General features: G+C 33.4%; 33 protein-coding genes across 35 annotated transcripts; 3 read left to right on the top strand and 30 right to left on the bottom strand.

Moving 5' to 3' along the window:
• Positions 1 to 1,917: 1,917 nt before the first annotated feature.
• On the bottom strand, positions 1,918 to 3,779 carry LOC123721065. Its single transcript, XM_045678324.1, has 4 exons — positions 3,701 to 3,779; positions 2,803 to 3,627; positions 2,549 to 2,715; positions 1,918 to 2,055 (listed from the first exon to the last, which is right to left on the bottom strand). Exons 1-4 carry the CDS (start codon positions 3,710 to 3,712, stop codon positions 1,986 to 1,988), a joined length of 1,074 nt encoding a protein of 357 aa, XP_045534280.1. The 5' UTR covers positions 3,713 to 3,779; the 3' UTR covers positions 1,918 to 1,985.
• A 1,238-nt stretch (positions 3,780 to 5,017) lies between these two features.
• Positions 5,018 to 6,559, bottom strand: LOC106716516 (cuticle protein 7). Its single transcript, XM_045678333.1, has 4 exons — positions 6,518 to 6,559; positions 5,971 to 6,162; positions 5,440 to 5,606; positions 5,018 to 5,135 (listed from the first exon to the last, which is right to left on the bottom strand). The coding sequence occupies exons 1-4, from the start codon at positions 6,527 to 6,529 to the stop codon at positions 5,072 to 5,074; spliced, it is 435 nt and encodes a 144-aa protein (XP_045534289.1). The 5' UTR covers positions 6,530 to 6,559; the 3' UTR covers positions 5,018 to 5,071.
• A 2,146-nt stretch (positions 6,560 to 8,705) lies between these two features.
• On the bottom strand, positions 8,706 to 10,156 carry LOC106716563 (cuticle protein 7-like). Its single transcript, XM_045678400.1, has 4 exons — positions 10,141 to 10,156; positions 9,770 to 9,975; positions 9,277 to 9,443; positions 8,706 to 8,814 (listed from the first exon to the last, which is right to left on the bottom strand). The coding sequence occupies exons 1-4, from the start codon at positions 10,154 to 10,156 to the stop codon at positions 8,748 to 8,750; spliced, it is 456 nt and encodes a 151-aa protein (XP_045534356.1). The 3' UTR covers positions 8,706 to 8,747.
• A 3,849-nt stretch (positions 10,157 to 14,005) lies between these two features.
• Positions 14,006 to 15,058, bottom strand: LOC106716517 (cuticle protein 7-like). The gene is made up of 4 exons (XM_014510038.2): positions 15,047 to 15,058; positions 14,770 to 14,931; positions 14,318 to 14,484; positions 14,006 to 14,078 (listed from the first exon to the last, which is right to left on the bottom strand). Exons 1-4 carry the CDS (start codon positions 15,056 to 15,058, stop codon positions 14,006 to 14,008), a joined length of 414 nt encoding a protein of 137 aa, XP_014365524.2.
• An 845-nt stretch (positions 15,059 to 15,903) lies between these two features.
• LOC106716557 (cuticle protein 7) lies at positions 15,904 to 16,956 on the bottom strand. Its single transcript, XM_014510087.2, has 4 exons — positions 16,894 to 16,956; positions 16,548 to 16,766; positions 16,230 to 16,396; positions 15,904 to 16,064 (listed from the first exon to the last, which is right to left on the bottom strand). Exons 1-4 carry the CDS (start codon positions 16,903 to 16,905, stop codon positions 15,992 to 15,994), a joined length of 471 nt encoding a protein of 156 aa, XP_014365573.2. The 5' UTR covers positions 16,906 to 16,956; the 3' UTR covers positions 15,904 to 15,991.
• A 2,074-nt stretch (positions 16,957 to 19,030) lies between these two features.
• LOC106716518 (cuticle protein 19) lies at positions 19,031 to 20,291 on the bottom strand. The gene is made up of 4 exons (XM_014510039.2): positions 20,218 to 20,291; positions 19,665 to 19,922; positions 19,406 to 19,572; positions 19,031 to 19,137 (listed from the first exon to the last, which is right to left on the bottom strand). Exons 1-4 carry the CDS (start codon positions 20,227 to 20,229, stop codon positions 19,059 to 19,061), a joined length of 516 nt encoding a protein of 171 aa, XP_014365525.2. The 5' UTR covers positions 20,230 to 20,291; the 3' UTR covers positions 19,031 to 19,058.
• Positions 20,292 to 22,971: 2,680 nt separating this feature from the next.
• LOC106716558 (cuticle protein 7-like) lies at positions 22,972 to 23,860 on the bottom strand. The gene is made up of 4 exons (XM_014510088.2): positions 23,810 to 23,860; positions 23,492 to 23,692; positions 23,247 to 23,413; positions 22,972 to 23,145 (listed from the first exon to the last, which is right to left on the bottom strand). Exons 1-4 carry the CDS (start codon positions 23,819 to 23,821, stop codon positions 23,067 to 23,069), a joined length of 459 nt encoding a protein of 152 aa, XP_014365574.2. The 5' UTR covers positions 23,822 to 23,860; the 3' UTR covers positions 22,972 to 23,066.
• A 3,546-nt stretch (positions 23,861 to 27,406) lies between these two features.
• LOC123721085 lies at positions 27,407 to 28,965 on the bottom strand. Its single transcript, XM_045678399.1, has 4 exons — positions 28,954 to 28,965; positions 28,540 to 28,872; positions 28,088 to 28,254; positions 27,407 to 27,948 (listed from the first exon to the last, which is right to left on the bottom strand). Exons 1-4 carry the CDS (start codon positions 28,963 to 28,965, stop codon positions 27,528 to 27,530), a joined length of 933 nt encoding a protein of 310 aa, XP_045534355.1. The 3' UTR covers positions 27,407 to 27,527.
• Positions 28,966 to 32,088: 3,123 nt separating this feature from the next.
• LOC106716565 (cuticle protein 19-like) lies at positions 32,089 to 35,639 on the bottom strand. The gene is made up of 4 exons (XM_014510096.2): positions 35,548 to 35,639; positions 34,933 to 35,091; positions 32,520 to 32,686; positions 32,089 to 32,266 (listed from the first exon to the last, which is right to left on the bottom strand). The coding sequence occupies exons 1-4, from the start codon at positions 35,557 to 35,559 to the stop codon at positions 32,212 to 32,214; spliced, it is 393 nt and encodes a 130-aa protein (XP_014365582.1). The 5' UTR covers positions 35,560 to 35,639; the 3' UTR covers positions 32,089 to 32,211.
• Positions 35,640 to 38,291: 2,652 nt separating this feature from the next.
• LOC106716519 (cuticle protein 7-like) lies at positions 38,292 to 40,654 on the bottom strand. The gene is made up of 4 exons (XM_045678398.1): positions 40,569 to 40,654; positions 40,067 to 40,327; positions 39,329 to 39,495; positions 38,292 to 38,517 (listed from the first exon to the last, which is right to left on the bottom strand). The coding sequence occupies exons 1-4, from the start codon at positions 40,578 to 40,580 to the stop codon at positions 38,292 to 38,294; spliced, it is 666 nt and encodes a 221-aa protein (XP_045534354.1). The 5' UTR covers positions 40,581 to 40,654.
• Positions 40,655 to 44,412: 3,758 nt separating this feature from the next.
• On the bottom strand, positions 44,413 to 45,831 carry LOC106716559 (cuticle protein 7). Its single transcript, XM_014510089.2, has 4 exons — positions 45,763 to 45,831; positions 45,387 to 45,608; positions 44,864 to 45,030; positions 44,413 to 44,513 (listed from the first exon to the last, which is right to left on the bottom strand). The coding sequence occupies exons 1-4, from the start codon at positions 45,772 to 45,774 to the stop codon at positions 44,465 to 44,467; spliced, it is 450 nt and encodes a 149-aa protein (XP_014365575.2). The 5' UTR covers positions 45,775 to 45,831; the 3' UTR covers positions 44,413 to 44,464.
• Positions 45,832 to 48,891: 3,060 nt separating this feature from the next.
• LOC106716520 lies at positions 48,892 to 50,688 on the bottom strand. Its single transcript, XM_045678397.1, has 4 exons — positions 50,643 to 50,688; positions 50,280 to 50,438; positions 49,850 to 50,016; positions 48,892 to 49,480 (listed from the first exon to the last, which is right to left on the bottom strand). The coding sequence occupies exons 2-4, from the start codon at positions 50,436 to 50,438 to the stop codon at positions 48,892 to 48,894; spliced, it is 915 nt and encodes a 304-aa protein (XP_045534353.1). The 5' UTR covers positions 50,643 to 50,688.
• A 1,681-nt stretch (positions 50,689 to 52,369) lies between these two features.
• LOC106716555 (cuticle protein 8) lies at positions 52,370 to 53,280 on the bottom strand. The gene is made up of 3 exons (XM_014510085.2): positions 53,239 to 53,280; positions 52,795 to 53,133; positions 52,370 to 52,648 (listed from the first exon to the last, which is right to left on the bottom strand). The coding sequence occupies exons 1-3, from the start codon at positions 53,248 to 53,250 to the stop codon at positions 52,385 to 52,387; spliced, it is 615 nt and encodes a 204-aa protein (XP_014365571.2). The 5' UTR covers positions 53,251 to 53,280; the 3' UTR covers positions 52,370 to 52,384.
• Positions 53,281 to 55,029: 1,749 nt separating this feature from the next.
• On the bottom strand, positions 55,030 to 55,969 carry LOC123721068 (cuticle protein 8-like). Of its 2 annotated transcripts, XM_045678331.1 has the most exons (3): positions 55,913 to 55,969; positions 55,465 to 55,791; positions 55,032 to 55,356 (listed from the first exon to the last, which is right to left on the bottom strand). In XM_045678331.1, the coding sequence occupies exons 1-3, from the start codon at positions 55,922 to 55,924 to the stop codon at positions 55,093 to 55,095; spliced, it is 603 nt and encodes a 200-aa protein (XP_045534287.1). In that variant the 5' UTR covers positions 55,925 to 55,969; the 3' UTR covers positions 55,032 to 55,092. The 2 variants fall into 2 exon arrangements, with proteins under 2 accessions (XP_045534288.1, XP_045534287.1); XM_045678332.1 differs by lacking the exon at positions 55,913 to 55,969 and having other exon boundaries at positions 55,030 to 55,356; positions 55,465 to 55,803.
• Positions 55,970 to 57,824: 1,855 nt separating this feature from the next.
• LOC106716521 (cuticle protein) lies at positions 57,825 to 61,761 on the bottom strand. Its single transcript, XM_045678396.1, has 5 exons — positions 61,722 to 61,761; positions 61,279 to 61,608; positions 60,851 to 61,109; positions 58,272 to 58,663; positions 57,825 to 58,121 (listed from the first exon to the last, which is right to left on the bottom strand). Exons 1-5 carry the CDS (start codon positions 61,731 to 61,733, stop codon positions 57,858 to 57,860), a joined length of 1,257 nt encoding a protein of 418 aa, XP_045534352.1. The 5' UTR covers positions 61,734 to 61,761; the 3' UTR covers positions 57,825 to 57,857.
• A 1,950-nt stretch (positions 61,762 to 63,711) lies between these two features.
• On the bottom strand, positions 63,712 to 64,494 carry LOC106716522. The gene is made up of 2 exons (XM_014510043.2): positions 64,422 to 64,494; positions 63,712 to 64,242 (listed from the first exon to the last, which is right to left on the bottom strand). The coding sequence occupies exons 1-2, from the start codon at positions 64,431 to 64,433 to the stop codon at positions 63,712 to 63,714; spliced, it is 543 nt and encodes a 180-aa protein (XP_014365529.2). The 5' UTR covers positions 64,434 to 64,494.
• Positions 64,495 to 68,584: 4,090 nt separating this feature from the next.
• On the bottom strand, positions 68,585 to 70,198 carry LOC106716553. Its single transcript, XM_014510083.2, has 3 exons — positions 70,123 to 70,198; positions 69,004 to 70,011; positions 68,585 to 68,901 (listed from the first exon to the last, which is right to left on the bottom strand). Exons 1-3 carry the CDS (start codon positions 70,132 to 70,134, stop codon positions 68,650 to 68,652), a joined length of 1,272 nt encoding a protein of 423 aa, XP_014365569.2. The 5' UTR covers positions 70,135 to 70,198; the 3' UTR covers positions 68,585 to 68,649.
• Positions 70,199 to 72,484: 2,286 nt separating this feature from the next.
• Positions 72,485 to 73,341, bottom strand: LOC106716523 (cuticle protein 8). The gene is made up of 3 exons (XM_045678328.1): positions 73,296 to 73,341; positions 72,822 to 73,220; positions 72,485 to 72,738 (listed from the first exon to the last, which is right to left on the bottom strand). The coding sequence occupies exons 1-3, from the start codon at positions 73,305 to 73,307 to the stop codon at positions 72,496 to 72,498; spliced, it is 654 nt and encodes a 217-aa protein (XP_045534284.1). The 5' UTR covers positions 73,308 to 73,341; the 3' UTR covers positions 72,485 to 72,495.
• A 6,613-nt stretch (positions 73,342 to 79,954) lies between these two features.
• On the bottom strand, positions 79,955 to 80,883 carry LOC123721066 (cuticle protein 19-like). Its single transcript, XM_045678325.1, has 3 exons — positions 80,833 to 80,883; positions 80,355 to 80,753; positions 79,955 to 80,268 (listed from the first exon to the last, which is right to left on the bottom strand). The coding sequence occupies exons 1-3, from the start codon at positions 80,842 to 80,844 to the stop codon at positions 80,017 to 80,019; spliced, it is 663 nt and encodes a 220-aa protein (XP_045534281.1). The 5' UTR covers positions 80,845 to 80,883; the 3' UTR covers positions 79,955 to 80,016.
• Positions 80,884 to 83,138: 2,255 nt separating this feature from the next.
• Positions 83,139 to 87,176, bottom strand: LOC106716524 (cuticle protein 8). 2 transcript variants are annotated; one of them, XM_045678327.1, is made up of 4 exons: positions 87,140 to 87,176; positions 86,696 to 87,058; positions 83,468 to 83,833; positions 83,139 to 83,381 (listed from the first exon to the last, which is right to left on the bottom strand). In XM_045678327.1, exons 1-4 carry the CDS (start codon positions 87,149 to 87,151, stop codon positions 83,139 to 83,141), a joined length of 984 nt encoding a protein of 327 aa, XP_045534283.1. In that variant the 5' UTR covers positions 87,152 to 87,176. The 2 variants fall into 2 exon arrangements, with proteins under 2 accessions (XP_045534283.1, XP_045534282.1); XM_045678326.1 differs by lacking the exons at positions 83,139 to 83,381; positions 83,468 to 83,833 and adding an exon at positions 86,281 to 86,573 and having other exon boundaries at positions 86,660 to 87,058.
• A 1,861-nt stretch (positions 87,177 to 89,037) lies between these two features.
• On the bottom strand, positions 89,038 to 89,987 carry LOC123721067 (cuticle protein 7-like). The gene is made up of 3 exons (XM_045678329.1): positions 89,953 to 89,987; positions 89,415 to 89,771; positions 89,038 to 89,332 (listed from the first exon to the last, which is right to left on the bottom strand). Exons 1-3 carry the CDS (start codon positions 89,962 to 89,964, stop codon positions 89,087 to 89,089), a joined length of 615 nt encoding a protein of 204 aa, XP_045534285.1. The 5' UTR covers positions 89,965 to 89,987; the 3' UTR covers positions 89,038 to 89,086.
• Positions 89,988 to 91,099: 1,112 nt separating this feature from the next.
• Positions 91,100 to 92,203, bottom strand: LOC106716568 (cuticle protein 19-like). The gene is made up of 3 exons (XM_014510100.2): positions 92,140 to 92,203; positions 91,907 to 92,059; positions 91,100 to 91,358 (listed from the first exon to the last, which is right to left on the bottom strand). The coding sequence occupies exons 1-3, from the start codon at positions 92,149 to 92,151 to the stop codon at positions 91,197 to 91,199; spliced, it is 327 nt and encodes a 108-aa protein (XP_014365586.2). The 5' UTR covers positions 92,152 to 92,203; the 3' UTR covers positions 91,100 to 91,196.
• A 721-nt stretch (positions 92,204 to 92,924) lies between these two features.
• LOC123721084 (histidine-rich glycoprotein-like) lies at positions 92,925 to 99,404 on the top strand. The gene is made up of 7 exons (XM_045678395.1): positions 92,925 to 92,995; positions 93,156 to 93,299; positions 93,467 to 93,633; positions 94,038 to 94,050; positions 98,343 to 98,480; positions 98,906 to 99,072; positions 99,329 to 99,404. Exons 1-7 carry the CDS (start codon positions 92,984 to 92,986, stop codon positions 99,384 to 99,386), a joined length of 699 nt encoding a protein of 232 aa, XP_045534351.1. The 5' UTR covers positions 92,925 to 92,983; the 3' UTR covers positions 99,387 to 99,404.
• On the bottom strand, positions 96,257 to 97,372 carry LOC106716567 (cuticle protein 7). Its single transcript, XM_014510098.2, has 4 exons — positions 97,333 to 97,372; positions 97,122 to 97,259; positions 96,488 to 96,654; positions 96,257 to 96,403 (listed from the first exon to the last, which is right to left on the bottom strand). The coding sequence occupies exons 1-4, from the start codon at positions 97,342 to 97,344 to the stop codon at positions 96,352 to 96,354; spliced, it is 369 nt and encodes a 122-aa protein (XP_014365584.2). The 5' UTR covers positions 97,345 to 97,372; the 3' UTR covers positions 96,257 to 96,351.
• Positions 99,405 to 100,880: 1,476 nt separating the features above from the next.
• On the bottom strand, positions 100,881 to 105,336 carry LOC106716525 (histidine-rich glycoprotein). Its single transcript, XM_045678394.1, has 9 exons — positions 105,309 to 105,336; positions 105,021 to 105,161; positions 104,613 to 104,779; positions 104,382 to 104,418; positions 104,153 to 104,181; positions 101,950 to 102,007; positions 101,703 to 101,837; positions 101,284 to 101,450; positions 100,881 to 100,982 (listed from the first exon to the last, which is right to left on the bottom strand). Exons 1-9 carry the CDS (start codon positions 105,318 to 105,320, stop codon positions 100,910 to 100,912), a joined length of 819 nt encoding a protein of 272 aa, XP_045534350.1. The 5' UTR covers positions 105,321 to 105,336; the 3' UTR covers positions 100,881 to 100,909.
• A 2,746-nt stretch (positions 105,337 to 108,082) lies between these two features.
• LOC106716566 lies at positions 108,083 to 114,648 on the bottom strand. Its single transcript, XM_014510097.2, has 9 exons — positions 114,591 to 114,648; positions 114,075 to 114,272; positions 113,471 to 113,637; positions 113,280 to 113,342; positions 110,840 to 110,950; positions 109,356 to 109,428; positions 108,934 to 109,080; positions 108,515 to 108,681; positions 108,083 to 108,223 (listed from the first exon to the last, which is right to left on the bottom strand). Exons 1-9 carry the CDS (start codon positions 114,600 to 114,602, stop codon positions 108,157 to 108,159), a joined length of 1,005 nt encoding a protein of 334 aa, XP_014365583.2. The 5' UTR covers positions 114,603 to 114,648; the 3' UTR covers positions 108,083 to 108,156.
• Positions 110,055 to 111,300, top strand: LOC106716564 (cuticle protein 7). The gene is made up of 4 exons (XM_014510095.2): positions 110,055 to 110,091; positions 110,372 to 110,539; positions 110,776 to 110,942; positions 111,180 to 111,300. The coding sequence occupies exons 1-4, from the start codon at positions 110,083 to 110,085 to the stop codon at positions 111,238 to 111,240; spliced, it is 405 nt and encodes a 134-aa protein (XP_014365581.1). The 5' UTR covers positions 110,055 to 110,082; the 3' UTR covers positions 111,241 to 111,300.
• A 581-nt stretch (positions 114,649 to 115,229) lies between the features above and the next one.
• Positions 115,230 to 116,680, bottom strand: LOC106716562 (adult-specific cuticular protein ACP-20-like). The gene is made up of 4 exons (XM_045678334.1): positions 116,592 to 116,680; positions 116,323 to 116,514; positions 115,914 to 116,080; positions 115,230 to 115,395 (listed from the first exon to the last, which is right to left on the bottom strand). The coding sequence occupies exons 1-4, from the start codon at positions 116,601 to 116,603 to the stop codon at positions 115,335 to 115,337; spliced, it is 432 nt and encodes a 143-aa protein (XP_045534290.1). The 5' UTR covers positions 116,604 to 116,680; the 3' UTR covers positions 115,230 to 115,334.
• A 7,506-nt stretch (positions 116,681 to 124,186) lies between these two features.
• On the top strand, positions 124,187 to 125,572 carry LOC106716554 (early nodulin-75). The gene is made up of 4 exons (XM_014510084.2): positions 124,187 to 124,261; positions 124,341 to 124,904; positions 125,112 to 125,278; positions 125,411 to 125,572. The coding sequence occupies exons 1-4, from the start codon at positions 124,250 to 124,252 to the stop codon at positions 125,478 to 125,480; spliced, it is 813 nt and encodes a 270-aa protein (XP_014365570.2). The 5' UTR covers positions 124,187 to 124,249; the 3' UTR covers positions 125,481 to 125,572.
• A 417-nt stretch (positions 125,573 to 125,989) lies between these two features.
• LOC106716556 (cuticle protein 7-like) lies at positions 125,990 to 128,526 on the bottom strand. The gene is made up of 5 exons (XM_014510086.2): positions 128,430 to 128,526; positions 127,907 to 128,093; positions 127,374 to 127,453; positions 126,728 to 126,894; positions 125,990 to 126,407 (listed from the first exon to the last, which is right to left on the bottom strand). Exons 1-5 carry the CDS (start codon positions 128,439 to 128,441, stop codon positions 126,305 to 126,307), a joined length of 549 nt encoding a protein of 182 aa, XP_014365572.1. The 5' UTR covers positions 128,442 to 128,526; the 3' UTR covers positions 125,990 to 126,304.
• Positions 128,527 to 138,632: 10,106 nt separating this feature from the next.
• Positions 138,633 to 143,452, bottom strand: LOC106716654. Its single transcript, XM_014510212.2, has 4 exons — positions 143,352 to 143,452; positions 142,853 to 142,939; positions 139,702 to 139,798; positions 138,633 to 139,627 (listed from the first exon to the last, which is right to left on the bottom strand). The coding sequence occupies exons 1-4, from the start codon at positions 143,373 to 143,375 to the stop codon at positions 138,672 to 138,674; spliced, it is 1,164 nt and encodes a 387-aa protein (XP_014365698.2). The 5' UTR covers positions 143,376 to 143,452; the 3' UTR covers positions 138,633 to 138,671.
• A 1,068-nt stretch (positions 143,453 to 144,520) lies between these two features.
• LOC106716527 (cuticle protein 19) lies at positions 144,521 to 146,856 on the bottom strand. Its single transcript, XM_045678483.1, has 4 exons — positions 146,760 to 146,856; positions 145,769 to 145,903; positions 145,035 to 145,131; positions 144,521 to 144,920 (listed from the first exon to the last, which is right to left on the bottom strand). The coding sequence occupies exons 1-4, from the start codon at positions 146,772 to 146,774 to the stop codon at positions 144,757 to 144,759; spliced, it is 411 nt and encodes a 136-aa protein (XP_045534439.1). The 5' UTR covers positions 146,775 to 146,856; the 3' UTR covers positions 144,521 to 144,756.
• Positions 146,857 to 159,083: 12,227 nt separating this feature from the next.
• LOC106711945 lies at positions 159,084 to 181,868 on the bottom strand. The gene is made up of 5 exons (XM_045678482.1): positions 181,698 to 181,868; positions 163,843 to 163,907; positions 161,516 to 161,694; positions 160,677 to 161,055; positions 159,084 to 160,250 (listed from the first exon to the last, which is right to left on the bottom strand). The coding sequence occupies exons 2-5, from the start codon at positions 163,864 to 163,866 to the stop codon at positions 160,197 to 160,199; spliced, it is 636 nt and encodes a 211-aa protein (XP_045534438.1). The 5' UTR covers positions 163,867 to 163,907; positions 181,698 to 181,868; the 3' UTR covers positions 159,084 to 160,196.
• Positions 181,869 to 206,711: the final 24,843 nt, after the last annotated feature.

The following is a 206,711-nucleotide window of genomic DNA, read 5'->3' as shown; positions in this document are numbered from 1 at the left end:
ATAAATTACTCACTGTCAAACGTCCGTGACATTATGTTCGCCATTAGTTCTAATCAATGGGCATTGTTCGGAATTGTTAATCTTGTTTTTATGGTCGTGATCTATGATATAATTCAATAATAAATTCGATAGTAATTTAAAATAATTAATTAAATAAAAATTGTTTTGTAGAACTCAATGTATTCAGTCTGTAGCTGTATTTCGAAAAGTAATAAAGTCCCATATGTTAAAGGATGATAAAGTATTAGATGTCAATAACCCAGAAGATTGCGTACTCTAAATTGAAAATTGATGAGACCAACACAGTATCAATTTAGTTTTTTAATGTGCACTGATACTTTTAATGGACCAGAGATGAAGTGTAAACTGTTAAATCTTAAATTCTATTACTTAATATTATATCAAGGTAAAAAAAGAGATAACTTCTTTAGGGAAAGAAAGAAATTAATTGATAATTTGAATATTATGTTTCGGAGTAGAAAACTATAATCGCAATTTTCACAAATACATTTCAAAAGAAAGATTAAAAAGAAAAAATAAAAAGAAGAATACAAAAGAAGGAGAGCAGTTGACCAGATCATAATTTAATCATCTTACTAATATTATAAATGCGAATGTTTAGATGGATAGATGGATGGTTTTTTGAAGGTATCTCTGGAACTGCTCAACGGATCTTGATGAAATTTAGCACAGATGTAGAACATAGTCTGGTAGAACACATTGGCTACTTACTATGTTCTTTTTTTATTCCGCGCGGAGGGAGTCGCGGGCGACAGCTAGTAAAAAATAATTTTCAATTTTCTGATTTACGATCGAATAGATAGATAATTTTTTAATTATGTTCAATTTTAGAGAATTTGAAGCATATAATCAAGTGACACAAAATTCGCAATTAGGCAAGAGAAGTAATGAAACTGTGTTAAGCATTATTTAAATTGTTTATGACATCGCGAATGCAGTCGACAAACAAGTTTTCTATTAAACAAGGGCAGTAAACGGGCGTCGACGAAAGTTCTACCAACGGTCTTTCTCAATATTCAAGAATGCGTAAGGATTTCTTCCACATGTTCATAAATATAGTTCAGTGTATTTTATTTCACCCTTTGTAGTTGCTATTAGGGAATATGAGATAATCGTTTCAAATTTAAAGCAATTACGCCTAAATATATCGAATTTTGTTTCTTAACATACCTCGTAGTTCGGAATTAGATTGAAATGTGAATCCCAAATTCAGTTTTTAGATTTAAAAAGATTGTAGCTAGTTGATTAAAATTTCATTAAGCTTCAAACCCTGACCTGCAACACTTATGGAAAACGTACAAATATTTGATTATATTTTGCTTGATTGAAAGCAATTGGTATTTGTCTGGTCGAGTAGTATTGTCAAATAGTTATCACCGTGCATCTTTCTTTTATAAATATCTTTAGCTTTTAATGAAACGGCTCCACAGCTTTTAATATAAGTAAAAGAATAAATTAATTTAAACTAAATGTAGATTGTTATCTGTGTGTTTGTTCTCAACAAAATCAACGCTGTACGTAATGAGTGTTGTTACAATGTCGTTATAAATTACCATGTTTGCATTGCTTTCGTCATTTGAATGTACATTTGTATAACAAACTTTCGCAACGTATGCAACTGGTGTGGGTGTGCGCCTTAATTGAACTACGTTGAAATCGTTTTTGTCTCCACAATTTTTTTTTTACAATTTAAGAGTTAGTATTTAATGAAAAACCAAAAACCGTCTTGCTCGGCTCCTTGTAGATTATATGATGAACTCTTAAATATAAAAAGAAAGTATTTTTCAAAATGTGAACGCTCAAGTTTTTCGTTCAGGACATGCTTGAAAAATTTAAGACAATAATAAATTTGTACTCGATTTTATTGACTAACTATATAAACAAACATTCAAAAGAACAAAATCAACGATAGCGAGACTAAATGAAAACTTTGGGTTGTTTAAAGATCGGACGATCGATCGTTATTAATGGTGGTGATGCTGAGAAGAATACACGTGGTGACTGGGACCAGAGTTGTGGACGACTGCGTTGAATCTGCAATGAAACGTCACGTGTTAGTCATGATGTTTACAATGCGAACTCGTTTGAAACTTGTTTGATACACCTGTCCACCGGTATATGAATGCGAGTCTCGTACGCGAAAGGTCGACAGAGTTCATTACTCATATGGACCGGAACGTGAATCGTATAACCGGTTAGACAACCATATGATCTTAAATAAATCGATATAACTTACGATACAGCTTCCGGTAATTATAACTTTTTAGCAATGCAATGTTAGATTTTGTAAACCAATTAAGAACCACATAATCAGCCCGTTATGTGTAATAGGAAGGAATTTACTGTCGTGGTGTTGAAAATTATGACGACCAATAAATAGCGAGCTTGTAACGAGATGGCCTATGAATGGGGTAAAAGATTATTTATTTTACAAGGTCCCATGAAGTCACTACAATATCTTTTTAGGATTAGAAAAAAGTCACTGATTCGACTAGTTTGAATATATATTAATTGCTATTATGCTTACCCGTTGCGATCGTCAGCGGTGTAGTGAACCTTCCTGAAGGTACCATCGGGCTGCAAGAGTGAGTATTCTCCCTTCACAACATCGCCGTCGCGTGTCTCGTGCTGGGCCTTATGATCACCGGTGTTAGGGTCCTCCACGGAGTATGAGTATTGATATTGAGGGTGTGACTGCAAATTGCAATAAAAAAGAGTATCATTAATAATTAAGAAATCATATTTTACATTATTGTGATACGAATTAATAAATATATTTACGTAGTAGTCATTGTAGCTTCCACGCTGGCCGATTCCGGAATATCCTCCGAGGTGCCCAAGGGGACGACCGTAGACTCCACCGTATGCTAGAGAACCACCATGTCCCAGAGAAGTATAACCTAGAGGTGTACCATGGGCAAGTGGAGCAGCATGAGCTGATGGTGCGGTATGTGCTAGTAGCCCAGCGTTGACTAATGATGTACCATAGTTGAGGGGGCCTGCACGGGCGAGAGATGCGGTATTGGCAATGGAATTGGTTTGGACTGAGGATGTAGCGAGGACCACGGGACCTGCACCACGAGCCAATAAAGAACTATGTGCTAATGGTGTAGCGCGGACCGAGGGTGCTGCATTTGCCAAGGCTGCGGAATGTGCCAATGGAGTGGCGTGTGTTAAACCAGCGGCGTGGACTAAAGAAGCGGTGTGGGCTAATGGAGTAGCCTGGGCTAAAGGAGCAACGGGGGATAATGGAGCAGCTTGGGCCAGTGACGCTGCGTGTGACAAAGGCGCGGAATGTGCTAAAGGAGCAGTATAAGCAAGTGGACCAGTACGGCTCAAAATAGCTGGGTAGGCCAAAGGACCGGCTTGAGCGAAAGGAGTGGCATGGGCCAAAGGAGCCGGATGGGCCAAAGGACCGGCTTGAGCGAAAGGAGCAGCATGTGCATGTGCGGGGTACGGGAAAGGAGGTCTAGGATCGACTCTTCCGACGAGGCCGATCTGATCGCGTAGGGCGTACTGAGCGCCATAGGCTGTTCCATATCCGTTATGCGCACCATGGAGGAGCCCGGCCCGGGCGACTGTTATCGCAGCTAAAAATGTAAGAATCTGTAACAATTTAAAACGTTTTAGATTTTTGTATCGTTCAATATAAATTAATGAAATGCTTAGAGGAACTTACTTTACTAAACATTTTAGCGTTGGAATGTAATCTGTTACTATGATACTCTCGATGATAATCCGAGGGTTTTATAAGAATAATATCGCGGCTCCGGTGGGGCGTCGAGAGCGCTTCGCGGATCGTCCCCGCGGTCGCAAGGTCGCGCTTTGTCTTCACAATCTCGCATTACACATTATCAAGTTAATGATCGTTACTTAACAATAACACTCTGTGAACTGCTCGTACTACGCTTTAGTATTGTGGGTCAATGAGGTCTGCGATAAGATGTTATTATTACTTTAACAGTTGTATTTCGCAGCACATTTGCAAGAACGACGAAACCGGCCACTGGGTGTTGAGATGTCTGCTTGTAAATTCATCAAAAGTTTAATGTTCCTTGCTAAAAGCAGTTGTTTGTTAGTGATATACGGGTGGTATTATTTTGCGCTTTAATTTGTAATAAAATTTTTCTCCATCCAAATGCAATCGGATCACAAAGTTGTCTTCTAAATTTATAATTTATTTTTATTTAACATAGTTAAAATATATGCTTTGGTATGTTATTTGAAGTTTTACGACACGAAGTTTTCGACACTTGTTAATTCGAATCTTTTGTGGATAAACAAAATAGTGGCCAGGAAAATAAAAGGAATCTTCACTTTATCGACATTTTTTGATGCATGCAGTTACCTTTACTGTAAAACAGTCACGATATATCTAAGAAACCAATAACAGCATTTGTTTTAATTGTACGGAGCAGAGTTTTAATTCTCGTTCTTTTACACGACTATTAGATATATTTTACTTTTACTAGATCGTGATAGTGGAACGTTTTTGTTGGAATGGCTTTTTCGGCCTTTTACACGCTATTAGCCCGGTTAAATGTGTTCTAAGAAGGCTACTTTCTGAAGTTTGAAGGTCAATAGTGTTATCAAGACTAATAGTTTCCAGATTCAAAACAGTATCACTGTATACCGTAGTATAAATATAAATTCTGTTTGTTTTAATTTTGTTATTTTAAAGAGTAATCCGCAACTAAGGTAATTCTTAAAATGATAAATAAATAAATTAAATAATTAAAGAAATATCTTAAATGTATATATTGAATGTATAACGATGATGAAAACATCTGTAAATCTTTTTGTCCGCAATAGAGATTAATTGTTAGAAGACAATTTTCTCAACAGACACAATTAAATGTTAACATTGTAATATTTGATAAGGTTTAACTTTTTACTTAACTTAATTCCATTAAACTTTTTAACATTTTTCGATTTCGTTAACTTTGTTGCTAGGATGTAAATTTAATAAAAAAAAGTAAAGAACGTTGTATTTACAATGAGTTTAATAAATTATTTTGTGACATAATTATATAATCATTGCAGATCGAGATCAATAATGGTGGTAGTGCTGAGGATGGACTGAAGGAGCGGAGTTGTGTACTACAGCGTTAAATCTGGAAAGAGATAAAAATATTGTTACTTATCGATATCATCGGAGAATACACGACTATATTATTATAAATCATATATGTTTTGTTAAAAGGTCTTGACAAAGCAATGGTTTATGTCAATAAAAGCCAATAGAATATTCAATAGAAAAATGACAACCTTCTTAGTTAAGACGCTGGGATAAACGATAAAAGATGATCAAGTATGATCAAGATCTTTGACATTACTAAAAGGAAATCGTAGGCGTTTTTTACCTTGTAAAATTAAGTTCGATAATAAGCATTTAAACCAAACAATAAAGCTTCTTACCCAGTATGGTCGTCAGCGGTGTAAACGACCTTGCGCACAGATCCATCAGGCTGTACCAATGAGTAGGAGCCGTGCACTGCGTCGCCGTCGCGGCTCTCGTGCTGAGACTTGTGGTCACCGGTGTGAGGGTCAGCCACGGAGTACGCGTAGTCGTATTTGGGATAAGCCTAAACAAACAGGTTGTTAAGGTTACATCTGGTGTCTATTATTGTAATCTGTAATCACTTGCATCATAAACACTGCTTTTGCGATCGCTGGATGTTTACTGACGAGACGTGATGCAGAGAGTTCACATAGTTAAAAACTTATCTTGAAATTATTACAGTGCGGAAATGCTTGTATTTTAGCATATTATTTTTATCTCTGATTTTCTATTTCAAAGGGAATTAGACAGATATAAATAAAAGGCTGAAATAAAAATGTTGACAGTGGTAACTTTAAACTAAGTTTTAAATCGTGTGGTTAGCAATGCTTATAGCATCACTGGGCGTCGCATTATTTTCATAGATTAGTCCATCCACTATTACTTACATAGTAATCATGACCACCATAGACAGCGGCAGGAGCATAATGTCCAGAATACGCTAAAGGTGCGTAATGCCCCTGGTACACCGGGGTTGCGTGGCCGTCGTGCCGCACGATGCTCTGAGAGGATACGGCGTGGCCATGTCCGTGGTAAAGACCGGCGTTGGCCGCAGCCAGCATAGCTCCAAATGCAAAGATCTGAAAGTAAACGTAAAGTTTTAAAAAAGTTTTAAAAAAAATTGCTGGTAGATTGAAAGTTGCTGAAGTATTAGTTGATGTAAATAAGGTTTTTGTTAAACATGCTATTTAAAGTACTTTGTTTACTCTCCAAAAAGCAACAAATTTCATCACATTACACTCTTAATATTTTCTCCTAATGTTCGTTCTATAGCGTTTATTAACTATAAAAGATGAACTCTTAACATGTGGTTATATATATTTAACTAACATATCCTAGTAAGCCCAAAATTATATCCGAAAAGACGTATATAGCAATCATAAAAGCTTAATGTTTTATGTTGTCTATTAAAATTCAAGTTTAATTTCAACTCACTTTGCTGAACATTTTACTTGCGTGTTGTCAACGTGTTGTGAGTTGATTGATGTCAATAGAAACTGACCGTGGTTTTTATATGACTTAACAGTTGTACGGGCAAGTGGGGCTGCCGGTGGTACGGACCTTGGTGGAACAAAGACAGTGAAAAAGACTCGATTAACCCAATTTTCCACTAAAATATGTCATGGTATCGATATCTATTAGTTTTGACCATGCTACCTCTAGTTACTGCCATATTGCGTGCTAAACGTAACAAAAAATGATATGATTATTAGTTTTCAAATAACAATTACATGATTTAAATTTTTGTGAGTATCTCGAGTTTATGTCTTTCATTGAGTTTTAATTTTTTTTTTAATTCAAAGGTTCCGAAGTCTGTGGCTCATTAAATTGGATGAATTATTGATATCGATATATTTTGATCTATAAGTAGTTGTAACTTAAGTGGTACTCGGGATTTGTTATAATACATCAGCACATTATTATTGCATATATATTTTTTATATTATAAGGTGGCAAAAGGGCAAGCAGCCACCTGAATTCGACGAAATAGAAGCGACCGCATCCCTTACACAACAACTGCAATTGCAGATGTGTTGCCTACCTTTAAAGGACGGAGGAGGGGACGCGCAGAAAGAGGATATTTTCCCTTCCCGGATGCCTCCACTCCTCCGCCAAATCAACTTCTCCTTCCCATTATTTCTATATAAAAAGGTGGGAAGGGAACATGGGCTAAAATTAGGCTTCCGCCACGCACACTCATCTATCGAAACGCGGAATTGCTTCCACTGCACGCATATCTTCTATGTGGTCGTGGTATTTCACCGGTCGACAGGCCCATTCGTGAACCCAACAAATATTGTTGCTGGATCTATATTTGATATATGGGATATCATTGTACAGTGTAGTCGACTATTACATTAGTTTCATGTGATATTATGGAATGAATTTTTACGTGACTTCGTCCTTGCATATTAAAAAAAAACTTTTTACAGTAGTACATATAGCTTATGTTACTGAATGATAATGTAGTTTACTAATGGAAAATATTTTTTGAAATCGATCCAGTAGTTTTCGAGTTTGTTCGTTACATATCAAAATACAAATCTTTCTTCTATATAACGTTGGTGTAGATTGCAGTAATTGACTACAAACTAAAGGTTAAGAAGTTTTAAAATTTAAAAATATTTTTTTCGTTTCTTTGATTTTAGCAGGTATATTTGTAAGTACAAGAGTCGATTTTAGAAAATCTACAAACCGTAAGATTCTAGAATTGTATTTGCATGTGAAATGTGAACATCGTAAAATGTGTGTGCTTTGGTCACCCAAAGTAACAAATTACCGTTCAGTTGTATAACTTCACGTAACATGGAAAATGCATGACCAAGATTTACATATGTTAGTGTTAACGATTTTTAATATTTTATGTGCCTTTTTTCTCAAATTATATTAATTGATATTGCTTAAATTGGCGCGAATAAGAATGAACGTTGCTATTTGAAATCACGTCTTCTAAAAATATTACAGTTTAGAAGGCAATCTTCGGGATTGTTTCTGTAGTAGTATTCTTATTAAATTTTGCGTCTACTGACCGCTGTTCAAAAAGCGTTGTAGATGCTATAATTACCTTTAATGCATAGAGGAGAGAATCAAACTACAGAATAAAGGGTTTTTCTATCCATCTCCTCCTCTAAATCCCTTACTCTTATCATACCTTTTTGTCATACTCCTTAATTAAGGTTAAATCAGACCTTCATGAGTTCATGACTTAATCTTTTATTACTATTTGATTATAGGGAAAGACCCTCAGATGTTTCCACTTTTCTTATATAGTAAAATATTATTGTTGATATAAATTTAATGATAATACTTTCCGCATGTCATAGATACTTTGTTATTTTCATGAAAGTTATTGTTACTAATAAGAATGTTATAAACATTAACTACCGCAATTTATTCTTTACGGTATAATTTAGTATTTCAAGTGTTTTACAGTTCTAGTATTTACGCCATTAACTAAATTCCGATAATTGTTCACCTTGACTATGGTCTTTTTATTATTCAATATCTTTTTAACATGTACCGTGGACAGAAACAAAGATAATAAGATAAAATAAAATAAAATACAGAATTCAAGAGTCTTTATTGTGTATTTTTATGTTGATTTTTAAAAAATCCAATAAATAATGTTTAATAAATTAACTGGTATCCTTCAGATGAAAACTTCTCAGTAATGATAATATGCAGGAGCAGCGTGCACTAGGGGAGCTGAGTTATGGACAACAGCGTTGAAACTGAAAAAGAAACAAAATTAATTACAGGTATTTTAAGATTGTCGTAAAATGAATATAATTGTGATCATCTTTGAGATCGCTAGGCTTTAATTGATGCGGTGGGAAATGACACGATAGGAAACAGTGTGATGTAATAAGGGATGTTATGATAAATAATATTTTAAATGGTTTGCTTCGGCAGTACGGATATGAAGAAATCATTACTGACGAAAGTGTGATAAGACAAGCTTGTTGCAAAATTTTGTGGCAACTTTGTTAGAAAACATCCTAGATATAGACCAGATTGTTACATACACACAAAAGAATAGCGATATTACGGATATTTATAGCTGCAGAGCTATGTGATGTTTCTAATTTAGAATAAGTCAAAGAATTGTCAGCCGTAGCTTAATCCGTATCTATTCCGTGTGCTTTGGTTCATAAGCGTCATGACTTATTTCGCATAAAGGTCCAATAAAGTACCCGTTATGTGCGTCAGCGCTATAGTCAACAGTGCGCACGGAGCCATCAGGCTGCACCAGCGAGTACTGGCCGTGTACGGCGTCGCCGTCGCGGCTCTCGTGCTGCGACTTGTTGTCACCAGTGTGGGGGTCCGCCACCGAGTATGCGAAGTTGTATTTCGGATAAGTCTGAAAGTGAAAATTATTTTTTTGTGATATTCGATTATTTTACTATTGTCATCAGCTTCATTTGTCGACTGGCTAATAAGTTAGGTTATTTAAATCTTTATTTATGTTTGACTATAGCCTAGTAGCATAAATTTGGGTAAACTCTGTGCCCCTTGATGGAGTTCTAGATGAGCTGACGACACCGTTATTCTGAAAATATTCTTCACGACATTTTAAGAGAAACTACATCTCCGTCGCTTCTTTCGGGTTCTTAACAAGATTTTTTTCATTCAAAGATAAAAACAAATCTGGGGGAGAATATTAATATTAAAGGTCCTAGAACGTACATATTCATGTTGTCCACCGTAGTAAGCAGGAGCGGCACCATAGTACCCGGCGTAGGGCGCAGCGTGGCTTAAGGCAGGATAGCCAGCGTCATGTCTGATGATACTCTGAGAGGAGACTGCATGACCGTATCCAGGGTAGAGACCGGCGTTGACAGCCGACAAAAGGGCGCCGAGGGATAGTACCTGAAAAAGAAGAATTTTTTCGACTTAAGACTTTTCGACTTTTTAGCCTTTTTTCATTGATTACACTAGACTTTGAAGGAGAATAAGGTAAACGAAGACGGTGACTGCAAACAATGTCTATTACCTATATAAGAATATCTGTGAGATTTTGTAACATCTAAAGGAAAACCTTAAGGTATTTGAGGTACTTACGGTGGCAAACATTTTGAGAGCGATTTGTCTGACAATCAGTTCTTGATTGATGTCAACGGTCCAGCGTTATGGTTTTATAGAACTGCTGAGTGCGGTGGGGCAGAAACAAATGCATGGGCCTTGACATCGTATGCGTAATTTTACTGCACATTTAAGATCATAGAAATATTTTACTTACTATTTCGTTACTTTAAGTGTCCTAAAAATAAGGAAACGACATAAATTGATTAATAATAGAAAGATGTTACAATTACTATTGATTTTAAAGTTGTATTTGTTGAGTCGGTAACATATAAAAGAAATAAGTATGTTACAATAAAATAGAACTACATTTTCGGTCTTCATTCTTCATTACTTCGGTGCGTCCCCGCCTCTGTCGATTAAAGTTCAACGCATCTGTAATAGCGGATGTCTATGGTCAGTGGTCGCTTCGCTATTTCGGCGTATTTAGGTGACCACATGCTCGTTTGCCACCTTATAGTATAAAAAAATAAAAATAAAGATGTATAATGTTCGTAAGAAACGGGATTCTTACCACGATTAGGCTGTTTGCTGTTCATGGCGCATGCAACTGTGCCGAAATATCGGGAGCTCAAACAGCCTAATCGTGGTAAGAATCCCGTTTCTTACGAACATTATATTAGTAAAAACCAGGAAAGTTTAAAGTTATATAAATAAAGATGTAGTATCTGTAACTGAGCTTTTAAGCACATACTTGTACATCCGTGTAGAAGAAGCAAGTGAAGTGTATCAGGAGCATGCCAAAAAAAACTTTATCTCTGTCTACTTTTCTGGGTCATATGCGTGAGTGTTTTGTTACCGTAAAGCCAATACATATATCGCAATTATTAAGTATTTTAAGAAACAGCATGGTATTTTCAACATTACACCATCAATGGCAATGGTCATGGGTATTGATTTTATAGATCAGCTCGTGTGCGGCGTGCGCTTGCGGTTTGTTAGTGTTCATGCACCTTGAAACGATCAATGTCCATTACGTATTTAAGCAATCAAGATTACAAAGCTTATCTAAATTGAATGAATTTACATGTGATACAAATAGTTGCTAATAACTTTTAGTGATATCAATTATTGCGTCAATACGTAATGTTGATGTAAGTATGGTCTCGCCATATTTGATTAAATATTTGTAACATTTATTGGCATACCATATATATCATAATAGTTACTAAACAATTGTTTTATCTGTAACTGTAATTCCATTTACGTCTCTTACATTTAACTTTTATTTTACGTAACGTACGTAAAATACGTAGTACGTAAGGTTTAGGTACGTAATTCATAATATATTTTAAAAGGTTTTTTCTTCCTCATATCATTCTAACTTACTTGTATTTTAGACCAGGCCTGTGTGTTTCTTTCTTGTTTGTTTACGTTTATAGTAGAAGAAGTTATCACCATCAGATAACTTCTTTGAACCAGAACCTAACTAACTTGGGCGGAAGTGCGTTCGCGGATCTAAATCGTATCAATGGGTAACATCCGTACCTTAAAATTCTTTTTTAAGAATTTCGATGCGCCAAAGAAATTTACCTTTAAACCTTATTATTTTTCCAAAGCTTGTTATAATATACAAATAGTAGAACAATTTAGCAATTGTAATATTTTATATTTTACTTAGTAAAGATTTCGATCATACTGGGATTAAAAATAGTGTTATTTAAAGCAGAAAATTTTATTCCAAAAATTCAAAATATTTTAATGTTTATAATTTAGCTTATAAGTTACGTAGTTTATAATGCTTTGTTTAATTTTAAATTTATAAATTATATCTTACATCATAAGCCTTAAATGTGTCAGAGCAATTTACATAGGTATATTTGTTTATTTTAAGGGTTATATAAAGCAAGCCGATTACTTCTGATTCAGAATGGATACATCTTAAAGTACATGTTTGCATGCTGCCAATGCTTAGTAACATAATAAAATGATTAATAAACTATTAAACTTATTATGTAAGAAACAATATAATGTCGACGCTACATTCGGTTGTAAGGACGCAATCGTTGAATAATTTCGTAAAATAAAGTCTTCGACCTATCAATGATCATTGTCTTCGTAGGTCGGTTCTTCGTTGGTGGGCTAATTCGTTGAGTACGTGACGTTACACCCCGTGATGGTCTGCGAAGTAAATATTTTTCAATATTAATTTAAGTATAATTTTATGCAGCTGTTGAATGAAACAAAGATAAATGACGTACAAATTTATCATCATCGGCGCTGTGTGGATTAGACACGGCATTTTCGATAACTGTGCAACAATCGATTCGAACGAGAAGCGCCGTATTACAATCGATGTAACATTCACGTTGATCCAATTTGTAAATTTACATTAACTATATAAGATATCACGGAATATTTTATAAATTAAACTCTATTTAAATATCAAAATTCACAAATAATTATTTTTACATCATTGAAGGTATAATTTACATTTCGTCTGACCACCGATATAAGATTGATCCGAATTTAGTATCTGTAATGTTTTTATAAAACATTGTGTGCACGAGAATTATGTAGAGTCAGGCGACACGCATGAACCTTGTCTCTATGACTTTGCAATTCAAGGTACATTGCTCTATTAAAATTATGTCAGAAACAATTAACTTGATTGAAACATTAAATAATACTGTAGCCGTTTTTTTATTTCAATCAATTTGCTTATTTATAAGTAATATAATTGATTATTTGAATTACTATAAAATTATACCATTTCTTGCTTGATTAATATTGCAGGAGTAATGTTGTTGTTTCATGTATAAAGTTGTTTTGTATATAACGTTTGTGTGATGGGTTCTTAATTAAATTTCATTATATTTAAATTTAACTAAATTTTGATACTTTCAAAATTTATTTTTATATCTCTGAAATTTCTTTTTCAATTAACGATTTTAAACTACGAGTAGCTCCCATCTATCTATATATATAAAAGAAAGTCATGTTAGTTACACTATTTATAACTCAAGATCGGTCGAACTGATTTAGCTGAAAATTGATGGGGAGGTAGCTTAGAACTAGGAGACGGACATAGGGACTTTTTTATCTTGTGTGCATTTTTTTTATTCCGCGCGGACGGAGTCGCGGGTAAAAGCTAGTTTGATATATCGAAAAAACAATTTAGCTACTAACCTAACAAAGAGGTCATGTTGTTAAAAGTTAAGTATTTAGTTCAAGTATCTTTGGGCTTCATAAATGCTAAGTACAATGTATTCATAATTGCCTATAGACATTAAGTGTACTAGATATTGTTAGGCACTCATGTACCTTGACTTTTAACTTATTCAAATTATTAATGTGTTTGCATTAAAATATATGGGTTAGGTTAGGATACTTGTATTTACCTTTGTACCATGAAGATAGAAATGCCTATCTTTATTAACTCTCGCTTATGCTATAAAAGGTAATAATAGAGATCTAGGATATAAAATAATCGCCTCGTATTTAAGATATTTGTAACCGTTTTTATCTGTTTTCAAATAATTGAAAACAAAATAGTATCGAAATATTTAGACATTGGCATCAATTTAAACGGTAAATATCTTCGTCTAATAATGCAAAACAATATAGATCAAATCAAGGATTCCAATTTTATAAATTTCATCATAATTTTTATTACCATTACTAACATTTATTGCAGGATTTCCCAAAGGTTCTATCAGACGACCTTTAATACTATTTTTATCCTCGTATTTATGAAATTAAAATTTAGATTAAATCTCTATTAAATAAATAAGCAAAAGTAGAAGACAATGATAACATTTTTATTGTTTAATTTGCATTATTTACAAAATATAACCTTCTGTAAAAATGAGAAGTTATCTTAATCAATACGGCATTTGTTCAGTAATGATGATAGCCTCCATAGTGTGAGGGATGCACGGATGGAGCAGAGTAGTGCACTTTGGCGTGGAATCTGAAAAATAAATAATTTTGTTTTCATTTATCGACTACTTAGTTTGCAGATATTTTATAAATAAGTGAACTGTACTTAAATTATTGAAAAAAGTATGAAATTAAATTACGAAATAAAATCCTGTCGACAAAAAATTGTATCTCTTGTTTTTTATTTAATTACTTGACATAATTTGAGTTCATCTTATGCTAAATTTGATTTCATTGGATTTTATAAGTCTGTTTCATTGTTTGAATTACCCAGAGTGGTCGTCGGCGGTGTAGTCAACGGTGCGCACGGAGCCATCGGGCTGGTGAAGAGAGTAGGAGCCATGCACGGCGTCGCCATCACGGTACTCGTGCTGTGATTTGTGGTCATCAGTGTGAGGGTCGGCCACGGAATATAAAAATTCATATTTCGGATGAGCCTATAAAGTGAAAGTTTTAAAAGTTGAGGATACCTTAACGTCATATTGTTTTGTAATGCTCTTACATTTGACTGCAGTAAATGTAGAGTAAGTATAGTAACATTTACTACAAACTAAAAAAAAAACTCAAACACTATTGGACCGATTTTAAGAAACTCTTTCACTATTATAATACTATGTGATCGATGAGTAACATAGTATATCATTCAATATTGTTATAAAACAAATGTCCATCTGTTCGAAGTTGAAACGGGCTGCTAATCTATTAATATCAAGAACTCTTACATAATAATCATGGCCACCATAATACGGAACACGGGCGTAGTGTCCGTGTGCGGCATATCCCTTGTCATAACGTGCGATGCTCTGTGATGAGACGGCGTGGCCGTGATCGTGTCCATAGTACAATCCGGCGTTGGCAGCCGCTATCAGAACAATGAAAACTAACTGAAATTAAAACGAAAGCATTAGGAAAGGAAAGAGAATAAACTGCATTGACGTCAAGAGTTTGTATAATGTATTTAATTTTTTTTCAATTATCAAATAAAAAAAAACGACTTACTTGTCTGAACATTTTGTTAACTGTTACAGAAGTTAGAATAGAATAATGTTATTCGTCTAACTCAGTGTTTTTATAAAGGACTTTATTAAGTTTCATTGAAGAGGGGTAAAGAAATCCAACGAAGCATTGATTCCAAACCAATTTTTATCGATATTTACAAGGTTTTCGCAGACTCCATTGATTCTATTAATTGAAATCGGATATTTGTTAGTGAAACTAATGTCTGTATATAATACAAACATGAATTTAATTAGCATATCTTTCTGTATTTTAATGTTAGTGGTGCACGCTAACACTAGACTTTATTATTAAGTAATCCGGTATGCAAATAGGTTTATAACTCAATGTAAAAGTTCATCAATATTTTATTCAGTGTCATAGTATGTAGACATTGGTTCTAGCACAATACTAAATTATATTTCTTTTTGTTATAAATAACGCACGAGTTGACGAGAAAACCATCCTAATGTAAAAAGTCGAATTCTGTTTTCTTGGTTAATATGTCTTTCGAAGTAATCTGTACAATCTATTCTATCTTAAATTGTCAGGAGTAATAAATACCGATTTTACAAATATGTTATCAAATCTTATAGGTCTACGAGAAATAACTCGTGTTAAATATCGATGTATGTGGATACATATGGATGTATTTACTACTAAATTTACTTAATTTTATCTACTCAGATCTCTTAAGTGTTGTAAATTTATATTTTGTAATTTTTTAAAGTCTCAATTTTAACTGGATTTATTTATAACCTTCTAGCAACGTTTAACTTACTATTTACATTTGTTTCTTATATAAAAATGTTAGCTTTTCACTATGGTTGTGTAAGCAATAAATAAGACAAAAATTGCGTTTAGATGTTATTTAATTTTACACTATTTACATTGATAATACCAAATCACAATAAATTAATCGGGCGAGCCCAGTGTTTTTTCAATAAATCAGTAATGATGATAGCCATGAGCGGGCGCGGGGTGCACGGCAGGGGCGGAGTTATGTACCACGGCGTTGAAACTGTAAACAATGTACAACAATTTTAAAATCTATTTAAATAATTGTCCCATTAAGTTCACTATTATATGACAAGTATAGAAAGACTATAATCTGTTATTTATTTACTTTTCTTATTACAACTATTTATGGTTGCTGATTTGTGGTATTTTGGACTGTAATAGTTACCCAGTGTGGTCGTTAGCGGTATAGTCGACAGTGCGCACGGAGCCATCGGGCTGGAGCAGAGAGTAGGAGCCATGCACGGCGTCTCCGTCGCGGATCTCGTGCTGCGATTTGTGGTCTCCGGTGTGAGGGTCAGCCACGGAGTAAGTGTAGTCGTATTTGGGGTGTGCCTGAAATCGAGATAGTATTGATACTGTAGAGTTAAAACTATACAGAAAATTATAAATAGGACAGAGATGGTTTTTGAATAAGTGCAGTATATGTTTTGTGAGGTTAAATGGGTTAGTACTACCGTTATTAAATTAAGTTCTATTAACTTACATAGTAGTCATGACCGTCGTATGCGGCAGCTGGGGCAGCATAGTGGGCAACTGGCGCGTATTGTACAGCGTGGGCAACAGGTACCGCAGCGTGGGCAATAGGAGCGTAACCGTGTCCGGCGTCATGTCGCACTATGCTTTGAGAGGACACTGCTGCTCCATGACCGTGTCCTAGAAGTCCGGCATTTGCGGCCGCTACCAAAGCGCCGAAAGCTACGATCTGGAAGAATATAGTTTTTATAATAAAGTAATGTTGTTTTATTTATGTTAGCTATTAAATGTGTTCCAATTTTTTGTCTATTAATTATTTTATTAATTAAAATAAAATAAAATAAATTAATTCTTACTTTGCTGAACATTTTGTGTGTATGGTTTTGCTACCAAAAGTTGATTGGTGTCAACGGTTGCACATAATAGTTTTATACGAGATTCGTGCTGTGGCTTGTGCTCTGATTATGGTGGGGCGGAGAAATGTACATTGTCACCTTGACTCTCATACTTACATGTTCTCAAGGTCGTTTCGCTTTGCACAAGTCGTCAAACATGACTTATTCAGTTTATTACGAAAAGACATGCAACGTGTATTTCCTGTTTAGTAGTGTACTTATTTTATTAATATAATATGTTATTTGCATTTAAAAGTTTTAAATGCAATTTTTGAAAATGTTCTCGCTTATGTTATACCGATGTCATAATATAATCAAACCAGAAAACTTGTCATAAACTTTTGTTTTATGAACTATCAAGTTAATAGGACTGCAGTCACGGTAAGAAAATCCGGTCTAATTACAATAAGATTGTCCTTGCAAACCGCTTCATCTATATTGGATCCTGGCGATACAGGCTGCGCCTAGTGCGAGGATCCTGGATAATTCACTGTATTTTTGGATGTCAATAAAATTTTTTTAAATTTTTTTAAATTTTTTAATATTTTTTCACTACTTTGTTCCCCATTTTAAGCGATCGTATTTCAGTTACGGATCTTAGTGCTTTTAAAAAAGTGTGATCTCCGTAGAATACTTCTCTAAGTTCCTGAAGTTATATTTTTATAAAGATTTATTTATCCAATTGCCGTTATTTAAAAAAAAAATCCTTAGTATTGATGTAATTATGAGTTATTGTCATACAATAGTTTAGAATAAATTAATAAATATTAAATTTTATTGGATTCTTAAACTATTTTCTGTTTTCTATTATTTATGTTTTATATTATAACGTGGCCCCCTGATTCACCTTATTAGCGAAGTGACCACTGTCCGTAGGCATTCACATTTGCAGATGAATTATTAAACAAATGTAGAAGGAAGGCCAAATAAAATAAATCCATTTGTTTTCATATTACATATATTAAACAATGAAGTTCAATATTCAAAAAAATATGTAAATTTATAATATGCGTAACTTATACAACGTACATACAACATATATAATGTATATAAAACTAGCTTTTACCCGCGACTCCGTCCGCGCGGAATAAAAAATAGAAAACGGGGTAAAATTATCCTATGTCCGTTTCCTGGTTCTAAGCTACCTGCCCACCAATTTTCAGTGAAATCGATTCAGCCGTTCTCGAGTTATGAATAGTGTAACTAACACGACTTTCTTTTATATATATAGATTATTAAGTATCAAATGATATGCAAAATCTAAATATGTCCCAATTATTACATATCATAATTTAAAAGATATTATCACTGTCGTATTTAGGCCTTCCACAAATAAATTTTGTAGGTTATGTTATGTAAACTTATGGTACTGCATCGCCCTTTATGTTCATTATAGAATTTTACAATTACATAAATCATGCACTCCACAAGAAAATTGTCCTTTGTATTGATAAAAATGTTTAATTTACTCTGTTTATTTTGTGAAATCTAATAATCTTAGATGTTATAGATGCGAATGCTTAGATGGATGGATAGATGTTTGTTTAAAGGTATCTCCGGAACGGCTCAACGGTTTTTGATGAAATTTGTCACAGATGTAGAACATAGTCTGGAAGAACACATAGGCTACATAGTTTAAGTTTTTTTTTTATTTGCGCACGGACGGAGTCGCCAGCTAGTTGAAAATAAATTAACTTCCCGTTTCATGATTGATCTGTATTCTTAAGTTTTGATCACAATTCAATATTCTCTGGAAAAAAATGTCGTTTGATGTTTAAAATGTTTTAAAATGAATTCATTTTCATGTTAATTCTACTTATAGCTTTAAAATCGTGTTTTTATTCAATCTTGCACATATACTTCTATCATTAAGCTACGGATTGCCCATTTATTGACCTTTTTAGTGCAAATTGTGAACACATCTTAGTGACATGTTAACATAGTGCTTGTTATAATGTAAACTTGCTTTTTGATAATGTTTATTACGTGAATAGAATTTTATTGACCATCGTTTAATTAAGTTCATAGAGGTTTCAATAAAATAATCATGTTATATCACATTAAAAATTTATAATTTATAATATTCACAATCATTGCACAAGATATAAATAAATTAAATATTAAATTTAATAGTGATGGTAGCCATGCGCTGGCGCGGGCGCGGGGTGGATAGCGGGAGCGGTGTTGTGCACTACGGCGTTGAATCTGAAACAAAGAGGTAAATAAGTAACCCATAGGATGATTGTTGTAAAACTATTTTACAAAACTATTGAAGATGAACCCAGGGTTGCCACGAATTGACAACTTATTACCTTAAAATTCGAAATAAGTTGCGGTGAAGTGAATTCGATAAAATTTTAATCTCAATGTTTTGTTGTGAGACAGATGAGAGAAAGCTTGTTTGTTTTATACACCTTCATTACACCGTGATTCTAATTTACTTGGATGTAATTAAAGTTTAATGTAATTATACCCGGTGTGGTCATCGGCGGTATAGTCGACAGTGCGCACGGAGCCATCGGGCTGGAGCAGAGAGTAGGAACCGTGCACGGCGTCTCCGTCGCGGATCTCGTGCTGAGACTTGTGGTCACCGGTGTGAGGGTCAGCCACAGAGTAAGTGTAGTCGTATTTAGGGTGAGCCTGAATTCAAAATAGAGATGATTAGAAACAATAGATTAAATCAATCATTAGTTTGAAATATTTTAATTTGGATTATAATTTAGATTGCTTACATAGTAGTCATGTCCACTGTATGCGGCAGCTGGGGCAGCATAGTGGGCAACGGGTGCGTATTGTACGGCGTGGGCAACGGGAGCGTAAGCTTGGGCTACAGGCGCGTATGCTTGGGCAACAGGGGCATACGAGCTTCCAGCGTAACCGTGTCCTGCGTCGTGTCGCACTATGTTTTGCGAGGACACTGCCGCGCCATGTCCGCCGTATCCCAGAAGACCGGCGTTTGCGGCCGCTACCAAAGCGCCGAAGGCTACAATCTGGAAATACAATGAAATATTTTAAATCAAACATAGAACCTTTCGCCGCTTGGAACGTCAGGCAGGAACTTTTTTGAATATTCGTAAAATGTGGAAAGATTTTCAAGAAAATTGGATCTAGATTTAACATTTCAGAGATGTTCACACCGATCATAGCTTTAAATCTAATCATCTCTTTTGGAATTTGCTGAAGTAAAACTTCTATTTAAAATTTCATATGGTATCGGTGTTATAAAGTAAACAGATATTTTACTTAATAAATAAAATACTTCAATAAAATGCCTATACGACTTACTTTGCTGAACATTTTGTGTGTATGGTTTAACTACCGAGAGTTGATTGGTGTCAGATGAAGGAAATAATGGTTTTATAAGAGCTGGTCACCGCTCGGACCGGCTCGAGTGGGGCTGCAAATTGCGCGACTACGCCTTGACTATGTGTAATACTTATATTAATTCAAGGTACTAATTCGTTCTACAAATCTTTTCTTAAATATTTTTGCAGATTATACATATGCATGTAAGGAATTCATCTGTCTGTAAATGTTACTTACATGATTCGAATAATTTCTTTTTTATATGAATGTATATTATACTTTTATATTTTTTTTTATTTTGATAGATCCACAAATCTTTGACAAATAAAGGATTCATATCTTGGTTATATTTTTTGATTTATTAAAAAGTAATATTCACTTTAAGAAATCATAAAGAAATGAAGTAGAATTTTACTATCATTCAACTTTATACCGAAAAACATGTCTAAGGTGTCGGTAACTATATACAAATCGGGTAGAAAAAAATCTAGGCAAATTATATACTTTATTAAATTGGTGCTGTGTTGGATGTCAACTATTTAATCGATTATTATGTTCTTCATGAGTAACTTATGTAAGCTTGATAACCAAACGTTTGTTCGTATTAATTTCTTCGATTCTAATTTTTATTCCGTGTTATTGACACAGTAGATTACAGTAGAAAATTTGTGGCGTCTGCAGCAATATTTTGATAACGCATTTTTCATTCAAATAATTCTTAAAAAATTCTTTATTATAACTTGTACATCTTGACACATCATTTTATTGTTTGTGAATGATTTGGGTGATTTTTATAAATACAAAAAGCAGTACGTAGTTTTAATGATTATAAATTATTGGAGGTTACATTAGGTTTTCTAATCAGAAGTGGGCATTTGAATTATTGAAACATACCAAGACGGAAAATATGACAGTTTCCGATACACAACTAGTGATATTTCTAAGTGATTATTCCGATGTTAGCACATTTGTTTACGCAAGTACTAGTCAAGAGAGTGAATGCTGGTAATTATCGGGCCAGGTCGACAAATTACACTGGAATTCATGACATTTTACTACTTGTAGTAATTCATCATCATCAGCTCACTGTACGTCCCTACTGAAGGCTTCAGAGCTTACCCTAACTTTGTGGTGAATAGGCCATAGTCAACCACGCTGGCCAAGTGCAGCTTGGATGACTTAAACATAATTGCATTTCATCGCAGATATGTGCAGGTTGAATTTTTTCCTTCAACGTAGAAATGTCAGATAAATGTACATTGGTAAATCGAAAAACACATTATTAAATAGCAGGATTCGAAGCCAGTACCGGCGGATTACATGTCAAGTCTTAACACCTGAGCCACTGACGGTTGTAGTAATTAATAGTGTTTAGCTACAGAAAAGGAAGTTGTACATATAAGAATGATAATCCTTATAGATTACAATTGTCGAAATATTTGTACAAAAACATATTTATCTCTCTGTTTTTCTCAAGCAGTATGAGAGGGATAATGTTGTTTTGAAATTATATGTATTTTGTGTGAAATACGTTAAACTATTTCAGTAAATCTGTAGTTATGGAATCAAATAAAACACACGTGAATTTTGTAGAAAAAAAATTAGTAGCATTGTTAGTGTTAAAAGTTGATATAGTGTATCTAATGCGTAAAATTAATTTTTATCAAACCAAAAAAGTAGCTAAAGTACCATGTCATTTTTTGCTATTAATTTTTTTAATTCATATTCAATCTATAAAATTTATTGTTATTTTGACATTGACTACAGTAATTAATTCTAACAAAATCAACAGTTTTTGTTTCAATTAACCTTGTTAATGCTTCCTTTAGATCATTTTAATTATTTATGGTAGTTATTGTTTTAACCTCAAAGTAGAATTATTATCGCTATCGTAAAATCTTAATAAGGGATCATAGATAAAACAATTTGTTTCTTACAGTTGGTTTCTGAGAACAAAATCTCTGTATAAAACATGTTAACGTCATCATCTTTGACAAAACAGAGATAACAATATGTTACGGGAATTTTGGTCTCAAAAACCCATCATTAATCAACCAGTGGCCAGACAATTAAACTAAAATATAATTAATCATTAAAATAGTTGTCTTCATTACATAAACATCTCCGTCGATAATAAAAAATTATATCGAAACAATTAACTAGAAAACTCGATGGTAAAAGCCAATAAAAGTTAAATCTTTCTACAGTGGCCAAATAGAGCTTTTGTGTAATTGCGTGCACAGTTTTTGTTTTTAGTAAACGTTTGATATAAATGAAATGTGTACAAGTGTGTATTAGAATGCCATGACTGGTTTATTATCTTTCTTTAGTATATCACTGGTATTAAATACTACATTAAGAATATAGACATTTGAATTTGAGTCGGTCGTAGAGTTACTATTCTACAAATTTTTCATGTTTACTTCGTTGTCTTTATGTTTATATAAATATATATTTCAGTATTTAGTGTTTGAAAATTAATTAAGTAATTGATATAATAACTTAATTAAAATGCAGGAAAAGAAAAATTTGAGATAAATATTTAAATCTCTTTATAATTAATTGTGTTCGTAATAGTAATACTTGCTGCTTACTTTAATTTAGAACTTCCGAGATACTACAGTTAATGCTTTGAGTTGCCATTACTTAAACTTTACTAAGGAAATCTATAATTTGTAATCTTGCATTATATTATAACGAAGTTTTGTGGAACAGGTTTAAATCAAATATATATTTTTTTTGTTTTAATTTTTATCACTACTTTTATTTACAGTATCACAATCATTGCACAGTATTATAAATTAATAAAAAAACGATCCCCTTTGAAACTAGTAATGATGGTAGCCATGAGCGGGTGCGGGCGCGGGGTGGACAGCGGGAGCGGTGTTGTGTACTACAGCGTTGAAACTGAAACAAATAATAACATGAGACACATATACAGTTGTCTTCATATTGCGGAATTTAACGGATGACCAATTGAAAGTTTTTTCTTAATTTAGTGTATTTACCCGGTGTGGTCATTGGCGGTGTAGTCAACGGTGCGCACGGAGCCATCGGGCTGGAGCAGAGAGTAGGAACCGTGCACAGCGTCACCGTCGCGGATCTCGTGCTGCGACTTGTGGTCACCGGTGTGTGGGTCGGCCACGGAGTAAGTGTAGTCGTATTTGGGGTGCGACTGTAAACAAAATATTGATAAGTATTTGCTAATAGACTAGTGTTTTAGGAATATTGTTAATTCTTGGGGTAAACTTACGTAATAGTCATGACCGGAAGTATAGGCAACGGGGGCAGCGTGGGCAATTGGCACAGCGGCGTGGGCAAGAGGAGCAGCGTGGACAAGGGGAGCGGCAGCGTAACCACCGTGGTGTACCACGCTCTGGGAAGTAACGAGACCGCCATGTCCGGCCAGGAGACCGGCGTTGGCTGCCGCCACCAGGGCGCCGAAAGCTACGATCTGAAAGTAATAGGAATAGGAACTATAACTTCAAAGGCTATTACAGAAATTTGATACTCATTATTTTTTAAGATAAATTTTGAGTTACTAAAAGTAACTAGTGTTTTAGTGACTTACTTTGCTGAACATTTTGTGTGTGTTTGGCTTAGCTACCAAGTGTTGATTGATGTCAACGGTCGGAGATAAAGTTTTTATATGTGCAAGTGGCGGGCGACTGCGAGTCCGCTGGTGGGGCAGAGAAATGTGCGCCAGCACCTTGACTCCGTAACACTGACATGAATTCAAGGTCAATCTGTCTACATTTAAATCTATAATCGTGAATCATTTTAACGATTAGAACATAAAAATAGTGATCGTTACTGTTCACCGGTATTGTGTTTCCTATTCTGTATCCTATTATCAAATTAGTGGGCATTTAACCGTGGCGGTAATAGACCTCTCTGTTACACGTAATCGCACGTTTAGTCTGACAATGAGAGACAATGCTTGTTGCTCTTGAATTTGAGAATGGCTGGGTTAAAACATTTTTTGTTTAAAATTTGCAATACTAAACTAGAACTACGTTAACAATACCACTATATATTTTATTCAATTTTAAAATGAATGAAATTAAGTGATTCCTTTACAATTGCGTTAAAAGATCCATCACTGTATTTTCTTTGTTTATAGATTGTTGGGATAAGGCATATTTTTTACTCAATACAATTAACTTTTTTGTATTTGGACAATGATTTTATAGTCGGATTAAGGAACATTTTGTGTGACATTATAGTTAAGTAAGTTATATACTTTTTGACATTTTATCAGCGATCGCAAGTCAAATTATGAACAAATAATAATTTGTTCGCTGACGTTCGTTGGACTTAAAGCTGCAGCAAAATATAATTGAATACATATCGATTTTTGTTTAGATGATAATTGTTTAGTGCAACTTTAAATTACATATTTTATTTGATGAATTCAGGTCATAAAGTTTAGTAATCAAGTGCTTTGACTAATAAGGTGGTTGCATTGAAAAATAATCGAACAATAATAATTAATAATTAAGCCCTTACAAAACCTCTTGCGTAGCATATTGGCTCATTATCACTTATTTCGGGTAACTGGGTCAGATATGATAGAAATAGAAAGGCAATGGACGTATTGTACTCAACAGTTTAGCTAAATAAACAAAAGTTTATTTTTGTAATAATTTTTACTCTTCTCATAGATATGCCATTCAAAATATTTATAAATTATGAAATAAATTACAGGATTTTAAAGTAAATAAGCGTTTCTTTACGTTATGTAAATGGTGAATTTTATCGTAAAGTTCTCACGTTTTATTATTCGACTGTGATTATTGCAATACCGGTTATTTTATACTTTCTTGCGTAAGGGGTGGTCACATTAGTAATCATTGCTTTGATAACAACATTTTTATAAAGAGAACGTGGTAGATCCTGCAAATACAATATTTGTTGGGTGCACGAATGAGCCGGGTCACTCGATGCAATACCACCACACAGAAGACAGGTGTGAAGTGGAAGCAATTGCGCGTTTCGACTTATTAGTGTGCGTTCCGGCGGCCTAATTTTAGTCCACGTTTCTTTTGCCACCCTTTTCTAATAAGAAAATGAGAAAAAAGTAAACATACGAGAAAGATTTATGGAATCTTAAAATTAAATCGATTTAAATCTTACAAATATAAAAGAAAGTCGTGTTAGTTACACTATTTATAACTCAATAACGGCTAAATCGATTTGACTGAAAATTGGTGGGCAGGTAGCTTAGAACCAGGAAACGGACATAGGATAATTTTTACCCCGTTTTCTATTTTTTATTCCGCGCGGACGGAGTCGCGGGTAAAAGCTAGTTGATTATAAGAATGTCTGCTTGGGTAAATTGTTTCCATTTTAAAATCTAAGTTATAGTTGAAACTAATCTGTCCGTTACGTTACGTGAAAAAAACCGTAACTCATATTTAAATCACAATTGTTTCCTCCGTTACAAATTACAAATAATGCAAATTTTTCAATGTGTTTATTGTTAAGATAATTACGAGATTTATAAATATGTATATTGCGCGGATATGTTTCGAAAAAAAATTGTTACGAACCGCGCACAATGTGTTAGTTTTAAACCTTGAATTTTTCAACTGATTTTGTAATTTTAGAACTCATCTACACATAATATATGGATAATGTTACAAGTAAACGTTATCTTTTAATATTAGGTCCTTACATATGAAATTGGCGTTTTGTATGGGAGGAACAAAAAGTCGAATATTTTTTAATATAATATATTTAATTAATCAAAGTATGAACCATTATTTTCTATGCACTTTTGCCATCTCATAGGTAGTTCATTGATCCCTTTACTAAAAAAACCAGTCGGACGGGAATCAATAAAATCTTTGAAGGCGATTTGGACTGCCCCATCGGAGTTGAATTTTTTCCCTTGCAAAAAGTTATCCAAATTTCGAAAAAAATGGTAATCTGTTGGAGCAAGGTCCGGGGAGTACGGAGGATGTCTTAGACTTTCCAATTGAAGCTCTTCTAATTTAGTAGCCGTCTGTTGCGCAGTGTGTGGTCTAGCGTTGTCGTGAAGCAGCAGTGGCGTGGAGCGATTGACCAGCCTAGGTTGTTTAGCCGCTAGCTTTTCCATCATGGTTTGCAATTGCTGACAATAGACATGAGCCGTAATAGTCTGGCCAGATTTGAGAAAACTGTAATGAACAATACCGGCACTAGTCCACCAAACGCTTACAAGTAACTTTTTTGGGGTTAATTTTCGCTGGGGGCAGGATTTGGCTGGCTGGCCAGGATCCAACCATTGCGCTGAGCGCTTCCGATTATCGTAAAGAACCCATTTTTCATCACAGGTAATGATTCGGTTTAAAATCCCTTCATTATTGTGCCGGTTTAGTAATGTAACGCAACAGTCGACGCGCGTTTGCCGGTTTGCTTCAGTCAATTCGTGAGGTACCCACCTTTCAAGCTTTTTAATCTTCCCAATTTGCTTCAAGTGAATTAAAACAGTTTTATCACTAACATCGCAGCCTGCAGCTAACTCGGACGTGGTTTGCGATGGATCCGCTTCCACAATAGCCTTCAACTCTTCATTATCAACTTGAGTCTCAGGCCGTCCACGGGGCTTGTTCTGCAGATCGAAATTTCCAGAACGAAAACGTTGGAACCAAAAACGAACTGTGTTTTCTATTGCAACACGACCGCCATACACATCATTCACCCTTCGAGTCGTTTCCGCAGCACTAGTGCCACGGCGGAACTCGTAATCGTAAATAATGCGATATTTTAAGTTTTCCATTTTGTAAAATGAGTGACGCAAACAGAAAAAAACAGAAGAAAAAAAACAAATGAATGACAGTCATCGAACCACAAATACATGAGTCTATAGCTGTACAAATTTGAATTTGGAATTCCTTACCAAAGAGGAGAAATTCGTGATTAAAGTGGCCAGTACGAAAAACGCCAATTTCATATGTAAGGACCTAATATATATCAAACTATGAACATAGATAAACAATTGACTTTCTAAAAATCTAAAAGATAAAATCTTAAAATAAGATGGTAGAGGTCAGAATTGACGTTTATGACTTCGTTTGGTAATTACAATATTCTTATGACAGGATTGTTACTATAGTGAGATGAGGAGATTAAAATATATTGTTCTCAAATAAAAAAAAAACATCTTAAACAATATGCTCAATTTATTATGGTAAATAATCTAAACTGGCTTGATAATATAAGTAAATATTTTTACATTCAAATATACATAGTAACAATAGACTTCACGAGGAAGACTTGATGATCTATCGTGTTTTGTAGATCATCTAACATGGTTTACTAGCTAATGTGGGCAAGAGAATATATGTTAAAGGAGACGGATTACTACGAGGCTGAAAATCAACGTTTGCTCCCCGAAGTTTCCCTTGAAGACATTTAATTATATCGCTGTAGGATACAACATTATTAGAATCAGATAAATCTGGTGTTTCGCCTTTTGAAGTTTGTTCAGTAGTTAGTTCTTCGGCATTTGGAATGTCTCCAGGAGTAGTTTCAATATCACTTGAGGTTTCTTCACGATTGTTGTTTTCAACTTCTATGGGTTGACCTTCTGCTCCGTCCTCTTTCGGTTCCTCGTTAATTTGCTCACTCTTTACTACGTTGCAAGGTGGGCTGGAATCTTTATTTTCAGATTTATCGGAAACTTCTGGAGCCTTAGGCGTAAAATTTCGAACGACTGCGTTAAATCTTAAAAGTAAATAAAAAATTAGAATGTTTTCGCTAAGGTTTAATAAAAACTTACTTTTATTAGTAACAATTCTTTATTAGATTTATAAAGCTGATTTATTTAAGAAAAATATTTAAGGTATATGTATAGTTTTATTACCCTTTAGTATCGTCGGCTGTGTAAGTAACTTCACGCCTGGATCCGTTTGGCTCAATCAGTGAATATTGTCCTTGAACCACGGACCCATCGCTTTTTTCAGTTTGTGATTTTTGATCACCAGTATTCTCATCATATACTGCATAAGAGTATTGGTAGCTGGCCGCGTCCTTTGTATAAAATTTAAATTAATTTGTATACAGCAAATATTTTCAATTATACATTTGCTAATTTATTATGCACTTACAATGATGAGATGTTTCCCGTTCGTTTTAGTAAATCTTTTGCAAATGGCAATGATGTTTCAAATTAGATCGAATGAAAGGGAATACGATATCCTATATTTTAGATTAGTATTAGAAAAAATCTCTAATTCGTCCGATTGATCAAACGGGAAACACCCCAATGATGTTTTATAAATTAGTAAATTATAATATAAGGTACAGTGTACTTACATCATTATTCGTATATACAACAGGGACATTAGCAATTGGTGATTTATACGCAATAATATTTGCTCTGGCTTGTGGAGGTATTGCTGCAATGGGTGCTCCTGGTATCACACAAGGCGCTACACACGGAGAAACAATTCCTTGTACAGATTCCAGTTGCACAAATGGTTCCACTGGTGCAGCTGATATTTGAGCCAGTTCTGGAGTGACGATAGAAGCTGCGGGTCCATATTTCACAAATTCTACGGGCTTACTTTGAACGTAAACATTTGAAAATGATGCTCCATGTCCTTCATTTAGAAACAACCAGAAAAAAAGGAATACTGCAGTGATGTACTGAAAAAAAGCCCTTACGTTATTTTTTCAAACAGTTTTTTTAACACTTATAAATAATAATAATTCTGCATGAAAACTTACTTTGAGAATCATGTCTTCGATTGACTTATGGAAGATGACTGCAAAGTAAAGGAGGATGTCTCGACTTTTAACAGGTGATTCTTTTATACTTAAAATATTCTTTTCACCGCCACCAAAAACAAAGAATCAATGTCGTCCAACAATTGAGAAGCGGTAGACAATAAAAATGTTAATCGGCATTTAACACAGACACCGCCGCTTGCCTTCTCCCACATTCAGGACGCGAAACAAACAATAATGTAAATTGTACCGTGACAATTGAGTTTGTGCTAAATTACTGGATCATTGTGTACTAAAATTATGTAATCCTACAGCATATTTTACTTTGCACTTAACCTATATTATGTCCAAACTAGTCACTTAAATATAACGTCTTGGAAAATCAGCTACTACATTTACATCCAAAACTTGGTCGAAGACTATTCTACTAACTTACTATATCCCTACATAAAAAATCAAATTTATAAATTATCCTTGCTATCAATTTAAAACTTAAAATCCGCATGAGAAATACATTATATTAGTATAATTACTTATGAAACGCAACGACAATAATGAAATGTAATCCGTAGCCATATGCTGAAATTTGTGGCCGTGGATCAAATTATATCAATCCTGTCTTAAGTAATCTATAGTGTTAAAATACAATTGTGGCTATCTGTTCTAATTTGCAAACTATATTGATTTATTCATGTTTAATCTGTGGTTGCTACAAAATTTTCAATGTAGCTTTCACTTTAACACGTGTGAATTTTTCTGAATCTGGTTTAAAATATAGGTAATGTGTGACTTTTAGTACTTATTATTATTTTATTTCTCAATAGTTATTGTGTGAACATGAGGTACTATCGGATTTAGAGAAAAAAAGAATGGCTAAGAAGGGATGCAATCAATTTCCAAAATCATCCGTGTTTTAATTCAAAATTTTGTTAAGTAATTGGAACGAAGTTCCTTATCGCGCGTTGTGAAAGGGGGCTAGACGGAAAAAATTCTTACGAAAAGTTGTCACGACACTTTTTGCTATGTCACCATGGCAACGACGTGACAATATATAACGAAAATTCATAGAAATAAAATGTACTTCTTGTGAAGACTTAAGTTTTTTATTCATAGAATAAACATTGGTTCCTTCACTAATTAATAGAAAGGAACTTCGTTCCATCCGGGTGTCCCTTGACACCTCTCAAGTTTTATTTTTTACATTACAAGGTGGCAAACGAGCAAGTGGCCACATGAACTCGCCGAAATGGCGAAGCGACCGCTGCCCATAGACAACTACCATCCTACCCTCAATTGACGAAGGAGGAGACGCACAAAAAGGGAATATTTAACCCTCCTATGCATCTCCTCCTCCATCAAATCCACCTCCCCCTCCCATTCTTTCCTTTTAATAAAAGGGATGCACCACACTCATTAGACGAAACGCGGAATTACTTCCAATTCACGTCTGTCTTCTGTGTGGAGACTAAAATGAAGTAGTATGAAGTAGATTGTTATATAGCGCCTACATCGATATTATAGCAAAAATAGCGACTTGTGGAAAAAATAATGTTGTTTCTAAAGGCAAAGCTAAGTTTCAAGCATTCTTTTTGTTCGCGCGTTAATTTTTGTTTCAAAGACGTATCAATTATTTGATGGGTGCAAAATAGTTAAGCTATGGACTCTAGAATATAATAGAAACTGAAGTACTGAGACTATAATTTTAATTTACGAAGACTGTATCTAATAAAAAAGTGATGTATACCAGAAATTCAGAATTATTATTTTGTATTGATATGTTAGAAATAAAAAGTAAACGAATTGTGTTATGGGATCTAAAATAAAACTAAGTACTTACTAGTTTACAGAATGCATGTACTACTTACACAATAAATCCTTAATAATTAAGGTAAAAAACTAGGGTGATGAGATAAATATTTATCTCATGTTTTAAATTTTGACCAGAATAATCATAATGGCTTTTACAAGACATTTTACTGATAAAACGATAAAATGCGAGAGTTGAAGTTTTTATATTTAGCAAAATCATAAGCTAAATATTGGATTAAAGACTAACTTTAAGTGAAAAATGTTATGAACTATTTAGGTTAATGTCAAGAATAAAAATAAAAAATAACGAAAAAGTCAAAGGAACAACGAAATTTTTAACGTTTTTTTTTATTTATTTATAATAAACAGGGTACAAAATATCAGAGTTACAATAAAAGTGTTTATAAACCCATCGTGGGTTTGTCCAGACACTTTGGTACTACGATATGAAATATAACAGAAGGTAAGTTTCGATTTTTTTTTAACAGTAACTAAGTGAGATCGCTCATACCGTCATATACACGGTGCACATAGGGTAATAATTTTATAACACTCAGGATTTAAGATAAGTTCGTAACCTCAATGCCTTTACTCTGGGGAATAATTACTACAAATTGTATGCTAAATCACTTTCCAAGAGTAGTCATAGTATTGATACGTAAGGACATTAAAATTTTTAAAGTTACATTAAAATATCTTATACCTGTGTTTAAAACTTTGTAACATTGCGATGCTTCTTCACTGGTTTTTTTTTCAAGCAAAAAAAAAAAATCAAATTTCCTTTGTTAATTAAAATCTAGACAGATTTATTTAAGTTCGTTTGAACTTAAGCTGACATTACTTCCATTTGTCACGGGAACGGTATAGTAAAATATGGGCTACAGGAGAGGAAATAAATTTAATCAGTAATTTTATTTTTATTTAATCTGTTAAAGCGTTCATATTAACAAAAAGTATTTGCATTATGTTACATTTTCTATTTATACGGTTTTTACTACAATATTTTTTATCTTCTTAACATCCATGGTATACGAAACCAAGATAGTAAGCTACGTCTAAAAACTCTTTCACGTTTAGAAGGAAAGAAGACAGATTCTTGTCTTCAATATCCTTGTTATATCAGCCAAGTTGTATTGGACGATAATCACCCTTGAATAACAAAACCAGAAGAGTTCCAGGTAAATTGAGGACCTTTAATAAAGTCAAAACTTTTCTTGAGGTACTCCGAAACATATATTATTGGAAATACTATAGATGCAGATGTTGTCACAAGTTAAACGATTTGATAGTAACAGTAAAATACAATTGAGTTAAATAAAACAAAACTTTTATTTTTAATAGTTTATTTTCGCCGCAGTCTTAAAAGTTAATGTCGACTAAAGACTATCTAGGTAAGTTATAAGGTACATATTAATATCACATGGAAGCAGTGGCCTTCGCCAGAGATGTTTAATGATGGTATTCAGGATGCGCAGGCGCAGTGTTGTGCACGATTGCGTTGAAGCTGGAAAAAAATATGAATAATTTATTAATTGATATTATCAAAATAATAACATATGAAATCGTTGATTTCCATGAATTAAGTATAAAACAAAATATTCTTATATTCGCGAATGCGCTTCTTCAATTTATTTGCTTCTTCTTATTTATCTTCACATCCCTTTCATGTAACAAGATTTGTCTAATAGTGACTTCATTTTTGATTTGTTTCATTCGTAATTTAGATTTAATATAGATGTTACATGTAAAAAAAATACCCTGAGTGATCATCGGCGGTGTAGGTGACTTTGCGGAAGGAGCCGTCAGGTTGCAGGAGGGAGTACTCTCCCTTCACGACATCACCGTCGCGGACCTCGTGCTGGGTCTTGTGATCTCCGGTGTGGGGGTCGGACACGGAGTAAGAATAGTCGTATTTAGGATGAGCCTGCAATAGAAATAAATTATTAAATCGATGATAAAGGAATATTAGGGAAATGTCATCTTCAATATTTCTGATTAATTAGAAAAATTCTTCCATCAACATACTGTTAATCGAAGGAAAATGGCACTCTTATTTTGGATCAATAAATTGACTACTCTTTAATGTCTAGAGAATGTCCTTAAATTAATAATGTTGTAACTAACATTAACAGACCTATGTCAATCGAAGGATCTTAAAGAACTATAATAGAAACTATTAACTGATTGTGCAACACTGATAATAGGCCTGGTTAACAATCCCGATGGAGCATGAAATCAAGCGTAAGAGCACGCAGCTTATGCAAACACTATCCAGCCATGTATTATGACAATCAACAAAGACAACGTCTACTTCCAGCCAAGTATATAAAGACAACCGTTTATCATGACAGTCATTATATCCTCATACACGAGCTCGTGGGCTAGGATTTCGAAATACTCCTGGGAACTGAGTCCTATTGCGGCCAAACAGTCACGACTGGAAATTTAACTCGACAGTTAGATATGGAAAACAGTTACATAATAACAATACAGATTATATCAAATTACAGCTCACGGCATACAATTTTGTGACAGTATTCTTCTGGATTGCAAACCACGATAAATCGATGTTTGAATGCTGTCCATATTTTGTATTACGTTATGGATGATATTTGAAAATGATTTAGAGGATTACAAAATGATAAGAATTCATACCGATGCGACAAATAGGTCGGCATCAAAAAGTATATAATTTAGAACTAGTTTCTTATGAAGTTCAAGCCAACTCGAAATGTTTGTTTCATCTTAAAAACGTTCACGTCGTTTTCCCTTCTAATTATTTTTGAACAACTTGGAGCTAAATTGAATTTATCAATTCTTTAATCATAAATGTAATATAAGCAAAGGAAGTAATCTTAAACGTGGGTAATATAAATCGTTAACTGCAGAGAAATGACTGTTCATTTACATAGTTACGTTAAAATAAAATAATTACTTGTCTTGAGTTTGTTGGGATTATTAAACGTGAAAATATAGTCGATGATGAAATTGGCTTACATAAAGTTGGTCACTGGATTGTGTAGATAGAGATCGTATCCAGGAAACTGTTGATCGAGTTGGATCGCTCGTACAACACGTTCAAGTTACGCAACTGATCAATTAGGTGCCGCCTATTGTATTACAGCATATTGTAGTAGAAATTACGCTCTATTTAATGCTTCTAAATCTTTTATTATTATATTGTTAATAGTATAATGTGCAATTTTAATATTAAGTAATTCATCTCCTAACGCACATTTGATACATGTTCACGATCACATAGTTTCTAGTGCATTAAGTTTTTCTACATCGAGACAAAGGCTTGGTTTCGTAATTATAATGAGTTTTTAGATTGCGTTGTACGCTCTCATTTCTCTTGTGTGATGATTGATTCAAGGTTGTAATAATTTAATTAAGCTCTAGTTTGTAATTCGAAAATATAATTTTAACTTTAATATGGCGGATTTCTCCTTGTTTTTTCTAACCAGATCTTTGAAATGTTAACTTTTTGTGTAAACAAGAGACTTTTGATAAAACACGTTTTAAGTCGTAAGCTTAACCAAACTGTTGGTTTCCGATGTTTAAATTTCAATAACACATAATTAGACTTATCAGAGTAAATTACTTTTACTTTACCGTAATAACTTCATCAGATAATTCTATTAGCATAAAAGCTAAGTTATAACAATTTAACGGTGATGAATAATATAATGCCAACGTTAATATTCCGCATTTTATGTATACCCTAAGTTAGTCTTTCCAAACATTGTGTTTATGAAGGAAACTTAGACGCCAGTTTGATGTGATTGATTAAAAAAGGTAAAATTTTACAAAAAGCATTAGAGTTGTAGGCCGTTCAGCAGCCGTTGTAGTTGTTGTACGTTCAGCAGTGGACGAACCCATGCTGACTATGATGATGATGATGAGTTATTTATAAAAATTAATAACGAATTCCTGCCAAACTGAATGTTAGTATACAAATTTTGGAAATTGTGAAAAAATCTTTTACAGTTCTTTCAACTAATTTCCCCATGTAATCTAAGTTTCGTTGGTAGTGATAAATGTTATCTATTGGAGATATATTTGGATCACGTGACAATTTGTGATAGGTGCCTTTGGCGCTTTCTTGAGTCAAAGGCTAACAATTAGTTTGGCTTAATGTACCAGAGGAATAAGTTTGTGACATCTTACATGATAATCTACGTGTTGATCAGCGTGTCCGTCGTACGACAGCTGTGCGACTGGTGCGTACGCGACGGCTTCGTGGTCGTAGGAACCGCCGCCGTAGCCATGGCCCAGCTGCACCACACCCGCTGCTGCTAACGCCACCACTGACAGGACCACAGCTGCCTACAAGTAAAGATAACTGTTAACCCTTTCTTCAGTTAATTCTATGTACTTGATTGTTGATTGATCGATTTTGCGATTATCTGGTGGTATAGCTATAAACCAGACAATTGTAGATTTATTATGTTGTATGTTTATTCGTGATGGTTGTTGGAGACCCAAAACATGAGCTCTATGTTAAGAGATCTGGAAGCAATAAAAAATCAGCTTGATTCAAATCCACTATCCGTCTAATGATTTGGAGCAATTGTAAACGCTTAAATTTGAAATGCAGAATTACTTAAAAAATAATTAAGAACATTTTGACCAAGTAAATTTGATGGAAGTCTTGACGATCAAGAAATATGCTTAAATACAGCACTGAGAGTAGCTGTCAACGCGGAGCACTTCCGGCAAGCGTTGCTGAGAACAATCCTTTCACTATATTACTCAACGGGATAGAGGCACAACTGCACTTACTTTGGTGAACATTTTCTGTTTGTTAGGTTTGCTTCGTCCGAACGACCACACACGACTGATGCTTAGAATCGAAGTTGCCGACTTTTATATTGCTTCCCGCGAGATGCGATGCCGTATACAATGTATATGCAAGAATACCGCAGTTTGATAATGATATAGTAATTACTAAAATTTATAGCAGGTAGTTCAAGGTAAGCAAATCTTGTGTGTGTCAAGACAATTGTATTTAAAAAAAATGGATCAGCTAAGATGAATTTGTCGTTGCGTTGTTCTAGATTGCGTCAGCCACAATAGTTCTAGTTTGCCTCCTTTCTATTAAAATTGGATTAAGAAGGGAAATGCTGTTGGAATAATTTAAACTAAACGTTTTGCCTACTCGTAGCATATTTAAACAAGTTAGTTGTTAAATCTCGGGCACGTTTTACGATTTTGTTTTCTCCATTGATATACAGATTCTGTCATAAGACGTGATCCTGGTTATCCGCCAAATCAGAGATAGGAAATCTAAAAATATAATTGCCATGATGTTAGGCTCATAGTAACTGCTTTGAATAATGTATAGTTAATTTCCCTACTTTTTTAATGAAAAAATAAAAAATTCTAAACAAATATATCTTTGGGTTATCCTTTGTAATTTTAAGATGTGTCTGGACCGCGCTTTTTAGAAGTACTTGTTCTCTGCCTACCCTTTTGGTTACATGCGAGAGTTGTATTGTTGTAGTTGTTATTTACATTTGTGTACAATGGGTCAAATTAAGCTAGTGTGGGTAGGGCTGTTCTTACAGTTATTGTTAGGGACTTCTGAATTATTTGTAAATACTACATTTTAGATTTCTAGTTCCTTAATAGAGAGAAAAAGCTCCCTTGTATTGCTATTCATCGATTTTTTCAATAGTGTCCAAATAATTTAATCTAATTATTTTCTGAACTGGACGCTGTCTGTTCTGGTTGATTCTTGTGCGTATACAATTACACACACTAGTAAGGAATTGGAGCGTTACTGCGGCTGTTGTGATGCAATATAAACATTAAGATAAACTTATTTATTAATATTAAATCTCGAAAAGTCATACTATGATTTTCGTAGAGTAATATTGATGCGAAACGCTGACATAGTTTCATTTTATTTTTTAATATGGTTGTGTTAAAAAACACTGTCGGAAACAAAATTCTATAAATGTTAATTAAAAAGTTCCTTATTTAAATTTTCTTAAAAAATATTCACTAAGACCATTTAGAAGGGAGCAAAGAGATAATCAGTTTATTGACAGGCTACAGTTATCTGGTTATTATAGGGATCTGAACATCGGCTAAAATATCCTCTACTTAAATGGTCTACTTCTATATATTTTTGTGGAAAGAACGACTGTTACGTTATTTTACATCGTAAAAAATACGCTTTTATGTGATGTCATACTCACTGAGTATTTCAAATTTCACAGATTTTATTTAGCGTGTTATAAATTATAAAAGAGAGAACTGGCTTTCCATTTTATAATATTCCACATATTAAGCAATCGTTTCCACTCAATGAGACATATTCGCAATAAGACGATGTGTATAATAGGTAATCTTACTATCTTACTAATATTATAAATGCGAATTTTTGTGTAGATGGATGTTTGTTTGAAGGTATATCCAGAACAGCTCAACGGATCTTGACGAAATTTGGCACAGTTGTAGAACATATTTTGGAAGAACACTTAAGCTACTTATTATGTTTTGTTTTAAATTCCGCACGGATGAAGTCGCGGGCTACAGGTATTTTAGAATATCTTTAATGTCCAATTTTACGTACCTTTCATAACTATAAAATTATAATATAATTAATTATTTTATAATTATAAACTTGAAGATGGTTCAGTGGCTTTTATTCTTAAAGTAAAAATAAAAAACGCTTTAAAAATTTCACAACATTTATGAAAACGTTACATGCATCTCGTATTTTATAAGATTTGTCCGAAATTAAATTTCTTGCAAAATCTTGTGTAAGAGAAGAGAAGTTATTAAAATTAACAACAATTAGCAATTATCGTTACCCAATTTCACATATCCGCGAATGTATTCTTTGTACTGAGGCGGTACGTGCGATCGGTGTCTAATACTATTTATGTAGGTATTTAAATGTTAGGCATTTCCTGAAGACGATGAGGCGTAATGCCGGTATTACGCTTCTTTGTAACAATTACTTGCATATGCTGAGAACTTTTGGCGTTAAACAATGTTTATATTTTGGTACACAAAGGGTCATTAGTCCAGTTATAAACAGACGGGGGTATTAAATTGTTTTAACTTTTGTGAACACATTATAATAAATTAATTATGACGACAGTTTTCATAACTTATTTATTAATCTTATAAATTTTTTAAATCGTTGATGTTATATAATTTTTGTTTATTATTTTAATGCAACGTGATTAAACACAACTTGCAAACCGCAATTTTTTTATGCGTAAGTTATAGCAGACGACCTAGTCTTTCTCCTTATAGTATTCGAATCAGTCTTGATGTTTCTTCTGGCAATATTGTTGCGGCTGTTTTTATTAGGAGCAGTGCCATTTAATAAACTATTGTGTTTGTGAATTCATTAATTTATAAGTGTAACTCATTTTAAGTACAAATCCGAAGATCTGACGAATTCGTATTTATGTAAAGTGGAAAAGAAAAACGAAAAATTATAAATTAAAAACGTTTATTTCTAATAGGATAATACATTTCAAATAGAAGATGTATGCATTTTAATTTTACTGATGGGCAAATAATGGAGCGGCATGTACAAGTTGAGCGTGGGCTAAGGGAGCAGCGTGAACAAGGGGCGCCGCGTGGACAAGAGGAGCAGCGTGGAGAACTGGCGCATGGGCAATAGGTGCCGCGTGGAGGACGGGTGCGTGGGCAATGGGCGCCGCTTGGACTACCGGTGCAGATGCCGCATGTGCTGTTGGCGCCGAGTTGTGGACGATAGCATTGAATCTGAAAAATCAAGAAAGTAAATCATTTAGTGTAAGAATAATAAACAAACTCTGAGTCAAAAACTGCAGATTTTTATGTATAATTTTTATTTATGTATGCTGTGCGAACATTTTTATAGTGCATGTTTCGAAAAAAATATGCATATTTGATGTTAGGTGATAGAGTTAAATGAGATTTCACCACGGCTTATTTTATTAACACCGTCACAGTAGTTGAAACGATTAAATGGTTAAACCTAAAATGCAGTGAAATTATGTGAAAATATGTGGGCTAAGAACTAATGAAATTGGTAATGAAGTATTTCATCGAGTTTCAATCCTGTTAACTGAATTAATGTACGAATTCATCGGTACACCAATTATGAGATAATCATTATAATTGCCCATTGTTATTGACTATACATTTAGCATAAGTTGTATAACAAACAGGACCCAGTGCTAACTTACAAACATTAGATGCTTCAGTCAATTTTAAACCGGCCGATTTTATCGAAGTTATCGACCGAAACAACAGTTGTATACTGCGATCGGAAGATCTATTATTTACAGTGCTCTAAGATTATCTGCAAGTTTTTAGTTACGCTTGCTTGGAAGTTCTTTGTTCAAAAGCTTGAAATACTGCTTACGTAATTTTTAGCATCCTTGCATTTAACTAAAGAATTTTTAAACATCCTAAATTTACTTTTCTACATAGAAATATAAAAGCGAATACAAATCTTGATGGCATCGTCGCTGTAAATCTTAAAAATTTCATTCAAAAAATATTGTTAACAGTATATTAGTAAATTTAAGTAATAAACTAATAACTCTACCCAGAATGATCATCAGCACTGTACTCGACTCTTCTGACGGAGCCATCGGGCTGCAGTAGCGAGTACTCTCCCTTCACGACGTCTCCCTCGCGGCTCTCGTGCTGCGATTTGTGGTCACCCGTGTGCGGATCTTCTACTGAATAAGAGAACTCATAGTGCACAGGAGCCTGTAAATTATTAAAATTAGTTGATCAATAAAAGTGGGTTACTCAAATTTATCAATTTAGTCACATAAAGTTTTACAAACAATTAATAATAATTGATAAGATGATTTATCGCACAGTCGTACAAATATACTATGTAGGAGTGTATTAATAACTAAGTTAATGACGCTTCAAAGTAGTTATCGTTTGAAACTTTGAGTAATAAGTAGATCAGTCGTGATGCATTGAATGAATGATATAGTGCTTACAAAACATTCTTATGTTGTGAAGTTTATACAATACCGATTTAATTGGGTCGTAACAAGCGAACGCGTTTTAATCACATCCGATTGGCCTTTCACTTTCTTTTTGTTTTTTATAAAAAAAACCTATTGTCAATAGCCTCAAATTTTTGCGAGATAAAAAAATGATATTCAAAGTAATTTAAACAAAGCATCAGAAATTAAATTAATTGAAGATCCGCCTATAAAATTTGATAGCGTCTATTCTAGTGAATAGCTTCCGTACAATGTTATGCAGCAGAAATTCAATTAGTTATGCGAATATACGATTCCATCTTACAAAAGTTACTTACACTCTCTTCAATATGATCGGCACGTGCTAGAGCGACCGGAGCTTGAATAGCGGGAGCAATATGTTGGAGAATGGGGCTGCTGTGTTCCAATATAGAATGTTGCTGAAGCTGATGTCCTGATTGGTGAATAATCTGTCCAGCGCCGTTGCCATTGGTGGGTTGGTTGTGATGGACGATGCTCTGTGAAGAGACGGCCTGGCCATGGTTGTCATCAACGACGCCAGCATGGCTCACCACCACTAGAATGCTGACGATTGCAAGCTGAAACAAACAATATTTATGGTCAATTTATATTTAAAATAAAATGGCGTTCTTTTATTCGATCCATTTTATCGCCCTCTCTATATTGTGGTTTGTGGGGATAATAGGAGATTGGGAATTTCTTAATTTCTCTTTTTATTAAATTCCGAAAGACATCAAGGTATTTGCAAAACAGTATGCGAATCGAATTTTCGTTTCTTGAATTTTAATTTAAAACGGATACATCTGTGAAATATCTCACTTTAAAGTACATTGTGATGAGGAGTGTGGAGCTCAATTGATAAGGTGTCCAGATGGGCAGTAGTTTTTATACTTGGGGTCAGCGAGGGCGCGTGTCACCCGAGTCGACAAACCGGCTGGAACATGACACGGCCCGATGCGATCATCCCAAGCATTACATCACTACTTTGACACTTTTTGGGATGCATCCAAGGTTAGTGCATGTTTCAAAAACCTCCATTCCAAGGCTCTCAGTACCATAGTCATTATAACAGGCAATTTGGTGGGAAATAACGTTAAAATATATCAACTTATAAAAGTAATTAAACATAAATTTTTTATTAATATTAATTTACTCTCTTGCTTCTTGTACATTCCTATAATTTATATTTCGTATGAATTGTCTTGATTTAGGTCTGAAGCATACCGCAGGCTAATTTGACGTAACATTCTGTAGTAATAAGCCTTATGTAATTTAAATTAATCGGCGCAACAACAGTTAAATATGCAAAATGCTTATTTTATTACTTTCAAATACAAGTAAATATAACAATGCTTGTTTTATTTTGGTCTTGATTGACGTTCGATGTTCAAGCGAAGATCTTTCTTAAAAATAGGAATTTGATAAGAAGAACAGTAAGTTTAATTTATTTATTTTTTATAGCGGAATAAAGGATTTCTGGAAAGGTATATAGAAAAAGATATAGCTTAACATTTTCTAAAACAATATTAAGATGCAATATCTTCTTTTTGTTTCATGCAGTGGGTTATGACCCACATAAAATGCTCATCCAGCGTCAACAAACCGGTTACATCAATTATATATACATTATCCAGTACGAGTGCGGTACGGCGGCATACGACACTAAGAAAGTAGCGTACCGACAGAAACGAGCCACAAACTACTGCTCCAGTAAACTGTTGCGCAATGACCGTAAATAAACTCTTTATACAAAGTAATTGTTCCTCCCATCTTTAAATAAGGATTGGAGACGGTTTAAAAAATGTTCCCAATTTAAAAATGTTAATAAAATTAATTTTAGAGCAGCATCTCTCACGTAATTCTGTGATTTTCTAAATTCGAAATTCTAGTTGGCTTAACGAAAAATATTGCCTTAGAATGAATAACAGTGAAACAGTAAAATATCACCCTTGTGCATTTTTATAAGTTCTTAGTTTAGCGTGTAATGCTAATCTGATGACATTACGCTTGTAAGATTAACAAATAGGAATCAAGTAAACGTCAGAGGATTTTACAAACAACTGGTGATATGACGTCACGCGAATGATTTATTGTCAATCATTGATATTGCTGTCTTATTTAGTATTGTCCTGGTACGCCCCCTTTAGCTTGTTTTAGCATCCACTTCACTCAAATTTTAGCGTGAAATCACATTTTTTTTTGTGGAACTGGTTAATAAACCAGAGAAATGTTAGTGATTAATTTATATCTGAAAGATATGCCTTGGATATCAAAGCCATGATCTAGCACATTATTAAGTCTCTAAAGTTTCATTTTAAGTAATTGTGTTTTGTTTTGATGCTTTGCTTTACCTTGGAAAGTATAATTAATTAGCTATATATATCATGTAAATGAATCTCAATGAACGCATCTAATAAATCTCTCAGCTGGTTAGTAACTTGAAAGAGAACGTACGGTGTAAGTTTGCCCGCCTTTCCATCAAGGTCACGTGTGTATTTAATGTTAACGACACATTTCTATGTCTTTTATTACGCTTTTGATCTTGGAAGCGTAAACCAGGTAATAGTATCGAAGTTATTAAGTAAAAATACATTTAATAATATATTGTTATACTCATAATTTTGTTGGTTATATTTCTTGAAAATATGGAATAGTGGCAATTTGGTGTCTAGAATTTATATATACATAATCTTATTTTTATCTTAAAATTTTAAAATTAAATTATAAAAGCCTATGAAAGAGAGGAAACAAAATAATGTAATAGTGAAAGTATTTGGGTATTCATGTATTCGAGGATTTAGAGAAAGCAATACCATTGTGAAATATTTATACAAAAGCTGTAACGGTTTTTCAATCGTTATGATTTATCTGATTATGAAATTATGATGATTAAATAAAAAGGTTCTGCACACAAGATATAAATAATTAAATGTTTAAAACATAATTTTTTTTTTAAGTATGATTTAATTCTTTTTTTCGTTGTAATTACTAACTTACTGGAAAATGCATGATCTCGATTCAGGTTGATTATTATACCAGTGTTGCCAAAACGTAATCAAATCGAATATTACAAACTAAAAACATGTGTTAATAAAACAAACTTAATACATAGTCTGTTTTATATTGTTATCATTTTTACAAATACTGATTAATAGAACTTGTCGCTGTAATTGAATACGTTTGATACTGTTCTATGTTAGAATAGTGTAAACGTATATTTTTGTTATCTATTTATTCTAGTGGTAATAACTTGTTATGGTTTTAACATAATATCTAGGTAACATTTTTTTTGTTCAAATTTTACTTTAAAAACTCCTGTGATACTCGTTTCCTCTGCATTATTATAACATCTTGTTAAAACAAGAATATTAAAGAAAAATCTTAATTTTTATTCAGAGGGTCTAACTATCTAATTAGGGTGACGTAGTGACCAGAAGTGGGCCTTGGCCTTCGACAGCAAAAGTCTCCACAGTCCCGGATCTGTAGCTCTCGAAGATCTTTATACACTTCATCCATTACAGTCTTCATCACAGTCTACAGAGTTGAAATTCCATGACATTTTGATTATTAAAAATTCATGAGTAATTTCTTCTGAATTGCGAAATAAAGTATTGGCAGCCATCGATTACATCGCGTGCCATCATTATTAAATGTCGAAAGGACGGGTGGATATAAATAATTATGAGTACACAACTTTTACATGGAAATCGTTTAAGTTCGAAGGTCACAGTGAGCTATCACTGCTGATACTGTGTATTTCCACTGCCGAAACATAATATAATTGTCTCTCTTTTTTGTAAAGAGGATGAGAGGGATGCTATTATGTTTTTGTTTGGAGTAAAATCTCACGGGAATTAGTATTCACTTCTTTTTGAAAATTGCCATCGAAACAACGCTCGCTTGGAGCTTTTTATTGATATGGTTTTTTTGGAAGAAGTTTTTTGCGTAAAGCTTTTTGTTTGGTGTGTGCTTTATAGATAATATTTCTAACTATTTTTCGTATAATTTGTAAGTTGAAAAGTACGCACAAACACAACACAAATTAAACAAATTATTATCAGTCTTATGCATATTTCATCGAAGTCAGCAAGTGTATAATTCATTATGGCTATCGATGTAATGAATTCAAATCACTTTCACTCGGCGCTGCGTGAAGCATAGTGCATTAAAATGTTTCATTTAAACTCAGGCTTCATACAAATGTTCCCACGTCTGGCCACTGTTACATTTTAGTGCAATTAACACATGTGATCCCGCTACTGTATTGCGTTTCGTTTCACATTTGAAGTTGAAAATGTTCAATTGTCTTCACATTTCAAAATATCCGCTTAAGCAACAATTATAATGCAACGGTATTATTTTTGTTTAGTTAAGAGTTTTTCATAAGACTTTTATTGTGAAATTCAATAATCTGTTATTTGGAATTCAGTAATTCGTAAGAATAGTTTGTGATGAATGGAAGTATATATTTATTTTTAAATCAATGTACAAAATGTTAAGAAGTCTGCAAAAGTCAACTGTTTGAAAGACTTTGTATACTAAATAAACCATTTTTTTATTACATTCATATCACATTTTATTCATTTCTTGATTTATTATAAACACACTAACAGAGTACAGAGATCTTAAACAGCATTGAACAAAACAAAGAAGAATTAAGACTTAGAAAAACTACTGAAAATTTAATCTAATATCACAGGATGGGTTCTCGTGTTCTAATGATGATGGATGACAGGTGGAGAGTTGTGTACGATGGCGTTGAATCTGTTAAAAAATAAGGTTAAGTGATATTAAATTGATTATCTAGGAAAAATATGTATGTTAATACCTATTTAATAGCAACAGAATGGCGAAATTATGTCACATTGACTTAGTGCTTCCTAATGCTTCTGCATTTCCACAAATGCTCAGTGACAAATTGACATATACACCAATACTTGCACCAGAATAAGTGATTGTGAGGTAAGTCTATGTTATTTGCGATCCCTAATAATGTCACCATAATTTGCAGGTTATTTACATCTAGAATCAATGAGATCACTGCTCTTGAATTCCAATAAATCCCACGGTTTTAATCCTGATTTGTTTACTTACGTCTTATCATCAATTCTTACCCATTGTGATGGTCAGCAGTGTAGGTGACTTTGCGGAAGGAGCCGTCAGGTTGCAGGAGGGAGTACTCTCCCTTTACCACGTCGCCGTCGCGCTCCTCGTGTTGAGACTTGTGGTCGCCTGTATGCGGATCTTCTACCGAATATGAGTAACCGTATTTTGGATGAGCCTAGAATGTTTAAATTTAATCTTTATTATTGTTATTGAATACATTACGGTTATGAGCTGGGATATCCTGCAGGAGTAAACATTTGCTAGTATAGTGTGATAGTTTTCCGATTATTCGCTCAAAGATTCTGTTATTAGAAAGCATTTACATATCGCCGAACCTGCGCCTGAATCACTTTTATAAATCATCATCAACTTTGTAAAAAAAAATTGGTCAAGCTGTAGGTTGCTATTGCAATTCTTAGACCAGATAAATTTGTAGTAAATGAATCAAAAATATTATCTAGAACCTAAGATAAAAACCTTAGATCACAAAAAAATAATTTAGGATCGATTATTGGTTTCGGTCAAACTTACATATTCATCAACATAATGATCATCATGGGAGGCGACAGCGTGGGCAGGGGCTGCGTGAATAGCAGGGGCGGCATAGTAACCGTGGGAGGCTGGTGCAGAGTAATGCACTGGGACTTCATGCTGGATGCTCTGCTCGTGATGAACTATATTATGCGACACTGCGGGGCCGTGGTGCAACAGCCCCGCATGACAGGCCGTCATCACCACACAAGCGATCACAATCTGCGCAACAGATAATTTTCATTCATATTTTTATGAAACAATCTTAAAAAAGTAATTTGAAATTAATGACACTAATTTATTGTTTTTATAAAACTAATTATATCGAAGAATTAATTTTTGTTTCGTAATTTTTATTAGATAAAATACGGCTTACTTTAGAGAACATTATGCTTTGGAATCAAATGCCTGAACGACTGGTGGAGCTTTGATAGTCCACTCTTTTTATATAACAAATAAAATATAAGCCGCACGTAGTGGGAAGGGGAGGGGGTCTATTCCTGACGATATCCGATCGGATCACAGTAATTGCAGCGTTGCCAATCTGCTCGCTTTATTGAGTGTCGCAAGCGATGGTATGACCACAGTATGTAGGGAAAATACATTAAGTGAGTGGCTTAAATTGTTATATTTTTTTGTTAACGTCGATTCCGAGGTTTTTAAATTAAAAAGACGCCGCGAAGATGGCATTACATAATTGCGATGCCTACTTTTGGTGTCATCAAGACGAGACGTTTTTGTAAACCTGTACTTAAGCAGTTTCGTCATTGCCGCCTGGAATTATGGTAATCTATAAGAAGATGATATTTATGCATCAAGATTTAATAGCGAGAGGATCATGTAACGGAACATACGCACATGTTTCTGTAAGATACATGGAAAATCTTAAAAATATATATTTTTTCGTCTACAACATGTCCATAACAAATAAAATTCGTAAATAGGACGTTGATGCAAAAGAACGTGAAGATAGTATTGGATCCGAGATTTTAAATCAGCATCTTCTTAGACAAGAGAATTTGTTGTGTAATCTGATTGACAGTAAAAATATATTTACATAACATTTCATTTTTTACTTTTTACAGTGGTAGACGCCAGCAATATCATTGGTTGCAAGAATGGGCCGACTCGCCCGGTGAAATACCATGACTACATAGAAGACAGGCGTGAAGTGGAAGCAATTCCGCGTTTTGCCTGATGAGTGTGATGCCAGAGGCCTAATTTTAGCTTTTCCATTCCCACCCTTTTCTTAGAATGAAAGGATGGGAAGGGGCATTGGATTTGACGGGAGACGGGACACATAGGAAAGTGACACACAGATTCTGTTTCTGTGCGTCCTCCGTCGATTCCGTCTCCTCCGAAAACGCGGATGTCTATGGGTAGCGGTCGCTTCGCTATTTCGGCGAATTAGGTGGCCGCTTGCTCGAATGCCACCTTATAATATAAAAAAAAATATGCCGCAGGTAGATTTTGTGTTATGGTAAAAATTTGAGTATCGGTTGCTTGTTCTTTTACTCAATTAAAAACCGATTTGTAAATGATACAATAATAAACCTAAGGACTATTTTATATCTCCGATTATATATTTATGTTTCAAGTTTGGGTACTTGTGGCTGTTCGACTGAATTCAATGTTTTACTAGAAACAGATTCAATTTATTATCAGAAGCAACAACTATTTTAATCTACTTATAGAAATAAAAAAATCGAGCAGATGTTGATTATTACGTTACAAATTAAAGAGTCAATGGAAAAGTTAAAGAATATAGTATTAACCTATTGGGCAAAAAACACGTTCTCTCATTGTGCATTTTTTTTAAATAAAATTTATTATATTTGTCGTACTTGTAACACAAATGTCATAAGCGATGTTATATTTGCGTGGTGCAAGTTTGCGGTCGAGCAGCGGCCAGTTATGTCAGCAAATGAAATTGTGCATTCTGCAGCGGATTAAGCTTGCCTCTGCTCTCGTTATCAAATCCCTTACGTAAACTAATAAACGCCTTGAATGTATTATGAGATATAAAGTGGTGCGATAGCTATTCAGTTACCTAACAGGCCCTACCGGCATTGTTTAGCGATGCGGAGAGAAAACACAGCGTGCACTGTTTGTATGATGACTGCGAATAAGTACTGTTATTTTGTCATATTCATAGAAGTTTCTGCATCTATAAAATATTATGTTCGACTAGTTTAAAACTAGTTGTTAACAATTATTTTATAAATTAGAGATTCTCTCTGCAAATGTATGGAATAAGTAATTGGAATTGAATGAAAAAACTTAAACTTGGAGGTAAACTTTTTAACATTTTTTTTATCCGATATATATTTATTACTTCAGCTGATTATTCATAGCTGACTACTAAATAATATATATTCGTCTAATTTACTCATTTACAACTAAAATACAGTATGCACAGTCGGTCGAGCGGAGCTGTGAGTTTGCGCAAAACGTCGCGTCGGCTCGTATATCATTCGTAGTCAATATCTTTCTTCCAGAATAAATTTATATGTGTATATTTCTCATTTTCATTCTTGCTTTTTTTCAAGATTAACAAAACTTTATCAATTCATTTCTTAAATTTTTCGTTTATTCACGCTTCATGCTTTAATGAGTATATTATTGTGAGTGTCGTTTTTTTGCTCTCAAATGAATCAAATAAGCATTTCATTAAACTGTTCTAATGCACGGTAGGTAGAAAGTACAAATTATAGGTTTTTAATCTTTTATACATTCTCATATATTAGTAAAATTGACGGAAATTAAAAGCGAGATAAACCGATTTTCTCTTTATCGACAAACTTACTTTTTGCAATTATCTCATTTTTTTATTTTGTAATTTTCCGGCTAATAACCAATGGGTATCTACGAACAGCTGTAGTGGGTGTTAACATTCTTATCATAGATGTAATACCTACTTTTAAAAAGTACATAAATTATTGTCTATGTATTATTAACATTTGCTCCAATTAATATTAATCCTACTTCAGAATGTAATTCTAGATAGTAATTAGAATGGGGACCGTATTGGTAAAGCTTCGGCGAAGGTATGATGGTAAGTGGGTTGGCGAGAAACCTAAGTTTATTAAGTAATCTGCTCTCGATTTCCGCTTTGATCAATATGAAATACTACGAGTATAAGACATGATTGTAAATATGTTTAATATAGCTAATGATAGTTTAATAAATTGATATTTGTCTGGTACCATTTTTTTAATTTTTTTTGTATCGAAAGTCATAGCGATCTGTATGGAATACTGTGATTCTATGCACGATATTTGAAAGGCTATAAGAGAGGTAAGAAGGATAATGTAAAATCTCGAAGTACTATGGTAAAAGTTTTAAGTTTTGTGCTAGTTGTTAATTAATCTGGGTGACTAAACTTCATTTTCAATTTATGAACACAGAAATAAGTAATGATAATAAAATGTAAATAATATAATTTATTTTTATAGAATTATAACAACATTATAACTAGAAACAATATTATAAAATAAACCTCACATTAAAAACCAACATAATAAATTCTAGAATAATATGATGAAGCGACTTCTGAATCAGGATAATGTTCTCCTTTAACTTTAGTCTGATCTTCATCTGACGAACTGTTTTCACTTAAGGAATGTTCTTCGTTATTTTCAAAATATTTTAAAGAATTTGTGCTTTCTGCATCTTTTTCTGGTATGCTATTAGTTGTTGTTGGTATTTCTGTTGGTAATACTTTAACCAAAGGGCCTTCTACAGTTTCCATTTGAATTATTGGTAATTCATAGTTGCTTGTTTTTGTTGATGTTTCTAAAATTGGGGCATTTGTGTGTTCATGTGGCATTTGAGCATTCTTTGTGACGTCAGAAGTAGTCGAAATATTTTTATTTTCAAACGAAGATTTCTCGGTTTCCTCTGCATTGTGTGTAGCAGTGTTATCAAAGGTTTTATTTATTTCAACGGGATTATAAGGACTGTAACCTTTTTTAGGGAAGAATTGATTGATCTTTACACCTTGTCCAAGCGGCATGAAGTGCTGAGTATGACCGAATATTGAAAAAGCATGGCCGCCGTGCTTTTGAACAGTTTTACTAACAAAAGCATTAAATCTGTGAAATAAATAATTAAGCATTTTAAAATAGCGATGTATTAAAGTATAAATATATACCTGCAGTGCCTATTATCATTTGATTTATCATCTAATACATAGTATAACATAAGCCGCAGGTTGAATATTGACCGGTGTATTAATCAATAAAAATCTCGCTTACAATCTGTACTATATAAATGCTATTTAGGTGATTTTCACAACTATTTTTTTTAACAGAGATCGAAAATTTTTGTTATTTGTAACTACTAATTTCGTTCAAAATAATCCACCACTCAAATGATCTAAGTAATGGATACCATCATCTTTAGGGTTATCTGGACTGTTCAGTTATCAAAAACACATTTGCATCCGCGTGTTCTGTACATACCCTTTATGGTGATCAGCGTTATATTGCACTGTTCTGAGCGAGCCATCTGGTTCCACAAGACTATACTCTCCGCGGACTTTGTTACCGTCTCTTGTTTCATGGTGATGCTTATGATCTCCGGTCAGTTTATCAGAAACTGCGTATTCAAATTCGTACTTCGGAAACACCTGGGAAATAAATTTATTTTGCAACTTTATATGCTTACAAGTACTATTATCTATTAGAATATTTTGTTCATAAAAATTATTACTTAATAATAATATTTATAACTGTGTTTTTATATAATTTCATCTTATAATTTCTCTTTGAATAAACAGAGATATAAAAAGCAACTTTATTTATTTAAGTAATTCTTCAGTGGAATTAATCTTCACTGCAAGATTTAGCAAAGAACTGAAATTAATAATCATTTCAATATAAATTAACTTACATGAGTATTTGCAGTAAACAAAACTGGTGAAGTAAGAGGATGGTATTGTTTGAAATAATGCCAACCCTTTGGGTTTCCTGAGTTGTATTCCTGATGACCTTCATTCGGATCCACAAGAACAGCTGATGCAACACTCAGACAAAATAATAACGACAGCATCTGTGAAATAGTCACAGATATAATAATGTTACGTCTATTTTGCAGAAACCAAAAACAAACAAAAAATTACTGGTTTCAAACAAACCATACTGGTAACAAACAAAAGACTATACTGGTTTCTGAGAAGATCAAATTCAACCACTTTATTCAGGCAAAACAATCGAATTTCTGGATTAATTAATTGAAATTGAATTTATTTATTACCCTTGGACAAATTTTACGATGTATAGATGAACCTACTCTAACAAGATTTCCTATGAAACTGTTAATAAAATAACATGTTTTTATTCCTTTTATACTCTAGAAAAATATTTGGTACTCAAGAAAGTGTTATATAAAACTGGTAAATCATATTTCTAAAAAAAATATTATAATACTTAAGGTTAGAAAAGAGTGGAATGTACTTTTACAAATTTCACACCAAAAAAATATCAGTTAGTCAAATTAGTTGCATAGAAAATTTTTAAGTTTATATGAATATTGTTAGTTTAAAATAAATCATGGACGATTAAAATATTTACTAAGTGATTTCATGTTACATTTGAAAGAGGTAGAGCCAAATTACTCAAACGGTGATATTACTGGTTTATTAATTTTATCAAGACATATCCATGCTAATATAATGTTCGTAAGAAACGGGATTCTTATATATTAGTAAAACCACGAAAGTGTAAAGTTATATATCCATGCTATCCTAACTTAGCTAAATAGGTATGTAATCGCATAGTTCAAATCTCAGTAAATCTAAAGACGATATTAAAGCGACTTTTTCACCAATTCGTTAACAAAAAGGGTAGATTTGACTTAAATGGAATACTAAATTCCAAAAATTTACTTGAAGTTGAAAAATTTAAGTAAAGCGCGTAAAATATTGTTTCATAGTTTTCCGCGTATAACGAAAAGTGAATAAGTTCACAAATAATTGATCGGAATTAACTTATTTTTCAAAAGCATTCAAAACACATTATATTAAATTTGTAATATTTTTTTCAACAACATTATTATACATATTTGTTATCACATACATAATATATATTTGTAATTTTATAAACAACTATGTATTGTCTTATATTGCCCAATTTCCCCTTTAGTTTAAATCTTACAAAAGAGAGTGGGTTATGATTAGATATTATCTCACAAAAACTCGCTCGAATTAAATGCTAGCTGTAATTCTATTGTAATAAAATTACAATTAAAGATTTAGTGATTTCCAAGACCTTGCAGATATCTGAAATGGCAATTCATAATAATCATTTTATGTAAGATAATTTTGGTCTTTACAATACCATTCATTTGCAAATTTGTATTTTTAATAGTTAACTATTTTAAATCGTGTTATAATGTTTTAAGGTATTTAATTTGAAGATAATTAAATTGGTACTTGAAATATTCTACAGGATTGAGGGTGGTACTGGCCATCAAGAATATTATATGTTTTGATATTAAAAAAGTTAATCGCACGAAAAGTAAAACAACGAAATGAAGTAATAAAGCTTTAATGTTAAATTATTGATTGTAAAACACGATAATAATTTGGCGAGGAATAAAATATCACGTTAGGTTGCTTTGTAAATAATATAAAAAATGGGATATGAGGAAGAGCTAGTAATGCTTGGTTTTGATTTTTACTTAAAGTTTTTAATGGTATAATTGCTACATTGTAATTTTGCTGATGGGTCAGTGACAGGCGCTTATGTGAGAAAATTCGAAGCACTAATCAACCCTATCCTTTTTGAGAGTGGATAAATCACAAGTTATAGGTATATTTGATGTAAATTCTGAACTTTTTGTTAAATGTTAACACCTAAAATTTTAATACCAACAATGAAGACACTATTTTTAGGTAATAAAAAAAACAATGTTTTGCAAAGAACTTTTTTCGTATATTACAATAAATAACTAATAAACTAACATTTGCAAGTATACTGCATCAATCATTTGAGGTTTTAATGGTAGTAGGCGGGGGCATGGGCGGTGTAGACTGGGGTCTTGATGACGGCCGGCGCGGAAGTGGGCGCAGTGTTGTGCACGACCGCGTTAAAGCCGCTGTGGTCGTCGGCGGAGTATTCTACAGTCCTGATGGAGCCGTCCGCCTCGTGGAACGAGTACGAGCCCTTCACAACATCGCCGTCTCGGGATTCTTGCTGAGACTTGTTGTCTCCGGTGTGGCCGTCAGCGACGGAGTAGGTGAAGTCGTATTTAGGGTACGCCTGAAAGTATGAACATGAAGTTTGTTTTGTTATTTACATATTTTGTGCTCAGGTAAAATATTGCTTTATTTCACCTAAATTTCTGTAGGGTATTTTATAATTGATGTGTAAAATTTGGCATGAAGTGATTTATGTGCGAAACTTACAACTTCCTCAGGCTGTGCAAGCACTTTGGCGACGGGGGCGGCGTAGTGAACAGGGGCGGCCTGGTACACAGCCGGGGCGGGGGCGGCGTGGTACACTGCAGGGGCAGAGTGGTACACTGACGGGGCAGCGTGGTACACTGCGGGGGCGGCGTGGTACACTGCAGGGGCAGCAACGGCCAGCTTGGCTACGGGCGCGGTGGCCACCAGTTTGGTGGCGAGAGCGGGCTGGTCGTGGCGCACAATGCTCTGGGAGGAGACGGCCGAGGCTGGAGAGTAGTGCACGGCTGCCGGCAGAAGTCCCGCCTGGGACACCGCCACAACAGCGCACAAAGTCAGGATCTGAAAAATCATTCATATTAGAAGGCAATATAAATATAAGGATAGCAAAAATATAGACTTGCGTGTAATTTGTAGATAATTAATGTACGTAATGTAGTAACTTACTTTGGAGAACATTTTACTGTGTTAGATCAACTTAGAATGATTAATTAAAGTATAGTTGGGCTTTTATATACTCGACTACCACCTTCAATAGTTTCTGCCTAATCTAAAACCAGTTCAATGTCCTCGCCGCGGGCTGATTTTGACAAATGTATGTACATAGGTCAAAGTGTTACATTTTAAATTGTTCTGTTCTTTAAGGCTGCGTTAGTTAATTTTAATTATTTATAATAGTTAAGCTGAAGTTTAAGGATACAGAATGTTGGCACACGATATATGAAATGGGGATGGGAAGAATACTTTTTTGTAATATAATGTATGAGGGTACGGAGGTAGACGTTTTAACGGGTAGGGAACAGGATAAGACAAAATAATTTTTTCGATCGACTGTTCATTAAGAGGAAGCAAGGCAAGAACAACTGCTTGATATCTTGTAAGCTATTATATTTTACTATTTACCACTGGCTGCTATAAGAAAGTTTTTGTTTTTAAGTAATTGCTAGAATCCTGAGGTACAGATCAATTATATATCTTTTTTATCCGACTGTCACGAGGGTTACGTTTTAATTGTTTATACGTAGGTATATATGTATGTATTTAATTGTGTATGTCCAGTTCATTGTAACCTACTGTGGTCTAAACGTTTCACCGAGTTTCTCACGTGAGATGTTTTTGCTTACATATTTATTTCAATTAATAAACAAAATATCACACAGAATCGTTTATATTATTACTAGTCGTTTTGATTTCATCATTTACATTTTCATTTATTCACCTCATCCAGTGGAGTGATCCCATTGGATGAGGTGAAAATGTAGCAATTTTCTATTAATCTTTTCTTTTTCTATTTTCTATTAGACAGATTTTAATTAAGGAAATTATCTAATACTGTTGTAAAACTATGGTCAGTGGAATCCTGGACCGATGGTACTACTTTCTGATGTCACGTATCGACGTCTTGAGGAGCAAGATAATAATATAAATATAAGTTTTTTGTTTAGTACCATTTTTAACATAAGATGGCTGCTGCGTATGCTACTATCCTAATGCAGTAAAATACGGTTACTAATCAATCTCATCATTTTAGATCATAGACATTTAACATTATATAACATATATATTAACTACACATTGTATTTGAATTTGTTTTTTTTTTCAAATACATTACCTATCTTGCTATAACAATGAAGAGTATATATTTAATTAATATAGAATAGTGGAAGAAGAATGGATGACGATCCCTTTCCTACTTGAAGCACCTTTTTTAATGTATATTACAACAACACAATATAACTCACGCCCGTAACCCAGAGGGATAGGCATTTGGTGCGGTCTTGACACACCTCTTTCGCTTCTTCAACATTGATACATCTACGCATAAATGTACGTCGGTTGCGGGTGCTCTTAATACTGCCCATCTTGAGTATTTCATTTATTTGGACGGTTAAAGTCCTTCTGGATCTTTCTTTTCCAACTGAACTCACAACATCCGCTATTATACACTTACTGCTCACATAAAATGCAGAACTGTCTGATTAGTTGTACATTCAGTGAGGTCACACGACTGTTTTGTATGAGAACATACCGAGTTTCATTTTTATTCATTTACTCAATTCATTTATTATAATCAATGAACGTAAAAAATAATGGCATCGAATGACTACTGTTTCTGTAGAGAAACAGTAGTCATTCGATGCCATTATTTTTTTTTGTAGTAGTACAAAGATGGGTTGAAGGAGAAAGGGGGGATGATGATGGTAAAAAAAATATTGTTTTGCAAAGAATTTTTTTCGTATATTACAATAAATAACTAATAAACTAACATTTGCAAGTATACTGTAACAATCATTTGAGGTTTTAATGGTAGTAGGCGGGGGCATGGGCGGTGTAGACTGGGGTCTTGATGACGGTCGGCGCGGCAGTGGGTGCTGTGTTGTGCACGACCGCGTTGAAGCCGCTATGGTCGTCGGCGGAATACTCCACAGTCCTGATGGAGCCGTCAGCTTCGTGGAATGAGTACGAGCCCTTCACAACATCGCCATCGCGGGATTCCTGCTGGGACTTGTTGTCTCCGGTGTGTCCGTCAGCGACGGAGTAGGTGAAGTCGTATTTAGGGTAGGCCTGTTAACATTTACAAATTTACAGAGTTATAATAAAATAAATGTTTTAGTAGAGGTCCTATAAAACACAACTGCATTTTCATGCAAGAATGATAATTTGTGTACTAACAATTTCCTCTTCGCGGTGAGCGAGCACTTTAGCGACGGGAGCTGCGTAGTGGACAGGGGCGGCGTGATACACAGCCGGAGCGGGGGCAGAGTGGTACACTGTGGGGGCGGGGGCAGAGTGGTACACTGTGGGGGCGGGGGCAGAGTGGTACACTGCAGGGGTAGCGTGATACACTGCGGGGGCAGCGGCTACTAGCTTGGTGGCGAGAGCGGGCTGGTCGTGGCGTACGATGCTCTGGGAGGAGACTGCCGCGGCGGGCGAGTAGTGCACGGCTGCCGGCAGGAGTCCCGCTTGGGACACAGCCACAACAGCGCACAAAGTCACGATCTGTGAAACCATTAAAACATTAATATTTTAATGTATACTTAAAACATTGTTATGTATTAAAACCTGTGCTAAATTTATGGATTCTAATCAATTTTTTTATTGTAATAAAACAGTAACTTACTTTGGAGAACATGTTACTGTGGTACTTGTGAACAGTGTGATTAATTAAAGTATATTTTGCCTCTTATATAGTTGACTAGCTCCTTCAATAGTTAATGGCTGTTTTAAAACCAGTTCATTGTCCTTGCCTCAGGCTGATTTTGTGGGTGGAATAGCTCCGTAACGGTAATTGACGTTTCATGAATGGGCCGGCTTAATCAGCGAAATATCGGATTTCGCTAGTTTAGGCAGCTCATTCCTAGGGAAGAGCGGCGTAGTAATGAATATAATAAATGTTTATAGTATACACTGAAAGGCATATTTTAGATTGTGCTTTGCGGTCAATGAAGAAGAATTTATTTGATAAGGAATTCTATCATTACCTGTTGTCTAGGCTTTCGAAACAATATTGTAATATTGTCAAGTAAGTATAAACACTATATGAAATAAACAATTGTGAGGTCTGGGATCATTAGTACGATTCTAATTAATTGTCGCAACAAACTATAATTATCAAAGTTTTCATAAGACTTAAGCTAGCCAGCTTGATTCTTCTCAATTTATGTAATACAGCCAACGGGTAATAGGTAGTGGTTGACGGTGTCATAACATTGTAAGATTTTTATCCAGAAGACCTAGAAGGTGATGAGTTTAAACCTTATTATAAGTTGACGCACAGTATTATTTTAACATCTGACAAATGTCCCTGTAATTGTTTAATTTTAAGTTTAATTACTCTCACTCTTTCAGTCCAATGATTGAATGAGCAGCAAATTAAATATTTAAATCTCTGTAAGCTCATATAATAGTATGTACTTAATAACTACATATATAGGAGATATATGGCGACAGTCGCGTAGTAGGCAGAAAATAGTTTACTAGTACTAGGTATTTTTTTTATTATGTTTGAATTGTAATAAAATACGGATTTCTCCAAATATAATATTAACGGTTATCAATATTAAAGTAATAAAATTGTTGCCAATTCGCAGATATATCGCATTAAGTCTTACGTTAACAGCAATCTTATAACTCATGCCCGTGATCCAGAGAGCAAGGCGGATTTTCTTTTTGCGTGGATTTTACATATTTCTCTAGGCTCTTTATAATCTTGCACCAATTTTCGTCTGTTTCTGGTGCTCTTAATACCACTCTTCTTTAGTATGATACTAATTTAGTCAACGCGTTCCAACTGTAAGCATATCTTTTACACGTAACTTCACTCTTACCTATCGTTAAATTTCAAAACTTCTGGTCATTTATTTTGATTATTATGCTTCTTAACATAATTTAAGTTTGGCAAAATTAGGTTTTACTTTTTATTACTCTTCTCGTTACTTCAGCGTTGCCTATTATCTATTTATGTTTATTATGTATACAGTAAAGTCTCTTTCTTCGTAGTTTCGGTACCGCGGTTTCAAATTTCGCGGGTTAAAAATACTGACATATTCCCGCATTCACGGCAAAAACTTTGCGTTTTACCGGTTTCTGACAGTATATTCAACCTAAATAAGAGTATTTTACTATAGCTTTGGCATTTAAAAAAAAGTATTTGTTATTTGCGCGTTTGCCTTTTTGCCAATTTCTGAATAATGTAGCTTGATAAAAGGTGTCTTTTAATATTCGTAGTTGCTATTTTTTAACTCATCAAAGCCTACTAAAATTTATACCTTCTCAAATTCATCTCAATTTTTTAATCGACATCTTGGAACGTAACCTCACAGTTTCTTACAAATTGCTATCACACATATGCGGATTTCTCGACTGCGACAAACATCACCGCAGCGAATAGTGAGATATTACTAATATTAGAGCCTTATTAGAGATTATTAGCAACTTAATTTTAATTTTATAAAAGTAATGTTTCTGTATGTAGGAATAAATACTACACGTTTATACAATTAATTACTTTATTTAAATAAATAACTAATCAATTAACATTTAATATAATGGCATCGAATGACTATTTAGTGTTTGTAGTAGATTGGCGCTGACGCGTAAACGGGAGCCTTGATGACAGCGGGAGCGGACTTGGGGGCGCTGTTGTGTACGACCGCGTTGAAACCGTTGTGGTCATCGGCGGTGTACTCAACAGTCCTGATGGAGCCATCGGCCTCTTGCAGAGAGTACGAGCCCTTCACAACATCACCGTCGCGAGATTCTTGCTGGGACTTGTTGTCACCGGTGTGGCCGTCGGCGACGGAGTATGTGAAATCGTATTTAGGGTATGCCTGGAAATATAACATTAATTTTTTTTAGTTGCTAAAATATTTTTTAAGGTAAAATATTCCTTCTTATCGCCTAAATGACTTTAATGTACCTTTTTGCATAATTTTTTCTATAAGTAAAAGTTGGCATGAAATGAAATATTTGGAACTTACAATTTCCTCAGGCTGTGCAAGTACTTTGGCGACGGGGGCTGCGTAGCGAACAGGGGCGGCTTGGTATACAGCTGGGGCGGGGGAGGCGTGGTACACTGCAGGGGCTGAGTGGTACACTGCGGGGGCAGAGTGGTACACTGAGGGGGCAGCGTGGTACACTGCGGGGGCGGCGTGGTACACTGCAGGGGCAGCGACGGCCAGCTTGGCGACAGGTGCGGCTGCTACCAGTTTGGTGGCGAGAGCGGGCTGGTCGTGGCGCACAATGCTCTGGGAGGAGACGGCCGCGGCGGGTGAGTAGTGCACGGCTGCCGGCAGAAGTCCCGCCTGGGACGCCGCCACAACAGCGCAAAAAGTCACGATCTGAAAAATTATTATTGTTATTTTCATTACCGCTTCAAATTGTGAAATTTCCAAACACCGACAATACAGACAGACAAATTGGATATTTTGTCAATATAAATATCAATGTATTATCAAAACTTACTTTGAAGAACATTTTTCTGTGTTGTTTCTTAATAGAATGATGTATTATAAAAATCGTGCGACGGTTATATACCCTAGTGCCTCCTTCGGTGATTAAGATCTGATATAAGAACCAGTTCGATGACCTCGCCTCAGGGTATTTTGCTAATCATATAAATATATACAAGTCTAAACAATCACTTTCTATTTTAAAATGATGCGAAAATTAACAATGTTAAAAAATTATTGTAAAAGATAATTTTTCATGAAAATAGATGTTTTACCTTATTGATAAGAGGGTAATGTTTTTTTATGCCCGACAAGTAACTTTGTTTTTATGTATGTGAGTTTCTGCGTGAGTAGACAGCCTAAACGACTGAACCGATTTCGATTGACGAGTGTTTCATTTGATTTATCTTTTTCCCCGAAGTGTCATAGGGTATATCAAAGTATATGAGTGGTAAATAGGGTATATAAGTGTCCTAGTGTCATAGCCTTTTACACATCGGCACAGGGCCTTATAAAATTTGTAAAGACTAAATAATTGCATCTTGTTTGTAGGTTCGTTATTTAAATGCGGAGGCTATAGTGAAAAATCTTCTAACAGTATAAAAATCTCCTTGCCTATCATTTATTAGTTTTAAGTGATATTTGTATTCAGTCTCGTGTAATGAAAAAAAAAGGAATTCGATTTTAACGTGTATAAAATAGCGAATGAGCAAGCACCAAGTACCTAACGTTCGTGCTACCCATAAGCATTATTGACAAAATATACAAATCCACAGAGAGGAAATAAGACTAGAAATTGTGTGCACCTCTTTACTATCAAATGAAATGCATTTATATCACAGTTAGACAGCGCCTTTTGTAACGTTATTTCTCGTGTAGCCAGCTTATTTAAATTTAGTTTACTTTTAGATTGATAAACAACTTATTCTATAGATTTTGATTTGTTTGTGTATTTCTATATTACCTATTTTATTCAATTCCTACTGTTAGTTCAGTCTTCCTGTATACATACTTATTTGTTAAACCTTTCCTTTAAATCCATTAAGCTTGAAGGCTTTTGTATTGAAGTTTAGAATATCTTAACTCTATAATTGTCGTTATATTATTTCTATTGCTCGGGTAAATCAAATTATTAAATTAACATCGAATTATGAAAGATGTGAAATAATTGTCCCAGAAACAGACAATGTACTTTCCCATTTTAATGATCACTGTAAATATCGCGTATTAAACATTTTTTTATTTTATAAATTTTATACCATAAGGTGGAGAGTAAGCGGCTACGAAGTATCGCTGACCATAGACATCTGCAACTGCAGATGCGTTGCACGATATTCGTCGGAGGACGCACAGAAAGAATCGTTCTCCTCCATCAAATTCCTTTCCCCCTCGAATCCTTTTCTTACAAGTAAAGAGTGGGAAGGGAAAGGGGACTAAAATTAGGCCTTTGACACGCACACTCATCAGACGAAACACGGAATTGCTTCCATTTGAGACGCGTATTCTCTGCGGTCGTGGTATTTCATCGGCCAATTCGTGCAACTAATGTTTTTATTGCTGGCGTCTACCACTGTCAAATATGCCACATGTTTTATGCAGAAATGTACTGACTGAAAAGCGCAATGCTTGCAATACTTTGACTTGAAATTATTCTGTACTCACGAAAATTTCGAGTATGTGACATTATTAAGTACGTAAGCTTATATAAATTAATTCAATAAGGATACAATATCTTCGTTATTCTGCAAAACATAAGCATTTCGGGAATAACGGAAACGAGGGCGACAACGTGAAACTAATTCTCGAAAAGTATTATTTTAAACTTTATTATTCGCCCTGTCACTCGACGTTAATTATGTGAACAAAATCTAATTAACAAGAGTAAATAATTATAGCTAAATTAGTTATTATTTTATTCTTTTTTTAGTATATACCTATATAAAATTTTCTGTATCTTTCATTGACCCTGTGAGTTCGCCGAATTCTGGGCTCTTAAGATAAAATACATTAAGACAAAAAAAAAAAACAGTTTGAAGCTAATTCGTATATTAAAATAAATAATTAATCTTCTACATCATTGGTATACATTGTCTGGGAAAGTCCTTAGTGTTTGTAGTAGACTGGTGCTGACGCATAAACGGGAGCCTTGATAACAGCGGGAGCGGACTTGGGGGCGCTGTTGTGTACGACCGCGTTGAAACCGTTGTGGTCATCGGCGGTGTACTCCACAGTCCTGATGGAGCCGTCGGCCTCTTGCAGAGAGTACGAGCCCTTCACAACATCACCGTCGCGGGATTCTTGCTGAGACTTGTTGTCCCCGGTGTGGCCGTCAGCGACGGAGTAGGTGAAGTCGTATTTAGGGTACGCCTGGAAATATGAACATTTTATTTATTTGAGTAAGTGTTTTCTGTTGACAATAATAAATCGTTGTTTTTTTACTCCTTGTGTGTTTTTTTACTCCTCATGATAATGACTTGTGTTGTAATTATTTTTTACAAGTAAAAAAGGTAACTAACGAAATATGTGGGTAACTTACAACTTCCTCAGGCTGTGCAAGCACTTTGGCGATGGGGGCAGTGTACTGGACGGGAGCGCGATATACAGCAGGGGCGGGAGCGTAAGCGACAGGGGCGGGCGCGTAGGCAACGGGGGCAGGCGCGTAGGCGACAGGAGCGGGCGCGTGGTATACGGGGGCGGCTACAGCCACCTTAGCTACGGGAGCAGCAACCAGCTTGGTGGCGATACCACGGGGCTGATCGTGGCGCACGATGCTTTGCGAGGAGACAGCTTCGGCGGGAGAGTAGTGGACCGCAGCGGGGAGCAGACCAGCCTTGGCGACTGCCACTAAGGCGCACACAGCTACGAACTGAGAAGACAGAATATATTATAGTAGGTGATTTAAAAAAAAATAATAAACAAAATGTATCTGAAGTATTTGAAAAAAAAAAACAAAATCTAAAAATACTGTATGTTACTTACTTTGGCGAACATTTTTGTATGTATAACTAACGATTGCTCTTCCAACTGATGACATGCAATAGTTTCGCCTATATTTTATAGTATATCGTGGCAATTACCAATAGAGGTGGAAGTTGTCAAACGAGCTAGATGACCTTCCCCTATTACTGATTTACCGGTCAATGAATCAATGTATCGTCTTAATTGATTAATATTTGAATGATGGTTATAATTAATTGGGTTCACTCGTGTGACTTTTTAGAATAACGGAAATTATATCTTTCATATTCACGGACATGGTGAAATATTGATTTCCTTTATATTGTTGTAATTTTAAATTTAACTTTATGTAACTTAAGATAACTAATCAGGTGAAAGTATTCTTTAAATCCTATTAAAGAGTCAAAGTTTTTGGTGAATAAAATACCAGTTTCGTATTAATTTTCTTATTATTGTTAAAGATGATCATACATATAAACAATTACTTCATTGGTTTAAATTCTGCTGTATTTAAAGTGCATTGGATATAATTTGGTTTGTCTTTCAGACGGTGTTATCAGATGCGTTAAATCAGATTTATGTACATTGTGGTGACATGAAGGCAGCAATTTGGAAATATATCTGCTTTTCACAGGCGCATTGACGATGTTAAAGGCACGCGCTACGTTCAAATGGAGCCTATAAGGTCTTACGTGAACCAGTTGTGGTTGAAGCATAGGTGTTTCTTTTTGATACAGAACTCTGTTTCGATCGAAACTAAAAAAAATACAAACAACTGATGAATATTGCACTAAAGTATTGGGTACGATGGATGGACATTCAATTTTTGGTGAATTTCTATCGTTTTCAAATTATAAAAAACAATGTGTGACATTAGGTACTCTTGGTTTTAATAAATATTTAATTGTCTTTGGTCTGACTACTAGAGGATCTTGATTGTCACAGTTTAAAAGGTACAGCAGTCGTTTTGATATAAATAAAAGTTATTCCATTTTAACCAAATTATTGATATAGACTACAATAGATGAATAAAGCTACATGACTTACCCATTTGCATTATTGTTGTATTGTTTAGAGAGCATAATATACGCCTTAACCGGCTGCTCTGGACTATTTAATAGTTCTTGATTGCCTAGTTCAACTTTGATTGGCTCTTCTGTTGTTTTGTCTGTATTATATTGATACATAAATGGATTGCCTACACTGACCTGCAAAAATAACGAGTTAATATGATACATAACACAGCTCTAAAAAAAAATTGTGGCCCTGGATATCTTCGCTAATTTTTACGTTTTTAAGTGCCCAGATTACGAATATAATCATGAAAGTTCTGTTTAAATTAAAAAAATCAGAGCAAACCTAAGAAAATCATTGATTGTTTCATGAATAGTGTGCATTAATGGACACAAAATCATTTTCTTGTCTAGGGCAACAGAACCACTGTAGACCAGCGTAATGACAATAACTTAATCTTAATTTAAAAAAACTTGAGAGGTGTCAAGGGACATCCGGATGGAACGAAGTTCCTTTCTATTAATTAGTGAAGGAACCAATGTTTATTCTATGAATATAAAACTTAAGTCTTCACAAGAAGTACATTTTATTTCTATGAATTTTCGTTATATATTGTCACGTCGTTGCCATGGTGAAGTAGCGCTCATTCGTCGTTAACATACTTACTATAGCAAAAAGTGTCGTGACAACTTTTCGTAAGATTTTTTTCCGTCTAGCCCCCTTTCACAACGCGCGATAAGGAACTTCGTTCCAAAAAAAAAACAACAAAACCGACTGGCTCAAACTCTAATGAATGCAATAGTGCAATCTATTTTACCTGCGTTTTTAAATAAGCGAGAAGATTTTTGTAATTCAAACTAAATAAACTGTAATGTTATATTAACAATGAACCTTTTCATCTATAAAAAAGAAAAAATTAAAATCGGTTCCGTATTTTCACTATATAGATTACCTAACAAAAATAATTAAAACATTTAAAACAACTTTATGATAAATATTAATTCAATTGATAAGAATATACCCGATTAATGGTTTCCTTATTTGTCAAATCAGAGTTCTCTCTATTCATTTCTTTTAATTCTGGAAAAATTATTTTTGGTTCGGGTATTTGAATATTATGCCCGTGTATAATTGATCCACGTGAGTTCTCATGAGAATTATTATCATCCAGCCGTGGTTCTATGTTATTCTTACTTAATTCAAAATTACTGAGAATAAAACCAGGAATAGTCGGATTCACTTGTATTTCTTCTTTAATTTTATATTCATCAGCTTTCAGAATTAAGGGTGCGTATTGGATGCTCGCGTAACCATATTGGTCCTTTTCATTTTTACTGTTGGCTGTATTTTTTACAGTTTTCTCTCGATCATGTATATGTTCAAATTCCGGCGATGATGAAGTAAGCTTGTATACCGATTCACGATTATTGTTAGGATTCGGCGCTTCTTTATTGTCATTTTGAATTGAAAATGCATGCAATTCGGATTTTATTATATAAATTTCCAATACGAGTACCAATAGAATATTCTGAAAAGAAATATTTTCATACACTTTGTTACTGCACAATTAATCTAAATTTAATATTTTTTTTAGATTTAAATTCTTGAATTTTTTTGTGACAATAAAATTAATGCAATTTGACAAAAGTCAAAAGTCAAAATGAATTAAATATGGCTGGGTTATTCTTGTTTCTAATGAACACTTACTTTGACACGCATAATGTAAGTGCACTACATAAGTAGAAACCACTGGAATGTTGGAATGCCTTATCCCACTTCCTAATCCCACGTAAAGCACCAAAAGTCACAAGTATATATTAAAAAAAACTGTTGTTCCACTAATTTGGTGAAATATTTGCGAATTGTTATTCTTCACTGCTTTTCACGAGCAAATGAAAGTCAACTGTCACTGGCTACATTTGTTAACTAGTAAGATCTTTCAGAGCGATGCATGATGTAAGCTATTATTTCATTCTTATCTATTGTTTGTGAAATGTTATTGAGAAGTTATCACATCACGGATGCTACAAAGAATTTGTTTAATAACATCCATTACTATAAACATAGCCATAAGACTATTTCTGCGTCTTTGTTTTCTATATTTTATGAATAGTGTAAATTATTCTAAATTTAGTTTTAAAAATTATTTGATATTAATTTCTCAGTATTGACTTTGCCAAGACGAGTTTAAGTACCGGGGAATCTCTTTCGTTATTTTGACATTTTTTCTTTATTGACGAACCCTCATACCTTCGGTGTAATTAACGGCTGAAAGTTGAATGTCAATTAAACTAACAAACGATTAAAAGCCGCCGATTAAAGTGACGCGAAATTTATACAAAAGAAGCATATTCGTACACTGTATTCAATTATGTTATTATCATTTTGATCAACTGTTGTAATTTTTATTTGCAGAGCACCGTTTGAATATGATTAAATCATTTTATCTACTTCATCGAATTATAGCAATTGTTAATTGTTACACGTAAGTTTGTTATTAAATCGCATATATTTATTAAATAATGTCTTTCTTATGGAAAAATTATGTGCTAATATAAAATAATCACACTGGTATTATGTCCGCCTCTTAAGTTAAATAGATCTTTATATAGAGCCAGATATTACATCATCATAAATACTCGTGATTGTCTAAAGCTCTAAAGTATAATATCGACGCCCCCGCCGAATAACCCCGTAATATGAAAAATCATTTTTTTCAGGAGAAGCAAAAAACCGTATTTCTTTAATAACTTCATCAATAATTATTGTACAAGAATCTTTTAGATACCAAAACAAAGCTATTTTTTATAGCTTCATTGTATTTAATTTTCATTCATGTACATATTCTGGGCGTATTCTGTGCTATGAAGGAAAAAATGATAATACCGGAAATAAAAAAAAAAACTGTTTAAATAATGACTTTTTATCTCCGTAATTAACATTAAGGAAAATACAAAAAAAATACACAACGTGAAATGGGACCTTTAGATGCCGAATTCAACGGAAAAGCAAAAACCCGGTAAGACTGTATTACAGGATTATTCGATGGGGGCGTCGAATTTTGATCACGAGTCATATTTTAGCACTTGTTACATAGTAATAAGATATATAACAATATCTATGTAATAAATGAGAAAAGTATATTTAGTTGCGAAAACTAATCTCTTTTAAATAAGCAGTCAGTCAAAAAAAAAGTTGTTGACACCTGGCGCTCGTTCATATTTAGAGGCCAATGCCTGCGGCGCGGCACTCGGGCATGACTGTGGTCCAAGTTATAAGATTATTGATTTGGGACAAATTATTTTCTTATAAATCAAATATAAATCAATTATTTTCAAAACATCTGCAAGATATCATTTGAATGGTTTCTGATTTAATGAGGTACAATAAATGTTGAATCAAATAGTTTTGTACGAAAATATCCACTAACTTTTAAAATGTAAGTAAATTTTTACTGAAAATGTCTATATTGAAAAAGTATTTCTGTATCTTAGTGGATCCGATAAATTTAATTTTGTTTACTTTATAGTAATTTAGCCATAAATAGCGGAAAATCTTATCATACTTAATATTAATTTTCGTTTCTTATGCCTTGTACCATACAATTAAATCTACGATTCGAACGCGTGTTATGCAAAGAATATCGTAACGCCGACATGAACCGGTCAAATATGTGACTTGTTATCCCTGGCCTTAAATCTAGGCCATTTTTCGACTTACAATGAAACGTTCTATGGAATTGAACTCCTTAATTTATTAATTCGCTTGATAATAAATTGAGTGGGCGGGATAATTCGAGTACCGCTGGTCTGTTGAAATATTTTTCTTTCGTAAATCATAAGTATATTGACAATTCTCAATTTTTTAATTGAACCAATGACTGGTTTAAATATTGAAATTGACAGTTGTGGTTATAGTTAAGAACCAGAATGTAGCATATTTTTGTAATGTCGAAATACGAAAAATATGAACGAAAAAGTTTTAAGAAACGTAAAGTTATATTGAATATTTATTTTTTGGATTACTATAACGTATTACATACATATATTATAAATTGTAAACTTTGCCCCATAAAATATTTTAATATAATTTAACTATGCAATTAATATTATTAGTAAGGAACATCTAAAATAAATTTAAACAAGACATGTAATAAAGACCTTTTAAAAAATGTAACCGCATCTCGTACATGATTCATCTTCATTCCTGCGAGATCAGTTCAGTGACTTTTGACCGACCGTGACAGATGATGCGCTAAAAATATACACTCTTTAGCATTTCTGGTTTCATTCATAAATACTACACGATCTTATCGAAACACGTTATGACGTCACGCGGCTTTTATACAATTTTGTGTATACCAAAAAGCTAAATCTACATTCTTTCAAATTCATATTTAAACTGTCTCACAAAATACAGTTTATTTGGATAAATTCATATGTTTCGCAGTTACATTCAGTTATTTCAGGACAGCTGATAAAAGGGAATATATTTTAATTAAAAAGGATGAACTTAACATTATAGCATACTAGTTGTCGCATACTCCGTATGCGCGGAATTAAAAAAAATTAATAGCTAACCTATGTGTTCTTCCAGACTATGTTCTGCATCTGTGCCAATTTCATCAAGATCCGTTGAGCCGTTTCAGAGATACCTTCAAACAAAAATCCATCCATCCATCTAAACATTCGCATTTATAATATTAGGCTCCGAGCCCCTCGGTGGGGACCTATAGTGACCTGATGATGATATAACTTTTAGTAGTACACACACTTGTTAATTAATTATCAAGTTCTTGTTTGCGATAACTTTATAATGTTTATAGAATTAAAAAAATATTGTGACATTACGCGACCACCTTGTCCCACATAATTAACTATGGTATATAAGTGATGTGTAAAACACTAAACAACTAATCAGAGCGGAGATTCTGTAGGCTCACTTCGTTATTAGACCGGATCTTAAAAAGAACATGTTAAAATAAGCCGTCTTGTAACTCGTAGTATCCGATTCTGACTAATTGTTCTCGTCAGTTATAAAATTGTCACTTTTTTTATTCTTTAGTGCAGATTTTTTTTTATTATATTTTACCTAAGGGACTACTTTAGTTATTAATTAATGATTCTGAGCGTGGCAGTTAAGCACTTTATATCTGATTTCGCTCAATTAAAAATTCCATCAGTCAATATCATTTAGTTTTAGTCGTACTCGTTCCTTTTTATCTTCCTTAGAAATTGTCTAAAATTTTACTGAAACTTGATATCTTAATAAATTCGTGTACAAGATGTGTAAAATACCAAGACCTTTTTTATATCATAAGGTGTCAAACGCGCAAACGGCGTGAATACGTCTAAATAGCGAAGCGTCCGTTGTCCATAGACATCCGCCATTGCAGATGCGTTGCGTACTAATAATCAAAAGTGGAGGCGTCGCATAGAAAGACGATGTATCTCTCTCTTATGATGACTCTTTATGATGTATCCTTTTAGTTGCTGAGCGACTTACGCAATATAATGTCATAGAGGTTCGTACACAGGCACGCGTCGCCGACATTTTATTATTTCGTCGCCAAAGCTTGTTTCTCAACATCGTCCTGAGAAAAGTCGCTACGATTTTCAAGATCATGGAGTAAATCGATTGACATTTTAGAAATTTGTGTTAGTGATGTAGTCAGTATGACTGTTATTACCGAATAGACAACTGGTGGTGACGGTTTTATTTATTGTTTACTCGCGACGACGCATGGATACAATACTGGTTTCGAAGATTTACGTTTCTTTGAGAAATAAAGGTCTTAGATTTTAGCTTTGTCAATTGAAAAAAGGGATTTTGTTGAAAGGTTAAAAAAATTAGATATTTTTAAATGTTCTCTTTATTAATTTACTTATATGTAACACTTATATATTTGACCATTAAACGAGTGACTAGAAGGAACTTAATGTTGTGCGATGATATGCTGAGGTGCATGCGCGGGTACTGGGTGGTGCGCGGGCGCGGAGTTGGTGACGACCGCGTTGAAGCCGCTGTGGTCATCGGCGCTGTACTGCACGGTGCGCACGGACCCATCGGCCTCCAACAGCGAGTACTGGCCATGTACGGCGTCGCCGTCGCGGCTCTCCTGCTGCGACTTGTTGTCGCCGGTGTGTCCGTCGGCCACAGAGTACGCGAAGTCGTATCTCGGGTGAGCCTGGAATTATATGTTGAACATTGAACATTGATTGATCTGTATTATATTACTTGAGGGGATATATTAAGCTACATAATGACATTGACAAGTAATAGTACTTACATATTGTTCTACGTGTTGCGCAGCTGCAATAATGCCGTGGCTAGGAGCCGCGTAATGAGATGGGGCAGTGACTGCGTAAGTAACAGGGGCGATGGCTGCCGTGGCATGAGGTTGGTCCTGACGTAGAATTGTTTGAGAGGAAATACCGTGGATAGATGCTTGTTGAATGGGGTTTGATCCATATCCGTAGGATGAAGAGTAGAGTGAGGAAGGAGAAGAGTAAGTGGACGGAGCAATGGCGATAGAGGAGATGCCTTGATTTTGACGTATGATGTTCTGTGAAGAAACTGCGTGACCACCAGTGTAGCGAGCTTGCGATGTGTAGGCTGCAGGAGCAGCATTAACGTGAGTGGCTGCGTAACTAGGAATAGCAGCATAAGTAGGAGCGGCATACGAAATTGGTGTTGCTGCAACGGCGAGCTGAGGTTGGTCATGGCGCAAAATTGTCTGGGAAGATGTAGCATGACCTGCAGAAACTCGAACCGGGGATGTATTGTACGATATAGGGCTAGCATAATTACTGTGGGAAGCCGCGTAGTACGACGGTGCAGCAGCGTAAGAAATAGGTGCCGCTGCTAAAGTAACGTGTGGTTGATTATGACGTAGAATAGTTTGGGAAGACACAGCGTGGCCTGAAGATACGCGAGCTGGGTATGTTTGGTAAGAAACAGGAGCGGCGTAATTTACGTGTGAAGCAGCATAATGAGCTGGGGCCGAAGTGTAGGCAAGAGGTGCAGTTGCGAGTGTGACACGAGGTTGGTCGTGACGTAAAATGCTTTGAGAAGATACAGCATTTGTGGCGATATGAGCGGGAGTGGAATGGTAAGCAACTGGAGCGACACTGTATGAGATCGGAGCGGTTTGAATGGCCACAGGTGCTGCATGGATGGTCTGGTGCTGGTCGTGGCGCACGATGCTTTGCGACGAGACCGCTGCTGCAGATGAGTAATGTGGCTCGGCAATGAGCCCAGCAGACGCAATCGCCGCGAAGGCGCTCAAAATCAATACCTGGAAAATTTATAAATTTTTTAGATAAATGTGAACTCATAGGAAGATAATTTTGTTCAAAATATATATATATATTTTTAAAATAAGCACGATCACAAATCAGTAGCTTACTTTAGTCAACATGTTTTTGTGTGTTCTGCAGGTACTGATACACTCGTCCTGTAAAAAGGCGCTTTTATATAAATTGTGTTTCACAACACAAGGTCGACGAGTAAATTACTTGTATTTTTCTGTGAACTTAATAGTTTCATCTTACATAATAATCAAGTTTAAAAAGAAGTGAAAGGCGATCAATAAAGAAATGTAGTCCTGTTCTAGTAATGATAGATAGTTTTTGCGAAAATATTCAAAAATGTATAATAATTGTTACAAACCGTAATTAATTTTATGTCAAATAACTTAAGCTTTACTTTTAATTGATTATTCCCAACTTTTATGTATTATTATAGGCCAGAGTTTTTTTTCCCAAAATTACAATATTTGAATAAAAAACAGTTTATTCGATTGGGTTAAACTTAAGTTTTGAAATTCTTTTGATCGAGTTCCAATGTTTTTGTTCAACGTTTTGGAAATTATCGGTACGTATGTACAGTCAGCTGCATATATACATATGCATTCATTAATAAATTTCATTAATAAAAATATGTATATACGCATCTCTGCGTATGATTCGGAATACGATTACTTTTTATTGACATATTCGTGCATACTTAAGTTTATAACTGAAGACATATACGAGTTTCTAAATCTGTTAAAGTGTATATATATTTATACAGCCGACTGTACCTGTTTATTAGGACTTTGACCTATAACTAAGCTTACTAACCAAATCTTAAACGTCATTATCCTTTCAGAAAATATAAATAGTTCGTGATTTAGTTAAAAGTAAACGATAGATTTAAGATTGTAGATAAGATAAGTAAATTACTGTTTATAGTTTATTCGAAGTTCAACAATCAAAATAAAAATGTGAAGGGAGAAATAAAGCTCGAATGACCGTCAATACAGTTATGTCAGTTGGTCAATGACATTTAAAATTTTACGGATTCCGTGCAGATACTTTTATTTAAGCTTTAACGAGCTTTATGTTTGCTACAAATTCTACGTCGTAAGAACATCTTTCTTATGCTCGACTCAATTTAGCTTATCGTTGGTTTCTGAGACCAAAATCCTGTGTAAAACATATCGTTTTCTCTATTTTGTCAAAGATAAAGAGACGGATGGCAACATTTCAGAAACCAATGAACCTGGATATTATATTATTCTTAATAAGGATTGAAAATGTTCACAGTCTTTTCCGTTTACGAACCTTCACAGTTTTAAACTTTTGCAAAACTCAAAGAAATTCCCATACCAAAATACTAGTTATAACTATTTTGCTCTATTGAGCCGAAATGATTAGCACTTTCCTTCAAATATTTTATGCAAAATAGCTATTTGCCAGAGAAAAGTTAAAAGCACAGTGTCATGGCAATACCGGCCCCGGGGTTGAGGGGCCAGTGCGCACTGCGCAACCTTTTTTGTACATTTATTTTTCTTTTTTTTCTTCTTGACGTTTATTCATTTTTCTTCATTAAATAAAAAAAAACAGTCTTGTAAAAGCAGTTCTTTATTTTTGATGTGAATATATAAATATAGCTATTGAAAGCTTCAGCTCATAAACAAATACATTCATAACGTCTAACATAACGTCTCGGCATGTCAAACGAAACGGTACAAGAATTAATAACGTTCTGTCTTTTGCACATCAAACGTCTTTGGCAAAGATAAAGATGACAATTGTGATTTTTCAATGTTTCTATATTTTGTATTAGCTTATTTCACATACATAACTGACGTAGCAATCTAGTATTTTTTAATTTGAATCATATAAATTACAGCCATTTTCATATACAGCCAGAGAATATTTTGGCGTAATAAATACGAGACATATGAGTACATGCAAGTAAACCGTACAGAAATAAAGTTTTAAATATTTTAAAAACTTTATTAAGGCCTCTTTAAATTATTTAATTATCCCATCCAAACTTATCTAACATGCTACAAACACTGCTAACGATGAAACTGAAAATTCATGAATAAACACTTTCTTCTAATAATAATGATTATTATCTTCTAACTCATAGTGGCGAGTTTTCATGCACTAGTTAAACTTAAATGTTGTATGGTTTAATATAATTTAGTGAGAGAAATATAGCCCAACTTAATTACTATTGGGGGACATAAATCATCGAATCGTTATAAATTATCGCAGCAGATTGTGAGGTAAATAAAGCAGAGAAAAATCTCTGCTCAGCGGCTCCATTGCGTGAATCTTACGGTAGCCAATACTATTTTTGCAGATTGTGGTTAAAAATGATGAGTTGGAACAACTGAGTAAATACACATTTGTAGCTTTCATTATCATCTATTGAAATCTAAAATATTATGCATTTTTCAATAATTTAATAATTACTATATTTAACATATGATTATCGACAATGTTTAGTAATGGGAGAGGACTGCATGTGCGGGGGCGGCGTGGTGCGCAGGCGCAGAGTTGGTGACAACAGCGTTGAAGCCGCTGTGGTCGTCGGCGGTGTACTGCACGGTGCGCACGGAACCGTCAGCCTCCAACAGCGAGTACTGGCCGTGCACGGCATCGCCGTCGCGGCTCTCCTGTTGCGACTTGTTGTCGCCGGTGTGTCCGTCGGCAACGGAGTACGAGAAGTCGTATCTGGGGTGAGCCTGAAGAAAAATGATATGTTTAATACCTTCAAAATCACAGAGAATACAATAAATTTACAGTAAGTAATACATATTCTACTTACGTATTCATCTTGGTGCGCAGCGATAAGCCTAGTGGCGGGAGCGGCGTGGCTGATGAGGGGCGCGGCGTAGTGTGCAGGTGCGGCGGCGTATGCTACGGGAGCGATGCCGTACGCGGCACGCGGCTGCTCGTGACGCAGGATGGTCTGAGAGGACACGGCATGTCCGGCGGAGATACGGGCGGGGGCCGCGTAGGTTGCAATGGGAGCGGCTTGGTAGGCGAGGGGAGCGGCGTGGATAGCGACGGGAGCGGCGTGGATAGCGACGGGAGCGGCGTGGATAGCCTGCGGCTGGTCGTGGCGCACGATGCTTTGGGAGGACACGGCCGCGGCTGAAGAGTAGTGCGCCTGGGGTAGGAGACCCGCTGCAGACACCGCCAGAACGGCGCTCAAAACTACGATCTGTAACAATCGGATAAATTAATGTTTATCTAACATTCTTAATTAAAATCCACTATCATATTACATGGCACTCACTTTAGAGAACATTTTGTAAGTGTACCGATACAACTACTGATATGCAATTCGTTAACGCGGTTTGCTTTTATACTGATCGGGCTTTACTTCCAACAAGGTCAACATGTAAAACAAACATGCGTACTTTTGTATTCACAAAAATTTAGGATATACATATGTAGTGTTCTTTGAACGACTACTAGTCGCCATTAATTTTTACAAAGTATATCTTTCATTATTATTATTTTATTTTAAGCAAAATAACAACATAACAAATGAAAACGTTAGTTAAACAGTGGAACCTTTTTTCTGTACCTCTAGGACTGAAATCGATAATACGATACCATACATTAGCAAATAAAATTATTATGTCGAATACACATGGGAATGTCCAAATTTGATTTAGAAAACGCCGAATTTAATTTGTCTACGCCTAAAAGGAAAATTCTTTGTCAAATTAATTTGATGGAAAATATAATATCTAGATAAAGAACAAGAATAACTAGTCACGAATCTGCCGGAATTAGGTAATTATGCCTTCAATGTAAAATTAAATATTGTAAAATATTTCAAGTACACTATTTTTGATCTAGAAGGTTAACCATCAGCTGGAAGAAATTATATAGTGTTTCGGATAAAATTATAATTTGTATTGTATGTATAATCTCGCTAAGACCGACTGCCCTTATGCTATCTGTTCTTCACAAATATTGAAAATAATCCTACTTCTTGATTTATTTGAATATTTTTTGCCTTTTCAAGGCGTTGATACATATAATTTCTTAATACACAATACAATAACAAATTACTTATTACTAGGAATTACTATACTACTAAATTATTACACGCCACCTATTAATTGAATTGAATCTTTTTGTTTTAATTTTAGTTCATAACTTTCTTTTGTGTGGCAATAAACGTTTATTCTGTTCTCTGTTCTGTTCTCTGTTCTGTTCTCTGTTCTGTTCTCTGTTCTGTTCTCTGTTCTGTTCTCTGTTCTGTTCTCTGTTCTGTTCTCTGTTCTATTCTCTGTTCTGTTCTCTGTTCTGTTCTCTGTTCTGTTCTCTGTTCTGTTCTCTGTTCTATTCTCTGTTCTGTTCTCTGTTCTATTCTCTGTTCTGTTCTCTGTTCTGTTCTCTGTTCTGTTCTCTGTTCTATTCTCTGTTCTGTTCTCTGTTCTGTTCTCTGTTTTGTTCTCTGTTCTATTCTCTGTTCTGTTCTCTGTTCTATTCTCTGTTCTGTTCTCTGTTCTGTTCTCTGTTCTGTTCTCTGTTCTGTTCTCTGTTCTGTTCTCTGTTCTGTTCTCTGTTCTATTCTCTGTTCTGTTCTCTGTTCTATTCTCTGTTCTGTTCTCTGTTCTATTCTCTGTTCTGTTCTCTGTTCTGTTCTCTGTTCTGTTCTCTGTTCTGTTCTCTGTTCTGTTCTCTGTTCTGTTCTCTGTTCTGTTCGCTGTTCTATTCTCTGTTCTGTTCTCTGTTCTGTTCTCTGTTCTGTTCTCTGTTCTGTTCTCTGTTCTATTCTCTGTTCTATTCTCTGTTCTGTTCTCTGTTCTGTTCTCTGTTCTGTTCTCTGTTCTGTTCTCTGTTCTGTTCTCTGTTCTGTTCTCTGTTCTGTTCTCTGTTCTGTTCTCTGTTCTGTTCTCTGTTCTGTTCTCTGTTCTGTTCTCTGTTCTGTTCTCTGTTCTGTTCTCTGTTCTGTTCTCTGTTCTGTTCTCTGTTCTGTTCTCTGTTCTGTTCTCTGTTCTGTTCTCTGTTCTGTTCTCTGTTCTGTTCTCTGTTCTGTTCTCTGTTCTGTTCTCTGTTCTGTTCTCTGTTCTGTTCTCTGTTCTGTTCTCTGTTCTGTTCTCTGTTCTGTTCTCTGTTCTGTTCTCTGTTCTGTTCTCTGTTCCGTTCTCTGTTCTGTTCTCTGTTCCGTTCTCTGTTCTGTTCTCTGTTCTGTTCTCTGTTCTATTCTCTGTTCCGTTCTCTGTTCTGTTCTCTGTTCTATTCTCTGTTCTGTTCTCTGTTCTGTTCTCTGTTCTGTTCTCTGTTCTGTTCTCTGTTCTGTTCTCTGTTCTGTTCTCTGTTCTATTCTCTGTTCTGTTCTCTGTTCTATTCTCTGTTCTGTTCTCTGTTCTGTTCTCTGTTCTGTTCTCTGTTCTGTTCTCTGTTCTGTTCTCTGTTCTGTTCTCTGTTCAGTTCTCTGTTCTGTTCTCTGTTCCGTTCTCTGTTCTGTTCTCTGTTCTGTTCTCTGTTCTATTCTCTGTTCTGTTCTCTGTTCTGTTCTCTGTTCTATTCTCTGTTCTGTTCTCTGTTCTGTTCTCTGTTCTGTTCTCTGTTCTATTCTCTGTTCTGTTCTCTGTTCTGTTCTATTCTCTGTTCTATTCTCTGTTCTGTTCTCTGTTCTATTCTCTGTTCTGTTCTCTGTTCTGTTCTCTGTTCTGTTCTCTGTTCTGTTCTCTGTTCTGTTCTCTGTTCTGTTCTCTGTTCTGTTCTCTGTTCTGTTCTCTGTTCTGTTCTCTGTTCTGTTCTCTGTTCTGTTCTCTGTTCTGTTCTCTGTTCTGTTCTCTGTTCTGTTCTCTGTTCCGTTCTCTGTTCTGTTCTCTGTTCTGTTCTCTGTTCTATTCTCTGTTCTGTTCTCTGTTCTGTTCTCTGTTCTATTCTCTGTTCTGTTCTCTGTCCTGTTCTCTGTTCTGTTCTCTGTTCTATTCTCTGTTCTGTTCTCTGTTCTATTCTCTGTTCTGTTCTCTGTTCTGTTCTCTGTTCTGTTCTCTGTTCTGTTCTCTGTTCTGTTCTCTGTTCTGTTCTCTGTTCTGTTCTCTGTTCTGTTCTCTGTTCTGTTCTCTGTTCTGTTCTCAGTTCTGTTCTCTGTTCTGTTCTCTGTTCCGTTCTATTCTATTGGCCTTTCAAATAACATACTATATTTTGTATCTTTCGAAAAACTCGTAATAACAAGAATAGATAGTGATAAGCTCTTTTATTTAAAGTACACGTGTCATTGTTGGTTTTTTTTATTCCTGTTCTAATAACTACGTCTCAAGAGCTTCAACTCGTACGAATGTTATAATATTTATGTAAACCCTTACTCTAAAAAAAACAGAGAAAACAATAGTATTCTATTTTTTTATATCTTAAGGTGTAAACGAGCAAACGGCCACCTAATTCGCACCTCTCCGGAGAAAAAACCCATTATGTGATATTATGGGTTTTTTAATGTTATTGCATAAACGTCATCTGTGAGGTCAAATACACATCCCTAATTTTTTTCAGACTTGAAATATCAGTACTTTTAATAATATTGAAAAGTATGGTAATAATATATTGTTAGGACTGTTGAGGGTAGTCTCACAAAAGGTTTTATAAGGAGGCGTGCGCTGCTGCTCGAGGCAGTCTCTTTCCATCCTTCATTGCGGAACGTCTGACATTTTTGTTTATTAACGTTCGATTTGAGTTTGATACTACAGCGAGGATTATTATGAAGTAGAGTTAAATTCATTATTTCGCTGTTAGTTTAATTCTTTTAAATACTTTTGCATCAAATATCTTACATCAGAAGTGGGATAGGATCCGCGTGATTCTATCCACTTTGCTCACTTTGTGTTTGTGTTTGCATTTTCGTGAAAATAAATGCAAAGAGAAAAATGTCAGGTCGTTACCGTGATAATTGTTGTAGTCGTAGCAAGTTGAGTCGATATCAAAGTCGTACCAGTGTTCGCGAAACAAGGGTAGCGTGGACCAAGCTGTTTATTCTGCATGGGAATGTGTGGGCAGTGAGGCTCACGCGCTGTCTGTGTATTTCACAGCAGACAGGATTGTGGACACGATCTATTCAATTTGTACTGCGGTAAGATCGAACCAATATTTTTATATTTCAAGTTTTGATGCCAAATAAGTCAACATTAGACTTTTAAATTAATTTAAAGATGTGTTCTTTACTAAAGACTGAAATTGAATACCTCGATCAGTTTATTAATGAGGGTCAGGTAAGGCCGAGTCGTGGCAAGATTTAACACGTTACATGCCAACATGATTTTTTCATTTTAAAGTGAACTTGTAAGGCTAGTTCGGTTGCGCTGAGCGTGTTAAGCCATTACCTGAGTCAGACGTATGTCATTATGTCATAATAGTCATTGATGCCCTTTATTAGTTCAGTTTGCTTTGTCCATGTATTGTCGAGATGCTCTGCGTTGCGTAGACTGCGGGATACCCAACTGCAGAAGTGAGATTGTGAACGGAATGTGAGACGTTCTGTATCAGGAGATGCTTCTAGGGTATTTTCAGGACTGACAAACTGCGGGTTGCCATTAATATCATGTAGAGGACGGACTGCGGGACGCTTGCCCTACATGGTGCCACGGTGAGGGGAGTGGACTCCCGAGACATGCTCTGCTTTTTTTTTAACGGTGAGACATCTTTTGTTCGTATGACACGCAAACGTCGTGCCTATGTTATACGAACGATTGTGTGATACTACTTGCGTATAATAAGCGAACGTCGTGCCTATGTTATACGAGTAGTTATGTATCTGACATGTGTGTAATAAGCGAACGTCGTGCCTATGTTATGCACATGTAGATGACACATGATATGCGAACGTCGTGCCTATGTCATGTGCTGAAGTCATTTGTGTAGATGAACTATGCAAACGTCGTGCCTATGGTTCACTATGTTGTTGTAAACGAACTATGCAAACGTCGTGCCTATGGTTCACTATGTTGTTGTAAACGAACTATGCAAACGTTGTGCCTATGGTTCACTATGTTGTTGTAAACGAACTATGCAAACATCGTGCCTATGGTTCGCAAAGTTGCAAAGAAGTACAGGAGGACGAGGACGTTCTCCAGTCAGGAGAGGCCGTGTTAGGACTGTTGAGGGTAGTCTCACAAAAGGTTTTATAAGGAGGCGTGCGCTGCTGCTCGAGGCAGTCTCTTTCCATCCTTCATTGCGGAACGTCTGACATTTTTGTTTATTAACGTTCGATTTGAGTTTGATACTACAGCGAGGATTATTATGAAGTAGAGTTAAATTCATTATTTCGCTGTTAGTTTAATTCTTTTAAATACTTTTGCATCAAATATCTTACAATATAATATTCGTTTAAAGTTGCTGAATAATTTGAACACAGAATAAAACCATAAACTTTCCTTATTCACCTATTTTTCGTGTGCAGCAACGCTATTCGATATTATGGCTTTCTTCTGGTAAAATATTTTGATCAACAATACTGTAATGCCTCTTTACACAATACGAAACAGTTCGGTTTCAGTATAAATGATAATTAACTGCTGTAGTCATTTTATATCTAACGAGAAAAAAGACATAATCTTATATTATAGTGCAGTGACTGCATCTAAATTATCAACGAATAAAGCAATAATATATTGATGCAGAAATATGTTTGGTTCTAACCTAACGGTGAAAAACCACCTAAGATAACTATACAAAAACAAAAAAGGATAATAAGGTTGGTATTATACATTTTATTAAATATCAGCTGTTTTATTTTATATATATATATATATATATATATATATAATTTTATATAGAATTATATATATAGAATTTTTAAAATTTTAATATATCTACTAATAATCGATTTATAACGAAAAAACAGTTTTTTAATTCTCCTGCACAATTGTACATTTCATATTATGGCTTTCTTCTCCGGAGGGTGCGAATTATAGAAAGCGAAGCGATCGCTGCCCATAGACATCCACAATTGCAGATGAATTGAATGAAGGTAAATCCTATTGCTATGCGTCCCCTTCTCCATCAAATCCACTTCCCATCCTTTCCTTATAAAACAGAGTGGGAAGGGAACGTGGACTAAAATTAAGTCTCTGGTACGCACACACATCAGACATAACGTGGAATTGCTTCCACTTCACGCATCTCTTCTGTGTGGTTGTGGTATTGCTCCGGTTGAGCCTGCCCATTCGTGCACCTAACAAATATTTGTTCCGGGATCTACCACCGTTGTATTGTTTATAGCAGATTCTGTTACAAAAGTAGTACTAGTATGACATATGGTATTATTTTAATCACACACTCCAACACACACCTATTTCATCATTTATGATAGTTAATGCATGAGTCCATGAGTGCAATTTTCGATTTGTGTGAAGTCAATCAACCAGCAGTGAGCAAGCGTGATTTAATAAGGCCTAGTCACTCCTTACTTTGGAAGACTATGAGGCCTTCGTAGGGAACACAGCCCATAGCTGAAGACGATTACTACTCGATTTGATTCATTAAAGATTCATGAAATTTGAAACAGCTATTTTAGCGCTATTTACTGGCTTTATTTTTACAAACTTATTGTTTTGCTTATGTGATAAGTATTATCCTACATACAGTTACGTCAATTCAAAATAAAAAAAATACATAGGACTATTTCGTATCTTTCCCAATATTTCTACGAGTAGTAGTTTTATTTAAACTAGAAGTCGTCCATTGGTCTATATATGACCACAATTTTTTTTTATAAAAATAGCTTTACGAACTTCACCACATTGACTTTAACGGCGTCAAATTTCAGGTTATTCCGTTTATGCAATTTCCTTAAAAGGGGTAAAAAAAATCGCTTTGCGCATAATGATAAGCTAACAAACAGAAAAACAATGAACAGTGGATTTAAAAAATAAACATAAACGAATACTTCATCCTTAATTGCAATCATAAATGATAAAGCATGTTTATAATTTTTAATGTTTATTGCAATAAATAATGACAGTGCTAAGATTCCTAAAGGATTTTTGGTCAAATCAATGATGTGCGATTATGTGTTGAGGAGCGTATGAGGGAGCGGCGTGGTGCGCGGGCGCAGAGTTGGTGACAACTGCGTTGAAGCCACTGTGGTCGTCGGCGCTGTACTGCACGGTGCGCACGGAACCGTCGGCCTCCAACAGCGAGTACTGGCCATGCACGGCGTCGCCGTCGCGGCTCTCCTGTTGCGACTTGTTGTCGCCAGTGTGTCCGTCAGCCACGGAGTACGAGAAGTCGTATCTGGGGTGAGCCTGAAGAAAAAAGATAACAAGATTAACACTTCCAAAATCACAGAGATTAAGCCAAATTTACAGTAGGTAACACGTATTCTACTTACGTATTCATCTTGGTGCGCAGCGATAAGCCTAGCGGCGGGGGCGGCGTGGCTGATGAGGGGCGCGGCGTAGTGTGCGGGTGCGGCGGCGTACGCTAGGGGAGCGATGCCGTACGCGGCACGCGGCTGCTCGTGACGCAGGATGGTCTGAGAGGACACGGCATGTCCGGCAGAGATACGGGCAGGGGCTGCGTAGGTGGAGATGGGAGCGGCTTGGTAGGCAAGGGGAGCGGCGTGGATGGCTACGGGAGCGGCGTGGATGGAGACGGGAGCGGCGTGGATGGCCTGCGGCTGGTCGTGGCGCACGATACTTTGGGAGGACACGGCCGCAGCTGAAGAGTAGTGGGCCTGGGGCAGGAGACCTGCCGCTGACACCGCCAGTACGGCGCTCAAAGCGAGGATCTGTAAAAAATTTATGAATTAATGATAATGTAACGTTCTTTATTATTTTTTTATTAGTATAATATTTCATGTCACTTACTTTGGAGAACATTTTGTAAGTGTTGCGATTCAACTACTGATATGGCTTTCGGTGATACGACTCGTTTTTATATTGATCGAGAATAACCTTTGACAAGGTCAACGGGTCAGAAAGTAGTTTTGCATACTTTTTTCACGCATATTGTCTAAAATGCTTATATTATAATTATTCAGTACATTCAATCAGTCCTATTAGGAGACGTAAACTAACTTTAAAATATTTTACCAAGTTAGAAAGAAACAAATCAAACTTTTAATTTATTTATCTTCAATTTAATCTTTAAGAACCGTAAAGTAATGGTGGACATTTAGAAGAATACAAAAAGTACTGAAACCATAGAATAAAGTTTGATTAATTATGAGAGCGAGCTTAGCATGTTTTTGTTATCAAAAATCTAATTAATTGCACAAAAAATATAGTAAACTGGTAAAAATACTTAGGGAAATAATGCACAAACTCAGTTTTCACATTGTTGAAACTTTGACTTATTTGAAAAATTAACAATTTTGATCTATATTGACGCAGTCTATATTCTAGAGTCTAAATAACAATATAAAGTAATTTTACTTGTTATTTAAGTTTCATCATTACCTTTACCTATGTACATGTAATTGCTGAACATCTGTCTAGCTAATGTAATAGTAACTACAAGCCGATAAAATTTATTGGTTTCGCCATCTAAATCAATTACAACATTGTAATTTAGACAGGATATGTAATTAAGCAAAGACGGAAAGTAACTAATAACTGCGTATATATTTTTATTTAAGCTAGCAATATTCATCTAAATAATTCTGTAAATAATGATGAAACTAGCGCATACAGTAAAATATTATACAATAGTTTGTTAATCGTACTAGCCCATTCACACTTCCGTTAAAAGTGGTCGCGATCTGACCCTGTATATATAAGTGATTTGGACGGAAAAAATTGACCTCTACAACGCGTTCCAATCTTTAGTCATACGTGCAAAGAATGAAGATTTTAATTTCTTCATTTTAGTGAGAAGTATGTAGTACTGTACTGTACTGTACTATACTGACTGGATCTGCAGGATGCTGGCTTTTGCTGTTCTTTACGATGTAAATTATATCAAATATTGGTTTTATAACCTGATCTTCTATAACACAAATGAGACAATTTATCGAAACGTATCTGATGGTAAGATGCGATGGAGTTTCCAAAATGTTCGCAACTTAAGTAGAACCTTCCGTGGACCTATTTTCCTTTATCATTACGGTCTTTTGGTCATATATTCTCTGTACAGAATCTCGTTGTAGTTCATCAGCCGAGTGTTGGGGGATTTAAAAAATTATGAAAGGATTGATGTCGACAACCGGTCGCATGCTGTGCGAAGTAAAAAATCATAGAGTTTTCTATCTAGCTCGGTGTCGAAATTAGTGTCGTGAATCTATTTTTTCCAAGATTCGAATCACTTCCACGTCTAATGCCACTTCTTATTAATAATAATTTCTTTGTGGACTGTAAGATCTTATATACCTTTTAGTCAATCGGGTAATAATGAAATAGATCTGTAGCGTTCGTTCTATTTCATTGAAATCTAAAACGCCATTTAAAAAATATCAAAATGACTCCAACTGCAGTTTAATTATCCTACAAAGCCTACGTTGCGTTAACTTTAGTTAAACTTAGAGAGACAGAAGATTACAATTTACAGTAAAAGAGACGATGTTGCCATATTGAAACTATTTCAAAGCGAAATTTTTATTTCGTCTAACATAAATTCATCCAAAGAAAATAATAGTTTAACTCGTAATGATAACCATGTAAAAATAAGTTTATAAAATGTTAATCTAGATAATCAAACCTTTTAAAATAAAAAAGAATCCCACTGACTCCGTCTCTAATAAATGCGATATAGCCATCTATTGGCTGCATTTAAAACATATATTTGAACTTTTTGAATTTGATTAATGGTTTGAAATGAAACACTTTTTCATTTTACAATATGTTTGAAAACGTCGAAAAAATGAATTAACAAAAGTAAAAAAGTTATGACGAGTAGAATACGAATTCGATTTTCTTTAATTGAAAATTTTTATTTTCTTTCGTTCGCTTCATCCTGTACCCATGTTATATATATATATAAGCTTTCACAAAGGAATTTACACATAAATCTGCACACATTAAAATGAACTTCCATCCACACGAAAACCTTTTGTCATTCGGATAATAATAAAAGAGATCTGTAGCTTTCATTACATTTTATTGAAATCTAAAATTAGCATATTTAAATAACTTAATTATCACAAAGAGGCAGATTGGCTATTGACAATGTTTATTGTTTAGTGATGAGCGAGGATTGCGTGTGCAGGAGCGGCGTGGTGAGCGGGCGCAGAGTTGGTCACGACCGCGTTGAAGCCGGTGTGATCGTCAGCGCTGTACTGCACGGTGCGCACGGAACCGTCGGCCTCCAACAGCGAGTATTGGCCGTGCACGGCGTCGCCGTCGCGGCTCTCCTGTTGCGACTTGTTGTCGCCGGTGTGTCCGTCAGCCACGGAGTACGAGAAGTCGTATCTGGGGTGAGCCTGAAGAAAAATTATAACAAGTTTAATACCTCAAAAATCACAGAGATTAAAATAAAATTATAGTAAGCAACACGTATTCTACTTACGTATTCATCTTGGTGCGCAGCGATAAGCCTAGCGGCGGGGGCGGCGTGGCTGATGAGTGGGGCGGCGTGGCTGATGAGGGGGGCGGCGTGGCTGATGAGGGGCGCGGCGTAGTGTGCAGGTGCGGCAGCGTATGCTAGGGGAGCGATGCCGTACGCGGCACGCGGCTGCTCGTGACGCAGGATGGTCTGAGAGGACACGGCATGTCCGGCAGAGATACGGGCAGGGGCTGCGTAGGTGGCGATGGGAGCGGCTTGGTAGGCGAGGGGAGCGGCGTGGATGGCTACGGGAGCGGCGTGGATAGCCTGCGGCTGGTCGTGCCTCACGATGCTCTGGGAGGAGACAGCGGCAGCTGAGGAATAGTGTGGCTGGGGCAAGAGACCCGCCGCGGTTACGGCCAGTACGGCGCTAAGTGCTAAGATCTGTAAAATGTATTATTTTTTAGATATCTGTCAATACACAGTACTATAAAGAATATCAAACAATGTTTAGAAATCGTTAATTTTTTATCTATATATTTGCAATGCGTTTTCTGTGTAATTTTTTTTAAATCGCCTATTAAAAAAACTAATTTGGTAAAAGGTAAGAAAATCACGAATTATTAATTTTAATAAACTTCTTTAAATTAAAGTAATATGTACTTATATCAATCATGAAATCACAATTAAATAAATATATCCTACACGTTGCTAAACAAAAGAATTTCGTTAAACTTACTTTGGAGAACATGGTTTGACCGGATGTAAAAATCAAGTGATAAAGCTTGCATTGGTCACAGAGCTTTTATAGTAGCTAAATTTCGGCATTAACAAGGTCGACAGGTTAAAAGCTACCTGAGCGTGATTTACTTCTTATATGGTGAAATAATAACTTAAAATACACTTTTACTATTGTTCCAACAGTTTATTCTGCAATGACATATCAGTTATATTTGGACTGTGAATATAGGTATATGCTTTCTTGCTCAGTGACTTGCCTTAACTTGTTTGATTTTAATGCGTATTAAATAGGTAGGCTTTCTCGTTCCTAAATAGGAGCAAATTTTCGGCTTCAAATTGGTTTTCGTTGTTATAACGTTATGGCGTCGTTCCTTATATTTATTAATTTTTATTTAATTAGTTTTGGGCTAAACCGGATATGCATTGCAATTCGAAAGTTAAAATATATTAATTACCGTTGGTTTCTGAGTCACAAATCTCTGTATAAAACATATCGTCATCCCTGTCATTACCTTTGACAAAACAGAGATAACAGTATGTTTTAAACGTGGACTTCGGTCTCAGAAACAAACGATAAACGACATATGTCTTAATAAACAAATTAATGTCACACTACAATAAGATTCATTATTTTATTTCATACTAGCTGTTGCTCGCGACTCCATTCGCGCGAAATTAAAAAAACCTAATGATTAGTGTATGTGTTCTTCCAGACTATGTTCAACATCTAGACCAAATTTCAGTGAGATATGCTGTTCTGGTGATTCCTAGTACTAACAAACATCCATCTATCTAAACATTCGCATTTATAATATTAGTAAAATCTTTATGTCATAAACCTTCTTCGTTGTCTTCAGAACATCGTACAAAAGATTCGTAAAATAATACAGTAGTTATAAGAAAAATTATCGAAGTTTGTAAGTAACTTCACATCATTTAAGGAGTATTTAGTTTTTTTATATTTATAAGAGAAGGGGGCAAACGAGCAGCGGGAACACTGAGTTTATAGTATTCTAGAGTAGCTAGTTGATGATAGTAGAAATGATAAATTTCTTGTAAGATTATTAAAAATAATTTCTTTATTACTTGACTGCGTTCTTCCTTGCATTCAGTCACGTTCATTTTGTTTTACAGTAAAAAAAAAATTGAGTATTAATGATACCTATTGTAAGCGTTGACATATACCGTAAATTAAAATTGTTGCACTTATTTACGAAGATCGATTTACGAAGTGTAGGTAAAATCGTTTAAATATTTTTAGAGATAACAGTAGTTTGTACAAGAACTAGTTATTGACCGCGATTTCGTCCGCGCGGAAGAAAAAAAACAATGTAAGTAGCCTGTACTTTGTTCTAGACAGTCACTGACACTAGACAGTCTATTAATATATATAATTTCATCCAGATACATTAAGCCTGTTTGGATTTACCTGCTAACAAACATCCATCCATCTAAACCATCGTATTTTTAATAATGTTATAAGTTAGATTAGTAAGAAGTAAGATTATCCATGTAATGAGCTTTTAATTTAAGAACTGGTATGCTTAAAGTTGTATAACTTATAGCATAGATGTTGTATACCAACACCTGCTGGTAGATATGACAACTATCGTACGTAAAGCTATATTTATGTACAACAGTGATTATATCTGTAAATAGCCCACTAATTAAAAACATAGTGTTCTTTATTTTTTAACAATACTTGATTGCTGATAAACGGAAACTTAAAACATAATGGCGGGTGCTAATTTATAATTCAATGACTCAAATGGGACATATTTTTCGCGCGAGAGCATATGTTTTTATGTACATATGTGGCTTTGTAATATATTGTAAGTTCAATTCCATTTTGCTTAAACGACATTCAGTTTTGAGTGCTATTCTTAACTTAATTTATGTTCCGGCTTTATCCTAACTGTTTCGTCACCGTAAATTCATTAATAATCTCTTACTTATTGTTTTTTTTTTTGCTTGCTGCATATATCGCAACGTGCATAATAGAAAGGTATACCATCATAGGTTTATAAACATTATCTTGTCAAAGAGAAAATTCGTATTTTGATTAAATTTTAGCTTTTATTAAAATCTAATATCATATTTAAATAACTTAATTATCACAAAGAGGCAGATTGGCTATTGACAATGTTTAGTGATGAGCGAGGATTGCGTGTGCAGGAGCGGCGTGGTGCGCGGGCGCAGAGTTGGTCACGACAGCGTTGAAGCCGCTGTGGTCGTCGGCGCTGTACTGCACGGTGCGCACGGAGCCGTCGGCCTCCAGCAGCGAGTATTGGCCGTGCACGGCATCGCCGTCACGGCTCTCCTGCTGCGACTTGTTGTCGCCGGTGTGTCCGTCGGCCACGGAGTACGCGAAATCGTATCTCGGGTGAGCCTATAATAAAAATAAGTTTATTAAAAGAGGTCATTGAGAATATTAGTTATTGTGATCATTGTGTTTATGTTTTTAATAAAACATACGTATTCATCTTGGTGCGCAGCGATAAGCCTAGCGGCGGGGGCGGCGTGGCTGATGAGGGGGGCGGCATGGCTGATGAGGGGCGCGGCGTAGTGTGCGGGTGCGGCGGCGTATGCTAGGGGAGCGATGCCGTAAGCGGCACGCGGCTGCTCGTGACGCAGGATGGTCTGAGAGGACACGGCATGTCCGGCGGAGATACGGGCGGGAGCCGCGTAGGTGGCAATGGGTGCGGCTTGGTAGGCGAGGGGAGCAGAGTGGATGGCGACGGGAGCGGCGTGGATGGCCTGCGGCTGGTCGTGGCGCACGATGCTCTGGGAGGATACAGCCGCTGCTGAGGAGTAGTGGGCCTGGGGCAGGAGACCCGCCGCAGACACCGCCAGGACGGCGCTCAAAGCTATGATCTGTAACAAATCATTATTAGGTTATTGTTATTAATAATTAAATATCGCATGCAATACGCATCGTTATTTTTATTAACTTACTTTAGAGAACATGGTGCTAAAGTCAATAAAAATCAACTGATAATTCTTTCATTGCTTGGAGAGCTTTTATAGTTAGTAAATTTTAAGAATCGCAAGGTCGACAAGTCAAGAGCAGTTTGACATGATTCATTGTGGTCTGTGTGAAAGTACTCTATGTAAGTATAAGTCATAGAATATTTTTAAAATAAAAAGTAAAAATTGTAAAATGTAGCTTGTGAAAGTCGAAAATATTGAAACAGAATAATCTTTCAAGGGATCAAGGAATTAATCTGAAAATAGTTTCTCAAGTACTGGTCGATTTGTTTACATATATCAAACAATAAAAAACTAACAGCAATAGCGGGAACAATATTGTTTATAGGAAATGTTGTAAATTGTTAAATACTTCTAATTCATATATAATTATAATGAATGAAATACAAATAATGTTTATAATTATGTCATAAAATTATTATCATTCTGTTCTTCAATTTTAATTAAAATAAATCTAACCTCATATATTACTGATTAAATTAATTGTTTTATTAACATGTTAAAAGCATTTTGCCCGGAGGCCACTTATTGTTAATAGAGCTCTGGATTTGCCCGAGTGGCAAAGAATATACATCTGATCTATTTTCTAATATAATCAGTACTATCCTTCTCAGTGATGATCATACGGATTAGTAAAACCTTGTAAACGCGGGCACGAACGGCCCGCGAATTTCTTCTTCGGTTACTATTTTTGTTTGTGTTAACTTCTAAATTAAATAAAGTGTGAAGACAATTTTAATGTACATTTAATTCTCCTGATAATGAACAAATTTATTATTGTTTTGATAAGGATTAATATTAAAACCGAAAAAATTAAATCGCAAATAACGTGCGATTTTCAATCGCTTTTTCTTAATAAATAAGTAGTTATTGTGAGAAAACATTAAAAGATAAAAAACACCATTGCTGACTTTTATGTAGCACTTTTTGATTTCTACGATTCTCTCACACGTTATTTTTTATAACTCTAACGGTTTAGCCTACGTAAGCAAAAAAAAAGGCAAATTTTAAGGGGCTTAGAAGCACGCCTTTTATTCGTGTATATTAAACTTTAATAATATTGAAAAGAACAGGTATAAATAACCTACATCATGATGAAAACTGGATTTTAATTTGTTTCGTGGCTTAGCAGAGCATTAAGCCAAACAGCGGTCATGAAAACTAGTTTGTTTTTTAAGATTTATAGACTGATATTAGATTATTGTAGTCTATGTTTTGTCGGCATGTTAGGGATTACAATGTATATGAAAGCGGCAGTGCCGTGCGATAATGGTACTCCATCCATTTGAAATTAACACTACGAATTTAAACAATAAAGAATCATATTATGTAAATCCTTTTGTTCTTTTATCTTAATTTTGTTTATTAATTGGATTATGGGAGAAACAGCTATAAAAAACTGGGAAAGATCAAAACAGAAAATAAAGTGGATTTTTTAATTTTCGTTCTTTATTTGATTATTCGTTAACATAAAAAAAAATTGCTTGTAATTATTAACATTTTACGTCCTATTTGTCACCTTGATGCCAGGAATGCCGTTCACAATCCATGACCCAATAACAGATTGAAGAAATATGAAAATAATAATTTAACTATAATATTTTCTTTTTTTTACAACAATTCAATTGAATTCTCTGTTCAGTCTATTATTTAATGTGCTAAAGCAGTGTTTGCAGGAGCTTGGTTGAGCGAATTTCCATGCATAAATTGGGACTCGTACGAGAAGCAAAATTTATACTATATGTAACTTCTAATAACCTCTCTGGGACACGGGCGCTATTTCTTTATTTTATTAAGTATACAAGGAATATAATAAGGTCAGAAATTAATAACTTAATTTTACTTGATACTACACATATATTTTGTTTTATTTAATAAATAGTAACAAAAGTCTTGGTCTATTCTAGATCTAGTCTAATAATGGGCGAGAACATGTGCGGGTGCTGAAACGGCGTGGCGCCCTGGAGCTGAGTGGCTGACGACCGCGTTAAATCCGTTGTGTGCATCGGCCGTGTACTGCACGGTGCGCACTGAGCCGTCAGCTTCGAGGAGCGAGTAGTCACCGTGCACAACATCGCCGTCGCGGCTCTCGTGCTGCGACTTGTTGTCACCAGTGTGTCCGTCGGCCACGGAGTACGCAAAGTCGTATCTGGGGTGAGCCTGAAGAAAAACAATAACAACTTTAATACCTCCAAAACCACAAACATTTAAACAAATTTACAGTAACATGTTTTCAACTTACGTATTCATCTTGCTGGGCGGCGATAAGCCTAGTGGCGGGAGCGGCGTGGCTGATGAGGGGCGCGGCGTAGTGTGCAGGTGCGGCAGCGTACGCTAGGGGAGCAATGCCGTACGCGGCACGCGGCTGCTCGTGACGCAGGATGGTCTGAGAGGACACGGCATGTCCAGCGGAGATACGGGCGGGAGCCGCGTAGGTGGCGATGGGAGAGGCTTGGTAGGCAAGGGGAGCAGCGTGGATGGCCTGTGGCTGGTCGTGGCGCACGATACTCTGGGAGGATACCGCCGCCGCTGAGGAGTAGTGAGCCTGGGGCAGGAGACCCGCCGCAGACACTGCCAGGACGGCGCTCAAAGCTACGATCTGTAACGAATAATTTATTTATTGCGGTTTACTAAATTACTGAAGTATGTATCCTTTATTTTAAAATTTTCATAAATAGTTAAATTTCATGGACTCGGAGAAATCATAGATTTGCTGTTACTGGTTACAATGAAATAAATATAAAATCTGGATATAATTTGCTCATTATATTTTCACTCACTTTTGTGAACATTGTACTTGTATAATGTTTGTAAGTAACTGATACGGATTTATAGTAACTTCCTTTTATATATTGTATCCATTTTATCAGTTGCAAGGTCGACGTGTTAAAAGTTACAGCTTTCGTATTATCTCGATTTGCTACTTCTATCTATTTAAGGACAAGTTATGCAAAGCATGTTATAAAATATTTTATTTTTTAGGAACCAATAAGTACAAAATTTTCATGACTAATATTATTTTTATCTGATTAGCATTAAAATTACTAGTATTTTTTGGACTTATAATTTATTGAAACAATTCTTGCTTATGTTTTCTATTATGCTTTCATTTATTGCCACTTTACTAATTGAATAAAATCTGAATAAATGTTCTTTTTCAAAGATCTTAAGCTATCAAAAATTATAAAAAAGGAGTAGTATTTAGACTATTAAAATATGTTCCAATGAAATATAAAATTTCAGGTAAGATAAATTAGAACACAATAGATTTTTAACAAGTATTTATTATTTATTTATACCTCTCCTTGCGTTGTCATGGTTTTGTTTACCAGAAATACCTACATGTTTTGAACTGCTACTCTCTCCCGTTTACGCCCTTTGGTTTAAAAGATGATTAAATAAAGCTTATTTCAATTTTTACATCTTTGTGAATATTAAATATATAATAATGTTCTATAATTAAACATGCACTATTTGGTAACATTACATAACCAAATTTATCTGCGGTCAATGAAATTGTAACACCAGCCGGTTTTGTTTCGGCTCTCGAATGCGTTGCTAATTGGTGTCAATAATTTCCACCAATCAAAAAAATTGCCGTTACACTTTAACACTTTTTTTATCAATGTACCACACTTGTAACGTCCGCAAAGGAATGTGTTACATAATTTACTATGTTTTTTTATGTATTGTCTATGTTTATTTTATGTTTTATTAATTAATGTTTATTTTATCTAAACAGATATTTTTCGACAGCTAAAAGTTCTACTCGAAGATAAATAGTTCTTTGTCAAGATTAAACTGGTTAGGGTAGACGAACACTTTCTCGAAAAAAACTAAAAAATTAGATATTATTTTTATTGCAACAATCTAATACAACAATCAAAACAAAATTCACAAAACATTACCCACTTGTGAATAGGGTAAAAACGTATTTGACGGGCTTAATTTTATAAAAAAAATTATGTTAAGAATATATGAGTCCTCCGTTGATGGTACAAATAGTAAGACGTTTCTTTCAGTCTTAATGGTGAGAGTCATATTTTGTCACTTTAACAGTGCCATGAGGGTCGTGCCAGGAGTACCCGCTCTCGCTCTTGTGGCCATCTCTGTGCTCATGCTGGGACTTTATGTCGCCCGTGTGGTGATCTTCCACTTTGTATTCGAACTCATACTTAGGATGTGTCTAAAAATAATAAAAAAAATATTAAAATTACATGTTCCCTAAAAATAAGGAGTAGAGTGAATAACCGCAACATTAATAAAATTTTGATATTAGAATGAGGGTTGGTTTGTGAGCTTTGTTGTGCCTGGTAAAAGGTCGTTGCTTACGTTTCGACTATCCAAATACATTGGATACGTAACAGCGGTGTTTAAAAACAACATTTTGTATTGGGATCTTGATTTGTCGGAGAAGGGGATGCATAGTAAGGGGAATTATCTGTTTCTGTGCGTCGATTAAAGGTAGACAACGGATCTGCAATTGTGGCTGTCTATGGGCAGCGGTTGCATTGCTATTTCAGCGAATCAGGTGGTCGCTTACCTACACGTTTGCTAACTTATGATATAAAAATAGATATCGTTATATAAATTCTTGTAATTGGATGATTGTTGATGGTTTGATGATATTGGAATCATGAATTGATGACAGCGAATCTAGTTAACGGCTTTATATGTTTTGCAAGAGAGCATGGCTTATGAATTAATATGGAACTGGTGAATAAAAGTACTTACATAATAGTCATGGTGATGATGATGACCGTGGCCATGGACATGTACGGGATGATGGTGACCGTCGTGACGAGTGATGTGTATAGATGAATAGCCATCATCATGTGCATGGCTAAGACCAACAGCGAATATGGCTATTGCCGCAAGACAAATGACCTGCAAAAAATATCCAGTCTTCTTAAAAAAGTCGATTTATCAACTTAAAATAATGTTTCTATATTTTATGTAATAAATACCTTAGAACTCATTTTTAATTTTACTGATTTTACAAGATATTGTTACTTGAAGATCACGTAGTTGAATGATATGTCAATCACGCTAACTGGAATTTTTATATCTAAATTCATGCTGAATTTCAAGGCTACGTTTTCTCATAAACGTACGTAAATTGTTTTAGAAAATAGCTTGCGACAGAAAAAAGTGTTGCTAAACCTGAATGCATTTAATATTGTTTTCTAAACAATACTATGAAAAGTAATTAAATCTTTCGAAGAGTGCCATTGATTTATGATGTTTGTTATTTAGAAATTTAATTTATTAATTGCCATCTTCATTTAGTACTAATATTTATATCTCTACGACACGACGCTATTTCATTTACTATATTATATTCAAACGCTCATCATCACGAAATTAAAGTTCACATGGTAATTTGTAAATTGCAAAGTCATTAGGATTGATCCCCTTCCCCCCTCTTTCTGAGTATTCTATAACTGTTTTGCAACTTTATCAACCTAATAAGGCCTTCTCAAATGCCGGCAACGCAACTGCGGTTCCTCTGGTTTTGCAGATATCCGTGGGCTTCCATGAACACCTCGGTATTCCCATTGCTCGTTTGCCCCCTTATGTTATAAAAAAATCTAATAAACAATATAAATTTTAATTCTTAATGTTTCACGTATAAATTCTTAGATTAATTTAGAAATTATCCAATACGAAACTATTGCAACCTTGATCAAAATATCGTTGCAAATGTTATGGTGACATTAGTATAAAAATCACGAATACTGCTCTACATACATCAGTATTGTTTTTCGTTTTGCAGTAAAACGCTAGTTACTCACGCATAAATAAATCAATATGTTCTCTCAGGTTAGCATACGCTTATGAAAAGTATTAATTATTCTAAGCCCATTCAGTGATTCAAAATTTCAAAAAAGAACTATTTTGATTATTATAATAAAACGTCCATAGTCAATATTAGCAATATATAATTATACTTAATATTATACTATTATATTTTAATTTGCAGATATTGTTCATTACCGTTATCGTCGCAGCAGTGGTAGCTCAAGATCATGGTCACGCGTTCTCATCCAATCACATCTCTCGCCACGACGGACATCACCAGACTGTGCTCGGCCATGGTCATGGACACGATCACCTTGATTATTATGTATGTAGCATCATAAAATTAGTACAGTTGTGATATTCTGCAAACGCCTTATCATACACGGGTTGATCAAATTTGTTGAATAAATGTGTGGAGTTTGTAAAGTGCTAACTACTGTAAAGTATTTGATTTTCAATCAGTAAAATTAAAACTGAATATTATTTAAACAGACTCGTCCAAAGTACGAGTTTGAGTACAAAGTAGAGGATCACCACACTGGCGATAAGAAGTCACAACACGAGCAGCGTGACGGCGACGTGGTTGTGGGCGGGTTCTATTTGAACCAGCCGGACGGCTCAGATAGACACGTGGACTATCATGCGGACCACCATAGCGGGTAAAACTCATATTTTTATTGAATATTAAAAGGGACAAATTAGCAGTGATCCGTCAATGTTAAGTTATCACCGATGCCCTTTTGCAACACCAGAGAAAGTGCAGCCCCCGTAGACAATGTAACATTTTATTATCGCTATTGGACGTAGAATCGACAAAGTATGTCACAATGTACAAGAAAAATACACGCAAGTGACATATGAAAAGTTATTGTCAATTCCATACATTTTTGACATTTCGATTACCGACATTGCTTATAGAATGTTACTTTGACAACGGGGCAGATGCGTCGTTGGTCTTTGACAAAGAGGTGTGTTCGCTGCTTGCTTTTACTTTAAATTGTTTAGAGAAAGATATTTCTTATAATCTTACATCCGATGATCTTTTTTTTCTCTAACTTTTCAGATTTCATGCGGATGTTAAATACAGCACCCATCATTTTCATCATCACCACTAAATGTTACGATATTTTTTTTCTCTCCTATTCAGTATTTTTAATTAAGAAAATGGTTACAGTTACCTACTGTTGATTTATGTATAATAAATTTTTGTTCAATAAAGACTTAAAATACACAAATATTTAAAATACGTTTTTTAATAATCGTACGTGTAAACAAATGAATGTGTAAAAGACTAACTCCCTTAATTATTATTATTAAAAAGTATAATAACAAGCTATGACCGCGACTCCGTTCGCGCGGAATTAAAAAAACTTAATTAGTACCCTGTGTTCTTCCAGATTATGTTCTATATATGTAATAAAACTTATTCTTGTAAAATATTCAAAGGCCAGAAAAAAATAAAAAAAAACTTTAAAAATTAAATAAAATTTACCTTAGAAATTGAAATTTTGACTTCAATTATTTATTATATTGATGTATGATTTTTTTCGAATCTCATCTGATAAAGCCGCCAGTAATATACAAATAGTGAAAAAAAAAACAGAAAAAAAAAAATTAATTTAAAAACTAAAAATTAAATATAACCCATTATTATCCCATTACGAGACTAGGCTTTAAATTTGTGTTTTGAAGAGTAGAATTTTTTAATTTTTTTAAAGGTTTTTTTTAATTTTTTCTGGCCTTTGAATATTTTACATCAATAAGTTTTATTTGAGCAAGAAATCAGTTTCATTGTGAGTGATCCATCTGTATTTGGTATAACGCAATGATACTTTTGTGTACCTGTGATAGTTTTAGCTAAAAAAAATTATAACCCATTATTATCCCATTACGAGACTGGGCTTAAAATTTGTGTTTTGAAGAGTAGAATTTTTGAGAATTTTTTAAAAAAATTTGAAGGATACAAACAATCTTAAAATTCGTTTTTTAACTTTGGAATGAAAAAAAAAACAATCAAATTTATGATGAATAATTTTTTGCATAAATTTTTCAAAAAGTTCATCAAAAAACACAAAATTTAAAATAAAAAAATCCCAAATCGGACAATTTTTCACCAAGTTATGGCTATTTAAAAAAAATATAGGCGAAATTTTCAAAAATTCATATCTCGATTGGCTGAATGAAAAAATTTGAAAAAATTCATAGAAACCTTTTTCGAAGGGTATAAAAAGATGCCCAAATTTCAGCGAAATCAGAGATGCAAATCCAATCGGTCGGATGATTTGGCATGGAATGCCCCATATATATATTTTATTTATGAATTTTAAAAAGAAGAAAATCAAAAACTGCACAAAAATAAACATTTATGCTATAAATTCTTTTCATAACAACTTTATGTTTGAAAAGTGTAATACTTAAATAACAATACTGAATAAAATATTAATTTGTATGTTACTATTAAAAATTAAAAAAAAACCAGTGATAAAAAAATGGTATCTATGAAGGTAAAAAGGATAACAAACAAAAAAAAATCTATGAAAACTTTTCCAAAAGTATAACAAAAAATCATAAACGGGAAATCCTTAAAAAACACAAATCACCTTAAAATTATGATTTTTTATAATTAATATTTTTCGCGTTTTGGGACCGCGTTTGGGGATATTTTTAAGTCCTCGATCAATTATTTTAGTTCATGTTGTGATATTTATGTCTAAATACATAAGTACTTATAGAAGACTAGCTGTCGCCCGCGACTCCGTCTGCGCGGAATTAAAAAATCTTCATTAGTTGCCTATGTGTTCTTCCAGACCATGCGCTACATCTATGCCAAATTACAGCAAGAGCAGTTGAGCCGTTCTGGAGATACTTTAAAATAAACATCCATCCATCCATCTATCTATCCATGCATCCAACGAAACATTTACATTTATAATATTAGTAAGATAGTAAGATAGCTTTGCGTCCCGAAATCGACTCGCGCCGTTTGCAGTGAATGGATTGGTATTACTACGGAGGAGGATGGAAGTCCATAATCTATGCCTACTCCTCTAGGATAAGGAGGTGAATTGTGAACTGTTTGTTTTTAATCGGCACTATATTTTCCTTTGCCATGTATTAATTAAATAGGAAATACAGCTCTGACGAAATAACAAAGACTTCTTGGAGAAGGCAACACTAATATTACTCGATGTATATTAATTTTGTACTAAGGAATGCAGCGAAAAATAACAAATTGTTTCTAGTCTTAGTTTTTATTTAAAAACTTTATAGTAGATATTTTGTTGTTCATGGTGCTTTTAATATAAAAGATTTGAATTTATTTGACACATCATCACTTAACACCATATTCCGGTAAACTATGGGTGACTTTATCCAATTCAATAATGGTGATGAAGATGATGGGTGCTGTACTTCACATCTGCATGAAATCTGTGAAAAAAAAAAACACATTAAGAAGTATTACGGAAATCAAAAAGAACATTGTACTACAACAAATTGATTGTTAATAATTACCCTGTGTGATCATCTGCGTAGTACTCCACATGTCTGACAGAGCCGTCTGGCTGATGCAATGAATAAGTTCCTTTCACTGCATCACCGTCGCGGTGCTCATGCTGTGATTTCTGGTCTCCAGTATGGTGATCTTCTACTTTATAATCGAACTCGTATTTTGGATGAGTCTGAAAAGAACAGTAAGTATGAACTAATTTTCCTCGTCGGAAGAGACAAAACTGTGTCCCTTTAGTTTATACAGGAAGCAAAAGAGTAAAGGGAAATTAATAATGTATTATTGTATGAATCTGTAGGTTTGACAATCACATATTCGTTAACTAACGGTGCCAAAATAACAGAGATTATAAATATCATTCAAACTTAGCAGCAGTATCGGGTTTTAATTATAAAAATGAGACATATACTCGTAGATAATCTTGTTTAGAATTCAATAGGCTTGGTAATTTAAAGCACCAAGCACGTGTATTTATAACACAGTTGTTCTATTTATCGATTAACAAGATTAACCAAGTGTTGGTAAACTAATGCGGTAGACGTCCGACCGTATCTTTCAACCACATCATCACTTTACATCACATGGGTTATTGAAGCAAATGTTTAATGATTATAAAAAGCTGTTCAGTATTTAGCTTACATAATAGTCAACATGTCCATGATCGTGTCCGTGCACAGCCTCGTGATGACCGTCATGACGTGAGATGTGATTTGATGAGAACGCATGACCGTGATATTGGGCAAACGCTACTGCTGTTATGGCAGCGAAGCACAGAACCTTTAAAAAGAAAAAAAAAATGAATTTATAGATAAAACAACACAATAAAGAAGGTAAAAATATCTAATCATACCTTAGGGAACATTTTGTTATTGATATTTGTTCTTGTAATTCTAGCAATTCACTAATATCTGTTCCATAAAATACACGGTTTATATACCAAAAAAACGATTGTTCAGGGTTATTGTTAATACCAGTCGTTAAATTTCTAATGATACTTTTAATACTTACATTGTAACAGTGAAAGCGTAACATGAATTTGAATGTTTACTCATTCTAGAAATCGTAATGTGAAACGTTAATATTTTCCGAAGTATTAATAAAATGTATTAATAATGTAATGTAGTAGTGAAATGGAATGTATTGTTATTTATTAATGATATTATATGTTATTATTTTAATTACATTAAATTACATACCTACAATTGTATGTTTGCATAATCTGTCAATATCGAATAGATTTTATTATAACAAATGAAGCTCGATTAGAATTCAATATGAAATTTTCATTCAATACTAATTAAAACGATATAAATACAGTCAAAACCGTTTATGGCGACATCGTTTAGAACAACATACCGGTTAAATTGACCAAAATCAAAGGTCCTGGCTGAATGTTATATACATATCTTTCCTATTAATACCTGTCACCGGTTGTTACAACTATCGGTTTTTACGACTCAATATGAGTAGTCCCTTCGATGTCGTTATAACAGATTTTGACTGTATTATTAAATTTCATCTAAATATCTTGTTTGGAATATTTGGAAAGTTTAAATTTGTTGGCAGCTCACAAAATACAAGTCTTGCGTGGATTTTCTATCTTTCATAATTTTACTGCGTGAAATTATAACAACCTTGATAAAATGGCATTGCCTTTTTATAAAAGACTTGAGATCTATGACATATTCATCAGTTTCAAAGTGCTTTAGATACAAACAATATGTTTACCAAGGTATTATTCTCTAAAATTATACTAAAAAGTTGTCTTAACAAAATAAAAATATAACTTTTGTTTCCAAAACAAAATTTTATTTTTTCGATTGAAACAGTATTTTTTTTACTTATTTTATCAACTTTCAGGTCTCCTGTTTGGTCCTGCTCGTCGTCGTAGTGGCAGTGCAGGGTTATGGGCATGCCTTCTCATCGAATCATATCTCACGGCACGACGGACATCACGAGGCTGTGCATGGACATGACCACGGACATCATGATTATTATGCAAGTTATTTTTCCTTAATTTAGTGTATTAGAATAAAGTGGCAGGTGAGCAAGAGGGTCACCTAATATCTGTAGCCACCAAAAACTAGAAAATTTGCTGATCTGCAGCTTATTTTCAAGAGTTTTTCTTGCGTTTCTCACACTTAATAAAGAGAAGAGAGTAATGACAGAAAAGGAATATTCCTTTTTCCTATATTCTCTTATCCTTTCCTCTATTAAGATACATTTATTACATATTAGAAAAGGCCAAAGCCACTACACTCATCAGATAAAACGAGGAAATACTTCCATTTCACGTCTGTCTTTTGTGTGGTCGTGGTATTTCACTGATCGAACTAGACATTTGTGCAGCAAGTTAGGCTACAGCAGATTTTAATATTATTAAATTAATGTTTTTCTAACTAATGAAAATTTTGAAACTACAGACTCATCCTAAGTACGAGTTCGAGTACAAAGTGGAGGATGGTCACACGGGCGATATTAAGTCACAGCACGAGCATCGTGACGGGGATGTAGTGAAGGGAGGCTATTCTCTGCACCAGCCCGACGGCTCTCACAGACATGTGCACTATCATGCTGATGATCATACCGGGTAAAATATCATGAGTGACTACATTTCCTTTATGAAGTATAAAATTCATCACAAGTTTTTTTTGATATTTTGAATATTGGAATATACGAAAAGAAACATTATAAAGGGAACTGAAACCTCTTCAAGTAAGATGTTGAAGAAATTTAAAGTCGTGTTTAAAGTGGTGGTACTTACATTGCTTTGAAAATATAAGATTTTAAACATTATGGTATGGTTTAATTTTTTTAAGTTAACAAAAGTATTCTTTCTTTTTCAGATTTCACGCGGACGTGAAATACAGCACCCATCACATTGTGCCACATCATCATCATTAGTGTTACTATTACAGATATTTGTATTGTATTTTAAATATGGAAATAAATAAAAATATTGCCTAAATTAATACATTTTGTTATTTCTGTGCATTATGTAAGTTAATATTCATTACACTTATCATCATACTACACCGTAATATTCATTCTAGTGCAATAAAATCTTCTTTTTTTAGTATAAAATAAGACTTTTACAATAGAAGGGACATCTAAAAAAATTAAATTACTGGACTCAAAGGGAAATCTGGAAGAGTAATAGTTACTTAGTAATGTGTACTACATAACTGCAAACATTGTGGGATATTATAGGGCTCTCTCTGCTCGTCCTCATAAATACTGACACCTCATTGTGTTCAAGTTACTATTTGAAATCATCGTAAAAATCAATCTTCTTACTTTATCCACAACAAAATTATAAGGGTGACGATAGACGAAGTTCGTTTTTGTACGCCCGCGCCGGTAGCATCTTTCCTCGATAAAAATTGTGTCGCAAAGGTGCTAGGATGCATTCTATTTTTTTTTTTTTCATAATATTTGTACATATGTGTCATTACAATTTTTCTTCCCCCTCTGCCTATCTTAATGATACGGTGTAATACCACGACCAAACAGAAGACAGCCGTGAAGTGGAAGCAAATCCGCGTTTCGCCTAATAACTGTGCATGTCGGAGACCTAATTTCAGTCCTCTTTTCATTCCCTAGAAATTCAATGAAATTACTCTGCCAAAGCCCAAACATGAAAGAAAAATAGTTTATAAGTAAAATGTACCACAAAACGGTAAACAATCTGGGACAACACAAGGGGCTCTCTTCGCTCCCCCCGATTGAGTTATTATTATAGGATAAATAATTAAACATAATTTTTGTCTTCCGAGCTGTTTTTTTTAGATATTATCATGTTTGGGAAGTTTTATATCTGTATTAATCTTCAAATTGCGAAACTCTTCGCATGGAGTGCAGTAATTGCTTCATAACATTTGCTTCACGGAGGGAAGTGTTTGTTTGTCATAAACTACTTGATTCAAGCTACAGCATTCGTGCTTCTAAATCTACACCGAAGTAATCACTTCGGTGTAGATTTAGAATTTAGGACGGGGCCAGGTAAGTAATAAGACCAGCTCAGTTCACTGTTCAACTATATTGAAACGGAGTTTCGAAAATTATGTCTTGGACTGTCTCCCCGAAAAAGATAATGCTACTTTCCCCCTGGCAGTTTTGGTCAAAGTTGTAATAAATATTATGTAGTATTCCGATTAGATTATCTTTTTCTTCATCGCTGCAGTTTCAGACTAGTGGTGATCATGATGTATCAGTGACCCTTCACAAGCCGCCGCCATTCCTCCCTGATAGCTGCCTTTTTTACACGTTAGTTGAAGAAGAGGAGCACTTATTATCAAATCAATTTCATTTTTAGAAAGATTATTGAAAAAGAAAGTCTAAAGTTATTAACATGTATTTTATTTATTTCACATTTTGTAAGCAACAGAAGAAACGGACATAAGACATTTTGTTTTAATTCACATAATTTAGTAATGATCATGATGATGATGATGATGGGGCACAATGTGGTGGGTGCTGTGTTTCACATCGGCGTGGAAGCTGAAACATAAAAAATATGTTTTACTAAATATACACTACATACTTTTACTCTTTTTCAAAACCACTATCTTCACTAATACATTAAACTTCAAAAATACATTGTCAGTTGTTGACAGATAGCATTCATCTTCTTTACTAAGATAAAAAAGCAAAATAAGAGTAGTCACTGTAGAGCTTGAGGTGGCCGGGTGCAGACGGCGCTTAGCCTAAACCTCGTTTACGAGTAACTAGGCTCGAGGACTTCCTCAGGAGCCTCGGCTCGGGTAAAAGGCAAACATTACAGAGCCATATTAGTTCTTACCCGCTGTGATCGTCACCGTGGTATTCAACATGTCTGACAGAGCCGTCGGGCTGGTGCAGAGAATAGCCACCCTTCACAACGTCGCCGTCACGGTGCTCGTGCTGCGATTTAATATCTCCAGTGTGGTGGTCCTCTATTTTGTACTCGAACTCATACTTAGGATGAGTCTGTAAAATAACGCTTGGTTTGTATATATGTATACATATATAGAATACTTTTTTATATATTATAAGGTGGCAAACGAGCAAAAGGCCGCGTGATGCGCCGAAATAGCGAAGCGATCGCTGCCCATAGACATTCGTTTTGCAAGACGGACGAGGCGACCCACAAAAAGAGAATATATCCCCTTCCTATGCGTGCCATCCTCCGTCAAATCCACTGCCACTGTCAATGTATAAACTATTTTTTACAAAACATACGTAATAATCGTGATGATGGTCATGCCCATGGTGTACTTCGTGGTGATGTCCGTCATGGCGAGAGATATGATTAGATGAAAACGCGTGATCATACGCGTTAGCGATAGTCATCAGAGCGACCGACAAAATGAAGATCTGAAAGTACAAAATATTCATAATATTTTTCCACTGAAGAAAGCTTTACATAAAACAATAATTTTAATAAAAAAATTGAAACATAAATATTCATTGAACTTTTGTACAATACCTTTGAAAACATTTTGGTTAACTTTGTTCTTAGTTGTTCTTCTAAGGTTTGTAGTATACTGATATGTTAATAAATATCTCGCACACTTTTATATCGTTTCTAAGAGTGATTAAACAACACTAATTGTTATCGTAACAAGTTAATAGATTACCGTGTCTAAATACTCTCAAATTCCGTGATCAACAATAATTTTAAGTATCCGCCGGTAATGCATTAAATTACGAAAAAAAATATCGTCTAAAATTTATTGTGTAATCATACAATTTGCGGTGGATTTTTCAAATAATGAAACTAAAATTATAATGTAGTAAATATCATAATGATGTAATTTTATTTGAAAAGTTAAACGGTGGAAGCATTTTTTTAAGAACATTACTGCATATGAACTGAGTAGCATTTCCCTCCGTGATAAAATTTAAAAAAATATAACTAACGATCAGAAACCTACATTAAAAACTATGAACTTTTTTAAATCTAGGCAACGCAATATTCATCATCATCATCATCACCATAACTATTATCAGCGTAATATTAATTTAGAAAAAAGAGAAAAAAGAAAATCAGAATATAGATGAGAAATTTTTTGTGACCTTTAAAAATTAGAATTTCACAGATAAAATTAATTTATTTATCTTTGCGCTGCTTATGTTAACTTTTAAAACAAATTAAAAAATCACGCCAAGCAAAAAAATTATGTTTCTTTTTTCAACTGAATAATTGTCCATGCCACTATGTAATATATTTATAAAGTTTTGTAGTTTTATTTTATATAAATTGAAGTAAGAAAATCTACGTTGAGTAGAATGTTTACGTTGAGTACTAGGGGTACATACGTTTAGGTTGCTCTTTTAAAGTTAACTTTAAAGTTAATTATTAATTTTAAATGCTTGTGACAAGTACACATATTTTGTTTATAGTATTTATTAAATCTACACAGTTGTGTTGAGCAACGCAATTCAACAAAATGCGTCTAATTATGGCGGCAAAGTTGACTGGGTCGCACACATCCACGTTAATAATTAATTACAACAACTATATGACATTTTCGTTATAAATTAATTTGTTATTAATTAATTAAATTACGTCGCCTTGCAATTCGATGTTTGTTTGGAAAATTCAATGCAAATATGAATTAAGATGAATGATATATGTTGTCAAATAATAAAGCGTTCATTTATGTATGTTGACAATCTCCATAACTTCTATAACTCTCAGATACTATTTACATGTTACCATACATACCCGAAAGTACATTTTAGTATATAGCATGTATATAGCAGTCGAGTAAAATAGTTTACTTAAGTGAAATGGAACACATCGATTGATAAGTTGTTATAAATATCGTTTTAACTAAAATTACTGAACTTAATTCCAACCCACCTCAGTTGCAACATTCTTTATTTCGTGATTTACTATAATTAGCGCAGTCAAATTAAGCGAAGCTAATGATTAAAGTTAAGAGCGTCGGTGGCTCAGGGGTTACACTTGACTTGTAATCTGCAGGCCATTGGTTCGAATGCCGCCATGTACCAATTTTTCTATTTTCGATATGCATATGCAAATGCAAACAAATGCCTTTCACCCCTCGATATGCATATTTATTCGACGACTTATAGTGAGCTGATAACGATGAAGGGTTAAATCTTCGCAAAGATCTAAAAATTGTTAGAATTGTTCTAAAAACCATGATACGTGTATCCTGAAAGTCCCCATCGATCCCGCAATAAAAAAAAAAACCGTTTCTGAGATTACGATTCAAATTATTTCGGCCAATTTAAACATGAAAAGGTACCTAGAAAAATTCGCATAGAGCTAAATTGGTAGGAATGTTCAAAACACCACTATATGTGAAACCTATTGCGAATTATTTATTTATTATGCGAATTATTCCACCTTAGCATGTATAACCATTAACCACTCTCCCCACTTTAGACCGTTAGGGCATGGGTTAAATAAAATTCTTTCTTAGTGCTTGGCTATTTACTTGGCTTAGCTTATTGTAGATTCACTATTTTCTTGAATGGGTTAGATATGTATGGTTTAAGATTGGAAAACGTTACCGGGTATATTATCTACTTTATGATGTGAGTACCAAATTAGTTCGAAACATGTATCTACGTCACATCAGGTAGGATTGAAGTTATTTGCCTAAGTTAATCTATTATATAGCTAACGACGCTACTTTAGATGACGGCGTATTTGCCTTATATCTTGTTCTTCTTGAATAAGTTCCTAATAAAAGATTTCTTCACGACTTTTGCATAACACTTAATAAAATAAGACGACTAAATAATTAGCAACATTTTATTTTCAGTCAGGTGAAGGAATACAACAATTTAATTAAATAATACAGTTATTTTGTTGTTCAAAGAAAGATTCCATATTCAATATCATTTTCAATACAACAGCAATCAATAATGATGTTTTGGTACTTCATGATGAGTGCTGTATTTCACATCGGCGTGGAAACTGAAACAAATAAATAAACGATTTTTACACGGAACCAATAACATTATGAAAAAATTGGGAGCTGTAAAATAACATTGTAAGTTTAAATTAAATACATGTACATCTGACAAGAGGGTGTTTAAAGCTGAAATAGTAAGTGCAATATTTCAAGGAGCTAAGTATAGGAAAATACGTGAATAGTCTTTTGTATTTACCCTGAATGATCATCAGCATGATAGTGTACATGTCTGTGAGAGCCATCGGGCTGGTGCAAAGAATAGCCTCCCTTCACTACATCCCCGTCGCGATGCTCATGCTGCGATTTTTTGTCACCCGTGTGTCCATCCTCCACTTTGTATTCGAACTCGTACTTAGGATGAGTCTGCAATTGGAAAGAAAGAAGAATTTTGTTTAAGTAGTGAAAGAAATGAGTAAATATTAGATTTTTTAATTTATAGCAACTGCATATGCTTCTGACTTATGCCAGGCGCTACTTAAATATGAATCCAGGCGAAGAATCCATGTCAATAATGTGTCAATATTCTTATTTACAGAGTGTAACTTTGAACAATAACACTTTAAGTATTTTATCACTCTGATATTAAGATGTACAATATACGCACGTAATAGTCATGATGATGGCCATGTCCATGGGAAACTTCATGGTGATGTCCGTCGTGACGTGTTATGTGATTAGATGAAAACGCATGCTCATACGCTTGGGTATGCACAAACATCACCAACGCGAAGACTAAAATCACCATCTGTGAATGTCAATGAAAATATTTTACATGAAAACAAATTTAACATTTATCTAGGTACAGATAAAATTGTCACCAATCCCCATAGTTAAATATTTGGATGAACAAAGTATGACTGCGGCCCGTAATATTACTACTTTTTCTAATTACCTTTGAACACATTTTAAATATATTTTTATGAGCTGTTAGAATGATCGGTTATTAAAGAATACTGATACATAAAATAGAAAATTCAACTCTTATATATTGATTGTGTCTGAAATGAAATAACAATAATTGATATTGTAACATATTGTTAGATTACTCGTAGCTAATGCGGACAATTAAAATTCCGTGATAACAGATACTTTGAAATATCTGTTAACAAAGAAATTATTAAAATAACTATCTTAGTTAATTCACTGATATATTGCAAGCGGATAAACATGCATACAGTTTAATTTAAACAGACGCAAAAGGATAACCTCTTGAATTAACTCCGAAAAATAATCTTTAAAATGATGTTGTATTTAAAAGTTAAGGTTTACAATCTCTCAATATTTTACCCTAGAAAATAATTAATACAGTCTTAATTATTAAATGTCGGTTTCTAACGCCAAAAATCCTTGTAAAAAACATATTGTCTCTTATATCTGTCTTGTTAAGGATAATAAGAGGCATGACGATATGTTTTACACAGGGATTTTGTTCTCAGAAACCAAAGATAAGTTAAGTATATAAAGGTTTAAAAGTAAGGTTCTTAGTTAAACTAGTTTTAATTATTTTTGAATAAATCTAACAGTGGTAGATCCCGCAACAACAATATTTGTTGGGTGCCGGGTCGACCGGTGCAATACCACGACCACACAGAAGACAGGCGTGAAGTGGAAGCAATTCCGCGTTTCGTCTGATGAGTGTGGTACCGGAGGCCTAATTTTAGTCCTCTTTCCCTTCCCACCCTTTTCGTATTAGGATAGGATGGAAAGGGGAAGTGGATTTGGCGGAAGAGGGGACGCATAGGAAGGAGAAATATACTCTTTCTGTGCGTCCTCTTCTCCGTTGATTAATGGTAGGCAACGCATCTGCATTTGTGGATGTCCATGTGCAACAGTCGCCTCGCTATTTCGGCGAATCCAGGTGGCCGTTTGCTCGTTTGCCACCTTTTGGTATAAAAAAAAAACTTGTGAATAGCTGAACATATAAATTATTTGTTTCAATACTCTCAAAACATGTTATTCATTACTTATCATAATTTACTTTACGTATTTCTAAAAGAATGCGTAGACTTTCGCTCATAGTAGATAGTTTTTTTGATTTAAAAAAAGCTACTTGTTGTTCTAAGACCACTGTGAGCTACAGCTGCTGTATGAAAGTGCTGCATTAGTATGGAGAACTGTTAATATGATGATGTATTCTTTAAAACCATACATAATATGGAGTCATGTCCTTTTCGCATCCAACAACTTCCTTTCGTTTTCACGAGGTCTTTCTTATCTGGAAATATTTTCCATTTTTATCTGTAGCATGAAAGTGAATGTTCCGTAATTAGGTATTTTTTATATAATAAGGTGGCAAACAAGCAAGCGGTTACCGGAATTTGCGGAAATTGCCAAGCGACCACAGCCTAAGAATATCAGCATTTGCAAATGCCTAACTTAAATCAACGGAGGAGGGGACGCAAAGAAAGAGGATATTTCCCCTTCCTATCCATCCCATCCTCCGTTAAATTTACGTCCCTTTCTCACCATCATTTCCTTACAAGAAAAGAGTGTGAAGAGAACATGGACGAAAATTAGGTCAACGGCACGCACACTCATCAACGCAACGCGGAAATGCTTCCGCTTGACGGGTGTTTTGGATGTGGTCGTGTTATTGCACCAGTTGACCCGGTCCATTTGTGCACCCAACAAATATTGTTGTTGCGAGATCTACCACTAATTCTCTCTACTTTAATTACAAGTCCGATTTCCTATGTTTTCATAATTGTAGACGTATTAGTTGGACTTAACAGAGTAACAGTACTTTTAATGAGTGATGAATGTTCCTAAGAGAATTGTATAATTAATGTTCTGTTGCTCGTGTGTATATTTTGGAAATGTTTTTATGGTAAACATTCCACGATCTCCGAAAATACTAGAAGTCTTTCTACTTTATATTTTATCTTTAAGATACTTAATATAATATAATAACATTTTATATATTTTATACTTTTACGTAACTACATATAAGGTGGTGTAAATTTATAAAATGACAATACCGGTTCAATATATGAGGTCATATAAATCATGTTCTTGGAGACCTTAAGTATTATGTAACAAGCAGTATCTGTTTTATTTGGATTGCAGTTACACAAATATGTATAATAAAGAAATCAGCTCTTAAGTTTTTAACCACAATAAGTAGTCTGTAGGTAAATATCTTAACTGTTATGAATGTGAAAAACTTGGTCAACAAAATGGTTTCAACTGCTAAGATACATATAGTTTTCATCCTAGTATTCGTTCTGCTTTGGTTTTGTTAGGGTGTTTTGGATATATGGAAAGCTTTATTTTTTATTATTTTTAGAGTGGCGGCAACACAATGGACCTGCAAACAGGTTGCCGGTCCTTTAGACAGAGATACACTGGCTTCTTGAAGGATCCTAAATCGTATGATGACGCATTTACGAAGTTTACGTTTTTGATCTTTGTCCATTTACAGTTCGTACTGATTTATTTAATTTAAGTGCAAAACATACAACGTTAAATAATTGTTAATTTACTAATAGCTAAGTTTTCGAATTAAAGAAATGGATTAAGTGATATCAATTTATTCGTGGATTTATAATAGATTTATTAAACACATATGGCTCTTTAAAATTCACCTCACATTGTTTATTGACAAGTATGATTTTTCTTTTCCATTATTTATAGGTGAAACGACATGTCAATTGAATTATAGTAGAAATAATAAAATTATTCAGAGCAGCATTGTTTATTACTTTAAAGAACAAGAATAAAAAGACAACAATTATTGTCCTCTAATAATGATGATGATAATGTTTCGGTACAATGTGGTGAGTGCTGTATTTAACGTCCGCGTGGAATCTGGAAAATGACAAAAATAATTATTATACATAGCAAGAACAGATAATGACATAAAAATATTAAACTCTAGATACGAAGAGTTATAATTTAATATATAAGATTTATTAGCTGTCGCGGAATTAAAAAAAAAACATAATAGGCTATGTGTTCTTTCAGACTATGATCTACATCTATGCCAAATTTCAACGAGATCCGTTGAGCCGTTCTGGAGATATCTTCAAGCAAACATCCATCAGTATGATACATTAACAAACATAAAGCAATATGGATATGTTAAAACATTTGACTTACCCGCTGTGATCGTCACCGTGGTACTCAACATGTCTGACAGAGCCGTCTGGCTGGTGCAGAGAATAGCCTCCCTTCACAACGTCGCCGTCGCGGTGCTCATGCTGCGATTTGATATCACCTGTATGGTGGTCCTCTACTTTGTACTCGAACTCGTACTTAGGGTGCGTCTATGAGTGTAATAAAATAATTAGATAATTCATTGCTATGGTTGTTATTGTAATTAAATGAATCACTATTAGATGAACAGTTATTCAATAAAAAGCGCACAGCAAAAGATCCAGAAAACGTTAATAATGAAAAAAATTTAACTGGTTGTAAAGTTTCCCTAAATGTCTTAATAAATAATTACAGTACTTAATGTTTAAGATATGAAAGGCTCACTAATATGAGTACATTTAAAAAATATAACGATTACATACGTAGTAGTCATGGTGGTGATGATGTCCGTGTCCGTGATGAACCTCGTGATGGTGACCGTCATGACGCGAGATGTGATTCGATGAATACGCATGTTCATATCCATGAATATGCGCAACCATTAACAAAGCGAAAGCCAAAACAATCATCTGTAAAAGAAATGAAATACTTATTTATAGTAGCTATAAATAGTTGATTAAGTTTTAACACCGTTGAGGTTAAGATACAAATAACTATATTTCCAGTTACACAATCACATTTTTAAGACACTGTAATACAATCCACATTTAAAGTAATGAATACTAAAAAATATGTGTCAATAATAAATGATCAGCTTAAATTTTAAAATAAATAATAATATTTCCAGGTATATTATACCATACATCATTAATAATATAATAATACTATTGTAGCAATAAAATACCTTTGAAAACATTCTCGTAAATAACTGAATTGTGTACTGTAATGCACTGATACTGTTTGATACAAGCTCAAGTCTTTTATAGCAGTATATGAATAACACTAATTGTTATTGTAAAACGTTCATAGATTGGCCGTAACAGATTTTCCTCCTAAAAATTTCGTGATAAGTAGTAGTTTCTTTCCGTTGGCAATAAAATTCCTAAAACGTGTTTGTTTACAGTAATAAACTGCATGCGATACACGACATGTTCTTATTATCATAATAACGATGTTAATTTATTTTAAATTAGGAAAATAAAAGGATACAATAATTTGGGAAAATTTGATATCCTTAGTACCGCAATTAAAACATCCTTAGAGACAAATTTGATGTCAAATACAGATTAGTGTAGAACTAATTGTGGTTGTTTAGGTAAAATAGATGCTAAGCTTAAAATAAAACAGTATTCGTTTAAATAAAAACGTTCGATTTTTTTGATAACTTGCGTAGGGCTTACATTGGAAATAATGTTAACTTGGTAACAAAAATAAGGAACTTTAAACAAGGTTGAGGCTATCCAAAAGAGATTTATTTGGATCATTTCATGCAACCGGTTATACTTGTCGCTAAATATTATGCAAAACCACTGCTACTCATATCTTACGATAAGTATATAAAGGTGCATTCGTTTTTTATCAACTATCAGTCTTCATCCGATTTTTCATAAGAAAAATAAAACCACACCACAATGTACAAGGTATAAAATTGATTAAAATAAATATTTTAAAACGTTCTTTGCGAAAAAACAACTGGATACAACAGATATAAAGAACAGTATTTAAGTAATTTAACTAAGGGAAACTTTGTTCAATCTATGGAGTTTTAGTCCTATATTATATTAAAGAAAACAGAACAATTAGATATATATAGTAGCTTAGATATATATGTAGCTTTTATATAGTGTCATGAAAACATTGGAACTGTTATTGTTATATTTTTCAACAAAAAATATTTAACAACATTTTTAAATCCACCAGGTTCTAGTCGCCGCTTGCATTATCTCTATGGCCGCTGGTCAGTATTATTCTGGCTATGGTCATGGTCAAGGTCTTCTCCAAAACCACGGCAACATCGGTTACAGAGCACCAGTAATTGTACAGCCAGCGCAGTACACTGGACATTATGACAACCGTCAGGATCACTATGTAAGTACTAAGGATGTAAACGTGCAGGGAAAATCACGAACTATTTTTAAGAAAACTAGGAGTACGAGAATTGAGTTTTAATATATTTCAGTTTTGTGTAGATGACAGTGAACACTAAAGTCAAATAGTTAAATTAAAAAAAATACTAATGACATAGACTAGACTTAAACTTTTATGACAATAACGAAGAATGTAGATGTAAAGATATAAAACTAATTATGACCATATTCTTTAAGGCTGCTCCACACTACTCGTTCGAGTACTCAGTAGCGGACTCCCACACCGGCGACATCAAATCACAACACGAGTCCCGCGAGGGCGACGTGGTCCGCGGCGCCTACAGCCTGCACGAGTCTGACGGCACCATTAGAACTGTGGAATACTCCGCTGATGCGCACAATGGGTATGTCACTAAAGAAGATAATAAGTTAGCAAACGAACAAGCGCGATTACTGCTACCTATAGATATTTGTAACAACTTCCACATTGCAGAGAGAGTATAAAAGCATGAATAATCGAAAAAATACTGCGTTTCCGTCATCTCAATATTTTGGCGTTGACGACTGAAGTGTCCTTATTAAAAAAAATAAGGTTTATAGGAGAAGAAATAAGGATTTTACATTATTATTATTATTTACAGATTCAATGCCGTAGTTCACCGTCAAGGACATGCCACACACGCCGTACCCGTTCATCACTAATTCTGGCAGAAATAGCGGACATTAGCAATAGACTTAATTTATGCTTAACGTTTAATAAAAATAATGGAAAATTATGACCGTTTATGTATAATTTATTTCCATATCCCTTTTAAACTTCAAAAAAAAACAAATGTGAACGTTTAAAAATTAATATATTACAAGACTACGTTTCTATTTGAGAAAAGGCTGACTTTGATGTGCAACAGTTTGGAGTAGCACAAATCAGGAATTTATTAAAAAATCCGAACATGAAGTATGAAGTTGAGTTACGTAATATTTGGTTCCTAGAACAATCGCTAGGTACTATTTGTTGTATAGGTTTCACCTCATCTTAGTTTATACACTTATTATGTCCTTAGCAGAAAGTCGGAGACAACTACTGAAGTTGGATGGCAAAACTTAAACTAATAAAATCGTTGATATAGGCTTCATGTTTTTTTTACCGTTGCTATTTGTTAGTTGCTATTATTAGCTGACGCCTGCGACTCTGACCTAAAAATAAAACTTAATTAGTGGTCTTGTGTCCTTCCAAACTATTTTCTATATCCATGACATCCATTTAATCCAGATCCATTCAGCGTTCTGCGTTCTGGAGATACCTTCTAACAAACATCCATCCATCCATCTAGCCATAATACTAACTCTAACACAAGATTCAATGATAAAAGTATTGCACAACAAAGCATATCATTTGTCCTTAAAAAAAATAACTTTATTTTAATTAATATGATTCGTTCATTTTTATGTACCACAAGCACGTTATAACGGCAAGTAATCTTTCAAGTCTTTTAATGAAAACAAAAATTCTTTTTATAGAATTTTAAATATAAAACTTTCCGGCCGTCCACTGAATGTCTCAATTTTGTTACATTACAATATGAGCTCTTTTTACTTAACTTTAGGCACGAACATGCAACTTGTATGAAATAAACCTTATCTTTATTTATCTCCTAACCAGCAGTTGCCCGCGACTTCGTCTGCGCGGAATTAATAAAAATCTAGTAATAAATATAGACTGTATCAACCGGGGATAGTGTAGCTTCCTTTCAGTGAAAGAATTTCTTAAATCGGTTCAATAGTTTCGCAGCCTATTTAATTCAAGCAAACAAACAATCAAATATTTCTTTTTATTATCTTACTGATTCTTACTAATATTATAAATGCGAACGTTTAAATGGATGGATGTTTGTTTGAAGGTATCTCCGGAACGGTTCAACAGATCTTGATTAAATTTGGCCCAGACTTAGAACAAAGTCTGGAGGAACACAAAGACTACTTATTATGATTTTTTTTTAATTCCGAGCGGTCGAAGTCGCGGGTGACAGCTAATATTGGTATAGATACTTCTTTCGTCGTTACGTTACATCGTAATACGTTTGAAGGTTTTTCCTGACTGAAATGACGTTTTTCAGCAATAATGTAGGGATTAAACATAAATATTTTTTTTTACATATAGGTATTTTCAATCCTTGTGGAAATGCCCTGTATTCGTATGTTATGGTTATATTGGTTTATTGTTTTAAATGTCCCATAAGGTCATCTTATTACTTGAGGCATTCGAATATGTCTATATATGTAAAAAAGTATATTAGCAAGAAAATTAAATAATTTAATTTCTGGTAGAATGACAAGTAGTTTGCATAACCTTCTTCTTGCTTGCGGAGTCTTTCCTATTCTCTTACACATAATAGGTCTTTAAAGTTGCTGCCAATACACAATTATTATCAAATCTGTGATACTATCATGGTATTTAAAATTCACATGAGATCGAATATTAATATAGATTTAAGTTAATAATTCATTACGCTTCTTTTTTTATTTTTTTTATTTAAGATCTGTGTTTTTTCTAAGTAGCTTCTTTGTTTTTCTAATTATAAAATTATTGTCATAATACTTAATGAAGAATTATCACAATTTTTAGTAATCGCAAATAAGAATTAAAAGTGTACAGATTAAATGCTTAAGTTTTTATTAAATAATTACTATACTAACACATGACAAGACATTTACAAACATTAGGAACAAATCACAATTATTAATAATGGTGCTGCACTGGCACAGCATGAGTAGCATGGCCCTCACGGTGGACAACGGCGTTAAATCTGAAAATAATAAAGTAAATTATTATGTTTATTTTTGAAGTGCCAATAACCTAATTGCTAAGGATGCGAACTTGATCACATTATTAAGGTTTCATATCATATGGACTAACTTAAATATGACTTCTTACCCGTTATGCGCATCAGCGGTGTACTGAACAGTCCTCACGGTGCCGTCGGCCTCGTGCAAACTGTAAGCTCCCTGCACCGCATCGCCTTCACGTGTCTCATGCTGGGACTTGATATCGCCGGTGTGGTGGTCTGCTACCGAGTACTCGAACGCATAGTGAGGTGCCGCCTACGGAATAAATTAAATAAATCATGCAATATACAATAATATTACCTGCAACAGAATAAAATGTCGACGACCAATCCTACTTAGGTCCTGCCAACAGAGGTCGATTAAAGCTAGGCGTCCGCATTTGTCATTGCGGACGCCATGGGCAGCGGTCGCTTCGATATTTAGGCGGACTAAGGTAACCGCTTTCTTGTTTGCTACCTTATGATATAAAACAAGACCAATCCTCCTTAAAATGTAATAAAGAGCGGCCATAAATCATTTCGTGTTAAAGAAACACATTTTAGAGCATCTCTACATGTCACTTTTTGTTTTTAAGCATGGTTTTAAATTTCTTGCTATAATATAAATCCACACGTGAAGAAAGAAACCATCAATGAATGATACTTTTGTAATATTGTTAGATATTGTATCAAATAATAATTGAAAAGACATACATAGTAGTCCTGGTGGTTGTCATAATGTCCAGTATAATGATTGGGCTGGTGTTGCAATACCACAGCGGGCCCTCCGTGGATCTGTCCGTGGTTCTGGTGCAGGACAATGCTTTGTGATGATTGCGCATGGCCGTGACCGTATCCATAACCATTGTGCTGTCCAGATGCCAAAGCAAGGACGGTAGCGGCAGCGATTACCTTAGAAAATAACAATATATCAGATTAATAAATTTCAATAGTCTAATGATGGGATACGCCATAGTACAACTGTTCTTGTTGTCGTGGGTTCACATACTGTTATTCGTCTAATGTCTTAAACCATAATTATCGGTATTTTTGTGAACCATGATGTAGCACCAGCTTGAAGTTTATTTGGAATGCTAACAAGAAATTACTTTCAATAACAGATGTTCTCTTTTATGAAAAAAATGTTTCTATCATCGTATTATATTAAACAATGTAAAATATGTTTGGTATTTAATTAATAAATAGATAACATTAAATGTTTTTTTTTACCTTGATAAACATTTTTTAATTGTTAATGTACTAGTTGCAAGGAAGTGTGGTATTGAAATGATAACATATTGAGATTAATCCGCTTTTTATATATGTACTGAAGACAATTTTTTGCACCGATTCATATCACATAACCGGTTGATTATTTAATTCAGCCTCAATATATCACTTTAAAAGTTGTTTAAAACAATTTTAATTATGCAATATGAAGTATTGACTTTTTTGTGACATACCTACAGGTAAAATTTAAAAAATGTTTCATTTTGTGTCGTGGAAGAATGTACATATCGTGCAATATTTTTCAGTAATATTTCTATTTTGAGTGTTTGACTATAATTGCTGTATAAAAGAGCGTAGGCGCTCATTTTCCTTAAAGAGAATAGTGTTTTAAACGTTAATATAAAGGCTTTGTATGTATATATTTTTAGAACTTTGTGGAGTTTAGTAAATCTGCAGACATTCACTTCATCAGAGTCTTTATATAACTTTAACTCTTTTGATAAAATTAGGGAATTCATAGAAGTTCACATTAAAATGTTTTTTTTTTTTAAATATAAATTATTGAACATTGAAAAGAAAAAATTAAAAGAATAAAAACAACATTTATTTGTACTAAATTTGTAACAAAACGATATGTAACAAAATTGTTCTTTCATACATTATTTAACAACAAACAGATAACAACAGCTTATAGAAAAATTATCAACATTTAGGTATGGACAAAGTGTCATTGGACAAATTCATTTAGTGATGCTCGTGCTTAGGAACAATGTGATGAGTGCTGTGCTTCACGTCGGCGTGGAAACTGGAAAAAAGAAAAGTGAATGTAGGTACTTAAAACTTTTAAATCACGCAATAGAAGAATCATATTATGTCTACCAAAAAATACTAAATTTCATTACAGTATAGTATAAGGTAATTCTAGATTTGTATTCTGTGCCAAAATTCGACTTTTGAAACGGACTGTCTTGATATATGCACTACTAAATTCCACAATCCCATTGCCCTTGTATTACATATAACGTTGATTGTGGTAAACATGTTCCCCACAATTTTTAATTTTGCATGCTTTTGTGTGTGCATTTTGCGATTTGTACCATGTCCCATAACGAAAAATATTACTGAAAATAAGATAAACCTTCCATTCGATTCAATGTCACCGCCAAGGACATGTTAAACGTCTGCAGTATTTAATTTTATAAGATAAGGAGGCATACGTGATGCGGCAACAACTAAGTGATTATTTATGACGTCCGTAAACATTCACAACACTAGTGTTGTAGTAGAGTAGACTGTCTTGATATTCTCAAAATATGTATTTACCCGCTATGCTTATCACCGTGGTACTCAACAACTCTGACAGAGCCGTCTGGTTCGTGCAGGCTGTACACGCCCTTCACCACATCGCCATCTCTGTACTCGTGTTGGTACTTCTTGTCACCTGTATGCGGGTCCTCTACTTTGTAGTCGAACTCGTATTTGGGGTGCGCCTGGAATTTATAATGTTCATAATTAAGTAAGGCCTTATGTGTTTTATCTGACGATTTGATTGTACTACATTTTTAGGTTTAAAATAGTAAGAATAACAAAAACAATAAAATTCTGACAGTAATTTTAGTTAATACCATAACGGAGCAAAGCTAAAACAGACTTTTTAATAACACTGTCAATTAGTTATTGAAAACTGGGGGCAGCTCATAATAATTGTAATTATTATTTATTCAATTCGTACATAGTAGTCGATAGATCCATGTCCGTGACCGCCATCGTGTCCATGTCCTTTGCCATCGTGGCCTTGTACATGCACCACTTCGGCAGGCCCGTCGTGACGAGAGATGTGCTGCGATGAAAAGGCATGACCATGCCCGTAACCATTGTCGTGGTAAGCAACCGCTACAGCTGAAAGCGCCACGATGCACAAAACCTGCAAATTCCGTTAATGTCCCATTAAATTTTGCACTTTGTTAACACTTTAAAAGGCACTGGCACTGACTTCAATACCTTAGAGATCATTTTGTGATAGTTTTTCCGATTTTCTAATGCTAATGTTCCTAAGATCCGATCTTAACTGATACGTATTGTCAACGAGTTACCTCTTTTATATTGATAAGTAAAGTAACGAGCCAAGGTAATATTGATTTCACTCTATACTTATTGTTGAATATTATCCAACATCGACATTGGTGTGCGTAGTGTTTTTGCAACTAATTTCGTCAAAGCGATAGACATAGCTCCTACATCCGTCAATGCAGTAGTGGTTACCACGTAAATAATAATTACAAGTAATCGAGATCTTGCGCAGTAAAAAGACACAAAGACCTAAAGTTAATTGAACGTTCTACATCAATATGCCAATGAGGTCTGTTCGCTTTGCTGAACTCGCTTTCTAAATAAGAATTATTATTATATAATAATTATTACATTTCACATAATAATATTACAAACATTGTATATGTCGTAATATAACAGATATGACCTAGAATCTAATATGTTGTGTTTTTCACACATGTCAAAGTAACAATTAAATTATAATTAATACTCATGATTGTAGGTTTCCTCTATACATATACTCTAGGAACTATTTCATTTAATAAAAACAATTGAAAAATCTCTCAATTGACATTAATCTTCTTTGTAATTTTTAATCGTTTTAATGCATCTTCCTGCCAGTTTCTAATTCTTGCCCTTAATTCACCATTATTAATGTTGCCATAGTTGATTTTTCAACCTTGACCAAATTGACTGAGTTCAATGTTGCTGTCACACCCTAACAATCTGTATAGACCAATTTATCTATACAAATATTATATACCGTTACATTTATATAAATTAAAAATAATTTAAATGTAATATTTTGCTCCATACATCCTTAACCACAACATTATATTAGAGCTGTATTTGAAACACAATGATATTTGAAATAATTATTTATTTAAGGGTTTATTAAAAACAGTGTTTTAAATTAAAAATAGATTGAACAATTCTTTAACAACAAATTTCTTTCTATTAAAGAAATCACGAATTGTCTTGAGTTGAAATAAAAAAGGAATAGGATTGAAATAGAAACATAAATCTAAGGGGGTTGGGGGGTTATATCACAGTTATTCTTCGTCCTTATGTTCTTCTTCTTCTTTATGTCCGTGTTCTTCTTCTTCTTTATGTTCATGTTCGTTTTTGATGTGATGAATTTCATGTTTCACGTTCGCATGGAAACTGAAAACAAAAACAAATTTATAAATGTTATACCAACACATTGAAAGACAGTAAGTTTCTATTTCTTTTTACTATTTTAAAAAAACGATAAAAAATTGATATTTTTATGTTATTATTTAACTGAAACATTTCATTTAAAAATCATTTATTTCATTAAAATAATCTTATATATATAAAAGAAAGTCGTGTTAGTTACACTATTAAAACTCAAGAACGGCTGAATCGATTTGACTGAAAATTAGAACCAGGAAACGGACATAGGATAATTTTACCCCGTTTTCTATTTTTTATTCCGCGCGGACGGAGTCGCGGGTAAAAGCTAGTATATAATAAATAATGTTCTCGAGATAAATGTTCTAATCGAATAGAGTGAAAATGGAATTGATTATTAGTATTCAATTATTATAAAAATCAAACTAACCCGGTCTCGTCATCTCCGTAATATTCGACAGTCCTGATAGAGCCATCAGGTTCCTGTAGAGAATAAACTCCCTTGACTTTGTCACCTTCACGTTCCTCTTCTTGGTATTTCAAATCTCCGGTATAGTGGTCGTTTACTTTGTATTCGAACTTGAACTTTGGATGAGTCTGGAATAATAAAAAAACATATGTTATTAATGTAATTTTAGCAGCTATTGATTTAAATTAGGCAGCGTAATCCAGTTTAAATCTCAGTTTAAATTAAGTTTGTTATATTAATCTTTGAATAAACACTGGTAACAGTAAACTTACGCGTAGTTGTGTTAAAAAAACTTAATTAGTAGCCTGTGTGTTTGGAAGATGTGAGTCTGGAAAGAATGTTCTTCATCTATGTCAAATTTCAGTAAGATCTCAGGAGCCGTTCTGGACATAACTTCTAACAAACATCTAACCATCCATCCATTTAACATACGCATTTATATTATTAGTAACATAGTAATTTCTTTAAATATGTATTATACAAAAGTTAAAATATGTATATTTTTCATAATTTATTTAAATAATTGTAGTGATTTTATGTAATACTGAAAAGAAAATATTTATATATTTCGCGGAATTTTATAACGGATATCTAATTTTTTTTTTTTAATATCGCCCTTGCAAAGTTGCGGGTGACCGCTCGTGTTAAAATAAGATAATCAGGACAACAACTAGTAATTTTGTTTCTTCATATTACTAATCAAAATAAAAGATTCTTACATGATAATCAACGTAATGTTCATGTTCATCGTCTCCTTTAACGAGAACTTTTTCCGCAGGACCATCTTCGCGGATGACATGCTGAGACGAGTACGGTGGCCCGTGTTCCTCTTCTGCGATTACGAAAGCGACGAGCACAGCGAGACACAGGACCTGAAAAATGAAAAAAAAAAGAGTTAATCGTTTTTTCTGATGATTAGAGTAACACAGAGTTTCTTTGGTGAAAACTCTGAGTTCTGTTAATCATGTAACTTGTCACTTACTCAGTCATAACGCACTGAAACTCAAGGAACCCGACTAACTAAGGCTCTAATATAATATAGCGCCATCTATTATTATTCTTCTTCATCTATACTTCTACATCTACATCTAACTTAGGCTTCTTGTATAAACAAAATTTTTGTTTAGCAATACAAACAAAGTTGTAACTAGTCAGATACAAACTGGTTTTTCACTCATTAAGAATTTTACTTCCTACTACATGTGATTTTAGTCAATATAAAATACATCACTGTTCAAAATCGGTTCATGCGTTTTAGACTCTAGGCTCAAAGAGACATACAAACCACATAATTAAAAATAAACATACATAAGCGTAAAAACATTACGCTCTTGTTAGTCAGATGATGATTATAATGCCTAAAAAGATGTCAAATAAAAAAAAATCTTCCAAGTTTTATCATTAAGATTATCATTAAGGGACAAAGAAAATAATAATTTAACAAATGACATTGATAATTTAAATATTTCCACTAAACATCCAGTTCTTCTGCTCAATGCTTATCATCTCTAGATGATGTGACAGAGGACACGGTACGAAATTGCAGCGGCACTTTAAATCCATTAGTCGTAAATATAACACTTAAAATTGTATGAAACAACAAAAATATCACTACATTTATAAACGTAATATTAATATTATAAATACCTTTGAAATCATTTTATTAATTAATATATTTTATTATTGTATGTAACACTTGCTCAGCGGCAAACTGATGATGAAAATCGATAGGCATATGCTTTTATATTAGTAATAAGGGTAACTAATCAAGGTAAACGATTTCACTCTAAGTGGTGTATGATGATCGACGTTTAACATTTATAATGTGCTGTGTTTGTAATGATTTCATAAAATTGAATCACTAATGTGACGAACTTATACGAAAAAAGAACAATGTAAAGTTTGATGAAACCCATTCATGATGTGTAATACCGTAACGCGATTGAACATTGAGGATATCAAAAACGATGAATTACAAGTATAGGCAACGTAAAACATTTAAGGACGGAAAATATAAACGGAAACAGAGTTAAAGCTATACAATACAATTGTTATTCAAAATAGATGCATAAAGTATTGTCATCATCAGCTCAATATACGTCCCCACTGAGGAGTTCGCAGCCTACCCTAAGTTAGGGGTGATTAGGCCATAGTCAACCACGCTGTCAAGTGGGTGGTTGACTTCACACATATTATTGAATTTATTCTCAAATATGTGCAGGTGGCATTACTATTTTTTTTCCCCGTAAGAACGACGGATAAATGTAAATATGTAAATTGAAAATCGAATAACACTTTGGTACATGGCGGGATTCGAACCCACATTGCAAGTCAAGTGCTTAACCCCTGAGCCACCGACGCTCATGTATTGTATTAACATATAGCTCTGTTAAAAAATATCAAATTATAACAAATAACAACCGTGTAAAAAAGTCATATCACCGATATGAAATCCGTTGTGCCGTGTGCTTTCATTTTTTTTTCTGAAATAATAAATTCTATGTAAGGACAGAATATTCTGTCTCTAAATATCGTAATTTTTCTACTGTATGGTAATTATAATTATTAGTTAAAAAATATCAACATCTAAAATTCAAATAACGAAACGAACGAGTATCATGCCTTGGAAATATTTGCGATACTTAAGTGTGATTAAATATAATTGTGGTTATAATGAAACTAGTATTAGAAGCGGATCTCGTAGTTTTCGGTTAAAAAAACGATTATATCTGTTATCCTTCAATACAGATACTTTAAACAGTGCATAGAAATCGTTGATGGAATACGTAGAAATGAACACGCTATTAACTTTTTTTATTAAAATACATAAGACGCATAGTATTATTGCACTTATTCAACAATTTAGAGACCCATATGAGCAAAACTATGCACACGTCCAATAATTATTTACATAGGTCTACACTTAGTATTACTTTCAACTTTAAGACACCTCTGGAAGACCTAGGAAAATAAAATTTTAATCTATATATATGAAAGAAAGTCGTGTTAGTTACACTATTTAAAAATCAAGCTCGGTCGAACTGATTTAGCTGAAAATTGATGGGGAGGTAGCTTAGAACTAGGAGACGGACATAGGAACCTTTTTATCTTGTGTGCATTTTTTTATTCCGCGCGAACGGAGTCGCGAGTAAAAGCTAGTTTATAATAATTTATGTAGGTTATGAATTGTAACAATAAGCGAGGAAATGCGTAAAGTACACACATGTTAGTTTCTTCGTAATAAAATTGGTTGACAATTTTGTAGCAATGAAACTACTTCATGCATAAATAAAACATTTATAGGTATGAACTCAAAATCCGATAACAGTTACGTACAAAATAAGTTTCGTAAGAATACCATAAACAACTTCCTCACTTTTAGACATGAATATTTCCTTAATTTATAAATTGTTATGTATATATTTCTACATTAAGTATGATATATGAATAGTAAGTACGATAAAGTCCGGAACATAAAGTTTCTATAGGTCAGTTCTATAGGTTATGTTGCAAGAACTTTGAATCAAACAAACGGAGTTTTCAAATCAAATCTAATATTTTTATTTACGGGTTAAATGCTATGTATTTTATGGTTCCTATCATGATATTAAGTAAACATTATGAAACTTTCGCTAAAAATAATAAAGATTTACCAGTTTATGTAAAGAAAACGAAAAGAGAACAAGGTTTAATTTCGATTGACTAAATATAGTAATAATTAAACATTTAAGTTGCTAGTAAACTCTGCTTTACATTTGATCAATCAATAATAAAATGTTTCACTCAATGATTATATAAATAAAACAAATTTAATTAATATAAGTATCACTAAGTAAGCAATAATTTCATAATGTTACAAAAAATAATGTGGTTCATGGCTTACAGAAACCGTGCCGGCCGACGATTCACACGAATAATTGACAAAAACTACGCTAGCATTGACATTGCATTAAGGTTACTTTCAAATGTCGGAAACGAACAAGTTTTAACTGAACTGAGACTCTCAGTTATACGTTAGGCGATTGATTTTACATAACAGTGAGGCTTCATTGTCGTAATACCATATTACCATCTCCAACATCTCCTTGAAAAAAACAAAGATGACAATTATGTTCGCATACTAGTGAGAAGATATTCGAAATTCGAAAGAGATAACTTCGATAGAGTATTTAATGAGTAAGTACTCACTCATTTAAGTAAATGAATTCGTATAAAAGATGCGAATAAAGTCAGTAGTAATGTCACAATTTCTTTACCATGTTGATGTTTTAACTAGAAAGTTTTTAAGTAACATTATAAAAGGTAAGGGCGTAAAAATATCATATAAAGAAATGATTTTTCTTGCCTTTACCTACATAAAATGACGCGTAGTTATTTATCTTACATAAAATAATAACTTGTCTTCTAAAATCGCGTAGTCGTTCATCAATCAATGCAAATTAGTTGCTCATTTTGAAATCAGTCCGTATCTAAAATGTTGAGTCGGACGTAAAGACATCTGCATTAAATTTGAATGCTAATACGAAATATAAAACGGAATCAATTACGTGTTAGAAATCGTATTACAAAAGTAAACCGTTGTATCCTTTGCAAATATAAAAAAGCATGTTATCTTATAATGATGTGCTGTTTTTAAATTTACATTTTTTAAATTCTATTACAATAATTATTGTTAAATAGCGTTACTAAAATGATCAGTAATTTAAGCTAGTATAGATAAGGTTTTTGTTTATGAAAGTAACAAGTTGTAGTATGTATTAATGGTATCACTTAACGTTTCAATATTATAAATGCGAATATTTGGATGGATGGATGGATGTTTGTCTTTCTTCGTCTTCGTTCTTCTTTGATTTCGTCTGGTGAGTATGGTGCCGGAGACGTAATTTTAGTCTTTTTTCCCTTCCCACCATTTTCTTACAAGGAAAGGTTTGGAAGGGGAAGTGGATTTGATGGAGGAGGGGATACGCAGGAAGGGGAAATATTCTCTTTCTGTTCGTCTCCTCCTCCGTCGATTAATGGTAGGCAACTCATCTGCAATATTACTTTACCATGAAATATTATGCTAAATAATTGTAGAAATGCATTACTAGAAATTATAGAGGTTAAGTGCTCGTAGAATTTTAAAGTAAAACTTTGAAGAGATCTTATCTTTAAATTAGCCTAATGGGTCGAATTTTTCGATTTAATATTCAGAAAACATCCAGCGCTTAACAATTTTCTAAAAAAGTGCAAATATGGAGAAAACGCATTTACTCCGAGAGAATACAAAATTTTATAGACGATTCTTCATGAAAATTTTGAATCGTCCTATTTGTATACTTACAAAAAGACAACTTAATACCAATACTAATTTAAAACTAAAAATATGGGAGATGTAAATCCTACGACAGTGGTGAAATGAATTGTTTTCACTAAACCATAAATGTGCTACGTAAGTTCATAGTTTCCATAAGATCAGTGAAGTTTGACTTTTATTTTTCACCTTAATATTTGAGTCCCAAAACTACAAAGCTTTTTAATAAGCAATGTTTTAAAATAGTATCGCTAAAATTATTAAGCACTAGCTGCCGCCCCCGACTCCGTCCGCATGTGTTCTTCCAGACTATGATCTACATCTTTGCCAAATGTCATCAAGATCCGTTGAGCCGTTCCAGAGATACCTTTAAATAAACATAAATCCATCCATTCATCCATCCATCTATCCATCTATCCAAATATTCGCATTTATAATATTAGTAAGATATACAATGTATTTGAGTGAACTCTGGAAGTAATTTAAAAAATCTGAGCTAGAATAGCAACAACCTTCACATTGGTTACATAAATTACGTCACAAGAGGTGTGCGCGTGCCGCGGGTTACAAGTTGACGCCCCGAGCGATAGCAGATTGATACATTTCTCTCTCGTAACGTCTCCGGTATATATTGGGCATTAAGCCTATGCTAATCATCAGTTTCACTGCGGAAGTCAAAGGAGAAGGATCAACATGTTAGCTAAAGTTTGTGCTCCTTATTCATACAATCAAATATCCTTAAAATTATTATTAGTTTAAATACTTACATCCGTTTAAATTTCAGGTTTTATTGTTCACCGTGGTCATATCGGCTATATCTTGTCAGGAGTACAAATACAAAATCAAGCCAATAGTTCAGCACGAGCAGCCAAAGGAATACAAGTACCAAACTGAACGTCCTTACGTGTACCACCAAGAACCAGCGCCAATTCACGAGGAAGAGAACCAAACTCCGGTTGAGAACCAATACCGCCACGAAAATGGACATGCAATTTCATCGCAGAGCATTGTCCATCACCAACCGCAACCTGCTCAGGAATCTCAGGAGACATACTCGGAGTACACGCCAGAACCAGTAAACTATAAGCAATATTTCCAAAGCCATGAGCACGTGAGCGCTCATCAGCCAGCACAGCATCAGCCAACTGTACAAACTGTTCACTACCCGGCGGTGCGTCATCAACTCCACGCTCTGCCGGCCCCAGTGCGTCACGAGCCTCCGACACATTATGTACAGGCTCATGAACCCGCTCCTCATCACTACGCCCCAAAAGTCCATCAATCACCCGTCTACCACCACCCCGAAGCTCCCAGTCACGACTCTCACGAGGAGCTCGTCGACTATTACGTAAGTTCATTGCTCGTGTGTGTCTAATACAAATCGTTAATTCATTCACGGATGTCCGGCTCCTGATTTACACTCACTTTCTACTATTTTATTTGCATCACATATTATCCATTTAAATCACGAACTAGATCATTTGCAGCATTCGAATAGGGTTATGTAAATTGGTAAAATTCCGATTCGTTCTAATAAATGATCTTATTTTTGTAGGCTTACCCGAAGTACCAGTACGAATACAAAGTAGAGGACCCACACACAGGAGACAACAAGTTCCAACATGAGATCCGTGATGGTGATAATGTAAAGGGAGTGTACTCGCTGCAGGAGGCCGATGGTTCAATCAGAACTGTTGAATACAGCTCTGACAAACATCACGGGTAAATAAGTTTCCGTTCACTTCCACTTTAAAATATTAAAAAATGTCGTTAATACATTAATACATTTTTATGATTAATTGACAAATACTGATAATGAATTTATAAACTGATGATTAATTCAATTTATTTCAGATTCAATGCTGTGGTGAAGCACTCGGCGCCTGGCCATCACGTCCAGATAGAGAGTCATCATGAAAATTAAACCTATTATTTATTACTATTTAATTTAATACTGTTTGATCTTTACTTTGTTACTAGATGTGTAGTTAATGAGTTTAAATTATTTCTTGATTATAATTAAAAGCATAATGATAAAAATGGTTTTAAATCCCAAGTTCATATTCAGTTAAAAATTTATTTTAATTATAAGTTAAATATTGACCTCGAATAAGTCGAGATTGGTAGTGGATTTAGAGAATTTTAATTACCTTGATCGTGACAGTCCTAATATGGTATCGAGAGGTAAATTTTCTCACATTTATTCGCTTTTTATGTTTTATTGCACTAGAAAGATTTTATGTTTTATTTTCCACTTCTTGTTCAAAAGGGGTTTAATAAAAAGCTTCAAATTATGAAAGTAACAATATATTAATTTACATTCGTTTTAGCAGCAAAAATAGAAGTCTTTGAACAGCACCATAGTAGGCATTACGTTTTACGTTTCATAAAATGCATACACCTAAAATACTTTTATAACAAAAGTAAAATTACGTGCGCAAAACTTACAGACTAAAAGAAATTATAATACAAAAGCGAGAGTTAATACCTTTCAAAATAGATACTGATGGCAAAAATGTCTTAAAGTTCGGGCTTCGAAGTCCCAGTATTAATACATCTTATGAAACGTATAGCCTCTAAGCAAATCAATGCTTTTAATGCATACCAATGCGCAGCCCGTTTTACACCATAACCACAAAGCCTCCTAGTTTCGTTGTAGCATTCCGTCCGTGCTTAACCTAAGTACAATATACGCAAGTAATAAATAATCGTCGTTGTTGGTGATTGCTAGAGAGACTCATGAGTTCCCTAGCCGAGGAGGTGGCCATGGCCGTAGGCGGGGGCGGCGACCACCGTATGCGCGGTAGCGGGGTGTGCGGCGTGACCTTGTCTGCGCACCACTGCGTTGAAACTAGGAGCAATATTTGAACCGATTATTATATTATTTGATAACAAAAAAGCTTAAATATGCTTATTTCGCTAAGAATTACATCACATTAGTTAATTTACGGTTGCCGATATTTTTGGCAGCATTGTATTCTGTCTCCAAGTAGCAATTATTGCTTTTTTAGAATTGACGATTGTCGTAAACAAGTGATCTTAGTAAATCCCTGTATACTGTTTTATGATATTATTTTCCCACAGATATTACAAATATGAACTGTAATCAAATTTTGGTCAAGTGACAGTACAACAGTACTTCTAATTATTATTATAATTTTTATTTCTCACCCATTGTGGTCATCAGCGGTGTAGTCAACAGTGCGCACGGTGCCGTCAGGTTCAACCAGAGAGTACTGTCCCTTCACAACGTCACCGTCGCGCGCCTCCCATTGGTTCTTCTGGTCGCCGGTATGTGCGTCAGTCACTCCGTAGTTGAACTGGTAGCTGGGGTGAGACTGTAAAACAAAATAGACATTTTATGAATTGAAATTTACTCCTAGGTATACTGTACTTTTATAAATAAAGTATTTCAAAACACAGAAAGCAGGTAAACCAATTGTTGTCGATAATCGATAGACGGTTTTCTTTAAGCCGTCTGAGACATTATCAAGTTTCAGGATTGTCCGTCTTTCTGATGAAATCTACTATAGTGTATGTTATTAAATAAGAATTGATCTCTCGAGACTTTTAAGTGTCTCTTTTTGACTTTCTCATATTATATAACTAACTATTACCTAGGTTAGTAAATTCAAATTTGACCTGACAATTTCACCACAAAAATACTAAGACTCAAAAATTATGATATTCGAAATCATCGCGCATTTTTTCTAGTGTCAATAGTTTTTAGAGCAACCAATTTTGTACATTAAAAATCTGCTTTCTACAACTTATGTCAGTGTAGGCTAATGTAATAAGTATTGTGTAATAGACTTACGTAAATTTCAACAGGGGCGGCGTGGGCGACGGGAGCCGCGTGCAGCAATGGCGCCGCGTGCGCTACCACAGCGCCGTGCCCTGTAATTATTCCTCATCATTAAATCACGACTAATAAAAAATCAATTTAATATAACAAAACATACAGCTAGCCCATTGACTAATGGTATACTGATTTATCCGTTGTTCGCAGATAAAAAGATGTATCTTTCAACCACAAAGCAATTAAACATGTAACTGAAACTCTAATTTAAATCAAACTAGCTTTTACCCGCGACTCCGTCCGCGCGGAATAAAAAATAGAAAACGGGGTAAAAATTATCCTATGTCCGTTTCCTGGTTCTAAGCTACCTGCCCACCAATTTTCAGTCAAATCGATTCAGCCGTTCTTGAGTTATAAATAGTGTAACTAACACGACTTTCTTTTATATATATAGATTTCAGTTTTGTCAAAGACAATGAGAGTTGTGATAGTACTATTTTGTTCTAATCTCACCGCAGTACCGTTGCAAAAAAAAAGTAAAATATCCTTACCCAGTCCACCTAATCCACCCAATCCCAATCCGTAAGCTGGTGCGGCGAGAGCTGGTGCGGCGTACGCTCTGGCGTATGCAGGAGCGCCATGGCCCAGCACTATGCTCTGCGAGGAGATAGCGGCACCGTGGGGGCTTGCGATCAAACCACCGCGAACAACGCTCAGAAGAGCACAAGCAACAACTACCTATTACAATAAAAACAATAAACTACATCTCTGGGTTAGGATCTATTATATATCTTTACGACTCTTCACAATAGCTCTTTGGTCTAATGTCGTTCTAAGTGTTAGTAATTTGAAGGCAACTGTTACCTTTCTTATCATATTTACAAAACGTGTCGTATCTCTGTTAGTTGGCAAAAGTATGTACATTTAACAATTTTAATTCATGAAAGCTCGGCATTGACAACCGAATCGCTTATAACTAAACTTATCGAATGCAATCGTAATCTGTGTCAAATTATTAGATAAAAAAAGTCAAAATATATATTTGTGTTGTGATTTGTTATATATGACAGTTACCTTAGCAATCATTTTCTATGATTTTATTTGTAAAATTTGGCACGGTACTTCACGCTAAGCACTAGGGCTTGATGTGTGCCTAAATCTAAGATAACTGGGTTTATATAGGGCCGTATGTCCTATACGTAGTCACAAGGGCTCGCCTAGACACCGCAGCCAAACGTAGGAATCTATGTATGTTTGTTGTACACACATATAGTGGGCGCTGCCCGCGAATGAACCAAGTGTTAAGACTGAATAATATGGATATGACTTACATTAATTCAATAAATTTTTTATTTGGTTAAACAAAAATCTTTCGAATTTATAAGATTTTGTTTTTCCTTCGGAAATATTACAGTGATAAATATTTAGAAATTGTCTAATCATTGATTTCTCTCGACTTTGCACTTGCAGTTTCTGTGTTGTCGAAGAGAATGATATGAAAATTTGTAGGAATACTTATTTTTTATGTGTATGTAAAATTTTAACGTCAATAATTCACGATCAGGAATTATGAAGTTGTATTTTAAATAATGTAGTTTTAAATTTTAAAGAATATCAATATAATGCTAGCGTACATATGTTACGATTTATACAAGAATTGGTATCAGAGGTAAGTTCATACGGATATCTATGAGAACAGAGCGTGGAATAAATTAAGTACAAGTGCAATGGTGCCAAGGACGCATTAATACTACTAAACTCTTTTAATACCCTATTGCAATAGAATTTTTGTAACCGCCTTAAATCATAAGTAACAAAAAGAGTTAATTTAAAAAAAAAGCTACAGACTGTTGAATTGCTACAGACTGTTGAGGCGAACGGACGTGTTCGCTCGCCGCACATCTGTCGCTCCGCCCGACATTACGTTGAGCAATCCGCACCTGCGCGCGCCATAAAAGGTGCCGCCGTCCTTTGTTCGCGAGCCGATTGTGTCGGCGCAATTTTTATTGCGCCCGCCTTCCGGTAAGCGCTAATCCTAGTTTCTAGGTAGAACGTCGTAACGTCTATTGTTCCGCTAAGGAACTATTATTGCTCTGCCATCTGGCAAGCCATCTGGTTTCTTGGGATAGCGACGTCATTGTTTCCGACTTCGGGAACTGCGTGAAAGAAATTGTGAAGTGCAGTTTTCACTGCGCTGAGCAATATCTTAATAACCGCAATTTTGAGAAAGGCTAGCGGATACCTAACGGTGATAACGAAGCTAGTCAGGCAGCCCCGTTCGCCTGCGTTTCCCCTTCAGGGAACCGCGTAATCCGGAAGGGACCTCCACCACTGGCCTTGGGTAGTGCCCTAGTCAACGTTGGTCCACGCTTGGCCCTTTAGAGCCCACGGGTAGCTTTAGTTAGACCTAAGTACACACCCGAGTGCACAATAAGATCGGCACTCGGACACACTAGGGCTACACGTAGTAGGCACACATCCTCCCTGCTTAACCCAGCAGGGAGGGAGCTAATAAACACACCCCGGCATCCCACCGGGAGACTACATTAGATAAGTTACGGTCCACCATACGTCCAAATGGCGGACCAAAGTTTAGGAGCCGTCCTTAACTTCCTCAGGGCCAAGTTCCCTGATGCGTTTAAGGCATTAACAGCCTCTCTACTGGAATCGGAATCCGGGGCCCCCGTAGTGCCTCCTAAATCTCTCGACTCGACGTCGAGTAACGCGTCGCCATCAACTACCGATACTGAGGAGATGGAGTTGGACTCCCCCCTGTCACCCGAAAACCCTGATGATGCAGGCGGGCTGTTCACGGAGGTGAGGAACAAGAAGAAGCGCAAGAAGCGCTCTTCCCCCGCCTCCTCGTCGGCATCATCATCGTCCCCATCTCCCGTGCCTCAGAAGGCGCCGCGCCCATGTCCCCAGCTCGAACCCGGATCTTCCCAGCCGGTTCAAATCCCAGCCCTCATGGCTATCCCCGTTGAAAGTACTCAGCCTCCGTTATCTATTCGTCCGGCTCCCCCCGCAGCCCGCGCGCTGCTCGATAAAAAGCCACCGCCAATTTATATTCAAGCCCAGGACAAATGGCCGATGATCCAATCGGCTATGTCCAACAAATTCAAGGTCGTCGCTGCAGCGACAGCCCAAGGTATCAGGATGCAGCTGGAGACCGCCGAGGCCTTCAGATACGTAACCCGCTTCCTCCAAGAAAAGGAGGTGTACTATCATACTTACACGCTCGCCGAAGAGCGCATCCTTAGAGTGGTGATCAAACGCATCCCTAAGGAAATCCCCGTAGAGGACATAGTCCAGTCCTTGAAAGATCAAAAATTCCCCGTTATAAGCGTATTCCGCATGACAAATAGGCGTACAAAATCGCCTATTGACTTAGTACAGGTACACCTAGAACTGTCGCCGGAAGGGAAGGCCGTTTTTGACGTTAAGTCAATCTGTGGCCTAAGCGGGCTCATAGTTGAACCGCCACGCAAGAATGGCCTCCCCGGACAGTGCCACAAATGCCAGTTGTACGGACATTCGGCCCGCAACTGTTTCGCCCGCCCTAGGTGCGTGAAGTGCTTAGGCGATCATGGTACATCGGATTGTTCCAGACCGAAGGATAAATCACTCTTAGAGGCTTTCGGAAAGCCTGCCTGCGTTCTTTGCCGCGGTGATCATACCGCTAACTACCACGGGTGCCCTAAGGCACCTAAGCGAATTCAATCCCAACCCCAGCGACCGTCGCGACGTCAACCGCTTCTGCTTCCGCCGTCTATCAACGAATTCCCACCTCTCCAACCGTCGTGGAAAACGAACGCACAAAACACCCCCGCATGGGGTATTAACAGGCCCACTCCTAACGCACCCGCGAGCAATGTATTAACCGCGCCCATTGCTAAACCGGTACCGGTCAAGCCGGCGGCAATGCCTACGCCACCTAAAGCGACAGAGAATCCCTTTGAATCTCTCAACCATCTTTCAAGCCTCAACATGGATGAAGTATTAACATTCGCCGACGAATATGAAAAAGCGTCAGGAAATATAGGGACCCGACTGTACTTAATTAAGAAGTACAAGCACATCGTAAGTGCTTTAGAACATAATTAGGCGCCTCGATGGCTGCAAACGCGCTAAATGATTGTAGTAATCCGTCTCTCGCGAGTAATAACGGCAGAGTCAAACCGCGTTCAATCATCGTAGCTTTCTACAACTCGAACGGTATTAGGAAACAACGCGACGAAATTCATAACTTCCTTCGCGATCATCAAGTCGACGTGTTACTCGTGCAGGAAACCTTTCTCAAACCGGCTATGAGGGACCCGAAAGTCTCTAATTACAATATCGTTAGAAATGATAGGACCGGCGCCCCAGGCGGTGGCACTGTCATTTACTATAAAAAATCCCTGCACTGTGTACCGATTGACACGCCCGCGTTAACGCACTTAGAGGCCTCGATCTGTCAGCTAGCCATGACTGGCCATGCCCCCATTACGATAGCTTCGGTCTACCTTCCTTGTAGATCAAGCGCAACCATCATACGCTCCGACTTTGAATCGCTTCTATCTATAGGAGGAGCCACCATCCTTGCTGGTGATTTCAATAGCAAACACATTCGATGGAACTCTACAAGAATCAGTAAACGCGGCCGTGAGCTTGACTCACTGTCGGACTTACTTGATTTTGAAATCATAGCGCCACTAGAGCCCACTCACTACCCCCACATACTGGGACACACTCCGGATGTGCTTGATATTGCAATCATCAAGAATATTAACCTAACCTTACGTAATATTGAGGTGATACATGAACTTCACTCAGATCACCGACCAGTTTTGCTACAGCTAGGGCCCTCTGCACCGGCTGACCCCCCAATTAAGACAGTCGTTGACTGGCACAAACTTAGTGCCAGGCTCAAAGACATTAACTCCCCACATCTAAACGACATCCCCGACATAATTAATTCTGATAACGAAATGGGCGTCGCGATCGGCTCTCTAACAAGTCATATCCAAACCGCCATCAAGGACTGCTCAAGGCAAATGCCAGAGTCAGACAACCAACGCTGGGCACTACCACCAGATGCCAGAGACTTGTTGAGACGCAAGAACGCGGCTACCCGAGCTCACGATTTGTATCCCACTGAATCGAACCGAAAACAGCTACGTAAATTACAGCGTGAAGTAAAAACACGCATAGCTGCCATCCGGAACGAACGATGGGATTCAACGCTTCGAAATATAAAGCCATCACATTTAGCATTCTGGAAGCTTCCCAAGTCACTTAAAGGCGACACGTACTCAACGATGCCGCCATTGTCGCGTCCAAATACAACACCAGCTATGCTGGACGAAGAGAAAGCCGAATGTCTTGCAGACAGCCTCGAGGCCCAGTGCTCCCCCAGTAGCCTACCGGTCGACCCTGACCACCTACGGAGGGTGGACAGCGAGGTCGACCGAAGGAAAAACGAACCCCTTCTCGACTCAATTCCTCCGGTTACTAGCGACGAAGTCGAGAAACTAATTAAAAATCTACGTCCACGCAAAGCTCCCGGCTCAGACGGCATCACCAATAGGGTGGCGAAACTACTTCCAGTTGCCATTATAGAACTTCTCGTAGCCATTTATAATGCGGCAATGACCAAAGGCGTCTTTCCCAGCGAGTGGAAGGACGCTGAAGTCATAGGGTTCCTCAAACCCTCAAAGCCGCCTTCCAATCCCACGTCTTATCGCCCCATAAGCCTTCTCAAAACCTTTGGGAAGATTTATGAACGATTAATATTAGCACGCCTTCGCACCTTTATGGACACAAAGGGCATGCCTATTGCAGAACAGTTTGGCTTTCGCGCCAAACATTCATGCACCAATCAAGTGCACCGCATCACGGAGCACATACTTGTCAAACGCCAACGTGGCCTTAGCACCGGAGCTATCTTCCTCGACGTAGCGAAAGCGTTCGATAAAGTATGGCACAACGGGCTTATATACAAGCTATATGAGTACGGGGTACCCGACCGTCTCGTATGCATAATACGAGACTTCCTAAGTAATCGCACGTTCCGCTACCGCGTCGAGGGAGTGTGCTCACAATTGCACCCCGTTCGAGCCGGGGTGCCCCAAGGTTCGGTGTTAGGGCCTGTTCTATTTACCTTATACACAAACGACATTCCTCGCGTACACGGTGTAGAGCTTGCTCTATTCGCCGATGACACCTGCGTATACACATCTGGTCGTTCACCCGAAGCTATATGTCGACGTCTCCAAACCGCTGCCAACACGTTAGGTGCCTGGTTTCGGAAATGGAGGATCGAAATTAATCCTAGCAAAAGCGCAGCGCTCTACTTTTCACGCCAGAAAGGGGCTGCTCTTCCGTCCATTAAACTCATGGACAGCCCAATACCTTGGGAAGACCAAGTTAAATACTTAGGTGTCATATTAGACTCTAAACTTAACTTCTCCGCTCATGTGACCCGGGTCAGGAACCGCGCGGCTTTCATCCTAGGTCGTCTTTCCGCGTTGATTAATAGAAAGAGTAAAATGTCCCTTCGGAACAAGGTGACACTCTATAAATCAGTAGTTCGTCCCGTCATGACATATGCTAGTCCGGTATTCGCGCACATCGCCCCGAAACAAATACATCGACTTCAGGTGATTCAGAATAGATTCTTGCGTAGAGCCACGGGAGCCCCGTGGTACATGCGCAACAGCGATCTCCATATAGACTTGGACTTGCCCACCATTGCCCAACACCTGAAGTTGGCGTCGCGTCGTTATTTTGACTCTGCCGTCGGTCATCCTAATCCGCTAGTTGTAGGTGCCGCCACCTACAATCCAATCGCGCTCGGTAAGTTTCGTCGGGATTATCGTAGACCTAGGCACGTTCTTGACTTTCAAGACGATGCAATTACTATCGCCCAGGCTAAGCTCAAACATCACAAACAGATCAAACGCCGCAGTCGATGTCGGCTGCGGCAATCATTCTCGCGATACGGCCTGATAGCAGGCAGGTTTTCTCCTATTAATAGTAGAAGCGTTGCTGGAGTTTCTTCCGCCACTTCTTCTCCCAGCGCTAACGCTTTCCGAAGTGGTAGTAATGTTAGCTGTATTAATAATAGCAATCAGATAATAGCAACCGATCAAGCCGAGGTTCGGCCCTCTCGGGCACCCTTGAATCGGAATGCTAAACGCGTAATGAGTGACAGCCCAAGCCGAGGTCCCCTCTCGGGGGCCCTTGCGCCCAGTCACTCCATGGAGCGTCCACCGAAGCGACCTAAGAGCTCGGTGACCTCCCAATCCGGTAATAATAACGAAGTAACAGCCCGAGCCGAGGCTCCTGAGGGAGCCCTCGAGTCTAGTTACTCCTAAACGAGGTTTAGGCTAAGCGCCATCTGCGCCCGGCCACCTCAAGCCCGGTGAAACTGTAAATGCCTCCTCAAGGCAAACAGTGACTACTCAGTCACAAAAAAAAAAAAAAAAAAAAAAAAAAAAAGAGTTAATTTAATTTGTAGTATCTTAGTAAGTATTATTGCTTTAACCATTTGCCGATAATTTGTGGGATTTTCAGCAAGACATAATATTGATTCAGCAACAATCGATCCTTAGAAACAGTACGGAGATACTTCGTTAATTCACTGATTTAAATTTGTTACGATTATTTCTTTATTATTTTTATATATGCAAAGAAGTAGATTTAAATAAGGTAATAGATTTGCCCCGTATTCGTGACTTGAAGTGCACACCCTGTGTAATTACCGTTACTATGGATAATCGCGCTCACGCTACGATTAACCGTAGTTCGATTAAATTCTTCACGCTCAGTAATTTACACCTCTTACTAAATATAACATGGAAATTTAACATGCAATTTAATACAGTCTACTTTTTTATTGATTTCTCAGTTCGTCTACTACTAAGTGATAAGTTCCATCAAATTAAAATAAATAATAATTAGATTAGATAACCCAAGTATTTAATCCTTCATTAAGCAGCAAAGGAAACGCTTAATCTTCACGCATTTCCTTTTCAGTAATTACCACGTTGAGAAATCGATATTATAAATTCATATTTTAATTACTTGTATTGAAGAAAGTATAGACAAAAACTACACACTATTTGTAATTATAGTACAATTCTAGACACCACTATTACAAAAGGATTACTTTGTCCTTATTGTGGTTAATCTGTAATTAACATTAGTCTACTTTTATTTGACCGCAAGATATATCGTCTGATAGTCGCCTAGTTTCGTCTATCAGTCGCCTACTCTCGTCTGTCCGTCGCCCATTCTTGTCTGTCAGTCGCTTAGTCTTGTATGTTCGTCGCCTATTCTCGTCTGTTAGTCGCCTAGGCTCGGGTGTCAAGTTGCGACGTATGTGACTCATCCACTCGATGCCATTCACCTTTCAACCTCGCTTCAATATGTGAATAGCATAATTTGATACTTATCATACTAAAGGTCGCAGTTGTATACTATTAAAATTGTACTATGCAAATTAGTTGTGTGTAACCTGTATTTAAAATAATGCTTAAACTAGAATTAGTCAATTGATTTTATTTATTTTTTAAATTAACATGTTTGTAATAAGTCTATACAAATGTCTACATTCAAACAAGTTTGTATGCGAAAAATAAAGAAACTTTTAAGCTTAATAATTTTATTAAATTACTTTAAGATTTGTGTGCACCATCTCGTACGGTATTTATAAACTGTTTTTTATCAGTCCTAAAATATTCATATCACGTGTGGTTATAGTATCCCATAAGCTATAATTTGAAAGTACAAAGAAACTATATCCTTGGTACTCGACAGAATGGCTGCCCGAACAAGTTCACCTTGTCTCATATGTGGTACAATTGCAGTTGTTTCTTTTTAACTAATTTTCTATATATGGTCGGTAGGTTAAAATTATATCATTTACAATTATAGCACTTATAAATAAGGATAAAGTATTATACATGAGATCACAATGCGATTGTCAATTTTTATGAAATTTCAAATTAAATGTATGATTAGAATACACTAACTGACTGAATTTATGGTTCGCGGTTTAACGAATTTAACGACTTCAATCGAACGGTATGAATTTTTACTAACATGTAGCGGTGGAATACAGTACTCGAGCATGGAGTTGACAAAGTGACATGAAACCTATAAGTGGTGAATGGGTTATTTTTCTATAAGATTTATCTAACACGTAGTAACCGCCTGTGCCGCGAACCCATAACCGTTTTGCACAGCGGTATGGTAGATCGAAATAGAATGAAAAAAAATAGTGTATGTTTATATCCTAATAAAATTATATTATTTTAGTGTTTTGTAATATAAAAATCAAAGTTTAACTTTCACGTGTCTTAGTACGTTTTATTGCCTTAACTTATGATATTATTCGAGTAATGCGAACACATAAAATTTTATCTATGGTAGGTTGTTAGTAATCTTGGGCATATTTGTCGACTGCTTTAGTGGCAAAAGAAATTAATATCTATAAAAGTATTCATATTATATTTATAGGTATTCAGTCATTTACTTTTTAAACTTAATTGAATTCATAAAATTTATAATATTTTACCACATCAATGCTTCTAGGGGAACATGTTTGGGTATTTGTAGATCTTATTAACGGTATTTTAGAGTAAAAATTTAAATTTGTTTAATATTTTCCTTAATTTTTTTTTGCTTTTATATGACCTGAAACTGATACTAATTATTGTATAAAAATTATAATTATCCTTAAGTTTACTTGCGTTTAATATTTCGAGTGAACGAAGCAGAAATAAATAAAGCCGCAGATAAATAAATTAATATTTACATAATAATTTCAACTAAAAGTGCTTAATTTTATTTCAATAATTTATTTTAAAAAATGTAAAAAGTATGTCCGCACTGACATGACACAATCGAAAACTTCGTTATATCCTAAGTAAATAGTTGTAAAAACATGATTGCAATAATTTTTAGGCAATATAACAGTTATATTAGTTGTTGCTTAGACCATACAATAGAAATTAGGGCGGTCCGGCTTCGATCTAGAAAGAATATTGAATGCGCTTTATCGGTGTTGCGTGTGACGGCAGGCATTGTCGCAATGCGCGTGTCACGGCCGCACCTTGGTGAATGTGCGAGGAATGCATGCGTTACCTAAATCAAATAACAACGGGACTACGTCGTATATGATAACCATGTAAGTTCCACTTGTGTCAAGTAAAGTGGAAAATAAACATTAAAACAATTAAACTATTCGAAATTAGATCTTATAAATTTTAGCGATTATTTTTCTAGCTTCACCCACTTAAGTGATTCTTTTTTATTCTTCGCTTTTTTACATGCTCGCTTAATTCACTGATGCATTCTGTGACAAGATAAATTTATTTATTATCTCCTTGTATTTATGCTTTTATCTTTTTAAATTGTGTAATACAGTTATATTTCTCGCAATTTTTGTTAAGGACAATTGTATTTTTTAATTTTATTAATGAAAAACTAACGAAAACTACTTTAGTACTTAAAAGATGTCATATAAGCCTATATAAGTTAATTTTTTGGGGTTCCAAGAAAAGTTGAAAACATGATTAATTAATTTGTTTTCATATCAGTTAAGGTAAAAATTGCTCGACAGATAAGTTCCATATAAACGCACACTAAAGTTATCGTTTTCATTAATCAATTGACTGTCTCATTTTTAGTTGTCAATTACGAGATATGATTGCAAATAGAATGATTAAGGACATAACTGTCGCGGCATTACGAACGGGCTCCAATAAAACTGTGAAATGTTCAGAAATTAAAGTTTCTGTTTAAAAATAACTTAAACGTCCTTGTAAGTAAATCGTATCAAACACTCCCATTTGCTCCAGTTTCTGAGCCTCGAACACTTTCACTATCATTGTGTAGTTACACAATCGTATGTATTTTATGTTTAAAATTAATTAATGACGTCACTCTTTTTATACCATTTTAATGAAAAGGAATATAATGATGAAAATTTACTAAGATGATATGGATTTTTTGGCATAGATATATACTAAATGAAACTAAGCCGAACCTAAGATGGGTAACCTAAAATAAATAACTTTTTTGGGTATACAAAAAATAAAAGTACATATTTTATATACTCTAATGTATTTAATATAAATATAGCTATACGCAAACACTAAATCTCTATTCAGAATTTAATTTTTGATAATTTTATTGATAGTATTTGAAGCAGTATGCATTGTAAAATGTCGATCGTAATAAAATGTTGAAACAAAATGTTCATTGTAAAATATCAATTATTAAAATAATTCCAGTATGTACAAGTATGTTCTAATTTGTATTTAAATATTAAATATCTAATATGTCTAGCAAAGTAATAATCGTTGGTTTTGGTTTTTTAATAATTTTTCTAACGACTTCTTTCTGGCCGGAGCCTCGAATTGGTTTACGTTTTCTATCATCTTCTTCGTCCATATGATCGTAATCTTCATCGTTGTCGGTTGAATAATCATTAATATCGGGTAACCTTGGAGGTTTCTTATATTTCTTCTTTGGTACCAAAACGTAATCATTAAGGTTCTCACTTGAATAAAATACATCTGTAGGTTTGGGTCTATGTTTCTTTTTAGGTCTCTGCTCAACATCATCTCGATAAAAATGTTGAGAAACTGGAATATCTGGTAGTGTAGGATAACTATATTTAACTGATGTAGCTAGACTCATTTCGTCAGGTCTCGGTGAGTTATTTTCACCTTTATATTTATAATTCAGATACTTCTCTAAATCATCATAAGGCATGTCTTTATATTTTTCCTGTGTATATGGATCCGAATATAGTAAGGGATATTTTTGTTTACGAAAATCTAAATCGGTAAATGTTTTAAAATAATTACTCCCTTCGGTTACATATTTAGTATTACAATCGGGATCATGGCCATAACCCATGTTTCTATGAGAATCACCGTTGTAATAGTTTTTTAGTGATGGATTGTATTGGAACTCGCCAGAATCTGCTTCAGAATGAGCATGACTAGGTCGTTTCATAGGATAATCTTTAAAAAGATCGTAAGGACGTATCTTGTTCTTTCGATGTTTTGTATAATGAAATTCATAGTTTGGGTCTTCTGAAAGATCGTAAGGTCTGTTATAATCTCTGTAAGATTTATCTTCCATAACTTTTTGTTCTTTATCCGGCTGAGATTTGACTCTATCGTTGTTGACCGCGGCGACGAAGCCTACGCCGGGGCTGGCTGTGTACTCCACAGTTCTCACAGACCCCTCGGCATCTAGCACGCTGTAATGACCTGTAATTAAACATTTTTTTTTAATTTACAATAATAAAGTTATCAATTAAAATTATGAATAAAATTAATTGAACCTTTAACAGTATCACCATCTTTCGAGTCCCATACTCTTTTGACGTCTCCCGTCTGCTCGTCGGCGACTCCGTAAGAAAACTGATAGTTTCCACCTTCCTGAAAAAAGAAATAAATGCTTAATTAGAATTCTTCGATCATTATTATTAACTGCGCCTTAATTACGTCTTTGATAATAAAAAAATCACACGGGGCATTAATGAAGTGATACCTCGCGTGTGAAAATTCGATATTTTACTCATTATGAAAATGCATTGCATGCTCGCCCGTCTTAGTTTATTATTCTGAATCCATAATGAGTCACTTAATTATTTCCATGATGTAGGAATGTAACTTAATGAAAATTATAATTTTTCAGGATGCTTTGAGATCTAATAAAATCAATAAATGTGTACAATATCATACACTTTGCAAGAAGAAGAAGATTTTCTTTCGTTTTCTATAACATCTAGTAAAATATAACTTAAAAAATGTTCAGGACGTATATGAAATGTTAATCACTAAATAACCTCACATTCAGTGTGAATAAGCTTTTACCCGCAACTTGGTCCGCGCAGAATTAAGAAAAAAAAACTTAATAAGGAGTCTATGTGTTCTTCCAAAGATGTTTTACATCTATGAAAATTTTCACCGAAATTTGTCAAGGCCTTTTTGTGTAATAAAAAACATCCATCCATTTATGCAAACTTTCACATTTATAACATTAGTACGATTAATATGATTTATCACCTAAAGAACATAATCTGTCACCTAACTATTGCGTTAAAGTCAATTACTGTGCAGTATATAAACCGGTCACACAACCAGTACCGACAATGTGAAATAAGCACCTGCTGTTGTTTTATGGTGGCGTACCAATAAAATATTTTTGACAAACCTTTATAAGTAATAATCTACCAAGTATGTACACACACCTATTTATGTGGGTATCAACTTTATTATTCTAATTTTCAGATAAATTCTATAAAATTAAATAATTTTTGTACCATTTATCTAAACGATGCCATTAACATATTTTTGGTTTTTAAATAAATAGATTTGGTACATATTAAGCTTAGCGACAATATTCTACTGTAAATGTTACTATCGCGGCATTACTACAAGTTCAAGATGATTATCGGCGTGGCAAGTGAACGCATCGCGATTTACAATGTCAATGACGGATGTACACTCACTTTCATTTGTTTACTTTCAAGCTTCAAAAATAATTACTACTTTTTATCAAGGCTCTAAACTACTGTATAAAAATTAATTATTATAACAGGATATTTTAAATCTAGACGAATTGTTTAATTACATTCGAAAAAGAATACATAGAATACATAGGCATACCTATACATTCGTAATCGACGAGAAAGTTATTAAAAGATGCATAAGAGATATGCCAGTTATAAGACATATGAAGATCGGTAATCTCTGTGTTATGGGCGTTGTTTATTTGTAACAAGATTTTAATCGCGTCCTTTAATTACTTCTATCTCACTAAATTGCAACATCATCCATTCATTGTTTTGTGATTGGCAATGTTATATACAATCTCGATAAGTTATATTTAATGGAGTGCGTAAATTACTTTTACTTCGACGCAATAAGTGACCGCTCGCCGGGAGAAAAGTGGGTGAACAACACCAGTACTCGAACACTTTATCAGTTGTTTCGTAACTGGAGTACGGAGTTTCAATAAACATTTGTAAACATAACGTTAACTATTTCAAATCGAGTAGGCGCTAAAACGTTTATAGTCTCAGATCATCTAAATAAAAAATTTCGATGATTCACAAAGGTTACGATACTATTTAGAATTTTATCTATAATATTTATCTAAAAATGCATCACAAACATTCCTTGATATACAATAAACGAGTGGACAATAAATAAGATGTATAAAAATAAGAGTAATATCATAATATTAGAAAATATTCCATTGAAAGTGTTCGTCAGCATCTGATACAAGTGCAAGTGCGTTCCAAACAATTAAAGCCGTGTACGTCATTGACACGTTGCGTGTGCACTTCGCCTCGCTTGTATACGCTGGAGAAAATTTTACGTTCCTTTTTATTAGAAAATGAAATGGAATGAATGAGTAGTAATAATATATTAAATTTTCCTTCAAAAAATAGTTTCAATATTACGTAATTTCCATTTTAAGCGATGAAAGTATTTTATGCCGAGATAAAACATTTTAATCACTCAATCAATTCACTATGATTTACTTTAACCAACAACATAATTCACGCTTGTAACCCAGAAGGGTAGGCAGAGATAACTGATTTGCGTTGGCCGTCGTGCTTTCGGCTGAAATTAACATATTATCATCATCAGCTCACTATACGTCCCCACTGAGGGGCTCGGAGCCTACCCAAAGTTAGGGGTGACTAGGCCATAGTCGGTTGACTAACTGAACGTGGTTACGTTAACCCAGTGCGGGTTGGTTGACTTCTCATATATCTTTAAATTTCTTCTTAGATATGTACAGATTGCATCACGATGTTTTCCTTCACCGTAAGAACGTCGGATAAATGTGCATATGTAAATCGAGAACCGAAAAACACATTGGTACATGGCGGGATTCGAACCCAGGATCTGCAGATTACAAGTCAAGTGCTTAACCCCTGAGCCACCGCTGTTAATTACGAAATTAACACATATTATTCTTCATTTAAATCTTTAATACTAATACCCTTCTTTAATTGTTTATGCCGTCTTGAAGAAATACAGTTCGGCAATGACATGGTTTGCTAGTACCACTAAAATTTAATTCGTTGTAATTTTCTAATTGGCTAATTTTACGTTAAGATCATTCCTATAAACATTGCCAAAACAATAGGGAGAACCGGTTAAATACCAAAAATGCAGACATATATTTTATGTATAACAGTTATAGTTTTTAGCCAACTTCAAAAAGAAGGAGGTTATCAATTCGACTGATTTTTTTTTATTATGTGTGTTACTGCGAATCTCCGCCCCTGGTGGTCCGATTTTGATAAAAATTATTTTAATCGAAAGGAAGTGCTTGCAGATGGGTCCCATTTTTTTTTTTTTTTGTAGATAACATGACAGTTATTGCTCATTAAAATTTGAAGAAACTGAATTTTTTTAATTGGTATATTTTGAAGTATTTCGTATTTTAAAATAATAACATTGTATACTTACATCACTTTTACGGAGGTTTTCTATATTATCATTGCTGATTATTAATGCATTTTCCCCTTTTAACGTTGCTAAATTTATAAATAGTACCTAAAATGTAAAAAAAGTGATGTTAATTTCGCGGAACCATTGGCAATTAAGCAATTATAGACGTGTACGGCGAACCACTCCTTCTTCCGTATTATAGTTTTGAATTTTAATAGTGCTTAAGTAGTAAAATGTTAAATTTGCACATGCTAATTGACATTCAAGTTTCGATTTGTGAATTTCAGTTAACTGCACTAATTGAAGTACAGAATAACAAGATAAAAATATTCAAAAATCAAGATGAACACTTAATTCATGTCTACTTTTTACAATATTATTTGATATTAAAAAATATTTTAACTGCAATTCTTCTTATTGAACATAATAAACGTGTTCTTATTTCTGAACTTGGAAAGGTTAAATTTATTTTTAAATAAATGTAAAAATATTGATAAATATTTTTTAAATCGCTTACCAAAAAAGCAAACGGTTTTTCCATTGCGTTTCCATAAACTCCGACATGCACTTTGGATAGAGTACGGCGTTCACTGCCACAAATAATTCGGATATTTTTTTTTAATTAGATGAAGGTGAACTTGTCCATTTCCAAGGTCGGGACTACGTGAAGACGCGGCGTGTCGACCACTACTTACCTATTTATAAACGCACACATTCGCACCGCCCGGGCTATGGCAGCGCGAACGATACACACACTACGAATAGAAGCAATGTTTATTTAGCGGGAATATATGCATTTATTTTTGTTATAATAAATACCATCTGCACCATGTGCAAGTTTCATTGTAAAATTATTAGTCGCTTAATCATTTGTAGTTTGAAAAAAATTATAAAAGAAAAAGGGCAAGTTACAATTTATCAGGGCCTTATTATGTAACTAAGACTAATATTACATCGGTACCGTAACACATTATCTTTATACTTTTGAAAGAGTATTGTACATATTAAAACATAAATGTACTCAAAAAATAAAATAAATTATAGATTCAAAGGTAAATAATTGATTCTAATTTAAATTAAATTAAATGTATGTAAACAAGCAATATATACAGAAATATTTAATTAAGTTAACTTACGCTTAGTGTGTACATCGTAAAATGTAAATTTACCTTAATTCCTACATTAACGGTAAAATAATTAACTTTAATTAATTAACGTGAAAACTGAAACAAAATACCCGGAATAGATAGCCAGATAAATTATAATGATAACTTAATGTTCAAGTAACGTACATGTTAAGAATCTAAAGAAGGAACAATGACAGTATACTTTTCTAACGCTTTGTAAAAAATATATATAAATCACTCAGTTGAATTAATCATTGTGTCTTGACGAAGGAAACTTTCTTAATAGAATAAACGTATTAAGTGTTGACAAGATTAATAATGCGGCATTTTGTAAACTATTTGTTACAACGCTTGAATTAAATTTCCTCGCCACTTGGTTTCGTTCCGTTTGAATAATTTTAACGCTGTTTGAATTTGAAAAACGATCGTCAATGAATATTTAATACCTAATTATTAAATATAACATAATTAATCGCCTTTCTTTTTAATGATGATGAATTTTATAAGGAAACAATTTAGTAATACAACAGTATTTGATCAGAATAAAAAGCAGGGGAATTTTTACAAAATATATATTTTGTTTTGGTTTAAATACAAACAGTAAAAATTTTACCGTCGAAATCTTACATGCTAACAAGAATAAATAGGTATTAGATAGCAGGAATATTTACATATTATAAGTATCAATTGATTGTATATCGCTGGCAACGATTTAGCGCTACCTATGCGAAGTTTGTCGATTTTTGTATAGCGCCATTTGTATTGAGGCTAACATTTATTTTGTAATAGCGCCATCTAGTGATATCCGTAGTAACCAGCACCATCATTGTGGGTGTTGTAGACTTGTGGGTGTTGAGCGTGTCCGATTCTCTTGACGACTGCATTGAATCCGTTGTGCTTGTCAGCGGTATACTCCACTATACGAGTGGTGCCATCTGGTTCGGCTAATGTATATGCACCTGAAAAATAAAATGTTATCCCATGAATTGCATTACATGTAAAAGAGGAATGCTTTATTATTCTGTCTCACGTGAGTTAAGCCGTTCTTAATTAATTAATTTTTTCTGTCTCACCTTTAACAACATCACCATCGCGAGACTCCCACTGGGATTTGTGATCTCCAGTATGGGGATCACTTACGGAATAGTCGTAGGCATATTTGGGATAAGCCTGAAACCAGAAAAAGATTAACAATAAATTTCATGTTTTTAAAAGTTGCATTTTGTTTTGAGAAATGTTGAGATCAATGAGTCTTCTTACTTAAGTAACTTGTTTTAATGCAGTGTTGTCAACAAAAGACTTCAACGATCCATTATTGCGTTGAAATCTTTTGTACGAAGGTATTTGTAAACAAAACCAAAAGACTTCAACGCTTATCGCATAAAAGTAATATGTCTAAAAAATAGCTTATTTTTTAAACAGCAGTATGAAGTATTTAGAGACAACACATCTATTAAACAAATACCATATAAAAGCAATCAAAGTATTTTTATAACTGCATTAAGAGATTAGAAGTTTGTAGAAAATTAAAAAACCCTTTATTTTTCCGCCATTATAATCCCCATATATAAAAAAACAACAGGTTTACTTTTCAGTACAAGGAAACTAAAAATGTTGAGCTCATATTTCTTAATATATATTAAGATAACTTAGTTTACTAATATTAAAATGTGTCTTGTTATATATGCTCATAAGTTACCCTTATCAATGGTAAAACAAATAGTTTGCTTATGTTAGCATCCACGCCTCCCTATTTAATACATAATATTAGTTTGTGCTTCAATAAAACATATTATATAATAGTTACGTAATAATCGGCATGTCCTTCCTCCGCTCTTTGATATCCTCCATCAGAGTATGCTTGTAGCCCTCCATACCCTGCATCAGCGTAGCCAATGTAGCCCGCGTTTATAGCGACAAAAGCCGCAACCACTACTAAAACCTTTAACATAAGAGTAGTTACGTTTAGTTATTAAGCAATAAATGAGTATTTTGATAAGATGAATATTTCAATCCGAAAAAAAAAAACTTATAAATCCGTTGAACAGAATATTAAAATTCAGAACGAACGACTTCAATTCGAACGATATTCACACACCCTTAATTGTAAACAGTCACAATAAACGTAATATTCATATACTTTTGCGAACACAACTTAGAATAGTATCTCATTTATATAACACTGTGTTAGAAATTAGGTCGTTGGACTAGTAATATCAATGAAATTAGTCCGGAAAACTAAGCTGGTGTATAATTTGATTACGTACATAACTTTATGTAAATGTTGTTTGTTACTAAAGGTAAGTTTAATAAACTATTTATTTACTCTCAAAAATATTGATATATTTATACTTCTATACAAATTTAATATTAATATATTAATATAAAGGAGAAAGATTTGTGTTTTAGTGTTTTTTTGTAAATTACGAATAAAGTTAAAATCTACTATACCGAGTATGAAAATTCTTTTGATATTTGGAAGCTACATTACTGAGTCACATAGTTTATATTTATGATTAGATTTTTTTATTCCCCGCGCAAGAAGTCGCGGGCAAAAGATAATATTGAATTTTTTTTTTACAAATTATACCTTAAATCTTACTGCCATCTCTGAGTTCTTTATAGGTAACTTAAGAAGTTCCTAACTGTAGATTTAATATAACAAATGTACACTAAGGATTTTATCGAACACTAAGGGTGCCCACCCTTCTTGACCATTAAACGACAGTGAATGTGACAGCAACTTATCAATTAAAGGTTCTTCGTTATGTTTTTTTATGGTTACTTATAGCACTTACTTGGAAAGCACGCATTATGTTTTTATCACAGTAGGTCACTTTCGTCCTCTTCAGCGACGCTGACAGGAGCCGAACTAACACTGTGCCTATCAAAATAAACCGCACACTATTTATATGAAACATTACTCTGTTACACCATCTCTTAGTATACGCCTATTCGTAAACGTTAACTCTTTGCTTCGATTTATGTCTCATATATTAGCGCCTGCAGAAAAGCTACTATTCGGATGTGTTCTATTTAAAAATTTAATTATTTTTCTATTACTTTTATCTTAATAAGTTAGTTAAGATCTTAAACTCTAAAAACGACAATTTATACTAATTTAAAAGTTCGATATTGTTTGGTCAATTGAATAAAGTCGTAGAATAAAGGAAACCTTGTGACTTGTGTATTTTATTGTTATTGAGGACCTTAGTTTGATGGTTCGTCGCAAATCTTTTGTGACGTATAAGTTAAAAAAAACAGAACAAAACTCTACTCCTTTATCTATTTGGGTCATTATTTATGTTAGATAAGAGACTTGTACGCTGAAAATATTAAGTATATGTTAAATTTCTTATTTTTGACATTCTATTTTTAATCAACTGTTTCTTAATTTATTAACTTCAAATTAAATTAAAAAAGACACATAATTTCACATAGTATTTTCATATAACATTATAATTTTAAAATACAGCAAAGGTTATAATTATACAGATTTACACTGATAAAAATAAATGATAAAAACTGTTTATTCTTTCATATGTTACGTAATGTTATTACTTAAATACTTTTAAAGCAATAACTTTTTATTAAATATAATGAAATGTTAACAATAGTTTAAAAACCTCTGTCGTATTGTAAATTACGTTCGCAGTCATGTTACAAAAGTAAAGGTGCAATAATCCAGGCAGAAATTTGGTCTTCTCAGAAATTGTTTGTAGTTTTTCTTTGGCATTATATTTATGTAAAATATAACATGAGATTAAATAAAATTCACGTCTTTTCATGAACCGTATGTTTTTTACAATTTACTACTTTATCGTTTTTTAGGAGTAGCTGAAAGTTTTTGTGATTTTTTTTAAATATGGTAATGCCAAATAAAAATAATCATATCATTATCAAACAAATTATGTGGCTGAATAATTTTCTTCTAAATTACAATTTCTTTATTTTTTATGAAAAACAATTTTACGACTGCTTATTTCAGTTTAAAAGCATTCGAAATGTATGTAATCAAAGCTAGCTCAAATTTTTTTGTTTGACATTTCACTTTTAGTTTACTTAAAAGTGACAATAATCGTGCTAAGAATAGAACACAATGAGCAGATTTTACGTCACATTTTAACAAAAATAAACCTTATAGAGATCTAAACAAATGTCTGTGTATATAGTACAGACATTCGAATACCGGCCAGTAGTATACTTTTTATTACGTTTCAGAGATATAAAAAAAAATTATAAACATCTGTTTTTACAGTGTATTGCTTGTGAATAAGTGACTTGATGTGACATAAGTGTCCACTGCTAAAGAACTTGTATCCAAACAGATTGTCATCCTACTCTTAGAAAAAGCCAGACATAGCATTGTTTTTGTAAAGGTGATTAGTTGTTACCAAGTTTAGATATAATAATATCTTTGTTTATGTTAATTTTATCTTAGCTATGTTGCGGGTTTAATAATATAGTTTGAAACTTGTATTACTAAGTAATCTACTTTTACCTGCTGTCTGTAGGATGACTTACGAAAGAGACTATTAAACAGCTTACATAAACGTTTGGTATTTGAACCAATTGAAGTAATGACGTATTAACTTATTTTAGAATAACATATATTAGTATTCCACGTAAAATATTAAATTCTGTACCCTTATACTAATCTTATACTGCTTTATAATCTCACAGACTTGGATTCCTTTAAACACTATAACATTTTATCTGGTGAGTGACTACTTAGCCATTGTGATGTTCATCATCTATTCATATTGCATTTGTTTCTTAAATTCTCATCAAATTTGTACTATTAAATTAAATCTTTGTTCAAACATTTACATTATTATTTACAAAAATGATAACTGTACTTTTAATAGGAACTGTTTCAAAATATTGTGTCTGATTGAGCGATTTCATTATTAGTAACAATAATTAACTTACGACCAACAGAGGTTTCTCTCTTAATGTACTTCGTTATTACGACATATTAATGATATAAGTAATTATAATGGTTGTACAATAAAAACAAATACAATGCAAAAATTTTTTTGTATACCACTGGATCGATCTAATTAAAAATATAAATCTTAATAATATTATAAACTACCTTTTACCCGCGATTCCGTCCGCGCGGAATAAAAATAGAAAACGGGGTAAAAATTATCCTATGTCCGTTTCCTGGTTCTAAGCTACCTGCCCACCAATTTTCAGTCAAATCGATTCAGCCGTTCTTGAGTTATAAATGGTGTAACTAACACGACTTTCTTTTATATATATAGATAGATGCGAATGTTTGGATGGATGTTAACTACTTCAGAAGGACTCAACGGATATCGATGAAATTCGGCATACATGGAGAACATAGTCTGAAAGAACACATAGGCTACTAATTTAGTTTTTTTTATTATGTGCGAGCGGAGCCGCATGCGACTGCTAGTCGATAATAATTAAAGCATACAGTGCCTTTGTTTGAAAACAACAAATTCTTATAGCATAGTAAGTTCGCGTCAAAATATCTTAATAAAAACGTTATATTATCCATTGTACGCGTTTAAAATAATTATAATACAGGCAGAATTTATAGTAATACAATTTCTTAATTTCATTTCAAGCTTAATAACTTCGAATTAGGAATTTGATACCAGCAATGGAAATAAGAAATACATAGAATCCAAGAATTCAGATGAAAAAATTCATTACAACGTGATACTCGGCCAAGGAAAATAAACAAAGAATAGTCACGTATACTAGGCCGTCAAGCTTCGGTAGAAATGTTCCACTTACATAATGGTTGTAAATATAATAATAGATTTATCAATAAGGGCGTGTTTAGTATTATGCAACATTTACCAGATCAGATATATTATATACTAGCAGTTGACCGCGACTTCATCCGCACCGAATTAATAAAGAATTTTGTAATAATTATATTGTAGTATGACGCATAAGTGACACAGAACAATATTATAAAACAACAAAAAAACCTCAGATGTGCTTTGATCATTGTATCGCCTGGTCAAAAGTACCAAAATGGTTCTAGACTGGGTGTACTTGTTATTAAACTTATAGTTATATATATCATGAGTAATGTTCGATAGAGCAATGAACGTAATATACTAGCGTGGAGTAACTTGTTACTAACGCGTAAATACGCTAAAATTAGCAAAGTCGCATCGAAAGTGGAGCAAAAACTTGGAGGTGAATTCACACGGTCAGTGGGCTAAAAAGTAACCTTGATATCAAGTGATAATTGGAAACCAATAGGTACTGTAGTCTACGAAAAGTATGAATATATTTGATTAAATAGTTATTAGCACTAAAAATTTTCATTGACTTAATGTTGAATAGAAAAGTTAGACAAATACGGAATTATTAAGTAATAAACATTTTTTTTTAAACGTAAAGACGATTAGACACGGCAGCAGAATCATATTTTCTTCAAATAAAATAAGTATCTTCTCACTGCAAAGAATTTTCATACGAAATCAAAATTTAAAACTGTCAAAGTAAGCCAAGTAATGTATATTTGTCCAAATTTCGAGGTGGTTTTAACTGAAACTGAAGAAATTTAATGGGTTTAAAATCAATCTTAGATTTTTTTAACATTAAGCTAATAATAATTGAAAACTAAATTTTGCTTGTTTGAAGATAACAGGCGTTTTCGCGCGTTCTTCTAAAAACTACTACATGAAAACAGCGCCATCTATATTGTGATCAATTTAATCAGTTCCCTGTACTGTGGTCGTAAAATTTGATTGCTTCAATTTCAAATCAATGAGTATGGATTTAAAAGATGGCGCTCTATAAATTAAATATTTAAGATATAAGACATCCATATTCCTAACATAACTCTAGGTTATTTTCATGCAACTTTGTAATGATTAATCGACTGGTTTATAAACTTGATTTCTATCAGTTTATAATACATAAATTCAAATAATATATAATGATGTATATAATTGAATTCTTAACGTCGTATATTGTTATCTAAGGACTTCCAGTTTTATGATTTGCAGACTAATTTATTTATTATTGATTTAGAATTAAATTGCAATTAAACATAAGATTAAAAATAAAGTTTTCTTCGTTACAATACAAAACTATCGAGATACAGCTACAGAGAGTATGGATAATAATCTTACCTATACCTTAGCCTGTCAAATCCATATGTAACATCTATCCTTTTCACACTAAAAAAGTGTGAAAAAATTATTACAATTGAGATGATGAAGAAGAAAAACGAAACCTTAAGTGACTTTATCACTTCTGTAAGGTTGTGGTATTTTACCGGTAATGACAGTCATCAGATTTACGATCTCTATTACTGCCTATATTTCGCTGAAATTGAAAAAAGAAAAGTAAAATTTATTGTTACCTTTTAAAAGTTATTAATTACTTTATTAACGTATTTCTTCAGTAGTAGCCGCTAATAATATATCTCCGTATGTTTTTACGAAACAAAAAAAGATGTAAAGGCCGTTGGGATTCCAATTAATGACATTTTTTTTAACAGATTACTGTTGTCGCTATTGAAAATGTTACCAGGTCATATTCAATTAGTCCGTCCATTGAAAACGTCGAAAATGAAGACATTTAACTAATTATCAGCACGCACCGAAGTAAAAACGGTATTATTGCGAATTCGCAATTCCTTTGTTACTTATTGACTTTAATATAACATTTTAGCAACTGTTGGTTTACATTGCATGCACACATGTATATTAAAATATTGTTATCCCTTTTCTTTCCAAGAAAGTGAGAAAGATGGCAATACTTGTTTTATACAAGTAGCTACATCGACAGTTGAAACGTACTTGAAGTAACAGCCCGAGCCGAGACTCCTGAGGGAGCCCTCGAGACTAGTCACTCTTAAAACGAGGTTTAGGCTAAGTGCCATCTGGCCCGGCCATCTCAAGCCCGGTGAAACTGTAAATGCCACCTCAAGGCAAACAGTGACTACTCAAATAAAAATTGTTACGCCCTGTATGAACTTTCAGTAAAATAATGTAGAATAAGAACGATAGTAGATGGCTATTTAATGAAAAAAACTCATAAATTATTTTTATGAAATAATTAATAGTAAAGAGTGTGGTAGCTCAATTATTTAACTAAAGATTTATATATTTAATAAATGCAATTATAATATCTGTCACAATGAACATTATCTTAGACATATTATTAATTAAATCGTACCAAATGATTTTACAGGAAAACAATGGTATATATGTGTTTGTACGAGTTATATATTTAATAATAATAAGAATAAATAGATAATAACAATAGTTTTTTTCTTCAAGAGAATGAAAACGATGGGACAATATTTATGTATGTGTGTCTGTAGTAAGACCCCACAGTGGCACTATCGGTATATTGACTCTCACGTGTTCCTTGAGCTATACCCTGGAGCTGTAATTAGAACAGAATTTACTTGATGTAAGTACTTGTTTGTAAGTTGTACTGGATTTTAAGTCGTATCTAAAATGTCATGCCATCGATATGTCTTGATATCATCATTAGACGAACTTATTTACACATAGTTTTTTATAGACTGTTCCAATCAGTTTGTGAAATTGATAAAATTTTTGATTTAAGTTTAAAACGTGTCTATTAAATTTAATTCTTGAAGAAAATGGATTAAAAATGTTGATTGTAGTATTGTAGTCCTTCAATATTTGATATTTAAGTGAACAACGTGACTTATTTATTATGTATCAACATTTTTATATAAACGACAAAATAGATGACGCAATTATGAAAACAAATTACCTCACACATATGAAACCTCCTTTAAAATATTCCAAGCTAAAATCAAAGAAGGCGAAACATCTATCAAATAAAATTTATTAACAACTTTTGTCTTTTTTTGACTATACTAAAAAATACCATTATTTTTTTGTTATATCAAAAGGTGGCAAAGAAACAAGCGGCCACCTGAATTCGCCGGAATAGCGAGACGACCATTGCCCATAGACATCTGCAAATGCAAATGTGGTACCTACCTTTAATCAACGGAGAGGGAGACGCATAGAAAGAAGATATTTCCCCTTCCTATGCGTCCTCTCTTCCGCCAAATCCACTTCCCTTTACCATCCTTCCCTAATTAAAAAAGGGTGGGAAAAGAACGTAGACTAAAATTAGGCCTCCGGCACCAAACTCATCAGATGAAACGCGAAATTGTCTCTTCATGCCTGTCTTCTCTATGGTCGTGTTATTTCCTGTGTGCACCAACAAATATTGTTGTTGCGGAATTTACCACTGTTAAATTCGTATATATTGTTATATATTACCATTAACAATCTATAAAGATTCTAGAGATAATATTCAGTAAACTAAATAACTTCCTTTAAAGGCAAGAAAATCGGTAAATCCTGGGTTTTACAAGTAATACCTTTTTGTGAATTGGTAAAAGGCCAAAAAGTTATGTGATATTTGTTTATTCGTGTCGCTGGACAGTGATAAAGTGATTAACAATTTTTTTCAATGCAAGACTTTTTCAACCCCGGTTAGACAAAAATTATTTTGAATGTTTTGATTAATTTTAGTCAAATTTATCCAAATTATGCCAATGGTATAGTCGATTAAATTATATAGTCCGGTTCATCACACTTCTGGACACGAAGAATGCCGCAAGGGACTAGCCTAGGGTATTGTACGTTACTTACCTTACTAAGTACTTACTTTTGGTATAAAATTACATCAGGAAGGCACCATGCCAGAACTTTTTGCCAAGAATGTCGTGAGGTGGAAATATGTCAGTGCCATTTTCACAAGGATGTCTATGCAATTTATAAATATCTTCATAGTCAGGCGTCTGACAATCGAATATAAATTTGTTATTTCGAGGTTCTATTTCCCAACTAACCAGCTTTTCTGTTTCCCTGTTGGTACTATTCTACCTCTAAAACAGCAATCGTAAGAACATCTTACGTGCTTTTTAGAAAAGTTTGTATATTTTAAACTTAGTCCATAAATGTAGAATATAAATTTGTAAGATTAGCATTACATTAAATAAAATTGTAACAGCAAAATGCTTTTAAATATATTAATTAAATCAATTCTTAAATTATATTACTTTTAACAAATTAACTAACTACAAAAAAATATAGCAAAAATACCAAATAGCTATAGTTACGACGACTAATGGATACTTAACCTTTTACACGATGCTTATAAATGGTGCGGTAATAAAATTAAACGTTAATAAAAAAATGTGTCTGCACAGATCTGCTTCACACTGGATTCAATGAGCTATAAATAAGGTAATTACAGGCTAACTGCGACTGATACCGGTTCGACTTGGAGCAGACCGAGCGCATCAATCTGTACGCACCGTATACTTAATGTGACTACAATTTATCTCGAAAACGGACAGCGAATTGCGTCTGATTTTCTGGCGCTTCACGAAACTAGGTTAAACTAAACTGACATTGTAGATAAATAATTCTATTTGTAGATAAAATTTTATATTAATATAAATAAATCTTAAAGTCATAAATATTATCAGAAAATATCTTAATTTCACGTAAAGTTTTATGTCTCATATCAGGAGAACTTGATTTTGCTGTGAAATGCTCGACACAGCAAGAAAAATCTTGGAATAACTTATGCTACTTTGTACTACTATGTTATATAATACAAAAAATAGAATAATAACTTTATTTTTTTTATTTGTTGCATCTTACTTTAGATGAGTATTCCTATACCTTAAAATGTATCACAATAGAAACGAACAGTTGGCTTTGTACTTATCGGTCTGGCCACTAATCCGGTCTATATGGTTCAGTAATGTTACAGACACGCGTTGCTTTATTGAGTCACGGTACATCAAAGTTCCCTTTATGTTTGTCGCCTAGTTATGCAATTACAAGTCGGACAAGCGGTGACGGGCCTTGTGCTCTTTTCTATTGTCGACGCGTGTTAACGATGAATCCGCAAACGTTTTTCGTGATCATTATGGTATTGCTATTCGTCATTTCATTGTAATTGTTATTTTAAACCGTGAATATTGCAACACCATTTTATGTATAATATTTTAACGTGCACGTATCGGAATTAACAAAACCAAAGAATAATACTGTCTACAGCCCTATGCGCTGGACTGACCAGTTATGCACCGCACTCGACTCCAGCATACATAATGCCATCCACAGCGCCGAGAACCGCACAGAATGGAGAACCACCCTTCGCGAGATGGTCAAGAGGACCCTCAGGAGTGAGGAAAGGATGCGCAGAGAGAGAGAGAGAGAGAGAGAATGACTGAAGATTTTATAATATGAAATAAAAGCAAAGTTTAGGCTTTGGATAAGGAAATATAGTATTTGTGCAAAATATTTTTATTAAATAAGAAGTCTTGACAAATATGATAAAAATAGGTTAATGAACTAGAAAAGAGTAATTATACAACGCGCGTGAGAAGTTAGTCAACCACGAACGAATACAATAGATAAAATGATTACAATAAGCTCACCTCGCTTAACAATACACTTTGAATTATTAATGATGAGTAATTTGTACTTTTTATTAATTTTAAAGAAATATTTAATAATTTAGTTTTCGTAAATTTTTCATTTAATTTCAATAATTCTACGGATATTATTATGTCTTACCTAAGATAATCACAAAAGAATAATTTATATAAATAGAAATTAAAGTTGTTGCCAATAAGGATGTGATAATTTTATAAACCGGTAGTACGGTTATGAAATTGTGATTTTCATCCAGAACATGTGATCGTATTAAACAAACTTCGAGGTAGTATGTATCCCAAAAATTATGTTTAATTTAGTTTCAAGCTTTCGGAAATAAACCATAATTATTTTATTTACTCTACCCAACTGATTGTTTCAATTTAACTGTTTTAAATTCAAATAAAGGAGCCGTAAAGCTTATACTCGTACGCGCATACGCCATAAATTGAAATAATTGAATAATAAATTTAAAATATTTATATATAGGATGTAGATAGTTTTGAGTTATCGACCAATTAAAAAAGCTTGGAAACACGTAATTGACAAAGTTATGAATGGACTTTAAAACTTTTAATTCATTTTTAATATTTATGTAATGTTTCCAAGCAACCTAACACACAAACTTAATTTACTTGTAAGTTTCTTTTTGATTTCTATTAAGATTGTCATATTACTACACTAACTTATTAATGAATTAATAATGACCTGAGAACTAAAAACTTTTAACTATAATTGCAATTATGAGAGTTCAGAACAACTGTGAGGTTCACTGACCTCAATCGCTTTTAACAACAAAAGAATCTTGCTTAACTTGTTTTACTTAATAGTTTTTATATATAAGTATATGTAGAAAGAAACATTACCTATATAGTAATTGTAATTGCAACTTATAGATTGTATTTAAACATATTCAAAGGTTTTTAGATGGTCACAAGTTCCACTGGTGCTTCGTAGACCAAAGAACTGTCTCTTACGCGGTGGGTCAAATATCTTCTGAAAATTTTCCTGATAAATACATGAATATATCACTTGTAGGTATAATTTGTAGGAATGTAAATATTTTTGTATTATGTTCATCTATTAAATTGTATTCGTCTGCAGGGTAAACTGTTTAATTGATTTAGAAGTGTGAAGTACCTATATAATTGTATTTTTATTTTCTCAGAGGTTTTATGAGCTATTTTGAATTCTTGTTTTTTCCCATTTAATCGAATCGTAAGGAAAAAACACAAAATATCTTCTTTTTCTAATTTATTCTTGATACAAACTTGTATGTAAGTATGTCAAATACTACTCTACCAAGTCAGTATGTCTAAATTTAAAACTTTCCGCTTCTCGGATCCATTAAAAGCGTGCAACAATTTAGTGCTCATGCTTATTTAAGCTTGATTTATTTGCTATTAACGATGTGGTCGTGAATAAATCTAGAGAACACAAGAATTTAAACCTTCCTAAAACTGTAACTTTGAACATTCCGAACAAAAATTTAGTTAATATTGGTGTAGTATGAAAATAGAAAATAGATTACACAATTATATATTCTATCCAAACATAATAAACCAAATATGAGGTGTCGCCTAGCTAGTTTTAACTAAAAGAGATAATACGAGATAAGGTACTTAGGCTAACCATATAAAGTTTTTTTCACCTTTTGTTTGATTCACGTAGCATTTTGAATTAAAATAAATAAAAACTTACTACGCTATTTTTATAAGCTAACCAGATTGTGGTATAATTTTAAATAATTCATATTAAAATGTCAATGTGATTCTTGTAACAGATACATTTGGTATGAATGTACGTCGTCGGCTATGTAAAAAAGTATCGTAAATTGAATACACTTGCGTAAGACATAAATAAATAAGCAACCGTACGGATTCGTAATGACAGTCACGGCGCTGCGTGCACTCGTTACGGCAACGGGGTTATAAAGCATTAGGTGTAACGAAATAATACTATACAGTTATAATAAGATCCTATTTTCCAAAATTTATGACATAACTATCAATTGTCCCCTTTCTCAATTTCCCAGGTATGTCTATATCTCTTCTCTTCAAAAGAAATAATGGTTTTTGGTCATTTCTTTATGTGTAGCGTTGACGCGTGAACTTAAATAATTTCGTAAACTGCTACAACTAGCAAATTACTAGTAAGTTAGTGAAATCTAACAAAAAAAAATTAAGGATTCAATGCAAAGGCTAAACTGAAAAAGGTCAACTTAATTTGTAATCTATCTCTTATTTCCTGCTTACTTTTTATGTGAAAATGTAGGTACAGAAGTGCAGTTAACTTTCAAACAGTCGTGTTGTCTTGAGGCTTGTAAATTTTATCCGTTGAGAATCTGCAGTGCATCTTGATTCATGACGATTGCCTTTCAAATATCGCACGCCGCACGATGTTTTGATGTAACCACACTTATTTTATATTACATACGAAATTAAGTAATGCTCTGTTACTGCTATAACTGAATGGAAAGAAGATAGTAAATAACGCAATTTTAAAACCTTAAATGGATCTTTTGTTCACAAAACTATTTAATAGGTTTGTCTGCACCTGCTTCGCTGAGCTGGCTTTCTTTTGTGACACTTTTATATCAAGTTTGCGCTTCGCTTGTGTTTAATGTATGTTATAACTACTGTGTACTTTTTTAGACTTATTGCAAGTGCTGTAAAAGAATCTGAATTACGAAGACTTGTTTTCATTTGTAGATTCTAAATCAATAATTTTAAAGGTTTCTACTTTAAGATCCTTATTCAAGATACCTTGTAAGTTTTACATGTACACTAAAATAAAAAGCAAGTAATAAATCAATTATTTATTTTACATATTTACAAAAATTACAATTAAAAACTATATTAGTCTAAAAATAGATAATAGAAAAACTGGAAACAATTTTTTAGCATCAAATATTAATAGAAAAAAAAATTGAAAACTCGAAGACGTTACGTAATTATAATAATGATTTAGACAACAAAAGAGATTCAAAAGAGTTCCGTTTAGATTTATAAATAGTCGTTTCTTTTATTCTATTCCTACAAAAGCATTCCCTTGTCGTCGGTTTAAGCAAACGACAAAATGATGATGCATCTAATGACATAACAAAACTTTCAGGTACACAAAGGAATGGAACAATTGAAATTATATAACGACAATATTTTTAAACGAAAATCTACTTCTAAACACTGATAGCTTTATGACGTAACAAATTACTATGATGTCGGGAACAAAGTGTTACTTCTAAAAGTAGAATTCCATAGAAACATTTACATTTTATGAATCAGTAAAAACATCTTGATTTCTCATTTTATTCGCTTGATTAAATTCTTATCATTATATTATAAAAGATTTTAATTCCACTATGTACGTAAAAATCATAGTATTCTGCCCCTCATAGACTAAGTGCATTCGGAAGCGATTCTATAACGAATATAAAAAACATTGAAAAATTAAAAAAAAAAATGATATCACGTGACTTATTGAAAGTTGTCAGTTCTTTACATTTCTGAAATTCATTATGAAAATGTACTTGGTCTAGGGGGACTGCATTGTGAAAAAAGGGAAAGTTTGTAATATTTTTACTTCGGAATGTGATCAAAATTCTAATATATAGATTACAGGAAAAGACTAAATACATTTAAACTTAGGTTATAAAAATAATACGATACTCGTATTAACTTTCATTTGTTATTTTCTTGTCGCTCGTTTGTTATTACAGTCGTATTTAATGGCTTTGAATTTATTTATAGGTTGATAAATTACTTAATTGGGCAATAGGTCGTGTTTGCATCAAGGTGACGGGATGTTAAGTACCGAGACCTATCGGTAGCAGGTGTCCGACATGCTCGAGATGTCATCTTGTGTCAGTCGGCGATTGCCTGGGTATGTAATTAATATCCACGTCGTAGCCCTCCAATCACTTAAACTCAATCATGCGAATCGTTCTTTAGCTTATATATATACCACTAATAATGTCACAATTTGTATCGTAACAATCTATTTTAGAACTTAAGTAAAACACTGAATAACACAAAATCTTTCCTTGAAAAAATAGCTTCAAAGTGCTTTAAAAACGACATCGGATGTATTTTAAAATTCTGGCACTTTTTACTTATTCTACGCGTATATATTAAAATCACAATATTAATTCTGTACCGTACACTTTGCCTAATCTTAGCGGATTTTGTTACTGTCTTCATCTTGAAGATTTATGTTAAATGGCCTTATTCCCTTCAAACACAAGGAAACGTAAATCTTTGAAACTAACATTGTATTGGTCGCGAGTATCACGTAGAGTGCGCTCCATGCACACAACGTTGAATCGTAAACGCAAGTTGTCTATTGATAGACGTAGCGACTACAATCATCATCATCTCCCTGGCCTTATCCTAGTCACGTTGGGTCGGCACACAAGGTTTTATAAACCTTAAAGTTTAGTTTTAATTTTTACAGCCAGCCGCCTGCCTATTGCCAACCCTACTTAGGAGCATAGAGACTACACTGCTAATAAGAATTCATAAAATATCGATTTGAGATTTGATCGTCTATCCTGAAATTTGACAAAAAGGTTGCAAGCGACTGGTTTTGCTGAATACAAACCAAAATATATGCGTCGCGTGCCTGTGTACGGACCCTTTTGAAATTGAGTTGCTTATGTCGCTTAACGACTAAAATCACCGGGTTACGAAGATTTACGTTACCTTGTGTACGAAGAGCCTTATATTTCATAGTAAATTGACCACTGACAATTATAATAATTAAATTAATTTATGAAGGTCATTAATGTCTTGGTTGTACGTACACCGGCCAGCGGTAAACGGGTCGTGCTGTGCCCTGAAAATAAAATAAATAAAGACAATTTTTTAACAAAGTTTAACAAAACAATATGTTTTGGTCAGTGATTTCAGGTATTTTTGTTCTTTTTTGTATATGTTACAACAGATTAGAAATAACAATTCATAAAGCAACAATCGAATTAATTATTCTATAGCCTATAAAAGAAATCAATTGAGTCCACCCATATCATTATAAATACTAATAGTTTGTTGTTGAGACATAATTAGCACATTTGTAGTATTTGAGAAACTACTAGCGCTTGCCATTTCGAGACTTCAAACTATCTTTTAAACATTGGTATAGATTCGGTTATATACATAATAATGAAAACTACCTTTGTACCCATAGCTTTGTATATATACCTATAAGAAAAAGTGATTTTATTTGTTTTATCGTAATTTAACTTACAGATGGAATACTTACTTCTGAGCTAGTTTGTTGACTGTTTTTCGCTGCATTCTTTTCAAACTTCCATTGAACATCACTAGGAGCGTCATCGTCGTAGGAATCATCGATTTCATTTGTTTCAATATCATTTTGTTTCGCATCATCTTGTTTCTTATGTGTTTTAACATGTTGGTTATGATGATATGCGGGTATGAAATATCTGATACCAACTCCGGGTAAGTTTTGTGAAGTAAGTATTTGTGCCGGTGTGAAGTAATTCCTAACAGTTTCAGCTTTAAGATGTTGGTTTGGTAGATACGAATTGACAAAGCTCTGAGCACTGTTAATAGTCTGCGGAGGAACCTTGTAGATAACTTCAGTGTATCTCGGCTGTGGCCTGAAGAATGGAGGTCGCCTGTAAGAAATTGTTAATTTAAAAAGTTATTCGGTGCATTGTAATAATAGCAACTTGTATATTGCAATGCAAATAAATTAAACGATGCCTTTATATTTATCGAATTAACAATAACAGTAATTACCACTATTTTGCCCCAAATATATAGGACATATAAATACAAATAAAATTAAATAGTAACAATATAACTTTTTAATTGACCTCGAATAGCTGTGTTTCTACAAGTGAATTATACCGAGGTAACAGGAATGTACTGATGTGAATGGAAAAGTATATTCGCAGCAATTCGTAGTGGAAAGTTTACAGGCAATAGTGATCGCTTTTTGACTACAACATCGCTATTCATGCCAGTAACCATTTGCGGCGTGATCCTAGCACGCCCATTTCGCCAATTGCTTAAATGTAATTTCAGTTATTTTTTACTATCACTGTAGTTTATCATAGCCTGTTGTTGCCTTACCAAGTAGCATTGGGATCCGGAGAGTCATCACTGCGTTCCTCCCAGACCGGCGCGGGTATTCTGTAGGGCTGCGGGGCGGGCGTCGGCTCTGGCGTTGGGGGCTCTATCGGACCGCCTTTCGTGCCGTACTTCACCATGATGCCTTGCACGCAGCTTACGTATACTAAACATGTCAGCAACTGACAAAATAATAGCATTTTAATTTGAAATTCCACTATTAACAAAAGCTAGAAACTAAAATTACAAAAAGTAATATTGTGTACAAAAAAATTTAATCACTTAAGTCTATAAAGTAAGTTTAGTTATAAACCTCTTTTGCTGTTCATCATTCTGTAAGTTACATACAATAAAATTTTCAATTTGTTGTCCAACAAGACCAAAGTTTACTAATAAACTTTTTTTTTTTATTTCAGTAAATGTTGTTTGAGGTGTCAGAGGTTACCCTTTAAATTGCACTGATTACATGAAATAGTAACAATAATTACTCACATTCCATGCAATAAGTAACTATCACAAATTAAAACGAATAAATAAATAGATGGATAATATAATTTTACGAGAATCAGTATTACGTCAGTTTATTGAGTGGGTGAGAAATAAGATTATCTGTAGTAAAATAGAGCCTTCATCGTGTAAAGAGACTGCAAATTAATTCATTAAAATTCAATCAAGATTAGATATCTTCATCTAGTAACCTTGAAGTGGTTACAACTATTCTAGTGATTCTTTCCCACGCGAAAAAAATATCAGACTTGGAAAATGTATATAAATTTCCATTATTGCCAAATTTTCAAGGTCATAGTAATGATGCGGTAATACAAGTTTTCTTGTATTTTTTTATTTATTTTTTTAACTAATTACCATAACTTTGAAAAATTACGAAAAGGAAATCCTTACAATGACACAGTTTTAAGGTTTTTCACTGTTTCAAGCTTTGTTATTAGTGTCGTGCGAATAATTCGAACTAACGAATTATACGTTACGAATCGAATGTTCAAATTCGATTATAAACTCGAATCGAATAGTTCAAAAAAAAGTCGAATAATACGAAAAAATTCTTAAAACACGATTCGATAAAAGATTTTAAAATTACCTGCAAATGTTAATTTAATCTCTGGTTCTTCAAATAAAATGAGAGGCATAACAATATATGTTGTACTAGATGTTTGTGCCTACTTACAATTAGATTTGCAGCGTCCTATTAAAAATATCTTAGAGGTAATATTGATTAGATTGGTGCTGTACTAAAAGGGTCATATTAAATATACAAGTAACCATATTGCGTTCATACGTACATGTATAAATGTGAAGAACGATTGAAGCGTAACATATTGCGGGCAGTAGAAAATTATTAAACACCTCGAGCTCTACAAACGTTACAATTATAGTTTTTTTTACACTTCAATTACACATCGCCCTGTCTTAACATCCGTGTATATTACGATGATTAAAATAGTCTATTAAGTTTTAACAATTTTTTTCATTTAACTGATTTAAAACTCTTTATTTAAAACAAATGACACTTAAATATGTGTATTTTGAATAAAATTAAATTAATAAATAAATTGATAAATCCTAAAAGCAGCATCTACGGCTACAGCTGTCTGTCTAACATAACCTATTGTATCCATAAATAATGTTGTTTAGATGGATGGATGAATGGATAGATGGATGTTTGTTTAAAGGTATCTCCAGAATGGCTCAACGGATCTCGATGAAATTTGGGATAGATGTAGATCATAGTCTGTAACTTTTTATGATTTTTTTTTATTTCGTGCGGACGGAGTCGCAGGCGACAGCTAGTATTTAATAACTATGTACATATAAAAGTTACATTCTTACCATTTGAATTGTGTGACTTTTGCCTTAATTACTAATGCTGTACTAAAAAATTAATTAAACTAAGGTAAGGTGACCAAACACTGGTTTTATCTTATTAGACTTCATAAATCTTCCAGTTTTGCAAAATGTGACGAAAGTTAAAAGAACGAAGAAAAAAAAAAATTACAAATAAGTCCACGGAATGTTGTTAATTGCACAAATACTAATGTTACAAGTCACCATTGTTTTTACTCAAAGTTAGCACATAGACTTTGTTAACCTTCTTAAAATTTCGCTTCAATTTTATTAATGCACCTTCAACAGTTATCAGTAAATCTTGATGATTTTATAAACTTATCTAACCGCTTTGAATTGTTTTTGCTTAATTTACTGCCTTAAAGTGGCGTGTGGTAAGCAAAAAGCGCCAAGTTAGGGGTAATTTATCAATTATTTTTTTTGCAGATCTTATAACAGTATAATCGAGGAAGGAATAAAAATTTACGTACCTGCAACCGTATAGAGTATTTCATGGTTGTGGTTGCCTTTTGTTTAGGCTTGTCCTGATATGGTTCTGTAAAAACATAAGTGAACATTTATTTTATGAACAAAATTTTAATGAAATTATTTACTCTTTTGTAAACAAAACGAGCGTTGGTGGCTCAGGGGTTAAGCGCTTGACTTGCAATCTGCAGGACCGGGGTTCGAATCCCGCCATGTACCAATGTGTTTTTCGATTAACATATGTACATTTATCCGACGTTCTCACAGTGAAGGAAAACATCGTGATGAAACCTGCACATATCTTGGTGACTATGGCCTAGTCACCCCTTACTTAGGGTAGGCTCCAAACCCCTCGGGGGACGTATATTGTATTGATGATGACGATAAACTATTACTCGTACGAGTGTTTTAGAAGTAAAAATAAATAGATAAAATAATAACGTCAACATCCTAAATATAATAAATCGTATCATGAAAAGAAACATTTGGTAATATTTGAAGGTACCTAAAATCTTCTGTACGCGACAAAGTTCAAAGAGCACAAAGAGGCTGACATTTCCAAAGCAGCTCTGTTAATTTTGTAACAAACAACAATAACAGGTATGTAGGCCTCATAAACTAGTATTATCAGATGGAGGTATTTAAGATAGGTTGTTTGAAGGATATTTCATACGTTTAAATAAATTACGCGTATCTTGTAAACATGATGGCTTAGTTGCTTGTTGTGGTAGTTAGGCAGCTATATTATACGTAAAGAAGCACTACAGTTAATAAATCCATATAATATTACTTCTTACTAACTTACTTATATTGTAAATGCGAATGTTTAGATGGATGGATGGATGGATATTTGTCAGCAGGTAACTCCAAAACGGCTAAATGGATCTGGATAAAATTTAAAACATAGGTAGATTACTGTCTAGAATACATAATGAATGTCGCGTAAGCTACGTACTATTTATTAATTAAATAAATATTACAGATCTAATAAATTATATTAAATTCAAGTCTGAAACGTAGCCAAAATAACGGTGGCTTTTTCTAAACAAATTGCATTATTGTATATGCGTTACTTACATTATTAATATGCATTTAAATAATTATAACAAAATACCCACATCTCGTTGTACATGTTATGCTCGTGACATACATATACATATACCTAAATCTTTACACAATGCATTAACAAGTGCGTCAATGACAATATTTCTGGACATATGTTCAATAATGGAACCATATTTTAATTCAAGGACGGCAGCAATATTCAACAAAATACCCACGTAATAAAACCGAGAAGATATATTCTTACATGATAATCGCTACAAGATTTACAAATTTTTAATACGAGTCGTGTTTTTGTATGACCCAAGACTTAAATCAGATTGCAATTTTTATGGTAAAAGATAAACCTACAGTATTTGTAGTTATCGGTTAAGAAATGTAAGAGAATTGTTTTATTAAAAAGCCAAAACTCTATTCTTGCTGAATTCCTTCAAAGTCTTAGTTTATTTTCGATAGTTTTCTTTTCTTCAATTTTAATGCTCTACTAGTTATAACAGCCAAATATCTACCTATCATGTTATTGATTATCTTTTTATATTGTTTAAAAATATAAAAAAAATCATGTACATCATGTGTAAGAAGCAAATTTTTTTTCTGTATAACATACACACTCTAATTTTATTAATAAAACATAGATTATTAATTTATACTTGTGAAAAAGGTACTGGCAACTTATAAGTCGTTATCTAATTAGCCGATGAGAAATAAATGGAAGAAGTAAGTCAAGTAAGATCTTGGTATGCACCTCGACAACTGAGCAATGCACGAGCTGTTTATCCTTCTGAAGTTTCATCATTTGTGCCATTAGAGTATCTAATTAGATCTATATTAAGTAGTATGCTAAGTGTTACAAATGTTTGAATTTTTTTACTTATTTAAGTAATTTGTTCCTTATTTAAAATTAGATAAATTAGATGAAGTTATTCAAGTCATTGATAAAGATTTAAAGTATTTGTTTATAGACATGTGTACTTTTACTACTACATGTGTAATAAAAAAAAAAATCCTTGCCTTAAAAAAAATATTTTCAATATTACAAACAAAACGATGTAAAATATTCATGCCTAAAACACTTTTGAGTTTCCGGTGAGAAACACATTTCTTACAACATTAAATTAGTTAAAACATTGAAAATTTTAAAATTAAAGCAACGAAAATGTAAAAAAAATCACTGCCAAAAGTGTCAAGAAGTCTTGAGTGAATCATTTACATGTTCTAGCACCTATTTCCATTCTAGGTATTAATTTCCCCATACCTGACACAGAATGTATCATAAACTGAGCGCTCATTACTCTGACGACGTAATAAACCAGGAACGAACTGTGAACCTTTTATGGGACGATTGTGACATACTTTTTTTACCGACACGTTTCTTAACAGATGCTGTATTTGAATATAAGGAAAGTCTTGAATTTTAATCGCTTAGGTTTCATGTTATGGTAAAGTTGTTTTAATTTTTTTTATAATGTTGTCAATAGACTAAATTAATACGAATTTTTGCTAGAAATTTTCGATGGAAATTAGTAAAGAGTTTTAATGATAAACATTAAAAAAATAAGCCTCTGTGAATTTTCTATAGAGAGCTTGAAACATAAATAAACGCAATAGACGTATACGTAAATAAAATACTTTTAGCTTTACGAATATTATAAAAAGGAATGATTTGATTGTTTGTTTGCATTAAGTAGGATTCGAAATTACTAAACCGATTTGAAAAATTCTTTCACTGTTGGGAAGCTATACTTTCCCTGGGTGGCATAGGCTATACTTATTACTAGATTTTTTTTAACTCAACGAGGACGAAGTCGCGGGCAACTACTAGTACTTTAAATCAAGAAGAACTCTTTTGCAAATATATATTGCATTGTTATTAATTATTAAAACTGAAGTTATATTGCACGCAAATGCCAATATCTTTTTGCTGTAACATTCCATTAATATCACAATGTTGTATTAATTGTTAATATTATTAATAGGTTATGTCAAAACATATATGACTCTATTCCTCGGTGATAAGGTACACAGCTTTTGCACAAGTTTATGAATAAGTAAAGCATACTTAAGCGCCGAGGAAGCGATATAATTGGTGTTTCTCCTTGGCTCAGTGCCTTGACAATGTGTCAAATAACAAAGAGCCAACATTATTCAGAACTTGTAATGTAAATTCATTGCACCCACTCACGCGTATATTGTTGCCCAATAGATTACTGGGTGACAAGTACTTGATACACACATAAACACTTTGTTTACCACTGGAAGTTAAGCGAATATAGCAACGTAATTAGTAACTAAAGTAACTTGAGTAATATAAAAAACTAACTGTCGCCCGCGACTCCGTCCGCACGGAATTAAAAAAAAAACGGAATAAATAGCCCATGTGTTCTCTGGAAGAATGTTATGTTCTTCATCTGTGCCAAATTAAATCAAGATCGGTTGAGCCGTTCCGGAGATACCTTCAAACAAAAATCCATTTATCCAACCATCTATCCATCTAAACATTCGCATTTAATTAATTTTAGTATGATTTAAGATTATCATGATTTTTATAATGTCTATTGAAGTGTCAATTTTTCAAAACAAAGATTAAACTTAAAAAAATGTTATATTTTCGTATTTTTTATAGTTTTCTTCAAATTGCCTATGGTCAATTTAACAAATAATATTGAAAAAAATATACAGGTTATTGACATACTGATGATTTACACTCGTGACAAACCTGAACAAATTTAAACTATCAATAACCTTGAGATCAGAATTAAGCATTGTATTACTGTAATTATGAATTTAATTTAATAAGTAATTCGATAATTCTACACTTCATTGCACGCATCACTCGTGTTACCATGGCCATTTTTGTTAACCTTTTAAAATTTTGTATTACACTTGCTTTCGCGACTTCATACGCGTGGATTTAAATATATATAGCCTTAATAACTCAGTCATAATATAGCTTTTTAAAGTAAAATAATTTTTGAAATCTCTCCAGTAGTTTTTGGGTTTATTCATAACACACAAAAATACAAATACAAAATCTTTCCGCTTTATAATGTTAGTATACATATTAATTAAAAACCAACTCGGCAAGCATTGCAATGCCAAAATTAAATAACAATAGTAACTTTAAATAAACAACATAATGTCATTAGTGCAAGCAAAAAAAAAATAATTCAAAATTAATCTACTTAAAATAAAATACCTATAATTTCATGTTAATGAAAAAGAATATAAAAAAAATAATGAATAAATCTGTACGTTTTAAACGGTAAAAAAAGTATTGAATGATTTAATCGGCTATTATTTAATGTTTAAAAAATTACAGAATTGAATTAATCTACAAGATGCGTTATTATATAACATGTTTATAAAATAACAACTATCAATTTGTCGTGTAAATATGGAATGGGACAAGGATAACACGTCCATTTCATTTAAATATAGGTCATTATCAACCAACACATCACGTAAATCGTACCATTATAATAAACTTACGTTGTTATTATTTTGCAATTTAAAATTGGCGTCGTTTCATATTAAAAGATATTTATAAATATCGAGTTTCATGTTTCACAGGTTCAGAGTTCATGCAATAACTGTTTTTGGTTTAAGTTTATGTCATATTATTGTTTGTTTATCCCCAGTTATTAATAACAAATGTACCGTCTGCATGAATAGGTATGATGCAAAAAAACTACTATTTACTAATATTATAAATGCGAAAGTTTAGATGGATGGATGTTTTTAAACGGTATCTCCAGAACAGCTAAACGAATATTGCTGTACTGTTTGCCATAGAGGTAGAACATAGTCTGGAAGAACAGTCTACATATTTAGTGTCGATATAAACAAGTTGCAACTTATTGCTTATTAGGAAGATTTAATGCAAAATATAATAAGTAAGTATTTTCATTATTGTGTTTCTATGGAGTTCATTAATATGGGCAATGCTTACAATGTAAATCTTTTCTATATGTTATCTGCAAAGTTAACAAGTCACGTTTTTAAGGTTATAATTGCATTCATATTGAGAATCATAATTGTAGAGATTTATGCAAAATTAATCTAATTAAATAATGTAGAGTATAGAAGAAATAGAAAGGGTCTTTAATACATTTTACAATTATAAATTGCTGTAGGCTTTTTAATGAATAAACACTATCAGACTAGTAGCAGGATGTGAGGCAATATTAGCAAAACAAATAAAAGGAAAATTATAGACCGGTGTTTTATTTTTTGTTACTTAGACGTTACCGACGAAGTTTGTATGTCATAATAGTTTTTTTGTTGTTACGTTAGTCTAATAATACAGATGTGGGCAATAGTTTGCGTTATATTATTGAGATGTGCTATTTTTTCTTAAATTATTTACCTCAGCATGTCTTATATTCGTAAGTCTTTGCCAAAACTCATTAATGTTAATAAAGTTATTTAATTGGTGTTAACACAATGACACAGGTGTTTTTTTATCTTATTAGCACTTACCTTGCTTAATAAGATAAATGCAATTATTTCTAATTTGAAATCTAACAAGGTACATTGTGGTCCGCCAATTATTTTCATTAAAGTGTAAATTGAATTTGCTGGATGCAACACGAGGAAGTATATTTAGGTGAGCAATTGAAATAGTCGGAGTTTTTATTTGTTAGATATGACCTATAAATTATATAAATTAAGTACAATTTTTTAGTATTGGTACATTTATTACGTTGTAATAATTTGATGCCTAACTCAATGTTAAGTAAAATTAAGGTAATTGAAAAGCATATTTTAAAATAATTTTCATCAAACTGTAATTTTACTTCAGTCAAAACTAATTATTAAAAAGGTGCCGTTAATTGTGGCCTCTAAATTAATTTTTGTGATATTTTCAATGTTCGTAACTCATTGATTACAAAAATACCAAGTGAAAAAAACGCGTGACATGTATTATGAAAATTTTGATGATTATGCAATACCATCGATGATTGATATCACCAACTGGCTGCCGCCCGCGACTCTGTCCGCGTGGAATAAAAAAAAAGTAATTAATATGCCTATGCCTATGTGTATTCCAGACTATGTTCTATATCTGTGCCAAATTTCATCAACATCCGTTGAGCCGTTCCGGAGATACCTTTATACAAACATCCATCCTTGCATCTAAACTTTCGCATTTATAACATCAGTAAGATAACATCAGATTATTTAATTCATCAAATATGTCAAATTTCATCTTGAAGCTTTAAATAAATAAAGAATCAATGTATATACATGGATTGATGTATACAACACAACTTATTTATCTTCAATTGTCCTCAATTTGTGTTTAATTGTCAACCATGTTATCATAAAAAAATGAATACGTAAGATAAAATCAAAATGTACTTAAATATAAAGACGAACAATAAAACAACCTTAAACAACGCATCCGCTAAAACAAAACAACATTATGTATTATATGTGTTCGTATTCTTTATACGATTAGAACAATTGCAACGATACTATTATCATCAAGAAGTTGCAATTATATTTTTAACAAGCCATTGTTTAACTCGAGTGTGTAATACAGTAATTAAAGATGGGTTAAAAAACAAGGAAGTAGTCGCCGGCCTTGAAGAGCGTTCGTCGTTTCATTCTAATATCTAAAACTCTAAAAAATAGAACATAATACGTTTATTAAATATGTATAGATGTTAATATATTAAAATATCAACATAATAAGTATCCATGAAACTAATATAATTAAATATAAATTACTCTAGAACCTAAATCTAAAAACCTTAAAAAATATAATATAAAAAATAAAATATATCATTAAAAGGAGTCCTTTTAGGCGAGGTTCCCAAGATACTGGCAGCGTTACAAAAGTTAAATTATTAACTAAATGATATAAGCAAAAGATCAAGCGAATTAAACTTGAGCTAAACAATAAACTAATCTAAAATATTATAGTTTAAAAAACTGACTTTGTGACAAATTATGTGTTCTAAATAGTTCACCGACGTATAAAATGTCTTAATAACAACATAGTAGAACAAGTTTAATATCTGATTCGTTAACTTTGAGTTCAAAGCACTCGTAGAGAAGTAATTTCAATGTAAGAACTGGCGCATAATATACAAACGAAATCGTTAGTTACATTTTTAATATGACATTAATATGAGCATTTTAAAAAGATTTTTTTTTTAATAATGACAGGCATTTAACAAAAAAAAACATGCTAGTGATTCATTTTCAATGATATAAAGATAGAAATAAGAATAGAATTTCTTTTTCTCTAATTGGGCATTAGAAGGTTTCATCTATATTAATATAATAAGGAAATATTTGATTAATTGTTCGTTTGCATTGAATAGACTCGGCAACTACGGAACCAATCTTAAATTTTTAATTCAGCGCAGACGCCAGTTCCTTTACTATACTATAACTTAATCTACAAAATTTCGTTTCATAAATGCTTGTTATTCTTTGTAAGTTATCATCGTTGATTTAAACGGTATAAAAGTATGACGAGGACGCTACAGATAAAATGTTAAGTAATAGTGGTCCAGTATCACGCAACAATGCAAACCGCCGGCCGAGTTCACGGTCAACTTGCTCTTACGTAACTGTCATTAAAATGATGTACAGTAAAACAAAAAAAAAACACCATACATGTCGCAAATAAGAGTATTTAAATTAAATAAAAAAATGCCACATTAAAGTTTTAACACGTGAAAATACGACTAAGTGACAAAATAAAAAAACATTTTTGATACCCGATTAAAAATAAAGTTTAAAGTTAATAACTTATAAAGTTAGTATGTGGATTTTGAATAACTGAATTTTACAAGCGAAGACTTTAGAATTTGTCAATATATATGTATTATAAACAATCTATCTCACAATATAACTAGATTTACTAGACGAAGAATTTCAATAATTATCCAATACCTCAACTGAATACAGCGGCAACATTAAAAGAAATAAAACTGTAGTAGCATAATTACGTGAACTATAATTAAGTGAATTAAGATTTTTAATCAAGTTGTTGATCCCTACGACCTTAATCCGTAACATTAAAATACTGCGCCATACATTAGCATACGTATCTCATTAAGTCTGAGCAGTATGACATCATTCGACGTAACACTGAGGAAGCAACAAAATATTGAACTTGTCATAGCATTGACGAGAATTTAAATGAAAGATTTATAATGCTGTTTTAGAATCAAAATTTTCGACAGGTTTTGTTTGGAGTTCTTTATTTGAAATTCTATTATTCTAAAATTAATTTACATGTTTTTCTGTACAGTCAATCTAGAGTTAGAAGTTAAAAATTATTCATACATAGATCCATACAAATTCTCGGATTAATAATATTAAGTATAATATTTTTGGAATGTATGTGAATACTTTGTAATGAATTGAAACCTTGGTACGGTTGATGTATGAAAGTCGAATCGTCTTCATCATTGTTGTGTAAACTTCCATCGACAATGGAGGTCAAAGTGCGAAAGTTACGTGCGCTGTTTGCGGTCACGATTGTTTATTATTAAAGTGTAAGAGACGTGAAATCAAAAGCACGTGCAATACCTTAATTGCGGCTGACGACGTATCGGTTTGTCTGATTTTTAATATTAAAGAATGCATTGTCTCTTTGAATGTATAAGATTGATATTGGACTTGATTAAAAAGACGTGAGAAACTTAATTAAATAGAGAGATCTATTTGATTTTTTATTCACAATTGAACTAAATTTTTAGACAATTGTCATTGCACATGTTGCGGTTGTGTTTTGTCTTGAGGTTGAAAGGTGTACTATCCATTTAACTGGTATTTAATGAAACGGTTACAAAAAAATTACGTGTAATAATTCACCAGGTCAAGAGTCGCGATGATGATCGTTAAGAAATTCGATTACGATAATTTTAACAGTCCATGTTGTAATGCAGCTTGGTCACGGTTCACTGAACTATTTGTGCGCCTGCAAAATTACCTGTCAGCGATCTAAGCGAGCGCGTGCAGATCATCAAAATGCAATAAAGGTTGTAATTGAAATGTGAACCGTGAAATAAATTTATTAAAACATATTTTATATTTAACTGATAAAAAAACTGAACAAATGTCCTGATTTAAATAGAGAAAAAAATCTCTCCTATTAATTCGTAACGTAATTTACTAGACATAATTGTTATGTGTCATGAAATGTTGTTATTTTCATTTTTAAATTTGTAACCAATAAATTACGAGAAAAAAAAAGGTGGAAAGGACACATCAAAAAGGATGACAGATGAATCAGTATTTTTTAAATTGTTCGTAAATTATTCTGAATTCTAAGCATACTTTTGACCGATGTGCTTTGAAAGATTAAGCAATTTCTTGTGTCGTCTCCTAATTAGCATATAATGGAACACGGAGCTATCAGTGCGTAATGAATGAAACAGAACAAAACATTACATGAAGCCGATTAAGTAATCCAATGTTATTTGACAAATTGAACTGTGTTTTGTCATGCTGAACGATTTGAATGATACTCGTTAGTTTAAGTAATATCATATTATTACTAGAGATGATGGTTACGTAATTTCAAATAGAATTTTGTGACTTCATTTGAACAAATTATAAATAATAGGTGATATAAATAATAGATAATCGTCATAAACTATAGAATTACAATAGAATCTTTTAATTCAACCATTGTAATCGTGCTCGAATAACTTTCATATCCTTTACTGACTGGTACAAGTATAAAAGACTTAAACGCGCACACGTATTCGATGATACAAGATATAATATGACATAAAAAGACAACCGTATATGAAAACAATGGCAAAACTATTTTGAATTTTTATACTCCAACTTCCGAGACCTTCGAGTTAGTGAACATAACCTACAGAGATGTTCGCCAAACATTCTATTTACCATATGCATAAAGATATTTACTTAAACAAATCATTATTGAAGTAAAATATGATGTAAAGGAAAAACAGACAAGAATAACATAGAAAATAGGCGTGTAATAACTATTATTATTTTATATCTCATTATCTATATAATACATTTTATAAAAAAAATAACAAAATATATTATATAAAAAAATAGTATACCAGTGGTGAGGGCTACAGAGACAGGAACCTCTTCACTATGCTTATTTTTTATTATTAATTTATTAATTTCAATGACCTCTGTTACTTTGATATACCGCATGTAATTTCTTGCCTAACTGTTTCATTATGATCAAATGTAGATCTTGTGTAGTAATGTGAACTAAGTTATTTTACGAAATATTAATACTGAAAATTTTAAGTATTGCAATCCTTGGGTTAATTTAATTCTGTTATAGTTTGAATAACCAAATCAGAGTTTGTAGAGACATCGAAATTTGGATACATTGTGAGTATAAAAGATTAAGTTTCGAACTATATCAAATTTAGCCTGACTTTGTAACTAGTAACTATAACTTTTGTTTAGAAAATAATCAAGTATGTAAGAATATATTTCTTTTAACTTTCTTTAAAAACAGAAACGAAAAGCAGTCAAGGCCCAGAAAAATCTCGATAAATAACGATACAAATTTTTCAATTTAAGTTCATGTCTCTTTCTATTGCGGTACAGGACGTGAGTTTTATTATCAGATGTTATAAACACGCGTACACACTATAGAAGGAAAGATAAGGTAGTGAAAGCTGGGAAATTGAACTCACGATGTTCGTGGGTACTCCAGGTGGATTGTATCATACCTAACCACATTTAGCAACTAATTAGCTTAAAACAAAATAGTTATTATACATTCACCAAGTAAACAATAAAAATAATTGCATTTGTTTTTGACTGTAAGTCTCTACTACAGAAGCAACCGTAGAAGAAAATTCAGTATATCTGGTTTTTTTTTTAATTTTGGTTATAATTTCTATAGTACATAGTTTAGTTTTAACCAATTCACTAGTACTTAAATGTACTCTTGTCATAATGACACACAAATACTAATCAAAATATAAGAACTAAATTTTAACACTACGCTACACAAACTAATAAATTGTCTTACTTATCTTGTCTGTCATGTTGTTAAAATATCAAATAAACATTAGATTACGTTCGTGATTGAATTTAACACGATTTACAACGCTCCTAATATTTGTAATAAATTATAGGAGCTACTTAATGTTTAATGACTTCACGAATAAAGTAAATTCAGCTCTGACACATTGACACAATTATATTTAGTTTAAGTTAACAACAAAGGTCTTTTATATAAATTAACTGATCCCTCAATCTGATATTTGATTAAGTGATCCCGGCATGCATTGAAATTCCCGTCGTAGGTTTAAATAACCATCTCATTTTATGTAATTTACATCTAAATATGTGCAGTGGTTTAGAAACGCAAAAGGACTAACGAACATTAATTTTTATTAAGAAGTAGGCGTTTTTCGTGAACCAACCGTAGCATTCGTATTTATAATGGAATGTCAGACGTCCTATAAATCTTGCAATAAATAAGTAAAGAAGTGCGGTGTACACGATTACAAAACCGCAAAGACATTTTGTTTGACTGTATCGCGGAGCGGGCATGGGAAGATACGGCCGGTGTCGAAACTCAATTGGGTGTAGGAACGCAAGCTGTGTTAAAATTAGATGAAGCAACCGAGTCCAGCTACGAAAGATTCTATTTAGATTTAATCATATATTTCAAACATTTACTGGGTGTATCATGTCATTTATTGCATGTTAATTGCAACTAATAAAACTAATAAATTTATTTGTTAACAGCATGAAAGGTATTATTATTAGAGGTTAGTGTTTATTTCACCTTTTGCCATTTGAGATCACTGTTGGGCTTGTCTAGTCGCGTAAATACAGTATTCATAGCCGGATATATCTGTAAAATATGCTAACGTAATTAATTTGTAATATACGATCACTGTCCTTTAACCCAAAATTGATAATACTTTACAAATGTTCTTATTTTTATTAATATACTTCAATATTAGTGTGACTAGTACAATTATAATTCTTTTAAAAGGTCCTTCACAATATAAGGGCCCCAAAAGCTTTGATTATGAAAGGGTACGTGCTATCCCTGGATAAGCCTATTAAATTTTATATATATGAAGCGAATATATTATACAGTCATTAAATGCTATATATAAATCGTAATTCAGTTACCAAATTCAAGTGAATGCTGCGATACCTATTGTAAGATGCATCTCAAATTTCATACGCACTTGTTCCAATAATTTACGGAGCGTGAACGATCAGGTTACAAATATAAATAAAACGTCTAAAATGTTACATAAATGTGGATAGTCAGTGCAAATGAAACGATTTGGGCTTATTTGCACATATCTTTATTATTACATTCCCAGATATATAATATATAGATTATGACGTCCCCTTTTATTCAGTAAAAAGCCCTTTTAGACTAGAAGTTCTATTGTTATCTTTTCTTTTAATTTTCTTTCAAACTCAACTTCCAGCAACTTATATTAGCATTCGGAAACAATCAGTATACTATAACAATATTATAATACATAAATAGTGCCTGGATATTTACTAGAGAAGGCACGACGAGCGTGTGAACTCGGTCGTCTTAACAAGTACCATTTCCCAGTAACCGTATTCAGGGCGTTTCAGATTTATACAAGTTGTAATGAGTATAAGTCGTATATGGGATGGTTGTAAGTGCGATATTCTGGTATAATTTTATAATATGTCAATGATACTTTCGTATCGTGACTCGCGTTTTATGGACGCCTTGTGTAACTCTTCCTAGACGACAGGTCACGTACGTGCGTTGCATGCAATTAAAAGGGATGGTTTACATTTAATTAAAAAAAAGTATCGATCATTCTGTATGATAAATAATGTCTAGTATAGTATTATGCAAACACATTTGTCTATTGCTTTATTTATGACGATTATTATTGATTGACTAAGACGACAATTTACATTATCTTATAAAACTTGTTTATGTATTCCAAGTGATTTTCCATAATTATTTTTCATTTCTTTATATGTAAATAAAATAAATTAAATTGAAATTAAATTACTGCAATAATTAATACAGTCAAAATCTGTTATAACGACATCGAAGGGACTACTCATATTGAGTCGTAAAAACCGATAGTTGTAACAACCGGTGACAGGTATTAATAGGAAAGATATGTAATAACATTCAGCCAGGACCTTTGATTTTGGTCAATTTAACCGGTATGTTGTTCTAAACGATGTCGCCATAAACGGTTTTGACTGTATAATGAAAGGTCTAATTTGCCAGCTTATTTTGGGAATATACTTAATGGAAATCTTCCATTAGTTTCTCTGAAAACAGATAAAACATATCTCGGCAATGGAAACCCACCGTGGATTCCATTAATTACAAATGTTTATACACAACGTGATTAACAAAACACTATCCCAATGACGTTTGCACTTCAGTCTAACGTTTGTTTATACTTTGTTTAATCATCTACGTACATGGATAATTGCACATTCTTTAACAGCTACGCGCGTAGCTGTAATTAGTTAGCATTCCAAGTTTATTTGTATTATTTATAAACTAGTTTATGTTTATTCTTCAAACATTAATACATACAACAATACAATACATTGTATTTTAATTTAATAAGGTTAAAAATTAGTTTTAACGAAGTATAAAATATTTTGAGATGTAGATCATTTAAGATAGAATTTATACTTTTGTATAATGAATTTTAACAAGTCATAATTTACAGCGCATTGTATAGAAACTAAATTATTAATGACGTCATCACCTAGAATATAGGAAGACATCTTTACAGAACTCAAGGTTAAAACATATTATAAATTCTATTAAAAATAAATCTAATCAAGTTCGCTTATATATTATACATTGAAGTGATGGAAAATAAAAATGGATCAAATTTATGCGCATAAATATTATTATCATGACTGGTTTGAAGGCAATATTGTATACACATAATTGTGCAACAATCAAAAGCTACTTTGTACAATTAGTTCTTTATTTTTATTTAGAAAAGTACGTTAATTTATAATCTAATATTATCGGTACTTCGATGTTTATAGAGTAATAAAATAATTTACCAAAGTTTTCAGAGATATAAAGTTCCAAAGATATTAAGTAATTTATTAAAATCTTTTTCTTTGTCAATTTGAAATGGTAACAAACGCCTATTATACATTTACGATGACTAAAATTAGTTGACGACTAACGAATTAATATATTATATTCATGCAAACAAGTTCCAAACGATGTGAAACCAGATTTATAGGAAAAAAACTAAATGTAAATATTTAACTAACTGGATGTGTGGTTGTGTAAATTATAATAGAACTAGCTATAGCCCGCGACTCCGTCCGAATGTTAAAAAAAACTTATTTAGTAGCCTATGTGTTCTTCTAGAATATGTTCTACATCTGTGCCAAATTTCATTAAGATCCGATGAGTCGTTCCGGAGATACCTTCAAACATCATCCATCCATCTAAACATTCGTATTTTTAATATTAGATAAAACATTTATGGTAGGACTAATAGCGCAGAGTTTAGTGTGAAAAGCAACATGATTTATGTCACAAATACAAATTTTGTCATAAACTCATTCTATTTAAATAGTGGAGTAGAGATTCATATAAACCTGAAAATTAGATTTCAAAGAAACACGAAAAAAAAAATAGCACAAAATTTCCTAGAACTGTTGCAAAATTGTTTTATAATTTTTTTGTCTGCGTCTTACTTCCCAAACCGATTCAGATAAAATACTCAAAGTAATATTACAAAGGTAAACTTGTCCTTATAAAAAACAAAAATAATGCTAAAAAATAGAAAAAGGCTTATACTACGATGTAAACAAGAAGTGTGGTGTGTAATCAAGTAGGGATTTTTAAACGTTTTCCGCGAGTTTTTCTTAGAAATATTTATGTCTATTTTTATAAGGAAGTTAAGAATTTTTCCTATGTTTTCCCATTTTTTAAATTTGCAGGAAAATTTTAATCTTTTTTCCTAATTTTTAGAATTAAATTTTTTTAATATATTTTCATTGTTTGCTATACAAAAATTGTTTTGAAGTGTCTAGAATTCATTTATATAAAATAAACATGTTTTGCTTCAAATAACATGATTTGGAAAAATACAAAACCCACTAACACTGACAAATATTTTACAGAGGTAGTAATCATGTAAATTTTTTAAATCTATTATTGAATCAGATGAAATGTAAATTTGACTTAAATGATGTTGAATGAGTAGAAATATTAACAAAAATCTATATAAATGCGAAAAAGAGCCGTCGACATTCTAGAAAACCAATGAAGAAAATTCCAATATCTTTTAATACATCTCTGGACATTTAAGATATGCCATAATACATAGGACTTAACACGTTTACGGAAAACGCGATAGGTCCATAAAGTCGTTTTACGATTATGTTAAATTGATTTAAGTTTAGTAATTTAATTGATAAAGTAATGGTTAAAACGTAAAGCCATAAAATAAAACTTACGCATTTCTCACACTTGTATAAGTTAATACTTTAACAAAAGTGTTATTCCGAATTATAACAGTCAAATGGTCACCATTATTTTGATGTTTTAATATTGCTAACATTAAAATTTATTTTTATTTTATTTAAATATTCATTTGACTGATTATATTGTGAATAGTTATATGTATATTTATATTCAATTCCAAACTGTACGTATTTTTATTACAATTTATACAGATTGTATTTCAATATACAACTAACTTCTTCTAACCTAAAAATGCAGTGTTCAATAAAAATTCAACATTTAAAAGTAAAGCCAATTTAAAATGTCAGTTGTACGTGAAGGAATTCAATGCACATTTTATATAATTTTGAGTTGGATTTACATGATTTGTAACACAAACCGTCATATTTAAAATTTCAAGCATGGAAAATATGAATTCGTAGCGCAAGAAGCAATTTTTTTGGAGCTGATTGACTGTGGGTTAATGTGGGAATTTTAGTAGAAGTCAGTAATTGGTTACTGCTATGTGGAATCAATTTTAATCAGCGGGTTAGGTATCTGGACGTGTAACACGATTTTGTGTTGTATTTTTAACCTAACACACTTGAATGAAAGGCCAAAATAGCCTTAATGTAATAAACGTACGAAAATAAAATCTGTACTCATAATTAATTCTAAAAGACAAAAATAAATAAATAAAGCATCAATAACTAATTAGTAGGAAGTGGATTCACTTCAGAATAGAGCAACAGAATTCGCGAACGCGTTAATGATCTAATGAGTTGAGCCGCCATGCCCTTGACACCGCATACGCCGCCTTATACAGTTTATACGGAAGTATCACACCAAATTAAGAACTAAGTATTAGCAATCTTCAAGAAATAACTATATCATGAACCATACTAACACAAATGTCGTTATTTATGAAACAGACAATTTATCAATTTGGCGTTTTTGTACTCATATAGATTCGAACTTTAATGTAATTTGAGTAATTAAATATGTTTCAATTACTTTATCAACAACCTTATCGATGTTAATTTTGTGCAATACTTTGCATATTAAATATCAACCACTTCTTTATACGAAAAAACGCGCAAATTATGAACATATAATAATATGTTGTTGTGTATTAACTGAACTGACATACTGTTATCTAGTTAGGAATAGTGATCATTAAAGACGTCGTAAAAGTTAGTGGCTAAAATATAGAATATATCGCAGTAAATCTGGATTCGAATCGCAAACGGGCAAAATTTGAGTCTCAAATTTTTACTCAGCTCACGCAAACAAGGAGCTTAATGATATATTTACTGTTATAATAACACGAACTTTACGGACATATGGTCAAGGAAAATGCATTTTTAATTCAAATTAACGACGCCGTGAATGAATACACGACTTGGTGACATCTTGATTGATGGTAGCAATTTAACTACGTACACTTGGAGATATATGTTTGGCACGAGCTCCACACAATATTCCATTACGAATAAAGTAAATAGCTACATATATAATGATTGAAACTTAAAATTATTTATTTTAAATATACGCGTAACACTTGAAACCACTATTGTAACAGTTCAAAGACGTATACAATCTATTATTTTAAATCTCACATCGTTAGAAAGCTACAAATTGAATGTCGTAAAAAATAATCTGATGGAATTCATTTTTAATACGTAGTAGTTTAACGAAATTTAAGAATAAGTTCACTATTAAAACTAGTTGAAAACAATCCACCAAAATAGCGTCGATGTCTTTAAGACGAATGTGGTCATATGCCTAAAGTGCACCGACGACTTATCTGCGTTGTCTAGAATTTTAGATAAATTATTTGATTGACTGACCAGGAAATACAATAACGTGTCCCCAGATAGCTGTAATGGTACTTATGTACATATATTTTGCCAGAGAATAGAATCGTACATAAAATTATTCGTCATGCTGTACGATTCCAATTTGCTTCTAGTTCGTGGAGAGAAAGCTAATTATTTTAACTGCTGTAAAATTTCAAAATGTATAATTTTGAAGCTATTAAATAGCAATTACAGTGCCATCTCATAATATAAATAATTATATCCATATTTCAAAAATTAATCCTTGTACTGCGAACAAGACTAAAGGTTTAAAATTATCAAGAAGAAAAATTATTCGTAAAATAAACAATATAAACTAAAGAGACTAATGAAATTGTAGTGTAATGATTTAAAGTTACAATGATAAACGAGACTATGGGGTTGCATCCCTCGATGACTATAAACGATCCAACACGATTTAACTAAAATAGTACAAAAACATCTTCAACAATTTACAAAATGTAAAAAAATATAAATAATTAAAATCACCACGCACCCTTGTATTATCCACGTACTGGTATCACGTAGGGTTGGTTAACGTATCACTAATATATTGATCACTAGTTTTATAAAGAGGCGAGTGGCGAATGGCGAGTGGCGGATGTGTCGTCCTCTCGGCGCGCGAGCATCAACTGTCCGTCCCGCCAGCGTGCACCTCCACGACGTCTGATAACCGATAAGTATCGCCGATGAAAATGCATTACGAAAAACATCAAGTGTATAGTTACAATCAACAAAAGCCATGCAAAATTTTTCAATATGATAATTGGTGCATTCGAGTTTATTTTTCGACTTGACTCATAAAATACGTAATCTATTATTTCTCATTTTGAAAGAAACGGATTCATGAGAAGAACAGCAGCATTACCTCTATTCAGTGAAATTGATTTATTGTGATGCAAAATATGGTTTTGAAATATTTGTTTTAAATACTGTTTTTAAAAAATTCTATGTGAATGAAACTATAAGCTTGATGGGAAGGGGGCAGCTTTCATTTAAAGCGATTTGAAGTCTATGGTTATATGAATCACGTAGGATTATTAATATATTTAAGGTGATTCTCATTCCAATAATAATTTCAAAATTTAAAACAAGTATTCAATCAAAAACATGTGTCATGGAAAAGTTAAAAAATTTAATGAATGAATAATTCATTGGAAAGTTGTTGATGACAAAAACTGTTATTGAGATTTTGGTATTTATATTACTTTTGAAAACGCAACGTTCAGGTATGTGTTATTAAAAACATTATATAAGGCACTTGCAAGTTTTTCAAAAAACGATTAAACAAAAACATTATTAGCTCGGAATTCGGTAAACCGGATTAAATGACGTAAATAATACTTGTATTAACATTGTATCAAATAAACAACAAAAACCACCATTCTGCTAACACGATTTTTGGCTAAATAAAATAACATTTGTTTCAACGATTAATAGCAATTTAAGATTTTTTCTTTTCAATTCCTTACCATCTATCCAGAACTTAACCCCTGGTAATTAATGATATCTTAGATTTATCTTTAGTCATGCAAATAAATTGTAATTACTCTTACAACAAAATCAATGTCTTTACATTTATCTCTGTTATGCAAAATACCAACAAATCTATATATATAAAAGAAAGTCGTGTTAGTTACACTATTTATAACTCAAGAACGGCTGAATCGATTTGACTGAACATTGGTGGGCAGGTAGCTTAGAACCAGGAAACGGACATAGGACCATTTTTACCCCGTTTTCTATTTTTTATTCCGCGCGGACGGAGTCGCGGGTAAAAGCTAGTATTATAATAGAAAAAAATCGGAGCAGGCCAAAATAATCATAAGTAGATATGTATTATCATAAGATTAATAAACATCACTCAAACATTGTTCATCGCCACTTATTTCATGTTTCATCACTTATTAAATCATCCAAAATCTACATTAAATACAATATTGTATGTCTGTATAGAAGAACTTTAAATCACAATGATTAGACTTGCTAGATTTTTGAGTGATTGATTTTTGTCAAAAATGTAATAACTATATAACAATGTCACTATCCTGACTGTTTTAATAATAATATATTTAATAATTACATAGTTTTAATATATCTATTTTACAATAAATAAACGACATTTATAATGTCGTTGTATTTCGAGTTTAATAATAATAATAAAATAATGGTGATAAAATAATTCTCGATCATTTTATCTTGGTGACATGAATCGGGTACTAATAAGAAGGTACGATAATTATTAGTAACAAAATTAAACAGTAATAAGAAGATTTATACGCTTTGGCGCTGACGTAATGTCACCACTAACTCAATGGACTAATAGGTCTGGAATTTACACAACTTACTCGTATTATGTAGCACGAAGAATTGATCTTGAATTTTTGTTTATCTAAGATTTAAGTATTATAGTTCGATTTCATTAAAATTTTAAATCTGATCCATTGTTTGCAGATCGATAAACCTTTATTATGAAATAATGCTGAGAAGAAAACGTAATAAAAAAATGTAAATCGTTTAATTAAACGCATTTAACATCGGTTATATCCATAACCTCCTTCTTTTTGAAGTCGGCTAAAAACCACACCCGTTGATAATTTGTGCACTTGTTTTATTGCGGGCCAAATTAATTTCGTTTAGATGAAAATTGTGCTCGCAATAATTATATAATTACAGTACAATCTATGTTGTCCTTACCATTTGTTGCCCAATTTTAATGATCGTTGACTAAAACTAACAATCCGGTAATTTTGAAGCATAATGTTTTTACACTCACAGATGTTAGTAGGCATTATTTTTTATTTTTGTTTTTAGTAATACATATTCCTTTTATATTAACGAAATTATTTAAAAGAGGTAAAAATGTTGAGTTCATACCGTAGATTGAAGTACAAATATTAGTTGTTAAATTGAAAATTAATAACAACTATGGCAATATCACGAATTTCATATAAAGTTATTCCAATGACTTTATTCACAAGTAAAACTATTATTTTCCTTCTTTCTCTTTTATTTTTTCCGTGACTCGTGTTACAAAACATAGACACATGATCCTAACTGATTCATGTAATTTAAATATACTTAATTTTTATTTCATAAAAGTTCATCATTTACTTACAGTCGGTATCTGAAACCAAAATCTCTGTATAAAACATATCATCCCTTTATTCTCTGACAAAACAGAAATATCAATATATTTTAAACGGGGATTTCGGTCTCGGAAACCTACGGTTAGTCCTATATCCATTCTGCATAATGTTTAATTCGAATGCATACTGTGCCCTTCAGTAATATCTCACGAGTGAAGTTACGAATGGTTTTTGTCACAAAGTAAATACTTCACCGTTTTATTATTGTAAGCACTCTTGATATTAAATAAACATAAGTGACGACATTTTGGTAAAAATAACATCATTCACTGAATTTACATTTTTAAAATGTAATGAGTACTTATAATTCTACCAAATATGGATTTGCAGTTCTTTGAGATAAAAAGGACCTTATAAAATAATGCGTATAAATATCAAAATGTTATTTATGAGTACAAGTTATTATTGATTTTGTTTATGACTGTACCTAAATGTAATGCGGAAAAACTCTCAAACGCTCTCTTTCTTCAAAATCTGAGAAGCTCATTAAACTATTAGTGAATTTTTACAATGTTATTTATTTTAATTCTTACTAGTATTAATATATGCGAATTTTTAGATGTATGGATGGTTGGATGTTTATTAAAAGATACCTCCAGAACTGGTTCACAGATCTCACTGAAATTCGTCACATATGTAGAGCATATTCTGGAAGAATATATAGGTTACTAATCAAGTTTTTTTTACTCTGGGTCTAGGTCTAGCTTAATAGGGTACCTACATAAAACGTGGTTTGACATTTTTGAAATTACAGCTGTACCCATCTTAGGATACTTATTATTGCTATCCATTAAATGTAATTCTAATCCTAACAATCCAATTTAATCCTGCTTAATGTTCAAACCTACAATTTCAGGAAGTAATACGTCTGACATAGTAATACCATACTATTTAAGGAAGTAGGCGGCATGATATACAATTAACGCTACATACATCATCATAATCTGCCTAAAGCAGTTTAGCTCTTCTGGCCAACGTATACTTAGCCTTTGTAATCCTACGCAGCATAACTTTCGGCAGCATTTTGCAATAAAAAAAATCTTTCAAAAAAAATAGATTTTTCTCGGTTAACACTCTTTAGCCTACTCGTTTTTATTTCAAAAATAATTATTTATCTAAGTTTCCTTTTTCGCAAAAATCTTATGGGTTCATCCTTTGTTTTATACTCAGTCTAAAAATAATTATTAGTTATTGTCTCTATCGATTCTAAATTTATTAAGCTACTACCTGCCGCCCGCGACTCCGTCCGCGAGAATTAAAAAAACATAAGTAGCCTATGTGTTCTTACAGACTATGATCTACATCTATGTCAAATTTCATCAAGATCCTTTGAGCCGTTCTGGAGATACCTTGAAACAAACATCCATCCATCCATACAAGCATTCACATCTATATATATAAAAGAAAGTCGTGTTAGTTACACTATTTATAACTCAAGATCGGTCGAACTGATTTAGCTGAAAATTGATGGGCAGGTAGCTTAGAACTAGGAAACGGACATAGGATAATTTTTACCCCGTTTTCTATTTTTTATTCCGCGCGGACGGAGTCGCGGGTAAAAGCTAGTGTATAATAATAGTAAGATTTGGTACTCGTATGACACAATTTTTTTCTCTTATACCATCATTTCGTAGTAGAAGATTGGCAAATAAATCAATATGAATTACAATTCCATAACTGTTATTAAACATTACTGCAATAGTATTTCGCTGGTTATTTTACCGTTCAAAGGTCTCTTATTAGAATTATTCACGTGCCATAATATTTATTTGTAGAGAAAACCGTATCTCGGATACTTCACGATTGGATTGAAATATTTATTCGTTTAAGGATTGAAATAATTTTAAAATTTTAAATGTAATAGGGATAAGGCGCAGTCGGAGTGTCGCAAGTCTTGATTGTAAGAAAATATGAAGCGGATAGTTTTCGCAAAAATATTTGTGAACATAAATTCCTTATTATTGGTAACTTTACACAAAATGTTCGGACCTTTATTACAGCATCGATTGCAAAATGTAAAATTATTATTACTATACATCAATTATGTCGCAAGTGAATTCTTAAAATTACCAATACAACAAGTTACAGCCATGGATATACATAAAATGTATTTGAGTATTGGTCTTCTTCGCTTAAATTTCAAAGTAAAAAGATTTGTACGATCAAATCTTTCTATTTATTGTATTCAATACAGTTATCCGCAACTTTGTCCGCGCGTAATTTTAAAAAATCTAGAAATAAATATAGTCCATATCACCCGGGGATAGTAAGCTTCCCAAAAGTGAAATAATTTTTCAAATAGGTTCAGTATCTTCGGAGCCTCTTCAATGCAAACAAACAAACAATCAAATCTTTCCTCTTCATAATATACAGATAAGTCAAAGGTCTTTTAATGATGGTGATTTTTATACAGCTACTTCAGGAAGTGTAAGCATTTAAATCCGTTTGTTGTCCAAAACCTGAATAAAATAGTTTTATGAAAGCTGTTTAAACCAAATGTGTCATGATACCTTGTTTCATAAGGAATAGATATCACTGTTTACGGAAACTTGACATTTAAGTGAGTAATAATTAATTTAAAGGGTGTTATACTTCTTTTTAGCACAATGTTATTGAACTGCATGTTATGTTGATAGTATGCCTTCATTTAGCAAAACAAGAGTAAACAATTTTAATATATTTTTAAACTTGATTAAGGGAAAAGTTCTTTTTTTAAATGTGATGTTTATTGTTACTTTTTATCCGAAGTATAGGACTGTTTTGTATTTTTCGACTGAAGTGTCATGTTGTAATCACTCAAAAGTGTGACGTCAGTCGAAACATACAGAAATGAATTTTTGTTCCATTGAGGTCTCATTATAACAGGGATGGTAAACCAATGGCACGAGAGCCATTTTATTATGTTGCCACAAGCTAGAATATTTTACGCACGTCACTTTATTTGACTTTTTTTTGGTATCGGGGGAAATTCATCACAAAATTTATTATGCACTACGAAAAATAGTGTGAAGGAGGTATATTATAAGAATTACAATTTTTTTGTGTATAGACACACATTTTTATATGTGGAGCGAACACGCGTGATTCCTAGGTTACGAAATGTTCACAATATTAACAAAAACATTTCTTTAGAAAAATGGCATGTTAATACGAAAAGGTTCGCTACCCCTGCCCTAAAGGTCAATCTTATCCTTGACCTTTTTTGAACAGTGGTATACAGTCAGTCGCCATATCTTCTGACTAAATTTATAAAATAACTAGCTGTCGCCCGCGACTCCGTCCGCGCGCAGTTAAAAAAAACTTAATTGGGGTATGAAAAATAGATAAAAATAAATGTAGCTTATATGACACGTTCGTAGATTTACCATAGCAGCGCCATCTATTGATTACTTACTCAACCCAGTCGAAAGGTATCGACATCTGTTAGAATCATTTGGAGTTAACAGTTCATTGTGACTGTCAAATAATAACAGACAAATAATTAGCAATAAATTAAAATTGCGACTATAATTTGAGATTTAAACTATCCTATCTCTCAAGTTGGATCGAACTGCACATGGTGTGCGAATTTTATTATAATCGGTTAAGTGGTTTAGGAGTCCATTGAGGACAAACAATGTGACACGAGATTTATATATATTAAGATATTTTGTCAAATAAAATCAAAAAGGGCTTTTTTACAAAAAAAAAACATCGTTTAATCTAATCTGATTAAATAAGTTACGTTGTACTCCTTCTTGATTATTTTTAATAAATGTATCTTAAAACCTTGACTACTTGACTCTAATAAGTAACATCGGTGGCGACACTTAGCTCGTCATTGTCACCATTAATAACAAACATAAGTCACATTTAATTTCTATTAATAAACTGACAAGGTCTGTTAGGCATCAGTTTTAATATGTTCCTTTGCACTTAATTATCTATAGTTCAAATTAATCAATCATTACAACAACTGTTATTATCTTAAAAGATAATATTTTACACCCCTAAGCATATTTACTTAATAAACATCTTGAAAAGTCGACAACTTTATTTTTTAATACTTACACTACTTTTCTTCACAATACATGTGTATGAGAAATGGGTAAAAAGTTATAACTAAGCGAATGCTTTTTGCGGAGCTGTTTTCCTTCACCGTACGAAAGTCAGATAAATTTACATATATAAAAATCTAAAAACACATTGGTACATAGCGGGTTTCCAACCCAGGACCTGCAGATTGTAAGTCAAATGCTTAACTCCTGAGTCACCGACGCTCAAAAGCCTATACATAAAGCGTAATTAGAGCTTAGTCATCTAAGTCTTCTTTCTCTCTTTCAACTGTTACCTTAACTTCAAGTTTTAATTACTTTTTATTTAAAAAGATCACTAGTGCTCAGTGCATTATTCCAAATCAGCGATTGAATCCAGTGCTTCATTACAACTGGAAAAAATTAAACTTAAACCGGTACCCACACACTGCATTCCTATGTAGTTTATATTTTTTGCAGTTATAATCCAGCTCTGAGTCGATCGTTTGATAGGAATCGTCATTATCATCTCAAAAATAAAAACTAATACTGCTTACAATTCATAAGTGGTCTTAAATGAGATTTATCATCATTTAACATCTTAAGTGGCACACAACATTCAACGGCTGTAAATAATGAGATTCAATGATTACCCGCGAGCAGCTACCGCAAGTTAAAAGTGCTAAATTACAGCAGCTGTCTGTCGGACCTCGGTAAGTAACATGATAAGAAAATTAAGAACAGACCTCCATTATGATAAACATATATGGGTAACAACAGACAAAAGATCGCTGACCGCATTACACGCCGTAATTACATTTAAACAGAATTTTAAAGTTATAAAGTTTCAGAAAAGTATTTTAATTTTTTTTTATTCGTACATTCGTATAAATTGTTAATTGCGATTTTTTTATTTGTAATCCATCTTCACGGATGTACGTAGATAAAGTACCCATTCAATTTTATAGTTGAACTGCATAGAAAGTAATGAATAGAGTTCGCAAGATAATGTTGTACTCTAAAATCATTTGACAAGATTGATTGGTAACCCATTTCTCATGTAAAAGGGAAGTAAAATTCGCTACCATGTGGCAAAAGCCATGGCTTATCTTATCCAAGTTGGAGGAACATTGGTGAAAGTTTCATTCAAATTGTGCCGGCAGTTGTCCAGTACTTTGAACATATAAAGGAAGCCACGATATTTGCCCTTATGTAATGGTTTACACGCAACTATAAATTTAAGCTTATTTCGAAAGTGTACTATTAGCTTAAGTTTCGTTAGAAACTTGAGTTGGGAATTTGAGTTTTATAATATCTTTAAAATTTGTTTTTGCTTAATTTTTAATGATTAATTACTTCATTTGTTTTTGCACTCCCCATTTTTATTTTTGAGAATATTCCGACTTAATAGATCTTGATACCACAGTGGAAAATAAGGTATTTCTATGTTAGCGCCTAATAAAATCCTATTCTTACCAGAACCTGTGTTAGTAAAAGCTTCGATAATTAATCTTTAGAAGATTTTTTTTTGTTGCCAGTGAATAAAATTGTAATGAGGTATAGGTAGTATCTTTTAATTGTCTTGTATAAGTTTTTTGTCCAAAGGTGTTAATGTAAATTGTAAAATAAGCATATTCAATCGCAGGAAATTACACTCGTTTATGTCATTTTTAAATCCATCCGAGTGTTTACCGTCGAGGTCAGTCATAGGCGAGCGAGCATGGCATTCAAACGATGAGCAAACAACCTTGTAAATTGTGTAGTAGGATTCATTACCATTTAATTCTTTTGTTTGGATTTTTAATTATCGAGTGCGTGAGTTGCAGTCGACACCATATGATTTGAATCTGCGTGTATAAATCTTCCGTGAAACAACCAATACGAACTCTATTGATTGAAATTTAGCCTTGTAACCGTAACAGATATTTGCGGAGCTAAATTTCATGGGATGCTTCATATGCTTTTGCAGTACCTCTGGTGTTGCGGTTGTCCATAGGTGTTGTTGATCACCTCGATGCTCCCACCGTTCATTTGCCTTATTTCTCTTATAAAAAAATATATACTTCCGATAACAGTTATCAGTTACAATAGCGGCAAACAACGTAACTAATCTCCCATCTGTTTTGAAATAAATGGACAAATCGGAATGATTTCACTGCCGCATTTTCTTTTATGATACCTTTTTATCTGCGTTACTGGTTCGCATAATGCTGACATTCTTCTATTGTTCTCTCGATGTTATCTACAGTTCAATTCAAGCTATTTCGTATATCTTTATTCTTATTACTTTTAGTATTTGAAGCGTAAAATACTATTCAAAAAGGTTTTAATGTAGTTTAACAAGTAGCAAAGCCAAAATGAAATCGTAAAATAAAACTAATGAGTCATATAGGAAATAAATTTTAAATCACAAAACCCAAGCTTTAGATCAAAGTGATATGGAAATTTTAATTTTATATTTTGATCAATTATTTTTTCTTTTTTCATTTGTTTTTTAAATTACTATTCGAATCAATTTCGATAGTAACGTTTATAATAAAATAGAATTTAAATATTTAAATAGAATCGAGCAACTATAGTACGGGTTGTCGATTTTGGAACGTATTCAATGTCTAAAATATCTTAAAATTTTCATTCAATTTTCATCTCAATTCTTTAGGTTATTCCTAATGAAAAATAATTAATGCAATTAGTCGAACGGTGTATCGATTTGTATTTCTCTATTATACAAAGAGCATGCGAAGATCCAAATCTTCAAAGCCAAATAACAACGGTTGAATAACGAACTTCTGGTTTGTAGGACTAAAGTAATAAATTAACACGTACACTGTACCGCAGTCGACAAATAAAGCATGATTTCCTAGTTCACCATACCATAGACTTCGCTTTCTATTAAATAACAACCTACCAATTTACGAGTAGATTAACAGTATTTATACACACCAATACAATAAATAATAATAAGCCACTTGTTTATCCAACTTATACCGTGGATGACTGACGGTGAAATGTCCTTTGACCCTTTCAATGCAATTAGGGTGAAAATATTCCATAACACATACGTACATGCTAAATTATAGCTCTTATGGTTACTGTTTGTTGTGCAATATTCAATCCTAAGTTACAAAAGTATTCTTTGAATGTACGTTTTTGAATTTATGTTATTGCAACTTGATAAAGGTAGGCAATTCGCAATAAACACTTATTCATTCGCGTCGTCTCTTAATATTTACTGTGTACAAAAGATAATGAAATAACTGCACGGTCGTCGTCGATTTATCAGAAACTATTTTATGACATCCATGTGTATATTCACGCTTATTGAAAAATCACATTAGACACACTTATATCAATAGTTAGTTGGAAAATTGATTGAAGCAATACGAAGGCATAACTTTGATGAAAGAATAAGTCGTTGTGAAATCATTACTACGTCTTCAGATGTCGGTAACTGTCTTATTTTCTTTTCGTAAATCCTATTTGTATTAAAGGTTGACGCTCGAAAAAAATTGTCGAGTTTTATTTTGAAACACATTATTATCCTCATTTAATAGTGAACATAATGTTTTAAACATATTTCATTGTAACGTTACATTTTTCATTTACTATTTGTTAGTTTTTATAAACAAAAATATTTGTGATTGTATTTATGTTTTGAAATCTTACGTAAAGGTGATTTTAGCGCTTACATCGCAATAGAAACAATGATGCTAGAAGCACGGAGCGCCTAAAAGCAAACGCACCAAAAGCGGTCAACTATAAATTTATTAACCGCACAAAACGTTGCTTAACCGCATCAGAACATCTTACACAGTACAATAGGTATATACATATAAATATTTTTATAGCCAATGTAATTTTATGTTCAATATATCGTTTAAATATTCAGTGTTTTGTTTTTTAAAGATAAAGAACATTTTAATGCATGTTTATCACTTTGTTGTGGATAAAAGACTTTCCTCGATACAAACCTAACTATCTCTATTCTAGATAAAGGGCTCTATTATATTCATTTGAGTAATGTAATTTATTATGCATCTAGTATTTTCTTGTATTATTTCTTGACAACAATTACAATAGCGTTTTAGTTTATTTTAAGCACTATCCATACATTAATTATCATCAATCCTATATGAATTTAAAGTTATACTCAAAAAAATACCAGCTTGTTAGTTTTACATTTAAACAAAACAAAGTCAAATGTGTAACAAGACGTAATAGCGTGCCTTCAAATCCAACCGAATTCGGGTTCAAAGTAGCTTTGTATTCCAAACTCGTCCGTACCCCCGATAGAACAATCGATGTAATTTGTATACAGCAAAGTATGCCGCTACAACTGACCTCACTTAAACTGAGAAACTTTCAAAATAAATAACACAGATCGAATTACATAAAATTCATCAAATTTATCCTTATTTATTTTCTAAACATGATGCTTGTCATGGATCGTATTTCGTATTATTTGTAATAATTGATGTATTTTTAAATTGTTATATACTTAGCTTATGTTGAAACGCCTCCTAGATAACGTAATACGATTACTGGCTAATCGTTTGAATTGTTTTAATATAATATGTATCAATAGTTTTCGATTAAAAATGTGAAAAAAAAATTTGTTCAATCTAAATTTCTGAATAAATGAGATAAAAACATTTTTGTGTAAATTAACTGTATGAAAAGATCGAAAAGCTAAACAAATGATAAACGACGAAAAATACCTACACTGGAAAAACAACATAAAGAAAAAAATAGTTTCCCAAACTGCTCTAAAATGTAAAGTTACAAATATCTGGACATTTACAAGATGACTTTAAGCTTAAAACAATGTGGATAAAAATAGCATTACCTTTTGGTTTGACCTTCGACGTTCCAAAAGGCATGTTATCAATCAGCGGTGCACTTTAGTCCTTTATTGGTTGACTGGCAGTTGACAACAGTACAAGTATAATTAATATTGTTAAACTTTAAAAAGATTTCAAGAGCCGATAAATCAGTTTAAAAAATGGTAGCTAATAAAATTATGATGAACTCCGAGATACTGTAGATTATGTTGTATGGAATATAAAGTTATATTTGCAAGATAATGACATAAAATTATCCTGCGCATACATAAAATCAATCATAATAAACAGCACCTTACACCTGTTAATCAAACGTAGGAAAGAACTCTTGTACACTATTAGGTGTTGACTTCTTCACCCTAACAGAATAATGAGTTGTTTGTACTAGTTTCTGTACTAATTTCTGTATTAATACAAAAACAGTGTTAGACATTATTTAGTCTAACACGTGTTTTAACCTTTTAACTCTTTGACCGCCCCGATTGATATTATTGACGTCAACGTGGTTATATGTTTCACCATAAATATGTATCACCGCAATGCTTTCGGTGTAAGTACTTCATTAATTATTGGTAAAGATCGCATTTCGCAAGCCTGTGCATAATAATGTTTAAATAACCATGATTTGACAAAAATCCGCGTAGGGCGCTATAGTCACGATGTAAAAGGGTTGACGTATGTTTAATGTAAAATGTATTTGAAACATTGTCTATGTTCTATGGTAAGCACCTTTTTCTTTAGATGGAAATATTCAATTATTTTATACTCTTCGAAACAAAAAAGATTAGGATTGGGTTAGATTAAAAAAAATTGTTTGTAATATTTCACATTTCTAGAACCAGTTCAAATAATATCAGAAATACCTCAGCATAAATACTAATAATATAGAAATACCTCTAATGATATATTAAAAGCAAACATTTTATAAGACAACTCACAGACTCCGCATTGTACCAAATTTATCTGATCTTCATTTCAATGGTGCTGTCGCAATCAAAATCCTAAAATAGAAAAGCCACGGTCAAATTCCATCGTGATTGCTTTCAATAAGCTATTTATCAAAGACTATAAAGCTTTAATGTCTGATAAAGAATATCTAGCCTGCGACGTAGCTCTGATCTTCAAATTCATGTAAATAAAGCAATAAGCAATTTATTTTATTACTGCATTTTTCATGTACCTATGAAATACAAGTACACATATACATACGTTATTATCCATAAGTTTACCTATATGTTGTCGTTTCAGGTCTCTTTTACATCTTCATCTAAAATTTAGTGTAAAAACTCGAATTTAAATTTTCTCAGATCTGCTTACCCTTGATTTATGTATGTGAATACTAAAGTGGTTTTATGCGTACGCGTTTTAGTTTTACGGATTTTTTTTTAATTCTAACTCTTGCTTAAAAAAGCATTTTTTGCGAGAGTGAAACTGCACCTTAAGTGTGCGCGTTCCGGATGTTTATTGTATGATAATCTGCTGACAATACATAATGGCTGTCAAATTTTATCCTCCCATTTAATGCTCGATCGTTTATAACGAATATATGTAGCAATGGTATCATATAACGCCCACAATTATTTATAGATGCTTTAACAATGCTGTTTTTCAATATAAGTAGCGATAGATTGAGTTATTTGTCCTTTAGAGATCATAAATTATTATTTTTGGACTATCTTCTTATAAAAGAGATGCTTTTACTGAATCTTTTTATAAAAGAAAAAAAAATAAAGAAACACAATGCTCAAGTAAATATACCTGTTGCCTTGTTCCATAAATAAACTAACATAAGTGTAACTTAAAGTTAATTAAATAATAATAAGATTTAACAAGATAAGTACGAGTTATTAAAATGTTATAACAAGTGCGTATTAAATAATTATATAAATTATTGTATGATATTAATTTTATTACCCGGAATTATCAGGACATATGTATAATGGTAAAATAAGTACCATAGTAATAACACGGAATACAATAGAAGAGTAATAAAATAATAGAGGGTCCAGTACAACAATGGGTTCAGGACCCTGGGGCTACCGCGCTTCTAGGATGTTTTCAGATGCCGGTGTTGACAGCTTTGCCGCATTGATAAGAAAGAGAGTAGCATCCCTGATGCAGCAGGTGAGGGGCGGCGCCAATAGCTACCTGCAACTCATTGTTGATAGAGCGGGTTTGGACTGTCCCGTATTAGCCCCGTGGAAACGTCTACATGTGTTGTAATTTTATTTCATTTCTAATTTGATGTTTTATGGACCATGTGTGTGTTAAAAGTTTTATTATTATTATTATTATATTATAGTAAGGAAGGAGACGTGACTTTAAAAAGTAAGCTTAGAAACGACTTTAAAAAATGTATATGGAGATAGTTTAAAGGTGATATCTGTAGGTGTATCAATCCAAAGTCAAATCTACCAAAATGATATCAAAACCAAAACGTTAAAATAAATTTACTTTTTTATGATTCTGATAGGAATATAATAACAATTAAGTGCTTGTCAACGTCTTATAAAAGAGAGTAGGAAATAAGTTTAGGAATAAAATTATTCAGCATTTACATCGTAATTCGTCTTTTAAATTTAAGTTCAAAAGGTATATCTGATGTAATTTTTCGATCTTAAAATTACCCTTTAAACTTTAAACTTAAGCGCTTTAAACTCAGATAAGATTCTTTCTGATTAATGACCTCACTAATTGAAATTCGCTGTTACGTATCTTATTCAACTGATTGCCTGCTACTTATGGTAGTCGAGTGGAAAGATGTCCATTTTACTTGATTTTACGCTCCAAGTACAAGTAAATAAATGTCTTCATGCACTTGTTTTTACCATAAACGTAAACTTAAATGATCGAAACCATTGTCAAAAGTAGATAACAGACTACCCAGTTGTCATATCAATACCAGCAACATCAATGCTATAAAATATGACGTGGTGTTACTTCTTTGGTTGTATCCCAGATTCACTTGAGACAGACAGGAAAGAAGTACTTTTCGTATATAATTTCTTATCGTTTAATTTCTAAAATAGATTCAATAGTTTTTAGTTTATCCAAAAAAGTATAAGTAAACTTTACCTATGTTTGCTTTGTTATTATTATTCAATTATAAATATTAAATATTTTTTAATACGTCCAAAAATTTGTTTAAAATAGTAGTAGGAGTAGGGGGTTATTGTTTCCGCGACTCTACGTCTAGCGCGTATTTTGCGTTGGAGCAGAATATGGATCAGACATTGTTAATATATTAAACCTATTTAAATACATGTTAGTTATATAAATATTACTAAATTAATAGAGAACAAAAAAACAGTTGATTTTCCTGGTACAAGTTTATTTTTGTGAAGCTGACACTTAAGTATATGCAATTAATATTCATATGAAATTAAACAAAACTCTAAAGACATGCATTATGGCCTCACATGAAATTTTATTAGTCAGTATTTTTACTATTCTAATATTATTAAAATATGCGAAAGCATTCTTATTTTCATATATATTGAAAGATCTCGGAATCGAGAGTCAAGTGAATACGGGGCACCGGCAGATGTCGCATATTGATGTTGACTAAAAAAATACTAAGAAGGTGACAAATAGCGACCGAGATTCGTCTATATTAGATTAAATAATTTACCTACTGTAATTTACAGAATTTTAACTTAATTGTGAACAATTGATGATTGAACAATATATTATATGTGTACATTGATACTATGAACAGACAAAATGTTTAAGTGTAGACCATTCTACACTTAAACATTTTTGGCCTAATAAAGCTTAAGTAAATCCAAATTTTTATTCAAATTTAAAGTCCTTCAGAGTTTTTTAACCTTTAGGTGGCGACATTTATTGTTTCTTCACACTTCGCCGTCATGAAGATCGTGTACAGTAAGCATTATACAAACACTTAAATGGCGAAAGATTTATTTGATGATAATGTAAGAAACATGCCGATTACAAACATTTGGATTAAAAACTGCGCACGCGCTGGCTATGTCATGGATCGAATGCAAATTCACTTTGATATAAAAGATAAAATCATTTCTCAACTACTTGTTACGTTTAAAAATAAATGTCTTAGTTTTAAATCGTGTTATGCAAAGTTTTAGCCTTGTTTCCAGTTGTTTTTTTTTTGCACTTTGATGAGAAACCAAGACAGGCTACTAAACAAGCTTGAAAGCCTTATGAGGAATCTTACGAATTTATCGTGGGAAGATCTGCTTGTCTTTGAAAATAGTGTTAAAGCCAAGCATAGATCTTAGCCAATTTACAATGATATTATTTTAAGCAATAATTTAGAACAAGTTCCCGATAAAAGTAGTAAAAACCAAATAGTTATAAATGATAGAGTAATATTTCCTGCTTTGTATTAATAAAAATTACCACCAAACGGCTCATTTTCTGGAACTCTTATGTCCTTGAATTGAGGTTTCGAATCTAACATTTCATTTTACGACTTAGGTGTCGAGGAATGAGTACTTGACAACAAAATTACAATATCCGCACGATTGACATATTACACATTTAACACAAAGTATGTTATTAACTTTCAGTCACGAGGATATTTCCTATAAGCTGTGACAGTCAAATTAAATATTACATCAAACAAAATACTACCTATCATTAGAAACATCTTATTTAATAGACTTAGTAGAAGACAGTGAAATCATTATAATTACGTTTATCACGTATAAAGCTTAAGAAAGTTTACACCTTCCCGTTCTAAAAGAGAACTTATTTCAAGAAATACAGTCACATATGTAAATGACAACTGACAAAATTGATATATGTAGTATTAAATACCAATTTCGTCATTAAACGTCACTGATCGTTCAAAACAAATCTGTGTTCTCAATGTAAATTCGTCAAGACGTTAATTCGCAATGGCCTTGAAGATAGTTTTCAAGGTCGACCGCTAAAACCAGGCTTCAATTCGTGAACTATTAGCTAAGCTATGTTCATTAACTAGCTGTCGCCTGCGACTTTGTCAGCGCGTATTAACCTTTCAGTAAATTCCAGCCGATTCGGAAATTTTCCTAAACAAATTTCTAACGGATTTGCAGACAGAAAGACAGGCCAAAGTTTTAAAAATTTATTATTCATTGTAAGTATCGCAGATACATCATGTTTACGTAATATGTTTTTTTTGGATAACATACAGACACTCTAGTTTTATTGATAGTGTAGATAGATGAACATGTTTTCCTTGTATTGAATGTAATTTAGAACAACATTACAAGATCGATAAGAGATATCTTTGGATTTCATTAAGACCTTCGTTTAAATTGTTTTACAGTACCAACCACATTATTAAAGGTAAGTTAAAAGCGTTAGACATCTTGAAATGATATGTAAATATTCGGTTATCTATACGTTAACTTGATATGTTAGTTTGTAATTACATATAAAAGGTTTTTATGGAAGGCCTTGATCTGATCCGTAGTGATCCGAGCATTAACCTTCCTTTAAGAATTAGTTTCCTTTCTTTCGACTACACTTAGTCGAGGAACAGAGTGCTGGTACAAAAATACAAAGATGTAAATAATGTTTTTAAATATAATTTATCACAAATATATAATAAATGTATTATTTTTGTTCATCTTTTACCATTATAAAGAAAGCACAGATCGATGAAACAGTTTTCGAACGGTAAACCTTATTTCGGTACGGAAAAAAATAACTTTTTGATAATTGTCATAATTTCCCTGGCTTTATCCGAATTGAGTAAGTTTGAATATATGGTTTAAAGTTGATTGTAGCTAATATAACTTTGCTACATCTTTGAATGGCTATAGTCGTCAGATTTTAAAGTAAAAGTAAAGCAAATAATATTTATGTTTCGTATCTCAAAAGCAATGGCAGTTTACTTTCGAAAGATCAATAACTGAACAAGTGTAACAAATACATCATACTGAAATCATTTTATGATTATTACTAGCATAATATTTTATATCGGTATTGGTAACAAGAAATTTCAGAATTTGTACAGTTACATTTATTAAAATGGTACCCTTTTTTACACCAAAATTATACAACAGACAATGACTGCAGTATTATTTTAGTGCAACATAAAAAATTACAAAAAAAAATTAAGATTCAATCGAATGCTGGTTTGGTATTTAAATTATTCTCTATCTGTTATATCAAAGTTCTTCAGAGAAGCGTAATCTAACAAACTCGCTCCTGTTGGTAGACTAAGAGCTTGCAAGAAAATAACTACCCTTACATGATAATTGATTCCTTATACAATGCAATGCAGTAATTTTTAGTACAGAATACAGCTTAACTGTTTAATCAATTACATACTATTGATGTCTATTACGAAAATCTTCTGCGACTACTTGATGTAACCAATCTTTGACTTATAAAAGACAGGATTTGTCAAGCGCGCGCATTCCCCTCTGTCAATAATAAACGAACAAACAGTTCTAAATTTGCTTACTTGTGTGCTCATAATGTGTGTAAATTTTTGAGTCAATTGATGTCACAAAAAAGGTACGTCAGTAAGATATGTATGATTGTCATGTTTACTTCATACCCCGCGAAAAATTATAGAATATGTTCAGTTCAACGCTGCGGCGGCTCTTTGTCTAGTTCATTTCTCTATGTTCAAAGTAAGCATAAGATAATTAGGATTCCACCGACAGCGAATGAGTTCAATAATAAGAAGGTTTGGAAATCATAGGCAACTGTTGCCTGAGTACTATGCGGAGAAAATAAGGGGCTCCTGTTAGTTGTTAGGCACCGTAAAGATCAGAGGTTGGTCAAGCGTTACGGAACAAATTAAGTGTAGGAAAATAACGGATTCGCGAAAAAGCTTTGAAAAATATTTGATGGTAAAAGCAACTCAAATCAAAGCAATTCCCAAATAAATATCATGGAACGGTAAATTTGCCAGATTTGGTGATTACCAACCACATCATTGGCCATTTGGTCAAACAAGTTGTGGTTGATGACTATCGTCTTATTTGATTATCATCACATAGATTTTTGGTCTACTTGGTACATACGAGTAGAGTTTAACTAAGGTGTTATTATACGCATTACCTCAGTGAAATTAATGTCCTCTAAGCGTCCTCTAAACGTCCTCTAATTATTCTCTTTTTGTTATAATTCTTTCTGAGACCTTCATTTGTTTCAACGTTGTGAAAATGTACCTCATCAAAAACGTCGATTAAATCGTAATCTGCCCCATTAGTGTACTGCAAGTGAATGTAAGCAATTAACTCCATTTAAATTGAGTTAATTTAACATCTGAATACATTTCGTTTGTTTATCCAATTAGTGCGTGCTCGCATTTGAACTGAGTCTAGATGAAATCGTTTCGCAATGGAGATGCGACTAAATCCATAGCCTTGTTTCACCACATGAACTGCACCAGACACGAATAGATGACATTATGATCATCATTGATTTTGTAATCACTATCCTCGCTTATGAAATAGTTCTTTTAATAAGCTCTAAACTAATAAAAAGTGATTAATGTTTGAAATTTCCTTAGTCGGTTTTAAACCACTGAATATTGGGATTAATTTTGGTTCGATGTTCTGAGGATGCCAAAAAAGAGTTTGTACTAAATTCTATAAAATATAATGATTTTTAATGTTATCAAAGAAACTAAATGCATTAAATTATTAGGGTTATTTTGATTTCTGAAGTTATATTGATTTTTGCATTAAAATCCATGCTGATTTCAACTACTGTTGCATCAATGAAAAATTAAATTATTCATCAATTAAAAGCACTAATTAAGTCAACATTATGTATTTTATTAGATTTTATCTATAAATAAACTATTTCTAAATAATTAATTAATTTATTCGAATGTGGCTTTATAACCTTAATTCGTGTTGATTATCGTAATATGCATTCGATTAGAGAAAAAAGATTAATAAAAAATATATAATAAAATAGTAAATGTAAATTAGAGTTATTATACTCGTATAATGTGAATTAATATGTAGTGTAGTTTAAATAAGTTGAATTTTATGCTTAGAACTTGAAAGTAACTTTGATTGATCTAGTTGTAAATAAAGTGTAATTTAAGCTTTAGCAAGAGCAAATTATTTCTTTTTTTATATCATAAGGTGACAAATAAGCAAACGACCTCCTGAATACGCCTAAAAACAAGTGATCGCTGACCATAGACATCCGCAATTGCAGATGCGTTGCCTACCTTTAATTGACAGACGTACAGAGAGAGCATATATTCTCTTGCTATGCGTGCCCACTTCCATCAAATCCAATTCCCCTACCCATCCTTTCAGTATCAAAAAAAGATGGGAAGAAAACGTGGATTAAAATTAGGCCTCTGGCACGCACATTTGCAGACAAAACGCGGTATTGCTTCCAATTCACGCCTGTCTTCTATGTGGTTGTGGTATTGCAACGATCGACCGCTCCCATTCGTGCACCAAACAAATATTGTTGTTGCGGTATCGACCACTCTTGAACTCTGCTTCACCAGGCATTTTTCTGTTTTTATTTTTTATATCTAGACTTCTTTAATTACCTGTAGACGCGGTTGTCATTTTCGGTTTACAAATTTAAAATAGGCAATGTTTTTTCAATAAAGCTTCTCTGACATTTTAGCTGGCATAGCAAATTATGTATAACTATTTTTTGCTGTTTCTGTACTATTCCTAGAAAATGTCTTGTGTGATATTAAATTTTGTTAAGGGTTAAGTACTCATAGCACCAAGTAAGAGTTCAATACAGCCTTCATTTTAGTAATAAATGGAATCATTCGAAGCTACGAATTTAAATGTGTGATTACATAGAGGTAAAACTAGATGCAATATAGGTACTAATCAAAATGATACATTTGTATGCATTAAGGTGACCTGGATCAAGATAATATGATTTGCGAAAACTATAAAAAGCACATACGTATAGAAAATACTATTCAATGAGATTTTAAATAAGTAAAAGGCTAAAGTAGCGATAAACACTATGTCCCATACGAAGTTTAGATACTGTTTATTTTATTATTAGTTATATATTTATTTATTATATAGTTATATACTTATATATTTATTGAGTGCACGAATGGGCCGGCTCGCCCGGTGAAATACCACGACCACACAGAATCAGGCGTAAAGTTGAAGCAATTCCGCATTTCAGTTAATGAGTGTGTATGTCGGAGTCCTAATTTTAATTCGCGTTTCCTTTCTACCCTTTTCTTAAAAAGAAATGATGCATAGGAAGGGGAAATATCCGTTTATTAAAGGTAGGCAATGCATCTGTAATTGTAGATGTCAATGGGCATCGATCGCTTCGCTATGTCGTCGAATTGCTCGTTAGCCACCTAATAATATAAAAAAATACTTTTGCGAACTGATTCATAAATTTTCTTGCCACTATCTGTTAAATTGATATAATCTGCATTTCTTCATAACAAGGCGCGAGTAATTTTTCACGTTGGTAATCGTGTCCGTTTAATTTAAATGTCATTTGATTTAAATTGAAATAAATTAATCTACAAAACGGTGAGCAATAATTAATACATTGATGAGCTAATATAAATGTCAGATCATAAATGCGAATGTTTGGATGGATGTTTGTTTGAAGGTATCTCAGGAGTGGCTCAACGAATCTTGATGAAACTTGGCACTGATATAGAACATAGTCTGGAAGAACACATAGGCTACTTATATATTTTTTTAATTTCGCGCAGACGGAGTCGCGAGCAAAAGCTAGTGGGAAATAAAGTTTACAATGAAAACATTATATGTACATAAAAATTTATTTTATAGAAAACTGCGAATAGAATTTAATTTTATTTAAACTACGATTGTCGTTTTTCATAAAAGCGGATAAGAGTTTAGGTATTTAAGAACGTGTGAAAATATTTAAACTTCTTCGAAAACATTACACTTAACCGCATGCCTAAAAACTTATGATATTAATTGATTTCTTAGATTGCTTGTAATTTTCAATTTAAATATTATTACATTTTAATAGCACTTTATTTATATATGTCACGAACGTATATAATAAAACAGCTAATAATAACTTTAAGAAATCGCATTTACATAATTTATTAGACGAGTATTCTATTTCTAATAAAAGATAAATATTCCATATAATTTTATATCATTTAAATATAGAATATATTATATGACAGAAACACATAAATATAGTTTTATTTACAAATTTGTAACTAAATATATCCTAATTTCATAAGCATATGCGATTAGTTATTTTATATTAATGTCGTGCGCATATTACTAAATATTGCGAAAATCGCATAATATTAAGTTCAAGATTATCGCCTTCTTTTCATTTAATAGTGCCTAATTAATCCATTCATCTGGTTAGAATTATTTATGTACTGGTTTACGCCCTCGACTCCGTCTATGCTGAATAAAAAACTTAATTAGTAGTCTATGTGTTCCCCCAGACTATGTTCTACTATATCTATCCCAAATTTCAACGAGATCCGTGCAGCCGTTCTAAATATAGAGCATCGGTTGCTCAGGGGTTGAGCACTTGACTTGCAATCTGCAAGTCCTGGGTTCGAAACCCGCCATATACCAATGTGTTTTTCGATTCTCGATTTACATATGTACATTTATCTGACGTTCTTACAGTGAAGGAAAACATCGTGATGCAACCTGCACATATGTATCTGAGAAGAAATTCAATGATATGTGTTAAGTCAACTAACCAGTACTTGGCCAGCGTGGTTGACTATGGCCTAATCACCCTTAACTTGGGGTAGGCTCCGAGCCCCTCAGTGGCGACGTATAGAGAGCTAAGGATAGAGTTAAGCAAATATTAGTCATTGCTAACATTATTATCACTCAGGTGTTAGCCATCTGTGAATTAATTTAAAAATACATTTTCTATACTAAGGGCACTCATGAACGAATCTTAAATTTTTGAGTCTTGTTCTTAAAATTTGATCTTACTTCTTTCTATCTCACTAATATTATAGAACATAAGCTGGAAGAACACATAGGCAACTAATTAAGTTTTTTTTTTTTTAATTCAGCGCGGACGGAGTCGCGGGCGATAGCTAGTTACTCTTATAATTTCGTTAATTCAAATTAATGGAAAACAAATAAACATACTACTTTATAGGACAGTTTAAAAAAATAATGACTGAGAGATTAAATAAGTTCCATAATTCTATAAAATGTTATTTTAATACCGTTTACGATCAACCTTATAGCACTAGACTTATTTTGCACCTTACATTGTAGTGAATGCATTTCCATATGCGAATTACTTTACTTGAAGTGTACTTTACAATTTATGTGCACCCATTACATCTAAATAAGTAAAGGTCAGTAAAATAGGCTACAATATTTATATAGTAATATAATTGTATAATTTACAGCAATAGACTTAACACCAAGGTATTTAAAGCTTATCAATCTTGAGCTTCTATTTTAACAAAAATAAAACAGTGTATTAAAACTTGTTATTATTTCTATTTTTATTTTTATTTACAAAAATAAAGAGAGATATGAACAGATGTGTCAATAATGGAAATACACAGTTATTTCAAATAAAACTGTGACAAAGAAATATATTTATGAACATCTGATTTGTACCTCAAGAGTCGCGTTATTTGCCAGTTAAATAACGAACATGACTAAAAATCGTGAGGTTACTACGCTTGCCAGTTCCTCACGAAGGCATCGATTTAAAACATCGATTTTAATCGAAAATCAGTCGCATCCCTATCAATGCATTACGTCACTTTAATTACATTCTAGTGCACGCAATGTTTCGACTACTCGAATACTAAATCGATATATTGTAATTATACAAGAACTTCTCTCCGCCCCGCATATAAATTAATTGTACAAGATATTAAACATAGTTTAAAACAAGAATATGTAGTCAACTTAACATATGGTTATATTTTAAATTACATTCTACATGAACCTGTGGAATTATTTCTATTTAAATTTTTCAAGTTGTTAAAGGTTATGAATAAAACATTTGGTTTGACTAATTAAATCAAAACAAAGTCATAGTTTTTTGTATTGTATACATTGAATATTCTTAATTTCCTGCACAGAAGCATTTGAATAATTTAACATACTATTTTAAATAGAATGATAGAAAATAAACTAAGGCGATGATGTTTTTTTTTGTATTTGGTGTGTAGAGCCGTATATCTGTTTTATAATCTATTAAAAAAGGTAAGCTAAATATTTTAATTTGGCAGATATTAGGTTATCTAAAGTTTTTCAAACACAACTACCACTATGTTATAGGTAATGGAGATTTTCTAAAGATCCAACTTTTCTCTTAAGATATCTTCATAGTATTCAGCTTTAATAGAAAGCTCTTGGTTTTCTAATTAATAAATGACACGTGCCATTTTAAGGTCCATCCAGATCTGACTGACCGAGCGAGCCAGTCGTGAACATGGTCTGGACACACCTATAAAATTATTTTTTTCACTTAAAGTTTTAAAGGTTTTATCCAACAAACCTATAATCAAATGATATGACAAGTGACTACAATTTTCCTTAAGACAAATGACTATATTTGCTTATCATCATAGTATTATCGTTTTAAGTGGTCGTAGCCAAGGAGCTGATGACCGCAAAACAAACAGGCGTCCGCTCCGAAGGTTAACTAGTACAAATAACATACCTACATACAACATGTTGGGTACTTCATCTTTGTCAAACGTAATTGTCAGGATACTTATTTTTTTTCAAATGTTTTAATGAAACGACGTCGGTTATTATCATACCTGCCTGTTATATTTCCTTATTGGATTTGTATAGACTAACCTTTTTCCACATCTAATAATTTCTTTTATTCCTATTTTAAAACACTCAACATTAACCAAGCGTTATTGTTGTGACTATGACGTAAGTGATTGTCTTTTATTTATATCAGTAAAGACAGACGATGTGAATCATTGGATGTGCAATGTCTACATGATTCGTAATCTTAAATATTTTTGATAAATAGGTAATGTCCAGCAAGTCTACACTTGAGGTTAAATCATTTTAAATTACTCATAGATGTTAGTCATCAATGCAAACTAACTGATTACATAATGCTTTTATACCAACAGCAATTAAATGGAATAATTATATATTTTTATGATTAACAATAAATAAAATGCAATAAGTAAAAGTAAACAAAATTGAATTGTGTTCTCATTATCCTTCCACTTCCATTTGCCAAATTTAGTCCAAAGAATTGAAAACCGTCCTCATCTAGTGGATGTCTGTAACCCTTAGGATCATCAATTCATCTCACCTGTTTGCTGAACTACATATTGTTGCAGCGGTTGATAATATTTTGTTTGGTTACGGCAAGTCTAAGTTGTTAGTTCCCAGATTAACCGTGGTTTTCTGAGACCAAAATCTCAGTTTTAAACATAATGTTATATCTGTTTTACCAAAAATAATGGCAGTATGTTTTATGCTGTGATATTGGTCTCAGAAATCAACGATAAGTGCAGGTATTTTTTCAATTCGACCTCTTCTAATTATTACATTTTATATTTACATCTGTTACCCCTGCATAA

The sequence above is a fragment of the Papilio machaon genome, chromosome 6, assembly GCF_912999745.1.
Source record: "Papilio machaon chromosome 6, ilPapMach1.1, whole genome shotgun sequence".
Lineage (NCBI taxonomy): Eukaryota > Metazoa > Arthropoda > Insecta > Lepidoptera > Papilionidae > Papilio > Papilio machaon.
Note: the sequence above shows the minus strand (reverse complement) of the source record. Positions and strands in the feature narration are given on the sequence as shown.

What these genes read in the sequence shown, in the direction of transcription:
- LOC123721065 (XM_045678324.1), bottom strand. An exon ending in GAAGCTACAATGACTACTAC is followed by an intron (nt 2,716 to 2,802) that starts GTAAATATATTT and finishes TGCAATTTGCAG; the next exon opens with TCACACCCTCAATATCAATA. An exon ending in ACCGCTGACGATCGCAACGG is followed by an intron (nt 2,056 to 2,548) that starts GTAAGCATAATA and finishes GTTTCATTGCAG; the next exon opens with ATTCAACGCAGTCGTCCACA.
- LOC106716516 (XM_045678333.1), bottom strand. An exon ending in ATGGTGGTCATGATTACTAT is followed by an intron (nt 5,607 to 5,970) that starts GTAAGTAATAGT and finishes CTGTTTGTTTAG; the next exon opens with GCTTATCCCAAATACGACTA. An exon ending in ACCGCTGACGACCATACTGG is followed by an intron (nt 5,136 to 5,439) that starts GTAAGAAGCTTT and finishes ATCTCTTTCCAG; the next exon opens with ATTTAACGCTGTAGTACACA.
- LOC106716563 (XM_045678400.1), bottom strand. An exon ending in ACGGTGGACAACATGAATAT is followed by an intron (nt 9,444 to 9,769) that starts GTACGTTCTAGG and finishes TTTCACTTTCAG; the next exon opens with ACTTATCCGAAATACAACTT. An exon ending in AGCGCTGACGCACATAACGG is followed by an intron (nt 8,815 to 9,276) that starts GTACTTTATTGG and finishes TTTCTTTTTCAG; the next exon opens with TTTCAACGCTGTTGTCCATA.
- LOC106716517 (XM_014510038.2), bottom strand. An exon ending in ATGGTGGCCATGATTATTAT is followed by an intron (nt 14,485 to 14,769) that starts GTAAGAGTTCTT and finishes TTCACTTTATAG; the next exon opens with GCTCATCCGAAATATGAATT. An exon ending in ACCGCCGACGACCACTCTGG is followed by an intron (nt 14,079 to 14,317) that starts GTAATTCAAACA and finishes TTTATTTTTCAG; the next exon opens with ATTCCACGCCAAAGTGCACT.
- LOC106716557 (XM_014510087.2), bottom strand. An exon ending in ACGACGGTCATGACTACTAT is followed by an intron (nt 16,397 to 16,547) that starts GTAAGTTAATAG and finishes TCTCGATTTCAG; the next exon opens with GCACACCCCAAATACGACTA. An exon ending in ACCGCTAACGACCACACTGG is followed by an intron (nt 16,065 to 16,229) that starts GTAACTATTACA and finishes CATTGTTTACAG; the next exon opens with TTTCAACGCCGTGGTACATA.
- LOC106716518 (XM_014510039.2), bottom strand. An exon ending in ACAGTGGACATGACTACTAT is followed by an intron (nt 19,573 to 19,664) that starts GTAAGCAATCTA and finishes TTTTGAATTCAG; the next exon opens with GCTCACCCTAAATACGACTA. An exon ending in ACCGCCGATGACCACACCGG is followed by an intron (nt 19,138 to 19,405) that starts GTATAATTACAT and finishes TCTTTGTTTCAG; the next exon opens with ATTCAACGCCGTAGTGCACA.
- LOC106716558 (XM_014510088.2), bottom strand. An exon ending in CTTCCGGTCATGACTATTAC is followed by an intron (nt 23,414 to 23,491) that starts GTAAGTTTACCC and finishes TTTTGTTTACAG; the next exon opens with TCGCACCCCAAATACGACTA. An exon ending in ACCGCCAATGACCACACCGG is followed by an intron (nt 23,146 to 23,246) that starts GTAAATACACTA and finishes TATTTGTTTCAG; the next exon opens with TTTCAACGCTGTAGTACACA.
- LOC123721085 (XM_045678399.1), bottom strand. An exon ending in TTGTATATACGAATAATGAT is followed by an intron (nt 28,255 to 28,539) that starts GTAAGTACACTG and finishes TTTTATACAAAG; the next exon opens with GACGCGGCCAGCTACCAATA. An exon ending in ACAGCCGACGATACTAAAGG is followed by an intron (nt 27,949 to 28,087) that starts GTAATAAAACTA and finishes TTTACTTTTAAG; the next exon opens with ATTTAACGCAGTCGTTCGAA.
- LOC106716565 (XM_014510096.2), bottom strand. An exon ending in ATCAACACGTAGATTATCAT is followed by an intron (nt 32,687 to 34,932) that starts GTAAGATGTCAC and finishes TTTCTATTGCAG; the next exon opens with GCTCATCCTAAATACGACTA. An exon ending in ACCGCCGATGATCACTCAGG is followed by an intron (nt 32,267 to 32,519) that starts GTATTTTTTTTA and finishes ATTTTTTTCCAG; the next exon opens with CTTCAACGCAATCGTGCACA.
- LOC106716519 (XM_045678398.1), bottom strand. An exon ending in CCGATCATATTGAAGAGAGT is followed by an intron (nt 39,496 to 40,066) that starts GTAAGTAACTTT and finishes AATAATTTACAG; the next exon opens with GCTCCTGTGCACTATGAGTT. An exon ending in AGTGCTGATGATCATTCTGG is followed by an intron (nt 38,518 to 39,328) that starts GTAGAGTTATTA and finishes TTGATTTTTCAG; the next exon opens with ATTCAATGCTATCGTCCACA.
- LOC106716559 (XM_014510089.2), bottom strand. An exon ending in ATCATTATGTTGATGAATAT is followed by an intron (nt 45,031 to 45,386) that starts GTAAGTTTGACC and finishes TAAACATTCTAG; the next exon opens with GCTCATCCAAAATACGGTTA. An exon ending in ACTGCTGACCATCACAATGG is followed by an intron (nt 44,514 to 44,863) that starts GTAAGAATTGAT and finishes ATTTTTTAACAG; the next exon opens with ATTCAACGCCATCGTACACA.
- LOC106716520 (XM_045678397.1), bottom strand. Translation starts at nt 50,438, where the DNA reads ATGCTGTCGTTATTATTTTGTCTGAGTGTTGCATCAGCTGTTCTTGTG. An exon ending in TGTTTACTGCAAATACTCAT is followed by an intron (nt 50,017 to 50,279) that starts GTAAGTTAATTT and finishes TTTATTTCCCAG; the next exon opens with GTGTTTCCGAAGTACGAATT. An exon ending in AACGCTGATCACCATAAAGG is followed by an intron (nt 49,481 to 49,849) that starts GTATGTACAGAA and finishes TTTATTTCACAG; the next exon opens with ATTTAATGCTTTTGTTAGTA.
- LOC106716555 (XM_014510085.2), bottom strand. An exon ending in TTGCACAGCCTGAGGAAGTT is followed by an intron (nt 52,649 to 52,794) that starts GTAAGTTTCGCA and finishes TCATACTTTCAG; the next exon opens with GCGTACCCTAAATACGACTT.
- LOC123721068 (XM_045678331.1), bottom strand. An exon ending in CTCACCGCGAAGAGGAAATT is followed by an intron (nt 55,357 to 55,464) that starts GTTAGTACACAA and finishes AAATGTTAACAG; the next exon opens with GCCTACCCTAAATACGACTT.
- LOC106716521 (XM_045678396.1), bottom strand. An exon ending in TTGCACAGCCTGAGGAAGTT is followed by an intron (nt 61,110 to 61,278) that starts GTAAGTTACCCA and finishes TCATATTTCCAG; the next exon opens with GCGTACCCTAAATACGACTT. An exon ending in TTGCACAGCCTGAGGAAATT is followed by an intron (nt 58,122 to 58,271) that starts GTAAGTTCCAAA and finishes TTATATTTCCAG; the next exon opens with GCATACCCTAAATACGATTT.
- LOC106716553 (XM_014510083.2), bottom strand. An exon ending in CGCAACACGTAGAACAATAT is followed by an intron (nt 68,902 to 69,003) that starts GTAAGTACTATT and finishes ATATAATTCCAG; the next exon opens with GCTCACCCGAGATACGACTT.
- LOC106716523 (XM_045678328.1), bottom strand. An exon ending in CTGCGCACCAAGATGAATAC is followed by an intron (nt 72,739 to 72,821) that starts GTAAGTAGAATA and finishes ATTTTTCTTCAG; the next exon opens with GCTCACCCCAGATACGACTT.
- LOC123721066 (XM_045678325.1), bottom strand. An exon ending in CTGCGCACCAAGATGAATAC is followed by an intron (nt 80,269 to 80,354) that starts GTAAGTAGAATA and finishes TTTTTTCTTCAG; the next exon opens with GCTCACCCCAGATACGACTT.
- LOC106716524 (XM_045678327.1), bottom strand. An exon ending in TCATCAGCCACGCCGCCCCC is followed by an intron (nt 83,834 to 86,695) that starts GCCGCTAGGCTT and finishes CTCTTGCCCCAG; the next exon opens with CCACACTATTCCTCAGCTGC. An exon ending in CTGCGCACCAAGATGAATAC is followed by an intron (nt 83,382 to 83,467) that starts GTAAGTAGAATA and finishes ATTTTTCTTCAG; the next exon opens with GCTCACCCCAGATACGACTT.
- LOC123721067 (XM_045678329.1), bottom strand. An exon ending in CCGCCCAGCAAGATGAATAC is followed by an intron (nt 89,333 to 89,414) that starts GTAAGTTGAAAA and finishes GTTTTTCTTCAG; the next exon opens with GCTCACCCCAGATACGACTT.
- LOC106716568 (XM_014510100.2), bottom strand. An exon ending in ATCATCACCATGACTATTAT is followed by an intron (nt 91,359 to 91,906) that starts GTAAGTACTTTT and finishes TATTATTTTTAG; the next exon opens with ACACATCCTAAGTATGAGTT.
- LOC123721084 (XM_045678395.1), top strand. An exon ending in ACGGACATCATGATTATTAT is followed by an intron (nt 98,481 to 98,905) that starts GCAAGTTATTTT and finishes TTGAAACTACAG; the next exon opens with ACTCATCCTAAGTACGAGTT. An exon ending in CATGCTGATGATCATACCGG is followed by an intron (nt 99,073 to 99,328) that starts GTAAAATATCAT and finishes TTTCTTTTTCAG; the next exon opens with ATTTCACGCGGACGTGAAAT.
- LOC106716567 (XM_014510098.2), bottom strand. An exon ending in ATGGACATGTTGACTATTAT is followed by an intron (nt 96,655 to 97,121) that starts GTAAGCTAAATA and finishes TGTTCTTTTCAG; the next exon opens with ACTCATCCAAAATACGAGTT. An exon ending in TACGCAGATGATCACACAGG is followed by an intron (nt 96,404 to 96,487) that starts GTAATTATTAAC and finishes TTTTTTTCACAG; the next exon opens with ATTTCATGCAGATGTGAAGT.
- LOC106716525 (XM_045678394.1), bottom strand. An exon ending in CATGCTGATGATCATTCAGG is followed by an intron (nt 104,419 to 104,612) that starts GTAAATACAAAA and finishes TATTTGTTTCAG; the next exon opens with TTTCCACGCCGATGTGAAAT. An exon ending in ACCATCATCACGATTATTAC is followed by an intron (nt 101,451 to 101,702) that starts GTATGTTTTGTA and finishes GTTATTTTACAG; the next exon opens with ACTCATCCTAAGTATGAGTT.
- LOC106716564 (XM_014510095.2), top strand. An exon ending in ACAACCGTCAGGATCACTAT is followed by an intron (nt 110,540 to 110,775) that starts GTAAGTACTAAG and finishes ATATTCTTTAAG; the next exon opens with GCTGCTCCACACTACTCGTT. An exon ending in TCCGCTGATGCGCACAATGG is followed by an intron (nt 110,943 to 111,179) that starts GTATGTCACTAA and finishes TATTATTTACAG; the next exon opens with ATTCAATGCCGTAGTTCACC.
- LOC106716566 (XM_014510097.2), bottom strand. An exon ending in ACAACCACCAGGACTACTAT is followed by an intron (nt 113,638 to 114,074) that starts GTATGTCTTTTC and finishes TTTATTCCGTAG; the next exon opens with GCGGCACCTCACTATGCGTT. An exon ending in ACCGCTGATGCGCATAACGG is followed by an intron (nt 113,343 to 113,470) that starts GTAAGAAGTCAT and finishes TATTATTTTCAG; the next exon opens with ATTTAACGCCGTTGTCCACC.
- LOC106716562 (XM_045678334.1), bottom strand. An exon ending in ATGGATCTATCGACTACTAT is followed by an intron (nt 116,081 to 116,322) that starts GTACGAATTGAA and finishes TATAAATTCCAG; the next exon opens with GCGCACCCCAAATACGAGTT. An exon ending in CACGGTGATAAGCATAGCGG is followed by an intron (nt 115,396 to 115,913) that starts GTAAATACATAT and finishes TCTTTTTTCCAG; the next exon opens with TTTCCACGCCGACGTGAAGC.
- LOC106716554 (XM_014510084.2), top strand. An exon ending in AGGAGCTCGTCGACTATTAC is followed by an intron (nt 124,905 to 125,111) that starts GTAAGTTCATTG and finishes TTATTTTTGTAG; the next exon opens with GCTTACCCGAAGTACCAGTA. An exon ending in AGCTCTGACAAACATCACGG is followed by an intron (nt 125,279 to 125,410) that starts GTAAATAAGTTT and finishes AATTTATTTCAG; the next exon opens with ATTCAATGCTGTGGTGAAGC.
- LOC106716556 (XM_014510086.2), bottom strand. An exon ending in GGGTGGATTAGGTGGACTGG is followed by an intron (nt 127,454 to 127,906) that starts GTAAGGATATTT and finishes GAATAATTACAG; the next exon opens with GGCACGGCGCTGTGGTAGCG. An exon ending in CCGCCCCTGTTGAAATTTAC is followed by an intron (nt 126,895 to 127,373) that starts GTAAGTCTATTA and finishes TTTGTTTTACAG; the next exon opens with TCTCACCCCAGCTACCAGTT.
- LOC106716654 (XM_014510212.2), bottom strand. Translation starts at nt 143,375, where the DNA reads ATGGAAAAACCGTTTGCTTTTTTG. An exon ending in AAAACCTCCGTAAAAGTGAT is followed by an intron (nt 139,799 to 142,852) that starts GTAAGTATACAA and finishes TTCTTTTTTCAG; the next exon opens with GAAGGTGGAAACTATCAGTT. An exon ending in AGATGGTGATACTGTTAAAG is followed by an intron (nt 139,628 to 139,701) that starts GTTCAATTAATT and finishes GTTTAATTACAG; the next exon opens with GTCATTACAGCGTGCTAGAT.
- LOC106716527 (XM_045678483.1), bottom strand. An exon ending in AAGGACATGCCGATTATTAC is followed by an intron (nt 145,132 to 145,768) that starts GTAACTATTATA and finishes TTCTGGTTTCAG; the next exon opens with GCTTATCCCAAATATGCCTA. An exon ending in CGATGGTGATGTTGTTAAAG is followed by an intron (nt 144,921 to 145,034) that starts GTGAGACAGAAA and finishes TTTATTTTTCAG; the next exon opens with GTGCATATACATTAGCCGAA.
- LOC106711945 (XM_045678482.1), bottom strand. Translation starts at nt 163,866, where the DNA reads ATGAAATACTCTATACGGTTGCAG. An exon ending in AATACTCTATACGGTTGCAG is followed by an intron (nt 161,695 to 163,842) that starts GTACGTAAATTT and finishes TTATTTTGTCAG; the next exon opens with TTGCTGACATGTTTAGTATA. An exon ending in GTCAACAAACTAGCTCAGAA is followed by an intron (nt 160,251 to 160,676) that starts GTAAGTATTCCA and finishes TTTTATTTTCAG; the next exon opens with GGCACAGCACGACCCGTTTA.